The sequence below is a fragment of the Emys orbicularis genome, chromosome 1, assembly GCF_028017835.1.
Source record: "Emys orbicularis isolate rEmyOrb1 chromosome 1, rEmyOrb1.hap1, whole genome shotgun sequence".
In the NCBI taxonomy this organism is placed as follows: Eukaryota; Metazoa; Chordata; order Testudines; family Emydidae; genus Emys; species Emys orbicularis.
In genome coordinates, this window is record NC_088683.1 from 354619228 (window position 1) to 354907585 (window position 288358).

General features: G+C 47.5%; 3 protein-coding genes across 5 annotated transcripts; all 3 read right to left on the minus strand.

Annotated features, from left to right (window-relative positions):
* Window positions 1-1205: 1205 nt before the first annotated feature.
* On the minus strand, window positions 1206-110178 carry CAPN5 (calpain 5). 2 transcript variants are annotated; one of them, XM_065408165.1, is made up of 13 exons: window positions 110007-110178; window positions 93443-93619; window positions 51531-51662; window positions 24350-24558; window positions 19451-19643; window positions 17091-17284; window positions 15763-15840; window positions 13188-13383; window positions 12285-12407; window positions 11082-11278; window positions 9572-9693; window positions 2638-2774; window positions 1206-1428 (listed from the first exon to the last, which is right to left on the minus strand). In XM_065408165.1, exons 2-13 carry the CDS (start codon window positions 93602-93604, stop codon window positions 1246-1248), a joined length of 1926 nt encoding a protein of 641 aa, XP_065264237.1. In that variant the 5' UTR covers window positions 93605-93619; window positions 110007-110178; the 3' UTR covers window positions 1206-1245. The 2 variants fall into 2 exon arrangements, with proteins under 2 accessions (XP_065264237.1, XP_065264245.1); XM_065408173.1 differs by lacking the exon at window positions 110007-110178 and adding an exon at window positions 93742-93781.
* On the minus strand, window positions 36527-37006 carry OMP (olfactory marker protein). Its single transcript, XM_065397546.1, has one exon. It carries the CDS (start codon window positions 37004-37006, stop codon window positions 36527-36529), a length of 480 nt encoding a protein of 159 aa, XP_065253618.1.
* A 76891-nt stretch (window positions 110179-187069) lies between the features above and the next one.
* On the minus strand, window positions 187070-258180 carry ACER3 (alkaline ceramidase 3). 2 transcript variants are annotated; one of them, XM_065423253.1, is made up of 11 exons: window positions 258051-258180; window positions 229903-230013; window positions 217715-217767; window positions 213751-213803; window positions 209485-209566; window positions 208084-208119; window positions 199037-199095; window positions 195587-195688; window positions 191407-191511; window positions 188465-188510; window positions 187070-188235 (listed from the first exon to the last, which is right to left on the minus strand). In XM_065423253.1, exons 1-11 carry the CDS (start codon window positions 258151-258153, stop codon window positions 188182-188184), a joined length of 804 nt encoding a protein of 267 aa, XP_065279325.1. In that variant the 5' UTR covers window positions 258154-258180; the 3' UTR covers window positions 187070-188181. The 2 variants fall into 2 exon arrangements, with proteins under 2 accessions (XP_065279325.1, XP_065279326.1); XM_065423254.1 differs by having other exon boundaries at window positions 229903-229957; window positions 258051-258122.
* Window positions 258181-288358: the final 30178 nt, after the last annotated feature.

Below are 288358 nucleotides of genomic sequence, written 5' to 3' on the forward strand. Positions count from 1 at the left end.
GGAGCCACACTCTGGAGGTGGGGGGAGGTGACTGGAGCAGGATGGGGGAGGGGGAGCCATGATCTGGAGGTGGGGGGAGGTGACTGGGGCAGGGCGGGGGAGGGGTAGCCACGCTCTGGAGGTGGGGGGAAGTGACTGGGGCAGGATGGGGGAGGGGGAGCCACACTCTGGAGGTGGGGGGGGTGAGTGGGGCGGGACGGGGGAGGGGGAGCCATGCTCGGGGCAGGGAGCCATCCCTGAGTGCTCCTCTCAGCTCCAGCAGCAGCAGCACCTGCTGCTCTTCCTGCCTCCGGTGGTAGAGGCCAGTTACTGCGAGTAACCAGACAGTGTCCGGGCAGCTGGACCTGGGGCTGGAGCAGAGCTGGGGGCAGAGCGGGGCTGGGTGGCGCTCCCTCCCCACCCCCTGGGGGGCTGGCCCAGGCCCCGCCACACCCCCCCAGATGTTCCTCTGCACCCCCCTAGCGGGGCGCACTCCACAGTCTGGGGACCACTAAACTAGTTAAAGGGGTCAAATTGGCTATTCCATTTCCCCCTCTCCCAATTATCAATGAAAGATGGGGGTTGATACTTGGCAAGGTAGACCACACACAGCTGAAAGTGAGACAGCAGGCACCGGGTGGTGCACCCATAATCTCTGCCGGGTAAGGTGGGGCCACTGCCCAAGGAGGATGGGATTCACTGTTTTGGAAAGACTGTGGACATTTTCCCATGTTTTCTCCTTCCAGCTGCTCTACAGCCAGTGTACAAACCTGGGCCCACTACGCAGACAAACTTCCATGTACATTTACACCACCTGTTATCCACTTTTCTCAGATGCCTCCACAGATGTGTGATTAAAGGAGACTTCAGTGATGATGAATTTCCATACGGTTGTCTAAAACCAAGCAGGTAGATTGAAAAGGCATATTGCTTGGTGGGACCAACCTGCCCATCTCTGGGGGCGCGCGACATCCCCATGTAAACAAACAGCATCAGGGCATCCCACTCTGGCTGTCACAGAATGTACCATATGCCCAGTGCTTTCACACCGGCACGAACCACTTTAGTATTGGCTACAAATGATGCCTCGTGTGAGTAAAAGAATCATTTTGGTTCCCAAAAAGGCACCTTGTTTAACCTTGAAAACATAAGACTGGCCCCTTTAAGTGTGATGCATGCATAGTTCATACACTCTTGCAGGCAGTATATATACTATATATATTTTATATTCACATATATGGCTCGAGAAGAAGAGTCCTTGAGAAGCTAGACATTGGTGAGTTTGCTACTGCTGAGCAGTCTCACAGCAATGCTTCCTGAAATGCCATTGGATTTTTTGTTCCCTTTATCTTGGAGCTGAAGGGTTTGCTGTGACAGATGGTCATCGGGGTCACCAGTTAGGGCCACCTGGCCCAGGAACTCGTCACTTATAATGTTATGGTTCCAGACCTAGAGAAACAAAACACAAAATGACAAGGAGTCCGGGGGCACGTTGAAGACTAACAGATTTATTTGGGCATAAGCTTTCGTGGGTAAAAAACCCACTTCTTCAGATGCACCACAAAATGGGTGCTGTTCCTGTTGGGCCACATGCAGGCTTTCTGCTGCAACCTATTCTGCACGTACAAACGTCCGTACAGGGTATATGGGATGCCTTTATCATTCTAGTCTTGCTGTTCTTGATTAGTTCTCTTGCAGTAGCACCGAGAGGCCCCAGATGAGATCAGGGCCATATTGTGCTGGGTTCTGTACATACAAGAAGCGAGACAGTCCCTGAGCTGAACAGCTTACAGTCTAAATAGACCAAACAGACAAAGGATGGGAGAAAGGAAGTATTGTTATAAATGGGGACCTGGGACACAAAGAGACGAAGTGACTTGCCCAAGGGTGCACAGGAAACCTGTGGCCAGATCTCCTGGAACTTAACCTCTAAACCAGCCTCTCTCTGCAGCTGGTGAATCTTGATCTTCCTCCACTTTTGAAATGGTCACTGGGCTAATCATTTTCCTGGGTGGATGAGTGGACTTTTTAACCCTTGTCACTGGTCATACAGAGGGTATTTTAATAATGACGTGATGACTTGTGTCCTTGCCTCTCCCAGGATTAAATACACACCTCCTCTGATCCCTGCGGGCTGGGGTCAGAACGACAGCATGGAAGCGTGTAAGTGACTACATGAGCTGAAAGGCAGTGGAGAATCAGACCCCACATTCCTTTTGTTTTTAGGGCTCCCTTAAGAGGCTATACTTGATGTGAAAAGTATCTGTAGTACCTCATAATGAGCCAACTCCTGAAGCCCTTACTGAGTTCTTACTGAATCCAAACTTGGGCAAACTCCCATTGACTTTAGTGGGAATTAGACCAATGAAGAGCTTAGTAAAAAAGCTTGACAATTTGTCCACTAGTACCTGCGCATTGTCTAAAGCACCATACCTCCTTAAGCCCACATTTCTGGTTAAGAACCTGACAAATTAATACTTTTCACTTAACATGTTAAATAATTGAGCCTCACAATGAAGAATGGTCAAGTATGAGCATCACTGTTAGACAGGGAAACTGAGTCACAAAGTATTTTGATGAAATAGCCAATGCTGCCCTGCAGATCAGGGAATAGAACCTGTGTCCTGCTGGCTCCCCACAGATTGGCCTTTTAGTCACCTGCACAATGATGGGCTGTCCTGCCTTCTTGCGATAGAAGAGACCTTTCACATCAAACTCTGGAGCCTGGGTGTTTTTCTGCACTGGAGATCGAATTTTGTTCCCTTCGCACTTTATGATCACATATGGGTCTGCTCCTGGGGAGAGGAAAGAGAATTTGCCTCCTGCCACAGCTAACGTCATTCCTCCTAGCCTTTGTTTGGGTCACTCCTGACAGTGGGTATTATAGTGTATAACCCACAAATGGCAGCAGGAAATCAAGCAAACTCTGTAAATGGGGACAATGATGCTTGCCCACCTGCGCATTGTCCTTTGAGATCTACAAACATCCAGGGGCCAAGGCTCATTTGCATTATGCGTGATGTCACCCCGGATGTGGGCTAGCGGCTGAGGAAACCAGCTGAAGGTGGTTCCCAAACAGTGACGTGACAATATCACTGTAACATACAAGCCCAGATGTTCCAAACTGACTAGTGATTTTGGGTGCCCAGCTTGAAACACTCTGAAGAAGCTTGATTTTCAGACAATGGGTGCTCAGCACATCCTGAAAATCAGGGCCCTTTCAGGTGTCTCCTGCTGGGCCCTCAAAATCACTAGCTGCTTCGGAGCATCTTGGCTGCAGGCCATGACAAAAAATAGTCCCATAAACGTGAACAGAAGAAAACACACCAAGGCCACATTGCAGTGCAATGAAGAACCTACCTTGTTACCACTGCTAGGATCTCTCTTCACTGCTCAGTGAAAAAGATAAGCACATAGAAGCGAGTGTCTGCTGTCTAGTTCCACTCTGCATGATACCACCAGAGCTACTTAGCTGTTATAAGGCACTTTCTCGGAGGGGCTGAGCCCCCTCAATGCCCACTGACATCGGTGCAGTTGAGGGCACTCGACACCTCACAGAATTGAGCCCACATAGCATTTTTCATCCATAGATCTCAAGGCACTTTATAAAGGGAGGTAAGAACATAAGAACGGCCATACTGGGTCAGACCAAAGGTCCATCTAGTCCAGTATCCTGTCTTCCAACAGTGGCCAATGCCAGGTGCCCCAGAGGGAATGAACAGAACAGGTAATCATTAAGTGATCCATCCCCTGCTGCCCACTCACAGCCTCTGGCAACCAGAGGCTAGTGACACCATCCCTGCCCATCCTGGCTAACAGCCATTGATGGACCTATTCTCCATGAATTTATCTAGTTCTTTGAACCCTGTTATAGTCTTGGCCTTCACAACATCCTCTGGCAAAGAATTCCACAGGTGGACTGTGCGTTGTGTGAAGAAATACTTCCTTTTGTTTGTCTTAAACCTGCTGCCTATCAATTTCATTTGGTGACCCCTAGTTCTTGTGTTATGAGAAGGAGTAAATAACACTTCCTTATTTACTTTCTCCACACCCGTCATGATTTTATAGACCTCAATCCTATCCCCCCTTAGTCGTTTCCTTTCCAAGCTGAAGGATCACTGCCCCGTCCTATAGATTGGGCAACTGACGTACCCAAAAGTTCTGTGCAGACCTAGGAATAGAACCCAAGTCTCCTGCCTCCCAGGTCACTCCCTTAGCCACCGGACTATGCTGCCACCTGTAGGAGCTTTGTAAGGGGAAAAGGTACCCAGATTTCTACCCCACAGTCCACCAACTTGCACAATCTAGCCCTAAATGCAGAGGGCCAAGAGCTACCTTTCACAAAAGGGAGGGGAAGGATCTGGAATCTGAACTGATGTGTCGCCCCCGGGCGCACCTTCAAAAGTTTGGCTTGGAGGCTGAGGGCTGCTTTGCTGAGCCCTGGCCCTGGTTAGAGGAGGACTGAGAAGGTCTCCGTCTTTTTCTCCTGCTCCGCTTCCTGCTATAGTCCTGTCTAGGAGGAGCTGGGTAGAAATGAGGGGCAGGCTGAGGTTTAAAATGCTTCCTCTGGGAGGCTGCCATATGAAGCCCCAGGGACTTCGGAGTTGTCCGTGAGCCCTGTAGGCTGTGGAGCTTCGTGTCTGTTTGCTCTGAGAAGAGCCCTACGCACTCAAAAGGCAAGTCCTGAAAGGTCTGCAGGACCTCGTGCGGGAGTCCCAACACCTGAAGCCATGAGCTCCTTCTCTTGGCTACGGCTGTCACCATGGTATGGATTGCAGAGTCCGCTGAATCGAGGGAGGCCTGTAAGGAGGTCCTCGTGACGACCTTGCTTCCTCAAGGACAGCAGCAAATTCCGAGCGGGAGTCCGCCAGAAGGCGCTCCTTAAATTTGGACGTTCCAAGAATTAAAACTATAGCAGCTGAGGACTGCCTGCTGGTTGACGATGTGAAGCTGGAGCTTCCCCCCCCTCGCCCCTGTAGACTATACCTTCTTACTGAAGAGATACAGCTTCTTCGCCTCCTTAGACTTAGGAGTCGGTCCTGGCTGTCCCTGCCTTTCCTTTTCGTTGGCAGCCTCCACCATCAGAATGCCTGGCTGAGGGTGAGTGAACAGGTACCCATACCCTTTTCAAGGCACAAAATACTTCCTCTCCACCCCTTTGGCCATGGGAGGAAGAGAAGCGGGAGTTTGCCACAATGCTTTACTAGTGTTATGGATGGTTTTAATGAGGGACCTTCAGGCACCAGAATGTTGACCATGGGGTCGGTCTCCTCTGACACCTCCTCTGACTGCAAGCCCAAATTTTGAGCCACCCTTCTGATCAACTCCGGGTGGGCTCTGTTGTCCATTGCCAGCAGCATGGTGGATGTGCCTGCCACCGCTTCAGCCGGGGAGGATGAAGAAGATGCTCATGGGGGCACTGAGTTTTCCTGACCCTCTGGCTCACGGGGATACCCCTGCGCCAAAACGCCGTGTGTGTCTCCAGGCCCGAGCCCATCTTGGTACCGGCCCCGGTGCCGAGTCCCGCTGAGGTCTCAGTGCCGGCCTGTGTGCCCATCTCTGATCCTCGCAGAGGTTCCCGGGCTACAGCTGTTGATGATGGAGGGGCCCGTGCCTCCGAAACCACCGACAAGGATCTGGACCCCGGCCCTTTGGGTTGGTGGTAGGCCCATGGGGTCCAGGAGGGCCATTGAGCCGGCGCCTGCCACTGCGGTGGCCATGACATCATGGGTAGTGGCTGTCCACCTTGTCTGGAGCGGTGCCAGCTTTGCCTAGAGGCATACAATTCCGCCTCCGAGTCCAATGAGGACTCCGATCCTGGCGACCAAGGTGGCGCGGAGCGAGATGGTGCCGGGGAGTGGTGCGGAGGTGAGGGCGAGCGGTGCCGCATCATCGCCGGCTTGCCCCTAGAGGGCACTGTGCCTCTTTGCGGTAACTGTGACTGTGCCAGTGCCGCCGCCCGTGTGGGGAACTGCGCTGTCATTGCTATGAGGTCCCTAGTCGCCTCAAAGGTGTCCGGCATGGCGGGAAGGTCCAAGTCCTCCACCCCCGCTGTGCCCCCCATCCCTGCTCATCCCCCTCTCCCCAGAGTCCCATCTCTAAACTCTCTGTCCACATGGCTTTGGAGGGAGCATTGCTCCTGATGGGTACCGCTAAGGGAAAACCTTCCGACGACTGTGCACACAGCGTGCGCACACCTACTTGGAATTGACATGAGCAAGCACTCAAAGAAGAAATGAGGGTTACAGAATAGTTGAATTATTTTTTGGGGACAACATGCGTCTTAGGGAGGGGCTTGAGTGCAGAGAAAAGAGGGTGGTGGCTTGGGGCAAGGGTGACCAGGTGTCCCGATTTTATAGGGACAGTGCCGATATTCGGGGCTTTTTCTCATATAGGTGCCTATTACCTCCCACCCCCTGTGCCAATTTTTCACACTTGCTATCTGGTCACTCTACTGGGGCAGGCACTCTGTACACTAGGGGGCGACACAGAGAAGAGGCTGCAGATTGGAGTGGGAGGTGGCATGAGCAGGGGTGGAGGAGGGAGCAGGATGGTGTGGGGTCTTGAGGGCGAGGAGAAGAGTTTAAGCTAGACGCGATGGGTGGCAGGGGGACCAGGGGGCGGCTCAAGGATGGGCGTGTTACAAAGTCAGCCTGCCGGGCAAGGTAGATCATTGTCGCAGCTGTGCATTGGCTGCACTGGAAGGAGGTGTCCCGGGGGCCTCGGGCAGGCCAGACACAGGGTGAAGCAATCAAGTCAGGGCCCGGGTGAGTGCGTGAGCTGCAGGGCCAGAGAAGAAGGATCCCACATTAACCAACATTTCTCCGTTAGGCAGCAGGCCCATGTCCCCGTGTTTGTAGTGCGGAATGAATCATTGTTTGAGGGCCAGAGCAGCCAGGCTGCAAGGTTAATGCTCTCACAAGAGACATTGGTAACTGCCAAGGAAACACAGCCAGGTGTCAATGTTCCCTCCAAGTGCACTCTGGGAATGCAGAGGAACGAACCAATCCACTTCCCGAGGCCAGAGACTGAACTTCCTCCTCTCTTGTTCCCAGAGGACACTTGGCAGTGATTTACTGCCCCCCTTACTCCATAACTTTCCACTTCCCGGGGCTCCTTGCTTCCAGGATTAGAAACAGCTGCAGGATTTCGCAGCCATGTTTTCCAAACGCTTCTTTGGAAAGACCCACAAAAGCCTCATTTTCCACCAGCCAGAGCCAAATTCCACCCATAAATCACTGCCCTCAAATGTCCGGGAAGGGTTGGGAGACAGGAAAGGCACAATTGCCCTGGGAACCACCAACGCACACCAATTGCTGGCTGTGGAGGACACCCTGCGGCTGGTATTGCTCTGCCCTGATCTCAGTGACCTCACATCTACTCAGAGGGCAGCATGCTTTGCGGCTTGAAGCCGGGGAATCAGAACAGGAAATGCCATTCCAGAGGCTGCACCTGGCATCTTGGTGTAAAAGTCACCACCTTGCAGCTGCCTCATCACACTGTACCCGGGACCCGGTTCTTCAGAGCCAGGATCTCGGAGAGTGTAGAAGAGGCTCTGTCGACTGATTTCCTTCTCAACTAGAGCACGTCTTTAGAACAGCAGCAGGGTACGTGATCCCAGGAAACTGGTTATCCATGAAAACCAGAGCACGGGGGGATGAGCCCTACACCATATGATCCAGATGTCAGGCTGGATTCTCCGTTCACATCACTGATTTGATCCCTTTGATTTCTAAAGGTTCCTAAACCATGCTCATCACCCTAGTAGTTGAGTGCCTGACAAAGGCTGGGAGGGGAAGCAATAACCCAGAGATGAAGCGACTGTCCCAGGAGCAGTCAGCAGCAGTGCTGGGACGAGAACCCAGCTCTCCGGCGTCTCAGACCAGCCCCCTAGTCACCAGCCCACTGACTCCATCTACTAGTTGAGTGGAGCTGCCCCGGGCTTACCCCAGGGTAGGTGAGAGACGACTCAGGCTGATGGGTTCTGTGAGCAGGGAGCCAGCAAGTCATTGTCTCTCCCCTGAGGAGAAACCTGCCGGGGATAAACCCCTCTACGCCCCTGCTGGAGAGCCTAGAAGGGCTCTGCGGCATACGCAGCACAGCCTAAGGAAGGAGCGGTGTTAGTTTTGGAACAGCCGCTTTGCCACAAGGATCCTTCTCAAGGCCCTGCAAGGGACGCCCTTGATGCACATTGCCTGGGAACTCATTACCAGTGAGGTGGTGAGAAGGGTTGTGATAGGACGAGTTCCAATCAGGAAAAGTCATTAATGTCCATGGTAGCTACCGTGTTTCTTTTGAAAGCAGGACCAGCAAAAGTCACCCCTCTACCCCCCGCCACTATTATCCTAGGGTTTCTTGATCCAGATGTAAGTGATGAAACTGGAGGCCCCTTGCCAGGTCGCTCTCTTTAGCAACCAAGAAACGAGCCAGGACTCACCAGCACAACTCTAGGGGGCGCTGTGCTGCTGTCTTCCTGATGAGAGGCCCTGCAAATGGCAAAGTGCCAACAGAAGGTGCACCCCTCTGGAGAATCCACTGCCGGTCCCCAAAGGACAGAGGAGGGATGCAAGCAATTCAGTACCCTGCAAGGACCTAGACTGGATGCTTTAAAGCCACATGAACATCCCAGTGCCCCCCACCCACCCCCCGCACCTGCCAGCTATGCAGAGATACATGCTCTGTAACACTGTAACCACTTCCTAGCCCCAGCATGGTTTGAGCCTGTGTAGCTTCCCTTCTGGAACTGCAAAGGCCATGCTTAGTGGCGGAAAGCGTCTGACCCCCTGTTTCGATCTCGCTAAACCATCGGCCTCCGTAACGCCTTGCAGCTCGTGTTTGTGAGTGTGATTCTGCACTGTGTAACGTGCTGCCTGTTATCTCTCGTACGCCTCCAGCCTTGTGCAATGTCCTTTCCGTGATCGTGCCTTACAGGGCAGGGTGACGCGGTGACTCTACATCTATGCAGAGCCGTTCTGTTAGTGTCCCAGGATCTCAGCAAGGCTACCGCCTGTGAAAGCCTTGACACCCACAGGGGCCTTTTGATCTTTACGGAGCCCTTGGGTCTCACAAGATGCTCCTCTTCTGCTGATCTTCTAACAGCGACTTCGCTGTAACTTTGGAAACCTCTGGCTCCCTGACCCACGTCTCTAGGAGAGGTCGTGGGTCTGATTCTCCATTGCCTGCCACCTCGGGTAGTCATACACCCATGCTGCACTGGGGTACATGACCACGTAAGATACCAGGCTGTGGAGAACCGATCCTGCCGCAGAATAATGAATGATGGGGGATTGCCTGCAATGGCAGGGGACTGGGCTCGTTGACCCAGAAGGTCCCTCTCTGTCCTGTCTTCCAAATGGGTCTCTGTGAAATAAACCACTAGGCCAAATCTGACCCATGTCTTGTATTTTGAAGGAGCCCGTCCCCACGGTACCCTGCCCTAGCACCTGTTGGATCATCAGCGTGTGCTGGAGGCCCTGGAACATGATTTGAAAACAAAGGACTTGGTCCTACTCTCCTTCTAACAAAACCAAAGCTCAGCACTGGCTCCCCATCCCTCAGCGAGTGCAGAACAAGCAATTAAAAAGGCCCGTACCTCCTTGGGAATCCTGGTTCTTCAGCCCAGCTGCTGCCAGGACATGGACCTGGGATACCACTTGTGGATAGCCACACATTCCACTCCAGCAGGTGCGGGCAGGCTCATCCAAGGTCAGTTCTCTGCGTGGGGGATCAACAGCAAGGGAGACGTCATGTCAGACACGCCTGGGCTCCCAGAGTTCACGCCTCTTTCTAACAGCAGAGCCATTGGCACCGATTCAGTGGGTGCTCCAAGTCTGGAGCACCGATGGGGAAAAAATGGTGGGTGCTGAGCACCCACCCACAGCCCCCCTGACCAGCACCTCCCGCCCGCCGCCGGCCCCACCAATCAGCACCTTCCCCTCTCTCCCAGCACCTCCCGCGATCAGCTGTTCCTTGGGAGAAGCAAGGGTGGGGTGTACTCGGGGGAGGAACAGGGCAGGAAGAGGCAGAGTGGGGGTGGGGCCTTGGGGGAAGGGGTGGAGTGGGGGCAGGGCCTGGGGCAAAGCGGGGGTTGAACACTCCCCGGCACAGTAGAAAGTCGGCGCCGCTGAGCAGAGCCCTGTTGTGGGACATTCTGAGGCAGATCTGGATATTGCGCCGGACGCCTCTGGAGGAGGGAGTTAGGTGCGCACGGCTGGCCGGCCAATTGGGTCCCCTCTGAAAGGAAGCCCAATGCAAACTCCATGCGGGTTTGGTGACTGGAAGGCAGAGGATGGGGAAGGCCGAGTGAGGTCACTTGGCTTCCACATCACATTAAACATGCGCTGGTTGTAACAAGCAGGTGAGAAATAGGGCGAGAGAAAAGAAAATACCCCCAGGAATCCCCGAATCCCACACAGCCTGCAATGAGTCTGGCGGAATTTACACCTCGCTCCCTACCTACCTTCCTGGCCATTTTCTTTCTTTCTTGCAGAGAATAAAAACAAGGGCAAAAGAAAGTGCAAATTCTAGGGCAGGGTACATGTTAATTGTGGAGCCTGGATTTATTCCTCATATAAGGAGTAAGCTCCTTCTATCTATCTAGCTATTGTACTGACACGGTGCCCATCACCCGAGCCTGTGAGCACCTCCCCATCTTTAATGTATTATCATCTCAGTGAGGTACTCTTGTCCCCATTTTACAGATGGGACACTGAGGCACAGAGAGACCAAGCGGCTGGCTCAAGGTCGCACAGGAAGTCTGTGACAGAGCAGGAAACTGAAATTGGACTCCTAGGAACTCCCAAGTCCCCAGTTAGTGCGCTAACCACTGGGCCATCCTTCCCTTCCTCATTTGTTTTACTAAGAAACACCTTAGTTTGCACACTGGGTCATTAACCCACTAGGTCGCCCAGTGATCATGAACATCTATCAGGTTCTGAAGCAGCTTGTGATCTGCAAATTCACCTGCTAAGTCACATTGTGCCAGAACAGGCCCTTACTGAGAGCTTCCTTCGGGCCAGGGCAGGGGTTGAGATCCAGGCCAGGGAGTTTACCCTGTTCCAGTTCGGCGCGTGACGCTGAGGATAAGAAGATGGGCTCCTTACCTGCAATCTGCAGGCACGTCTGTGAAAACCCGGAGAAGGAACTCTCCCATGTGACCCGGGTCGAAGGTAGTTGGAATGATGACGTAGCGGCCTTCCTTCAGGTCTGTCCTCAGGAAGATGCTCCGGGAGTTAATGTAGATGGAGGTGGCCACTTGCTGCTGCACGGTGTGCATCCTGTAATTCCGGTTCAGTTCAACCTGGGCATAGATCACAACAGGATACTCAGCACAGATCTTTTCAATACCCATGGAACGACGGCCCCTCGTGTGGGTCCATCTGCAGGGACTGGACCCACCGTGTCCGGGTCTAAAAGCAGGAGCCGCTGCAGCTTGAGCTAAAGCATCAGCTCCAGTGGAGACAGGAGCAGACACATAAACCGCTCTATGTGGTCTAGCTACTAGCGAGAGATGGAGCACCACACCAGGTAGGTTAAAGGGAGGTTCAGGGCAACAGATCAACCAGTCCTATTTAGCAGGGGCTATCCCTTCTGCTTTGCTGGGTGTATGTGTATTTACTGCCCTACCGCTCTGAAAGCTCGCCCAGTGTCCCAGTCTTTCTGATACTAACACCCTCGGTGCCCCCTCCTACCGCTTTCATGCTGTCAGGTATGACTAAGCCAGTGGCACGCAGTCATTTCCCGGCCACTGCCGCATGACCCAGGCCAGGCTTACAGTATAGGCACCTTCCGTTTCTGGGAGAAAGTGATTTCAATTATCCCTGGCCATGTTCTCTCTAAGATCCTCCCTCCTCCATCATGTCTCCCCACAGTGCTTTTTCTACTACAGGTCTTTGGTCCCTCCGACCTCAGGCCCGAGATCTGGTGACCACAGACCCTGTCTGCGCGATGCACTGTCTTCCCATGTGTGTGAGTTCCTGACATCAGCGATCTGTGCCTGAGAGCCCCACACTCGAGGGCAGTGACACCATGTGTGGGGTTCAATCCTCCCCTCCTCCTGTGCTACCAGCTGCAGAGAGGGGAGGGGCCTAGTAACACCTTCAACTCAGATGACCATGCCCCCTATAGTCATGGGGCAGCTTGACATTCCATCTATCCCCTACTTATGCACAGGGGAGTGCTACCAACAGCAGCGTTCCGCCAGGGTCCTGCTTGGGTTTGCTGGGGAAGCTTCCTGAGCCATCTGCCCCCTCTAATGCACCCAGGCAGCAAGCACTCAGGCCAACAATGTACATACCCCAGCTTACCTTCTGGATCTCAAACCCGATGGCCAAGTTCTCTCCTTTGCCCTCTTTGTGGCTGGTCCTCTTTGGTTTCTGCTGGATGCTGAAGAGCACTTCGTCTTCTGCCTTTTTCACATCAAACACGTACTAGAAGTAATGACACAACCGAGAGAGGAAAGGTGAGAGGCCTTCCGTTCGGTAAGGCGTGCTGATGGCGAGGGGGAGCAGGGAGAGAAGGGGTTAACTGTGCCAAGAGGGGTGCATGAGCTTTCTCACCTCTGGATATAACCTGGGTCCAAACCCAGCAAGTGACCATGTGTTGAGTAGACTAAGCCTGATGCCTAGGGGACTTGCACTTGTGTGGGAAGTTCAGCACCCAGTCTGACCTGGCTCTGTCTGGGAAGGCCCAAGCATGGGTTGTACAGTATTTATCTCATCTGTCCATCCTATCACTCGCATATCTGAGCCCCTCACAATTTGTAATGTATTTATCCTCACAACACCCCTGTGTTATTATCCCCATTGTACAGACGGGGAACTGAGGTACAAAGGAGTTGGGCAGAACAGGGACTTGAACCCAGGTCTAGTCTTAGGCTAGTGCTCTAACCACTGGACCACGCTTCCTCTCGTTTCCAAAAGGCAGTGGCTTTGTTGCGCACAGACGTGTTTCCTTTGGTTTTGATGCACTTAGTCAAAAATCCAATGGCTAGCTCACAGCAAAGCTCTCAGCGCCAGAGACAAAAAGCACAGAAGAGCTCATTGCAGGTGGTTAACCCCAGAACAGCACCATGGCTGCCTGTTCTGTTTAAGAGTCTGGCAGCCACTCCAGACTTTGGCCTCCGATGGCCCAACCAGGCTCCTGTTACCCTGCCAGGCCTCAGGTCATTTCTGGCAGGTCCTCTTCTCCACGCCTCTCTGCCGTCTCACCTGGGGGTTCTGCAGGAAGGTGGCTTTGTGGTTGATACAGCCTCCGCAGCGGTTCTTGAGGGGCTCGTCGTGTCTTGTCCACGCCCCGCGCATCACCGCCTCCTCCCACGTCTTGTGGATGCTCAGGTAGGAGGTGTTTATGAGACGGCACTTGATGATGTCGGTGAAATATTTGCAGAAGTCTTCAAATGTCATCCTACGACAGGAAAGGGGTCATTGGCAGGGCTGAGCCTCGTGTGCCTACAGCTCACACTGTGTGGCCAACACACTGCAAGCAGCCTGTGATCAGCTGTTATGTACTGGGTGTGTGATCCTGCCCTCTAGTGGCTGATGCTCTGCAGAGTGGCTACGGGACATGCGCTCAGAGACAGCAATGAGAACAATCCTTTAGCTCAAGTGGCAGAGACTTGTGCTTTTTGGAGCTGAAGGAGCAGGGTTCTAGTCCTGTCTTCCCATGCATGTGCAGGTGATTTATCTACTACTTGTGTCTGTTATAGGTGGAACACCAGAAGGATTTGAACCCAGCACTTACAGAGCTAAGGCTGGCACCCAAATCCCAATGAAAGACTCCGTTGAAAATCTCTACTTAAAAGTTGGGCTGTCAAGCGATTAAAAAAATTAATCGTGCGATTAATCGCACTGTTAAACAATAATAGAATACCATTTATTTCAATATTTGTGGCTATTTTCTACATTTTCAAATATATTGATTTCAATTACAACACAGAATACAGAGTACAGTGCTCACTTTATATTTATTTTTGATTACAAATATTTGCACTTAAAAACCAAAAGAAATAGTATTTTTCAATTCACCTCATACAAGTACTGTAGTGCATTCTCTTTATCATGAAAGCTGAACTTACAAATATAGAATTATGTACAAAAAATAATTGCATTCAAAAATAAAACAATGTAAAACTTTAGAGCCTGCAAGTCCACTTTGTCCTACTTCTTGTTCAGCCAATTGCTCAGACAAACAAGATTGGTTATAATTTGCAGGAGATAATGCTGCCCACTTCTTGTTCACAATGTCACCTGAAAGTGAGAGCAGGCGTTCACATGGCACTGTTGTAGCCGGCGATGCAAGATATTTAAGTGCCAGATGCGCTAAAGATTCATATGGCCCTTCATGCTTCAACCACCATTCCAGAGGACGTGTCCATGCTGATGACAGGTTCTGCTCAATAATGATCCAAAGCAGTGCGGACCGACGCATGTTCATTTTCATCATCTGAGTCAGATGCCACCAGCAGAAGATTAATTTTCTTTTTTGGTGGTTCGGGTTCTGTAGTTTCTGCATCGGAGTGGTGCTCTTTTAAGACTTCTGAAAGCATGTGCCACACCTCGTCCCTCTCAGATTTTGGAAGGCACTTCAGATTCTTAAACCGTGGGTCGAGTGCTGTAGCTATCTTTAGAAATCTCACATTGGTACCTTCTTTGCATTTTGTCAGATCTGCAGTGAAAGTGTTCTTAAAACGAACAACATGTGCTGGATCTTCATCCGAGACTTCTATAACATGAAATATATGGCAGAATGCGGATAAAACAGAGCAGGGGACATACAATTCTCCCCCAAGGAGTTCAGTCACAAATTTAATTAATGCATTGCTTTTTTTAATGAGCGTCATCAACATGGAAGCATGTCCTCTGGAACAATGGCTGAAGCATGAAGAGGCATATGAATCTTTAGCACATCTGGCACATAAATATCTTGTGACGCCAGCTACAACAGTGCCATGCGAATCCTGTTCTCACTTTCTGTTGATATTGTAAATAAGAAGCCGGCAGCATTATCTCTGGTAAATATAAACAAACTTTTTAGTCTTAGCGATTGGCTGAACAAGAAGTAGGACTGAGTGGACTTGTAGGCTCTAAAGTTTTACATTGTTTTGTTTTTAAGTGCAGTTATGTAACAACAACAAAATCTACATTTGTAAGTTACACTTTCACGATAAAGAGATTGCATTAAAATACTTGTATGAGGTGAATTGAAAAATACTATTTCTTTTGTTTATATTATTTTTATTACAAATATTTGCACTGTAAAAATGATAAAGTGAGTACTGTACACTTTGTATTCTGTGTTGTAATTGAAATCAATATATTTGAAAATGTAGAAAAACATCCAAAAATACTGACTAAATTTCAATTGGTATTCTGTTGCTTAACAGAGTGATTAAAACTGCGATTAATCGCGATTAATTTTTTTGAGTTAATCGTGTGCGTTTACTGTGATTAATTGAGAGCCCTATTTAAAAGCATGGGCTTCTATGGCTTGAGTGAAGGACTACAAGTGAAAAACCCCGAATGCGGACTAGCCACTAGGGGGCGACAAAGAGACATACTCGCCTAGGGTTCCGGTCACACAGCGCTAATTCCACATGGTCTGACGCGTTCCCCTGAGGTTGTGAACTGGATCCTTCACTGAAGCTCATCTGGCGTGGATTATTTTCAGACCTCCCTTTGCTACGTGCCGCGAGTCCCAGGCCAGTTCAATGGGAAATGGTTGGGTGGGAGTAATCAATCCACACAGCTGCCCCTTGACATTGTACAAAACCCAGCAGGGACTCACCAGAACTCCCCATCGTCTTCCACCGTCATCCCCAGCTTCTCTCTCTCGCTCTTGCTCACCTTCTGCCACTCCTCAGAGCTGCCGAGGAGAAGAGAAGAGAATCGTTACTGAGCGGAGAAGGGGAGACATGCTGGGGTTCAGCTGTTTATTCAGCCTGGGGGATCTGCCCCGAGTGGGGGGCCAGCACGAGGCCTGTGCATTACTTTAGCCACATTTGAGCCCTCCGGTGGAGCAAAGGGGATAGACAGCTGGATGGCATAAAGCTCGTGCAGCCCCTGGGCTGCTCTAGATTACACTGGGGGCTAGTTCAACCCCCAAGGCTCAGGGGAGTGGGTAAGTGGCTTAGATCGAACATTTCCCTCCCCTCCCTGTGTCCGGAGCAGAGCACACCTCGGCCAGACTGGGGATCTGGCCCACAGAGTTTGCAAACCCCACCAGCTGTGCCAGGGGAACTTGCAAACTTGAACTTGCGCAGCCTGGCTGATGCGGTTAGAGCAACCACCTCAGGCTCCACCCGAGGGGCTAACAGATTTCACGAGCGGCACGGCAGAGCTGCTTGGCTAACCCAGCAGGGCCAGATCCGTGGCTCTAGCACCAGCCTCAGCACCATAAAGCAGCTGGAAAGCTGCCCGGAAAGGGGCAGCTGAGGTTTCCCCATGACACCGGGGGGGGGGGGGGGGGGGGAATAGATCTATGCTGTCTCTACATCACTTGCTCCCCCTACCTCCACGGAGGGGGCATCAGGGTGGGGTGTGCCAGGGCAGAGAATACAATTCTCCCACAATTCTCGCCATCTCTAAGGTTCCTAGGGGTGCCGTAGGCTGAGTCCTACTGGGGGCCACCTTGCCTGGCCCTGGATTGGGGGAGCCAAAAGGTGACTTCAAACCACCCTCTACTCCCTCCTTCAGCTGAGCTGGGTGTAAACAGGCTGAGGATCTGGCCCATAACACCCACTAGACCCTTGACGAACCATATAAAGTCTGCTGGGCCCCAGGGAGAGCGTTCAGCTCTTCGCAATCCCATCACAAACAGCCCCTGAAGCCAGCACCCGGCCTTCTCAGGAAAAGGCCTGTGTACATGGGTGTTGGAGAAGCCAAACTGCCCATTGCTTGGCTGAGACATCACGTGGCATCAGAAACATTTTCAAATAGCGGAGGGCCCCGAGTTTCACCAGCTCCGGCACCCCTGGGAGACAGTCCATCCCATCTGCCCATAACACCCCTCGTCACACCACAGACCCCACAAACACACAGGATCTTGGCTGAGAAACGCTGGTGGGTGGGTAGCTGGCGACCCCCTCCAGGCCCCCTTGCCCCAGCTTTACTCACGTGTCGCTCCACGGGCCGTTCCACTCCCTCTCCCCCCAGGGGTTCCGCATCCGGATCATATCCAGCTTCTCCGACTTGAAGAAGGCCAGCAGGCCGTGGCCCAGGCGGACTTTCCGCACGTCCGTCACAGCGTAGGCGTGTCCTTTGACGAGGCCACAGTCCAGGCGGGCTTCCATGTCAGCTGCTGTGGTGGCCTGGCCAGGGAAACACAAAGCAGAGCCACAGGGCTGGGGCTTTCAGCTCCAGGAAGGTTATATTCCTGTGACAGTCTGTATCACTATGTTCACCCTGTTTACAAAACTATAATGGATTTTGTACAAAGTAAGCCTTGTGAGGTATCATTTGAAAACCCATAATATGCTGTTCATTATTGTCCTGGTAAAATATGAGTGGCAATATTAACATAAGAACGGCCATACTGGGTCAGACCAAAGGTCCATCTTGCCCAGTATTCTGTCTTCTGACACTGACCAATGCCAAGTGCTTCCGAGGAAATGAACAGAACAGATAACCATCAAGTGATCCATCCTGTGTTGCCCATTCTAAGCTTCTTGCAAACAGACGCTAGGGACACCATATCCCTGTCCATCCTGCCTAATAGCCATTGATGGATCTATCCTCCATGCATTTATCTAGTTCTTTTTTGAACTCTGTTATAGTCTTGGCCTTCACAAAGTCCTCTGGCAAAGAGTTCCACAGGTTGACTGTGTGTTGTATGAAGAAATACTTCCTTTTGTTTTTTTTTAAACCTGCTGCCTATTAATTTCATTTGGTGACCCCTAGTTCTTGTGTTATGAGAAGGAGTAAATAACACTTCCTTATTTACTTTCTCCACGCTAATCATGATTTCATAAACCTCTATCATATCCCCCCTTAGTCGTCTCTTTTCCAAGCTGAAAAGTCCCAGACTTATCAATCTCTCCTCATATGGAAGCTGTTCCACATCCCTAGTCATTTTTGTCACCCTTTACATTGTATATAAAGTTATAAGACTCTACTGTATAACATTATTGAGACATATTCCAAGTTTAGAAAAGCAGGCACAAACCAGCTCCTCATAGACAAAAGGCAAACTGACGGCTCAGCCAGGTATCAACAAAATCAGATGGACTATCACCTGGTCAGGCGGCCATTCTTTGGCGGGAAAAAGGGTATGAGTGAGAAATTTACATTTTGGCAAAGAAGCAGCTGGAAGTTCGCATCCCCACAGGCTTGCTGTCTCCTGCACCCCAGCCGGAGATGAACCAACAGATCCTCACAGCTCTGGGGGTCTCCAGAAGGCAAGAGGCCGCTGAACTCACTCCAGGACCTGCATTACCAGGGTCTCCCTAGCTGTGGCTGCCTCCCAGCCCACCCCTACCCCCCACACCAAGGGTTTTCCCCCAGCGTGGAGGTGCTTGCAGAAGGTAACACAGCTTGGGACTGTAAGAACTTTTCCTAGCAAGCTGCGTGTGGCTTGGGGGACGGGGAGATTTTACTTCCTTAGTCCTGTCCCTGTCCCTGCTCCCTCCCTGTGCAGATCCCCAAACCCAGGGCGAGCCCCTCCATGGAACCCCAGGAAAGTGGAGAGGGACGGTGCCACAGAGGCAGCTGGGTATCCCCTTCTGCACCAAGCAGAGGGCTTCCGCTGCATGTGGATCCCAGATAGAAGAGCTGCCCCGTTACGATCGTCACAGGTCTGCAGCTCCAGAAGGGGGAGTGGGAAAGCCGGATGTCCTGCGGGGGGAAAGTGAGCGAAGGGAGATGCGTGCTGGCTATCAGGGAACGCTGACACAGTCCGGCCGTGACACAAACTCCTGAGGGAAGTGCTGGATGCCTCAGCACCCGAGACAGTTAAAATAGCACCAGGCTGGAGAATACACTGTGGGGAACAAGCATTCGTTTGCAAAAAAGCAGGGGGGTGGCTAGATCTCGTACAGAGACTGTCCCTTCTCCAGGCTCTACGACGCGTGATGACGTGCGTGCGCGGGACGTCGGGAGAGGGGTTCCGTTGTTACGGGCGAACCCGGGAAGCACTAGCATCGCAGTGACCACGTCCATAGCAGGTTGAAAGCCAACCGGCCCAGATGCACTGCAAATCAGCCCAGCCTTTTGTAAACCAGCCCAGACGCACTGCAATAGGGACTCCGAAAATAAAATTCTCCCTTAAGTGTCTGCATCACCAAGAGGCCCGATTCTGATCTCCCCAGGGAAGATCAGGTGTCACTCCGGCGGCAGAGAGATCTAAAGCAGGCTCACACTATCTACCTGGATTGTCAGGACCATCCTTTCACTGTGTGTATGCACAGAGCCCAGCTAATCCCTCACTGGGACCTCTCAGTGCGGCTACCAGACAAACCACAACGCTGCCCGTGTCTTACTTTGATGGAGCAGCTGATGAGCCCTCCCCGGTTGTGGACCTTCAGCACTCGCTCAAAGAGGAGATTTCGTTTGGCTTCATCGTTAATATAGTTCCCTTCGATCAGGTCGATTGGCTCAGAGACACCGCCGGTAAAATCTACTAGTGCATCCGCTGTGTTGCCTCCGTCTAGGGCCTCGTAGCACCCGGAGAGCCTGCAAGAGGGGAGGAACGAAGACAGCACGTGTGGATGGTAGAAGCAGTCACGGGGCTGTAGGAGAGGGTTGGAGCATTGTAGTCTGCATGCCCAGTAATACCCCCCAGATTGGGCTCTGTCAGCATTTCCAGGACTGGGTGAGCCTCGACTGGTTTGTGTATTAAACAGGGGTGGACAAGCGGCTTTTCACGGTGACTGTCCCTCTTCCCTCCTCACCTCTGCCCCCAGTTAAAAAGACAAACCAAACCCCAAACCACACACACGTAGCTAACAAAGCTGGGCCCATCCTTCATCAGATTTGTTTGCTTGCAGGTTGTTTCCCTACCCACTCCCCTTTGCAAGGACAGTCTTCTCCAATGGGGCCCCGATCCCAAGGATGCTACCCTACTAAAATAATAAGTCAAAGAAGAGCCACCAACCACCACCAATTCTTCATGAAAATCTCCGGCCAAAACTTTCCTGAGGTTCAAAGAGGTTTGATCGACTTCCCTCCCCTTGGATTTCTCATGAGCTGGGACAGGAAATGCTGAATGATTCTTCCCACTCGATTTCTGGCTCAAGCAGAAGTGAGGAGCATCAGAAATCTCTCTGTGTGGCCAGCCCTGCATGAGTTTGGATAAGCAGCAGTGTTTGGTCTTTATCTGAACTGAAGCCATGGGCCAAGATTCTCCTCCTGGCAACCATTCCCCTGTAATTAATAGCAGCAAATGGTTGTGGGGCTTAAGGCACAGGAGTGGGGTCCCTAGATCTGGGCTCTATCCCCACCTCCGCCTCAAACTTCCTTGAACCACCCAGCAAGTCACGTAGGCCAACGTTGAACTCAACGGGAGTCGTGGCTGCTCTACGCCTCTGAAACTCAGGATGATCATAGGTGCTTAACATCAGGCATGCAAGTTTGAAAATATTGTCCTTGATCTCTGCGCACCTGTTTCAGTGCCTGTGAAATGAAGACACTAAAACCTACATTGCAGGGGGGTTTGGTGAGATTTCACTTGTCCATCGCTTTGAGAGCTCGGGACGGAAGGTGCAAAGCACAACGATTACGTTTGCTGTTGTCAAACACAGCACAGAGCTGTTCCACACGTTCAGTTCTACAGGAGCGTTTTCTCCCCCCACAGGGAATCTTGATCAAAAGCTGGTAACAGCTGGAGCGGGCTGAAAGATATAATTTCACTTCCTAGGGGCTCCCCCAAATGCTGCCTGGTTTTGATCCCGATGGATATATGTCCCATCTGAACTTCTCTAGCCAAAACCTCCATGAAATATCACACAGAACTGCTTCCATGCAGAAAACTTGGGAAACCACAAATGTTGCCCCATTTGGACACAAAACCTTAAAATCGCGCAGGGTGTGTTACGAACAATCTGGACATAATGACGAAGTCTTGGGATGAACCAGGCCTCAGATCCGAGTTTGTGATGGCGCACACCACCAGAGGAGGTTTATCGGTAGCATTTCAACAGGCACCAGGAGGAGCATTTCATTTTCATACCAAGCAGGGGCATAGCCATGGGTGGGCTGCGGCCCACACACTTAGCATACAGGCCCACCCAAATCAGGGCCGGAGCCCCCCAAATCCACAGGCTGGGACTCCCGGACCCTGGCTCAGTGTCCAGCCATGTCCCTCTCCTGCCAGTGCCACATGCTGCTGCCCCGATCTCCAGCGCCAGCTAGGGGTGTGCCTCATGGAGGCGGGTCTGAGCCAGTGGTGGATTAGCCACTGGGCCAATGGGCCGTTCCCAGGGGCCCTGGCCAATTGTGGGGCCCTGGCAAAATGGGCACACCCGCGCCAGGGGAACAGGGTTGGGGTGCTCCTGCTGGGGAGCGGGGCAAGCCCCCACACCCTCACCCTGCTCCCTGGCAGGAGCACGGGGGAGACTGCAGGTGGAAGGGTAGGGAAGGGCCCCCACTTGTCCTGGCCCAGGGCCCCACAAAATCGTAATCCGCCTCTGGCACCATGGGGGGAGGTGGCCCCGTGTTATTGCCGCACACCCAGTTTTCCTGTCCTAGCTACGCCACTGATACCAAGGTGGGAAAAATTCAGTGGCAGGGCCAATGGACAGGTGACAGCGTCAGAATTCACAGTGCTGGGGCACTCCAGGCACTCCAGCCCCCAAATGACTTGGACCCTCTAGCTGGGAAAGTTTTGAGCAGATGGCGGAGACGACGTCAACTGAAGGTGGCAGTAAGAAGAACAGACTTCCCGGCTTGTGCACTACTAACAAGTCCCCTAATGGGAGAGCCAGGAGGCTATTGGTTGAGTGGTCTGCTGTTTCCTTCTTAGCCGGAATGAAGATGCTGGGAACCATCTGTGTCTGGGAAATGGGAATGGGTGTGGTAGGGAGACAGCAGTTTTCATCCTGTGTCTAAGCCTGACGTCTCCAGCTCCCTGGGCTAGTGCCAGGCCTCCCAGCTAAAGGGACTGTTCGCTGACAGAAGCCCAGGAAACTGGAGCCTCTGGGCCTGAGTTTGATCTCACTTACACTGGTGTGCAGCAGGAGTAACGGCCGAAGCCAAAGGAGTGATATCGACACAGAGTGCAGATGTGGACAGAACAGAGGCCTCTGCTATGACGAACTCACTCTCTGTTCAAGGGAGAAACCATTACACGGAAGGCAAAAATTAGGGGCAAAAACTTTGGGCTAAGTGCGTATGATGGCAAACACCAGGGGGTGTAAAGGCTCTGCTCTGGTGCGCAACCGTGCATGGAGACCTCACCTGTACCTCTCCACTGCCATGCGTGCGTGCGTGTGTGTGTGAGAGAGAAACATGCCCCAACAGGCAGGAATCAACCAGCTGCCAATTGCATTTACACAGAGACCCCACTGCTATGGCAGGGAGAACAAACTGAGTTTTACCCTCTGGAAACATTTCTAGTTGGGTGATGCCTGGAGTGGGGCTGTTTTAAGGCTTTAGAGGTGGGGTCAGGGTCAGGAGCAGGGCGGCCAGAGAAAGGGCTTCTGGGTGGAGAGTTGAGCTGATGCTCTTGCTTAGAAGGAGTCCTGCCTTCTCAGATGCTGCAAACCCTCCCCGATTCACCCTGTAAGCTCCCTACGGGACCCAGCGGGGTCAAGAACTGGCAGGGAGAGGATGGATGGCCAGGTGGAGAGGGCATCAGGAGAGTGAGATGAGGAGCAAGGGGGTGGGGAGGATGGGAGTCCATGCTGGGAGAGGGGGATGGATCCAGCAGCAGTGGGGAAAGGGATTGAATAGTAAAAAGCATCTCTAGGCCTTGGGCCACTTGGGGCCAGCAGGCACGATCAACAGTTGCAGGAGGTTCCAGGTGATTTCAGGGAGGTGGGGAGAGCAGGACGGGGAGCAGTAGCACACATACGGCACCAGCTGCTTTCAGCACGTCGAGGCGAGGCCATCCAGACTCCCTCTGAGCACTGGGTGTCCCCATATCCACTGCAGGAGGGGTGCCTGCAGTGGGTCCCGATCAGAATTAGCATGCGCTAGGATTCAGTGCGAGGCCACGTTAGGGCTAGTTCTCAGGTTTGGATTTGTCGCAGTGGAGCTGACGAGGATGCTGCCATCCTGACGGTGTCACTGAGATTTTGGCTGCATTCAAGGCTATCATGGGAAACAGCCCCCTGCCCACTTTTTAGATCTACCCTGGAACCAAACTGGGAAGGGTGGGTATGGATGTGGGGGCTTGACTGCAAAATGCTCCCCACCCCTTTCTGAAATTCAGAGGGACTCCACTAAGTTCCACTAAATGTCCATTAAAATAGTTCCAAACTTTTAGCAAGCTCACCCACTCCAGGGAAGATGACACTCATCCTCCACCTGTAAGGAGAAGGTTTGCCAGTGCCTCCCTTTGCCAGGGATAGATACAGAACTTTACAAAGTAAGGACCCATGATCAGTAATAATCATACCTAGCTTTTATACATAGGGTTGTCAGGTGTCCGGTTTTTGACTGGAAAGGCCGGTCAAAAGGGGACCTGGCAGTGTCCGGTCAGATGTACTGACTGGACACCAAAAGTGTGGTTACTGCGGGCTGCAGGGGAGGCATTGGGTCATCAACCCATGCCAGCCCCTGCTCAGCCAGGGCTGCCTCCTACCTGCATCTCGTGGGCAGGCAGGCTGCAGGCTCCCCATCTGGCTGCAGCTCCTGTCCCAGCCCGGGAGCAGAGGGAGCCCAGCTGGGGGAGGAAGCAGGAGGGAGGGAGGTGGAGAGGATCTAGCGACAAGAGAGCAGGAGGGGAGAGAGCAGCGAGTGATGCAGGGGGGAAGGAGGAGACAGCGGGGGCAGGGTCTTGGGGGAAGAGGTGGGGCAGCGGATGGGGCCTCAGGGGAAGAGGCGGGACAGGGGTCGGACCTTGGGGGAAGAGGCGGGGCAGGGGCGGACCTCAGGGGAAGAGGCAGGGCAGGGGGCAGACCTCGGGGGAAGAGGCGGGGCAGGGCAGTTTGGTTTTCAGAAATTAGAAAGTTGGCAACCCTATTTATACGGCATTTGTCATCTGCAGATCTCAAAGCACGTCAGTATTATCATTCCCATTATACTGATGGGACAAACGGGCACAGAGAAGGACTTGCCTGAAGTCAACCAGCAGGCTCTGCCAGGACTCAAACCTAGGGCTTCTAAGTCCCAGGCCAGTGCTCGGTCCACTAGGCCACACTGCTTCCCATAGAGCTAAATACACAGAGCACCAGACAGGGCTGCAGTTCAGCCTCAGTGGCTCCTGCTCGTATACCTACTTGGCATAGGCCTTCTCCACCAGCGCGCACCAGAACTCGTTCTTGGCATTGGAGTGGCAGTAGATGAGCTGGTTGTGAAGCGTCGGCAGGCGGTCGTCTATCACCACGTCCACCCAGTCGCCGAATCGCCAGAACTGGAAGTGGAAAATCCCGGCGTAGTTCTCTGGTTTTTCGGCGTTCCACTCCTGTTCCTTCCAGTCTGGGATGACCTGTGTTAGTTGGGGGGAAAATGGATTATTCACTTGTCCTGGAAAAGAAACTCTTCCCTCCAGCACTAATGCAAGGAATATTAGAGTGTTGTGGAGCCTGTTAGAAACAATGGTTCTCCTAGCCCAATATCCCATCTCCGCTATTGGCCAATGAAAGCGGCTTCAGAGGAAGGGCAAAGCACCCGGCAAACACGCCTGACTGGTGTGCAGGGCCTGCAGCAGTTTAAAACTAAACAGATTGAAATGCAGTTACAGTGACACAGGTGGCTGTAAGAAAATGGCACCTTCTTAGGTCCCGCTGGGCATGACTCTGATGTGACCTGTTGACTTTAGTGCTGATTTACAGTGGGGGAGGTGAGAGGAGAATCGGACCCTCTATGTCTAGAGTCCGAGGTGCGTACATTACTGACTGCAACAGAGCAGCAGAATTCATCTCATGATCCCCCCTGATAGCAGGTGCTAGGACCCCAGGGTCAGCTTATTCACTCACCAGGTATTAGAGAAGTGGGGACTGTAGGGACTGGGCCAAAAGAAATTCTGTAGGGGACAGTCAAGGTAGAGGAGAAAGCTTAGGCCGAGGCCTTGTTATTTGTACTGTCAATTAAGCCGAGCCCAAGTATAGGGTACGTTTGGACAACAGGCTGACTTGACTGGGTGAACTCCACCAGCTCAGACTTCCATTAGCTGAAGCCCCAGCACGGCTACAGCAGAGACAGATGTTGCCTGTTTATCATCAGCAAAACTGTCAGCTCAATTCCAAATGCAAAATCCTTCCAACTGGTGATGACATTTGAGCTGGTGACGGCCCGTCTGGAGTTCAGACGCCAGCTAGGTCTTGTGGTGCGGGCAGCGTTGACTTGTACCCTGAGCATACGTGATCTGAGGTCACTGAAGGGACAAACACTGAAGGCCCCAGCATCCAGTGTAATTCCGCTGGTTTTGCTGCCATTGCTCCCGATTGACAGGGAGGGAGCAGAATCAGGTCTAGACTACCTCAGTGCTGCTTCACTTAGCCTGTGAAGGGCAAATTCCCTTCCCAGTGACACAGGCAGGAGAAGCGAAGTGGGAGGAAGCCTCCTGGGGGATGGGGAGGAAGAGGAGAACCTCCGGGGGAATCCCGAACAGGAATGAACAGGCAGAAAATACTCTGCGAGGAAACAACGTTGCTACAGGCAACTTCTTAATAAGGGACGGCACTAGAGGAGACCTCAGAATCCCCCAGTTTGAAGTACAATTTCCTCTGATCTTCACAAGATTGTTAAGTGACGCTGATGCATGTAGCCTAGGAACTGCTGAAGAGAGTGGATGGGCCTGGCCAGGCAGGCACCCAACTCGCCTCTGAGTTGGCCTGGAGGAAAGAGAGGGTGACCTACTGTGAACTGAACCCCCATGTGCCGTTTCAGGGAGATTCATCTGAAACCCAAACAGCCCGGCAGGCGGGCTGGGAAATACCCCCCGCAAAACTCCAGCTCGGTGGCAAACCATCTCTTGGAAGCTAAAGCCAGCAAGAGCCTTGTTTTGTGGATTTATTTACTTAACTCTCTTCCAAAGTCACATCAGCTAAACTGGAGAAAGATCCCCATGTCTGAATGTCCCCATTCACATTCACCCCTTACCTCACAGACGAGTTACAAAGGGATCTCACAACCAGCATAATGTCCCATGGAGACAAGCCCTAAATAAGGATGTTCCTCTGGTTGTGCCATTGGAAGGCTGGGATCTCCTTTGTGGCAGGGAAGGGAGGAACCTATGAGCATGGCTACATTTGCAGATGTAGAGTGCTTTGAGTTAAACCAGCCTTCGTAGAGAGCAGTAGGGAAAGCGCTGTAGTCTGTCCACACTGACAGCTGACAGCGCACTGGCGTGGCCACATTAGCAGCTCATGCAACGGCCACAGAGAGCAGTGTATTGTGGTAGCTATCCCAGCATGCAAGTGGCTGCAATGTGCTTTTCAAATGGAGGAGGGGGGGAGTGGAGTGTGACAGGGAGCATGTTGTGTGTATGTGGGGGGAGAGAGAGTGGGTTTTGGGGGGGCTGAGAGCATGTGAGCATGCTGTCTTGTAAGTTCAGACAGCAGCAGACCTTCCTCCCCACACTTCTCTCTCTCACACAGCATTCCACAGCAATGGTTGCTGTGTCTCGGAGCAGATAAGCAGACGGCTGTCAACGGAGCTTTCAAAGGGCATATCCAAAACAATGACAAGAGTGGCCACTTGACTTAAGGGGATTATGGGACGTTTCCGGAGGCTGATCAGAGCGCAGTAACGCAACACCTCGTTCACACTGACGCTGGGACGCTCCAGCGGGGGCGCAGCAAACGTTATTCCACTCGCCGAGGTGGAGTACCAGCAGCGCTCTAGCCGTGGAGTCAGAGCGCTCTACGGGCCTTGCCAGTGTGCACGAGGAGTGAGCTAGGGCGCCCGGGGCTGCTTTTGAGGCGCTGTAACTCGCAAGTGTAGCCAAGCCCTAAGGAACACCAAAGCCTCCACAGAGCAGCTCCGCAGCCACAGCACACACTGGGTACTTGTGTGGGAAGGTTCCTCCCTCGCCCCGTGCATCGACTCAGCCTAGCTATTCGCTCCAGGTGCCAGCCTGAAGCTGCGGCCCTTAGCAACGACCCTCTCCACAGAATTCATTTTATTTTCCATGCGACAGTGGGCGCCATCCAGATCTTGGCCTTTACCGCTCCTGATAGTTAAAGATACATCAAGATATTAATGATGCCTTCAGTACAACACCCCATGAGCGCAGCTTGCCGCAGTACCGCACCCCGCCAGCGCAGCTCGCCGCAGTACCACACCACACGAGTGTAACTCACCGCAGTACCGCACCCCACCAACACAGCTCGCCGCAGTACCGCACGCCGCAGTACCACACCCTGCCAGCACAGCTCGCTGCAGTACCACACCCCACCAGCGCAGCTCGCCGCAGTACCACACCACACGAGTGTAACTCACCGCAGTACCGCACCCCACCAACACAGCTCGCCGCAGTACCGCACGCCGCAGTACCACACCCTGCCAGCACAGCTCGCTGCAGTACCACACCCCACCAGCACAGCTCACCACAGTACCGCACCCCACGAGTGTAACTCACCGCAGTACCGCACCCCACCAACACAGCTCGCCGCAGTACCGCACCCTGCCAGTGCAGCTCGCCGCAGTACCACACCCCACGAGTGTAACTCACCGCAGTACCGCACCCCACCAACACAGCTCACCGCAGTACCGCACGCCGCAGTACCGCACCCTGCCAGTGCAGCTCGCCGCAGTACCACACCCCACGAGTGTAACTCACCGCAGTACCGCACCCCACCAACACAGCTCGCCGCAGTACCGCACCCTGCCAGTGCAGCTCGCCGCAGTACCACACCCCACGAATGTAACTCACCGCAGTACCGCACCCCACCAACACAGCTCACCGCAGTACCGCACGCCGCAGTACCGCACCCTGCCAGTGCAGCTCGCTGCAGTACCACACCCCACGAGTGTAACTCACCGCAGTACCGCACCCCACCAACACAGCTCACCGCAGTACCGCACGCCGCAGTACCACACCCCGCCCGCGCAGCTCGCCGCAGTACCATACCCCGCCCGCGCAGCTCGCCGCAGTACCACACCCCGCCAGCGCAGCTCGCTGCAGTACCACACCCCACGAGTGTAACTCACCACAGTACCACACCCTCCCCGCGCAGCTCGCCGCAGTACCACACCCCGCCCGCGCAGCTCGCCGCAGTACTGTGCCCCACCAGCGCAGCTCGCTGCAGTACTGTGCCCCGCCAGCGCAGCTCGCTCCCTGAAGTGGTTCTGATCAATAGAGACTGAACAGAGAGAGCCCTGAGACTGAGTCACTCTCTGGAGGGTTTTGAGATTTCCAGGAGCAGGTAGTGTCAACGAAGACATCTGCGCTCCCCCTGGGAAGCTGCCAGCAACGGATTATACAGCACTCAAACCCACCTCCCCATCCAGTCGCTCCTGACTGCAGATCACACTAATTAATCGTCCTATTGGGCCATTGTGTTAATCAACTCACTATTCATGCAGGTCTGTGAGTCATTAAAACATTTCTTACAGGTGGCTTCCCAGCCAGGGTTTAACGCAGCCATGCCCAGCAGGAGGCCTGCCCGAAGCCCGAGAGCTCTCGAGAAATCTCAGAGCCCAACATCTCCACTTACAGCCCTTTATTCGGAAAGGCTGGTGAAAATGTCCAGCACCACAGATGTCAACGGGAGCAGCATCGGAGCCGCAGAGACCAGCAGCAGCATTGCAAACTCTCTGTGTAGCCTCACCAACGTGCCTCCGCACTGCCCCACGCTAAGTCTCTCCAGCCTGTTCGGCCCTTGGTCTCACTGCATGGATTCCCGAGGGGTTAGTGAGGTGGATCCTAGGCTGACACCACCAACTCTTTTCACCCAGGGCCCAGAACCGCTGTTAAGTGATGAGGGCTGTTGCCCACGACTGACTTGGGCTGGGCTTGACCTGAGATACAAGCTCTGAACCCCAGAGAACAGTGCTTAACTGGGCAGGAGCTCGAGGGTTGTAGTCTCCCCTAGAGGCTCCAATCAAGATCCCCCTTGTGCTAGGTGCTGTACATACACATAGTGGGAGATGGTCCCTGCCCTAAAGAGCTCATAAGATGAAGGATGGGAGGGGAAACTGAGGCACCAAGAGGTGATGTGACTTGCCCAAGGTCACACAGGAAGCCCGTGGCAGAGCAGGGAAAAGAACTTAGATCTCCTAAGTCTCCGCCCAATGCCTTAGAGCACCAGCTCATCCCTCCTCTCAGAGCAGCACCGGCAATGGACCTAGAAGTAGTTTGTGGGTTTTACACCTTCCATAGAAGGGGTGCTGCAGTGTGCCATTATAATAATGAAAATACCGATCCCATATATAGGGCTTCTGATCCATAGATTTCAAAGCACTTTACAAAGGAGGTCAGAATCATTGTCCCCATATGACGATGGGGAAACTGAGGCACGGGGCAGTGACATGTCCTATCCAAGACCACCCAGCAGGCCAGTGGCAGAGATGTACTAGCACCCAGCTCGCCCAAGTACCAGCCCAGTGCTCTACTCATTAGGCCACACTGCCTTCCTCTCTTCCAGACGATAAGTGGGTGCCCCCAAAGCCCCAATTCCTCAGGAGGAACAGAGGCCCAAGCCAACGTTAAGGATCACTCATGGCAGGATACACTGAGCTATAGTAGATTCACTCTGAGCAGCTCTAGCCTGTAATCACAAGGCTTCAAGGAGCTGACTTCAATTTCACTTTGCTGTAGAGAATCCCCAGGCGCTCCTCTGGCAAACTCCAAATGAAGGCAGAAACAACGCCAGAAATCACTAGTTGTGGTCAAGGAAAAGGGCAAAGTCATTCAATATCACCTTGAAAGCCCATTAGCAACCAATCAAACAGGAACAGAGGGCGAGAGGGGAAACTGACACGCAGCTAATGAAGCTACAGCTAAGTAGTGTCAGAAACAGAGCAATATTTGTGCCATTAGCTGCCAGGGGTGCAGGAGGGACATGTAATTTAAGCATCAGACAGATTAAGATGGGGGAATAGCCACAGGAACTGTAAATGGAGCCACTGCTTTCAGGCCTTGATTCAGGACAGCGTCCCTATTCAGGACAGCATTCAAACATGTGCATAAAGTTGAGCAAGTACTAAAGTGTCTTCCGGAACTGGGGCCTTAAAACCTCTCTGTCCTAATACCACAGATCATTCCCAGCTGGTACTGGGCAGGAAAGCAGCTAGCTGAGACTTCTGCTTTTTGGCTAATTCCAGTTCTAGCGTTTCTTCATCCTCCTCTTCACCCAATCCTTGCTTGCCTCTTTCCTGTCTCTCCCCTTTAAACCTGATCCGGCCCGCAGGACCGTCCTGCCCGGCCCCTGAGCTCCCGGTTGGGGAGGCTAGCCCCCGGCCCCTCCCTTGCTGTCCCCCCTCCCCCCCAGCCACACCGCCGCGCAGGCAGCGGGGCTGCATGCTCCGGCCAGAGCGGCATGGTAAGGGGGCTGGGGCCGGAGGGGTGGATAAGGGGCAGGAGGTCCTGGGGGGCAGTCAGGGGACAGGGAATGGGGGGGTTGGATAAGCGTGGGAGTCCCGGGGGGCCTGTCAGGCGGCGGGGGTGTGGGATCCCTGGGGACAAGGAGCAGGGGGGATTGGATGGGTCGGGGGTTCTGAGGGGGGCAGTCAGGGGGCAGGAAGTGGGAGAGGGCAGATAGGGGGCGGGGTCCAGGCTGTTTGGGGAGGCACAGCCTTCCCTACCTGGCCCTCCATACAGTTTTGCAACCCCGATGTGGCCCTCGGGCCAAAAAGTTTGCCCACCCCTGGCGTAAGCTGTCTTCAGAGACTGTTTTCTGTGTTACCTGTCTGTACACACCTAGCAGAATGGAGTCTTGATCTCTGAAGTGGGTTCCTATACTATAACAGCTCTGCTAAAGAAAAAGAAGTTTGGAGGGGAATAAAAAGCCGAACAAAAATGTTTTCATGATTTCTAAAAGATTAACAACAGTGACTATAGATTAGAAAATGTGACCATTCCTCATGTAGGGCAGCGAATCTAAAGGTGACTGTGGAGAGGACTTCGTCATGGTCTACAAGGGGCTGAGATTTCTGACTGGAGACAGGCTCTTGAATCGAACAGAAGGAGGTTTGGCTAGGATTGGGAGCCTAACTTCCTTAAACTCCTTTCAAAAGCCCAGTGTAGCTCATTACTTACATACAGGAGTAGTGAAATAGTGCCTTGACCACCAGTACTGTCTCATTGTTTCCTTGTTCCCCCCATCCGTTGACTCTTGCCTTATTCTTAGACTGTCAGCTCTTTGGGGCAGGACCTGTCTCTGTGTTCTGTTTGTACAGCACCTGGCACAATGGAGTTCTGGTCCATGATTGGGGCTCCTAGCCGCTATGATAATAATAGGAACAAGGCTGAGAAAAGCGAGCAGGCTGAACTCTGACCCAGTACAGCTACTTGTTGTGCTGGGGGGATGGAGATTGGGCGAAGTGGAGCTGTTGGGAAAGCTGGGGGCAGCTGGGTGAGGATGGGGGTGTGATGGGGCACCTGCCCCACACTGGGCTCTAAAGGGTTAACAGAGCCCTTGGGAGGCTGCGCAGGAGTCGGAGGGGGCGCTGCAAGCAGCAGCCATCTACAGGGTCCCTGGGCTGGGACCCAGAGTAGGGGGCGGGCCCGGCTCCCGCCGCCTCCACTCGCCATGGAGGAAGTGGCTGGACTAAGGGACTGTGACATTCCCCCGGCACAGAGTGTGGCGCAGACGGAGGGCTGTGTCATGACGAGGATGCTGCGGCCCTAGGAGTGACATGGGTCCCTGGAGCAGACGTGACTGTGGCGAGACGCCACTAGAAGAGGGCACGCTGGCTAGCAGAGCTGATCCCCGGGACAGCCAGCAGGGGGCACCGCAGTGGTGAGTCCCGCCCCATCACAGAAAGGCAGAGGGGAGAACGGTGTGATGATCAAAGATGGGGGATTGTTGGGGTAAATCAGTGTTATGCAGGCAGCGAGGGAAGCCCAGTACTTCTGTGCCAAGGCATTTGCACTTGAAGGGATCCCCATTGTGCTGCTTTCTTACCTCCCCAATGCCTCAAGGAAGTAGTGGTGTAGGTGGCTCTTGATGTGTAAATGCCTGGTTGGTTCCTATGGCGCTGCTCCAAGGCGTTTGGTGCAGGGACACTGACCTTCTCTCTGCCCCAGGCTCCTTGCCCAGCCACAGACACACACACCCCACCTCCCACCCCTGCATCTCCAGCCTCACCCACACACAAGCCTGTTTCCCCACCATCCCCTGCTAACCCTGTCACTGCCTCAACTTGCCTGGTACCCCACCCCCGCTGTGCCCCCATCCCTGCTCATCCCCCTCTCCCCAGAGTCCCATCTCTCCCCACAACCCACCTCCATGCATCCAGCTGCCCAGTTTTGCCTCCACAGTTTCTATGTGAGATGTTATCAGAATAAGCGTTGGCATTTGATACATGGCGTTCGTGGGGACGGGATTCGTTCAGCCAGAGGAAGCCACAGAAATGAGGAAAACAAGGCAAAACCTCCAAATAATAATATGAAATAAAGGAGCATTTTAAAACATTGCCTCTTGCAAACACCAGTAGCTACTTCACTCACAAAACAGCACAGCTTGTGGTGCCAAACCTTGAGCCTAACTTCAGTCATTAAAGCACAGCACAGAGGGATTTCAGAGCAAATCCCAGGAGAAGCCGAACCATGAAGTCGCTACAAACACCTCCATGATCTGCAGACCGCTGGGTTCTTACTTCCTTAGTAACTAGCCCTGGTTCGTCCTGACAGAGGCGTGGACACATGGCTGCCTTCGGTCGCCACCCCGCTCACCATTTACTTTGTGCACTGTAGACCGGTTTAGCCAGCCCTTCTGGCTCGCTGTGTCATATACCAGCCCAGAATGCAAGTCACTCCATGGGACAGCCCCCTGGAATTCCCAGGAGGCACTGCTACAAACACAGGGTGGCGAGTATGTGCACACAGTTCAGTGACAGCGGAGAAGGCCCAGCCCAAGCCATATTTGCTGCAAGAGGGTCAAGTCAGAGAGTCACACCATGGTCACAAAAGCACGGTGGTGGATGTAGTGTGGGCAGGGCGGCCGGGCGTTTGTGCATTGTGACTCATAGCCCCCAAGAGTCCCATGGGAGGACACGACATGGTTGGTACACACTACTGAACCACCAGGTCCCCTTCATGCCCTTGTAACCTCTTCTCCTAACCATGACTTTGGAACAACTAGAGAAGAGACTGCCCCAGAGAATCCACCCCGGGTTTTCCACTGAGCCCAGGGCAGGTTGGGACAGGACTGTGGGAATGAGTGGGTGCTGTGAGAGCTCATCTCTGTGCCTCGATTCAAGGAGCCCCCAGACTCCAAGAACGCAACACGCATTGTGGGGGGGAATGACTGACAAAGGGCTCCAACGAAGGAAAGCAGAGGCCCAATAACCACACAGCTCGGGGTCTGATTTTCAGGAGAGCTTGGGGAATTGTTTGGTTGGTTGTTTTTAAAACAGTAAATGCCAATTAAGAATTGAGGCATCTGTGACTGGGAAGAATGGTCCTGGGTGGGGAGAACTCAGGAATGTCATTTCCTAACAGGAGGCGGAGAGCGGGGCTCTCTCCAGGGGGGTTCCCCAACTCCGAAGGAGGGAGACCCAAGCTGTGCCTGTCATAAGACTACATACAAACCAGGTGAAGCCCATCTCTGTGCAGAAAGGCTGGTGCATCACTTAAGCCATTTTCTGAGGATAAAGGGGCCCTCGGGACTTTCTGCTCACCCCTGTGCAGAAGGTCAGTTTCAGTAATGAGGCCAGACCCTCGGCTAGTGGACACTGGTACTGCTCCAGGGGCATGGAGATTGGCTAACGTCCCATCCCCGAAACCGACTTACATGTGATGTGGATCTGAGATACACCGAGGAATCCGAACATTCTCTCTCTCACTCGATAGCTACATGAGCAGCTAAATATCTAGCTATGCAGCTCACTTCAGGAACAAAATTATTACGTTTTACAGATCTTAAGCTTTGCAGTGTGTGTGTATGGGAGAAGACACCTAAAAATCATGGGGTGAAGATTGATGGGTTCTCCTTTATTGTGTGAAAGACCAGGGCATTTTAGGTCAGAGGGTGACACATCCAATCTCATTCCTCAAGGGCTTTTATTTTCCATTGTACATAAATACATACCCAGCAGGATAAGCGCAGCATGAACTCGACACAGGCGGTGAGACACAAGCAATGAATTACCATTAAAGTGTCCTGACGACTCGTAACAGCGATTTCGGTAATGGCTAGAGCTGGGACAGTCTGATTGGCCCATGTGGCATTTCAGGCCAGGAGCCAAACTCTACTCTGGGATGTGTGTGGGTGGTTTCAGTGGAAAGTTGCTGTTAAAATCCCAGAGCAAAATCTGGCCCAAAGTTGCTACATTTTGTGACAAAAGGGAATAGCAAAAACTTCGACTCCTGATCACCGGGTGTCTCATTTCTTCAGGGAATGGCTCTAAACAAAGACAGAGAGAGCGAACAAATAAAAGTGACAGCACAGAAGAATGCACCTGCCATGTTGTTATTTTCTCCTGGAGAGACCCGTGTTACTCTGGTACCGCAGTTAAGGGAGCTCTCTTCCGCACGTGTCTGATGTTGTCTCACCAGCTTGTGTGACTCTCCGGCACATTTGCCTGCCTTCCTGCCCCACACCATTGCTGCGTACGCAGTGGCTGCCACTCCAGCCGCTTCCACGGTTGCCTTGCAGTTCAGAGTCTCTCTTTGGCAAAGAAATGAGCTTTCCCCATCCCCTGCACAGGGAAGCTTTTATAGATCAGCTATAAAAATAAGGATGAACTGTGGGTGAGATCAAAGCTTGAGAACTGAGCTGAGGTGGGTTTGTTTTTCATGCAATGACATAATATATACCTCCGGAACAACCAGTGCTTTGTCCTACAAACACGCTCAGGTGTAATCCTGTTCAGGACCATGAGACAAAGAGTAGCATGTACTTAGCATTTCCATAGCACTTTTCATCTGTGGCTCTTAAACTGCTTTACAAAATAGGGTCCATATCATCACCTCTTTCACAGAGGGGAAACTGAGGCACGGAGCAGTTCAGTGACTTGTCCAAATTCACACATCAAGCCGCAAAATGGTAGTACTGTGAAGAGAACCCAGGTCTCCAGCTTCCACCCCTGTAGCCTATACACCAGACCACGGTGCATGTGGCGACACCCCCTACAAAGCTCTATGCAGGGCAGGAAGTGTTAGCAGTAACAGTCCCTTAGGTTGTAAGCTCTTTGGTGCGAGGGAAGTTTCTTATTCTATCGCTTGTAAAGCACTGGGCAAGCTTACAGCCCTAGGTAAATCATTAATAACCAATATATTTCTATGTGAGCTTGGAGAGAACACATACCTGTACTGTACTCTACAAAGGAAGAGCGCTGCAGAAGACTCGCATCTGGCTCAGAGCTACAAAGGGTTAAACTCTGCTCAGAAACCTTTGCTCTGCCCCTATAACTTTCCTAGCTTGGCACACTGCAGCAGATTGACCTTCCAACTGTTTTCAATCCCTAACATCCCCAGGCAGCACATTGTCCCCGAGTTCAATTTGTACCACAGCAAGGCAAATGCACCGTGAGAGTTACTCACTGTGCAGCAGGGAACAGATGAGCTGCTGACATTAACATCGGTCCAAAAGCCTGAAGTCCTCACTGGGGTTTGACCAGCAGGCCTGAAATTTGCAAAAGTGGCCATTGATTTCCGACGCATTAGGTGAGGGGCACCTCGAGATTCCCTGGGGCATAATTTTCAGAGGTGCTGGGCTCCACAGCTCCAGCTGAGGTCAACGCGAGCTGCAGAGGCTCAGCCCCTCTGAAAACACGTTATCTCTGGAAAGCTGGGTACCCAAAGTCACCAGACACGTTTGAAAATCATGGCCTTGAGATTGGAGCTCAAAACGCCGGTCTGCGTCATCTCCCTTACGCCACACGACGATGTGCGGTAGAGATCCTTAATATTTCCACTGGACCCTTAACGTCTATGTAAGGCAGTTGGTCGGGTTTGATCAAGGCAGCCCCACAGCTTCCAAGCCAGCTCGGCCCCATCTCAGCAGGCTGCCAGTCAAACAGCTCGCCTTGCACAGCTGAATTAACTAGCGAGCAATACTGCGTTCTAGGCTACTAAAGCAACCGTCCTCTCCATCCATTCAGCCACAAGACACAACCTGTTGGGGAAAGTCTCCCGGGACAGTGGAGGGCAGCCGGGGCAGCGTTATAGTCACTTGGCTATTCTCAAACCATGACTGCCAGCTGCAAATCAACAGGGCAAATTTTTTGTCGTGCTGTCCCTTTAAAAGAAATGATCAATCACTGAATCGAAGCAAAGAGAAAGAAACATGAAGAGAGACACGGTTGGGGGCAAGAGGTGAGGGATCTGCCCAGGATGGTACAGATCAGGCTTTGAACACTACGGAGCACTTGAGGTGGGCTGGGTCGAGGCCATCGGTGAAGGAGAGGAGGAAGTACATCACCTTGCGGATCTTGGCCAGCTCCATCAGCCTCTCCCCAAACTCCTGGGCATCTGCCTCGTTACACTCCACTTCCTTGGTCCCTGGCTTCTTCCAAAAGATGCCCACCGGCTCCAGCAGCTGCCTGTTCATGAGGTTGGTGAGGTCGGGCGTCCAGTGCTGGGAGGTGCCCGTCACCATCAACTTCCCTGCTTTCTCCATCTGGATCTTCCAGCGCAGGAAGTGCAGGTTGTGCTGCCGGACGAAATCCACCCGGTAGATGTACTCGTTGGGCCGCAGCAGCTTCTCGCCATCCTGCGGCCGCTCGTTCCTCTGCTGGAGGCTCTGCGCCCGCAGCCGCATGCACTTGGTGAGCTGGACGTCCTGGACGAAGGGGAGCTCAAGCTCCGACGCGTCGCCAGCCATCGCCTCTGCCTCTCTCCTCCCCGGCTCAGTTCTCAGCACTGTTTGGCTCTCAAACAGGCCACCCTGGGAAAATGCAAACCCGAAGCCAATCGGCCCTCCCTCCCCAGTCCCAGCGGTGCTAGGCAACCTGGGTCAATGACGCAAAGTGCCCTCAGGGTTTCCTCTGGGTGCCCTCTTGTCTCATTTGCAGATGAGGAACAGATCCTGCCACTGTACAATAATCTATAGGGACGGGATCTCTGATGTCAGCCTCCCTGACAACCTCCTTGACAACCGCTCCCATGCAAGCCAGAGCACAGTTGTTTGTATTTAAATGAGGCCTCTTGCAGCGGGGCCACCATGTTACAGCGCTGGGCAGCAGGACACACAGGTGAAGCAGCTCCAAGGGCCACCTGCTCTCTCAGGGCGACCATCTTAGGGGCCAGGCTGTGCCCAGCCGCTGCAGAGGCAGGTGGCCACAGGGAACCTCTCTGCAAGGATCGCGTCCTGAGCACAGAGGCTACTTCCTGCTAGCCCCACCTAAGGGGGCAGAGGAAGTGGCTCTGCCCAGAGGCATGATGCTACTGAAGGGGTCTAGCGGTGGGGTGGGCACACTCCCCCTTACAGCTGCTGTGAAGGTCCTGAAGGCAGTGGCTCCCTGTGAGAGGTAAAACCTCCCAGGGCCCCTGCTAGGGTGGGACAACTCAAAACCATCCCACAATGTAGAGCAATGGCGAAGAGCTACAACTGGGCTGGAAGTACATCTCTACCCCGATTTAACGCGGTCCTCAGGAGCCAAAAAAATCTCACCGTGTTATAGGTGAGACCATGTTATATCGGGGTAGGGAGAGGAACTGCTCCCCGCCCCAGCTCACCTCCGCCTCCTCCCTGAGCGCACCGCCGCCGCTCTGCATCTCCCTCCCTCCCTTCCAGGCTTGCCGCACCAATCAGCTGTTGGCCCAGCAAGCCGGGGGGGGGGGGGGGAGAGATGTGGAGCAGCGGCGGAGCGTTCGGGGAGGAGGCGGAGATGAGCTGGAGCGGTGAACGGTTCTTCTGCGCCCCCCGTTACTTGCTGCGGCCCTCCCCGGGGCCCCCTCGCCCCAGCTCACCTCCGTTCCGCCTCCTCCCATGAGCGCGCCGCAGCTCTGCTTCTCCCCCCTCCCTCCCAGGCTGGCCGCGCCAATCAGCTGTTTGGTGCGGCCAGCCTGGGAGGGAGGAGAAGCGGAGCTGAGCGGTGTGCTCGTGGGAGGAGGCGGCGGCAGAGCGGAGGTGAGCTGGGGCGGGGAGCAGTTCCTCTTCGCCCCCTCCCCCCCTTACTTGCTGCGGCCCCCCTGCCCCAGCTCACCTCCGCTTCGCCTCCTTCCACGAGCTGATTGGCGCAGCAAGCCTGGGAGGGAGGAGAAGCGGAGCTGTGGCGCGCTTGTGGGAGGAGGCGGAGTGGAGGTGAGCTGGAGCGGGAGAGCCCCAGCGAGGGCCGCAGCAAGTACCGGGCGGGCGCAGAGGAACCACTTGCGGTAACACGAATTCAGATATAACAAGGTAAAGCAGCCCCGTCCCCTGGAGCACTGCTTTACCCCATTATAGCCGAATTCGCGTTATATCGGACCGCATTATATCGGGGTAGAGGTGTATTTACATTCACAGTTCTCGGAGTATCATGGGATAGGCCCGAGTTCCATGGGTCTGTCCTGCCACCTTGGAGGACAATCACGGGGTCCTGCATTTAAATGATCAGAGTGTGTGTCTCTAGTGCAGACGTGGGCAAACTACGGCCAGCAGGCCACATCCGGCCCACGGGACCGTCCTGCCCGGCCCCTGAGCTCCTGGCCGGGGAGCCTAGTCCCTGGCCCCTTCCCCGCTGTTCCCTCCTCCCCCGCAGCCACGCGGGCTGCGCTCTGGACCGCCGCTTCCGCTGGGCAGCGTGGGAAGAGCAGCTGGCTCTGGCCGGGTGTCGCAGCTGCGAGCTCCTGCTGCTGGTAAGGGGGCGGGGAGCGGGGGAGGTTGGGCAAGGGGGTGGGATCCCGGGGGCAGTTAGGGACGGGGGGTCCCGGGAGGGGCTGGTCAGGGGACGAGGAGCAGAGGGCGGTTGGATAGGGGGTGGGAGTCCCAGGGGGGCTGTCAGGGGGTGGGGGTGTGGATAGGGGTCGGGGCAGTCAGGGGACAGGGAGAAGGGGGGTTGGATAGAGGGCGGGGGTCCCGGGAGGGGGCAGTCAGGGGACAAGGAGCAGGGGGGGTTGGATGGGTGGAGGGTTCTGAGGGGGGCAGTCAGGGGGCGGGAAGTGGGAGGGGGTGGGGGGGGGTAGGGGGCAGGAGCCAGGCTGTTTGGAGAGGCACAGCCTTCCCTACCTGGCCCTCCATACAGTTGCGCAACCCCAATGTGGCCCTCGGGCCAAAAAGTTTGCCCACCCCTGCTCTAATGGTTGCAGCACTGGACTGGGGGTCAGGACTCCTGGGTTCTTCTAATCCCAGCTCTGCCGCTGACTCACTGTGACCTCTGCTTATAGGAGTGTTGTGGGACTTCACATTTGGAAACTACTTTGGGAGCATGAAATAAAAGGTGCTGCATAAACATGAGGTATAGTCATTATCCTAGGGCAACACAGCACCAGGCTGCATTGTCGCATCAACTCGCAACAGCCCAGCAATGACACACAGCCACACAACGTCATCCCTCGAGGGCATGATTTCATGGGGTCACCACTGTGTCGCCCTCCAGAAGACACACATGCTCGGGTCATGTCCTGAAGCAACGAGCTCCTGAACAGGTATTGAGAGCTCCTCTCAGTGCAAAAAGCGACAGAGACGAGGAACTCAGTCAGGGTCGTTTCACGGTGAATACCAGGGATTGACCCGAGCTTGGCGAGATCAGCACCGAGGTTGCTAAGGGCTGCACAAAGGGACATGGTGATGGCACCACAGCAAGGAACAAGTGAGGTCTAATAATAGCCCCACGCCTTCCCGTTGTCCTAGGCTTGTTTACTAGCTCATAAGCACCTTTAGGAACAACTTTCCCTCCTGCCCAAGGGCTTTAAAGTTAAAAATGTATTCAGCGACCCTGGAGAACGTTCAGTAGCTGAGCTCCCGGTGCTAGTCACAGGGACCTAGCGGGGCATGTTCTGAACGGTAATGGATCTTTTACCTACTAACCCGTCAGTCCAACACGCGTGGCAAGGGCAGGAGGACCGGAGCAGCCATGCCAGTACACAAGGTGGGAGAGGGGTTCCCCTGCAGGACTTTGAAATGTTGGCAAAGCCGAATCCTGTGGTCATTACACAGTCCGAACTTCCACTGAGTCAAGTTCTGCTCTCAGCTACCTACATGGATGCAACCTTCATGAGTCTGGATTACCACTCCTGCGGATATGGTGGCTGGGGAGAGGACTTGGAGGGCAGAGACTCCATAGCATCCCCTCGTGGAATTTTAACTTGGATCATTCCACTGGGGCACAGGATTTGCCCCCAATTCCTCCTCATGGAACAGCCAGTGGTTCTGAGCCCAGACCCCGGAGGAGCCCGGTTCCAGCTCTGGGATCCCTGGCTCCTCTACCAAGGTTTTCCCCAGCGGCATCTGCCCCTGAACACACTCCCTTGGAAGGCACAGAGAGAATCAACAGAAGAGCGAATGCAGCCACAGGCTGATTTTTCTGATGTAGCCCATATAGATATATAGACATATGCTAGGTCAGTGGTTCTCAACCTGGGATCTGGGGCCCCCTGGGGGGCCATGAGCAGGTTTCAGGCGGGCCGCCAAGCAGACCAGCATTAGACTCGCTGGGGCCCAGGGCAGAAAGACAAAAACCCACTGCATGGGGCTGAAGCCCAGGGCCCTGAGTCCAACCACCTGGGGCTGAAGCTGAAGCCTGAGCAATGTAGCTTCGCGGGGGCCCCTGTGGTGTGGGGCTCCAGGCAATTGCCCTGCTTGCTACCCCCTAACGCTGGCCCTGGCTTTTATATGCAGAAAACCCTTTATTGTGGCACAGGTTGGCCGGGGAGTTTTTATAGCATGTTGGAGGGGCCTCAGAAAGAAAAAGATTGCGAACCCCTGTGCTAGGTGATGTATAGTTATGGAGTAAGGCAGTAACTCAAAAACCTACAGGCCTTAAGCCTGTAGGACAAAGATAACTGAGCCCTAAGGCCTAAAGACTTAACATAAGCAATTAACCAGGAAGTGACCTTCTATCATAAGGTGCCACAAGACAGCAGTGACCCTGTATCCCAGATGCCACCAGTCAGAATGCTCATCTAGTGCTGCTGAACAGCTGACAGGTAACCACAAGACAACAGTTTGTAGCAGCTTTGGATATTTTACAGTAAGACCATCAGCTTGAAGTAAATGGCCTAGTAACCTATGGGAGAAGAGCCTAGTAACCTATGGGAGAAGAGCCCCCCAACGTTAGTAGGGTGAGGAAGGGTAGATAAGGAAAAGAGGCTGAAATCCCTATTGCATATGCATGAGGTATAGAGGGCGTTAGCGTAACCCATTATAAAAGTGGGTACTTGGCCAATGAACCCCAGGGAGATTTCCGGGAACCCGCCAGGCCAAGGACCACTCGTGCGTTATGCACCTACTATGGGGCTCCCCGCAAAGGGTGATGGGAGTATCTGAGCGCTGGATTACCCTCGGGCTGCTCTGCTAGGTCACAGTGTTTGTGATTAGCTAATTGTGCTAATACAACCCTGACAAATTCAGACGGCCTTCCCGAAGTGTGAGCGTCATTCCCGCATGCACAGAGTCAGGCAACACCGCAGGGCTTCCGGAGAAGACGTGCATCCTACACCACCACCCCTCCAACCCCAGTGATTCTCCTCATGCTGCCCGCTGCCTGCAGACCCCCGCCCGCACTGACTCTCCTCGTGCTGCCCACCGCCTGCCCCACGCCGGCTGCAGACCCCCACCCACACTGACTCTCCTCATGCTGCCCCACGCCTGCCCCACGCCAGCTGCAGACCCCCACCCGCACTGACTCTCCTCGTGCTGCTCCACGCCTGCCCCACGCCGGCTGCAGACCCCCGCCCGCACTGACTCTCCTCGTGCTGCCCCACGCCTGCCCCACGCCGTCTGCAGACCCCCACCCGCACTGACTCTCCTCGTGCTGCCCCACGCCTGCCCCACGCCGGCTGCAGACCCCCGCCCGCACTGACTCTCCTCGTGCTGCCCCATGCCTGCCCCATGCCGGCTGCAGACCCCCGCCCGCACTGACTCTCCTCGTGCTGCCCCATGCCTGCCCCACGCCGGCTGCAGACTCCTGACCCCAAGGAGGGGGGCTTCCGAGGTCTAAGGAGAGTGGGGCAGGCCCCCTATGTGCCCCTGCTAGTGATCTGGCCCCACAGGCTTTAGCGTGAGTTTTGCTGGTGTATGGGCTGCAGGATAGGAGCCATTGTGATTGAGAGGAATGCAGCATTCCTTGCTCTAGACAGAAAGAGACTGGGAGAGTGAGTTACAGACAGGACCGCCAAACTGTATGATCCAAAGTCCTGGTCCGAGCAAACTGCCCCATTGCCATCCCACCCGCTACCACAGGAGCTGTGGGTGGTCACTGAGGTACCGAACGTTCATCATGGCCGCGCTCCGATGAGCTGAGGCAGCAGGCGACGTGCCCAGTACACAGCCCAGGGAAGACCAAAGGCTGCTGCCTGCCCTAGCCACTGCGGTGCCATATCCGCTGCTAGGAGGAAACCTGGGGGGATTTCTGGCACTTTGCACATGACGCACGTGAACCACCAAGGCAGATCAGCCTGAGTCGGAAGCTGCTTCCCAATTACATCCATAACAGGCCTCTCAGGTGGCTGGGGTAAGGGCTGTGAAGAAGGGAAAAACATGAAAAGCCAGTCTCCTGGGACACGTACAGTGTCTCTCGGAGGAATTCAGAGGAATTTGTCCCCAGCTTTGCCCGGGTGGAAAAACACCATCTAATAATGCTCTTGTCAAAGCCAGGTAAAACATAGAAGCATTTGGTCCTATCTCATGTATAGCCCTGGACACCCTGGAGCACAGTGGTGTACAGGTAAAAAAAGAAGTGGATAAACTAACCTAAACTAAACTCCATAATCCCCAAATGAGAAGTGGGTTTACCCACGTTTACCCTCAACTAAGCTACTGCTGGGCCCAGTTCTGGTCTCAATCAATGGATTGTAAAAGCAGAACCTGGCCCAAGATCCCTACCCCATTCTTTCAGTGAGCTTTATCGGCTAGGTTAACATATTTCCTCTTATCCAAGAGTCTGAATCAGAGGCTGGTCTCTTTCTAATCCAAAGAAGGGAAGAGCTTGAAGAAGCCCGGGCTGTGCTTTCCTTTCTGATATTTGCACTCGCGTATTTATTAATCAGTTAGAAACAGATTCTGCTACTGAAGGATACAGGAACAGTATTCCTTTAAATGGCCTGTGAACCCTCTAGTGGGGCTCACTGCGTTTTATATTTTAGAAGCAGTCAAGTCAATCCGCATGTATGTAGCTAGCCCTAGCATGGTTGTGTATATTAAGTAAACACAATTACTGGAGCTCCAACTGCACTTATGTGGTTTGTTCACATTGTTATCGCTGTGTAAAGAGCCGAAGACACAATCATTCCCCTTACCCATGCTGAACAGCACCTTGTAGCCGCGCTGATTTCAACAGGAGCCTGGAGTTTCAGCATAAGTAACGGGGGCAGATCACAGCCCTTAAAGTGTTTGCAGTGCTATGAAGATCCTGATCCCTTCGGAAGTACTAAATGAGAATGATCTTTACTTGTAGAGAAGGACCCAAGTTGCAACAGGTTTGGGGTCTGATCTGACCTGTCTCAAAGTTTGGATGGTGTTACGATTCTGGGTTTGGGTCAGCCCATTCAGGAGGCAGCCGGAGTTATAGTGGTCAGACCTGGGTGTGGACAGGAAACTGCCCCAAGGTTTGGGGGGCAGGGTTTAGATCCAGTGTTTCAGTTTGGACCCATCTGAACTTCTCATTTAAAAGTCACGTGCTATCTGGCTTGGTACCTCTGTAGTTAGTGCTCTGTGCTGCCATGAAAAACCCAAATTGCCAAGCCAGTTTACAGATGGGGAAACTGAGGCACAGACAAGTGAATTGATTTGCCCCAAGTCACACAGCAGACCAGGCAGAGCTAGTTATAAAACGCAGCTCCGAGTCCTATACTCCAGCTGCAGCACCTTCCTGCCTCCCCTCACCTTCACAGCCAGTTCCTTTGGCCAGGGCTGTTTGATCTGTAAGCCCGGGATGTGCCGCTTGCCGTTATTTGGAGACAGAGGGTGCTGGCAGCTAAACTCAGCAGGCCCAACTGTAAAATGGTGCTGCTAGGGGGCAGAGAAGGAAAAGCAACATAGGTCTCCAGAACCTCTCTCCCAATACTGGGATCGATGACAAGGCAAGCCGGCCCCTTGAATTGAAGAACCAAAAGACTTCAGAGCTCTCATGAAAATTACTTTGGCAAGGATCACTAATATAACAACTCATGGCTTGGGTTAGCATCTCCTTTTATGGAGTGTCCCACTGAGCCCTTAGCAAATGTTTGATCTGTTCCCTTTTTTATTAGAATACTCTACAGTACAGGCCTAAACAATTCAGCTTCAACTGACAGTAGTAAACAAGGCACACATTTTTAACAGTGAGGGTGATTAACCATTGGAGCAAACCAATGGTTTTCAGATCAAGACTAGATGTCTTTCTGGAAGATCTGCTTAGTCAGACACAAGTTACTGGCTCCATACACGAATGGCTGGATGAAATGCTTTGGCCTGTGCTAGACAGGAGGTCAGCCTAGATCAAGGGTGGGCAAACTACTGCCCGTGGGCTGGATCCAGCCCGCCAGCCGTTTTAATCCAGCCCTCGAGATCCCATTGGGGAGCAGGATCTGAGGCTTGCCCTGCTCTGGAGCTCCAGCCGAGGAACAGGGTCGGGGACCGCTCCACCTGGCTCCCGGAAGCAGCGGTATGGCCCCCCTCCACCTTCTATGCGTAGGGGCAGCCACAGGCCTCCATTCTGCATGCTGCTCCCACCCCAAGTGCCGCCCCTGCAGCTCCCATTGGCTAGGAACTGCAGCCAACGGGAGCTGCAGGGGCGGTGCCTGCGGACGAGGCAGCACGCAGAATCGCCAGGTTGTGCCTCACGTAGGAGCCGGAGAAGGGGCATGCCGCTGCTTCCGGGAGCTGCTTGAGGTAAGCGCCGCCTGGACCCTGCATCCCTGAGCCTCTCCCTGCGCCCCAACCCCAGCCCTGATCCCCCTCCCGCCCTTTGAACCCCTCCATCCCAGCCCAGAGCACCCTCCTGAACCCCCAACCCCTCATTCCCAGCCCCACCCCAGAGCCTGCACCCCCAGCCGGAGCCTGCACCCTTTCCCACGCCCCAACCCCCTGCCCCAGCCCTGATCCCCCTCCCACCCTCTGAACCCCTCGGTCCCTGCCCGGAGCACCCTCCTACACCCCAAACTCCTCATCCCCAGCCCCACCCCAGAGCCCACACCCCCAGCCAGAGCCGTCACCCCCACACCCCACTCCCCTGCCCAGAGCCCCCTCCCACACCCTGAACTCCTCATTTCTGGCCCCACCCTGGAGCCCGCACCCCCAACCAGAGCCCGCACCCCAACCCCAATTTTGTGAGCATTCATGGCCCGCCACACAATTTCTATTCCCAGATGTGGCCCTTGGGCCAAAAAGTTTGCCCACCCCTGGCCTAGATAATCTAATGCTCCCTTCTGGCCTTAAAATCTATGAATCAGTAGCAGTACTGCAGTGTGCTCTTGGCCGGCGATGTACAATGCTGCTGCATTTTCCAGATTACTAGAAAGAGGAGTGTTGGGAGAAGATTCTAGCCTTTGCCCCAGACCTGAACACAACTCCTCTTAAAAAAAAAAAAAAAAAGGATACAAGAGGCAGGCAGGAGCCCCTGAGAATTATGGGCTTGGAAAATTATGAACAAACAGAACAGAATTGCCAGGGGAGAAACAGCAATGAGATAGGCAAGCAGAAATAATTAGCTCTCTAATGGTCACTACTTCTGCTAAACCGGAGGCTCTTAGGGCAGGGCCGGAAGCAAATGGTGAGTGGCGAAGGCAATTTGTATACTGCATTTAATAGCCTCAAAGTTTAAAAAAAAAAAAAAAAAAAGCCCAATCTTGCATCACACAGACAGAAGCCCTGAGAGGCAGTGAACTGTCACTGCAATGGGGGGAAAAAGCTTAGAAAAGCCTCATTGATTACCCAGAGAGTGACTGCGTCTGTGAGACAGCCAGAGGTCCCACTGAGGGGAAGCAGGGATGCTTTAACAAATAAACATCCCCAATATGGAGCTTCAGTCCACTGGATGGATAGGGTCACAGCCCACAGGCGGAACCATGCTTTAAAAGCTAAATATCAGGGTTGTGCTGCTTCTTGGTTACTAGCAGCACAAAAGGGAAGACAGGAACATTACAGCTTATGCGCCTGCAACGTGGGGCCTGATCCAAAGCTCCCTGCAGAGGCTGATGGGAATACTTGACTTCAATGGACACTGGATGAGGCTCTTAGACAGAACAGCAATGCAGAGTACAGCAGCACAGGGCTTCCTGAAGGCAACACAGCTAATGAGCTTCTTAGCACAACCAGCATTCCTGTAATCAGTGGCGGACTACTGCACAGGCCAACGGGGCTCGTGCCCAGGGGCCCTGGCCAAATCGGGGCCCACAGAAAAATCTCCCCCCGCCACGGCCCCAGGGCTAGAGGAGCTCTCGCTTCCTGCCACATCCCTGAGATCACAGTGGGGGTACAGAGCTTCTCTAGTCTCAGGGCCACAGTGGGGAGGCGGGGCCTGGAAAAGAGCAAGCGGGGCCATGGGGAAGGGGGGGAATGGGTGGGGCCATAGAGGAAGGGGCTGAATGGGGTGGGGCTGTGGGAAGAACAGGGGTGGAGTCAAGGCAAGGGGCAGAACAGGGTGGGGGCATGGGTGGGGCCACAGGGGAAGGGGCGGAATGGGGTGGGACCAGAGGTGGGGTTGCAGCAGAAGGGGTGGGAGGGAGAGAACAGGGGTGGGACCGCAGGCTGAAGGGGTGGGGCAGGGCCATGGTTCTGGCACTGGGCCCCCCCACTTGCTCTGGCCCAGGGCTCCAGGAGACCTTAATCCGTCTCTGCCTGTAATACAGGAACTAGCTATAATAATAATTGATGGAATGGATAAGACAGAGTCTGTCTGGGCAATGATTACACTGGGTAAAAGAACTACTAGAGCCTCCCCTGAGATACTGCTTGGGGTGTGCTATAGACCGCCGGGATCTAGCCTGGATGCGGACAGGGAACTATTTAATGTTTTTAAGGAAGTAAAAACTAATAAGAGCTGTGTAATAATGGGGGACTTTAACTTCCCGGACATAGATTGGGGAACAAATGCTAGTAACAATAATAGGGCTCAGATGTTCCTAGACGTGCTAGCAGATGAATTCCTTCATCAAGTAGTAGCTGAACCGACGAGGGGGGATGCCATTTTAGATTTGGTGCTGGTGAGTAGTGAGGACCTAGTTGAGGAAATGGTAGTAGGGGACAACCTTGGCTCGAGTGACCATGAGCTAATTCGGTTTAAACTAAATGGAAGGATTAACAGAAATGAAACTGTGACTAAGGTTTACGATTTCAAAAAGGCCAACTTTAATAAATTAAGGCGACTACTTAGGGAAGTGGATTGGGCTAACATACTTAGAGAGCTAAAGGCAGATGAGGCCTGGGATTATTTCAAGCTGAAGTTGCACGAGCTGTCCGAGGCCTGTATCCCGAGAAAGGGGAAACGGTTAGTAGGCAGGAGAATTAGACCTAGCTGGATGAGCGGGCGTCTCAAAGGGGCGATTAAGAAAAAACAGAAAGCGTACAAAGAATGGAAGAGGGGACAGATCGGCAAGGAAACCTACCTTATTGAGGTCAGAGCATGTAGGGATGCGGTGAGAAAGGCCAAAAGCCGTGTAGAGTTGGACCTCGCGAGGGGAATTAAATCCAATAGTAAGAGGTTTTATAGCCATATAAATAGGAAGAGAACAAAGAAAGAGGAAGTGGGACCGCTGAAGCATGTAAATGGAGTGGAGATTAAGGATAATCTAGGCATGGCACAATATCTAAATGAATATTTTGCGTCGGTGTTTAATAAGGCTAATGAAGGGCTTAGGAATAGAGGGAGCGGGACAGAGGGGAATAAAGGAGGGGCGATTGCAATTACAGTATCAGAGGTGGAAGCCAAACTTGACCAGCTAAATGGGACTAAATCGGGCGGACCGGATGATCTCCATCCTAGAATATTGAAGGAGCTGGCGCGAGAAATTGCAAGCCCCTTGGCGATAATTTTTAATAAATCTGTAAACTCGGGGGTGGTACCGATGGACTGGAAAATAGCTAATGTGGTTCCTATTTTTAAGAAGGGGAAAAAAAGTGACCCGGGTAACTACAGGCCTGTTAGTTTAACTTCTGTAGTATGCAAGGTCTTGGAAAAAATTTTGAAGGAAAAAGTAGTTAAGGACCTTGAGGTGAATGGCAATTGGGACAAATTACAACATGGGTTTACGAAAGGCAGATCGTGCCAAACCAACTTGATCTCCTTCTTTGAGAAAGTAACAGACCTTCTAGATAAAGGAAATGCGGTGGATCTAATTTACCTCGATTTTAGTAAAGCGTTTGATACTGTGCCGCACGAGGAATTATTGGTTAAATTGGAAAAGATGGGGATCGATATGAAATTCCAGAGGTGGATAAAGAACTGGTTAAAAGGGAGACTGCAGCGGGTAGTACTGAAAGGTGAACTGTCGGGTTGGACGGAGGTCACCAGTGGGGTTCCTCAAGGTTCGGTTTTGGGTCCGATTTTATTCAATCTATTCGTTACTGACCTCGGAACCGAATGTAGGAGTGGGCTGATAAAGTTTGCGGATGACACAAAGTTGGGAGGTATTGCCAATTCGGAGAAGGATCGGGATATTCTGCAGGGAGACTTGGATGACCTTGTAAATTGGAGTAACAATAATAGGATGAGATTTAATAGTGAGAAGTGTAAGGTGATGCATTTAGGGATGACTAATAAGAATTTTAGTTATAAGTTAGGGACGCATAGGTTGGAAGTGACGGAGGAGGAGAAGGACCTCGGAGTCCTGGTTGATCGCAGGATGACTATGAGTCGGCAATGTGACGTGGCTGTGAAAAAAGCTAATGCGATTTTGGGATGCGTTAGGCGAGGTATTTCTAGTAGGGACAGGGAGGTGCTGCTTCCGTTATACAAGGCGCTGGTGAGACCTCATTTGGAGTACTGTGTGCAGTTCTGGTCTCCTATGTTTAAAAAGGATGAACTCAAACTGGAACGGGTACAGAGAAGGGCCACTAGGATGATCCGAGGAATGGAAAACCTTTCCTATGAAAGGAGACTCGAGGAGCTCGGTTTGTTTAGCCTAACCAAAAGAAGGCTGAGGGGGGATATGATTGCTCTCTTTAAATACATTAAAGGGATTAATACCAAGGAGGGAGAGGAATTATTTCAGCTCAGTAGTAATGTGGACACGAGAACGAATGGATATAAACTGGCCGTGGGGAAGTTTAGGCTTGAAATTAGAAGAAGGTTTCTAACCGTCAGAGGGGTGAAATTTTGGAACAGCCTTCCGAGGGAAACGGTGGGGGCGAAAGACCTTTCTGGCTTCAAGATTAGGCTTGATAAGTTTATGGAGGGAATGGTTTGAAGGGATAACGTGATTTTAGTCAATTAGGCATTAACGTGCCATCGCGGGTAAAATGAGGGTCCGGCTGTAGAATCTTGCCTGTATGCTCGGGGTTCTGCTGATCGCCATATTTGGGGTCGGGAAGGAATTTTCCTCCAGGGTAGATTGGCAGAGGCCCTGGAGGTTTTTCGCCTTCCTCCGCAGCATAGGGCAGGGGTCGCAGGCTGGAAGATTCTGTTGTGGGTGGGTCAGCTTTTGTGGCCTGCAACATGCAGGAGGTCAGACTAGATGACCATATTGGTCCCTTCTGACCTTAAAGTCTATGAGTCTATGAGTCTATGAGCTAAGATAAGAATAATCAAAGCTCATGCTCCAGGGTGTAAATCTCACCCTACACACACACACACACACACACACACACACAACCACAACGGGCCCATGCTACGCAGCTGCTTGCATTCCTTGAACCAACCGGCCTACAGTCAGTCTGGGGCCCCCTGCTTAGCTTCCTGATTGAAGCTCAAGATTCAAGGCCAGATCCTCAACTGATGTACATCAGCATCGCTCTGTTGGCATCGATGAATGATCAGGTCCTCAGTGTATAGCCTGCCCCAAGTTTCTCTGCCAGGCAACATTACAAGACAGGAGATGCAGGTAGAGGAATGTGCCCAGAGATGATGTGAGCATGTGTTTTGGAGATGGCAGAGGCGGCAGAACTGTGGGTAGAGGGGACTCGCTATTTTCTACAAGTTCTGTAGGTTTTAAAAGCCACTAGATGCCTCACTCCCTCCATCATAGCGTTCCTGTTATACCATTTTTCTCAAATTAATTTAACTGCCTCACACAAAATTCCACCTTGTGCTTGCCACCGCGTTCCCTCTGCCACCCAGCAGCACCCCGATCCCACCCACAGAGCAGGGGCTGCTTTCCCAAACAGCGCTGCGAGGAGGGAATATTCTGCAGGAGCGGCAGGAATGCATTGCATTGCATTACAGCACAGGGAGACAAGGTGAAGGCAGGCATTACTGTCTGACACCTCTAGAGGGCACCACTGGCTGCCTACTGCCGCTGGCATCTGGGAAAGCCTTCTGTAAGCTGCATTTACACCGGCACTTTTGTCGGTGAAGCTTGTGTCAGTCGGGGGTGGGGTGGGGGGCTGTTTTTCCACACCCCTGACCAACAGAGTTTTACCAACGAAAGTGCTAGTGTAGACAAAGCCTAAGTCAAGCTTCAGCCCTGATTTAGCTTCCTCTCGCGTATCCTTTGTAGATGCTCAAATATAGCAGCAGGCGATTGTGTAACGTTAACCAGACATCTTCCCCCACCCAGCCCCAAGCCATGGGGTGCCTGACAATAACTCAGGGGATAGAATCCCCATATGTAATTAAAACAGTCATGAGAACCTCTGCATTCTGCCCAGGACCGCAGTGTCTGAGCTGCATTAATTCAGATATTACAGAGGTGGGTGCAGTTTAAATAACGAGAGAGGGATTAGATATAAACAAAGATGGGGCCAAATCAAACCCCTGGATCCAAATATCCTGAAATTTGGTGTGCGTAAAATCTGCATCCTAAATGTACAACTTGAGCTTGGTTCTGGTGTTAATTCATTAAAACAAAGAAAGGGCCAAAATCCTCAGGTGATGTAAACACTGATTTACACCAGTTAAGGATCTGACCCAAAGAATCAGCTCTGGTGTGGTGACACAGAGATCAGTGGAGTCACTTCTGATTTACACCAATTTAAGTGTGAGGAGAATCAGGCCTGAGCTATTTATCAGGTGTATAATTTTAAACCGTTTTCCAACGGGAGACATTATTCAGGAGATGACCTGTTAACTTCCAGAACATGTGACACCAAAGCTTTGCAAAGGTGCCTTCACCGAGCACAAGGACTTCCCTACCTTCTGCCACAGAGATTCCCGGGAGGCCAGAGAGGAGCAGGCTGCCACGAACCAGCAGTTCCCAACCTGGCCCTGGTGCAAGTCATGGGAACTGATTCCATCCACAAAGAGATAGGGGTCGTCGCAGATCTCCTAGAGGAAGAGAGGGAAAAAAACCCACAAAAGGTGAATGGGAAGCAGGATTAGGCTTGAGAATTGGGGTTACCCTTGTCTTCACTAATGGCACTGTGCACCCCTTCCCCAGCGCACACACACACACCCCTCTAACTCCAGCTACCATCCTATCCAGACTAGGAAATCAATCTGTGGATGAAACCAAGGACCAAATTCTTCTCTCCGTTTTGCTGGTGTCAATCCAGAGTCACTCCACTGACTTCAGTGGAGGTGCTCCAGATTTACGCCCTAATTTAGCAAGGTATCCGAGCTCACACATGACTCGCTCATGAGCAGCGCCAATTCTTTAACAAGACAACTCAGGTGCTTGAGGACCACGCGGGATCAGGGCCATCCCCAGGTGCAAGTGACAGCAGAAACTGCCCCTTGGTGCCAAGCACCATCACCTGGGGGCTGCTCGAGCTGAAAGGGCCAAGCCATTTACAACACACCTTTTGCAGAAAGTGTGTTGGATCTGCAGTGAAACAAGGCAGACACTAGTCTCTTGTCTACAACACGTGTACGGCGTTGTGCTTGGCACCGTGGAGCCTTTATCTCAACTGGGCCCTCTAGGTGCCACTGTGGTACAAACAATAGATTCTGTACCTGTTAGCAATGGGTGTAGCTGAACCAGCACTACTAGAGAAATGCTAAAAATCCACAGAGCAGACAAGGTCTAACAGACTTCACTGCTCGGAAGGGGCTTTCCCTGCTATTCAGATGCATTTTTCCTTTGTTTAATTCAATTCCACTGACCCCATTCTCCTGCCTTGCTCTTTGCACTCTTCAGCTAGGTGGATTCTATCCCTCTGCTCCGAACCTCAGTTTTCACTTAGCGGAGCTACAGATATTTTCCTCTTTTAGCCTTTCCTAACAAGTCAATCCCTCCAGCTCCTTCCTGGCTTTGGCTGTTATTATTATTGGTTATTATTTGTATTGCATTAGCACCTTAGAGCCTGTCATGGACAAGGACCGCATTGGGCTTGGCACCCCCCCCCCCCCCTCTTTCTATTTTTTGACATCTTCCTGGTAGAAAGGTGCCTTGAATGGACTGCAATATGCCAGCCGTGGTCTCGTCTCGCCAACGCCCAACATGGGCAGCCTGCCCCAGATTTATAGAGAAAGGCCATCTAGTCTGACCTCCTATATAACAAAAGCCAGAGGACCTCACCCAGTGATTTCTACATCAAGCCCATAACTTGTGGTTGAACTAGAGCACATCTTTCAGAGAGATCTCCAACCTTCACTTAGGGTACGTCCAGACTACCCGCCGGATCGGCGGGTAGCGATCGATCTATCGGGGATCGATATATCGCATCTCGTCTAGTCGCGATATATCGATCCCCGAACACGCTCCCGTCGACTCTGGAACTCCACCAGGGCGAGCGGCGGTAGCGGAGTCGACGGGGGAGCCGCGACCGTCGATCCCGCACCGTGAGGATGGGAGGTAAGTCAAAATAAGGTATGTCGACTTCAGCTATGCTACTCCCATAGCTGAAGTTGCGTATCTTACATCGACCCTCCCCCCCAGTGTAGACCAGGCCTTAAGGCGTTCAGCTGATGGCGAATCCACCATGTTACTAGGTAAACTGCTCCTATGGTTCATTCCCCTTATGGTTCAAAAAAATTGTTTCTCATTTCTAGTCTGAATTTGTCTAGCTTCAGTTTCCAACGGCTGGCTCTCCTATGCCTTTGCCTGCTAGATAAAGAGTCTTCTGTCATCAGAAAGCTTTTCCCCAGACCTTTAGACAGAGATCAAGCCATTTGTTTAACTCTCAGAGCAGTCAATAAGCCTCTATTATTTTCGTGGCTGTCCTGGATTTCACAAACAATGGAGCTTGTGGTGTGATAAACAGAAAATAGGCATGAAACACATGAAAACCAAGTTCCCACCAGCTCTTTACTTATGGGGCAACAGGACAGAGTGTGAGCAGCCAAGGGCTGAGTGTGGACTTAGGAAGCATCCCCACGTTTAAGTTTAAGTACTAAGGGATTAACTAATTAGTGGGGTGATTCAGCTCATTAGCTGGAAACAGTTAAAGGAGAGGCAGGAAGGGGGAGGGGGAGGAAAGGTGTAAGGAAGGCCAGAGAAGTGAGATTCTCCCCCCCCCCCCCCCCCCGCCTTTGGGGAAAAGCCTTACGCTGTGGAGAACAAACATTTCTAAAGCACACTGTACACAAAGCGCTGGGTGCTGGTGTGCCGGAGGACTGCTGGCAGCAAGAATCCAGGGAGAGGGAACCCCATCCCGTGACAGGCTAGCGCAGGGAAGTGGATGGGACGGAGCAACGGATCTGGTGGAGGTGGGGATGAGAGGGCAGGAGATCTGAGCTGGGGCCAGCTGGCATCTCCCTCAAACTGAGTCCCCCCCCCGGACCAGACCACTGCATATAACGGGAGAGGAGGCAACAGAGAACACAGGCCTGTAGGAGATGGGAGGGCCTGGATCTCCCTGAGAGAACAGTGCTGCCTTCCAGGGGTGAGACCTGCAAGGCAGCCCAGAGGATTGAGACATCTTCTATCCAAACTAAAGTAACACGTGTCTAAGGGCTGTCTTCACTGCAGCGTTAACTCAGGCTCTTACGCAGGGGTTGTCCCAACCCCCTCTGGACACAATAAAGCCTCCTGACCTCCATTTGGTGGTGCTTTCTACCTGGTTAGCTGGGTCTAGAGCCTGGGTGATGCTTTCACTAGGGCTGATAACCTGCCCACTTGGCAGTGAGGATGCAGGCCTCATCCCTCGAATGCCAATAGTCCTCCAATGCCTTCCCACAATTCCCCCTAGGGGCCAAGTTACTTCACTGGGGAAGAACCGCAGAGCAGCTCAGTGTACTGCAGCACAAAACCCCTGGGATGTGGCCCCAGACATCCCCGGGTAGCGCAGCACCAGTGAGGACACAGTAACTTGTGGATGACTTTGCAGCGTGACTGCTCACGCCCGGGCTAGGCTAGGCTAACCTGCGTGCCAGTCGCCTGAGTTAACTCTGCCGTGAAGACATATCCTAAATCCCCTACACTGCTTTCAAAGTCTAAAGCAAGGGTTCTGTCCAGCAGCCTTTATGCCCTGAAGTGCAGGGGAGGTCTGGGCACATAGGGATTGTGGGAAAAGGCCCCTTTTCCTTTGACTCCAAGCTCTCTGGGGAGTCTTAATGTTTTTATACAGTGCCCAGCACAATGGGGTCCCTGCTTGACTAGCGCTCCTAGGCGCTACCACAACACACAAATAAACAGCGAACCGCGGCCAGTGGGAGCCACGATCAGCCGAACCTGTGGACGCGGCAGGTAAACAAAGTGGCCCAGCCTGCCAGTGTGCTTACCCTGGCGAGCCGCGTGCCAAAGGTTGCCAACCCCTGTTCTATGCTATGAGACAATATATTCATGTAATGTTTAAGAAAAGTTTTGTAAATGAGTTCCAATAGTTCATAGATTAGGGACCCAATTTTATGGGGTTCCAGGGGCTTCTGTATAGATTATTTAGGTTAATCTTTCTATCTACCCAATGGGACTCAGTGCTCAGTCTAGAAGATACTATCAGAGATGCTTAGTTTTGCAGTTCTCAAACTGTGGGTTTGCGTCTCCAGAGATAACATGCTTGTTAACAGCAAAAAAAAATTTAAATAAATAAATAACAGAGGTGAGAAATAACAGACCTCAACCCTATTGTCCTTCTGCACATTTGTGTACACAGAGTCAATCCCTTGCCTCTCTCTAAAAGTGCAAAGTTTCAAAAAGTTCAATAAATAGAAGATTGGTGGGGGCAGAATAGATCTGGACAAGGAGAAGAAGTCTGGAGGTACAAGAGTGAAACTGTCTGAGCAGCATATTCCAGAAGTCTTGAGGTCTTTCTGAGTGTAGCCTTCATTGATTTGAGATCTATCATACCATTCTCTCACTAGAAGGGAACACCTATAATGGCAGCAGGCTGTAAAAGAGACCCAGTTTGGGAATATTTTAATGAAATTCCTCTACCTGTGGGTAAGACAGGCATGCGTGCAAAATGCAAACAGTGCAACAAAGAAATGCAAGGCCTGGTTGCCCGAATAAAACAACATCAGGAGAAGTGTTCCTTCTCAGGAGGAAGCTGCTTTGAAGATGATGAAAGGAACATGTCTGAACATGCAGGATCTTCCGGTTGGTAAACTTTTTTATTTCATACTTCTTTCTTAAGGACTGCCTGTCTTCCTTCTGGACTATTCTTGAATTCTCATGTTTGAGCAAAAAGTATATTTGTTACTCTGTGGTACTATCATTTTAGATGTAGTTGTGATCAAAAATAAATAGCTGAAATAGGCAGATCTTCCTTCTACAATTTCACCTTTAAAGTAGTACTGAGTGTCAGTGAATGCAATGAGTAATACTAAATGAGCAGTATGGTACTAATTAATAACTGCATTGACTTATTTTGTTTAGGAGAATCCGTCCTCAACATACAGGATTCTGAAGACTATCCACCTTCAAGATCACGATCATTTTCTATAGTTTCAGAGTTATGTGCCAATGATAGTGTTTCAGTCACATCATGTATGTCACACAGCCACAGTATATCACCTGTAGCAAAAAGAAAAAAAATCTCCATCATCCAGAAACAACCATAGATAAGCCTGTGATGAGAACCAGCAGATTACAAAAAGAGGTAATTGATGAAAAAATTGCCTGGTTTGTTTATGCAACAAACTCTCCTTTCCGTATAATTGAGAACCCACACTTCATTAACATGGTTCAGTCATTAAGACCAGGATACAGTCCACCCAACAGAGCAGATATCCTAGGCAAATTGCTGGATAAAGTGTATGTAAGAGAAATTGAACAGTGTGCAAAAGGTCTAGAGGGTGAAATGGTTAACCTGAGTCTTGATGGGTGGAGCAATGTCCACAATGATCTTGTTGTATGTGCTTTTGTGACAACAGAAGAAGGGAATGTCTTCCTTACAGAAACAACTGATACATCAGGAAATGCGCACACAGCAGAATACTTACAAGAAGTAGCAGTAAAAGCTATAACAAACTGTGAAAAAAAATTCAAATGGCTAGTACGCAGCTTGGTCACAGACAATGCTGCAAATGCATCCAAGATGAGAAGAAATTATTTAGAAGAGAGCAAAGAGAGTCCCAAGCTAATAACATACGGTTGCAGGGCTCATTTGATGCACCTCCTAGACAAAGACTTCAGTGTTCCAGAAATAAAGGCTAATGTTGTTGAAATTGCAAAATACTTCTGTAACAACCGCAGCAGCCGCTCCGAAAAAAGTGGGAGGAACCAAGCTAACTCTCCCACAAGATGTGCGATGGAACTCAGTAGTGGACTGTTTTGAGCACTAGATCAAGAACTGACCTAATCTGATGACAGTTTGTGAACAAGTATCAGAGGGGTAGCCGTGTTAGTCTGAATCTGTAAAAAGCAACAGAGGGTCCTGTGGCACCTTTAAGACTAACAGAAGTATTGGGAGCATAAGCTTTCGTGGGTAAGAACCTCACTTGCATCTGAAGAAGTGAGGTTCTTACCCACGAAAGCTTATGCTCCCAATACTTCTGTTAGTCTTAAAGGTGCCACAGGACCCTCTGTTGCAATTTGTGAACAAAATTGTGAAAAAATAGATGGGGGGAGGGATAGCTCAGTGGTTTGAGCATTGGCCTGCTAAACCCAGGGTTGTGAGTTCAATCCTTGAGGGGGCCATTTGGGGAATTAGTTAGGGATTGGTCCTGCTTTGAGCAGGGGGTTGGACTAGATGACCTCCTCAGGTCCCTTCCAATCCTGATATTCTATGAAACTAGATGGCACTGTCACAGCCAAAGTTCTCAACATTGGGTTTAAAAGAAATGTTGAACACATGCTGAGTACCCTAAAGCCTATTTCTGTAGCCTTGAACAAAATGCAGGGAAATAGCTGTTTTATTGCTGATGCTGTTGAAATTTGGAAGGAACTGAGTGAGGTCTTAAAAAAGAGAAATATGCAATGACAGAGTTAAATTACAAGCATTAAAAAAATGAATGGGACAAGCGCTATCTCCAGCTCATTTTCTTGCAGATTATGAACAAACAGGAAAATGAAGGTGAAGACAACTGAGTTAGCTGCAGAAGCCAATAGTTTAAGTTTCTCATGTTGACCTGGCTGACAGAGTCGATTTAATTTTTGGGTTTTTTTTTTTTAATATTTCATTTAACTATTTTAGTTAAAAACAATTTTAACAAAAACAAACCGGATTTTAAAAAACTTGAATGTTTAACTAAATTCAAAAATTCATATGCTTGTTTTGTTAAAATATTATATGTTTGCTGTTGAGGAAAAAAATCCAGAATACATAACGCTGTTTCAGTTAAATAAAACAATTTAAATGTCTGTCTGGTAATGTTCTCCTCCTAATACAGCATGGCAAGAAAATCCTCCAAATATTAATGATTAACCTGTTGAATTGGAGATAGTTCACCTCCCAATGACCTCATAAATATTTGCTTCAATTACCTTTGGTAAATGAAATAACCAAACAATCATTCATTTTCTGATATAGCTGTAAAACTAATCTGAAAAGTTTTCAAAATGTATAGTGTGTACCTTCTAAAAATGAAACCTACATTTATCTCTGAGTTGTGAAGAATATGTATTAAGGTTATAACAAAGAACAAGAATGCACTTTTATGTAGAAATCCATGATTAAGTCAAGTTTTCCTGACTACTGATTTAAATCATGATCATGATCATGATTTAAATCAAATCCACCCTGCATGAAAAACACCAAGGACTTTCCCCCCCTTTTTCTGTAGATGGATTTCTGGCAAAGGGCATGTTACAGATGCAGAGGTGAATGACACCACAACACTTTTGATTTCAGAGGGAAAGGAGAAGGGAGGAAGCAGCGACATTATCACTGACCCTGTAAGGGCCAGAGCAGACATTCCCCTCGAGGCTGGTTTATCACACCCCCCCCCCCCCTCACTGCGTGGCTCTGAGAGAAGGAAGCCAGGTGAAACTCTAACATTAACGCAGCCCCACCTGAAAGGCAAGCAGTGAGTCAATCACTCTCCGGTCAGGCTGTGTGAGATCAGGAGAATCAGACACAAACACATGCACCCAGGGCTGTGTTAAGCCTTATGGGTCACGCCTAAAAGGGGGGGAGCGCAGGCTCCCAGGCAACCAGCTCAAACAATCCTCACCCCATCACAGTCAACCCCATTGCACCGGGGAGCAAAGTGAAACAGAGTTTAAGTGACTCCTTCAAGGACAGGTGGTGGGGTGAAATCTTGACCACCTTAAAGTCAATGAGAGTTTTGTCGTTGACTTCAGCGGGGGCTGGGATTTTAACCCTGGAGTACCACACGGCTGCCGCTGGAAACTGGCCATGGAGCCAGCAGAACCAGCCCCAGTGCAGAGGATCCTCCAGCAGCACAGAGCCAACGTCCCGGCTCCTACCCACCTGCACTCCCTGCTGCCAGTTAGAGGGCAAGGACAGAGCTAAGGGAGCCTGGCATTTGCCCTGCGCCGTGCCGATCCCCAGCTACCATGTCAGCCTGTTGGCAGCACATTTCATGCTGCTCTTATTACCATCTAGGGTCCAGCTCCACACACAGCTACTCCAGAATGACGCTCAGGATATGCTCCCTTTGCACCACCTGGCGCCATCCTACGCAACAGGCTTCTTGGGATCTAACCCAGTGGAGTCACTGGCAGCAGAGCCCAGAACTCACGTGTCCTGGTCCCATACCCGACACAACAGATCACCCTGCCTCCACCAACTCAACGTAGCCACCAAACCCACCAAGTAACAAAATCCCCTGGTGCACCAGAGCCCTGATCCGCGGTGATTTACATGACAGTGATGCCCACAGGCTTCAGCTGAGACAGGGCTGCAGTGTGTTAGGTGCTGTACAGCCAGATAGTAAGAGCCAGTCCCTGCACCACAGAGCTACATAGACAAGAGTGGCAAAGGAACGTGAGACGAGCCCAAGCACAGCGTTTTCTATGGAGCAGGACCACACGCTGTCCCCGGCTGTCTTTTAAAATCCATTTCTACCCACTACTGTAGACGTGCCCACGTGCAAACAGCATTCTGGGCGCACAGGCTGCAATTGCCCTTCCCTTTAAAGCAGTGGTCCCCAAACTTTTTAGGATCATGCCCCCACTTAGCCCTGTCCGCCCCCACCAGTCCGGGCTGGGAGCAGAGACGCAGCTCTGGTGGGGGGGAGGGGGGATGCAGACGAGGTAAAGGGGCTGAGGCTGGGGGCGGGAGCAGGAACAGAGCCGTGGCTGGGGTTGGGAGCAGAGTCCCATCCAGGAGCCAAGGCTGGGGGCGGGGTGGGGCAGGGAACGGAACTGAGGCTGGGGGTAGGGCCAGGGCCGTGACTGGGGGAGAGATTGGAGCACAGCTGGAGGCACAGCGGGGCTGCGTGGAGCTCCCTCCCCACCCCATTCCTGGACTGGGCTCTTCCACACACCCCGAACGTTCCTCTGTGCCCTCCTGGGGGGGGGGGCACCCCACAGTTTGGGGACCTCTGCTTTAAAGGACTGACAAGTCTGGGTGGCATTAGAGGACCCTACAGGTCAAGATTTCAAAATCAAGTAAGATTTTGTAGCATTCCCCTCTCAGCTACAAGCGTGTGTAGGATCATGTCTTAGAAACTAGCTCCTGGGGCCGGGACTGTCCTTTTGTTCTGTGTTTGCACAGTGCCCAGCAGAATGGGCTCCTGGTCCGTGACCAGGGCTGCTGGGTGCTACTGCACTACAAATAACCAGTGAAGAATACGGGAGGGAAATGGAGCCCAAAGTCAGGGTGCTGGGGAAAGAGAAAATGTCTCCATCAGGGGTGTTGTGATAGCACCCACTGCTGCAGTGTGTGGGCACTGAGCAACCTGGGTCTCGATTCCACTGAGGTCAATGGAGCTGTGCCGGCTTACCCCAGGATAGGGATAGGGGGATTCCCCCTTGCAGTCGTCAGTGTAGGAAGCATGTTGTGGGTGCGGCAAAGGAGCATGCCCAAACTGCTACAGTGCTTTGGCTAATATTGGCGACTTCAACAGACCCTGGGCCACTGGCAACTAAGTGTAAGTTAGGGCAGCCCTGAGACTGCTCTAATTTACGCCGGGAGGGGGTGTGTGACCTCAGAACACAGGGAGGCAAAAAGTTGGCTTAAAGTCATATTTGCTCCCCACCCCTCTGTTTCTGTGCTAAGTGGAACTTGGGCAGAGCTGAGAATCGGGCCCAGAGCCTTTAAAGCATTTTGGGTCCTTCTGGATGAAAGGTGCTATGTACAGGTGTGATGGGGCATCTGCTCCACACTGGCCAGTAAGGGGTTAATAGAGCCCTAGGGAAGCTGCGTGAAAAGCAGCCAATAGGAGAGAGGCTGTGAGGAGCGGCCAATCAGGTCCCATATAAAAAGAGCCTCAGGGCAGAGCAGGGTCAGTAGCTGCCTGGAGCTTGAGGAGGGTGGCCTATGTCTGGAGTGGGCTGTAAACCTGTAGCACCTTGGACAGAGCAGTGCAGACAGGAGCCCGGGGAAAACAGAAGGCGCTGCTGAGACTGAAGAGGGCGCTGTGGCTGCGGGGAAGTGACCCAGGGAAATGCAGCGATAGCAGAGGTAAAGGAACACAGTAAGTGACTGCAGTTTGGAGTGTCCCTGGGCTGGGACCCAGAGTAGTGGGTGGGCCCAGGTTCCCCTCACTCGCCACTGGGGAAGTGGCTGGACTAGGAGCTAAAACGTCTCCCAGAAAGAGGGCGGGGGGCGGAGGGAACACTGACATAGCCAGAGGGCTGAGCCACAAAGAGGATGTTGCAGTTCCTGAGGCTGCGAGAGGGACTGCAGGCAGATGCAGTGATGGTGTGCAAGCTGTGGACAGGGGGCGCTGGCCTCGAGCGAATACCCAGAACGATCAGGAGATGCCGGATTCACAGTGAGTGAGACGCCCCATGACAAGAGGTAAAAGAAGGAACTATTTATAGTGACAGAGCCACACCCTAAAAGTGACTGACTTCAATGGAGCCATGCCACTCTACACCAAGTGAGTGCCCGGCCCTTGGACTTTAAAGTCCATTATGAAAAACAAACTTATCGGAGCAAATGGATGTGCTATACTTTGTGCTTCATGGCATGACTCTGTCTCCTCCAGAAAAGCATCTGCATTATTCCTCTTCTTTCCCCAGTGCTGAGTTCTTGGTTTTCCCCCACCATTATTTCAGCGACAATTAAGCCAGAAACCATCCTCCTTGCACTTTTCTGCCAGTCTGATTCCATATCGGGATGCGCTCAGCAAATCACCCTACATAACTGGCTTCTTAATTGGTTACTGTCCCCTTGTAAATATATCCTGAAGCGGAGTATTGCCCTGGATTCAAGCAGGGGTCTGCTTCATCTAACTAAAGCCATCTGTCTGCGGGATGGGGGGCGGGGAAATAACCATGCGAGGTTCAGCGCAGACTGCCAAGATCACTTTCCATTAACGAGGTTTTACAAGAAACAGACCATTTCAGTTCCTCTGCCAAGCTGGATCATCCCGGAAAGGTCCAGCTCAGACTTATCCTTCTCTGGCCCCAGAGCACCATGCTCTCTACTGGGAGAAGGTGAGATGGGAACAAGCCTCCGATGCTGCTAAGGCAGAACTGTAAGGGTGTCTCTCCACTGTAGTTTACTCAGGGGTCACCCCAACCCCTCATTCCGCCCACACAAAACGCCCTCTCACCTGAGGTTGGTGGTGGGTTAACGCAGGCGAGCTGGCCTGGCTGAGGGTATAGGCTAGAGCTCGGCCGGTAACCCACCCACCGTACAGTGAGGACGCAGGCTAAATCACTTGAGCGCTGATAGTCCTCCAATGCCTTCCCACAATTCCCCCTCGAAGGACAGACGAGTTCTCAACAATTCACTTGGAAAGTGCCAGAGCGGCTCAGTGTACTGCAGCACAAAGAGCCCTGGGATATACCCGCAGGCGTCCTAGGGACCCGTGTGGGGGAGTGCAGCACTGGTGCGGCACAGTAACTTGGGTTGGGCTTCGCGGGGGGGCTGCTCCCACCTATCATCCAAGAGAACGCTGCAGGGAACACACACCCTGTGACTGATGACACACGAGGATCCATTAAACACATGGGAAAGGCGGCTGCTCCTCTTTTGCAGTGGTCCCTGCCCAATACCACCGAAGAGAAGCCCGTATAGCTCCTGGATACCTCCTCTTAGCAGCATTCATTATTACAGTAGTGCTTGGAGGCCCCAGCCAATATCAGGGCCCCACTGTGCTAGGCACGGTACAGACCACAGCAAGAGACACTCCCTGCCTCATAGAATTACAATCTAAATAGATGAATGGTGGTGGGGGGAAACTGAGGCACAGAGCAGGGAAGTTACTTGCCCAAGGTCCCCCAGCAGTGGCAGAGCTAGGATTAAAACCCAGATCTCAATTCCTAATCCGGTGCGCTCTCTACCACACAATGTTGTCTCTCTCTCTCCATCACAGCCTCTACCTGATGGCTCTAATCACTTAGCATCCCTCTGAACCAGTAGCCCTAATTCCAGCCTCTGCCTGGACCATTTGCTTAGAGGTAAGCTCCCTGCACTTGCGATCTCTTCACTATTGCCCCTTCCTGAAATCACTAGAGGAAGACCCCATAAACCTCACAAGCCCCCAGTTTCAGCTGCTGCCACCTTCCTACTGCAGCTCCAGCCCCTGGTATCTCTGCCTGGGAGCCCATAAAGCCCAGCTCCACCCCACTCCATCCACGGCGGCTCTCGCTGAGCCATTGCTGCCCCTAACGTTACTGTTGTGGGGAGTCCATACAACTCTGCTCCAGGCGGGGCAGACACTGCTGCCATCTCTGCACCATAGCCTTTGCCCGATGGACGGGGAGAAGTTCTTAGTAGCTCTTCCTAAGGGACTGGAGGCCAGGTCTGAGAGGCTTCTGTAACTGGCTTTAACGGATGAACCCATCCATCCCCGGGCCCTGGTTGGCTCATTTTTGCTCTGTCTGATGGTTCCTTTCCCTGCCCTCTCTAGTTCTATGAGATTCCCTGGCTGAAGGGCTGTGCCTGTTTGCTTTGCAACCTGCTCAGTGGCTGAAGCTCTCTGGTGTGTTTTGAAACCATTCACCCTTATTGACGGATTTGTGAATTCCTTTGGATTCAGTCCAGGATCCTTGCGAGGGGGGTTGTTGTCCTCTTTGTTTCTAGACTAACGGCTGGCTAGTGACGTGATTTAGACCCTCATCCTACAAACACATAATTACAAACTAAACTTTAAGTACATGACTAATCCCATTTAGTTCAGTAGGTCTAACCATACGCACAAAGTGTAGTGTGCGCTTAAGTGCTGGCAGGCTCATGACCGGCCATTTCAGGGACATATTGGTTTAGCTCAGGCTTGCAAAATCATCAAGAAAATTTAATAGCCCAGGCACAAGATAAACTTGCCCGTCCTTACCCCAACAATGACAAAACAACCTGTATAAAAGTTACTCAACTAGGCGAGCAAAAGGAGATGGGAAAGGGTCAGATGGAGGGATCAGAAATGTTTGGGCCAATGTTTTCCGAGTGTTAGTATTTCTGAGGGCCCCAGCATGATGCGCCTTAGGGAGGTGTGGTTTTCAGAAAGTGCTGAGCACCTGCCCTCGGAAAATCAGGGCCCGATACGGCATCTGAAGTGGGGCATCCAGAAACAGAGGCATCCAAAATTGCTAGTCACTTTTGAAAATCTTGACCTAGATACATTTGTATCTGCTACTGATTCCGACCCTGCACACAAAGACCTGCAAGTTCCATGCAGCCCCCCCGTGAAAACAGGACCTGTTTTTAAGGTCACTTTCGGGGGAAAAAACACTCGCAATGAACTGCATGGTACTTTGCTCATGTACCTCAGAAGAAAGCCCTGGAGAGCGGACACTAGAGTTGGCAAACAGATCTAAAAGGTCATTTTTTGGGGTTAGCAAACTCAATAGGATCTCTTTAAAGGTTTGTCGTTGGCATCCAAATGCACAATGAAGCAATGCAGAAATCATGGTCAAAGCAATTAACCAGAGAGAGAGCAGCAACCGCCTACGTGCTGTGAGCACACCGCGCTCCATCGAGACCAGCTGCTGGACAAGCAGAGAACAAGGGAAGGGGAAAAAAATGAAAGGCTCCTCTAACAGCAAAGCCTCTCCTGACACTGTTGTCCACTTCCTCCCACCCACACTCTCGGCAGTCTTGGAAAGCACATGCGTTATTTATGGCCAAGGCCAATGCGAAGTGCTTTGGGGGCTGTTCCAAAGCCCATGAATGGAAAGACTCTAATTGACTTCAGTGGGCTGGGATCGGCTCTGAGGATGTACACAGAACACCAGCTGCCTCTAAGCCACGTTTCTGAAGATTAGTTGTTTTGATATTTGCAACCACAGACCCATTAATAACAATGCTACATAGATCTTATTAACACTTTTCAGCTATAGATCTCACAGTGCTTTAAAAAGCAGGGAAGTGTCATTAACTTCCACCCACCTCCCAACAGGGCAGTGGCAGAGCCAGGAATAGAATCCAGGTGTCTCGAGTCCCAGTCTAGTACTCTGACCACTGGCTATAGCTGCCTCATTAATTCACTGCAGCACTTTCCTGAGGCCAGGTTTCATACTGACAAAACACAGCTTGATCCCCTGTCCTCATAAAGTGCCCTTTGCATCGTTCCATCTTATGGGAACCCTCCAATGGCACAAATCCTTCTTTCCGCCCCTTTTGACATTGGAAAGCAGGCCCACACTGTTTTCCACTTGATCCTCAGCCAGTGAAGTGGTCCCTAGGGGGCCGCCAGCTGGCACAATTTAGAGCAGCCCTTAGGTTGCTCTATGTTACACTGGGGGCCATTTTAATTGGACTGTGGATTGAGGGAGGCATAAAAGGTGGCGTAAAGCCATCTTTTCCTACTCCTATCCCTGAGCTGAACCCACCAATTTGTAGAACATGGTACATTTTGACTGATTCCTAGAACATCTTTTCCCCTTACTTAGTGAATTTAGCACTTGTAACGATGCCTATTGACCAGGCGTGGCTTTAGTGTGGGATCATTTGCACCCACAGAAATCATGAAACCAGGCAAACATACACTTCTCCTGGCCCAGTGTGGAGGGGAGGTCCCAGTTAGGAGTATGTACTGTGCCCAGGAAGAACCAGTTGAAAGCAGTCTAGAGTCAGCTTAGCCAGATACACAGGGAGGAGCACAAACTAGCAATCTTCTTAAACATTGCAGGACTTGAGGCAGTTGATGTCTTTAATAGCATGCAACTAAGTCAGGCAGAGAGGTCAAGTTATGACACAATTTTGCATAAAGTTGAAGAGTACTGTATACCTAAAAAGAGTGAAACATCTGAAAGGTCTAAGTTTCACCTTAGAAGCCAAAGGAAGGAGAGTCCATTGAAGAATTCCTAACAGAGCTGAAGCTAATGAGCCAAACCTGCAACTATGAACAGTTAACTGACTCAGTTATAAGGGATCCAATTGTAACAGGAATCAGAGATCCAAAGCTGCAAAAAAGACTAATGGAAGATACGGATATCACTTTGGATAAAGCAGCACGACCTGCGTCAGGCTGCAGAAATCACTCGCAACAGAATAAAAATAATGGAAGGAAAACAGGACACGGTTACTCTCGATAGAGTGACGAGAGGGAAAAAAACCTGGCAAACACTAAGTCAGTACAAAAAACACAGAGGAGCGATGCACAAGAGTTTGCAAGGAACAGCTTCAAGGATTGCACGAAATGTGGACACAAACACAGACCTCAACAGTGCCCAGCGTTTGGTAAGCACTGCAATATTTGTAAGAAATACAATCATTTTGCCAAAGTCTGCAACCAGGATCAACAATTGCAGAAGGGGAAGCAAGCCAGGTATGCTGAGCATTGGCCTGCTAAACCCAGGGTTGTGAGTTCAATCCTTGAGGTGGCCACTTAGGGATCTGGGGCAAAATCAGTACTTGGTCCTGCTAGTGAAGGCAGGGGGCTGGACTCGATGACCTTTCAAGGTCCCTTCCAGTTCTAGGAGATGGGATATCTCCATTAATTTATACAGTAATCCTGGAAGCCAGGACAGCAACACAGGAGAGGAGCTGTATCTGAAGAGGAAGGAACAGATGAATGGACAATTTCTTTAGAGACTAATAGGCTCTTACAACCTACAGATTGGACACCAGTACTCTGGTAAATGTCGTTGCAGATATTAGTGTTAAACAGCTGAATTAAAAACCAGAGAACATGATGAGCAAACAGGACAAAGCGAAAGCTTATAATGGAGAACACATTCCTATCAGAGGTACATGGAGTACTAGAAGCGAAGGTAAAAGATCAAATAGAATGGATCAACTTTGTGATAGTTCAAAGGAATAAACCATCTATATTGGATTTAAAACACGCCAAGCCCTTGGATTAATCCAAAGATAGAGGCGATAAGGGACACATTGTCCAGAACATTTGATAAAACTGTAGTCGAAACAGAGGTGGAGTCAGACATAATGCAAGTCAACTGGATAAAAAAGAATTGTCCTGTCTCAGAAAGGAAGTGCAATGAATTTGCTGCAGCTACTGCCAATGAGGAGACTTAACAGAGGGTAATTAAGGCTAATTGCCACAGGGTGGCCAGGACCTGACATACCAAGTCCATATTTCCAGTTCAAACCAGAAATGTCTATTGTTGATGGTATATTGTTTAGAGCAGGGGTAGGCAACCTTTCAGAAGTGGTGTGCCGAGTCTTCATTCATTCACTCTAATTTAAGGTTTCGCGTGCCGGTAATATATTTTAATGTTTTTAGAAATCTCTTTCTATAAGTCTATATTATATAACTAAACTATTGTATGTAAAATAAACAAGGTTTTCAAAATGTTTAAGAAGCTTCATTTAAAATTAAATTAAAATGCTGATCTTACACCGCCAGCCTGCTCAGCCCGCTGCCAGCCTGGGGCTCTGTTAACCTAGGCTGGCAGTGGGCGGAGCAGGGCCTGCGGCCGGGACCCCAGACCTGGGGGTGGGTGTTTCAGGGGTCAGGGCAGAGGGCTGGTGGAGAGGGTGCAGGGCAGAAGGCTGGGGTGTGTGTGGGGGGGGGGGGTTCAGGGATCAGTGCAGAGGGCTGGAGGATGTGGGGGGTGTAGGGCAGAAGGCTGGGTGTGTGTTGGGGTGTGGGGGGTTCAGGGCAGAGGGCAGGGGTGTGTGGGGGTGCAGGGCAGAAGGCTGGGTGTATGTTGGGGTGGGGGGGTTCAGGGCAGAGGGCTGAGGGTATGGGGGTGCAGGGCAGAAGGCTGGGTGTGTGGGGGGGTTCAGGGCAGAGGGATGGGGCTGTGGGGATGCAGGGCAGAAGACTGGGTGTGTGTTGGGGTGGGGGGGGGTGCAGGGCAGAGGGCTGGGTGTGTGGGGGTGCAAGGCAGAAGGTTGGATGTGTGTTGGGGTGGGGGGTGGGGTTCAGGGCAGAGGGCTGGGGGTGTGGGGGGTGCAGGGCAGAAGGCTGGGTGTGTGTTGGGGTGTGGGGGGTGCAGGGCAGAGGGCTGGGGGTATGGGGGTTCAGGGCAGAGGGCTGGGTGTGTGGGGGTGCAAGGCAGAAGGCTGGGTGTGTGTTGGGGTGGGGGGGTTCAGGGCAGAGGGCTGGGGGTATGGGGGTGCAGGGCAGGAGGCTGGGTGTGTGGGAGGGTTCAGGGCAGAGGGATGGGGGTATGGGGGTGCAGGGCAGAAGACAGTGTGTGGGGGGGTTCAGGGCAGAGGGCTGGGGGTATGGGGGTGCAGGGCAGAAGGCTGAGTGTGTGTTGGGTGGGGGGTTCAGGGCAGAGGGCTGGGGGTGTGGGGGTGCAGGGCAAAAGGCTGGGGGTGTGTTGGGGTGGGGGGGTTCAGGGCAGAGGGCTGGGGGTGTGGGGGGTGCAGGGCAGAAGGCTGAGTGTGTGGGGGGGTTCAGGGCAGAGGGCTGGGGCTGTGGGGGTGCAGAGCAGAAGGCTGGGTGTGTGTTGGGGTGTGGGGGGTTCAGGGCAGAGGGCTGGGGCTGTGGGGGTGCAGAGCAGAAGGCTGGGTGTGTGTTGGGGTGTGGGGGGTTCAGGGCAGAGGGCTGAGTGTGTGTGGGGGTTCAGGGCAGAGGGCTGGGGCTGTGGGGGTGCAGAGCAGAAGGCTGGGTGTGTGTTGGGGTGTGGGGGGTTCAGGGCAGAGGGCTGAGTGTGGGGGGGGTTCAGGGGAGAGGAATGGGGCTGTGAGGGTGCAGGGCAGAAGGCTGGGGGTGTGTTGGGGTGGGGGGGTTCAGGGCAGAGGGCTGGGGGTGTGGGGGGTGCAGGGCAGAAGGCTGAGTGTGTGGGGGGGTTCAGGGCAGAGGGCTGGGGCTGTGGGGGTGCAGAGCAGAAGGCTGGGTGTGTGTTGGGGTGTGGGGGGTTCAGGGCAGAGGGCTGAGTGTGTGGGGGGGTTCAGGGCAGAGGGCTGGGGCTGTGGGGGTGCAGAGCAGAAGGCTGGGTGTGTGTTGGGGTGTGGGGGGTTCAGGGCAGAGGGCTGAGTGTGGGGGGGGTTCAGGGGAGAGGAATGGGGCTGTGAGGGTGCAGGGCAGAAGGCTGGATGTGTGTTGGGGTGGGGGGGTTCAGGGCAGAAGGCGGAGTGTGTGTGGGGGTTCAGGGCAGAGGGATGGGTGTGTGTTGGGGTGTGGGGGGTGCAGGGCAGAGGGCTGGGGGTATGGGGGTGCAAGGCAGAAGGCTGGGTGTGTGTTGGGGTGGGGGGGTTCAGGGCAGAGGGCTGGGGGTATGGGGATGCAGGGCAGAAGACAGTGTGTGGGGGGGTTCAGGGCAGAGGGCTGGGGGTATGGGGGTGCAGGGCAGAAGGCTGAGTGTGTGTTGGGTGGGGGGTTCAGGGCAGAGGGCTGGGGGTGTGGGGGTGCAGGGCAAAAGGCTGGGGGTGTGTTGGGGTGGGGGGGTTCAGGGCAGAGGGCTGGAGGTGTGGGGGGTGCAGGGCAGAAGGCTGAGTGTGTGGGGGGGTTCAGGGCAGAGGGCTGGGGCTGTGGGGGTGCAGAGCAGAAGGCTGGGTGTGTGTTGGGGTGTGGGGGGTTCAGGGCAGAGGGCTGGGGCTGTGGGGGTGCAGAGCAGAAGGCTGGGTGTGTGTTGGGGTGTGGGGGGTTCAGGGCAGAGGGCTGAGTGTGGGGGGGGTTCAGGGGAGAGGAATGGGGCTGTGAGGGTGCAGGGCAGAAGGCTGGATGTGTGTTGGGGTGGGGGGATTCAGGGCAGAAGGCGGAGTGTGTGTGGGGGTTCAGGGCAGAGGGATGGGTGTGTGTTGGGGTGGGGGGGTTCAGGGCAGAGGGGTGGGGGGTGCAGGGCAGAAGGCTGGGGTGCTCGGCTCGTGGGGGTGCTCCCAGCCCCAGGCCCTGAGCGGCTCATGGCAGGGGGCTGGAAGGGATATGCCCTGTTCCACCCCCTTCCCGCAGGCTCCGTCCCTACCTCTCTCTGCCTCCTCTACGGAGCTGTGTGCACGCTGCCGCTCTTCCCCCTCCCCCTCGCTAGGGCCATCAGCTGATTGGCCAGGGACGGAGAGGAGGCGGGGCAGGAAAGCACCACGCTGGGGGAAGAAGAGTGGGAGGGGGGGAAGCTTGGCTGCCGCAGAACCAAGCTTCTGCCTCCTGCCCCCTCAGGGGAGAGCGGTGAGCGGGGGGGCTGAGTGGGGCTGGGGGCCGGGACCGCAGCAGGGAGCTGCGTGCCATTTAAAATCGGCTCGTGTGCTGTGTTTGGCACGCGTGCCGTAGGTTGCCGACCCCTGGTTTAGAGGCAATAGAACAGTAGTGCCGAAGATGTTACACGCTGACATGCTCACAAGAATACATGAAGGTCACTTGGGCATGGAGAAATGTAAACACAGGTCCTGAGAGATACTGTGTTGGCCACACATGAACAATGAGAGAGAGAAAGCTGTTAAAATGGGTCAAACGGCAAGAATACCAACCTAAACAGAAAAAAGAGCCTATTTTGATAAACCATGAACTGTTAAGAGCCTGGTCTCAAGTTGGTGTGGATTTATTTACATATGCAAGTAAAGACTATGTTTTGGATTATTATTCTCATTATCCAGAGGTGGTTTTTTTAATAAAACACCACATCAAAACATGTAATCATGTGCGTGAAAACTATGTTTTCCAGGCACGGAATCCCTGAAGTGATCATGTCTGATAACAGTCCACAGTTTGATGGATGTGAATTTAAAAGATTGGCTAGAGAGCACGGGTTTAAGCATGTAACGTCAAGTTCCAGGTATCCTCAATCAATCCAACGGTCTTGTAGAGAATGGTGTGGAAATTGTTAAAAGGACTTTTGAAAAAGGCCACTGACTCAGGGACATATTTGGCTACACGGCACCACAGAGCAGCACCAATGAATCATGGACTGTCACATGCAAAGAGATTGTTTGGCAGGAAGTTGAGAACAAGACTCCCTAACTTAGTATTGCCATTTGGGATCACTACTGACTTAGATGTGCATAAGCAATGTCAGTGTAGAATTGAGGTGGGGGCACCTAATCCTTGTGCTGTCTGACATACACCTCTGGCATTGTAGAGGTGGTCACAAGGGTGCAGGGACAAAACAGGAAAATGACATTCCAGTGATGCCACAGGGGCCCAGGAGCTGTAAAACTCCACAGCTCATTAATGAACAACTGTAGTTAGCCTGGCTTATCTTCAAGGCCCTCTACAAACCCTACCTAATCCTCACTACAACACTATTAGAAAAGCATCCCTTCCCCTCCCCATTTTACAGAGGGGGTGGAGCTGAGGTATAGGGCCCGATCCTTATGAAGACATCTGCATTTGGAGAAAAAAGGGGAAGTTGACAGCAATGAATATAAATTGGCAGCTAGGAATAGTAGAAAGTTGATAAAGGAAGCAAAAGGACACAACAAGAAATCTATGGCCAGCAGAGTTAAGGACATTAAGGAAGAGTTTAAGTATATTAGGAACAAAAGGAACCCTAACAATGGTATTGGTCTATTACTAGATGGAAATTATGTATGTAGGAAAATCCAGATGATACACTCATAATATGATGATGGTGAAATACTTTCCATTTCAGTAACTAAGAAGGATGTTAAACAGCAGTTCCTAAAGTTAGACATTTTTAAATCATCAAGTCCAGATAACTTGCATCCAAGAGTATTAAAAGATCTGACCAAGGAGCTCCCTGGACGGCTAATGTTGATTTTCAATGAGTCTTAAGATACTGTGGAAATTCTAGAGGACTGGAAGAAAGTTAATATTGTGCCCGTAATTTAAAAAGGTAAATGGGATGACCCAGGAATTATAAAACCTGTCAGCTCATAATCCCAGACAAAATAATGGAAAGGCTGATACAGGACTCTATTAATAAAGAATTAAAGGAAGGGTATGTAATTAATGCTAATTTTTATGAAGAATACATCCTGTCAAACTAACTTTATCATTTCGGGGTGGGATTACAAGTTTGATAAAGGTAATAATGTTGATGTAATATGCTTAGACTTCTGGAAGGCATTTGATTTGCTATTGAACTAGACTTTGCTATAGGAAACTAGGAAAAGTAGATGACCAGCAGAGCTGGACCCTTCAAAGCTTCACATGAACAATCCTGATTCATAGGGCCTGATCCAAAGCCCTGTGATGTCCATGAGAGACTTTTCGCTGACTTCAGTGGGCATTAGAGCAGGCACACAGGCAACGCCATTGACGTCAATAGAACTTCTTGCATTAGCAGGCTCAAACCTGACCATCCTGGTGTTGAGTGTCCTCAAATCCCATCAACTTCAGTGGGACCTAAGGGCTAAGTGCACGCACCCCAGAGGATCCTGCCCAGAGCTCATCTGAACTTGACATAAGTAAGTGAACATATGTACTGTCCCCTGTGTTCCCAAGAGCCCCATGGAAACTTTGAGTATGGATGCAAAAGGGCCAGCTCCCCAACATTAAAGTCATTATCAGATCCAAACCGTGGCAGCTACGCTACGGATCAGTTGATTTTAAGCTCTTTTTTTACAGCCTTGCTTGCTGCAGAAGTAAGGTCAAGATTAACTCAGGCATCAAATTGGAGCTCCAGCCTCCAAAGCTACTTTATCAGCAGCCCACAAGGCGCCACAGAGCACGGTGCAGAGTGTTAATCTGAGAGTTTTCATGCCTGGCTGAAAATGAAGGGATAATAGACCAGAAGCAAATTAGCTGCCACATTCAAGCTCTCTCCCAGGAGTATGCATGTTTCAGAGGCGGAATAAAGCAGTGTCAGAGTGGATGGGAGTGGATGCACTTCTCCACAGAACTCCACACCGTATATATTAAAACAACAAGGAGTCCGGTGGCACCTTAAAGACTAACAGATTTATTTGGGCATAAGCTTTCGTGGGTAAAAAACCCACTTCTTCAGATGAATGGAGTGAAATTACAATGAAGTTTTTTGTTCAAATATGGCTACTTTTAAATCTGTTATAGAATGTCCAGGGCGATTGAAGTGTTCTCCTGCTGGCTTTTGTATGTTACCATTCCTGATGTCCAATTTGTGTCCATTTATTCTTTTACGTAGAGACTGTCCCGACTCCTTGTTGTTTTTGTGGATACAGACTAACACGGCTACCCGCTGATACTTGACTTGATATTGTTTATCTGCATGCTCATGCGGCTCTCGGGCACCGCTGCAGAGGGCCTGACTAGATGGGATATCATGCGTGGGTTCAATATTGGAGTTTTCAAGCCACACAGCAATGTAGCACCCAGCAGATTCTACAGCAGAGGCCAGCACAGGGGTCGGCAACCTACGGCACGCGTGCCAAACACGGCACGCGAGCCGATTCTGAGTGGCACGCTGCTGCCCACTGAAAGGAGGAGGAGGAGGGGCGGAGGGGCCGGAATGCACCACGTTGTGCGAAGAAGTGGGGGAGGGGGAAACTTGGCTGCCGCAGGATCAAGCTTCTGCCTCCTGCCCCCGCAGGGGAGAGCGGTGGGCGGGGGGGCTGAGTGGGGCGGGGGGCCGGGACCTGCGGGGGCAGGAGGCAGAAGCTTGATCCTGTGGCAGCCAAGCTTCCCCCCTCCCCCACTTCTTCGCACAACGTGGTGCATTCCGGCCCCTCCTCCTCCTCCCCCCAGAGGAGCAGAGCTGAGCGGCAGTGTGCTCGCTGCTCCGTAGAGCAGGCAGAGAGAGGTAGGGACGGGCCTGGGGGAAGGGGGTGGAACAGGTCATATCCCTCCCAGCCCCCTGCTGTGAGCCGCTCAGGGCAGGGGGCTGGGATCACCCCCACGAGCCGAGCACCCCAGCCTTCTGCCCTGCACCTCCCCACCCCAACACACACCCATCCCTCTGCCCTGCACCCCCACAGCCCCATCCCTCTGCCCTGCACCTCCACACACACCCCAGCCCTCTGCCCTGAACCCCCCCCCACACCCAGCCTTCTGCCCTGCACCTCCACACACACCCCAGCCCTCTGCCCTGACCTTGAGTCCCCCCCAACACCCAGCCCTCTGCCCTGAACCCCCCCATACCCCAGGCCTCGCCCTGAACCCCCCCCACCCAGCCTTGTGCCCTGCACCTCCACACACACCCCAGCACTTTGCCCTGACCTCGAGTCCCCCCCACACACCCAGCCCTCTGCCCTGAACCCCCCCACACACCCAGCCTTGTGCCCTGCACCTCCACACACACCCCAGCCCTCTGCCCTGACCTCGAGTCCCCCCCAACACCCAGCCTTCTGCCCTGAACCCCCCCACACCCAGCCTTCTGCCCTGACCTCGAGTCCCCCCCAACACCCAGCCCTCTGCCCTGAACCCCCCACCCCGCGGGCTGAGCAGGCTGGCAGCGTAAGATCAGCATTTTAATTTAATTTTAAATGAAGCTTCTTAACCATTTTTAAAACCTTGTTTACTTTACATACAACAATAGTTTAGTTATATAATATACACTTAGAGAGAGACCCCTTCTAAAAAAACGTTAAAATGTATTACCGGCACGCGAAACCTTAAATTAAAGTGAATAAATGAAGACTCGGCACATCACTTCTGAAAGGTTGCCTACCCCTGGGCCAGCACATATCACTGCAGTCAAGGCCCCAGTTCAGGAAGGTACATACATACGCACATGCATGCGAGTACTCCCATGCTAGCTTAGGTACTTCTGCAGCCTCCATTACCATAGTATGTGAGCACCTCACAATCTCTAATGCGTTCATCCACACAACATCCCCTGGGGGAGGGAAGTGCTGTTTTACAGATCGGGAACTGAGGCACAGAAAAGGAAAGTATCTTGCCCAAGGTCGCACAGGAAGTTTGTGGCAGAGCAAGGAATTGAACGTGGAACTCCCAGAGCCTAGGCTAAGGCTGTAACCACTGGCCCATTTTTCCTCCACTGTCTTCCATGGCCCACACATGAGCTTATGTACCTTGCTGAATCAGGGCCTAAGTCAATATCTACCTGCTACGCTAAAGCTGCCTCTCACAAACCATGGGGCCAACCCTGCGAGGTGCTGAGTTCAGTCAGTTCCCACTGAGATGAAATGGAATTGAAGGCCTTCAGCAGTGCTCAGAATTCAGCCCTATTTATTACTATTACTGTTACTGCTGTATATTAACACTGCTGTAGTAATTGCTGGAGAGAGCTTTCCCCCCTGCTTTTAACGCAGTTACATTAACATGGGGAAAGAGTCTGAGCCTGCTGACTTCAATGGGAGTTTTGCCTGAGAACATTCTGCAGGATTGATCCTGTCCTTCTGGTCCCTGTAAGATAAGAGGCTCTTTTGCTAATTTCTTATCAGAAGCTTTCGTTGCTGCTCTGAGCCTCCGGTCCTCTGAATCTTATCAGAACAGGTCCCCTGTGGGGTCAAGGGTGGATGTTATCTTTGTACAGCACCTAGCGCAATGGGGCCCTGAGTCAGACTGAGGCCTCGGGCTCTGCTGGAATACCAATAAGGTCATGTAAAAGCAGGATGGTTTGTCAAGACCCAAGAGCTATTTAAATAAGAACAACAGAGAGAGGCTGAGAGGTGACAATCATGTCAATACGTTTCATAGGCCTCAAAACAAAGTAGACTAAAGAAGCAAGTTAAATGACAGGCAGACCCTTTGCTGGCAAGAAGCAAAGCTTTTGGATGTGCAACCGGCTGCACATTTTATTGCATACCACAAATACGTTAACAGCCAAAGTTTCGTAAACGTCATAGCTCAGAAATGCGAAGGCTGGAGGGAATGCTAGTCCTTAATTACAGCTTCCCGGGTATATTTTGCTGGGCTATAGGAGGAAACTACAGGTGTAGATGAGCATCACTGAGCTCTTCTGGAGAGAATCAGAACTGCTCAGCTGTGCGTCAGAGAATCTATACTGCACCCAGATAAAAGGAGATTCTCCTTTAGCTCAAGTGCTAGAGGTCTATAGTTCTGGAGCATGAGGATCTAAATTGTAATCCAGATGTTGCCAGGAGGTTTGGGTCATCATGGTATGCAGCACAGTGGCAATTATGAAGTCCTAGGCAGCCACGGATTTGTTACAATGCTATATTGGTTGGCATGGATGGTTAGAATGGAAAAGTGCTGCTTCACTTTCTAGAGTTACCTTCTTCTAGCAGAGTGAAGGACAGGAGGAACTTAACCACTGACTCTTCCATTATCTTTACCCTCCAGCCTCTGCCTGCTCCTTTTCCCTGTGTGTAGCACCCTCTGATCTTTAATGCAGGTGCATCCAGATGGGAGAATACCAGATCCTGCTTTGAGTGAATCAGTTCACTGACTCCCGTCCCCTTACAGAAAAACACTTTTGGGACACCCTAGCTCCGATTGTGCATTCCTTACTCACCCCCCAGGTGCTGAAGGGAATTGAGCTACTCACATGAGGAAGTGCTTACTAACATGAATAAAGATTCCACAATGCGGTAGGGTTAAAACAGAGTAACATGCTCCGATCTTGGAGCATCTCCTAGCGGTCAAAAAAGGGGACACCAAAGTTAGGAGGAAGTAAAGAGGACTAAATATAATGGGAGAAAAGCACCTGGCCCAGAACAAAGCAGATGAAAAAAAAAAAATCAGCTACAATAGGTCAACCTCTGAGTGATAAAACTGCACTTTGCATAACAGCGGCCATGTGCCTTTACAGAGTTAAATAATATCAGACAGAGAAAATCATGAAGGGATGCATAAGGGAGAAAAACCACTAAGGGGAGCGATATATATTTTGGCAGAGACCTGAACTGAGATGGAGAAACTGGCGAGGAGAAGGATGCTCCAGATCCCAGGAGCTGCAAAGACGAAAGGAAATTCATACACTGGCGATAGCAAATTCCTGCGGAGCAACAGAAAGGAGGGGAATGGAGGATGCGCGGGGGAAGCAGAGGGAGAAAGCGGTATCTTGATCGGTATCTGCAGCTGTTATGGGACACCAAAACCACTGCAAGGCATTGAAACCAACTACCGAAAGGGATTTGTGCTCCCCGGGAGTCTGCTGGAGGCACCTGAATTTCTGGGCAGGTTTGTGACCCCGACAAGCAACTGGAATCTCTGAGTACAGTGCTGGCATCACCTCATGTGATGAGAAATCGACAGGATATGTGTACCATGCATTATGGTGCCAGGGCAGAGGCTTTTAGTAAATTGTTAGCAGTAAGTCTGATTCAGCAAGGAGATGGTGCTTTTGACCGTGAGCAAAGCCAAACATTCTAGCCCTGCTGTAATAACAATGACAGCATAATGCTCTCTAAGGCTAGGTCTACACTACGGGGGGGGGTCGACCTAAGATACGCAACTTCAGCTACGTGAATAGCGTAGCTGAAGTTGCATATTTTAGGTCGACTTACCTGGCTGTGAGGACGGCGGCGAGTCGACCGCTGCTGCGCCGCCGCCAACTCCGCTTCCGCCTCTTGCCGCGGTGGATTTCCGGAGTCGATGGCAGAGCGATCAGGGATCGATTTTATCGCGTCTTCACTAGACGCGATAAGTCGATCCCCAATAGATCGATTGCTACCCGCCGATCCGGCGGGTAGTGAAGACGTGCCCTAAGACATCAATTGCCAAAAGAGCAAGCAGGTTGGCTAGTTGGGACCTGATCCTGCAAAACCTCAGTAAAATGGGAAAGGGTATCAGTGATTCAGATGAGGCAATAGGCTTTTGTGGGTACAGTTCTGCCTTCCTGCCTTAGAGCTTTGTCACTCCAGTTATAAAGGCAAACCCAGACATGGAAGCACTGGTCCTGGGGGGGGAAAGAGTATGGATGGGCGGGGGGGGGGGGGGGGGGGGACCCGTGGGAGAAAGCCTGGGAATTCTACCCATTCACACCAGCCAGGCTAGGTTTCTGTGAAGCGAAAACAGAAGAGACAATTATTCCCCAATTGTTACCAGGGTGGATAAAAATCGATATTTAAATTTAAAAAAATCTGATTTTTTAATTTAAATTAAATGTCAGACTGTGAGTGCAACTCAGGCTCAATGACCACAGCAGGTCATCCTGAGCCACCTGATTACTGACACGGATTGTCTGGCAACCCACTGGCTTCAACAGAGCCCTAGTCTTTGCTGCACATGCACACTTTACCCTTTGAGGCCCATCTGTTTGCCACGTGCCGACCTGCAGTTCCAAACTTTACCACAGTACTGGTTCCCTGAAGGGGCAGTGGGTGCCAGACACAAGCCGAGATAAATCCCAAGTAATAGATCAGTTGAGGAAAGATCAGACCCATAGACTGTACCTAGGTGTGCACAAAAAGAGTTAAAAGAGTGAGGGGATTTGGTAAAATGGTGGGGCTTTAGGGGAGCTGTATCTTGGGAACCCCTTACTCAAGTGACTCAACATTTGAAACACTAACACTACCCAGCAGTCCCATGAGGCACGGCAAATTTCAAGACAATCTACTTCAGCATGTGGATTTTAAACCACTTCCAACAGTCCACGTTTAAATGGAAAACAATACTGAAACTGAACTATAGCAGAGCTGGCACTGGGCTATAACAGAAGTTGCACCCGTGTAAGATTTGTTTGGCTGCTGAAAGAAACTATTTGGCTGGAAGGTATCAGAGGGGTAGCCGTGTTAGTCTGAATCTGTAAAAAGCAACAGAGGGTCCTGTGGCACCTTTAAGACTAACAGAAGTATTGGGAGCATAAGCTTTCGTGGGTAAGAACCTCACTTCTTCAGATGCAAGTAATGGAAATTTCCAGAGGCAGGTATAAATCAGTATGGAGATAACGAGGTTAGTTCAATCAGGGAGGGTGAGGTGGCTGGAGTGAGTTCACACTGTGCTGCCTGTGCTAACCCATGTTGTCATGGGTATGTCCATACGGCAGCATGCCGGATCAGTAAAAGCATAGTGCATTGTGGGTAGGTAAAATACACTCAGGGTTCAATCGGAACATAAAATACATCCAGTCGACATACTAGTCTTCATCGGGACACAGGCCAAGGTCATAAGGATCTAAGGATCCTGGCTTAATGCACCCAAGCCCAGCTCCCACTGGGAGTTGCCTGCATGCACCTGAAGGCAGAATCTGGCCCATAATAGTTCGAAAAGCAGATGGTTCACCTCTCACATGGGTTCCCCGAGTCTTTGCACATTCCAGGCTGTATCAATGAAGGCCCTGCTTTTCCTTTCAATGCATGGGTAGAATGTACAAGTTTTAGAAAGAGCCACAAACTCCACTCCAGTCTGCTTTGGCTTAGTGAGGAGAAAAATGAGCCCCAGCCTTTTGCTTAGCTAATCATATTTCTAAGTGGATACGGCTAAGCTCTTCCCCAGTCCCTGCCAGGAGCAAGCCAGCCACTTGATTTGTTTTCTCCCCGAATACATTTCCTAAGAATGAGCTTTCTGGCAATGCTGCGCCATCTCGCAGATTAACGCAAAGGCAAATGGTAAACAACGCCAAGACCAATTACAGAATTAAACAGCTGTTGCCTCTGCAAAGTTTTGGCATCCCCAGCGAAACTCCAAGCCAGAATGAAGAGCAGGGAGGGGGCAAGAGTCGCACTGGAAGGAATAATGTTAATCAATTCCAGGAAACGCTACCACACCAGATGTGGGAGAAAGGCCAACTAAACAGCAACACAACCGGAGGGCAGGCGTCGGCCTGTAGGTCATGATCTTTGTCCCTGCAGTTTGATCTGTTGTGGCTTTACTGAAGGTCTAGATTTAAACTAGCCACACAAGCCAGGCAAAGGGACTCCAAGTACTGGGCCTGATTCTCCTTGCATACCACCTATACGCCAGTGTAACCCTATTGACGTCAGCGAGGCTATTGCTGATTTACACCAGCATAAGCAAGAGAAGGATCAGACCCCATGAATCTGAAAGGGCTCCCTTCTTATACAAGGGCCCAGTCTGATATGGGGCTGAGTGTTACCTGAAATTGGGCCAGCTAATAAGCTTAGGGAGGACTAATGACCCACCACAGTTTGGCAGAAAGCTGCACGTTTATTATACGGATAGCTAAGCTCAAAAGAAGGCGGGGGGTGTCCACACTCTCACTCACATACTCACGCTCCCAGGACAGGCACGGCACTGGAGATGTCAGGATCCTTCAAGGTAAGTGTCCCACAGCACAGCGATGGACGGTGCGATGAAGGTAAGTCTTCCCAAGGCACGATGGAATGCAATGCGGCGAACCACTGGCCAGGCGGTCCAGGCAAGCGGCCTTCACGGGAATTACAATCTTGTGAGTGCACTCCTGAGCACATGGCCCCTTCCCCTTTTAAGGACTTGCTCCTCATGGCCTGCGACTAGAGATGACTTGGCCGCATCTGGTTGGTCACACTCCACCTTGGACAGTGTCCATGCAGTGTCCATGCATTGGGCATGTGATCGCTGCCTAATCAGAGTCCCAGACATCTTGTCTACCTGGGAGCTCTTCTGATCTTCCAGCTGCTCAAGCAGCCCATTCATCCCACAAGCATTCCAGGAGGGAGAGGGAGGGGGAAAGCCACTTCACAGGTATTCAAAGAGGGAGAGGAGACAAAAGGGGGGGGAGGGGGCAGTGTCACAGACCTTTTGAGCATACAGATCACTGCTGCTCCTAGAGTACCACCAAACCCGATTTCAATAGAAGCTGAGGGCAAGCAGCAGGTCAGTACTTCAGCACCCTAACACAGGCACTTCCAAACTCCCACAGCCTACAACTGGCCCACTCCCATGTGTGCATCTCTGCAGGGTTGGGACCCTGGACGTTGTTCCCACTGTATTTTTCAAAGACTATTTTATAAATGAAACTAAACGCATTTCAGAACCTTTCCGCAGCATGTTTCCAGCGGACTGCGCTGCCTCGGCAGGGAGCCAAGGTGCGTTCTGGTCCACACCGCTGCATGGCTTGCCCTGTGTTACCGTTTCCGAGAAGGGAGGTATGGATTAAAGCGCGGTCACTAGCAGGGGCTCTGGACAGCAGTGAACGTTTCCAGTGACGATTAGGCTGGGACGACAGCTGTGTGCACTGCCAGCTCTGCTAGAGCCCAGTGGCACCTACCACATTTGCTAGAATGTTTCTAGCCTCAAGATTCAGGGTAACTAAGGCTTTGTCTACACGACCACTTTTGTCGGTAAAGCTTTGGTCGGTCAGGGGTGGGGAAAAACCCGCTCATTGGGGGTGGTTTAATTATGCCGGCAGGAGAGTTCTCACCTGCTGGCAAAGAGCAGCTACATGGGAGATCTTACCGTGGTACAGTTGTGCCACGGTAAGGTCTGTAGTGTAGACAAAGCCGAAGTTCCACAGTCAGTTTCTATTAATGCTGTTGTCTTCTGACAGCCTCTGCTGAGTGGTAGCAGATGTCTGGGGCCCTGCAGGTTGGCTTCCCGGTGGAGACCTCAGGGACGTGCAATCTGGCTGTGCTCTAGGAGTCATTTGTTTTATTTACATGTGCGCACACAATTCCTCCCTCCAAGAATCTCAGCCACACGGGTACCCAATTCTGCCTTCACAACTGACTCTAACCAGAGACTGCGGCAGAGAGCTAGCATGCCCTGAATCTGCGCTGCTCTTACATCCAATGCTCTGAATTAACAGAGGCGTGCAAGCTGGTTACTGGAAGCATGAGGTGAAAAATGCCTCCCTCTGCAGCTCCCCACAAGGCAGGGGCTTTTCTAGCAACATCCTCTGGCTCCTCCCCTTAGCCGCCTGCAATACCTCAATCAGTAGGGAGGGCAGCTTGGAGAGTTCCCTGAATGGCAGCAGAGTAGCCTCAGGCTCGGAGATCATGTTCAAGAGCTGGGGAGGGCTTGGATCATTTTCGTGAAAGCTTAATAGCAAAAAAAACAAACAACCTTGGGGAAAAAGCCAAGGAGAAACTCAAGCCTCTTTGCCGGATTCCATCAGCACAGCTCAGAGAATCCAGCTGCCGGAGCAATGAAGAGGCGGCTCACTCTAGAGCAAAGACACCACTGTAAACATTTCCCCTGCAGATCTGAGGCTGGAGACCGCGATGAGAGGAGAAGCTCTCCAATACATGCACTGCAACAGCTCCAGGGGGCACTTGGAAGAAGAATACGGAATAGCCATAGGATGGTAGCGCACAGATCTCAGTCCAGACCAGGGACCCCTTGCGCTGGGCACTGTGCAAACACATGGGGTGAAATCCGATCCCTCCTGAAGCCACTGGCAAAACTCCCACTGACCTTCAGTGGGGCCATGATTTCACCTGCAGGGCCCGCCCAAATTGCTTACAATCTAAAGCAATGAGCAACATCAAGGGTGTAGGCAAGGGAGACAACCAATAGCCAGCGTATAATGTTTACATGTGTACAGACATTTTGAAGTGTTGTTGTAGCCGAGTCCGTCCTTGGATGTTACACACACAAGGTGGAGGAGAGAATATCTTTGATTGGACCAACTTCTGTGGGTAAGAGAGAGAAGCTTAAATTCATAACTTTGCTGGACACTAAAAATCATGGTCGTAATAAAGACGTGGGATTTATGGCTTATTGCAACAATCTGTAACCTGCTAACCCCCCTTTTTGTCCTATGACTACAGGGGTGTAAACAGGCCACTTCACCTTGACTGGTCACATAGTTTAGCATAAGTAGTTACCACATATTCTATCAGTTTGATTTTGCATGTGGTTATGACACTCTGGGTACCTTTCCCAGACCTGAAGAAGAGCTCTGTGTAGCTCGAAAACTTGTCTCTCTCATCAACAGAAGTTGGTCCAATCAAAGATATTGCCTCACCCTAGTCCAGGGGTTCTCAAACTGGGGGTTGGGACCCCTCGGGGGTCACAAGCTGTCAGCCTCCACCCCAAACCCTGCTTTGCCTCCAGCATTTATAATGGTGTTAAATATATAAACAAGTGTTTTTAATTTATAAGGGGGGGGGGGGTTCGCACTCAGAGGCTTGCTATGTGAAAGGGGTCACCAGTACAACAGTTTGAGAAACACTGCCTTAGTGGACAGAGCATTGGTTGAGACTCAGGAGATCCAGGTTCTAGTCCCAGCTCTACCACTGGCTCAGTTTCCCCATCTGTAAAATAGGGATAGTGATACTGACCTCCTTGGTAGAATACTTTGGGATCTGATTAAAAACACTGCATAAGAGCCAGGTATTGTTATTAACAACTTCAATAGGAGCAAGATTAGGACCCACTTTATGAAGTTTATATACAAAAGAGAGAGAGAGAGAGAGAGAGAGAGAGAGAGAGTGAGTGAGTGAGTGTGTGTGTGTGTGTGTGTGTGTGTGTGTGAATTCAGACAGAATGTGGACCTGTAATTAAGAATTTCAACTTTTGCATCAGACAGCAGAAAGTAGCTATTCTCCCCACTAAATCCCGAGCTTTGCTGGGGTGACTGATAGGAAGAAAACCCACTGGGGCTTTATGAAAAAACCCGTGAAATCACTTGTGGAGGCTTCCTGACCTTTAGAAGATTTGCCTTCTGTTAACAAACAAGCGAATGGAAGCTGCAAATGAGCCTGATCTTTGTTTCCACGTGCAAAAGAGCCTCATGGATTAAAGTGGCAGCAAAGGAAGGATTTGGGGCCAGATTCCCTTCTTTGCTGAACTTCTGCTCCGCACAGCAGGGTCTGCCTTGGAGCTGCTCTGATTTACACCATTTGGCAGTGGTCCCTCTGGATCATCTCCCAGCTGAGCACAGCCAAAGTGCAGTATGTTTAGACCACTCCTCCCCACCCCTGATGCACCTGGACCCTCAGGGGGAATTCTCAGCCAGCCAGATCCAACCACTTTCCAGCTCTGTCTCCATGTAGTTTGCAGGCAAGATTACGAAATTCAAGGCCTGATTTTTGCAAGCTTCTCTCACATGAGTAAGCCCAACTCATGCAATTAGTGCTATTGACTTTCTACTCACGTGAGGAAAGGTTCTAGGATCAGGCCCTATAGCATATATACTGCCCTGAGAGCTTTACTAACTGGGTCAAAGTTGTCCATGCTCAAACTAGGGTGACCAGACAGCAAGTGTGAAAAATTGGGACAGGGGATGGGGGGGTAATAGGAGCCTATATAAGAAAAAGATCCAAAAATTGGGACTGTCCCTATAAAATAGGGACATCTGGTCACCCTAGCTCAGACTGAGCTATCAACAATGACATTAGCACTGCTTTCTGTCAGAGCTGCTGGAGCTCGTCCCTGTCACTTCTGGCTCTAATGCTGTTATCAGATGATCTCGCAAGACAGAGACACCCAGGGATTTCCCATTTCAAACTCCCCTCCCTGCAGAAACCACACACACACACCATACCTTTCATCTAGCATGGGGGCCCCTTGGGTCAGCAAAGGACAAAGGCTAAGAGCGAGAACTGTCACTGCTTGGAGTACGTCTTCACTACCCGCCAGATTGGCGGGTAGCAATCGATCTATCGGGGATCGATTTATCGCGTCTAGACGCAATAAATCGCTCCCCGCACGCGCTCCCCGTCGACTCCGGAACTTCACCAGAGCGAGAGGCGGAAGCGGAGTCGACGGGGGAGCCGCGGCCGTCGATCCCGCGCCGTGAGGACGCAAGGTAAGTCGATCTAAGATACGTCAACTTCAGCTACGCTATTCTCGTAGCTGAAGTTGCGTATCTTAGATCGATCCCCCCCCAGTGTAGACCAGCCCTTGGATTCCGAGTCTTCTCCCTGGGAAGGGAGGTTTGCAAACACACGACCAAGACAGGAGTGGACTGTAGCTACTGTCTGATTTCCATAGAGGTATGGGGCACAGGTGCTCAAGAGCAGGTGTAGCCAAACTTTGCCCAACTGCAAGCGGCATAAGCTTGCCAAAAGTCAGAGAGCTGAATGTAACAAGCATGAAATGGAGCAGATTGCAGCCATCCTTATACTTGAATGCAGAACTGATTAGGAGTGCGGTGTGCATTAACAGTCACCAGTGTCTTTCGGGTAGTTGGCATATTGCAGAAATATTTTCAGAAGAGCTAGAAAAAAATCCTCCCCTGCACCCCCTTCAGATAATGACCCCGTCCCTTTCTTCAGAACCAGGGAGTGCTCTATGAACAGTTAGGGCCAAATTTTCAGTGCTGGCCTCTGTTTTTATGGGTACAATTACACGCCAGCAAATATTAATAGTGAGACAACTATTCACACAATACCGGTTAGACATTTGGATGAAATGTAGGTTATTCTACTGATGAAAACTGTTATAGAAGAGATATTACTGTTTGGTCAGGGACTCTCAACCACTTCTGTTCTCATGACTTGAGAAAAAAATTGAGACTCCCTTTCCCATCCAGCCATAAAGAAAAGGGGGGTAAAACTGGCTGATGATAGCCCTACAGTAAGGTGATCAGGACTAATTCACATTGTCCGCTCCCCATTTATTTGCTTTATCTGTGTTTAGACTGTCTGCTCTTCGGTACAGGGATCTCTTCTCATTATATGAATGCACATTACTATAGCAATGGGGCCTGACCCCTCATAATAGAAACAAACACTAATAACTAAATACTAATAACTAATATATACATACTATAATAGACATAATACCCATGCATAGACTATAATACCACAATACTGTAGAAATAACTAAATCCTAATAAATATATAAATACATATATATATATATATATATATATATATATATATATACATATACACACACACACCTCTACCCCGATATAACGAGACCCGATATAACGCGGTAAAGCAGAGCTCCGGGGGGGCGGGGGGGGGGCGCTCCGGTGGATCAAAGCAAGTTCGATATAATGCAGTTTCACCTATAACGTGGTAAGATTTTTTGGCTCCCGAGGACAGCGTTATATCGGGGTAGAGGTGTGTATATCTATATATATATATAGATATAGATAGATATATACACACACACACACATATATATATGCATTATGTATAATATATACAAATATATCATTATTAAAATAAATAACTACAGACCAATGAGCTGAACACTGATAATAACTAAGTACTGTAATGACTGGCATCTGCATGGATTAGTAGGTGCTACATTGTGCCTGCAGAAATGAGGGCTGGTGGGAAAGCGTTGGCGAGCTCTGGAAAGGTCAGTTTCTGTTGTCCAGCCCTGTTTGTGCCATTCCAGTGCAGGTTTAACAGGGTTTTCCACATTCCAGGTGACATCCCAGGGCCCACACTGTTTTAGGAAAGCAAACAAATGAACAGCTGCCTTCACTATCCACACCGAAAATGGACACACACAGAGAATGGGCCCAGCTCCCCTGCAGTGAAGAATGGGGAAAGCGAACCTCTTGGGAGACAAATCCTGGCCCTGCCACCCGAACGGCCTCTTGGCAGTGGAACCGGTCTGGCTCTGCCCTGCAGAGGGAGAGGCCTGGATGTGGGAGAAACCTCCTGTGTGACACCGGTGCTCCCCTCCTTGTAAGTCCCCTGAGCAGCAGCGCACAGTGGGCAGGAAGAGCAACTTGGTAGCCACTCCACAGCCACAGGGGAAGGATTCTTCCTCCAACCCACACAACTTCCTAGCATTCACCCCGGCAAATCACGCCAGGCGCTGGGACGTGGATGGACCCCTCACTGCAGGAGACAAGCTGACTAGATGGGAAGTCCTTCGACCCCCTTCCTCTCCAAGGGTCGTAACTGGATGTCGGCAGGAGCTGCAACGCAGCATGTGGATGCGGCACTATTGATCATACAGGTGACATTTGGTCCTGCAAAGTGTTGAACACCCTGAACTCCCAGTGACGGCCAAGGCACCCATCAATGCACAGAACAGGACCCTGAGACACTTCTGAAGCAGTACCCCATTAAGGCCGTACAGACACAGCGCTGCTGGAAACGCCGTCTTGCAGATGAGACCGAGTTGCTGACTCCTTGCAGTGCTTATCCCAGCCTCCTGCAGTTCGGCCAATTACTCTTTGCCTACAGTCAAATTGCCCCCAGCTGTTGCACTTCCTGTCTTGGGGCCCAAGCCTGCAACAATCTCAGTGACTCCAACAGTGCAGGTTACACTTGTAATGTCACCTGGTTTCACCCTACACGCAGCTGCATTTCAACCCTGGATGGATGGATGCATGGATGGAACACACACAAATTATGTTACAAGAATGTTAAGGTTGTAAAGTCAAGCACTCAGAAGTTAGGACATGCCAGGATTCAGGTTGCCTGTGCAACCATAATTCAGCCCCCTTGTGCGTATGCATTATGATTAAGGCTGCGAGTTTGTCACGGAGGTCCCGGATTTTGTGATTTTCCGTGACCTCTGTGACTTCTGCAGTGGCCGATGTGGCTGGCCCGGGGGCCGCCTGAGCAACTCGGGCAGCCCCTGGGCCAGCCTCACTGGCCGCTGCTGGGGCAGTCTCAGGCCACCGCCCCCTCCCCCTCCCCAGCAGCAGCCTGAGTTTGGGTGTGGGAGGGGGCTCAGGGCTGAGGCAGGGGGTTGGGGTGCGGGAGGGGGTGAAGGCTCTGAGTGGCACTTACCTCAGTGGGGCTCCCCAGAAGCGGCAACATCCCTTAGCTCCAAGGCAAAGGCACGGCCAGGCAGCTCTGTGCGCTGCCTCCGCCTGCGGGCACCGCCCCCTGTAGCTCCCATTGGCTGGGGTTCCCGGCCAATGGGAGCTGTGGAGCCGGCGCTTGGGGCGGAGGCAGCACACAGAGCTGCCTGGCCATGCCCCTGCCTAGGAGCTGAGGGAGGGGGATGTTGCTGCTTCCGAGGAGGCGTGGAGCCAGGTAGGGAGCTTGTCAGCCCCCACCCATCACCAGTGGGGGTCCTGGGCCGCCCCCCCCTTCGCAAGCACCCACAGCACACACATACACACCTCCGCCCGCAAGATTTAGTCAGGGGTATATAGTACAAGTCATGGACAGGTCACGGGCCGTGAATTTTTGTTTACTGCCCGTGACCTGTCCATGACTTTCAATAAAAATACCCGTGACTAAAACGTAGCCTTATTTATGATACAATCTTTAATTGCATGACCACATATTAGTTTTTCCACAGGACCCCTGCCTCATTTTGTGCACAGAACCGGCCAGCTCTGGGTCCTTGGGATTTCCCGTGAACTGTATTTCATTAGCTAAACACAGATTTGTGGGCCAGAGTGATGAATGGAACCATGTCTAGTTAGGGAAGAGGAACACAATAAAAGGCAACCACAAGCTGCCAGTGTTGCGAGAAGATTCCCACTCTAGGTGACAGTTAGGGGAGAACTGAGTCCCAGAGTTCCTCTGCAAGAGCAAGAAGCCAGCAGGGAAGAGCCCTGCACCACCAACTACCGAAGTCAGCTTTTGGAATTGCTTTGCTCAAACCTGTGGTACAGGGAGCAGCCCCCTAATGGAACTATAAGGAGTCACCCCCTTTGGCCTGGCACCGGGCCTCAGGAGGTAAGCCCTTTCCTGCCAGAAAGCGGGCCCAGCCAGAGAGCTGGAGAGTCAGAGCTCTGCTGGGGCATCCCCAGCACAGCCCAATCCTTCTCCGGGACCAGCGATGGCCAGGGGGATATTGTTTGTGGTGAACCTGCTTGGGCTGCTCCCGTAACCCACAGGATCGCCAGAGCAAGCCAATCAGTGTCTGCTGTGCTCTTGCGCCCAGATTGAGGAAAGGGTGAGGTGTGTGACCCTTTGAGCACCCCAATGCCAGATGGCATGGAGTTCCCTGGTACGTCCCAGTGAGTCCCAGCTGGCCTGACCAACTCCGTGCACCTCACACACTGATGTCACGGTATTTAACCAAAGGGTGGCATGTAATAGATCACTGGAAAACAAATAACTCCCCGATCGTTGATATCCGTGTGTGGTGTATGTAAGGCTAACCTACCCAGACAGCCTGGAAATATGGGACTTAAACTAGGCATGTCAGGGGAAGTTGATAAATGGGTTTTTCCAGACACAGGGAAGGGGCTGACACCTCAAGCCAGGTGTGGCAAGGACAGTGAGCTATTGGTTTGTGTCAGAGATTGCAGGAAGATCATCTGCACTGTAAAAATCACAAGTGGGGGAGAAGCCAGCTTGGCGTCGGCACAGCGTCTACACCCAGGAGGCGGAGGGAGCCTTATCTGGGACTACATTTCAGCAGAGTACATTTCAACGCTTACTGGACTATAAAGAGAGGGGAGAGAATCCCTAAGTTACCCTTCACTTGAGGAGACATAAAAACTAAGTGCTTTGGGCTCTGGGATTGGGTCCTGGCTGAGGACTAGCCAGCCATGCCGGAAGAACGACTATGGTGAGAAAACTTGGAGCAAAGGACTCTAGTTCATTAAGTTGAGTTTCACTCTTAGTAGAGAATTTTCACTTTTGTTTGTGGCCATTTCTAGCCCTATTACTTCTACTTGGTATCACTGAAACCTGGGTCCTTTTGCTGATAAATGCGTTTTACTTGCACTATACACCAACTCCGTGCAGTGACTGAAGGGGAGACTGTGTTAACGCCAGTTGAGCTAACAGGCTGCTATGTACTGTCTCTTTAAGGGAGCAGTGAACTTGTTACAGTGTTGGGAATGCTAGTCAGAGGGGCTATGCACTGCACAAAGACATTTCGGGGGGGGGGGGGGGGGGGGCTGGAAGGGTTGTTGGGGTCCCTCTGCGATGGAAGCCTGGGTGAGACCTCCAAGCTCATGTGCCGAGAGCCAAAGCAGAACAGTATTCTAGGCACCCTGAGCCCCTTACTTTGGGTTTTACCCCGGCCAGCATCACAGGGCTGGATATCACATTGTCACGGAACTATAACACCTGGCGATGGCCGAGACCCACTAGGCCAGGCCCTGCCCCAGTGTTCCCTTGAGCCCATTATGGATTTATTTAGATTTAGAGTAACGAAGATGCCTGTCTACGGGTATAGGAACCGGATCATTAATTATACAATAAATACCATTCAATTAAGCCTCAGCAGCATTAAAATCATCAGCTCCCCAGGAACTCAGCCAGCCGCTTGCTCTGGCCTATCCATCCAGCCGTGTTTTTATATAGTGCCCATCACCATAGTATGGACACATCCACACGCGCTTTAGGACGCTAGACGCAGAAAAGACCTATTGGACCAAGCAGTCTATTCCCCGGGGCCAGCCCAGGTTTGTCCCCTATTGTACATTTTTCTAGTGCTTGGTACAGACTAGTCCCAGAGTGTTCTTTTTGCGGATACAGACTCACACGGCTGCTACTCTGAAAGCTGGAAGCAATGGGGCTCCTGACAGTCCCCATAAGAAAACTGACTGAAAAGATACCCCAACGCATCCTTAACGTTACATGGGAGCTTCCCACAGAGCAGAGGTCCCCAAACTGTGGGGCAAGCCCCCCTACAGGGGTGTGAAGGAGCGTTCAGGGGGCACGGCTGGAGCCTGGGCCAGCCCCCACGGGGGGTGAGGAGGGAGCACCACCCAGTTCCACTCCTGGTCCTGGCTGCCGGCCCCGCCCAAGGCTCCGCTCCCAGCCCTGCCCCCAGCCTCGGCCCCCTTACTGCGGCCCTCTGCCTGGAGCCGCGGCCCCATTCCCGGCTCTGGGGGTGGGGCACCGACAGGGATAATGGGGGAGGAGGGGAGCGAGGAAAAAAGTTTGGGGACCACTGCCCAGCATAGAGGAACCGTGCTGGTGCAGCCAGTCCGTTTTCAGCAGGGCAGCATGACCGCTTCGGCGGTGGCCCGGTGCAACGTTGCTCCTCCTGCCATGCACACAAAGAATCAATTCAGCCCTTACCCTCCCTTTACACAAAGCCTTTTTATTCCCTCCCCCACTCCCTCCTGGATAAAGGCTCCACGGTCACTCTGGAGAGACAAGCCGGCTTTCTAGAGACTCCCAGCTGGGGCAGAGAGAGACACAAGGGTTGCTCACAGCAGCTCTGAGAAATCTTGCCAGGTAGCCTCCCTGCACACTGGCACACCGGCTAAGGCAGCGCTGGCGGCGTCTCCCTGCAGCCAGGGGGTTGCTCTGGGATAGGGTTACCACTTTTTAAAATAACAAAAAGAGGACACTGCAAGGGGCCCCGCCCCTGCCCCGACCCCGCCCCATTCCCCGCCCCGGCCCCACCCCAACTCCGCCCCTTTCCCAAAGTCCCCGCCCCAACTCTGCCTCCTCCCCTGAACTCTCCGCCCCCTGCTCCTCCCCCTCCCCTGCTTCCTGTGAATCAAATGTTTGCGGGAAGCCTGAAACAGGGAGGCAGGCAGCAGGTAAGCTGGGGCGGGGGGCGCGAGGAGGCGCGGCCCAGTCCGGCCCCCTGGCCGAGTGGCTCGGGCCTGGCTCAGCTCAGGCACTGGGGCGCCAGCCCCAGTTCCAGCCGAGTGCGCCAGCCCCGGCCCGCCCCGGCCCCGGTGGTTCCAGCTCGGCTCGGACCCCGGCCGAGCGGCTCCGGCCCCAGCGACTCCAGCTCGGATCGGGCCCTGGGGCACCGGCCCATCCGGCACCGGCCCCAGCACCGGCCGAGTGGCGCCGGCCGGCGGCCAAGCACCGCCGGCCCCAGCGGCTCCGGCTCCGGCGTGGATCCAAGCCCCACGACCCCTCCCTATTTTCCCGGACATGTCCGGCTTTTTGGAATTTCCCCCCGGACGGGGATTTGACGACCAAAAAGCCGGACATGTCCGGGAAAATCCGGACGTATGGTAACCCTACTCTGGGAGGACCTAAGGTGCGTTACAGGCTGGGTTAGAAAGGTGAGCCCAGCAACAGCTCAGCAGATTGGTAATGAGCTACAGAGTAGAGCCCCAGCCAGGGGAGTGAGAGAGGGAGAGAAAGCAGGACAACAACCCTACTCCCTCCAGCCAAGAGTCCCGGCTCCCCCGCTCGGCTGGCTCACATGCCCAGAGGCAATGCTGGGTGGGAGCCCAGAGCTCAGCTCTACTCAGACTGCCTCAGCAGCTCCTCGCGCACTGCTCCCATCCTCATGGCCTTGCGAAAGGTGCTCCCTGCCCCATGGCTCCAGACAAGGGGGCTCTAGGTCCCCAGTGGCTCCCCCATGCCTAGCACTCTCTGAGGGGCAGGGTAGGGCTAGGCCCCGGATCAATCAGGACACGGATCCATGACCTATTGCCCCCTTAGGCAGCGTGGGGGCCACCACAGGGCTTTCTCCCAGGCCCACCCCCGATACCTCCTGTGCCCAGCCTGCTAGAGCAGGCAGTGCCTGGATGCCCAGAGGTTAATCACCGACAGAAGCTGAAGTGAATGCCTCAGTCAGGCACTGCACGCAGCACTGGGAACACAGAGTACCCCGGGGAGCAAATGCCAGATGCATCAAACTGCTGGCAGCTGATCGCAGTGCCCTGCGTGACCTCCCTCCCAGCCAAAAAGAACATCGCCAGGTGCAATTTCCTTGTGCTGAGGAGACATGGACAGACAGAGACACAGGACCACAGGGGACAGCCCCGTCCTTTCCACGTGATCAAGGATGAACCATGCGGCTGGCCCCTCTGCACCCCGGCCGCGTTCACCTCGCGTCCCAGTACCCCCTGCCTCCCCCCCATCTCTCTGTGTATTTCCAACCCATCCATCTCTGTGGTGTGTAGGCATCTCTGGTGCTTTTGCTGCATGTGGAGCAGAGAGGAAAAACCGTGCCTGAAGGGGACCAGCAGGTAAAGTCCAGAGCTCCAGGAATCTCTGGGAGACCTTTGGGACAGAGGCTGCTGCAGCTGACAAGCCATTAAATAAGGGGTTGGGACTGCGTGATAATCATCCAAAACCAAATAAATAAAACCCAACCACTAGCATCTTAGCAGCACTTTGCAAACATCAGTTAGTCCCTAAGAGGATTAGCAACAACATCGAGCCCTCCTATAGCTTAGAAGTATTATTACATTCACTTTACAAACACAGTTGAGTTACGGTTACAAGTCACCATTGGGGGACAAGCCCAAGGTCATTTGCTGAGTTAGTGGGAGAGGAAGGAGCAAACATCCTGAACACCTGCAACTCCAATTGGCTTCAATGAGCCAGGTGGGACTGCCATTGAAGACAATGCCAAAACTCCCACCGACTTCAGTGGAACAGAACCGCTCCCAATGGGAGCTTCCGGTATCCGGGATGTGGCCTGTAGAATTCAGGGGTCCTGACTCCCAGTCTCCTGTTTCAACCACTAGACACACTGTCACGCCACAAGTCATGCTGCCCTTCAAACATCTCCCTTGCTCTGAGCGCACACAAGCAATGTACAAGAACAGAGGCTCTTGCAGAGGGCGAAGGTAAAGGAAGGGTAATCCAGTGATTAGCGAGCCAGCTTGAGAGGCAAACGACCCAGGTTCAGTTCCCTGCTCTGCTACAGACCTCCTGTGTGACCCTGGGCAAGTCTCTCTGTGCCTCAGTTCCCCATCTCTACAATGGGGATAATAGCACAGCCCTACTTCCCAGAATTGCGGTGAGGATCGATACATTAGAGCCGTCGAGGAGCTCGGATACTATGGTAACAGGGTACCTATGGCAGATAGTGCGCTGGGGAGCAGAGTTACTTGCTTTTTAAGGTGTGACCCCAGGGGAACAGCACAAGGATGTGCACAGGGAGGACATTCGAGCCTCACTTACATTCGGACGTTTCCACTGGATGCCTTGAATGCGTGACTTGTAGAAGAGGGAGTCGTCAGTGGCGGGGAAGAGCGGGTCCTCGAAGAGCACCTTCTGCCGCTGGCAGTCTTTCTTCAGGGCCGAGAAGTGCTGATTCTCGTAGGGCTTCGCAGAGGAGAACATCCTTCACTCCAGCCGCTAGGGGACAAAGCAACATGGATGAGATAGGGTGGGATGAGACACAGAGCCCGGCCTAGGACCAGGCTCACCCATCCCGCTCCCAGCAAAAACATTCAGATACATGGAGGAAAAGGGGCCACCTGAATGACGGGAAACAGATGCTTCCACTAGGTTAAAGCTCATCTAACAAGCCACCAAACAGCATGACGAGTGGATCCCATTTGCCGACCTCCATGACACCTCAGGTGCTCAGATACCATGGTGACAGGTGCAGTATAAAAACCCAAATAGTGCTATGCCTGCAGCCTCCAGTGACCTAGTGAAATAACGAAGGACATGTCGGAAGTGTGCAGCCCTTCAAGCAAAACACTGGGAAGATGCTGCCATGAAAGGTTCCAATAAAGGAACCGGTGTGTACCACATTTTACCAGGACTTTGATGAGCGGGGAAATTTGCGTTGTGGAAGGACATTGGCCCTGCACACCCCATCTATGCCCCAGTGGGAAAGAAGCAGACACACCCACCCACCCATCCTCCCACACCCCGAGAGCAAACATACGCCTCTAAGCCAGGCGATAAGGAATGTTGGGACCCAGCCCAAAAGGCTGGTTCAGCTACTCCTCCTTCCAGGACCTATACCCCGAGCTTAGGGCCAGGCAGGGCAGGAGCATTCCACCAGCATTGTTAAAGGCACGGGCTCCCATTGCCCCGTTAGTATGAACTGTAACAAGCTATGCCTGAGCTGTGTAGCAACCAGCTTCACCCCCTATATCCCTTCAAAGTCAGCAGGAACACAGGAAAAGTCACACGATTGCAACTGGGAGGTGTACGAGGTCCCAGAGGTCTGTGACACAGGCCACCCCCCCCCAGAGATGTTAGCAAGCAAAATCACATTCTGTCCTGAGATGACGCATGACGCTCTACCCTCCCCGCCATCCAAATTTAGACACACACACTCCATGACTTCAGTGGCGACGCCAGGTTTAATAGAGATTCTCAGATGCCCCAACCTCTTTTAATTAAAAAGGCCTCCTGGCACAGAGCCACGTCTTTCTAGATTAATTACGCTCTCTCAACAAGCAGCTGGGCGCAGACGTGATTTTACCAACCCAGAGGAGACGAGGAAATCATATCCCACGTACACCCACAAGATGCAGCAGCACCTGAACCTGTCCACGCTAGTTCTCCACTAGCGTGGTGGCTCCCACACACTGCACACCAGCTCCTTTGATTGGCATTCTAGACTCGCCCATCCATGCCTGCCTCCCACAGGGTAAGAGTGTCCTTACACAGGGCCTTCTGCACCACTTGATCCACAGGGTAGAATATGCAGGGGTCTTGGTGATGGACAGCAATTGAGCCAAGGTATTATTCTGGTAAATAGGCATCATCGCCCAAAGACATTGGGAATCACTGATTAATGGCTAGAAAGTTAGAACAAGAAACTGCATAAGGATTGGTGACAAGTAGCTCCTTGTATAGGAGATTAGGCGATGGACACATTTGGGCATCTGTTTGGAAGCAATTAATTTAGTTAAATAGACTCATAGACTCATAGACTTTAAGGTCAGAAGGGACCAATATGGTCATCTAGTCTGACCTCCCGCATGATGCAGGCCACAAAAGCTGACCCACCCACAACAGAATCTTCCAGCCTGCGACCCCTGCCCTATGCTGCGGAGGAAGGCGAAAAACCTGAAAAAAATGATTAGGATTAGTATGGAGAAAAAAAAAACTGGCTTCTAACCCACCCCTATCCTAACTGGGGTAATTATTCATGATGACTGCTAAGCAAATCTGCCTCCTCTCGCCTGGGTGAGATGAAAACACTCAATTTAGGAGACTTCTGCTGAGAGCAAACCAAAGATTTTAATTCGCCTTATTTATCAATCTGATTAGCAGCAAAAATGCTCATTACTCACTGCCTCAATGAACCCAAAATAACATCCATGCGGATTGCACTGGATGACACTACCCGGGTTCTGCCGCAGGTATGGCTCATTTACTGAAATATTCATTTTCTTCTGCTTCATCCCAGTCACTCTCAAGGGTCCTGAATCATCTCTAGTGATGTGGACTCTCCTGGGAGCCAGGAACAGCAAAAGGCTTTGTGGATGGGCAATTCTGTTCTTTACTGCAACGTGACCTGAGAATATAGGGCTTAGATCATGCCTTAAAGTCGAAGGGGTGCGTGTGAAAGTGCACTGCCGGCGCTTGAATGGGTATCAGTGTCCCCAGAAGGAGCCTGGGACATTCCAAGGCGCAGCATGGCCTCCCTCTCCTCTGCTCAGAGCCAGCTTTGATGACTGGTGTGGAGCAAGAAGCCTTGTCCCCACTGGAGAAAGCTGCCGCTGCCAATGGCACGAACCTCAAGCAGACCTTCCGCTCGCTGGGCTAGGCCAATGAAATCGAATAGAAAATTTAATTCTATGGATGGGGAGACAGTGTGGGCTAGTAGACAGGGCATGGGTACTAGACAGGGACTAGTAGACAGGGCACGGGTACTAGACAGGGTGGCTCAGGAGACCGGTGTTCTATTCGCAGCTCTGCCACTGACCTGCTACGTGACCTGGGGCAAGTCACTTCATCTCCATTTCCCCTCCTTCCTTTGTCTGCTTTGTCTATTTGGGTGGGATTCACCAGGGTATTTAGGTGCCTAGCACCTACTGATTTCAAATTAATGGGCATTAGGTGCCTAAATACCTTGGTAAAGCCTGCCCTTGGATTCTAAGCTCTCCAAGGCAGGGACTGTATGTTACTATGGCCAGGTCTACACTACATACTTACATTGGTATAACCATGTAGCTCAAGGGTGTGAAAAATTCACACCCCTGAGCAACGCAGTTATGCCGACCTAACTCCCCATGTAAACACGCTATGGTGACGAGAGAGCTTCTCCCACCGACACAGCTACCGCCTCTCAGGGAGGTGGATGAACTACTCCGACAGGAGAAGCCCTCTCGGGCGTTTTACAGCGGCTCAGCTGCACCAGTGGAGCTGAGCCATTGTAGCGCTGTACATGAAAACAAGCCCTATGTCTTTGTACAGTGCCTAGCGCAATGGAGCCCAAATTAACATTGAGGCCTCTAAGCATTCCTGGAATAGAAATAATAACGTGAGATCCATTCTGTAGAATTTTGAAGCCATCTAATAGAGAATCTCAGAGACTTATACCCCCGCTACGTAGCATTTTATGGGTCTGTTTGAAAACTGCATAGAAAGATTCTTCTTCTTTATTAAATTCTACAGCACTTTTTGCAGCCTTTGGTCACACTTTATATTAAGGATCCATTGACAAATTGTTTATGAAGGATTAATAAATGATTATTAGATGTTTTAATAAATGGTTAATCACTTGTTACATAATCCAACAGGTCAATAAGTGGCTTTTAACCATCTTCAACACCCACTACTTACGTTTGTGGCAAGCGTATAACATCTGCTTATTTATTAACCCTTTATAAATAAAACCTTAATATCAAATGTGACCCGTTTTTCTTTTTTAACAGACAGTATTTCTGAACCTTGAGGATATTCAGCTTTTTACTCTTTTTGTATCCAAACTGATTTCCATTCCCTTGGTGAGAAGCACAGAATCATAGAATATCAGGGTTGGAAGGGACCTCAGGAGGTCATCTAGTCCAACCCCCTGCTCAAAGCAGGACCAATCCCCAACTAAATCATCCCAGCCAGGGCTTGGTCAAGCCGGTTCTTAAAAACCTCTAAGGATGGAGGTTCCACCACCTCCCTAGGTAACCCATTCCAGTGCTTCACCACCCTCCTAGTGAAATAGTATTTCCTTATGGCCAACCTAGACCTCCCCCACTGCAATTTGAGACCATTACTTCTTGTTCTGTCATCTGGTACCACTGGGAACAGCCGAGTTCCATCCTCTTTGGACCCCCCCCTTCAGGTAGTTGAAGGCTGCTATCAAATCCCCCCTCATTCTTCTCTTCTGCAGACTAAATAACCCCAGTTCCCTCAGCCTCTCCTCGTAAGTCCCAGCACCCTAATCATTTTCGTTGCCCTCCGCTGGACTTTCTCTAAAGCATAATTCTGAACATAGAACAGCAGATGATCCAGAAGAGAGGAGGGTAGTGTGAAAGTAGAATGAAAAAATAGTAAAAAAAATTGTAAAAATAGAATGGATTAAAGAAATGCTGTATGTACCTTTAAGCAGAAATAAGGAATGTTGAAATACAGGTGTCAGGAAAAGAAACATTAAGGCATAAACAATGAGTCCACTTAAGCTAATGGTGGAACATTAACCGGAGATCTGTAAAAGTTAGTAAGGAAATTGAATATGTATGTCTAGCCTCAGGTAAACTTGTCAGTTCTGCTTTCTTTGTCCTCTTGTTAAGTTCGCGCCCTTTTTATCTGTATAAAATAAGGTAGTGTGGGTCTTGCATGATGCTCACATTATCTGATGGCACCTTAAAGACTAACAGATTTATTTGGGCATAAGCTTTCGTGGGTAAAAACCTCACTTCTTTGGTTGCATCCGAAGAAGTGAGGTTTTTACCCACAAAAGCTTATGCCCAAATAAATCTGTTAGTCTTTAAGGTGCCACCAGACTCCTTGTTGTTTTTGTAGATACAGACTAACACGGCTACCCCCTGATACTTGACACATTATCTGAGTGTATTAGCAGTGCGCTATGCTAATAAACAGAGAGGTCTAACAAATTGTGAGTCCTGAATCTAACTTTGACAGTAGCAAATGTTCTTAGATTTGAAATGGGTTCTATGGGTGATCCGAGAAATTGCATGCCAGCCAGCCTTGTATCTGTACCTGGCAAACTGGATGAAATTATCATAAAAACCAGAATAATGAAATACTTGGAAGATCAGGATATGGCAGAGTCTGACCAGCATAGTTTCAGCAATGGAGACTAGTGTCTCACTAATCTCTCCGAATTCTTTAAACGTGTCAGTAATGCAGTGGATATAAAGGAGAACCTGATGACAATTGATTTTCACTTCCAAAATACCCCGGATAAGGTCTTGCACAAGAGGCTACTAAAAAAGCTAAGTAGTCACGGATAAGAGATCAAGTACGGTCATGGATCAAAAACTAGCAGACAGAAAGTCAAGAGTAGGATTAAATGGTCAATTCCCGTCATTACAAAACAGCAGGCCTGAAGGTTCCAAACTAAGTCCTGGGTTGTTTAAATGTATTAATCAACAATCTGGAAAGGAGAGTGAGCAATGAGGTAGCAAAATTTGCAGATGACAGAAAGTTATTTAGTTTAGCCAGGATCTGAGCAGTCTACGAGGAACTTCAGGGAGACCTTCCCAAGCTGCGGGAATGGGGAACAGTAGGCAGATGAAACTGAATGCTGATAATGCCAAGGAGAGGGGGAAATGTAAACCACTTATACAGAGGCACCAAAAGGAAATATTCTGTCTCACAACATGTGATTAAACCGAGGGGCTCATTGCAGCCAAGAACTAAACGAGATTCAACAAGGGACTGGCTGTTTCTGTGGATAGCAAGGCTATCCAGAGTTACAATTAACGACAACAAGAACTTTGGAAGGAATATTAAACCTCGTGCTTCGGGTCTGAAGCCAATCTACCCAGAAAGCAGGAACCGCGGCAGGGAGCCTCAGAGCCAGGGTCTGCAGATTTGGGCTTGCGTTACAGCTCTCCAAATATCTGTGGATGTTCGGGTTTGGACTGGAGCTTGGGCTTTGAATCCACCCCTCTCCCCAGGCTTCAGAGCCTGAGCCCAAACGCTTCCACAGCTACTTTCAGTGCTGTAGTGGAAGCCCAAGTCTGCAGACCCAGGCTCTGATGCTCGCTGCTGCAGTGCCGGCTTGTTGTGTAGACACAGCCTGAGGGATTGGATACTCTGAGGGTGTATCTACCCAGCAGAACAAAACAAAAACAACCCACCCGCAGCGAGTCTCAGAGCCCAGGCCAGCTGACCCAGGCTGGCGGGTCTATCGTGGCAGGGGTGAAAAGAGCAGTCTAGATGCGCAGGCTGAGTTGGGAAGGTCTCAGAGCCCGGGCGTCTACACTGCTATGGTTAGCCCTGCAGTGCGAGCCCCTGGGCCCACGTCAGTTGACCCAGGCTCTCTGAATCACTGCTGTAGGGGGCTTTGCTGTTTAGACGTACCCTCAGAGATCAGGATGAGACACACACGGGGGGCAGAGAGAACCCTACTTTAGGGCGAGGTGGGAATAACACCTTCTTGAGCACCTGTCACTGGCCCCTTCCAGAGACAGGATACGGGACTAACCGGACCTTAGGTCTGCTCTGCTCTGGCAGCTCCTATGGGAGGAGAAACAATCAAGAAGCACCAGTTAAACCAGGTTCTTGTGCAAGTCTGAACGAATCACCTGTTTTAGGCACCACCAGCCATCCAAATCCCGCCGCTAAGGGGAAAACGGGCTGGGACTCCCACACCACAGGAGCCTGCACTGTTTGGCTTTTTAAACAGTGCTTCATACTGAGTCAGGGGCGCAGCGAGCACGGACTTGCACCAGCAAACCAAACGCTTCCCTGTTCCTCCAAGGTCCTGGTCACGTGACTAACCCGCTGTCAGGCCAGCAGGCAGAAGAAGGTGGTCTGGTGGTCAGAGCATTAGCCTGGGGTTGGGGAGATGTGGGTTTAATTCTCTGTTCTGCCAGTCGCTTCCTCTGTGACCTTGGGCAAGTCACTTAGTCCCTCTGAGCTCCACTTGCCCACCTGTGCAATGGGGATACGGCACTGCCCTGCCACACAGGGGTTTTGTGAGAAGTACAATAAGATAGTGAGGCGCCCAGATACTGCGCTGATGGGGGCCGGGCAATTATCTAAGACACACAGACCGAGTGCTGATTTGGACATCATGCTGAGCCTGTCCTCACGTGCAGAGCGTAGGGGAAAATAAACCCTCCAGCCAGACATAAAGCAACCCCCAAAGCAGAGCGCAGGAACCAGCTGCACTGCACTGGGGGCTGGAAAGACATTCTGGATCCTGGAATGTCAGTCAGGGAGAGACCTGAGCCCTGTGGAAATCGTGCCCCATGCAGGGGCGAGTGCAGGGCACCAGTGGAGTCACTGCACAGCCACTAATAGAGCTTCTGCACTGGCTGCCCCTGAGCTCCCCAGGAGCTGCGCCATGTCCCTGTGCCTCTCCCATCCTGCCTCTGCCCTCCTGGATAGTGACTTGGGGACAGTCAGTGCTCCATGGTGCACAAAGGACTGTCTCTCTCTGCAGCTGGCAATCCAACACCAGTTCCGCTGTCCTTAAGGATACCCAAAGCCTCTCCCACAGGCCCTAAAATCCTGCCATGGGTGTCAGCACCCACACACAGGCACCAAGGAGATGTCCAGCAGGAGCGGCTTTTAAAAATTAAAACAGCTTGACATCAACCAGGACGACAACACCGGACACGTCAGTACCCGGAAAGATAATGGAGCAAATAATCAAGCAAGCAAATTGCAAACATCTAGAAGATAATAAGGTGATAAGTAACAGTCAGCATGGATTTGTCAAAAACAAATCACGTCAAACCAACCTGATAGATTTCTTTGACAGGGTAACAAGCTTTGTAGATGGGGGGAAGCGGTAGATGTGGTATATCTTCACTTTTGTAAGGTTTTTGATACTGTCCTGCATGACCTTCTCATAAACAAACTAGGGAAATGCAACCTAGTTGGAGCTACTATAAGATGGGTGCATAACTGGTTGGAAAACCATTCCCAGAGAGTAGTTATCAGTGGTTCACAGTCATAGAATCATAAAATATTAGGGTTGGAAGGGACCTCAGGAGGTCATCTAGTCCAACCCCTGCTCAAAGCAGGACCTAATCCCCAACTAAATCATCCCAGCCTGACCTTAAAAACCTCTAAGGAAGGAGATTCCACCACCTCCCTAGGTAACCCATTCCAGTGCTTCACCACTCTCCTAGTGAAAAAGTTCTTCCTAATATCCAACCTAAACCTCCCCCACTTCAACTTGAGACCATTACTCATGCTGGAAGGGCATATCAAGTGGGGTTCTGCAGGGATCAGTTCTGGGTCCAGTTCTTTTCAATATCTTCATCACTGATTTAGATAATGGCATAGAGAGAACACTTATAAACTTTGTGGACGATACCAAACTGGGAGGGGTTGCAAGTGCTTTGGAGGATAGGATTAAAATTCAAAATGATCTGGAGAAATGATCTGAAGTAAATAGGATGAAACTCAATAAGGACAAATGCAAAGTACTCCAAGGCACAATCAGTTGCACATAAACAAAATGGAAAATGACTGCCTAGGAAGGAGTACTGCAGAAATGGATCTGGGGGTGATACTTGATCACAAGCTAAATGCGAGTCAACAGCGTAACGCTATTGCAAAAAAAAGCAAACATCCTTCTGGGATGTATTAGCAAGAGTGTTGTAAGCAAGACACGAGAAGTAATTCTTCCGCTCTACTCTGCACTGATTAGGCCTCAACTGGAGTATTGTGACCAGTTCTGAGCACCACATTTCAGGAAGGATGTGGACAAATTGGAGAAAGTCCAGAGAAGAGCAACAAAAATGATTAAAGGTCTAGAAAACATGACCTAGGAGGGAAGATTGAAAAAACTGGGTTTGTTTAGTCTGGAGAAGAGAGAACTGAGAGGGGACATTATACCAATTTTCAAGTACGTAAAAGGTTGTTACAAGGAGGAGGGAGGTAAATTGTTCTAGTTAACCTCTGAGGATAGGACAAGACACAGTGGGCTTAAATTGCAACAAGGACTGTTTAGGTTGGACATTAGGAAAAACTTCCTCACTGTCAGGGTGGTTAAGCACTGGAATAAATTGCCTAGGGAGGTGGTGGAATCTCCATCATTGGAGATTTTTAAGAGCAGGTTAGACAAACACCTGTCAGGATGGTCCAGATAATACTTAGTCCTGCCAGGAGTGCAGGGGACTGGACCAGGTGACCTCTTGAGGTCCCTTCCAGTCATAAGATTCTATGATGGTGGCTGCCCAATGGTGGGGTGAGGAAGAAATGCCCCATTACCTACATACAGCATTGCACAATTGGCAAAGTGCAGTATATGAGCCTGATTCTACTCTCTGAATTCAATGGAGTTACCCCCCCCCCCCGAGCCTGATGTAATTTGGGGAAGAATCAGCCCCTCTGGAAACCTCAGTTACTGACCACTACTGGAATCCAGACCCTGACTTGATGGGATAGCCCGTGCTCTTATCCAGTTTGGGGACACTGATGAGCCTGATTCCCTTCTCGGTCAATGTTTAATTGGTGCAATTCCACTGACTTCCATGAGTTGCTCCTGATTAACACCAGCATCAGATTATGGAGCCGATTATTAATAACGAATTAAAAGTAATTGGTGCCAGCCGCCGGGAGATACATTTATTTCCTGCTCCCAGCCTGTTCAGCTTTCCGTGCAGACCATTTGGGACCCTTAAAATTCCACCTGCCCTGCAGGAAGGGAGTTCCTTTACACACAGGACCTCTGGGAGGTTGCACCTCTAGGTCTGTCGCTGTGCCACGCACTGTACAGTTTGATGAGTCACCCAAAAGGTGTTCCACAGTCTGCCAGGAAGCCCTGGCCTGGACAATAAAACAGAGTGATACATTTTGAGAGAGGAAACAGCATGGTCTAGTGGTCAAAGCACAGCCTGGGAATCAAGGAGTCCTGGGTTCTGTGCTCTGCATTTCACTTCCTTAAGAGTCACTTCACTTATCCCTGCCTCAGTTTCCCCAAGAGGCTAATATAAAACTCACCCACTACCTTGAAGCATTGTGAGGATAAAGGCATGGGGGTTTGGAAAGTACTTTCATATCCTTTAGATGGAAAGTGCCAAACTTTCTTTGTTTTAACTCTGCACTGTTCTGTGACCAGACTTAAATCTGCTGAATTCAGTCGACTTCAGGGCCTTAACGCTAACGAGGCATTTGCTCTTGACCTCAATGGGAGCAGGACTGGGCACTTATGCTGTAAGCCCCTTGGGACAGCAGCTCCCTGTATTTATTGTACAGTGCTGTTTACGCGCTGTTATTTGGCCAGCGTCATCTGAGCACGTGCAGAGCAGAGCTGGGGCGCTGGAAGAAAGAGGGGTAAAGAAAAGCCGAAATGAAGAGTCTTGTGAGAGCCCCATAAGGGAATCTGGGTATGAGCAATCCATAGGGATCTCAAGCAGGTATAAATGATTTGGATGGCAAAAACTGGTGATTATTATTGTTGTTTGTATTACCGTGGCACCTAGGCGCCCTAGTCATGGACCAAGAGCCTGTTGTGCTAGGCGCTGTACAAACACAGAACAAGGAGATGGTCCCTGCCCCAAAGAGTTTACAATCTAAGTATAAGACAGGAGACAACAGATAGATGACAGACAGACGAGGAAATACAAGGAAACACAGATAGTGCTGTCAGCAGGACAGCCAGGGGTCTCAGCACATCCACAGATTAAACTGTTGCCAACTTTTTTCTAGGCAAGACGTCAAAGGAAAGTTTTGAAGGAGGGTTTTGAAAGAGGACACTGAGGTAGCTTTGCAGATGTTTATGGAGAGCAACTCCCAAGCACAAGGGGAAACATGGGAGAAAGCACGAAGGTGCTTGTTTGAAAATTTAACAGGAGGCCGCCGGAGGCTGGGATCAGTGCAATCGGAGACGGAAGTCGACATCTTGATAGTGAAGGAGGGAGGATGGGAAGAGGGATATGCGACTTATCTTGACCTTCACAGCCTACGTTTGATAGGATAGAGAAGGGGGAGGCAGGGGAAGGAAGCAAAGAAAGGGGTGACATGGTCAAGGCAACAGAAACTGGGTATCAGCAGGGCAAGATTGCATTTGTCAAGGGCAGAGAGAAGGATAGAGCAGCAATCAATATGGGAGATGAGGAGAGCCTGGACGAGCATTTTAGCTGCGTAGATGGCTAGCAAAGGCCGTAGCTTAGAGATGTTATGTAGAAGAAATCAGCAAGATTTAAGCCTAGCTTGGATTTGAGATTGGGTATCTTTCTAAGGCTTGTTCGACACTTACCCCCCAATTCGAACTAAGGTACGCAACTTCAGCTACGTGAATAACGTAGCTGAAGTTTGAAGTACCTTAGTTCGAACTTACCTCGGTCCACACGCGGCAGGCAGGCTCCCCCGTCGACACCGCGGTTCCCCCGTCGACGCCGCGGTACTCCTCTCGTCTAGCTGGAGTACCGCAGTCGACAGCGATCACTTCCTGGTTCGACTTATCACGTCCAGACAAGACGCGATAAGTCGAACCCAGAACTTCGATTCCCAGCCGCCGAACTAGCGGCTGGGTGTAGACATACCCTAAGAGACGTGCTTTAGCTCAACTAGAAGTTTAGCTGATGCAGAAACCACTTGGTGAAATTCTATGGTCTGTGTCTGTAGGAGGTCAGGCCAGAGGGACTGTAATAATCCCTCTTGGCTTTAAAAATCTATGACTACATGGTAATTACATCTCCCAGCGTAAGAGCTCTGGGTGTAAACTAATCGCTTTAGGCTGTGCTTTTTAACGCAGAGGTTTGTGTTTCCTTTGCAGACTAGCACTCTGATAGGTTTCTTCCCACCTACAATCTCCACTGTGGTCCTCAGAGAGCTGTGCTAAGCTCCTATGCTATGATTCAGTAGGTGGCACTCTCCCCCTTAGTCAGTACTGAACCCACATGGTATTAGGGGACACTATTACTGGATGTACCACCATCCATGTAAGATGTAAAACAGAGGTCCCAACAATCTGTGATCACTGAGTCTACGTAGCAGCTAGACACCTGCGGCTGGCCTGTGCCAGCCGACTCTGGCTCACGGACTTGGGCTGCAGGGCTGTTTCATTGCTGTGTAGACTTCTGGGCTGGAGCTGGAGCCTAGGCTCTAAGGCCTGGTCCACACTAACCCCCCACTTCGAACTAAGATACGCAACTTCAGCTACGTTAATAACGTAGCTGAAGTCAAAGTACCTTAGTTCGAACTTACCGCGGGTCCACACGCGGCAGGCAGGCTCCCCCGTCGACTCCGCGTACTCCTCTCGCGAAGCAGGAGTACCGGCGTCGACGGCGAGCACTTCTGGGATCGATCCGGGATCGATTTATTGCGTCTAGACAAGACGCGATAAATCTATCCCAGAAGATCGATTGCTTACCGCCGGACCCGGAGGTAAATATAGACGTACCCTCTGACTCAGTGAGATGGGAGGGTCCCAGAGCTCAGGCTCCGAAGTCTACACAGCCACGGAACAGCCCCGCAGCACGAGCCCTGCAAGCCTGAGTCGGCTGGCACAGGCCAGCCACAGGTGTTTAGTTGCTGTGTAGACATACCCTGAAGAGCCAATGCCAGAGTCTTGCAAGAGTAAGGTTATTAGCTTGTGAAATTCCAGCTTAGGCAACCACCGCCTATAAACATATATTCCCCCTACACTTTTAGTTGATACAGTATGCTTCAATTCCTGACCTAAATGTTGGCAGGGTGCTGCTGTGAGCTGTTAAACAGCAGGTACTTTCCACCCAAGAGGTGGCTGCATTTCAGCACGGAGAGTGAAGTGATTCCTGTTGGTGAAGTACTTTGGGATCCCCTGGGACGATAGGCACTATGTAAATATAACTTTAATTATTATAAACGAATGACTCACTGACGGAAATCAATTTGATTTGCAAAGGAGACTCTCAAGTGAAACGAGAAAGAATGTTGCAGTTCAAGAATACTTGTTAAAAACCATTAAAGAGAGAGGCAGAATTCTGACACTTCCTGCTGTTAAATCCATCATTGCCTCCAATTTACACATTAGATTTGGCACATTAAAATGCCCTGGGTGGCCTAATTGCTTTTTTCTCTTGCACAAAAGCCAGGAGTACTCAAAGGAGTATTAGAAACAGACACTTCCATGGCTGATGCAAAATAAATACAACCTGGGCGAGAAAGATCAAGGCCATCACATTATAACAACAATGGAAATAGGATGCACAGACAGTGGATTAAAACACTGGTGCATTAAAACACAACTTGAATCCAGATGTGAGGCACAGCAGTTAAGAGGCTGAAAGGGCTAAAATGGGAGAGACATTTTCTTGGAGGAGGTCAATCATATGACTCAGGTATATTACGGAATTCCCTTTATCGCCTCCAGAGATTTTGGGGCATTGGAGCCAGCCAGCACTGCCAGCTGGTAGTGATTACACATGAGTGCTGAAACCAGGATAACTGTTTAAAGTGCTTATACAGGTAGGGTCCGATTGCAAACTAAAAGACTATTCTCTTCCCGCTGCAAAAATTCCACCCCTCCAGAACCAGGCTCCTACGGCACAACATCTGGGCTTAATGGCATGACTCCGCATGCAATCTGTCATGACAACACATGCCACTTGGGGCAACTTCTAGAATTCAGTGGGCTGATCCCAGCACGGTACAGTAGGAAGTTTCTAGTAGGTCTTTAGCCTTCTGATCATAGGGGGAAAATCCTGGTCCCATTGAAGTGAGAGGGAGTTTTGCCACTGACTTCAATGGAGCCTTGATTTCAACCATAGTGTCTTGTTTTCTAGCTTCATGTTATGTTGCTAGCAATACCCGAGTTCTTTCAACGTTTGCGGTCTGCAGTGAAGCGGAAACTCTGCACTTGATTGAAGCCCATGTGACCAGATTCCCTCCTTATAAACAAATACGTTCAACAAAGCTGGAAAAATACCACACGTGCAGCAAGGCAATACTGCTGTGTGCGCCCTCTCTCCCACATGTTTTGCCCCACTAAAGACACAATCAAACAAGCAGTGAGTCAGCCAACTTGTTTTTTCCACCTGTTCATGGGAGACTCAGAACAGCTTGGGTGTTACCAGATCCACCGAACCATAAAACAAACTACTTCACCCAGTTTCTACACAGAACATAGACTGACAGAAATCTAGGCTGGAAGGGACCTCAAGAGGCGGAGTCCATCTCCCATACCCCACGCTGCAGGTGGTTTACTTACATCTCCTAATTAAGCCATCCCTGACAGGTACTTGTCTAACCTAGTCTTAAAAACCGCCACTGACAGGGATTCCACAACCTCCGTTGGAAGCCTATGTGACACTGGGTGTCAGCTCATGCCAAGGTCCCCACACCTCAGCTGAATACTAACAAATACATATTGGAATCCGTCGGGCTCACCTATCTGTTAGAATTGTTAACATGGGTATTAGAATTATATGCATGTGTTTAGTCCTTACGGAATGTTTGTGAGTTGCTGCCTGCATTAATGTCACTTATAACATTTGCACCCCAGACTGTAAGGTAATATTTGAGCATTTGTACTGTGAGCCTCTCTGACTATGCAAATCACCAGACAGGAGAGAGACATTAACCAGTGTGGGGATGTCCCTGGGTGTTCTGCCCAACAGGGAAGGCAGAACACCAGATGGACTATCCCCCCATGAAAACCCCTAATAAGGGGGAACTAGATCTCCATGCTGCTTGGACTCTGAGTGGTATATAAAGGACATATAGACCTTGCTTATTATAGAAGCTTCTATTACCTTTTGAAACTTAAGATTGTAATTCATTTGTGGGTTTATATGTTTACCTGCTTTAACCTTGTAAATACCTCTCTTGTTTCCTTTTCCTGTATAATAAATCTTTAGATAGTTTATTACAGGATTGGCTACAAGCGTTGTCTTTGGTATGAGATCTAAAATGCAATTGACCTGGGATAAGTGACTGGTCCGCTGGGACTGGGAGTAACCTGAATATTGCTGTGATTGGTGGTGTAAGGGACCATCTATCACAAAGGCAGGCGTACCTGGGGGACAAGACAGATCAGAGCACCCTAGGGGACTGTCTGTGACTCCATGTTAAAGCTGTTATAGTGCCTGAGTAGGTTACACTTAGGGATGTAAAATGTTAACCAGTTAACTGGTTAGCATTAGTCTTACTGATTAACCCGTCTTAACTGTTAACCCCTGGGCTGGCCGGGCGGCCGGCCCCAGCAGCCCCACGCCGGCCCCGGCCACACCAGCCGGCCGGATCGGCCCTGACCGCACCAGCCGGCCGGCCCTTTAATCGGTTAACCATTTAAATGAAATTTTTTTAAATCGTTTAAATGGTTAACTTTTAAAACGGTATTTACATCCCTAGTTACACTTGATAACTGGCTGGTGAAATCTAAGAATAGAACTCTCAACCAGCCTGGGGTTTGTGCCCTGCTTCTTCACAGTCTGCCCTGAGGTTGGTCCACATGCTCTTCTGAGCCACTGCCAGACAGCTGGTCAGTCTATTCCAGAGCGTAACTGCCCTTCTAGTTAGAAAGTGTTTCCTAACATCCAACGTAAACCTCCCTTGCTGCACATTAAGCCCATTACTACTTGTCCTACCATGGATGGACATGAAGAACAATTAATCATTGTCCTCTTCATCACAGCACTTAACATATTTGAAGACGGTTTTCAGGTTCCCCATCAGTCGTCTTTTCTCAAGAATAAACATGCCCAGTTTTTTAACCTTTCCTCACAGATCAGGTTTTCTGAACCTTTTATCATTTGTGTTGCTCTCCTCTGGACTCTTTCCAATCCTTGCAGTGCAGCGTCCAGAACGGGACTCCTGTTGTCACCACCACCTCGCTTGCTGTGTGCGCCCTGAGGATCGATGGGGCTGACGACAGCAGCAAGGTGGCAGTGGCGGCGGCCAGCAGAAGCGAGGCACACAGCCAGCGCTGCACCTACCCAGCAGGCAGGAGGTAGCGGAGACAGATCACGGGCTTGGGGAGCCCCACCAGGCAGCAACGCTGATACACGTTCAGGGACAAGCGTTGGGTCCGGGTCCAGTCTGAAAAGGACTCAACACGCTCAGGTCAGGCTCAGGCTGGGTTTTAAACTGGGGTCCAAGCAGACCTCTACCCTGTATTGCTAAGACCTGAAGGAGATGCCCCTGGAGCAAAAGTGTTAAAGGCCTGTGATTCCGAAGCAGCAAGTTCTGGGTTCGAGTCTAGCTCTAGAGTCACTGAGAAGTTCCAAGTGGCCATGGGATTATTCTTACTATTTGCCTAGAGGCCTCAACCAAGATCATGGCCCCATTGTGCCAGGCGCTGTACAGACACATAGTAAAAGATGGTGTCTGCCCCCAAAGAGCTTATGGTCTAGTGAAACATGAAGTGGGATGGGAAACTGAGGCACAGAGTGGGGCAGAGATTTGCTCAAGGTCACCCTGCAGGTCAGTGGCTAATCCAGGAAGAGAATCAAGGCCTCCTTCTGGCTCAGTGCCCCACCCTGCCTGTCAGTGGGCTGCAGGTTCGGTACACCCTATTTTATATATTATGGGACAGCAAATGTACTATACAAAAATATCTACATAGCAGCTTTATTTTTGCAAATCAGTAAATTAAGCCATCTCTCAGCAAACGTGGGGACGTTCTTCAGAAGGTGGGGATACAGCCATGACAAGATGATGCCCAGTATGTGCTCTAGGAAAGGAAGAGGGAACAGGTATGTACCTGGCAAAATAAACACAGCTGCCCAATGATGGAAGATGGAGGAAAACACATTGTCACTGCTACGCTCTTGGCAAGAGGGCACAGGCAGGAGGCGAATTAACCATCAGTGGAAGGAGGAGCGGGGTCATAGAGTCATCTGTTCACGCCTCAGAGGCAACTGGGTGGGAAGCTCTCCTTCAGGTGACACAGATGAGATTATGCAAAATGCAAAACATTCCCTGCCTGAGAATCACCAGGAAATCTAGAGACACAAAGCGGGAAACAAAAGCCAGCTGGGAGAGCCAAGCCCTCGCTGCAGGGCACAGCTTGTGTGAGTCTGTCACAGAATAAGAGCAGGGAGCCCTTTGCCAACCATGATTCTGCACAGCTATGGTGCTGGGCAGGTCAAAAGAATGATCCGTGTAGTCCCCTATTTACTAGCGTCTCTCAGCACCTCACAATACACCTCTACCCCGATATAACGCTGTCCTCGGGAGCCAAAAAATCGTACCATGTTATAGGTGAAACTGCGTTATACAGAACTTGCTTTGATCCACTGGAGTGCACAGCCCCGCCCCCCCCAGAGCGCTGCTTTACCGCGTTATATCCAAATTCGTGTTATATCAGGTCACGTTATATCAGGGTAGAGGTGTATTGACTGTATTTATCTGCCGAGGCCCCCCTCTCCCCCCCGGGAGGTAGGGCAGTGCTGGTAACCCCATTTTATAGATGGAGAACTGAGACACTGGGAGACTAAGGCCTGGTCTACACTAAAAAGTTAGCTTGACCCAGCTTCGATGTGCAGGGATGTGAAAAATCTGCACCCCTGAGAGATGTAGTTAAGCCGACCTAACCCCTGGTGTAGACAGCGCTAGGTTAATGGAAGAATTCTAGCTACTGCCCTTGGGGCGGTGGATTCCCTACACAGCTGGGAGAACCCCTCCCGTCGGCATTGATAGTGTCTACACTGAAGCGCTACAGCAGCAGCTGGAGTGTTTCAAGTGTACACCAGCCCTATGGGTGTGTCTGCATTGCATCATAAACCCGGGTCTGTGGGACCCGCGCTTGTGCACTTGGTGTTTCCAAGCTGGCACTTGAGCGTCCACTCTGCAATTGCTGGACACATCCATAGAATATCAGGGTTGGAAGGGACCTCAGGAGGTCATCTAGTCCAACCCCCTGCTCAAAGCAGGACCAATTCCCAACTAAATCATCCCAGCCAGGGTTTTGTCAAGCCTGACCTTAAAAACCTCTAAGGAAGGAGATTCCACCACCTCCCTAGGTAACCCATTCCAGTGCTTCACCACCCTCCTAGTGAAAAAGTTTTTCCTAATATCCAACCTAAACCTCCCCCAATGCAACTTGAGACCATTACTCCTTGTTCTGTCATCTGCTACCACTGAGAACAGTACAGATCCATCCTCTTTGGAACCCCCTTTCAGGTAGTTGAAAGCAGCTATCAAATCCCCCCTCATTCTTCTCTTCTGCAGACTAAACAATCCCAGTTCCCTCAGCCTCTCCTCATAAGTCATGTGCTCCAGACCCCTAATCATTTTTGTTGCCCTCCGCTGGACTCTTTCCAATTTTTCCACATCCTTCTTGTAGTGTGGGGCCCAAAACTGGACACAGTACACCAAATGAGGCCTCACCAATGTTGAATAGAGGAGAATGATCACGTCCCTCGATCTGCTGGCAATGCCCCTACTTATACAGCCCAAAATGCCGTTAGCCTTCTTGGCAACAAGGGCACACTGTCGACTCATATCCAGCTTCTCGTCCACTGTAACCCCTAGGTCCTTTTCTGCAGAACTGCTTCCTAGCCATTCGGTCCCTAGTCTGTAACAGTGAATGGGATTCTTCCATCCTAAGTGCAGGACTCTGCACTTGTCCTTGTTGAACCTCATCAGGTTTCTTTTGGCCCAATCCTCTAATTTGTCTAGGTCCCTCTGTATCCTATCCCTACCCTCCAGCGTATCTACCACTCCTCCCAATTTACTGCATTGCGTAGACCTTCTGACTCAGATCTATGGCTTGAGCCGCGTCCACATTGCAAATTGACAGGGGTTGGATCCGAGTCACAGCGGGCCCTAGGACCCAGGTCCTGAGTGCTCACTAATCCAAGTCAGACTGATTTGTGTGTGGATGGAAGGGGAGCTTAGGCTCAAACCTGAGTCAGAGCCCAGGCTGAGAGTGCAGTATAGACATACCTTAAGTGATCACACAAGAGGCCTGTTGCAGAGCAGGGAATAGGGTCTCCTGAGTCCAGCTCAATGCCCTGCCTGGACACAGCTTTTTTTTGTAGATGTTGTGGAGAAAGTGTGTGTAAACCTCATTTGAATCGGGTTCCACTTGAAAAGGCTTTTGGCCTGCAGTGTTGGGGTTAAACGTAAGGGAAATTGCCAAGAGTCACTGGTTTCGCCTCACTGATGCAAATACCAGCGGGACTCCCACTTATTAGAACCACCTTTGCAAAACACTTAGAAGTTCCTCATTCCTCACACTGAAACATAGACGAATCACTGGCCCCTTACCAGACAGTTGCTGTTGGATACAAACAACTCTGAGGAAGTGGGAAGAGAGCGACCAACAACAAACAGCCTAGAACAACATGTTTACTACATAGTTTGTGGTGTGTCTGGCAGCTCTTACGTTTTCTAAAGCAGCAGAGCTGATTTCCACTGTGCCCAGCTCTCATCCCACAGCAAGTTCCCACTGTGAAACAGGGCCCTTTCAACGCCATCTCAATTCACTTCACTTTACCATTGGACCTTACACCTTCATCACAGCTGGTGACACACAGCTGTCTCCAATCAGTTTCACCTTTCAGTTTCTCCTGTGGCATCACAATGCTGAAGCATTTTGTTTCCTCACACCCCAGGGGCAAGTTTCTTTTCAACCCTGTTTCCATTGGAATTTTAAAAAATAATAATTGCAGAAACATTGTGTGGCCAACCTTTTTCTTGTTGTGTTTTGTTTTAAAGCACAAAAGCTCAGAATAGGAGCACGTGGCCAGCCCCTGCTCATGCTCCAAAAGAGCCCCAACCAGCAACACAGTGCCGGGGAAACTATTCTTGATGAGAATATTTGTGTGCGCGCAAAATTCACTTGTTTCACTATTGCAGCACCTTTTAGACAAATTATTTCAACTATTCAGAGATACTAAGGCCAGAAGGGACCATTGCAATCATCTCATCGGACCTCCTGCATAACCCAGACCACAGAACTTCGCCTAGTAATTCCTGCGTCCAGCCCTCCCTTCTGTTTGAGCCATAGCATATCTTTTAGAGAAATATCCAATCTTGGCTTATGGGGTGAGGAATTATCCTAGCGGTGGAATGAGCTCGTAAATTGCAGCTCGGGGATGGGCACCAAGAATCCCTGGGTTCTAATCCTGATGCTGTCAGGTTCTGACACTGACTAGCCTGCAGAATATTTGCAAACACATAGCACTTTACAAGCATTACTTAGTTAGGACTCCTAACATCACCATCAAGTGGTTAAATACTATTGTGCCCATTTCACAGAGAGGGGATGCTGAGGATCAAAGAGGTCAACTGCCTGAGTCACAAACCAAGTGTCAGAATCAGAATTCAAGTCACCTGAGTCCCAGTCCAGTGGCTAGATGAGACAAATGAAAACGGGCCTGTCTGTTTCACAGGCATCTCGAGTCAGTTTCAGTAGCCGGTTTCTCCTGTGCTCTCACAATGGTTCAGCATTGGGGTTCCTAACACCACGGGGGCAGGTTTCACTTCAAACCTGTTTACAATGGAATCTTAAACCAAATCAAATCAATCAATCAATACCTGCAGAATCATTTGTGGTGGGCTCCGGTGTGGTAAACGGATTTTTTTAAACCACAAAACCCTACAATTTGTACTAAAGTGGAGTGTCATTAACTAATGTTTGTGAAGCGCATTAAGATAGTCTAATGAAAGTTTCCAGGGGCCTGATCCAAAACCCACTGGGATCAATGGCAAAACTCTCTCTGGCTTCAGGAGGCTTTGGATCAGACCCTGTTACTAACAACAACGTCATTAGCATCACATACAGCTAGACACTTGCAGACACGTTGTCTAGATAGAGTGTATGCAGACACAATGCTCGCTATTGCTGAGGGCCAGTTTTGTCAGGCGGTTTTAACATTGCAAGTGCGGACCCTGATTTCACCTACGTGACATGTTTGGACAAGTTAGGGCCCTAGCCATCTGGGCCCTGCAGCCCCGTGCACCAGTTAGGCTGGCATAAAGGGGGTGCAGGACATGCTTACAAGCCTCTATAGCTGGGGCACACGTCAGGGAGGTGCTCTGGGGCAGGGCGCAGGTGAACCAGAGGGGCAGGAGGGGGCATGCAAAGGCAGACTTGCTCCTCAGTGATTCTATGCCATGCCAAGCTGTGACCCGGGGACTTCCGAATGCAACTAGCAGAGGGCCTAAGGAGCGCATAAGGGTTACAGGGATCCCCTGTGCCTGGTATTTACAGTCTAGTTCACCGAATGGGTTGGGTAAGATGTCTAATAAAAGCCTGTGTCATCATCCCCATTGCAAGATGTATGTGTGGGAACAGATGGGGAGCTGGGTATATCAGGGCCACACAGAGGATTCAGGGGGCCTGGGGTCTTAATTGCCGCCGAAGACACGGCACTTCGGCAGTGGGTCCCGGGGCGGGAGGACCCCCCGCCGCCGAATTGCAGCCGAAGACCCGAAGCGGAAGAAGCTCCGAGGGCCCGGGCCCCGCAAGAGTTTTCCAGGGCCCACGGAACGAGTGAAGGACCCCGCTCCAGGGGCCCCGAAAAACTCTCGTGGGGGCCCCTGCGGGGCCTGGGGCAAATTGCCCCACTTGCCTCCCCTCCCCCCGGGCGGCCCTGGGGTATATACACTTAGTGTGATGTTCTCTAGGTCTGCAGTTAAAAAACAGGTCACTCAAAGGCAGCGTGTCTTGAGACAAACTCCTCAGGACAGGGGATGGGAGATACTTATCTTGGTGGGCGGGCACTGCGTATTTCACAGCATTCGACCGAAGTCTCTGAGCAGTCTAAGTCAAATGCTAACAAAGAGCTGGCAGGAGGAGGTAACCAGTGAGGGGTGGGGGGGACCTATTGAGGTAAACAGCGGGAGGTGAGGGGGAACCTACCTTGAGGTGAACAACAAAGGTCTATTCTGGTATATTCAGGTGTGCAAACAGACACCCTGGCATCCTTCACCTAGGAGGTAAACTGACAGCAAGTTTGCTTCAGGAAAAAGGGATCTCAGTCAGGCTTGGTGGCAAATGCTGAAGAGAACTTTGGGCGAGATCAACTTCTTTAGCTGAGAGGTTAATCATTAGTTAAGATTTGTCTCTAGAAGCGTTTTACGATTTTGCTTTCTCCGTAACCATTTTCCCATCTCTCCTATGGGTTATTATTTGAACCTCATTTCTTTCTTAAATACATTTCCTTTCATTTTATAATTGAACTCCAGTGCTGTGTGTCACGCAGGAGCGGTGATCTAACGTAAAACCAGGGTACGCTGTTCCACTGGGAACACAGGATCTGGGATTTCTGTGGGTATCCAGCAATCGGGACTTTGAAGGGACTCAGAGACTGGGGTGCATCTGTTATCAACCTGCAAGGCAAAGGGGGGCTGGCGGAGCGCAGAGGAGAGTGGCTGACAGGCTGGCTGTGTTAGGGGGCTGACACCCAGCTTGTACAGACAAGACTCCCTTGTGCTGAAGGCAGGTGGCAAGCAGGCGACTCATAGCCCTGAGATGGGTCACACAAGGCCCCACAGGGGGATTTGAAATAGGGGCACAAGTTAGGGCAGCTTTCGGGGCTGGGGCAGCCCCAGTCACCCCTGCATGGGGGAGGCCGTTTGCACCTCCTCTGTCCCTGCGCTACGCCTCCCCTGCCTTACGCAGAGCTGGTGTAAGCATTTCCACAGGGGCACTCTGCCTTGCCACACGTGTCGCTCCCCTCCTCTTATCAGCACTGGGGATATGCGGAAAGAGCAGGACCCAAGCTCCATGCACAGCTCTGACAATGGCAGGATATCCTCCGCCCAAGAAGCACTTCCTCCTAGGGAGTCACTGGAGGGCACATTCCTTGGCATTCATCCTCATCCTCGTGAGCTGAACAGAGCCCGCGGACACGGCTGGTACACAGTTCCAGATCCCCCAGTGGCGTGCTGCTATCTCCTAGGAGCTGCTATTTCTCCGAGAGATGCTGAAGGAGAAGCGATTGCAATGATGCAGTCCTAGGCCCTGATCTGAAACCCACCACAGGCAGCAGAAAGTCTCCCATTGACTTCAGGGGCTTTCATGGTTATTTAACCCTTCTATTGCAACAGCACCTGAAGGCCTCAACCAGGGAAGCCCCGTTGTGCAAGGTACTGTGCAAACGTATGGTAAGTGATGGTCCCTGGCCCACGGAGCTGACAGTCTGAACCACAAGCCAGAACAGGGGAACACGGACAAACAGGGTGAGAGACAGAACAAAAAATCTGACAGGATGTGCACAATGCTCAGCCCCTCAGCAGCGATGCTTCCTGCAGTTAGCAGTAGAGGCAGGTATGCTAGTGGACAGATCCTTGGACTGGACCTCAGCAGACTTGGGGGGGGGGGGGGATTATTTATGATTGTATGACTGTACCGCCTAGGAGCTCTAGTCAGGAGCAGGACCCCATTGTGCAAGGTGCTGTACAAAACACAGAACAAGAAGCTGGTCCGTGCCTCAAGGAGCTTTCAGTGTCTTCCAGCTCAGCCACTGGCCTGCTGGGTGACTTCGGGCAAGTCATGTCCCACCCCGTGCCTCAGTTTCCCCATCTGGTCAAATGGAGATCGCAGTACTGTAAAGTGCTTTGCAATCTACTGATGAAAAGCGCTGAGTAAGAGCAACGTATTTATTTTGCAAGTTGCAGTCTCCTGCCTGTATTCTGGGACTGGGACTAGGGCGCGGTGGTGGTTTTATGGATTGTGACTGGGAGCTCTTCCCACTCGTAAGGGAGAGAAAGCAGGAAAGCGCTTGCCAAAGAAAGGCAGACTCAGGCAATAGAGGCTCGAATCTCTGGGAGTCAAGGTAACAGGATGGAGAGGAAAAGTAGGGGTGAACTGCAGAGGACTTTGTAAGTTTGGACCAGGTGTGTTTGACGAGGTGAAGGGGGCGATGGAGGGATTTAAAGATGAGGTGACAGTCAGAGTGACAGGCCAAGAAGACGATCTTAGCTGCAGCATTGTGAATGGGCTGGAGGGATGGCGGGAGCCAGCCAGGCTAAAGAGCAGGAGATGAGGTCAAGCCCTGAGATGATGGAGGCTTGGACAAGCGCTTTGGCAGCATGGGCACAGAGCCAAGGTCTGATTGCTGAGTGGTTGCGCAGGAAGAAGTGACAGCTGGAGACACAGCCTGGACGTGGGGATGGAAGATGAGGGCAGAGTCAAAGACGAAGCCAAGATTATGGGCTTGAGTGACAGGGAAAACAATGGTGCTTTCCACCGTGGAAGAGAAAGGATCCTCCGAGCAAGGATCAGTTTCCCGTAGTCCTAGATGCTACACAGACAAGCCACCAGGAAGACAGGCCCTGCCCCAGAGAGCTCATAAGCTGCATATCAGTGAGGACACCACAGGTGGATGAAACACACACATGGAATGAGAGCCGGTTAGGAGAATAAGGCTACGGACAGAAGCATCTAGCAGAAAAGCGGAAAACCCAGCTCATCGTCTGCCTGCCTGGTGCCGGATGGGAGTGATAGCAGTGGAGTTGCGTCTGCTCGGCACGTCAGAAAAACCAGGTCTCTGGCTTCTTGTTTGACAGCACCCACCTGTGAAGTGCGGATAAAACCTGCCTCCCCCTGCCATGCTGTCGCCGATGAGCTGTATGTGCAGTGCTCGTACAATATAAAGTCCTAGACCACTGCTATGAGATATCGACGATGTGGTCCCATGGCTCGTGCGCTCTGAAGTGTAGCCGTTTGCCTCACACCCTGCCTCCATGTGCTACGCTCAAACCACAGCTTCCTTTCTGTGCCGCCGTCCAATTTATAACACTAAAACCACCTTCCGGTGAAAGAGTTGCACGGTGCAGAAAAGGGGGGGAGGGACGAAGAAGTGCCAGGGGGGGCAAATGTATCTGCCATACAGTAGCATCTACCAGAAGCCTCCAACTGAGATCAAGACCCCAGTGAGCTGGGTGCTGTACATACGTACGTACATACATACACACATATACAATATAATTAGATAAGACAGGCAAGGAATCAGCGGGGGAAACAGCAGCCCAGAGAGGTGAAGTGACTTGCCCAAGGACGCCCAGGAGGTGAGTGGCAGAGCATGGAGTGCAGAGACCCCGCCCGGTGTTGTACCCGCTGGACCACACTGCACCAGCAAGACCAGTCCCCTTCCCTTTGGAGATCTGGGGGTTCTTGGAGTCTGAAATTCAGGGGGAACCTTGCGGAAGAGGCAAAAGCCAAACTCAAAGCAGCAAACAAGTTCCCACGAAACTCCCGGCTCCTTCCAGCCCAGTTAACCTGTCTGGATCAGCTAAACCTGTCGGCAACAGCCTCTCCCCCACACCAGAGAAACCTGTGCAGGGCAGGAAGTCCCACACCTTCCTCCCCAGCTGTTCTGTCAGGGGAAGGGTCAGGAGTTCCTTCTGTGCCATGTGTAGGAGCAGGGTGCTTTAGCCTCCTAAAAGAGCAAATAACCCGAGACCCACACATCTCAGCACATCCAGATGCCCAAACCACCCCCCACTACAATGCTGGCATTAGCTACCCTCTGTGTCTGTGCAGTAGCAGCCGGGCAGTGGCCCCAGTGGGAACTAACCCATTAACCCTGCTCCCATATCAGAGGGATCTGCAGCGGGAGCTTGGCATGGAGCGTAGCTCTTCCCCCTGAATGCCCAGGGAGCAAACACTCTGCCTAGCTCCCCTAAAGCCTGGTGTGACGGGAAGGGTCCCTCTCCTTCCTGGCTCCACTCCGCTCACCCCAATGGAGAGGCCATAATTTGCCCATCTCCGATGACCGTTCCCTCTTTGCTGTGCACAAAAGCTGCACATACAGCACACGTGGCCTCGAGGGCTGCTCCAAAGCACTAAGCACAGATCAGAACATGGGAGAAGCTGTTATGATTCCTGCCCCCCCCCCCACCCCATGACTTTTGATCTAGAGCTCAAGGTGCAGCATACAACCAGTAAAGAAAGACCTATTCCTTAGTTCTGCAGATGGATAAACCCCCTTGAAAAACACACTTCTTGGCGTATCAATTCCTCATTTCCTCCCTCTGTGCTCTCGGTGGCCCTGACCCACTTGCTTCATGCCAAGCCAGTTAATAATTACAAGCAGGAGCTGTGAAAGAGAGAGTGAGCCCATGAAGCACACATTTGGAGCATGCCCCTAACTCCCCAGGGCTTGTAACAAATCACAGTGCTGGTAAATTACAGGAATCTTCTTCCAGGCCTCACCATACAGACACAGAGACAGTCCCTACCCCAGAGAGCTTTCAATCTGGTTTGAGACAAGACACGGTTTGAGACAAGACACGAGGGAGTGTCACAAACGAGCATTTGGGTGATCGTTATATTCTGGGAGGGAAAGTGGCTGGGGACTCTGACCTGGAGGATATTCAGACCCCCTATATACAAACATCTCTTCCCATCAACGTTCAGATTGCCTGGATACGCACACCCCTTCTCCACCCAAAGACACCCAAGAGGAAAAGGCCTTTGAGTCTCTCTTCTGCGCTGGGGTAATGGAACTGTGATACTCCCAGAGTCTCTGTTCAGCCCTAGGTTCATGACCTAAAGAGCTTATGGTCTAAATCATTTGGCATCTGGCAGACCTAATTACTTATTAGCCTATTGTAAGCACTAGCCATCCCCTGACTCATGCTTTGCTGTGGCTGTTTCCCAGGAACTCCCTGTTAGTACCCACATGGGTTACCCTTGGCAATACATGTTGTCCTTGTAGGTGTGGACTGAACATACACTTGTGTTGTCTACTGCAAAAGAATCTCCCATTAAAGCTAATGGAAAGAGCCTCATTGTCTGCAAAGGGAGCAGGACTGGGCCCCTACACAGTAACACCAGTCTGGACCTCTAGTTCTCAACCAGGGGTACGCATACCGGGGGTATTCAGATCTTCCAGGGGGTACATCAACCGGTTCCATAATAAGCACTAGCGAAGTCAGTACACACTAAAATTTCATATGGCTTGTTCATACTGCTCTATATACTATACGCGGAAATGCAAGTACAGTATTTATATTCCAGTTGATTTATTTTATAATTATATGGTAAACATGAGAAAGTCGGCCATTGTTCAGTAATAGTGCGAGGTGACACTTCGGTATTTTTGTATCTGATTTTGTCAGCAAGTAGGTTTTAATGTCAGTGAAACTTGGGGGTACGCAAGGCAAATTAGCCTCCTGAATGGGGTACAATAGTCTGGAAAGGTTGAGAGCCACTGGTCTAGACATTCGACACGTGCCTCAATTATCTGAATGGTACGAGGGCAAGGGGAATGGTTCAGGTTGGGCGGGAGAATTTTTAGTGGAAGTAATGGACTTTGGGGACCAGGACTGAGAGATCTGGGGCTCAGATAACCGAAGTTTCACTGTTCCAGAGAATTCCTAGCATAGGTAAACTATAGCACATGGCTACGCCCATACTCCAATTGCCCTTGGTCCCATTATTGTAACAATCATTTATAGAGCCGTAAATATGCATGCTGCTAGCTCAGTGCCAAAGAGATCACAGATCACTGCTTTACGATCACAACACTGAAGAGTTGATAGGGCACATTAATGGCCACTACTATGGACAGCATTTGACACATACCACACCACGGCACTTCCTGATACAAGGAAGTTCTAGGCTGTCTGCAGACTCAGGCAGACGTCCCTGCCGCAGGTCACATCATGAAGGCTTTCCTTGAAACTCCAAAGGCTAGAGAGAGTTTCATTCTCCTTTCAAATGAAAACGGAGAGAGGGAAGACCAAGCTGTCAGACTCATGGGGAAGCACTTGCCCAGCTCAACCTTTAGTAGTGACTCATTGCCAAGTGCCAACATAGGCTTGGCGTATCTACAATGGGTGCACTCCCCTAATTAAGAGTTGATAGATATGTAAATTGGCGTAATCACCATGGTGATACGTGCTCTGTCTATCCGGCTCTGCATCCTTGCAGGACTGCCCTCAGCGGTTTTCCTCCTCACCTGCAGGTGTGGCAGGGCCATGGATTTTTTCCCCATTGGTTAAATTATGCAGCACTATAGACCCACGGAGGTGCCCAGGTCACCTCCGGTTCAGGACATTCCCAGAGTTCCAGGATCTCTGCATCCAGGGTTTTAGCTCAACCCTCATAGACTAGTCACAAAGTCCAGATCTGAGACTCTCTCCCAGCGTTTGGGGATGTTCTGGCTCGCTCAACAACTCTAGTGTAAAACCTCCCCCGAGCCAGGCCCTCGGTGAGAGTCTGCTAGGTACAGAGTAGACTCTCAGGGAGGGCCTGCAATGTACATTGCCCCAGCCCATGTTACAGCAGTTTCCGGGCTGACGAGTTCTTCCTGCCCTTTCTGCACTCCACAGCTCACACCATGCTGGACGGCAGGGCCTGCATTCCCACTACGGAGCCGTGCATTTATCCTTTGGCCGCCCCCATCAGGATGGAGGGAGAACGTGCCGGGCTGAGGAGAGAGTCTGAGGATCAGAACCGATCACGTTAAGGCCGCATGTGCAGGTGCATGGCACGGAAGGCACACCAGGCCCTGCCTAGGCCCTTGCTTGTGGCTGGGGGGCATCTACAGCAAAGAGCCGCGACGCACACGGTGACACATTGTTTTGGGTATGGGCCGCACAGGCCCCTGCCACGGTTCCCCTTACCCACGCACAGCCCATGTGGGCGTGGCCACATGCCCTCCCCTAGGATTCGTGGGCGTGGCAGGACGCCGTGCCCCTGCCCAGGCTGCAGCGTGGCGGGGCATTTTCCTGGAAGGGTTTGTTGAGGCTTCTCCTTAGCATTTCCCTTCAACATGGTGGCCCAGAGCAGCATGCCTGGGCTTTGCTGGCTGCTAAGCACATCCACCCTGAGCTGCACGTCATGGCAAGGTACTGGCCAGCTCTTCCCTTTCACGGTCTCTTCCGATGACAGACGTTCACTTTACAGCAACTCTGGGGCAACTTTAGTGGAGCAGCACAGTCACCTACCTGTTCTGGTGTCACTGCCCCTTTATAAACCCTCCTCTGTTCGCTCAGGTAACTCCTCGTACAGAGACTTTAACCACATAGCAGCAATCCCCCTGCAGGCCTTGTGCGCTAGTCACCTCCCTGACAGCCACACGGCACCTTGCTCCCACGCATAACTAGAGAGAGAATCAGGCCTCGAACAGTTACTCAGGCGACAGGCTGCTTCTCACAGACTTTAAGGCCAGAACCGACCATTGATAATCTAGTCTGACCTCCTGCACATTGCAGGCCCCAGAACCTCACCCACCCATTCCTGTGATAGCCAGAGATTAGGGGTCTGAGTTACTGAAATCCTCAGATCATGATTTATAGACATCAAGTTACAGAGAATCCACCATTTGCACTAGTTTAAACCTGCAAGTGACCCAGGCCCCACGCTGCAGAGGAAGGTGAAAAACCCAGGGTCTCTGTCAATCTGACCTGGGAGGAAATTCCTTTCAGATCCCAAATATGGAGACTAGTTAGACCCTGAGCATGTGGGAAACACCCATCAGACAGATACCTGGGAAAGAGTTCTTTGTAGTAACTCAGAGCCCTGCCTGCCGCCCCCCCGCCCCCCCCATCTAGTGTTCCATCTCCTGCCATTGTGAATAAACTTTACAGGCGGTGTTAAAAAGATTTCTCCAGGACTCCAGAGGAGTCTTATCCCTGTGTGGATAAGAAGCAGCCGTCTGCATGGGCCAGGGTGAGGAGGGCTTAACTCAACATATTTCAAAGACTTCTGCTAATCTACAGCAATTTAGCACAGCCAGTACCTCCTCCCACTCCTAGTGAAGTCAGCAGGACATTTTACAGAATCTCATAAAGACCCACAGCGACCTACAAACAACAAAAGCAGAGACAGACCTGAGCTACAAACTTGGGATCCACCTGTCCTAAAGCTTGGGAGTTCATTTGGACCAAGGGTATAGGGGTAAGGCTGATCTCTGAGCAATAGTTCCTATGGGTCAGGAGTTCCCCTCACAACAGTCCCTAAGAGAGGAAGAGGGTCTTGTAGTTCAGGCACTGGACCCGGTCCAGGAGACCTGGGTTAAATTCCTGGCTCTGCCACAGATTCCCTGTGTGACCTTGGGCAAGTCACTTAGGTTATGTCCACACTGCACACTAAGCCTGGGCTCTGACTCAGGTTTGAGCCCAAGCCCTTTTTCCATCCACACAAATGAGCCTGAGTCAGGCCAGCGAGCATTCAGGTCCTGTGTCCTAAAACTCTGCTAGGGGCGTGGATCAGCGCCCAAGTCCCACTGTGACTCGGGTCCAAACCCTGTCATTTTGCAATGTGGACACAGCTCATGCCACAGACCTGAGTCAGAAGATCTGCCTAGTCAAATATGGACGTATTAGTACAGCTGTGAGGCCCTAGTCCAGAAATTGTAAACCCAGATTTATAAGCCAGTGTGGACACTCCAGCTCGGGTTTGGGAGCACAAAAGTACAAGTCCACAGACCCGGGTGTACAGCGCAGTAGATGTACCCACAGTCTCGGGGCTTGTCTGTACAAACTCTTAGCTCATGGCAAGCTGAGGTTGTAACTGCCTTGCCCTGCGCGTCTGCTGTGAACTTGAAGTTCCCTAGTGCGGTTTGGTCCACTCCTGTTCCCAAGTAGAGTAGATCAAAGTGCACGAGGGAGCTTTCAGTGCGTGGCAGCAGGATCCACTACGTGATCCTGGACACGTAGTGCATGGCAAACTAGTGCGATGTAAACTGACACCCCAGCTTGCCACAAACAAAAGTTCGTATAGACAAGCCCTCAGACCCTGAGGGCATGGCTGCACTGCGACAGAAGACCTGTGGCTGGCCCTGGTCCCCTGACTCAGGCTGGTGGGAGGGTCGGGGCTGCGGGGCTATAAGACTGCAGTGTAGACATTCAGGCTTCCCCCTCACAGGGTCCCAAAGCCCGAACGACATTTTATAGCCTCCCAGCCCAAGCCCCACGAGCCCGAATCAGCTGACTTGGGCCAGCCGTGAGCCATACCGGGGCTCCTTCATCACAGTGTAGACAGTACCCTCTGTTCCCCGCCTGTAGAACGGAGATAATACTTCCTGTGTCTGTTTGCACTGTCACCTCTCCAGGGTCTGTCTCTTACTATGTGCACTTACAGCACCTAGCACAATGGGGCCCTTATCTCCACCGGGGCCCCCTGCTGCTACCGTAACACAAAGAAACACAAGAAGCCCTGCTGACAGTCCTAACAGGCTGCGGGAGGGTACCTAGGTTATCTTTCCCTTGTCGGGGGCGTGGAGAACCCCAGCTACGGCTCTTTTAAACAAAGGAACCAAGGTATCCTCAAAAAGCGACAAAGAGTCCTGTGGCACCTTATAGACTAACAGACGTATTGGAGCATGAGCTTTCGTGGGTGAATACCCACTTCGTCAGACGCATGTGACTAAAGGTATCCTCAGTGGATGCTGACAGGAATTTACACCTTCTCTCAGTGGGGGAAAAGGCCAGAGAATGTCTCTAAGCACCCCACGTGCCTGCAGTATCCCTACAGAAGACAAGCAAGTCACAAGGATCCCCTGAGACTTACCCATGACAAGTGGGAGAATTTCACTTCCCCAGGCACTGGAGAAGTTTGCTTTTGATTACAACAGCCTCTCTCATGACCACTAATTCTGTTAACTCCCCCCACCATATAAATGTCACTGGAGTAACAGCACCCTGCTGTGAGACACGTCCAAGAAGAGTCTAAGAAACGATCAGCCGGGCAGCTTCATAGCCGCACGGGCTGATACTAGACCCCAGCAACAGGTGCAAGGCACCTGGGCACCTTGCATAAGGGCTTGATCTTGCAGCCTTCACCTGAGCAAGCCTCCCACTCACTTTGATGGGAGTTGTACTTGCGTAAGAACTGCAGGATCAAGCCCTTAATTGCTTACTGGCTGCTTTGTAAGCCAGCCGGTACCCCCTGGAGCACTGTTCACACAGTCCTAGAAAACTGGTAAAACCAGCTCTGCGCAGCCTGACTGTGCTGGGCTTTCCGGGACAAGGCCTTGCTTAAGGAAGGAGTAGCTGCCAGAGGGTTTTTCTTGGGGCAAGAAGCTGCTGTTGAAGGCCTGGAGGGGCTGAATATTTTTTTTTTTTAAGGGATTCTCTCTGCCCTACAGTGGGAATGAGGGAGGGGACAGAACAGATCAGAAACTTTCAAGCAGCTGAGGAAAGGAAGGCCAAAGAATGTGGGTAAAACAGAACCAGCTGTGTCCTGTATCCAGCCCTCAGACCAGACCCTTAGAAACAGTTGACTCTGGGACCACACAGGCCTTGTCTTCACTGCTCAGAAAGGTGTGTGCTTTACCTGGGGGTAGCTAATGCCTGTGAGCCACCTCCAGGTGAAAACACATGGTGACAAGGCGTTTTAGCTTAATGCAGGGTAACGAGGCAGGGTCAGCCCTATACCCGTCAGAGGCTGAGCTCGCCTAGTTGCCCCACAGGAGAACACACACGCCTTGTCTCCATCGTGTTTTCACTTCAGGCTCACTCAGGGGCGTTCGTCACCCCCACACGGAGCACACACCTGGCTCAGCAGCCGACACAAAGCCACACACTAGGGTGTCTTAATCACAATTGGATGGTCATTGCATTACACTATTATTATACTACCTAGCTCTCATGTAGCACTTTCCATCCAGTGATCTCAGTGCAACAAAGGAGGTCAGCATCATTATCCCTATTGTACAGATGGGGAAACTGAGGCAACTGGTGGTGAAGCGACTCACCTAATATCACCCCGCAAGTCATTCGCAGAGCTGGGAATAGCACCCAGCTCTCTCCTGAATCCCAGTCCGGTGCTCCATCCACTATGCCGCATTGCCTCCAACAGGGCAGAGTTACGGTTTTTTGGGTCCTTACTATGAATTCCTTTCCTGAGCATAGTTGGATTGCTTTTAAGTTTTTAAATTTAACTCTAAATTTCCTGTGTTTATAATGCTTAGTTTGGGGATAATATCCCTGCAATGTTTCTTCACCCTTAAGTTACTGATACACACACTGAACCTAACTCCATTTGAAGGTAATCTTTCTTCTGGGAATCTAGAGAGTTACAATTTACATGGTCCTCCCAAGTAACAACAGGAAAAACCCCTCTCTGTTCCTCAACGGCAGGTCACAAACGCACGGCTCTCCTCCCTTGACACTACTAAGGAGAGGGAAGGGCTTTCCCAAATTACCTTAATGCCCTCTCCCGGCCTGGGTACTCAGACACTGTGCCAGAGCATTAGGACACTTGGTGAAGAAATAGGTTTAGAGTTACACTGCCTGGAATGATTAAAAGGAGCAGGATATAATTATATGGTGGGATAATACATGGCACAAGTAATAAAAATTCACCACCTCTGGGCGTATCAGGAGACAGAAAAAGACATTACATCACATGATGCTTTCTAGGGGGAAAAAGTCAGTGTATTATCATCATAAACCACCTATAATACACCATAAATATACATAGCACATTTGCTCCAGAGTAGACCAAGGGCCCAGTCCAACTTCCACTGAAGATAACTGGAGTTGGATCGTCCAACAAACAGGTCCCATGCCCAGATCATCATCCAGCTAGACCCCTGGTGAGTATGAGTAGGCCTTGCAAAGGTATCGTCTCTAGCCCTAAGGATGCAGGCTCCCCAACCCCACAGTAATTCCAAGACAGGTGCAGTGATTCGTAGCAGCAGTTTAATAAAAACCAGAGGGCAAGTGTCAATCCACATCGCCAAGGGGAAGGCTGGGAAAATAAGCTACATCTAAAGGGAAAGAAAAAGAAATCCTAGTCTCTTCCCAATAAAGAAAATCTTTTTGGGGGCAGGTGGAGAAAACCCCCTGCTGAAAGAAAAGGGGTGGAGGAAGAGCTAGGTCAGAAGCATGAAGGTAGTAATTCCTGGTTCCATTGTAGTCAAGGGGAGTTCCCCATATCCTGAGGCTGGAGAATCAGGCCTATTGTTTAACACAATGACTCTACTCCAGCAGAGGTTTGCTTTAGATTTAGCACAAGGTCAGTATTAAAGTGGCCCCAGTTACACACACAGCAATGAGGTGAATCAGAAAACAGAAGGGCAGGAAAGGGCTAACTTTGCTGCAGTGGGGAATGGGAGGGACGGGACACACACAGAATCTCAGCTAGTGCAAATCAAGGTAGCTCCAAAGAACTCAATAGAGCTGCCCCCATTCTCCCCTGGTGCAATCCTGGCCCATTGTCTCTAATTAACTGGAAGTGCTTGAGTCAGGGTAGTGGGAGCAGCTCTCACTGCTGCATCCAGGCACTGTCCGGGCCCCTAAAGCTATGTCTACCCAGGGATAAAAACCTGCGGTTGGCCTGGGGCTCCTGAGGCCTGGACTCCAGGGCTGAAAAATCGCTGTGTAGATGCTTGGGCTGCAGCCTGAGCTCTGGGACCCTGCGAGGTTGGAGGTCTTTTATCCCTGTGTAGTAGATCAGGCCTTCTGCCGCCTCCTGTGCTCCTAGGTCTTCCCACAAGGCTTTGGGATGCTGGGGAGAGAGCCTGCCCTGTGACACCAGAGCACAAGAGAAGGATGTTCAGGACCCCATCCCCAGGGTCATATCCTATAGGATGCAGTTAGAGGAGGCTTCTTCTTGAGACAGTCGTAAGATGTGAGGAGGGGCTGACAGCGTTAGAGTTGAGGGGGGAAGGGAAGAGGCTGCCGGCTATCCCCCTGCTTGAGTTAAGGGATCTGACCCTGGGGATTGCACCCTCAGAAAGTTTGCGGATGACACTAAGCTGGGGGGAGAGGTAGATACGCTGGAGAGTAGGGATAGGGTCCAGAGTGACCTAGACAAATTGGAGGATTGGGCCAAAAGAAATCTGATGAAGTTCAACAAGGACAAGTGCAGAGTCCTGCACTTAGCATGGAAGAATCCCAGGCACTGCTACAGGCTGGGAACCGACTGGCTAAGCGACAGTTCTGCAGAAAAGGACCTGGGGTAGACAGTTCTCAGGGAATGAGGCAGGGAATCCTGGAAATAACCAGCTGTGAGCATGCAACTAGAGATTGTATGGTAACGAACATGCACCAGTGGCCAGAGTTAGGGTTGCACTCAAAAGTCAGGGAAGGACAATCTGAACATTCTCGTAGGGCCCGACCTAAAGCCTCAGAATCTATCAGGCTCTTAATGTGAGGAGGTTTTGTTGATTTTCTAGGTCAGTGGTTCTCAAAGCCTGTCCGCCGCTTGTTCAGGGAAAGCCCCTGGCAGACTGGGCTGGTTTGTTTACCTGCCGCGTCCGCAGGTTCGGCCAATCATGGCTCCCACTGGCCGCGGTTCGCTGCTCCAGGCCAATGGGGGCTGCGGGAAGCAGCGTGGGCCGAGGGATGTGCTGGCCGCCCTTCCTGCAGCCCCCATTGGCCTGGAGCGGCGAACCGCGGCCAGTGGGAGCCGCGATCGGCCGAACCTGCAGATGCGGCAGGTAAACAAACCGGCCCGGCCCGCCAGGGGCTTTCCCTGAACAAGCGGCGAACCGGCTTTGAGAACAGTTCTAGGTGTTCTGTTATTTTACAAAGAGGTAAAATCAAAGCCGTCCCTTAGCTAGGCGATGTGGCTGGATATCGCCAGGGTGACAGAAGTGAAATTACATTTGCACGATGCGAAGTCAGAAATGTAATATGCCTTGAGCAGAAAGCTTTCCACGGTGCCCTTCCCTTCATGGGACATGCCGACCTTTATGCTCCGAAAGTGTAAATTTTGCTGCCTTCACAGATGTAAAGGGTCTCCTCCTAAATCGTTTCATGCATGCACAGGCAGGCCCACAGGACCAGCAGCAGGAACGTGGAAGATCAGGGTTGATTGCCTGGTCTGCTACAAACTTCCTGTGTCACCTTGGGCATGTCACCTAGCCTGTCTTTGCCGCAGTTCCCCCTCTGTAAAATGGGGATAACCACTTCCATAACCTCACAGGGGTGTTGAGAGAATGAATGCATTAAAAGATTGTGAGGCACTCAGATACCGCAGTGATGGGAGCCATATGACAACCTTAGATAGATGGGCAGTTCAGGGACTCCATATTCAATTCTGGTATAATAGCACCTCTGACTGCGCTTGCTACTGTAAAATCCAGGCACAGACTAAATAATTTGGGGAAAAGGGCAGCAGCAGGGTAGTGGTTTATCTAGCACAGGGACCTCAGAAGAAATGCAGGTGAAAGTCAATGGGGTGGGGAGGCCATTGCTAGCACAATTCAGTCCTGGTCCAGCAGCCTAGCAGACCGTTGATCGGTCTGTGGGAAGTTTCACTTCGTCACCATCCGGATGGGCTACCTCAAGAATAACCCAGCCCTGTATTTTCAGTTTCACCTCTGCTGTGCCCTTCGTCTATGCAGATCTCTGGCAGAAGAGAGTGGAGGAGCAGAGAAAAGGAGTCTGGACAAACAGCGCATGTTTCAAAAAACATCCAATGCATGTAGGAATAACTATTACCCTACTAGTCAAACAAATAAGAAGCATGCATGTAATATGTGCATAGCTAGAGAACAAACACATAATATACTGGTGTGTGTGCATGCAAGCATGCACATGCACACACCTGCTGCCCTCTACAGCACATATTAATAACTATTCAACTTTGGGTCATAGATCCTGTACTGCTAAAGGCTAATGGAGATTCTCCTTTAGCTCAGCTGAGTGCTACAAAGTACACCAACTGCACCTCTTCCAAGGAACAGTCCTGCAAGGTGCGGAGTGTAATCACCTCCCTGGAGGGGCCGTCAACAGGGATCAAACCCTGGATCTTTAGCTTCAGAGCACAGATTCTACAACTTAAGCAGAAGGACTAACTTCATTACCTGTGAACAACAGCCAGTGGCCTTTCTCTGTAGATCTGCCACGCAGCTGGACAGACACACATCTGGCCAGCATGCTACACTGACTGCCCACTCACAGAAATTGATAGGAGCCAAGGGAGCTCTGCACCTTCCCAGATCAGATGCCTGGTTCTTAGCTCTTTGCCAACTCTTTTGTCTTTGACTTTCCATCATGACTGCCACCAAGGGTCCAATCCTGGGATGATCTGGCTGTAGGCACTCGCAGCAGGTGGTGTTACTTGTGCACATAATTCCAGCCGGAGTCATCTGTTACCTAGAGAGAGGATTCGCCTTGTGCTGACTCAAGCACACAAAGTCAGCCACATGGAAGATCGCTATGCTAACAAGCACCAGCACATACAGCAAGGCTCTCTGAAATCACGATTGGTTACACAACCGTGTAGCAATAAAAATCGGGCAGCTGGAACACCACCACCTGCCAGATAAAACACCAGCTCAGCCATGTGGCGACACACAAACACGCCCCTGCCCCTTTCCAGAAACGTACCTCTTGTCAGAGTGGTCCACGACCACTTTCCCTGTCCTCCTCCCTACTCCAGCCAGACAGATGCAGGAAGAAAAAGCAGCCAGAGAATTTAACAGGAATTTTCCTGCTCACTGCCCTGCTTTTACCTCTGTTTCATGGCTTATTATTCACCCCCACCCCATCCCCAAACAAACCGCTTACTTTCCTGCGCCACAAGGCTCAGAACACTGAGGAGCGAATGCTATGGCACCCCCTAGTAAGGCAGTCCTGTTCTCGGTGATAAATCTGAGTGCCAAACATGTAAGCCACACCCATACCCCCCTTCACCACATGCAAGGCAGGTAAATTAGCTGTGTGCATTGTGCCTGTGATCCCGACAGAGCGGGCAGCGTACCTGGCTCCTAGAGGTCTAAGGGGAAGTCTATCTGAGGCTTCTTTGCCAAAAGTTTCCCTCTGGCTCAGCTCACCAGCAGTAGCAGGGTTGGTGCAGGCTCCAGGCAGCTCCTGGCTTTTTAACTACAGGGGCCTGACTTTCAGAGGTGTCCCGCACCTGCAGCTCCCACTGACTTCAGGTGGAGGTGGGGATGTTCAGCACCGCTGTGAATAGACCCCTGGTCAGAGCAGGCTGCAGCAGCAGGACCCATTCTTGCCCTAACACAGGGCAGTGCATGGGGGTCTCTGGATGGGTATTTACATTCCGCTTTTTTGCCAAAAATGTCCCCCCGCTGCTAGCCGCGGCGTAGCACCACCATTGGCAGAAGTGCAGGTGCCACCAGTGACACAGGGGCGCCCACACAGCAAAAAACGACTCGCGGCAGCAAGTCTCGGAGCCCGATCAACGGACTCAGGCTCACACTGCAGGGGTAAAAACAGCAGTGTAGGTGTCACAGCCCGGGCTCAGGCCCCAGCCTGGAAACCCAACGAGGGGGGAGGGTCTCGGGTGTGTAGGGGTGTCTCTGCTGTGTAGACGGACCCATGAGGCTAAGGCCCCGATTCAGCAACGTACTTAAGCAGGTGCTTTAACTTGAAGCACATGAGCACTGTTGACTCGAGTGGGAATACTCAGGTTTAAAGTTAGGTGCTTAATTAGCTATGCCGTGTTCCTGAATTGGGGACCTCTGGAGGCAGGGGATTCTCAGCAACAGAGGGCCCTCAGCTCTGGGACCTCTCCCCCATCATCACCCAGAACTGCTGCCCCTCACCACTTTTGCCCAAGCATCCTCTCCTTGTGTTCTGCAGTCCAGCTGGGTGTGGCTGGCGTGGTGATGGCTGTTGCCTCCTGTAGGTAGTTGATACTGTGTTTACATTTGGAAAAGGCTCCTGCTGCGAGGCGTGCATATGAAATCCCTGTGCAAACACCAGCAAGGCACTTACTCCAAGTTCTCTTGCTCTGCGTGTGCCTACGGTCTCAGGCTAAGGTGGAATGACCTGCGTTTTGACAGGGGAGTTCAACTAAAGACCCTAACCCAGCACCCGCCAGCCTGCCAGAGCCCAGAGAGGAGGCAGAACACCTGCCTGCATCTGAAGAAGTGGGGTTTTTTACCCACGAAAGCTTATGCCCAAATAAATCTGTTGGTCTTTAAGGTGCCACCGGACTCCTCGTTGTTTCTGCTGCTCCCTGCGGCGTGACAGGCACGCTGCAAACTTGGGAACCCATGGAAACCCAACCTGAGAACCCACAACCAGCCACAGAAGAACAGACACTAGGCGGGGGGGAAGGGGGAGTTGCTCCCCTCCCCACTTGGAGCCAGGCAGGCGCCAGACTCCGCACTTCTCTCTTCATTCGCCTTGAACACTGGCTCTTTTGTGGGAAAACATCCCCCTCCCACCACTTCCAGCCATGTCCCCCGCAAGGCAGCCAGGCACCCCCACGCTCCCCCTGCACCCGGAGGAGGATTTGTAGGCTGGGGGAGGGACACCCCATGCAAATGGCAACACGCTGGATCCTGCAGCAACCCCCCCACTTCAATCTCCAGGCCACTTCCCCACTGCGGTGCCTTTGCCCAGCGAGGCGCTCGGTGCCTGGGTCTGACGCCCAGAGTCGGTGGCCCTGCGAGAGCAGAGCTCAGCCCGTCCCCGTTGTGCATCTCACCTGCTAGCTGGGATCGTCCCGAGAGCGGCTCGTTCCGCAGCAGAGCACCCAGCGGCGGCCAGATGCTGCCTGCGCGCTGCCGCGGGAACGCCGTGTGCCCGCTCCAGGCAGCAGCACCGCCCGGCCTCCACGGGGAGGGGCTGCCAAGGGGGTGGGGAGGCAGTTTGCGCCTGCGCTGGCTGAGACTCATTCCCAGGGAGGGAGCCTAGCCTGTCTCTCCAGGGAGACTCAGGGGCAGCAGTGGGGGCTGGGACACTGACTGCCCCCTTTTACAGCTGTTCTGAGCTGGGATCTAAGGTCGCTAGTCTGGGGGTTTTAGGAGGGGCAGATGAACTGAAACTTGATTTCAGCGAGGGTCCCACGTGACATGCTCACAGGCACACTAGGGAAATGAGCTCTAGATGCAATCTCCACAGCAGGGCGAAGGACCGGACTCAAAGAGTAGTTAGTGGGTTTGCTGCCAAACGGGGAGGATGTGGTGGGATCCCACAGGGGTCTGTCCTGGGGCGGGACTGTTCACTATTTTCATTAATGACTTGGATAATAAAGTGGAGTGTACACTTATTCATAGATTCTAGGACTGGAAGGGACCTCGAGAGGTCATCGAGTCCAGTCCCCTGCCCGCATGGCAGGACCAAATATGTCTAGACCATCCCTGATAGACATTTATCTAACCTACTCTTCAGCCTTCCTTCATAGGTCATGTTCTCAAGACCTTTAATCATTCTAAAATATGCACATGACACCAAACGGGAAGGGGCTGCAGGCCTGTTGGAGGAGAGGATTGCAATTCAAAATGTCCCTGAGAAATTGGACAATGGGTCTGAACGATGAAATTCAATAAACGCAAGTGAAAGGGGCTGCACTTAGGAAGGAAAAAAATGCGATGCACAATTACAAAATGGCAGGGTGGATTTGATTTAAATCATGATTTAAATCACTAGTCAGGAAGGCTCGATTCAATCATGGATTTCTACATAAAAGTGCATTCTGGAATATGCTGCTCAAACAGTTTCCCTTTTGTTTCTACTACCTGTCCCTCCCTCCTCACATTTATCTCCAGATTTCTTCTCCTTATCCAGCTCTATTCCGCCCCCACCAATCTTCTATTAATTGAACTTTTTGAAACTTTTCACTTTTAGAGAAAGGTAAGGGATTGACTCTGTGTACACAAATTTGCAGAGGGACGATAGGGTTGAGGTCTGTTATTTCTCACCTCTATATATTATTTATTTAAAAACATTTTTGCTGTTAACAAGCATGTTATCTCTGGAGACACAAATCCACAGTCTGAGACCTGCAAAACTAAGCCTCTCTGATGGTATCTTCTAGACTGAGCACTGAGTCCCATTGGGTAGATAGAAAGATTAACCTAAATAATCTATACAAAAGCCCCTGGAACCCCATAAGATTGGGTCCCTAATCCATGAACTATTGGAACTCATTTACAAAACTTTTCTTAAACATTACATGAATATATTGTCTCATACTATAGAATCCCTATTCCATGATGAGATATCTTTGAGCTATCATGTATCTTAATTAAAACTATCTAGGTTTTTTCCTCAAAAAGCATTTTATCAAAAAAATCTGATTTAAATACAAAAATCCGATTTTTTTTATTATTTTTTTAAATCATTGATTTTTATCCACCCTGCAAAATGGGGAATAACTGTCAAGGTGGTAGCACTGCTGAAAAGGATTGGGGGCAGGGGCTATAGTGGATCACAAATGGAACTGAGTTGCAAAAAAAGCTAATGTACTGGGGTATATTAACAGGAGTGGGGTGCATGTAAAATACAGGAGTTAATTGTCTTGCTCTTATTGAGGTTGCAGGAACAAACTATCCCGATGTGCAGAAAGAAGAGCAAATATGGCAGGCGACCAGCTTGGATTAACAGAGAACTCTTCCGTGAGCTTAAACACAAAAAGGAAGGTTACAAGTCCTCAAAGAATTCCTCAAAGAATCCATTTTGAAGCGCTTGAAGGAGAGGAAGTTGATCAGGAACAGTCAACGTGGATTCACCAAGGGCAAGTCATGCCTGACCAACCTGATTGCCTTCTATGATGAGATAACTGGCTCTGTGGATATGGGGAAAGCGGTGGATGCGATATATCTTGACTTTACCAAAGCTTTTGATACAGTCTCCCACAGTATTCTTGCCAGCAAGTTCAAAAAGTATGGATTGGATTAATGGACTATAAGGTGGATAGAAAGCTGTCTAGATCATCAGGTTCAACGGGTAGTGATCAACAGCTCGATGTCTAGTTGGCAGCTGGTATCAAGGGGTCTGTCCTGTGGCCAGTTTTGTTCAACGTCTTCATTAATGATCTGAATGATGGGATGGATTGCACCCTCAGCAAGTTTGCGGATGACACTAAGCTGTGGGGAGAGGTAGATACGCTGGAGGGTAGGGATAGGATCCACAGTGACCTAGACAAATTGGAGGATTGGGCTAAAAGAAATCTGATGAGGTTCAACAAGGACAAGTGCAGAGTCCTGCAATTAGCACAGAAGAATCCCATGCACTGCTACAGGTTGGGGACCGACTGGCTAAGCGGCAGTTCTGCAGAAAAGGACCTGGGAATTACAGTGGATGAGAAGCTGGATATGAGTCAGCAGTGTGCCCTTGTTGCCAAGAAGGCTAATAGCATATTGGGCTGAATTAGTAGGAGCATTGCCAGCAGATCGAGGTGTTATACCAATAAAATAAAAACCAGCAGGATCTTATTAAAGGGGATAAGGCAAAATGCCACGTTTATTGTGTATATAGAAAGAATCATAGTAAGCAGTCAGTTATAGCTATAACAGTCCATTCAGTTTCACATTCATTCACACATTCATTCATACACACACCGGTTCTGCAAGGTTGTTATCATAGCTACCAGCCTTAGAGTTGCTCGTGCCAAGCCACTGGCCAGGTGGCCTGGACGCGAGGATGGAGCCGAGTCTTGTCAGATGCGCATCCGATGCTCCTTGAGGGTGGTTGCAGAACCAGACTCAAAGTTCTCAGTCTTCAGAGTCTGTCTTTATAGGGATTCATCCTCATTCAGATCTATAGCGTTTGCTTTGTCATGCTGCTCTCACTCTCACGTTTGAAGTGATAATCAATCTCTGTTCTCACGTTTGAAGTGATAGTTCATCATGCAGATGGCCCAACAGTGACGGCTTGTTGTTATCTTGTTCTTCGGCCCCTTCGTCCTTGGGGAAGTTGGGGGTGGATTCCGGTTTGCCCTACGGGGTCATCCAGTTATCTCCATCCTGCGCATTCTTCGGCCAAATGTTCCTGGGTAGTTATTATTTATTAGGCTGGCACGTCAAGCTTTTATTACTCATTCAAACATACATTTACAATCACACCCTATTTCACTTAACATAACTATTCGCAAATCATTGGGGCATGACAGACTCCAATGAATCTATCCATGCCACTTGTCACACATGAAAAGAAAACAAGCAAGATAGGAATGTAAAAGTGGAGGAACAACAAATCTTGTTCCCGAGTTTAGAAAAAACATTTGTAACTGTGTTATCTTATCACTTTTAGGACAAACTCTTTGTCTCTGAATGTTTTTGTACAATTAGCACAGACCTTGCAAACTGGCAGGCCTGTTTCAATTAGCACAAACTCAGCAGGTTGAGAGAGCAGGCTGAGAGACATATTTCTTTCTAATGGTCAGGCCAAATCCAGGGTCTGCTCTGGAATCATTCTTTCTTACATTTTCCACAACAGAAATGTATTAATTATTACTTTTAATCCAACAGAGGAAAGTGATTGTTCCCCTCTATTCAGCACTGGTGACGCCACATCTGGAGTACTGCATCCAGTTTTGGGCCCCCCACTACAGAAAGGATGTGGACAAATTGGAGAATGCTTAGGGGGCTGGAGCACATGACTTATGAGGAGAGGCTGAGGGAACTGGGGATATTTAGTCTGCAGAATAGAAGAGTGGGGGAGGATTTGATAGCAGCCTTCAACTACCTGAAGGGGGGTTCCAAAGAGGTTGGAGCTCGGCTGTTCTTAGTGGTGGCAGATGACAGAACAAGGAGCAATAGTTTCAAGTTGCAGTGCGGGAGGTCTAGGTGGAATATTAGGAAACACTATTTCACTAGGAGGGTGGTGAAGCACTGGAATGGGTTACCTAGGGAGGTGGGGGAATCTCCATCCTTAGAGGTTTTTAAGACCTGGCTTGACAAACCCCTGGCTGGGATGATTTAGTTGGGGTTGGTCCTGCTTTGAGCAGGGGATTGGACTAGATGACCTCCTGAGGTCTCTTCCAACCCTGGTATTCTATGATTCTGATTCTTCTATGCTTGGCATGGGGGAGGCCTCAGCTGGAGAACTGTGTACAATCCTGGGCATCACAGTTTAGAAAAGATGTGGACAAATTGGAGAGAGTCCTAAGGAAAGCAACAAAAAATGATAAAAGATTTAGAAAACCTGGCCTCTGAGGAAAAGTTAAAAACCTGGGCACGTTTCGTCTTGAGAAAAGAAGACTGAGAGGATCTCATAACAGTCTTCAAATCTGTGAAGAGCTGTGACAAAGAGGACAGTGATCAATTGTTCTCCATGGCCACTGAAGGGAGGACAAGAAGTAATGAGCTTAATCTGCAGCAAGGGAGATTTAGGGTAGCTGTTAGGAAAAACTTTCTAACTCTCAGGGTAGTTAAGCTCTGGAACAGGCTTCCAAGGGAGACTGGAATCCCCATCATTGGAGGTTTTTAAGAACAGGTTGGACAAACACCTGTCAGGGATGGTCTAGGTTTACTTGGCAGGGCCGGCTCCAGCATTTCTGCCGCCCCAAGCACACACACACAAAAAAAGCCGTGATCAGCAGCGGCAGTTCGGCGGCAGGTCCTTCGCTCCTAGAGGGAGTGAGGGACCTGCCATCCCCGAATTGCCGCACGTGCCGCCCCTCTCCCTTGGCCGCCCCAAGCACCTGCTTGTTAAGCTGGTGCCTGGAGCCAGCCCTGTTACTTGGTCCTACCTCAGCACAGGGGGGCTGGACTTGATGACTTCTTGAGGTCCCTTGCAGCCCTACATTTCTATGAAAAGCACGCCCAGGCGGGAACACAGGATGATCTTTGCAGGATACACAGAAGAGGGAAGCCCAAAATCTCGTATAAAACCAGGGTCATACAAGCAGGGGAGTAACTGGGGATCCAGCACATGGGCAAAGGCTGCAAATTCCCATCAGGGATTCACTGGCAGTGGAAAGTTATTAGTGCACTGCTAGTATGGGAGCAACGGCAGGTTCCAGCTGGCTTTGTGCTGTACAAACAGATAGCATGTGCTACTCCCTGCCCCAAGCGTTCGCAAGCTAAACAGACAAGCCCAACAAAGGGTGGGAGGAAGGAAAGATTATCACCCCAATTTTAGAGCTGGGGAACTGACACAGAGAGACTAAACGACTTGCCCAAAGTCCCACAACGAGGGATGGTAGAAGCAGAAATTGATCCCAGCCCAGTGTATTCGCCACCAGACCAACCTTCCTCGGACAAAGTGGTTGCAAATGAACCAGCACTAACAAACTCGCCTGTCATGTCGGGATGTTTGCACAGGCAGACCAGCCTTGCACAGCGGATATGAAAATGGACAGCCCAAGAACCCAAATATACCCCCATGGTGGAGGATAATGAATACAACCATCAGAAAACACCCACTCGCCGCAGAACAGAGTGGAGCTAGTACTATCTCGTAAGGCTGCATCCGTGGTAACGGGTATAGTAGACAGAGCCTGGAGTACGGGGCCTGGTGCAAGATCTGAGGCCTGAACCAGAGGCTGGGAACTTGTGGAATCTCCATCTCTGGAGCTATTTAAGAGTAGGTTAGATAAATGTCTATCAGGGATGGTCTAGACAGTATTTGGTCCTGCCATGCGGGCAGGGGACTGGACTCAATGACCACTCGAGGTCCCTTCCAGTCCTAGAATCTATGAATCTATGAACCCAAGTCAGGCCACGTATTAAAGCAAATGCTTATAAGTTCACTGTTCGGTACAGGAACTTGGCAAAGTTGCCTCTAGTGTACTAAGCACTAGATATTTACATAAATCTATTCCAGCTAGTACAGATACATCCCAATCTAGAACAAGATAAAGTGGTCTGAATAACAGAATAACAAATAGGGGTGTTTTGTCCAAGATATCAGGAACGAGGGGAGGTAACAAACAGATGTCACGAACCAAGTCTGTGGTCTTTCTTTATGAATAACATCCAGGACTGCTGGAGAGCAGGCTGCCTTATCTGCTGTTAGTAGTGATGCACTGGCGCTCCAAGGACAAGCACTGGCAGCCTGAACAGCATTACGGAGGCAATGACATTCCAGCCTTCAGCACATAACAACACTGGGCTAATGATTCCAGGGCCTGAAGTTGATCGTGGCGCCCCATGAATGCCACAACTAGTGCTTGTGGGACAATCCCAGAAAATCTGGAACCGGCAGCAACTCTGCCAACACAACCCTCTTGCCAGACACTGGTTCCTGCTTCGTTAGCTGTAAGGCAGAGCCTTAGACTGGAGTTTCTAGCCCACCTAGCTGTGCTAAATGGATTCCAGCTACCACCATACTAATCAGAGAAATAAGAAACAGACAACCCCTTTTACGACATCTACAAAAAGGAACCCAATGAATAGCATTATATGGGCGGCAGTGAAGCCTAGAGGATAGAGCACTGGACTGTGACTCATGAGGTCTGGGTTCTATTCCCAGCTTTGCCACTGAACTTGGGCAAGGTGCTTTGCTGCTCTGTGCCTCAGTTTCCCCATCTTGTAAAACAGGCTGATGAACAGGCTACCACTGCCCTCTGCTGGATGAAATCGGATGTTTTTTCTCTAGGTCGTGGGTCCTATGCTGCTAACAGCTAATGGAGATTACCACCTCAAGAGGTATCCAAAGTGAAATCTTTGCAATGATGGTGAGGAGAGAACTCAGTTCTTTCTGTTCCAAGAAGCCATACTGTGCAGCACATCAACAACCCAGGACTCGGTGGAAGTTTTGCCATTGATTTAACTGGAAGTGGGATTCAGTCTTGATCTTGTCTTGTCCACTCTAGTTTTAAAGATGGCAAGCAATGGAGCTTCCATCTCTTTTCGCAGGAGACTAGCCCACTGTAGAAATGGTTTGGAAAGTAAAGAAGAGTCTATGATCCTGCTCGTCATCTCTTTCCCTCTGTCCCCACCCTCCCGCCGGCAAAACAAATACATAAAAATGATATAGACAAACGTCTGAGGTTATGTACTGAAATTTCAAGTCTTTTGTTTTTATCATTTTCCCCAGAATATCCCACTGAGAAGGACGAGCTTCCGGCTGAGAAAAGCCACTGGCACCTCCCTGAAGCCTACTCCTGCAATCTTAAAGCAGGAACTGCACTCAAGCCCCTATTCAACATGACAGCCCCATCCAAGACAATAAGACGTCTCCCCTGCTTGAAGATAAACACATGCCAGGGGTGCTGGAATGGGGCGGGGGGGCAATGCCTCCCCCAAACTGCACCCATGGGCATCCCCAGCCCCGCTGCTCTGGGCGCCGGAAACCACGTGGGCGCATGATGGCTCTTGAGGCTTCCCTTTGCTTCCCTGTCATTTTCTGCAGGGAAGCAAAGAAATCTGTGGAGGGACCTGAATTCTGTGCCCGCGCAGTGGCACAGAATTCCCCCAGGAGTAGTTTGTACAGCACCTAGTGCATTGGGATCCTGGTCCATGAAAGGGATGCCTAGGCACTACAACAATACATAACATGTAAATGAAAATTATTGTGATGTCCTGTCGCTCCGGAGCAATGTGCAAATGTGCCTACGAAGAGGCCAAGTGAAGATGCTGGAATGTGGTTCAGTAGGGAACAGGAAGAGATATGATCACTTAAACACTAACCCATAAAGGGGGTTAATAGCAGTAATAGGGAAAAACCAGAGTTAAGCCCAGACATGAGATAAGGCAGAGGGGTGGTAGTCAGCAAGTGATTCATTCAGCAAATGCGAGGGCGTTTCACTGTTATTTCAGGGAGTTTAAAGAATCAAGGAACCAGGTTTCTTCTTCCTTCCCTGAATAAATATTTGTTGTCCCTGTTGGCTCTGGGGTCATAGCAAGAGCCCCAAAGGCCTGAGTCTCCTCACAGCTGTTTTAGAGCAGTGTCACTCCATTGGCTTAAGAGAGTTATTTCTGAACGACCCTGGTATGACAGAGGAAAATCAGACCCTGCACAGCCATAGGAATTGCCATTCTGGATCAGGCCAAGGGACCACCTCGTCGGATATCCCGTCTCTGACAGGGGCAGCACCAGAGGCTACAGAGGAAGCTGCCAGAACCCTGCAGTGTTAGCTATGGAATAATCTATTGTGAACCAGAGGCTCCTCACCGGCCCAGGGAGCTTGGCAGCGTAAGATGGGACTTACTTTGGGCAGGTCACACTTAAAACGCTGCAGTGGTGCCACAGTAGCGCTTCAGAGAAGACGCTACTACACTGACGAGAGAGCTTCTCCCATCGGTGTAGTTAATCCACGTCCTTGAGAGGAGGTAGCTATGTTGATGGGAGAAACTCTCCCACCGATGTAGCGCTGTCTATACCGAGGGATAGGTAGGTATAACTGCGTTGCTCATTGGTCCCAAGCAAACTTACATCATACGTAGTTATACCAATGTAAGTTTGTAGTGTAGACCTGGCCTCATAGGTTCCAGATCCCTCCCACTCCCAGCAACCTTTGTGAGCATTGGTGGTTAATGACAGCCAACTGGACCATACTCTACTCCTGATTTCCTGGGGTAGTCCACTACCTACTGCTGCTTCTCGGTGTACTTGGGACCAGATCCTGAAAGGTATTGGGACTCCCAACGTCTATTGAAATCCATCAGTTAATTAATTATTATTATTATTATTTTGAGAATCTGGGCCTTAGTTGTAGTTTTTTTAACACCCGGTGGCAGTTCATTCTGTCACTCCTACGCACAAGGGACGTTTCCTCTTAAGCCGCATTAGTTAGAGGTTGGTTTATGCCCTGTGGGTTTATAGCCCTTCCAAAACTCTTGGGCCAAGACAAAGAGCAACTAGTGATCTTGGGTATCTTGATGCTACTTCACACACCTTAAAGGGGCCTGGTTTTCTGAGGGCAAGAGTCCCGCTCTTTCTGTAAATCAAGCCCCTTTGATGAGACTCACGCTGGGCAACCAAACTCACCAGCCACTTGTGAAAATCCTGCCCCATTGGTTTTGTATTTTGGTTTTGTTTAAACCCTTGCTATTGTATCTCTGGCTGGTTTTGTTATCCATATAAATCTCCAGCCCTTTTTGGCATCCCGCTAAGGTAAAGATTAAGCATGTTTGCTTTTTCCAGCCAGTCCCAAGGGACATCTGTCCGCATCTCAAAAACCACACCCCCAGTAAATAATACTAACATTTAGCAATTATGTAGCTATTCTAGCTTTCATGTGCCATCAAATTCATCCATGCAGAGGGCCAGCACAAGACCTGTTCACCATTTAAGTTCTCAAAGTAGGGCCTTCTGCACAGGGGGTGAATTTCAGCCACAAGTATTTGGTCTTCATTCGTAGATTTTAAGGCCAGAGGGAACTATCAGATTTTCTAGTCTGGCTGTCTGCATTACACAGGCCAAAGAATAAAGCACATCTTTCAGAAAGACATCCAGTTTTGATCAGAAGACGTCAAGAGATGGAGAATCCACCACTTCCCTTAGTAGTTTGTTCCAACGGTTAATCCTCACTGTTAAAAATACGTCTGAAGCTCACTGAGCTGTTTGCCTCAATAGAATCCCATAGACCATCAGTGAGAGGTGGGATGGTCCAGTGGTTAGGGCACGAGCCTGGGAAATCCAGGTTCAATTCCCTGCTCTGTTGCAAACTTCCTGTGTGACCTTGGGCAAGTCACTTAACCTCTGTGCCTTAGTTCCCCATTTATACAATGGGGATAATAGCACTGCCCTACCTCCCAAGGTGTTGTGAGGATAAATCCGTTAAAGATGGTGAGGTACGATGGTGATGGAGGCTGTAAAACAGGGGAAGTGCAGAATTTATTTTCTTCTATCTATAAAGGGAGCAGCCCAGTTCCCTAGTCACTTGATTTATTTAAGCAGGCACTCAGGCGCTCTGGTGATGGGAACGATAGACGTACCGAGGCAGAGGGATTTATATATTTATTGCTGATCATTTAAACGACTCCCCCTCTAGAGCTCGTCACTTGCCCGATTCTGAATTATTTGCTGTCAAGGATAGATGTTTAAGAAATCTAAGTGCTAGGCAAGGTCATTCCAGGTGATGTTGCATCACTCATGGCAAAGATAACGGATTAATTGCTTTCTCCACCGAAGCCACCAGGACCAAAAGAGCAAGAGAGTTACACGCAAAGGCCAGAAAACTGCCGCAAGAAAAGCATCTTGTTAGAAGCAGCTCTTGGATGAGCCATGAAATTTCTGGCCCCCAGCCAGCGCAGAGAAAGATTCGTAGATGAGACCGTTATGATCATCAGTCTGACCTCCTGCGTAACGCAGGTCATGGATCTCCACCTAGTGCTGTCTGCAATGAACCCATGAACTTGTGGCTGAAGAACAGACTGTCTTACAGAAAGACATCCAATCTTGATTTAAAGACTCCAAATGATGGAGAAATTACCACATCTCTTGTGAAGCTGTTCCAGAGATTAATTACTCTGATGGTTGAAAATGTGTCTCTCATTTCCAGTTGTGATGACTTCAATTCCCAGCTCTTGGATGTTGTTCCGCCTTGTTTTTGGTACACTTAAGAGCAGTTTAGTATCAGCAATCTTCAGCCCCTATTAAACGGAAGAGTTTATTAAAGATAACAACTGCAGACTAAGGGCTGGGCTATTCTGAAAAGTTATCTTGGCATAGCTCCGTCTCTCAGGGGTGTGAAAAATCCACACCCTTAAGAGACTTAGGCTTTGTCTACACTGCCCATTGAACGACAAAACTTTTGTCGTTCACAGGTGCTTAAAAAAATCCCCTCCTCCCCAAAGACAAAAGTTTTGCCGTGGCAAGTGGCAGTGTAAACGGCTCGTTGTCGGCAGGAGCACTCTCCTGTCGACAATGCGAACCCCGCTCAGAGGGGGTGGAAGTATTTTGTTGGCAAAAGTGCCAACAAACAGCGTTTACACTGCCCAACGGCCGTATCGCTAAAAGCTGTGTAGTGTAGACAAAGCCTTAGCTAGGCCAACTTAACCCGTGGTGTAGACAGCACTAGGTTGACAGAAGAATTCTGCTGCTTCTCAGGGAGGTGGATTACCTACAGTTTCGAGAGAAACCCTCCTGTCATTGTAGTAAGTGTCTACACTGAAGCACTTCAGCTGTGCTGCTGTACCATTTTAAGTGTAGACAGAGCCTAAGACATAAACTGATTAAAGGTCTAGAAAACATGACGTATGAGGGAAGATTGAAAACATTGGGTTTGTTTAGTCTGTAAAAAGAAAATTGAGGGGGGGACATAACAGTTTTCAAGTTAAGGTTGCCAGGCGTCCGGTTTTCGACTGGAACGCCCGGTCGAAAAGCAACCCTGGCGGCTATGGTCAGCACTGGTGACCAGGTCACTAAAAGTCCAGTCGGTGGCGCAGCGGGGCTAAGGCAGGCTCCCTGCCTATCCTGGTTCTGCGTGGCTCCCAGAAGCAGCTGGCATGTCTGGCTCCTAGGTGCAGGAGCAAGGGGGCTCTGCGCACTGTCCCTGTCCCGAGCGCCAACTCTGCAGCTCCCATTGGCCGGGAACCACGGCCAATGGGAGCTGTGGGGGCGGCGCCTGCAGGTGCGGGCAGCATGCAGAGCCCCGTGGCTCCTGCGCCTAGAAGCTGGACATGCCGGCTGCTTCCGGGAGCCGCCGGAGATAAGCACCATCTAGCCGTTGCCCACACCCTGAACCACCTCCCACATCCCAACCCCCTGCCCCAGCCCGGTGAACGTGAGTGAGGGTAGGGGAGAGCGAGCGTCAGAGGGAGGGGGGATGGAGTGAGCAGGAGCGGGGCCTCGAAGAAGGGGCAGGGCCTCAAAGAAGGGGTGGGATGGGGTGTGGCCTTAGGGAAGGGGCAGGGCAAGGGTGTTCGGCTTTGTGCGATTAAAAAGTTGGCAACCCTATTTCAAGTACATAAAAGATTGTTACAAGGAAGAGGGAGAAAAATTGTTCTCTTTAACCTATGAGGATAGGGCAAGTAGCAATGGGCTTAAATTGCAGCAAGGGAGGTTTAAGGTTGGACATTAGGAGAAACTTTCTGTCAGGGTGGTTAAGCACTGGAATAAATTGCCTAGGGCGGTTGTGGATTCTCCATCACTGGAAATATTTAAGAGCAGGTTAGACAAATACCTGTCAGGGATGGTCTAGATAATACTTAGTTCTGCCTTGAATGCAGGGGACTGGACTAGAAGAACTCTCGAGGTCTCTTCCAGTCCTACAATTCTATGATAAACAGGCTTCCACACAGCTTGAATCCTATCTTTGTCTCATTTGTTTACCAGAGACCACACCTGTTTTGTGACTTTTTACAACACTCAGACATCTAGAGGCTGAAAAATATATTGCAAGTAAACATACCATTAGAATTCCTGTCCTTTACATTCAGGGGGGAGAAAGGTGTAAGAAATTTCCTCTAGCCACCATCCCTACCTCTCCCTATATTGAGTTTCCAGAGCCCATACATAGGAAAACCATATTTAACTTGTGAACTGAGCAAATATAATTTAGAGTCATTGAGAGAATATACTATTGAACCCTGCAATACTATTTTTATAGTCACTGTGATGGGTTGGACCCCCTTTCGGGATGTGACCTGATGTATTGGCGTCCCACTGAGCTCAACTGTTCCACCAGCCTGGGCTCCCTCACCCTGTCCTGCTGCGCATACACACAGGAAGGGACACACCCAGCTGTAGCATCACACAGAGTCTGCGATCAGCTCTGTGTGGGAAGACTCAGCTTGGGGAATTGCCCAGTGCTCATGTGCACACCCCCTCAGGAGTGTAAACCCAAAATTATATTCTCTTGCACTGAATAGAGATCTATACAGCGTAAGCTTATGAAATTTGCTCCCTCCCTCAATGTGGAGGAAGATATGCGCAGCTTTTTGCCCCCTCCCCATTATGAAATGCACAAACTGGGTTTTAGAATAAACAAAAACTAAGTTTAACAACTAAAAAAGGTAGATTTTAAGTGATTATAAGGGATAGCAAACAGATTAAAGCAGATTACTGAGCAAATAAAACAAACACGCAAACTAGGCTTAATACATTAAAGAAATTGGCTACGAATAGTAATTTCTCACCCTAAATGTTGTTTCAAGCAGGTTGCAGAGTTTCTTGAAGGTAAACCGCACTGCTTGCAGCTTAAATCTCCAGGTACACCCTTCACAGGCTGACCTTTCTCGCCTGGGCTCAGCCCCTGGGCCCCGCCCCCCAGTTTAGTTCCTTTGTTTCTTCAGGTGTTTTCAGCAGTCTTCCTTCTTGGGCAGGGAAGCAGTGGAAAAGAGCCTAGATTAACTCACTCCCCAGCTTTAAATAGGATTTGCATATGGTGGGAATCCTTTGTTTCCCAGTTTGACCCCTACCCCCTCGTAATGGAAAAACACTAGAAGCCCAAGATGGGGTCTAGTTCCAGGTGACATCATCACCTGACCCTGCAGTGTCAAAGCAGCATCCCAGGAAACTTCTCAGGAAGGAGGGAGATTAGTATTTTCAAAGTCCTATTGTTCTTCCCAATGGCCCATCCAGGCTGCTTGCCTACTGTCTGGTGGGCGTTCCCCAGGTGAAAACACGGTTGTAATGATTACATAGTCTATAATTCTGACTTCAGATACAGAAATGATACATGCACGCAAATTGGATAATCGCATTCAGTAAATCATAACCTTTCCAATGATCCCTCACATGACCCATCTTGCATCAAATGCGTCTTCATTATGCCATTTCATATCATAAGCATATTTCTATGAAGAATATGGGGCCTAATGCCACGGTCACTTTTTACAGGCTGTGCTGAATTCGAGCTATGTCTGTACAACGTATACATTCGGGTTGATGTTGTCAAGCTGATTTATGAAAGCTGCTGTGTCATGAGTGCCTCACATGTATGTGGATCCACCCTCGTGGACAGGTCCTATGGCAGGTACACACCAGACAGATAACCTGAGGGGGGGTTAGGACTCAGTTACCCTGGAACAATGGGAGAACTGCATCCTTAGAAAACCAGTTTAGCTGACTCCTCTGAAAGGAGGGGGAAGGAAGGAAGGAGCAGTGGAGATTTCCCTAACATACAGAACAAAGGAAGCCGGGGGAGAGGGGATTTCAATCGCCAACTACACAAGAACAGGGGGAGCACTGAGCAGGACAGAAAGAGGAAGGGTGAGGCCGGAGAGAGCTAGGTCACAAAAGCAGGGCTCTATGCGGGAGAGACCACTCACCGTGTACCAGCTTGTAGGTCAGGCTCTGAGCTAAGGAGCGAGGGCATGTGGGCTGCTTCACAACGGCTGCACGCCCCCAAGAGAGTTAATATTTCTGTATAACTGAAGATAATGTCTATGGATTATAAAATTGCCATGTCATGCTGTAAAATTAGATTATTTGTTTCTTTATCATAAGATTTTATAAAGTTATTTAATTAAATTCATTTCTTTAGTTCCTTTTGGGACTTGAATGTGGGGACGTTGACCCTGTGCAATCCTTGCTGAAAATCCTTTGAGACTGAACTCTGGGTCTCCAGCTACTTTTCTATGGGAGTTGTTGGGGGTTTTTTTAGGCACTGGAGAAGGGCAACGAATGAACTCTAGCCCACCCAAAGATTACATCAGCACAGCACTGCCATGTCTGGACAGAAGGATAACCCCAAGCATAAGAAGATTAAAGTTATTCCACCCTCTCTGGAGGCAGAGCAGCTGTGATCTTGAAGCGGGAGCGTGGAACAAAATACCTCTTCTGCCACAGTTGCCTCCACACTATAATAAGGATACACACCAGCAACCCAGCTGATGAAAAGTTATACAGTACTTTCCAGTCCTTAAGAGCAAAGATCCCACTCACAGTTCTTTATGTGTTCTACGAGCCAAGCCGCCACATGGCATCTTTATACTTGGACATTAAAACTTCGAGAGCCTGGAACGATCTTCCCAACATGTCATAGAAGCCCCTAAAGTTTCCAGGTTTGAAAACATTAACAGCGGATCCCTGGAAACAACATATAATGACTGAATTACAAATAACCAATGCTAGATGATCAGTTGTACAAATGAATGTTCTGTGGGTATGTCATAAGCCTCACACTAGGCCAACATGGAACGTGAGCAGATAAGACCTCAGAGCGCACGTGAGTCCTGACTAAATAATTCTGCACAATCCATGTGATAAAAATAATTTTTCCTGAAACACTGATGAGGCTCTATGCCAGAGTAAGGCACATATGTCAGTATCGTGGGTTGGGTTCAGCCGTAGCTGTTCGAAGCACTGGGGATCTGGAGATAACAATTACAGGCTATTGAGGAACGTCGGAAAAAGCAGATAGGAAAAATTATCCAAGGTATTTTTAAGCCACCTGTTACCATGGTATCCAAGTGCTCAATGGGTTAAGAGCAACAAGCACTAAAAGCTTCTAATTTGCTATGATTTATAGTGAGACTGGCAACATCAGGGGCTCCTCTCACTGCTGCATCTAGTAACTGGCTCCATCTACAGGCCATATTTAGTGCGGGAAATCAGCCCATCTTCACTGAGCTGACCTCCCATCAGAAAGGGATCAGCATGGGGAGCCTTGGCTTAAATCCACCTCTGCTTGTGCCGTATACAGAGTTTCAGGAGAGATTGCCTCAGTGCCTGTTTTTTCCATAAGATTTCCATCATAGCCAAACACTGGGTTTTCCATAATAAACAAGATGATTGGAAAGAAATCACTAACTCCACTCCCACAACTTAGGGAGACAGGGATAAAAAACCCAATTCTTTATTTTGTCCTTTTTTCAGTTGCTCTTGATTTATATCTCAGAGGGATCAGAATCAGACCTAACAAACGCTGACTCTAAATGCAGTTATGCCAAGTGCCTTTCAGATGATTTTTCTATAGGGACTGCCCTGGGATTCCAGGAAAACATTCTTTGAAAAACTTCAGTTTCCAGCAAAGAGACTTTTAAAATTCCATTTTCACCAGCCATTGACCAACCCAGAATCGAAGGAGAATCAATGAAGGCAAAGCTAGACGTTAGAGCCTTTTTCACATAAGCTTGTTCCCTGCAATCAGACCTATCTGTGACAACGGGACAAATTCTGATCTCACATCAGTGTTAATCAATGTTGACTTCAATGAAATTACTCCACTGTAAATTCAGTAACTGAGATCAGAATTTGGCCTTTTATCTAGTTCATTCTGCTTCAAGTTACAGGTCACTGTTTAAAATGCTATCCCATCCTCATAGGGATATAATAAAGACTTGTGGAAGGCCGTTTTTCTAAAGTGAATCTTACTAGAAATTATGAGCTCCGCTGTATCTCTGTTGCTTTGAAAAAATGTCCGTCCATCCTTTTTTAAGTTGCATCCCACTCTAACAATAAGCCAAGTTTACAGCATGTAAATATAACATTGCATTAATAGTTCTGCCTTGGATTGTCCACATAGCATTAAGATACATTTTATAAACAGCTTGAAGTGTGATTAACAGACTCTTCTCTAATTTAATGTGTGCCATAAATACCTTCTCTCTCACACATGGACATTTTGGGCCAGCTGGTAAAAATTGGCAATGTACACCAGCCAAGTATTTGGCCTGTTTTGTATTGCATGCTTTCAGTAGTTCCAGTACAGAAGGCACTGCTGGCTAGAGGTTAGAGCAATGGGCTGGAAGTCAGGACCTGCTCAGGCAACAAGAAAGACCCATTATCCTGATTCAGCCACGCAGGTTGAGAACCGCGGAACTAGAGAATGTGATATGTACCCAGGCCTTCTACTGGAAGAAAATCAGAGCTGCCATAGACCCTGTGCTGCTAGCAATGGAGGCAGCTGTTGACTGGAAAGAGCAGCGAGCAGCGGCCCCCAGGAGCCGGCCAACAGGGCTGCTAACAGGGGAGTTTAAGTGGGAGTGAGTCTCATTGGAGGAGAAGGTATCTGTACTTGCGTCTGTCTTTGTAGTGCTTGTATGTGTAGAGGCCTGTAGGGGCAGTGTGCTGAGCCCCGAGCCCTGAGTAGGGGCTCCGCCCTGATTAGGGGGCGGAGCTTGGCTGATTAGGGGGCCTATAAAAGAGGCCTCCCAGCCGAGCAGCGGCCCTAGCAGCGAGCAGCGGCCCCCAGGAGCCGGCCAACAGGGCTGCTAACAGGGGAGTTTAAGTGGGAGTGAGTCTCATTGGAGGAGAAGGTATCTGTACTTGCGTCTGTCTTTGTAGTGCTTGTATGTGTAGAGGCCTGTAGGGGCAGTGTGCTGAGCCCCGAGCCCTGAGTAGGGGCTCCGCCCTGATTAGGGGGCGGAGCTTGGCTGATTAGGGGGCCTATAAAAGAGGCCTCCCAGCCGAGCAGCGGCCCTAGCAGCGAGCAGCGGCCCCCAGGAGCCGGCCAACAGGGCTGCTAACAGGGGAGTTTAAGTGGGAGTGAGTCTCATTGGAGGAGAAGGTATCTGTACTTGCGTCTGTCTTTGTAGTGCTTGTATGTGTAGAGGCCTGTAGGGGCAGTGTGCTGAGCCCCGAGCCCTGAGTAGGGGCTCCGCCCTGATTAGGGGGCGGAGCTTGGCTGATTAGGGGGCCTATAAAAGAGGCCTCCCAGCCGAGCAGCGGCCCTAGCAGCGAGCAGCGGCCCCCAGGAGCCGGCCAACAGGGCTGCTAACAGGGGAGTTTAAGTGGGAGTTTACAGGGGGAGGTGGAAGGGGAGGCAGGTGTGCTCTGTTTCCCCAGAGGCTGCAGGCAGAGACCACAGCAGCCATGAGCCAGGCAGCAGGGGACACAATGCAGATGAAAGCATGTAGCAGCTGCGGTATGTATATAGTCCTAGCAGGTGCACCTGATCAGAGGTATGTCTGTATGAAATGCCGCCTACTTGCCCTGTTAGAGGAAAAGGTTCGGGGGTTGGAGATGCAGGTAGAGACCCTGGTAGAGTTTAGAAGGGGGTTTGAGCAGCTAATGGAGCAAAGGCAAGGGGTGGCTGAAGGGGCATGCTCAGGAGTGCAGATGGAAGCGGGGGCTATGGTCTGTGAGGGGGGAATGTCGGGGGGAGAACAAGAGCAGTGGAAGCATGTGACCGTGAGAAGCAGGCCAAGGAAAAGGAGGGCTAGTGAGGGGGAAATAGAACTCAGGAACAGGTTTGGGTGTTTGGCTAACGAGGAGGGGACGCAGCAGGTGGTACCTGATGGTGGGAGGCAGAGGAAGAAAAGAAGGGCAGCTAGTCCAATACACAGGGGGGAAGAGTTGATGGAAGTAGCATCAACACTTGGCCCCGGGAGGATTCAGGATGGCAATAGGGGGACTATAAGGGAAAATAGAGACAGACAGGAGTTACGGCCGCAGGGAACAGGGGATAGATTGGTAGATTGCGCTGCCCCCAGGCAAAGGCAGGTTTATGTGATTGGGGACTCCTTACTGAGGAGGTTAGACAGGCCTGTGACCAGGGCGGACCCGGAAAACAGAAGGGTGTGCTGTCTGCCGGGCGCTAAGATACGGGATGTGGACCTGCGGTTGAAAAGGATCCTAAAAGGAGCGGGTAAGAACCCCTTGATCATCCTTCATGTAGGAACGAATGACACGGCTAGGTTCTCGCTAGAGAGAATCAAGGGAGATTATGCCAGGCTGGGGAAGACGCTTAAGGAAGTCGAGGCTCAGATTATCTTCAGTGGGATTCTGCCTGTTCCTAGAGAAGGACAGCAAAGGGCAGACAGGATTGTGAGGATAAATAGCTGGCTAAGGGAGTGGTGCTATAAGGAGGGCTTTGGGATGTATGGCCACTGGGAGGCTTTCGGGGACAGACAGCTGTTCTCGCGGGATGGACTTCACCTGAGTAGGGAAGGAAATAGACTTCTGGGAGGGAGGCTGGCTCATCTCATCAAAAGGGCTTTAAACTAGGAACTTGGGGGAGACGGTTGGGAGATGTCCAGTTGATCTCCACGCCAGATTCCAACACTGAAAAAGAGGGCAAGGAGAAAAGCACAGATATAGGTAGGGGTAGGGAATTGGACATAAGAAGGAGGGGGCAGATGGACACTACTGGGTCCGTACCAAAGTGCATAACTAATGGGAGAATGGATAGACAGCATATGGTAAGATGTTTATACACCAATGCGAGAAGCCTAGGTAACAAAATGGAGGAATTGGAGCTCCTGGTCCAAGAAATGAAACCTGATATCGTAGGAATAACCGAAACGTGGTGGAATGGTAGTCATGACTGGAGTACAGGTATGGAAGGGTATGTGCTGTTTAGGAATGACCGGAAAAAAGGTAAAGGTGGGGGTGTGGCATTGTATGTCAATAATGAGCTAAAATGTAAAGAAATAATAAGTGATGGAATGGATAAGACGGAGTCTGTCTGGGCAACAATTACACTGGGTAAAAGAACTACTAGAGCCTCCCCTGAGATACTGCTTGGGGTGTGCTATAGACCGCCGGGATCTAGCCTGGATGCGGACAGAGAACTATTTAATGTTTTTAAGGAAGTAAAAACTAATAAGAGCTGTGTGATCATGGGGGACTTTAACTTCCCAGACATAGATTGGGGAACAAATGCTAGTAACAATAATAGGGCTCAGATGTTTCTAGACGTGCTAGCAGATGAATTCCTTCATCAAGTAGTAGCTGAACCGACGAGGGGGGATGCCATTTTAGATTTGGTGCTGGTGAGTAGTGAGGACCTCGTTGAGGAAATGGTTGTAGGGGACAACCTTGGCTCGAGTGACCATGAGCTAATTTGGTTTAAACTAAATGGAAGGGTTAACAGAAATAAAACTATGACTGTGACTAAGGTTTACGATTTCAAAAAGGCCAACTTTAATAAATTAAGGCAACTACTTAGGGAAGTGGATTGGGCTAACATACTTAGAGAGCTAAAGGCAGATGAGGCCTGGGATTATTTCAAGCTGAAGTTGCACGAGCTGTCCGAGGCCTGTATCCCGAGAAAGGGGAAACGGTCAGTAGGCAGGGGAATTAGACCCAGCTGGATGAGCGGGCGTCTCAAAGGGGCGATTAAGAAAAAACAGAAAGCGTACAAAGAATGGAAGAGAGGAGAGATCGGCAAAGAAACCTACCTTATTGAGGTCAGAGCATGTAGGGATGCGGTGAGAAAGGCCAAAAGCCGTGTAGAGTTGGACCTCGCGAGGGGAATTAAATCCAATAGTAAGAGGTTTTATAGCCATATAAATAGGAAGAAAACAAAGAAAGAGGAAGTGGGGCCACTGAAGCTTGCAGATGGAGTGGAGATTAAGGACAATCTAAGCATGGCACAATATCTAAATGAATATTTTGCATCGGTGTTTAACAAGGCTAATGAAGGGCTTAGGAATAGAGGGAGCGGGACAGAGGGGAATAAAGGAGGGGCAATTGACATTAAAGTATCAGAGGTGGAAGCCAAACTTGACCAGCTAAATGGGACTAAATCGGGTGGACCGGATGATCTTCATCCTAGAATATTGAAGGAGCTGGCGCGAGAAATTGCAAGCCCCTTGGCGATAATTTTTAATAAATCTGTAAACTCGGGGGAGGTACCGATGGACTGGAAAATAGCTAATGTGGTTCCTATTTTCAAGAAGGGGATAAAAAGTGACCCGGGTAACTACAGGCCTGTTAGTTTAACTTCTGTAGTATGCAAGGTCTTGGAAAAAATCTTGAAGGAAAAAGTAGTTAAGGACCTTGAGGTGAATGGCAATTGGGACAAATTACAACATGGGTTTACGAAAGGAAGATCGTGCCAAACCAACTTGATCTCCTTTTTTGAGAAAGTAACAGACCTTCTAGATAAAGGAAATGCGGTGGATCTAATTTACCTAGATTTTAGTAAAGCGTTTGATACTGTGCCGCACGAGGAATTACTGGTTAAATTAGAAAAGATGGGGATCGATATGAAAATCCAGAGGTGGATAAAGAACTGGTTAAAGGGGAGACTGCAGCGGGTAGTACTGAAAGGGGAACTGTCGGGTTGGAGGGAGGTCACCAGTGGGGTTCCTCAAGGTTCGGTTTTGGGTCCGATTTTATTTAATCTATTCGTTACTGACCTCGGAACCGAATGTAGGAGTGGGCTGATAAAGTTTGCGGATGACACAAAGTTGGGAGGTATTGCCAATTCGGAGAAGGATCGGGATATTTTGCAGGGAGACTTGGATGACCTTGTAAATTGGAGTAACAATAATAGGATGAGATTCAATAGTGGGAAGTGTAAGGTGATGCATTTAGGGATGACTAACAAGAATTTTAGTTATAAGTTAGGGACGCATAGGTTGGAAGTGACGGAGGAGGAGAAGGACCTCGGAGTCCTGGTTGATCGCAAGATGACTATGAGTCGGCAATGTGACGTGGCTGTGAAAAAAGCTAATGCGATCTTGGGATGCGTTAGGCGAGGTATTTCTAGTAGGGACAGGGAGGTGCTGCTTCCGTTATACAAGGCGCTGGTGAGACCTCATTTGGAGTACTGTGTGCAGTTCTGGTCTCCTATGTTTAAAAAGGATGAACTCAAACTGGAACGGGTACAGAGAAGGGCCACTAGGATGATCCGAGGAATGGAAAACCTTTCCTATGAAAGGAGACTCGAGGAGCTCGGTTTGTTTAGCCTAACCAAAAGAAGGCTGAGGGGGGATATGATTGCTCTCTTTAAATATATCAAAGGGATTAATACCAAGGAGGGAGAGGAATTATTTCAGCTTAGTAGTAATGTGGATACGAGAACGAATGGATATAAACTGGCCGTGGGGAAGTTTAGGCTTGAAATTAGACGAAGGTTTCTGACCGTCAGAGGGGTAAAATTTTGGAACAGCCTTCCGAGGGAAACGGTGGGGGCAAAGGACCTCTCTGGCTTCAAGATTAGGCTTGATAAGTTTATGGAGGGAATGGTTTGATGGGATAATGTGATTTTAGTCAAATAGGCATTAACGGGCCATCGCGGGTAAAATGAGAGTCCGGCTGTAGAATCTTGCCTGTATGCTCGGGGTTCTGCTGATCGCCATATTTGGGGTCGGGAAGGAATTTTCCTCCAGGGTAGATTGGCAGAGGCCCTGGAGGTTTTTCGCCTTCCTCCGCAGCATAGGGCAGGGGTCGCAGGCTGGAAGATTCTGTTGTGGGTGAGTCAGCTTTTGTGGCCTGCATCATGCGGGAGGTCAGACTAGATGACCATATTGGTCCCTTCTGACCTTAAAGTCTATGAGTCTATGAGTCTATGAGTTGACTGGAAAGAGTTCCAGGTTGGCACCTTTTCTGATGGGAGAGGGTCCTGGGTAGCCCAAGTGTCAGGGTTCTGTGCTTCCAGAGCAGGAAGATTTGCTGCGAGGTTCCAGTTGCCCATGGTGAGCAGCATACTAATGACAATGCGGAAGTTGCAAGTGGCTGCAGATTTGGCGGGTTACACAGTAAATGATCTCTCTTGATGTATGGTTCACGGGAGTTTTCCAGTCCCTTGGAAAGCTGACGCTTCTCTGTGGATCAGGTTGTATCTGCCTCCAAGTGGCCACTAGAATCCTCAGGATGCTCGCTAGACCCACAGTATGTGGCCCTTGGGTCCAATCCCACCCGCATATCTTGGGCCAGGACAGAACACTCCTCTCCTGCGTCACTCCAGGTGCCTAGGGCTCACCCTGTTCCACTAACACACTATTCGCCCCTCTTTGACACACTATCCCAGGGATTGTTCTTCTTCATTCACAGGGCCCCACATTTTTCAGGGCCATCACCCACTTCCCAGTCATCAGAAAGGCAGGGCTTGAATACCTGTCCTACCAGGCCACAAGGAGTGGTCCTTCCCCTAAGGTGGTCTGACAAGCTTCACATACGCTTAGGGGACAAACTGAGCAGGGGTTCCCTGCCTCCCCACTTGGCTGAAATAGCACTCTGCATAGTTTCACTCCATTAATGGGCACTCTCCCAACATGCCCAGGTTTTCCACATTGGTAACCTCTTACCAGGAATTCCCAGTCACCCCCAGGGGAATTTCCCCTAGACTGTGAGACTGACTGGGGGAGGGGAGAGGTAACCCTTCTGAACCCTACATCTAGGGCTACTCAGGACCCTCTCCCCTTGAGCATTTCCCCCAGCCTCCCCAGGTTGGGTCAACCCATTCTTCTGACACTTCCCATCTAGCATGCCACTCAGCTACCTTGGCCTTTGTAGGCCTCTGCTCTCTCTACCACCTCATCCACACACGATGGCCAAAAATGCTTTATCCAGCTTTGGGCTCCCACAGACAGGATCTGCAAAAATTGTTCCAGAACCACCTGGTCCATGGTTCTCTCTACAGAGCACATCTGGACGCAACTGATGGGTAGTGAGGTCCTGCAGCTGCTGGGCTACTAGACACGGATGTGCTCCCCATGGAAATGGCTCAAGCAGGGACGGGTGACAATATGCCTCCAGAGTCAGTCCCAGCCTGTCTAAAATGGCTGATTTTTCTTCAGGACATGAGCCAGATTGCTCATTGCTCTAGGCTCGTTATGCTGCCTGGGCCTATCCCATCAGAAAAGGTGCCAACCTGGCCACCCAAGTCAACTCTTTCCAGTCAGAAGCACTGGCCATTTGCTCAAAGATGGTGAGGAAAGCCTCAGGGTCACCTTCTAGACCCAACTTCACCGACCCAGGGCCAGGCCTACCTGAGCTTCCCTCTCTAGGATCAACAAGATTCCCTGGAACCCACTTCCAAAGTGCATCAGACACTGCTTCTGTTGCTGGCCCCCTGGGAGAATTGCCTGGGGCTGATTCTGCTGTTCTTGGTGTTGTTGCTGCACCACCTCCATGAGGTGGAGAACATCCTCCATCTTTTCCCTTTCACATTTAAAAAAACTAAGGGGGGCCCCACCAGACATCCCTGCTCCCCCCAGCCCAGCTGTCATTTCTGCAGCAGTCTTTTCCATAGCTGTTTTTGTTTTCTCTTCTGCTGCCTCGATTTCCCCTGAGTTCCAGAGATCAGTCAAGTGCTCATGTTCTCCACCACATGTAGGGCTGCTGGCCTGTCTTCCCCAGCCCGGGGAGGAGTCACACTATGCCCACAGGCTGTCCAGCCCGTCCATCAGGGCACAGTTTTAATCTTCAACAACAAAAAACCCTCACAAATAAAGCAGGTTGCAGGGACTCAGAGGCCTCTCCCCTGACATCTCTCCCCTCTTCTCCAGGGCCTGCCACAGGAGCTAACCACCTTCCTGCTGCCCGCTCCATCTGACATCTCTCAGCCCCCTGGATAAAACATCTGAGCCCTTCCCAGCTGGGCCTGACAATCCAGCAGGGCTAGCTGGCCCCAAGCCCCCTGGTTTTTAAAGGTGCAGACCACCCTGTTTCTGGGAGACTTCTGCTGGTCAGCCTAGCAACTGGAGCCCATCTCCTGTGTGTTCTAGTTATTGATACCGCTGCATTCTTGCCTTCTAGTCCTACCCACGTCCTAGCTGTTCGTTACATGGCGTCTTTCTGAAATAGATCAGGATATTGAAAATATACTGACAGTGCTCAAAACTACACTCACGTTACAAGTACAGTGTGCTTACTAATAGTGCTAATGCCTGTGTCTCAACATTTCATAGCCTTTAAGGCCAGAAGGGACCATTGGACCATCTACTCTGACTTCCTGTATTTCACAGATTATAGAATTGTGTCAAGTTACTCACTGTTTGAGACCAACAACCTGGGTTTGGCTAAATCATATCTTGCAGAAAGGTGTTCAGACTTGATCTGAAGACATCAAGAGACTGAGAACCCACCACTTCCCCGGTAGTCTGTTCCAGTGGATAATCACCCTTTGCCTTATTTCTAATTTGAATTTGTCTGGCTTCAGCTTCCAGCCCTTGGTTCTTATGCTGCTCTCTGCTACATTAAAATAGCCCTTTGATAACCTGGTATTGGCTCTCCACATGGTACTTATACAGCATAATCAAGTCACCACTCGATCTTCTCTTTGATAAGCTAAACCGACTGAGCTTGTGAAGTATCAGAGGGGTAGCCGTGTTAGTCTGAATCTGTAAAAAGCAACAGAGGGTCCTGTGGCACCTTTAAGACTAACAGAAGTATTGGGAGCATAAGCTTTCGTGGGTAAGAACCTCACTTCTTCAGATGCATCTGAAGAAGTGAGGTTCTTACCCACGAAAGCTTATGCTCCCAATACTTCTGTTAGTCTTAAAGGTGCCACAGGACCCTCTGAGCTTGTGAAGTCTCAGTGGTAGGTATTCCCCCCTCCTCCCCCCGCCCAGCTTTGGAATTGTTTTTCTGGCTCTCCTGGCTATTTTGGGTAAAGAGCACTGACAGGAGGACTATGGAACTGACCTTACCGGTTATGAGATACCTTTCTCCACATATTTCAGCAAGGTGCCCAGAGTTTTTGAGTTGACTGTAGTGCTGATGGAAGGTCCCAGACCAACAGCCTTGGAGCTGAACAGGCAATAGCAATGCAAGTCTCTTCCATACCATCCTGCCCCATCCCTCAATCCCAAAGAGAAGGGCTGAGAGGGCAGCTTGGCCTCCATACTCCATTCAGCCCCTAGTTTCTCTACCAATATCCTCAGCGGGGGTGACAAGTAGCGCTCATTGTGGTGGTGGGTTTGTGATGCTTGCCCACTAAGAACTGGGCTGCCACTCACTAAATTCACTTAGTCCTCTGATTAGCCATCAACTGCTAACCACTTCAGATCACTCCTAAATGGCATCCTGAGTGGTAATTAATGTGTGTAAAAGCCCTCTGAGGGCGGTGTATTTATCTTCATTGCATAGATGTTCCATTGAATTGTTTTATGTGATGCATTCCAGTTTTTTTAGCAGTAGGTGGCAGCACAATTCCAAAGTTACATCAAGTGGCTGGGAGTACAGGTAGATTCAGCAAAATTCAAAGTGGAAAACAGATGTAAATTTTTATCCAGGAGGGTAATTAACCATTGGAACAGCTTCCCAAGGGATGTGAGAAATCTGTGATCCCTTGGGGTCTTTTATAAAAGTCCGGCACTAGTTCAAGCCACAAATTGTTGAACTCAAAGCAGGGATGGCTGGGAGCAGTTCTCTGACCTGTGCTGTGTGTGGTCAGTGGGGTCCCTTCTGGCCATGGAAAGCGAAGTTAATGGGAATTCGTGAGCACATTCTGGGAGGGAATTGCAGAGACTCTTTGTGGAACACAAACAGGATACAGAGTCCTAGACAAACCTGCGTTGGTTCCCCCTTTTCCTGTGTGGGGAGCAAAGCACTCTTACATGGTTTTGAATCAAGTTACTTACAGAGTACGGGCCATGCCCTCAGCTGGTACAGCCTATGAAGGGCATGCCTAAAAGTTACAAATACTTTACCAAAAAATTTGGAAAAGCGCCTCCCCTCACTTCCCTTCTGTGTCTGAGGTCAGGGTCCTGGGTCCCCCAGGTGGAGGTGATGACAACACAGTCCCTGCAAGCCATGGAAGTGGGAAGCAGTATCTGACTGTTGTAGGGGCACTGATAGAACTGTGTTGTGATCATACAGCTAGGCGGGTAAAGCAAAGGAGAAACTTCTTGTGATACAGGCATCTCTGGTCACAACGGGCTTAACACTGTGTGTTTTCAAATATTTTTGGTCATTTTAAAGTCTACCCCTGCGTTTCTCACTCACTGATCCGGGATGTTAAATAGTGTATTTCAAATAGAGCTGGCAAGATCAGGGGAGGATTCAGATCCAAACCCTGGGGGTGTCTGGATTAGGGGTACTGCTGTTACCCAATATAAAAATGGACCTTAGGTCAGATTGAAATCCAAGTGTTCCCAAGAGTTACGTAGGGGTGGGTGTAAAGGCCAGAGCCAGCTCTTATTTCCAAACCAAACATTACAGGTCACTTTTTAGAAAGTGACCTGCAGCGATATTTTAAAAATTGGGTTCATGCCCTTTCTTGTTTTTTTTACTATGGACAAAAAAAGACCTGAACAGTGTTTGAGGACCTTCTTACTTGTCTACACCTTGTCTACACACAAGTTTTGCACTGGTATAGCTCTGTTGGTTAGGGAGTTGATTTTTCCTGCACAAGAATAGCTCTCCTGGCATTAAGCACCTTTATACCAATATAATTGTGTTTACACTAGGTGGGGCTGTATCACTTTAACTAGACAAGTATAGTTAAATTGTGTGTGGAGACAAACCCTTAGAAATATCATCTGTGTCAACTTCTGTCTTCTTCTAAGGACCTATGCGAAAGCTTTTGCTGAAGGGCCAGTGGGGGAGGGTATCTCAGAGTACCTTTTTTGAGGGCTCTCAGATCTGCATCGAAGAGACAGAGATATGAATCTTCATCAGAGACGTCCCTTTTCCAAAATGTTAATCAGGCAGTTAAGTGAAATCGCTGCTAGCAGCATCCCGAAGTGGGGTTTGTTTTGAAGAAGTCTATCTAAAAATCCCTTCTCTGAATAGCTCAGCTTTCAGGCTCTCGCTATCACTGCACTAGTCCTCTAATCAGAGTCTCCCGGCCAAGCCAGGACCCCATTTCTCATGTAAAAAAACAAGAAGCAAATTTAAAAGACAAAACCCCCAAAAACATACTAACAAAAACCTTTCAGGCCTTGAAGCTACAAAAGTTTATGGGCTGTTCCCCTCCCCCACCCCCCTTTGGCAGGACAATGCAGGTTGTGCCGCTGTATGGTGTCTCTCTTACAAATTCCAAGCTGTAGCTTTCCACTAGAGTGACCCATTTTTCCCTTTGGGAAATATGGACACCATGTGGGGCTAGCCCGAGGTCCCTGCTGGGGCTGGCCCAAGCAGCTCACCCGAGCACCCTTCCTCACGCAGGGGGCAGACAGGGCTCAGCTGAGCATACTAGAGAGGTTGACTATATTTTCCAAAGGTTAGGGCTAGCGTCACTGCGAGTCCTGCCTGCCCCCTACCCGAGCCCTGCCTCCCCCCTGCATGGGGCTGGCATTGCTGCTCACGACACCCCCCCCCCCCCCGCACATTTCTCTGCACCCCACTTTTTTGACAAAGTGGGCATTTTTGGCAAGAGCAAACAGGACAAATGCCCACTTTTGCCAAAAATGACAGGACAGCCAAGACAGGGCTTAAAAAAGGGATTGTCCCAGCCAAAACGGGATGTATGGTCACCCTACTTTGCACCCCAGTTAATATAGTGCTACGGGGATTTAATACACTAACTCCTCTCCTCCACCCCCTGAAGTCACCTGTTACTAGGAAACATCACTGCGGCTTTCCCAAGTGAAAAATAGTGGGCCAGAACCTCAGCTGGTATAAAACAGAAGCTGCCTTTTAACTTCCCCACATTTGGTGTGTGGTGTCACCATCAAACCAGGTAATTGTTCGGTTCTCTACCAATACTAATAATTATGGAGGCATCATTAACAAGTCCATCATTAAGGGCATGTTGAGATTTCCAGATAGGATCTTGTCTACACATTGAAATGACACTGTTTAATGGCATTGCTTTCTAAAGTCATTTAGCTAAACCAGTGTGGAAACTGTTAGGCCAGTTTCAGAGCAAATGAAGAGAGTAATACAAGAATGGCTAATATTGATTTATTTGTACTGTGTCCAGGCGCCGAGTCACTGACTAGCACCCCAGTGTGCTAGGCACTGTACAAACGGAACAGAAAGATGGTCCCTACTCTAAAGAGCTTACCATCTACTAGAAGAGTCTGCACACAAGAGGACTGCACTGACTTAACTAAATCAATTTAGAAACCATTGTAAATTAAAGCTGTGCAATTTTGGTGTACAGACCGTGAGGATTAAATCTCCTATTCGAGAAAAAACACAGTGCATCATCCCCACTTTACCACACTGACTGCACACAAAGTGCTGTCAAAGCCATAAGGTAAGCAAACAAAGGAATGCCCACCTCCCCCACCCGTTGTCCCTCACTCAGGTCTTAATTTGGAGAAAGTAAGGCACTGCTACACTCCTAAGCTCCACCCACACACCAAGCCCCGCCCACTGGAGGCTTCAAAATGAAGACGCCACTCACAGGAGATTGGGCAGATGTTCAAGTTACAATTGTGGATATTGCGCTGGGCTCCCAAGAGAACAAGATGGCAGCCTCAAAGAGTGCTGAGCTGGCATGACCCAGACCAATTCGAACCTTGCTCTCAGTTACAGGAACCACGAGGGGCTACTTGTGCCAATAGTGAGTGCTCATTATCTTGGGGGTGGAGGGGAATCAAATCATTCTGGGGGATTGGACAGGGGGTTTAGGCAGGTTAGTTCAATTTAGCAGAAACATCCCGTTAAATGTGCTTATCCCCACAGTCTCATGCTGCCTCCTCTGTATCAAAAGCCCCAGCTGTCAAACCCTCCCCTGAAGACTTCTGCAGGGCAGGGATGTACGGTCAGTACAAAATTCTGCAGAATATTGAACATTCAACAGAAACCTCCACTGTTAAAGCCACCGTAGAAGCCCCAGCCTGCTGCACTGGAGTGCTGCAGAATCCAGAGACCTTGCACGGGGCCTTGATAATAAACGTACTGGTTTTGTGTGTGATCAGCTCACCCTCTATTGGCGGGCTCACAGAAGGTATCTTGACACAGTGGCTGGGAAGATGATTCCCAGCTCAGGTAGACATACAGGTGCTAGCTCTGTTTGAGCCAGTGTGCAAAAAAAAAGCCTTGTGGTTGCAGCAGTACAGGTGGCTGCTTGGGCTTGCTGGCTGAATACAATCCCACCCAATCCCCTGGGTACGAATTTGGGTGGCTAGACCAAGCCACTGCCCATGCTGTCGTTGCCACGCTACTATTTTTAGCCCACTGGCTTGAGCAGAGCTAGCACCTGTATGTCTGCACAAGCTGGGAATCCCTCTCATAGCTACTCTGTAGACATACCCAGAGAGGCTAAGGGACTTATTCTTTATACCAGCTAAAGAGCTCAGATCATGTGTCGAAGGCTTGGATGGAGAGTCTGTCCCAGCTCTTCTGGTGGGTGAGGTTTATCCAGCAATTGGATCGGTCATCTGCAGCACATGGATTCATTACCAGTAATTAATCGGTTAAACTCCCAGCAGATTGCGGGAGTGGGGAAGCAGGGAGAACACAACCCAGGTAAGGTCATAAAGCTGCACATGGGAGGCAAAATTCACCCTGCTGTGGTGAGTTTAGGAACTGATCATGCAATCCACAGAAAGAAGATAAACAGGTTGCTGAACACTTCCAGCCTTGGAACAGAGCGTAGAGGGGAAGGGGAAGAATTCATCTCGACTTCTGCTGCTCACAAATAAGCCACTCATCAAGTATACACAGACACCGGCACACCCACTTCCTTCATCCAGTTGCATAAATCCTGGAACTTTGCTCTAAAACATGTTCATCTCTTAACAAGGCCATTCATAATGCAATAGTTGTGTTCGTAGATCCAGTTCACACTAGAGTTGGCTTTGCTTCTTAATGCAGTAAAAAATGAAGACTAAACAGTGCTAGCTCCAGAATCTCTCTTTAAATACACTACAGTATACGACGTCATATAAAACAGGCTTGTCAACAGGAGATTCAGTTCTATGGACACTTGGATTCTTCTATCTAAAGTAGTGATACGGCTCCCTTGACTATAGTATCTGAATGCTTTACAACCGTGTAATGTATTTATCCTCACCACACCCCTGGGAGGTAGGGCAGTGCTGTTATGCCCATCCAACAGGTGGGGAACTGCGGTACACCAAGACTAGCGGCACGTCTATGCTTAAAATGCTGCATCAGTGCAGCTGTGCCGCTTTAATGAAGATGCTCCAAGCCAATGGGAGAGAGCACTCTCGTTGGCACAGTTAATCCACTTTCCCAACAGGCAGTAGCTATGTTGGTGGGAGAAGCTCTCCTGTCGACATAACCCCCCCGGTGTAGACAGTGTTAAGTCGGTACAGCTACATCGCTCAGGTGGGAGGATTTTTCACACTGCTGAGCAACATAGTTCTATTGATGTAGTTCTGCAGCGTAGACCAGACCTAAGTGACTTGCCCAAGGTCACACAGAAAGTCCATGGTGGAACAAGGAATTGAACCCAGGTCTCCTGCATCCTAAGCGGTGCCCTTAACCACTGTGCCAGCCTTCCTCTCCAGCACCCACTCGCCTTTCTTCACTTTAAGTACATAATATACATTTAGCACTGATAGTTACTAAAAGAAAGAGGCACTTTTCAAAGTGTTCATGGACTGGCAGCTTCTGCCCTCAGATAATGCAACACAGACACATTCATCACAACATGCTCCTCTCGTTTACATTGAAATCCTTAGAACACGTTTCTTAACTCGTCACGTTTGTCACTGAAGAATCTCTGCTGAACAGATCAGAATGTGTCAGAAGTGATTTTGGTTGGCCACCTGGCATAAGCAACCAGTCCTGTGGATTTCTTCTCCAGGTACTTATGTGGCCCCATCAGCAGGACAGTTGAGCACCTCACAAACTAACCAATTTTTCCTCACAGAAGCGGAAGGGAGGCACAGAGAGCTTTGCCCAAAGTCACACAGTAAGTCTGTGGCAGAGTCAGGAAGTGAATCCTGTACACCTGATTCTCAGTTCAGTGCCTTAAGCACAAGATCATCCTCATTTTCATACAGGGAAGGCAGTTTGTTCCCTTTGTGCAATTCACATGGTCATGAGTTTCTTTGGCACAGCCACAGAGAGCAGCATGCACTATGTAGCAAGGGGGAATTTGATACTGATTCCCTCAGTCCATTTCCTCCTTCATGATTCTCTGTTTCTGTGAATAACCCTCAGAAATCACCCTGAGGCGAGGGAAAGGTTCAACAGGCAACACTTCACTCCTCTGGACACCGAGAACTGACTTGACATGCAGAATAGATTTCAACTGCATAAGATTTATTAATTACACTTCAGCATGGATTGATCCTGCATGTGACGAATGGCGTCACAGGATTGGGCCCACATGCTTCTCAGTGCTCAATTGGTATTATTTAGGGCTGTCAAGCAATTAAAAAAAATCGTGATTAATCGCACTGTTAAACAATCATAGAATACCATTTATTTCAATATTTTTGGATGTTTTCTACATTTTCAAATATATAGATTTCAATTACAACACAGAATACAAAGTGTACAGTGCTCACTTTATATTTATTTTTTATTACAAATACTTGTGCTGTAAAAAACAAAATAAATAGTGTTTTTCGATTAACCTAATACAAGTACTGTAGTGCAATCTCTATCATGAAAGCTGAACTTACAAACGTAGAATTATGTACAAAAAAATAACGGCACTCAAAAATAAAACAATGTAAAACTTTAGAGCATACAGTCCTATTTCTTGTTCAGCCAATTGCTCAAACAAGTTTGTTTACATTTGCAGGAAATAATGCTGCCCACTTCTTATTCACAGTGTCACCTGTAAGTGAGAACAGGTGTTCGCATGGCACTGTTGTAGCCGGTGTCGCAAGATATTTACATGCCAGATGCACTAAAGATTCCTATGCCCCTTCATGCTTCAACCACCATTCCAGAGGACTTGCGTCCATGCTGATGACGGGTTCTGCTCGATAGCAATCCAAAGCAGTGTGGAATGACGCATGTTCATTTTCATTATCTGAGTCAGATGCCACCAGCAGAAGCTTGATATTCCTTTTTTGGTGGTTTGGGTTCTGTAGTTTCTGCATCGGAATGTTGCTCTTTTAAGACTTCTGAAAGCATGCTCCACACCTCATAAGAACATAAGAACATAAGAAAGGCCGTACTGGGTCAGACCAAAGGTCCATCTAGCCCAGTATCTGTCTACCGACAGTGGCCAATGCCAGGTGCCCCAGAGGGAGTGAACCTAACAGGCAATGATCAAGTGATCTCTCTCCTGCCATCCATCTCCATCCTCTGACGAACAGAGGCTAGGGACACCATTCTTACCCATCCTGGCTAATAGCCATTTATGGACTTAGCCACCATGAATTTATCCAGTCCCCTTTTAAACATTGTTATAGTCCTAGCCTTCACAACCTCCTCAGGTAAGGAGTTCCACAAGTTGACTGTGCGCTGCGTGAAGAAGAACTTCCTTTTATTTGTTTTAAACCTGCTGCCTATTAATTTCATTTGGTGACCCCTAGTTCTTGTATTATGGGAATAAGTAAATAACTTTTCCTTATCCACTTTCTCAACATCACTCATGATTTTATATACCTCTATCATGTCCCCCCTTAGTCTTCTCTTTTCCAAACTTAAAGAGGCTAGGACTCTTTAATCTTTCCTCATATGGGACCCTCTCTAAACCCTTAATCATTTTAGTTGCTCTTTTCTGAACCTTTTCTAGTGCTAGAATATCTTTTTTGAGGTGAGGAGACCACATCTGTACACAGTATTCAAGATGTGGGCGTACCATGGATTTTTATAAGGGCAATAATATATTCTCAGTCTTATTCTCTATCCCCTTTTTAATGATTCCTAACATCCTGTTTGCTTTTTTGACTGCCTCTGCACACTGCGTGGACATCTTTAGAGAACTATCCACGATGACGCCAAGATCTTTTTCCTGACTCGTTGTAGCTAAATTAGCCCCCATCATGTTGTATGTATAGTTGGGGTTATTTTTTCCAATGTGCATTACTTTACATTTATCCACATTAAATTTCATTTGCCATTTTGCTGCCCAATCACTTAGTTTTGTGAGATCTTTTTGAAGTTCTTCACAATCTGCTTTGGTCTTAACTATCTTGAGTAGTTTAGTATCATCTGCAAACTTTGCCACCTCACTGTTTACCCCTTTCTCCAGATCATTTATGAATAAATTGAATAGGATTGGTCCTAGGACTGACCCTTGGGGAACACCACTAGTTACCCCTCTCCATTCTGAGAATTTACCATTAATTCCTACCCTTTGTTCCCTGTCCTTTAACCAGTTCTCAATCCATGAAAGGACCTTCCCTTTTATCCCATGACAGCTTAATTTACGTAAGAGCCTTTGGTGAGGGACCTTGTCAAAGGCTTTCTGGAAATCTAAGTACACTATGTCCACCGGATCCCCCTTGTCCACATGTTTGTTGACCCCTTCAAAGAACTCTAATAGATTAGTAAGACACGATTTCCCTTTACAGAAACCATGTTGACTATTGCTCAAGAGTTTATGTTTTTCTATGTGTCTGACAATTTTGTTCTTTACTATTGTTTCAACTAATTTGCCCGGTACCGACGTTAGACTTACCGGTCTGTAATTGCCGGGATCACCCCTAGAGCCCTTTTTAAATACTGGCGTTACATTAGCTAACTTCCAGTCATTGGGTACCGAAGCTGATTTAAAGGACAGGTTACAAACCTTAGTTAATAGTTCCGCAACTTCACATTTGAGTTCTTTCAGAACTCTTGGGTGAATGCCATCTGGTCCCGGTGACTTGTTAATATTGAGTTTATCAATTAATTCCAAAACCTCCTCTAGTGATACTTCAATCTGTGACAGTTCCTCAGATTTGTCACCTACAAAAGCCAGCTCAGGTTTGGGAATCTCCCTAACATCCTCAGCCGTGAAGACTGAAGCAAAGAATCCATTTAGTTTCTCCGCAATGACTTTATCATCTTTAAGCGCTCCTTTTGTATTTTCATCGTCAAGGGGCCCCACTGGTTGTTTAGCAGGCTTCCTGCTTCTGATGTACTTAAAAACATTTTGTTATTACCTTTGGAGTTTTTGGCTAGCCGTTCTTCAAACTCCTCTTTGGCTTTTCTTATTACACTCTTGCACTTAAGTTGGCAGTGTTTGTGCTCCTTTCTATTTGCCTCACTAGGATTTGACTTCCACTTTTTAAAGGAAGTCTTTTTATCTCTCACTGCTTCTTTTACATGGTTGTTAAGCCACGGTGGCTCTTTTTTAGTTCTTTTACTGTTTTTCTTAATTTGGGGTATACATTGAAGTTGAGCCTCTATTATGGTGTCTTTAAAAAGGGCCCACGCAACTTGCAGGGATTTCACTTTAGTCACTGTACCTTTTAACTTTTGTCTAACTAACCCCCTCATTTTTGTATAGTTCCCCCTTTTGAAATTAAAGGCCACAGTGTTGGGCAGTTCAGGTGTTCTTCCCACCACAGGGATGTTGAATGCTATTGTATTATGGTCACTATTTCCAAGCGGTCCCGCTATAGTTACCTCTTGGACCAGCTCCTGCGCTCCACTCAGGATTAAATCTAGAGTCGCCTCTCCCCTTGTGGGTTCCCGTACCAGCTGCTCCATGAAGCAGTCATTTAAAGTATCGAGAAATTTTATCTCTGCATTTCGTCCTGAAGTGAAATGTTCCCAGTCAATATGGGGATAATTGAAATCCCCCACTATTATTGGGTTCTTAATTTTGATAGCCTCTCTAATTTCCCTTAGCATTTCATCATCACTATTACTGTCCTGGTCAGGTGGTCGATAATAGATCCCTAATGTTATATTTTTACTAGAGCATGAAATTTCTATCCATAGAGACTCTATGGAACCTGTGGATTCGCTTAAGATTTTTACTTCATTTGAATCTACACTTTCTTTAACATATAGTGCCACTCCTCCCCCCGCACGGCCTGTTCTGTCCTTCCGATATATTTTGTACCCCGGAATGATTGTGTCCCATTGATTGCTCTCAGTCCACCAGGTTTCTGTGATGCCTATTATATCCATATCCTCCTTTATCACAAGGCACTCTAGTTCACCCATCTTATTATTTAGACTTCTGGCATTTGTGTACAAGCACTTTAAAAACTTGTCCCTGTTTATTAGCCTGCCTTTTTCTGATGTGCCAGATTCTTTTTTATGTGACTGTTTATCATCTGATCTGGCCCTTACATTATACTTTTCAGTCCTCTGCTCCTGACTATAACCTGGAGATTCTCTATCATCAGACTCTCCCCTAAGGGAAGTCTGTGTCCGATCCACACGCTCCTCTGCAGCAGTCGGCTTTCCCCCATCTCCTAGTTTAAAAACTGCTCTACAACCTTTTTAATGTTTAGTGCCAGCAGTCTGGTTCCACTTTGGTTTAGGTGGAGCCCATCTCTCCTGTATAGGCTCCTCCCATCCCAGAAGTTTCCCCAGTTCCTAATGAACGTGAACCCCTCCTCTCTACACCATCGTCTCATCCACGCATTGAGACTCTGAAGCTCTGCCTGCCTACCTGGCCCTGCGCGTGGAACTGGGAGCATTTCTGAAAATGCCACCATAGAGGTTCTGGATTTCAGTCTCTTCCCTAGCAGCCTAAATTTGGCTTCCAGGACATCTCTCCTACCCTTCCCTATGTCATTGGTACCTACATGTACCACTACCACCGGCTCCTCCCCAGCACTACACATAAGTCTATCTAGATGCCTCGAGAGATCCGCAACCTTCGCACCAGGCAGGCAAGTCACCATACGGTTCTCCCGGTCATCACAGACCCAGCTATCTACATTTCTAATAATCGAATCTCCCATTACTAACACCTGCCTTTTCCTAGAAACTGGAGTTCCCTCCCCCGGAGAGGCAACCTCAGTGCGAGAGGCAACCCCAGAACCATCTGGAAGGAGGGTCCCAACTACGGGAAAGTTTCCCTCTGCTCCCATTGACTGCTCTACTTCCCTGGGTCCTTCTTCCTCCTTAACAGCACAGGTGCTGTCTAAGCGGAGGTGGGACAATTCTACAGTGTCCCGGAAAGCCTCATCAACATACCTCTCTGCCTCTCTCAGCTCCTCCAGTTCCGCCACCCTGGCCTCCAAAGTCCGTACCTGGTCTCTGAGGGCCAGGAGCTCCTTGCACCGACTGCACACATACGCCACCCGCCCACAGGGCAGGTAATCATACATGCAACAGTCGGTGCAATAAACTGGATAGCCCCCACTCTGCTGCTGGGCTTCTGCCTGCATTGTATCCGAGTTAGTGAAAGGGTGGTTTACAGAAGGGAGTTTTGGAATGTGGTTTGGTTTATAGGTTTTAGGGGGGGGCCACGGGGATGGGGTTACGGCTGCCGAGGGACTCCCACTCCCTTCCCACTTCCCTTCCCAAACTCCCTTGCGAAACTCCCTGTTAGCAGCCCCTGGTCGCTTGTGCGCGGCTTTATAAAGCCCTGGCCTGAGTGAATGCCCCGCCCACTGATTAAGGCTCAGCCAATTACCAGAGGCTTCGAGCTTTCAAACCTGCCTCCAACTGCCATCAACCTCATCCCTTTCAGATTTTGGAAGGCACTTCAGCTTCTTAAACTTTGGGTCGAGTGCTGTAGCTAGCTTTAGAAATCTCACATTGGTACCTTCTTTGCGTTTTGTCAAGTGTGCAGTGAAAGTATTCTTAAAATGAACAACACGTGCTGGGTCATCATACGAGACTGCTATAACATGAAATATATGGCAGAATGCGAGTAAAACAGAGCAGGGGATATGTTCAGTCACAAATTTAATTAACACATTTTTTAAAATGAGCATCATAGCATGGAAGCATGACCTCTGGAACGGTGGCCGAAGCATGAAGGGGCATACGAATATTTTACATATCTGGCACACAAATACCTTGCAATGCCGGCTACAAAAGTCCCATGCGAATGCCGGTTCTCACTTTCTGGTGACATTGTAAATAAGAAGTGGGCAGCATTATCTCCCATAAATGTAAACAAACTTGTTTGTCTTAGCAATTGGCTGAACAAGAAGTAGGACTGAGTGGACTTGTAGGCTCTAAAGTTTTGCATTGTTTTGTTTTTGAGTGCAGTTCTGTACCAAAAAAACAACCTACATTTGTAAGTTGAACTTTCATGATAAGGAGATTTGCATTATGGTACTTGTATGAGGTTAATTGAAAAATACTATTTCTTTTGTTTATCATTTTTACAGTGCAAATATTTGTAATAAAAAATAATAAAAAAGTGAGCACTGTACACTTTGTATTCTGTGTTGTAATTGAAATCAATATATTTTTAAAATGTAGAGAAACATCCAAAAATATTTAATACATTTCAATTGGTATTCTATTGTTTAACAATGCGATTAATCGTGATTAATTTTTTTAATTGCAATTTTTTTTGAGTTAATCTCGTGAGTTAACTGCGATTAATTGACACCCCTAGTATTATTTACATTCAGAATAAGGCGCCAGTCACCAGAACACGCCAACGGGGACAATTAGTCCAAACCCAGATCAAATGAAGTTTTTATTATAGGGTAGGGAAAAAGTGCAAGAGTTTGTGCTGCTTCTCTTCCCGTTTTCATTTCACACATCTCTGCAACTTTCCGTTTCCACATACAAGCACAAGTCCCCACCTTCCATGAGACTAGCTACGCTTGTAGTATTTCCAGTGCCACCGAAATGAGGAAGCTTTGAAAGTCACAGAAAAGCCTGCTGCCAGACAACCTCCACACCAATGTGATTTAGGAAGTACCTTATCTTCTCCCAGCCTTCGCACATTGCTGAGGGCCTCTCTGAAAACATCCGCTCAATGTGCAGCGGCAGTCAAAAAAGCGAACAGAATGTTGGGAATCATTAAGACAGGGATAGATAATGAGAGAGAAAATATCATCTTGCCTCTATATAAATCCATGGCATGCCCACATCTTGAATACTGCGTGCAGATGTGGTCGCCCCATCTCAAAAAAGATGTATTGGAATTGGAAAAGGTTCAGAAAAGGGCAACAAAAATGATTAGGGGTATGGAATGGCCTCCTCCCCAGCCAGGCTCTCTCAGGCAGCCTCCGGGCAGTTCTGCAGAGCAGCGACTGGGAGGGGCCGGCGTTAAAAACTGCTCCCCACCTGGGCTCCTGCCCGCCAGGGAGAGTGGCAGAACTGGCTGGGGGGGCAGGCGCAGTGGGAGGACAGTGCCCCCCCCACAGGTAACATGGGGTGGGGGGAGTGTGGTGGCCCTGGGCTGGGCGGGGGATGACACGTGTGACCTGCCCTTTAGATTATGCCTCTCCCACTATGGGGAAGCACCAGTTGTGTATGGGGCGCCCTCAGGGGAGGGGGCGGAACAGGGATGGGAAGAGGTGGGGCGTTGGGGGAAGGGGCCTAGGACAGAGTGGGGGGTCAAGCACCCCTCCAGGAAATCTGGTGCCTATGCTCCTAGGCATGTGCAGGGTGGTACCAGCGGCGGCAAAGGCAGCCAGGCGGGCATGGGGAAGCCCTGGGCGTGACGGAAGAGCACGCCCCACAGTGCAGCCGGCCGCTCATTGGTCACCAGCAGGGGCCCATTGACTATTCTGCCCTGGGGCCTGGAATTGCTGTCGGCAGGCCGGTGTCTGTTATAACCTACCTTCCCTAGTTGTCCGAATTTAACCCACAGGAGTACTACCTTGGACTAAGCAGGATTTGGTACTTGGATGAGAGACACCCAGCAACAACTCAGGTATGCTTTACATGAGACGTTGTAAAGTGTCTTTGTAGGAGCTACTGGTCTGAGACAGATTTATTTAGATAACTGTGATATTACCTTCCTTTTTAGATAAACCTCAGTCTCCTCGTTCGTATGCAGTCTCGGTTCTCTACTCCCAAGGAAAGGCATTTAGTTGCACACTGTCTCTCTCCTCCGCTCCCATGAAAGCAATATATAGTAGGTTTATTTCCTCTGAGATAACAGGCATGGCAACACAAGCAGAGCACTGAATTCACCTTTGACTTTAAGGAGGGAAGTAAGACCCTTGAAGAATGGTAAAGAATTGAATTAAAACTTTATTCATAGCCACCTTGCTGCTCAGTGCAGTATCTATGCAATTTATATTTGGACTGTCCAAAGATATAGGCCAGGCAGTCATAAAAGCCTTCGGGTTTAGGACCCTCTACCATTGCTAGCCTGTACACGTGCTCCATACCTCACAACTAATCTTTCATGTCTTCAAAACAAAGTTCTTTGCCGTGGTAAAGAGCTGTCTTTTGAGTCAGACTCCTAACCTACTAATGGATTTTAAACAGATTCAATGTCTGGCACCTGCAAGGCCAGATGGGGAAACCTACCTCATTCCAAGGCTCTAAATCTAATCGAGCTTTAGTCTGGATCCACTCCAGTGCTCTAGAACATTTAGGCTTGGAATATAGTGTGTTATGGACAGTTTACGTATATTTGTTGCATGTCACAGCAAGGGGTCAGACCTGCTCTCAGACTGAGTATAAACTTGATTGGCCCCTTATACCGTGATCATGTCTGGTGTGTCTACAGCACCTGGAGCCAATCCACTGAAAGGCTTTTTCAGCCTGTCTCCAGAAGGGTTGAGAACATAAGAACAGCCATACTGGGTCAGACCAAAGGTCAATCTAGCCCAATAGCCTGTCTTCCGACAGTAGCCAATGCCGGGTGCCCCAGAGGGAATGAACAGAACAGGTAATCATCAAGTGCTCCATTCCATCGCCCATTCCCAGCTTCCGACAAACAGAGGCTAGGGACACCATCCCTGCCCATCCTGGCTAATAGTCATTGATGGACCTATTCTCCATGAACTTATCTAGTTCTTTTTTGAACCCTGTTATAGTCTTCTTATTCACAATATCCTCTGGCAAGGAGTTCCACAGGTTGACTGTGTATTGTGTGAAAAAATACTTCCTTTTGTTTGTTTTGAACCTGTTGCCTATTAATTTCATTTGGTGATCCCTAGTTCATGTATTATGAGAACGAGTAAATAACACTTCCTTATTTACTATCTCCACACCAGTCATGATTTTATAGACCTCTATCACATCCCTCCTTAGTTGTCTCTTTTCCAAGCTGAAAAGTCCCAGTCTTATTAATCTCTCCTCATATGGAAGCTGTTCCATACCCCTAATCATTTTTGTTGCCCTTTTATGAACCTTTTCCAATTATATGTTTTTTGAGATGGGGCAACCACATCTGCACACAGTATTCAAGATGTGGGCGTACCATGGATTTATATAGAGGCAATATGATATTTTCTGTCTCATTATCTGCCCCTTTCTTAATGATTCCCAACATTCTGTTCGCTTTTTTGACTGCCGCTGCACATTGAGCGGATGTTTTCAGAGAGGCCCTCAGCAATGTGCGAAGGCTGGGAGAAGATAAGGTACTTCCTAAATCACATTGGTGTGGAGGTTGTCTGGCAGCAGGCTTTTCTGTGAGACTTTCGAAGCTTCCTCATTTCGGTGGCACTGGAAATACTACAAGCGTAGCTAGTCTCATGGAAGGTGGGGACTTGTGCTTGTATGTGGAAACGGAAAGTTGCAGAGATGTGTGAAATGAAAACGCGAAGAGAAGCAGCACAAACTCTTGCACTTTTTTCCTACCCTATAATAAAAACTTCATTTGATCTGGGTTTGGACTAATTGTCCCCGTTGGCCTGTTCTGGTGACTGGCGCCTTATTCTGAACGCAAATAATATTAGGGTGTCAATTAATCACAGTTAACTCCACGAGATTATCTCAAAAAATTAATCGCAATTAATTGCAGTTAAACAATAAAATACCAGTTGAAATGTATTAAATTTTTTTGACTGTTTCTCTACATTTTAAAATATATTGATTTCAATTACAACACAGAATAAAAAGTGGACAGTGCTCACTTATTTTTTATTACAAATATTTGCACTGTAAAAATGATAAACAAAAGAAATAGTATTTTCAATTCACCTCATACAAGTACCATAATGCAATCTCTTTATAGTGATAGTGCAACTTATAAATGTAGTTTTTGTTGCTGTTACGTAACTGCTCTCAAAACAATGCAAAACTTTACAGCCTACAAGTCCACTCAGTCCTACTTCTTGTTCAGCCAATTGCTAAGACAAACAAGTTTGTTTACATTTACGGGAGATAATACTGTCCACTTCTTATTTACAATGTCACCAGAAAGCGAGAACAGGCATTCTCATGGGACTTTTGTAGCTGGCATGGCAAGTTATCTATGTGCTAGGTATGCTAAACATTCGTATGCCCCTTCATGCTTCGGCCGCCATTCGAGAGGTCATGCTTCCATGCTGATGACGCTCGTTCAAAAAATGTGTTAATTAAATTTGTGACTGAACTTATCCCCTGTTCTGTTTTACCCGCATTCTGCCATATATTTCATGTTATAGCAGTCTCGAATGAAGACCCAGCACATGTTCGTTTTAAGAACACTTTCACTGCAGATTTGACAAAACGCAAAGAAGGTACCAATGTGAGATTTCTAAAGATCGCTACAGCACTCGACCCAAGGTTTAAGAAGCGGAAGTGCCTTCCAAAATCTGAGAGGGATGAGGTGTGAAGCATGCTTTCAGAAGTCTTAAAAGAGCAACTCTCCGATGCAGCAACTACAGAACCTGAACCACCAAAAAAGAAAAACAAGCTTCTGCTGGTGGCATTTGACTCAGATAATGAAAATGAACATGCGTCGATCCGTACTGCTTCAGATTGTTATCGAGCAGAACCCATCATCAGCATGAATGCATGTCCCCTGGAATGGTGGTTAAAGCATGAAGGGACATATGAATCTTTAGCACATCTGGCATGTAAATATCTTGTGACATCAGCTACAACAGTGCCATGTGAACGCCTGTTCTCACTTTCAGGTGACATTGTGACTAAGAAGCGGGAAGCATTATCTCCTGCAAATGTAAACAAACTTGTTTGTCTGAGCGACTGGCTGAACAAGAAGTAGGACTGAGTGGACTTGTAGGCTCTAAAGTTTTGAGTTTTGTTTCTGGTCCCGCCACTTCCACTCCCGGCATGTGGGCCATGCATCGCCCAGGCCCGCCCCACCTCTTCCCACCCCCCACTCCTCTACCTCCCCCCAGCGCCTCCAGTATGCCACCGAACAGCTGATGGCAGTGGGTGGGAGGCACTGAGAGGGACGGGGATGAGCTGATAGGTGGGGCCCACCCTTGGCAGGAGGCGCTCGGGGGGGGCAGGAAGAGGCCTGCAGGTGGGTGCTTAGCACCCACTTGGCATCTATGTCTAGGAACTGTGCAGCCCACCTGGGTAATTTAAAAGGGCCCGGGGCTCCCAGCCGCCGCTACTGCAACAGCAGTGGAAGCAGGGGGCCCCAGGTCCTTTAAAATGGCCTGGGCCCCTGGGCAATTGCCCCTGGTCGGTGGGTCTGAACAGACAATAAAAGGTTTTACAAAGTTATAGCCACTTTCATTGAATAACTAACTTCAACTGCAACGTACAGGTGGTAACTAGATTTATTTTCTGGCAGTAGTTGAGATTAAAGTACACCAAGTTTCAACTGCCTCGTGGAGGCACTTTAAGAGGAAATGTACATACGTTGCCTAAACAGCGTCATGCAGCTCCTCCAGCCTGGTCACTGCTGTAGCACATCTTCACTGCACAAACACCATCTCTTTCCCTTATATTTTATGCGTCAGTTGGTGATTAAAAAGATTAAAAAGTGGTGGTTGCATTAGCAGTGACTATAGCACTTCTCTTTCCAGTGCTCCCCTGCGATCTTCCTCTCTCACCTTCATTGGGAAATCAACTACCACCATTCATTAGCAGACTTGGCTGAGCCTTCTTCCCGCAAACTTGGTTTGGAAGCTTTCCAGGTTAGACCAAATATTAAGGTTGGCTGAAAATTGTTCATTGAAATTTTGGACTAATTGTAATTGTACTTTCCCACCCCACAGGGGTACAGCGAGGATAAATACACCCAACAATTATGAGGTGCTCTGCTGAAGAGTGACTTGCTGGCCAGCACACCCGTCTGAATTGGAAAATGTACAAAAAAGGGCCACAAAAATGATGAGGGGTATGGAACAGCTTCCATACAAGGAGAAATTAAAGAGACTGGGACTGTTCAGCTTAGAAGAGAGATGACTGAGGGGCGATATGATAGAGGTCTATAAAATCATGACTGGTGCGGAGAAAACAAATAGAGAAGTGTCATTTACTCCTTCACATCACACAAGAATTAGCGGTCACCCAATGAAATTAATAGGCAGCGTGTTTAAAAACAAAAGAAATACTTCTTCATGAAATACTCCTTTCCACAGTATCCTTTGCCAGAGGATGTTGTGAAAGCCAAGACTAACAGGGTTCAAAAAAGAACTAGATACATTCATGGAAGATAGGTCCATCAATGGCTATTAGCCAGGATGGAGAGGGATGGTGTCCCTAGCCTCTGTTTGCCAGAGGCTGAGAGTGGGCAGCAGGGGATGGATCACTTGGTGATTACCTGTTCTGTTCATTACCTCTGGGGCACCTGGCATTGGTGGCTCTCGGCAGACAGGATACTGGGCTCGATGGACCTTTGGTCTGACCCAGTATGGCCATTCTTATGATGCACAATCAACCTGTGGAACTTGTTGCCAGGGGATGTTGTGAAGGCCAAAAGTATAACTGAGTTCAAAAAAGAATTAGATAAGCTCATGCAGGACAGGTCCATCAATGGCAATTATCCAAGATAGTCAGGGATGCAACCCCATGCTCCGCATGACCCTAAACCGCCAAAAGCTGGGACTGGACGACGGGATGGATCACTTGAAATTGCCCTGTTCTGTTCATTCCCTATAAACCACCTGGTCCTAGCCACTGTCAAAAGACAGGATTTTGGGCTCGATGGACCATTGGTCTAACCTAGTATGTTCAACGGTTGTGAGTTGCTCTGTTGAATGGAGACTCATCAGCCAGCATGCCCCTTCATGGTGTGGTGTATTCAGGTTCCTTCCCTCTGGCACCTCCTTCCTCATCTTGTATAGGGCAACGCCTCCCAGAGCTTTGTCCCTGGAGGTCCGGCTCCTTGTCTGCTTCTCCCCAGACTCTGTCCCACCCCATCCCAGAAGCCTGAACTGCCTCTTTGGTGTCTAGCCCTTTTGCCAAGGCTTACCACAAGAGCTTACTCCACTCCTTGGCTTCCCAGTGTCTCTTGGCCTCTGCCAGAAGCTCCCTTCTTGGGAGAAGATCCCAAGTCTCACTCTCCTCTAGACCTCCCTCCTCCCTTCTACTTCCCTGAAATCCTTCATTAGCACTGCCATCCCAGCTCCTCCCCACTGGGCCTGGCCCACCCTCCAGGTGCCCTAATTGCTCTCTGGCTCCAGTAACTCTCTGCCAATGTGGGGTACATACCATTATAGTCCAGTACCGGGGGAGGGAGATATACAAGTACCTTTACAAGTATATCTACATAGGGTCATTTCCTTTCCATGATCGCTGTTCAACTGGACTGCACACTTTTTGGTCTTAAAAGCTAGGGTTGGTATTAATGTAAACCAGTGTTTCCCAAACTGTGTTCCGCACTATGTGAATAGGTGTTCTGTGAAAGAATCATAATTTAAAAAAAGGATCTTTACATTTTTTTAAATTTTAAATTTGGCATATTTGAAGCATAGTTTACAACTCTTTTTACATGACTATAATTTAACAAAAAACTCTTTTTCCGGTTATTGATAGATCTCGTATTGAATATCATGGCGCAGAGAAAACGTGGCACGCAAGCATGTTTACATCTACCCCTTTCGGGCACGTTTCAGTTAGTGACGTCGTACCCCTTCCGCTCGACGCTGCGCGAACTGCAGTGGTATGCACACACCATTCTCTTTACGCCATGTTGAATATAACATATTCACTCAACACGTTCAAACCTGTGGGTCTTTACCATGTGTGCGATAAGCACAAGTAAACTAGCTTCGCTCGAAACAATATAAATATTTGTGACAAACAAAATTTGACAAAAATCAGTATTTCTAAATATTGTTACTAAATCTAATCACCATGGATTTATGGCTAAAAGAAGGAACTTTGAAACGAAAAGCAAGTTCTTCTGGTACTCCAACTGTGGCCGAAATAAATGAGCAAAATATTGCGACACTTCAAAGTGAGGATGAACAATCGCAGTCTTTTGTTGCCAAAAAAATCTGTTAGTACTAGTGAGTTATCCAAGGTGAAAGAATTTCCACCAAAGTATATCAAAAAACAAGAAGAAGCAGGTGTTAAAAGACCAAAATGAAAGTATGATGAAAGTTGTCTTTCGGTTTTATGTGTGTTGGAAATAAAGATGTTCCTGATGCGCAGTGCGTCGTGTGCAACAAAATACTGGCAAACAGTTCATTGGCTCCTGCTAAACTTCGTAGGCATTTGGAAACCAAGCATGTTGAATACAAAGACAAAGATATAAGTTTTTTCAAGAGGAAGCGTGACTCACTTGGAAATTGTAAACTTTCGATTATTAAAATTGCTAAAACAGACAAAAGTGCAACAGAGGCATCTTATCGAGTAAGTTACCATATAGCGCTTGCTGGAGAAGCTCACACTATTGGAGAAACGCTTGTGCGAAATATATTGTAACGTGCATGTTGAGCGAGCAGTCTGGTAAAAAAAATTGATGCTGTACAGTTGTCAAATAATACTGTTGCACGCCGTATTAAAGATCTTGCCAATGACAAAGAAAAAGAGCTAGTTTGCCGACTGAAAATTTGCCATGAGTATTCATTGCAGCTAGATGAGTCTACTGACGTTTCAGGACTTGCTGTGCTACTAGTATTTGTCCGATATAGATTTAATAATATTATTGAAGAGGACCTGCTCTTATGTGAATCTCTGCAAAGCAACACAATTGGAGAAGAAATATTCAACTGCATCAACAATTTTATCAGAAAGCATGAAATTAGTTGGGGAAAATGTATTGATGTATGTACTGACAGTGCTCGGGCAATGATCGGGAAGATGAAGGGAGCTGTAACGCGAATCATAAGTATGGCACCAGAAAGCACTATGAGCCATTGTGTTCTACACAGACAAGCACTCGCAGTTAAAAAAATACCAGCATATCTGAAAATTGTGCTCGATGAAGCAGTACAAATTATCAATTTTGTCAAATCTCGACCACTTCAATCCAGGTTATTTAAAATTTTGTGTGAGGAAATGGGTAGTCAGCACAAAGCGCTTCTTTTACATACGGAAGTGAGGTGGCTAGCCAGAGGAAAAGTGCTTGTGAGGCTTTTTGAGCTTCGTAGTGAACTACTGTTATTCTTCATTTCAGATAATTCAGGACGAAAATTTAATGACTGACTGACAAATTCCTCATGGCTAATGAGACTTGCGTATCTTGCAGATATTTTTGCAAAATTAAATTAAATTAATCTGTCGCTGCAAGGAAAGAATGTGACCATTTTTACTACAATGGATAAAATTTCATCGTTAAAGAAACTGGAATTCTGGGCATCTTCTGTAGAACAGAATAACTTCGACTGCTTCCCTACAGTACATGAATTTCTGACTGAAATAAATTCTACACTCCATGAAGAAGTTTCCAGCACCATTTTACAGCACTTATGTGACTTGCAGGCCTCTTTATTAGAATATTTTCCTACAACTACTGATGATAATGCTTGGGTTCGAAATCCATTTGTAATTACAGCCAAACCAGTCGGCTTTACTGTGCACGATTATGAAAGCCTAATAGACAATTTCTGACTCTGATTTGAAACAAAAGTTTAAGGATCTTCCGCTGAATAATTTTTGGAGCAGCCTAATAGAAGAGTACCCTAATGTGGCTAAATGTGCAGTTTGAGTGCTCCTTCCTTTTGCTACAACTTATTTGTGTGAGACGGGATTTTCGTATTATACTGCAACAAAAACCAAATATAGGAATAGACTTGATGCTGCGCCTGACATGAGGATTCAACTTTCCCGCATTATTCCTAATATTAAGCAAATTTGTGATAGAAAAACGCAGAAACACCAATCCCATTAAATCCAAATTTGTATTTCTGTTTATAAAAATAGATTTTCCTAGTAAAAATCTAATTTGTTTGGTGTTTGTGTATATATAAAGACAGGGTTTTTTTAAGTAGAACAGTTTTTAATTTTGACTCTTGCACTTGATTTTTGTACTACTTTATACGCGCTTTCCAGTTAGAAATTGTTAGTTCAAGTTATTTTAAATTTGTATTTTTGCTTTGTTTTATAAAAAAATATATTTGAGCATAAATAACGCAATTTTATGCTCAAATAAAAAAAAAGTGTTCCATGGCCAAAAAAGTTTGGGAAACGCTAATGTAAACAATACAACTTCCCAGGGTTATCCCCAATATCAGCAGAAGTCTCACTGTGCTATTACCTTCTATCCCCACCCCCAGTTCTAGGTATCTCTAATGCAGGGGAAGTCAACAGGTGGACTGCAGGCCAAATCTGGACCGCCAGACGCTTTTGAACCAGACCCCAAAATCTTTTTATTTACTAATTATTATAATTATTATTTTTGCATTATTTTCTCTGGAGTCTGGACCTCGACTACACCTTCATCAAGAAATAATTGACTACCCCTGCAATGGTTGAGATCAGCAGAGGCATTTTTACTAAGTCTTCAGAATTGCATACCTAGGGCCCGGAGGAACCAGCTCGGCATTTTCAAAAGAGGTTTGAGGTTTTTAGCCTTGAAGCACGGTGGAGACTCCCTTTTGGCTAAGACTTTGTTGCATGGCTCAGAACTAAGGTACTGGCTTTTCCCATTCCTTTCCTGGCAGGGCACTGGTTGAGTGGAAGAAGGTTAATATTGCTGCTCATATGGACAGCTGCAAACTGATGTATCCTAATATTGCTACATTGGACATAAGTTGTTAATAGGGAGAGTTTCAAAAACAGTTAATAGATTTAGGAGCACAAGTCCCATTGATTTTCAATGAGACTTTTGTTTCTGGCCACTAAAAAGATCTTCTAACACAGTAATTTTAACGCAATTTGTTTTAAAAAAAATTACACTGAACTCAAATCAATGGAATGCCAAACCTTTTATCCCTGCTGAATTGCATATCCAAGCTGAGATTCCCATTCTGTGCTTTGAAAACAGAGGCATGTATCCTTAAATATTAAACAGCATTGATAAAATCATCCTTTCAGATGCAATATAAAAAACAGGAAACATTACAAAAAGTCTTATTTAAAACAAAATTCTTTAATAATTTGAACTATAAAGACAATTAGTACTTGAATGCAGCATGGATAATAGATTAAATACATTATTACTTAAATATCTCAAAGCTGATGTGTTTTGCAAAACAAAAAGGGTTGACACACATAAGCCTAGGGTTAGTTGCCAGTTGTTTCCATATGAAGATTGAGTGCAGTATATCAAAATATTTATTAAACATTTCTTAGTACAACTGCTATTGCATATAGTCAACCCCTATTTATATATTTTTTTGTCACAGTGAATTCATCTGCAACAATATCTTGAATTGGAAAACAAAGATTACGCTAAAACAAATAGTGTTGATGTTAGAAAGTTTGGTCACAACACATTGGCTATTCCATGTCCATAGACAGGTTATCTTCTAAACAGTAAACGATGCATTATCAGTGCATTAAACTGGGTTCAACAGAGTCAACATCAATTTGACAGAACATGAGACAAGCAGTAACCAAATCACTCTACAAAGTAACTGTTGCTCATGCTCCTAGAATCTCCCTTCCCTCCGCCCCAGGAGCAATACTGTGCATGGTCAAACACTGGAGTAAAATTCTGTTGCAAGACAGTGACTGAGGCCTCAATTCAGCAGAGCATTTAAGCACATCCTTAAGTCGCATTCAGTGGGACTTCGTGTGCTTCAAAGTTCTGTAAAAGAGGGATGGACTTAAGACCGTTCTTAAAATTATGCTTAAGTGCTTTGTTTAACTAGGGCCAGATTCATGACATGCCAGATAATCAAAAGGGTCATTTAACTTTCACTTGCAAAATCTCATCAATGCATTCTCAAGATAGGTAACTACCTGATTTATGCTCAACAGTTGTGGGATTCTGTGCGCACAAAATGTGCGGGTGACGATTTAGAGGCCTGTACAAACTGAACCACTCCACTGCAAAACTGTAATTACAGATTTGTAATTGAAAGTAGTTAAATAGCTCCAGCAAGTGAAAACAGAGATTGTCAGAGCCAGCCAGGGAATTTAGGCCCCATTTCTATAACTGATAGCCTGCCAACGCTTGTGCCTGCCTGGAACTCCTGAGAAGCCAATGAGACTCTCCATGGGAGCAGCAGTCCACCCAGGCGCTGTCAAACGGCAGGGTCAGGAGTGATTTAGCCACACAACTCTCATTGAAATAAATGGGGGCCGTGTGGTTAAGTCCCCTGGTTGGCTTTCAAAATCTCAACTGATTCATAGTACAATAATAAGAGATGGATGGAAATTACGCTTATTGTGCCAGTTGAGTAATAAGGCAGCAAAAGGCTGGATAATGCAGTATTGCATATTTCTGGAGGTCCACTAAAAAACACCATTTGAATTCTGCATAATAGGATTTTTTTTTTTTTGTAATAGCTAAATAATCATGTAACAAAAACCACCACCCTTTGGGATCTTGCCCACACTATTAAAAACCAAAACAATAGAATTTCATGCTCGGAGAACATGGGGACAGAGAAAAATCAGGCACTTAGCAGCATCAGCTAATTGTATGTAATTTTGCATGCTCAATGACAAAAAACGTTTTAAAACTTAACGGTGTCATTACATTATAGGATTTTCAAAAGCAAAGAAAGTAGAGAACGTCCCTGACATGCAAGAAACATTTTTGTTCATGTATAGAATAATCCATTCTATATTCCATCCACGTAAAGGTACACTGTACTATCCAATATATTGCATAAAATATTCCGTCTACAGTACCTCTATAGCAAATAATTCAGAATCAATATTAAAAGTTAAGCATATAGGCTTCAAAACATTCAAGCCTATTACACACAGGTGTCTAAAGTGCAGTTATCAGGAAAAGTGACTAAATCTGATGCTACGGGATTCTCTATTTATACTCTCATTGACTCCAGTTAAGATTTACTATGTTCTCCTGCCTTCCATCAGTAAATGTTTCTCCAGTTAGAATTTTTCTTCTACAGCTATACTGGTTTTGGAGCGTTAACCAAACTGTACATTTAAACCCCAGTCCTGCAATTTACACAACGCAGGTGCAGCCCCACTAAAATCAAGGGATTGCTTCATCTGCATATTGTCAATTGTAAGATCAGGCCTTAATGTTTGCAAAATAAAGAAGGTTGGACTCTCAGAACCACCGAGCTGTTGAGGAAAAGAGTGCCCGGACTTAGTCACTTCCTGAGCAATCACTATAATTTCAGAAAAAAAATCTTCCAGTATGAAGTGTTCCTCCTGACCATTCATCTTCTGCCATCAGATGCCAAATATATGATATAAATTGATTTTAAATTACTAACGGATAAAATGCATTTAATAAATGATAGTGATTGCTGCCCAATTGCTGAATCCACAGTAAACAAGGTAGGTAGACGTCAAAAACACTGAGGGTAATGGAAACCGCTGGGGTGCCTAGCGTGTTTGAAAGTCAAACCACTTGTTAAGGTGCCTAAAAATGGAGTTAGAAGCCTAGGTTTAGGCTCGTATTTTTGAGACTCTTGGCTGGTAGCATTAGCCTCCCCACTTCTAATTTTATGTCTGATAAATGTAACCAGCTGTTAGGAACTAGATGTTGCAAGCAATCAAATTCAAATAAAAAGAAAAAAAAATCAAGTAGCTTTGAACTTTTCCTTTAACTTAACTCCTGCCAAGGAGTGAATACATTAGTATATGTTAAGCCACCTAAAGATAACGTAAATGCACAGATATGTTGGCAAGCAGGTTTAAATTCAGATATCTAGAATTAAGGCCTTGAACCTGGGGTCTTTCTGTTCATAACACCCACTAAAAAAGTCAGTCAAATTTGAGTGCAGATGAATAGGATCAAGTGTATAACCAGAAAGCCTCTGACAGGTATCTAACAAGTCCACTTACCTAGAGCTAATATATTCAGCCATAGAGTAGTTCAATACTTTGCAATCCTGCTAGTGTTGCGAGGTCTGAGTTAGTCTACTTGTCTTTATCGCTGCATCCTTAAATTAAGGGCACTGATAGTGTGCAATATACATGATAGAGGTAGATGTGCAAGTGATAATTCTATTGCATATTCCAAATTCTAATTCGACGGTGCTTTTAAAATGATCAGTTTGTTCTAAACACTTGCTGGCCATGCATCTCCTGGTGTTAGAACTGGAAGAAACAACAACATTCTCTCTCCCACAAGGAAGAGTTCTGGAGATAACTAATACTGTTAACCAACTTGAATTTCTGCTTTCAAGTAAGATGTAGGTGAGATTCCTCCTTGCTGGTAGGTCTGAATCTTCCACATCCTATACTTGTTGCAAAAACACTTTTCATTGTTGAGCTGCATCCGAAAAATCCTGACTCCTGATGTCTGGGTGAAAGCGTGGTGTTGATTTTTACTGTCAAAGAAGGTTAAATGTCCTAATGTTGTCGCTAAGGCAGAGGATCTCAGACTGTGATCTGAGAAACGCTTGCCGATGGTCCACTGGGGAATTGATTGGTCACATGGTAAAGGTCCTCCTGGCTTTTCATAGATCTTTTTAAAGCCAGAAGTGACCAGTATGATCATCTAGTCTGACCTCTTGCATGACACAGGCCACAGAGTTAAAGTTTCCAACCTTTAAATTGCACAAAATACACTTGCTACTTTGCGAATGTTACTTTTCCATGGACCTAACAGTCACATAGATGTAGTGAGCTCACAAATGGGAAGGGAAGATGGTCCATGTGGCACTGTCTTGTCAGCTGTAGCCCACTCTAAAAGTTTGAGATCTGCTGCTCTATGGATGGGTCTACACTTCAGGTGCTACAGCGACACAAGTACAGCACTGCAGCTGTGCCGCTGTAGTGCCATAGTGTAGATGCTACAGCGACAGAAGAGGTTTTTCCATCACTGCAGTAAATCCACCACCCCTTTGAGAGGCAGTAGCTAGGTCAATCTAGCGGTGTCTATACTGGGGCTTAGGTTGGCTTAACTACATCTCTCAGGGTGAGAGTTTTTCACACCCCTGTGCGACGTAGCTAAGTTTTAGGTGTACACCAGGTTTCAGAAAATAAATACCTCTTTGATCTGCTTGGTCATACAAGGAATATAAACAAGGAGCAATGTAACAGATACACGCATGTTCTTTACACGGTAGTTTGGTACATCTATTTTTCAAGCAACTGAACAAGGCCGTCTAGGTGTCATGTTTGAAATAAGAATATAAAGTTTATTCTGTCCTGACATTTTCAATAGGACTTACAATTTGTAAGGTAGTGCTTCCCAACACATCCATCACTTTAGATGACTATTTGTAGTTAGAGGCTTACACATCTCAATTACATTCTTTATGTAGTGGCAATGTCTTGAAGAGAGGCTCTTGCGGAAAAGTGTGTGTTTTGGCTACTTAAAGTGAAAGAATAAGCCACCTTGCAAAACGTTAAGCTAAAAATAGAAACCCCAAAACTGTTTTTACTTTTTTGAGCAAAAAAATCAAACAGAAGCAAACTGACAAGGCATGTTAACACTTATTTGACATCCCGACAAATGAATTTTACATGATCTGAAAAGGAATGTGCTATCTTGTTTCTCACCAGCACGTAGGCTGTTGAGCAAGTTTCTTGAAACATCTTACACAAGCACAGAGACAATCTCTTCATCGGGAAATTGGCATTTCGCACATGGCAGTGACTGCACATACACAGATAAATCCTGAAAATACATAACCCCCCGAGACTCTGCAACAAGAAAAATAAGGCCACTGGAAAAAAAAAAAAAGTTTAAAAAAAAATATTAAGTAACCAGGAGGCCATCAGTGACTGTTGATACGTTCTGCACACTGCAGATATAAAGCAGAACTGCTGCAATGGGATGGTGCTTCTGGCCCTAATTCAGCAAAGCATGTGCTTGACTCCCATTTGTGGCAGAGGTGACTAAAATGATCCAAAAGTCCAGCTCCTCAAGGGTAGGGCACAGGCTTGCTTTGGGGCATTTGGTGGGGGAGAACAGGCACCCTCTTTAGTTGTATTTTTGAAACCGACTGCAAAGCTCTTCTCAGAAACTTTTTTCCCCAGATAATTAAGGCGCCCAATTCAGGAAAGCCCATGCTTAATTCCCATTGACTTCAATGGGACTAAACACCCTTCCTGAATAGAGATGGGTTCCTGACTAGTGACTTCAGCTCTAAGTTGCAGATCTATCAGATAATGTTTACACAGACTGCAAGCTAGCTGTCAACTGCTAGTCAAACCACCATTTAAAGATTTACATACTGATCGTGGTACTATAGAAGGCCTCTAAAGTGTGTAGGTAAATTGCAGACCGAGAGAAACACATTCAAAGGAAAAGATAATTTGGATAGTATTGATTGTGCATTACAGGATATAGTCTTATCTTTGAAGAAGTAAAACAAAAAAGTTACATGGCCAAGACTTTGCAGATCTTTGAAGCAGCTTCATAGGTGCCTTGGCTCCACTCCTGCTCCTCCCCCTCTCTCCCAGAGCCTCCTGCATGCCACAGAACAGCTGGCGGGCAGGAGGCACTGGGAAGGAGGGGGAGAAGTTGATCAGCGGGGTTGCTGGCAGCGGGGTGGGGAGAGCTGGCTGCCAGTTTTTTCCATGGGTGCTCCAGCCCTGGAGCACCCATGAAGTCAGCGCCTATGACCACAGCTACTGCCGCTCGTTGGGGGTGGTTTAATTATGTTGACCAGAGCGCTCTCTCCCGTTGCCATAGAGTGGCTGCACAGGAGACCTTAGAGTGGTGCAGCTGCATCGGTACAGCTGTACCCCTGTAAGGTCTCTAGTGTAGACATGGCCTCAGAATGCTGCCGATTATGCTGAGGAGACCCAAAAAAGGCCTGATTTTCGTAAGTACTGAGCACCCTTCACTCCAGCTGAAGTCAGTGGGAGTGAAGGATACTTAGCACCTCTGAAAATCCGGTAAATATTTGTAAGATTGTAAAATATGGGGGGGAGGAAGAGAATTTAAAGCTAGACCAACACGGATATAAATAAGCATTTAAATTAAGTGGCTGTGAATCTGTGAGCATGAATGATTTGCAAAATGAAAGCAGGGTTAGTAAAGGGTGTTCAGTACTTGCTAGGGATATTGAGAATGACCAGAAATGGCCTCCTGGATTCTCACACAAGTTAGAAGGACTTGGGACAGTTGTCAAGTTTCCTCACATTCATAGCAAGAATGTCTAAGTGAGTCTAAACCCCTTTTTAAAGGGCCTTTGAGCCATTTCATTGGTGCGCCCTATCCCCAGGTACTGCTGGAAAACACTCCCGATGGGTCCTGCATCCTCAAAAGAAAATGGAAGCCTGACCTAATTTAATACAATTTCTCTACGCGTCCCACTCCCTTGACTTACTGCAAATAGCAACATATAAGCATGTTAAAAGAGAGCCCTAAATCATTACATACCTCACTAAACTGTATAAAGGTGCAAGCTTGAATTAGTTCAGAAGGATTCAATTCACGACAGGCCCCCTGGATGCTTAGATTGGCCATCACTTGGCCTACCATTTTCATAATTCAGTTACTAATATTAGTTTAGCCACAGACCAGACGGACAACTGAATGAAAACATATGCAACCCATTTCAAAAAATGGTAAGGTTTCTGTGACCAGCACAAAATATTAGCCCAGTATCTTCAGCTATACAACATATACACAAAAAATATTGTGTCTTAATTTTGTTTTAACACCTTAACAATAAAACGGTTCTAAACATTATTCCCATAATGCGCCAACTCTTCACTCTGTGTTGTGCCTGGCAATACCAGTAATACAGAGAAGTCTATTTCCTGCTACACAGCCCTTGAGCTGATGCATAATTTTGCCACATCAGTGTCAACAGCTGTGGAATTTCTTTATTCAGCCAGTGGTCACACTTGGTTGGTTGGATCTCTCACAGTCACTGCTTCTTGGGGGGTTCCACAAGGAGAATAGGCCATATTCCAAAAACAAACTGAAAAGAAAAGGGGGAAACAAGATTTGCTTGCAATGTAGCTTCTCAGAACAGAAATACAGTTCACCTGTTCTCAGTTTCTTGGAATTAATACACAGAACACAATGTAAAAATAAAGCAAGAAACAGGAAGGCCTGGCCAATGAGCCCAGAAGCATGCTTAAATGTAAGCCAACTGAATGGCCCACTTCTACACTGCATCAATAAGTACAAAATGTTTGACAGCTTACCTTCACCTTTGGCCTGTACTTCAGGAAAAGTGTCCTTGTGTATAAGCTAGGGGGAGAAATCCAATGAGCATTTAACAACCAAAGTGCCATACAGTCGAGGTACACGGCTACACTTCAGGCTTTGTCCAGAGCAAATACAACACTGATGACAGGAGTGATCCCCATGATTTCCTGACTGTACCAGGAGCACTTCTGTGATCACAGCTCAGCCTCAGCTTTTTCTGCCTGGGTTTACCTGGCACAAACGGAGGCCTAGTCACAGAGCCCTGTTTTACTGGCTGTCACACAGCAGCAAGTGAGCTGTGTCTCCCCATCCCCACCCTTAAGGAAAGGGAGAGAGGACCCTAGAAGAGCATTCCCTCCGCCTCAGGGGAAACAGCAATCAGGGACTTGTCCCTCCTTAGCCTGGAGGGGTGGGAGAGCAAACTCCCCGAGTAGCCAGGGTGCTGAGCAAAGTTGCATGCACTGATCAAAGAGCAAGTATAGGTTGCTCACAGCTTTTACACTTGTGCTCATCCACCTCCTCCTCCCACTGTGTCTGTGTCAACAGTGGTTTTCGTTTGGTTTTACAGACCTTTACTTCAGGGAGGGAGGCACAGCTTGCACCTTCAGAAACCAGGCTGGGTATGTATGACAGTCACATGCGCCCTTAGCATTTATACAGCACTGAAACTATAACATCAGCAAATGGAAGGTTGCACGGTCTAGTTCCTGGAGCAGGGTTCTGGGTCAGGGGAAATGGGGGCTATTGAAGACTCTGCCACTCACTGTGTGACGTCTGGCAAATCTCTTAGGAAACCTGAGGCACAGAAATGCCTGAGCAACTCACTGAAAGAACTCAGGAGTTCCTAGCTCCTACCCTGGGGCTTAATCCGCTGGATTCCACTGCTTTATAACAATCGTGATAGAAGTCTACAAATATTTGAAGCTTGTAAACAGCAAAGGGTGAGGGGGATTATTTATCATGTCACAAAAGTATATAAACTACTGTAGAAGGAGAAGAAGATGAAATTAACCAAAATTGGCTCAATATTAGAAAAAGCTCTTACACTGAGAGCACAGACTATGGAATAATCTGATAACAGCCCTGCCACTTCAGAAACGTAAAACTAGACTGGAGAAACACTAGGAAAATTATACTATAGGGAGATTACTTAGCTCATCTGGAAAAACACTCTCAGGGGTAATGCATGCAAAACCAATTCCCCCCCTCCCCCCCATTTACGGCACTGCAAATCTAGCCTAAAGTATTTAAACTGTCTGCATTAATTTGCTTTCTGTGAGGAACTGTCTATATCTTGGTGTACTCAAGCCGTGCAGAGCACCTGCCTTCTACACTGAGCAGCTGCGTTCAAGAGGACAGCAAGAGAACGCTATCACAAGGAGGCTGTTGGGACTGTCCCTAGTGAAAGAACCAAAAGGAAAATAACCAGCTTTATAACTGGCAAAAAAACAACAACAACCCTGTTCTCACTGTGGAAAAGAGTGTTTGAGAAGCGATTAAAATTCATACATTAGCTGGAATACCTCTTAAAGATATTTATTTTATGATTAGGGCCCTACCAATTTCATGGCTGTGAAAAATGCCTCACAGACCGTGAAATAAGCCCTTCCCTGTGAAATCCCATGTCCCCTTGTTCCTAGGAGCGCCCCAGCAAAGGGGGCTCCTAGCTCCGGCTGGGCTGGGGAGGGACAGGACTTGTCCATCCCCTGCACAGCTGCTTTGGGGGACGGGGGAGGAGAGACCAGACCCACCTCCACCTCCAGGAATGTCCTGCGGCTGCAGGAAGCTCTGCGGTTGCTGCTTTCAGTGTCCAGCTCAGAAGGCAGCACAAAACTGAGGGTGGCAATCCCATGACCCTCCTACAACAGGTTTGCGGACCCCCCACAATCCCCCACGGTTACAATACCATGACATTTCAGATGTAAAGATCTAAAAATGTGAAATTTACCAATTTTCAAATCCTATAGCCGTGAAATTGACCATAGCAGACTGTGAATTTGGTAGAGCCATATTTATGTGTCAGAGGAGAGACAAAGCCATTTTGATGGCAAGTTGCAAACAAGCAACAAAAATATTTTAAACTGCCAGCCTAAACCCCATTCTAATTCTGATCTAAAATAGACAGCAGTAAATAAAGGGCCAAAAGCGATTGGAAAATTTGAAAAGCACCTCCTGTGACCATGAATTCAGCTCCATTCTTGCAAATACTTATGCGTATGCTTAACTTTACTCCCATGAGTAGCCCCACTGAAATCAGAGGTGCCTGGACATCAATGTAGTATTCTACATGAAGATAGCACCATCGTCTCCCTGCTCCATGAGATATCTGCACCAGTTTTCAGCAGTGGTAGTGCTCATAGAAAGTTAAACACGGGTGTAAGTGTTTGCCGGATTGTAACCCGAAGAAATACAAACATTTAAGTTAACATCTTATGTTTGAAAAATGAAGGAATACAACCTCAAGTGCACTGGCATTTTCACTGCTGGACAGATAAAAACCACAGGATTGCCATTGTGAATTACAACCCACCCTGCAGCATAAACAATTCTATACTCTAATATATAGTATATAGTCTTCTTAGACAGATTTCGCTACCAGTTACAGAAACTTCCATCCCATTAGTTTAATAAAAATGGTTATTTTCCCGATCCTTTCAGCTAATATGACATTTAAAGGGCAAGGTGCAACTGGGAAAAAACCTGTCAAAAACTAATCCTAAAACAGTTTCATGAACATCTAATTTAGGCAATGCCTGCTACCAAGATAAATTCCCCAATACCCACAGAACAAAGCATAATTATGGAATAGATATTATTTTACTCGTGTGTCTGGTACTCTAAAATGATGCACTCCCAACTAGCAACTCAAATCTAAAACCATTTATAGAAACCCCACATACTTTGCTTAACAAGTATGGGGAAAAAGGCTGTTTCCTACCTTAGTAGGATATGAAGGTAAGAGCCAAGGCCCGTAAAAATGTGCCACCAAGCATGAAACTGTGTCACGGCTCCCACGACAGGAGGCATCTTCTCTCGTAATCCCCTGTTCAAAGAAACATATCACAATGCATTTTTTTCCAGACTACGCCGTCCCAAGAAGCAGTGTTCACTTGTCAGATCGCATCACTCTTTCTGTATCTCAGTCATGTACTTCATGCGTTCAGTCTTTACTAAGTTAACGACTACCTGTTTTTTTCCATTTCTAGTTTGGGAAGATGTTTGCTGAACCAGTCTTCTCATAGGTTTGGAAAACTACTGAGAGTCTTCTACTTGAAAGGAGTACTTAAATGGTTTAGACCCATAACTTCAGGTATCATACTATTTAAGACACCAGAAAATACGAATGCATCTTACTTCTTTCCCACCAGTTTCCTGGCCAGTGTGAAAAAATAGAAGGTTTGAGAGAGAAATTGGAATCCTTCTGAAGAACTCTGTATAAGCTCAAAAGCTTCTCTCCCACCAACAGAAGTTGGTCCAATAAATATACTACCTCACCCACCTAATCTTGGGACTGACATGGCTACAACAACACTGCATACCCACTTCTCTGTATCTGGTAGCCACTTCATCCCCACTTACCAACTTCATGTGAAGTTTGTCTTGCCTTTCTTTCCTTCCCAGTGTGAGGCAAGGACAGACTGGGTGGACAGCTGTGAACCAAAGCACCAAGGACAGCAACTGCCTGATATATAATTCAAAGCGACTCTGGGTATGTGGGGCCCCAGAACCTAGGCTCCAGCCCAAGCCCAAATGTCTACACTGCAATTTTATAGCCCTGCAGCTGAGCCCTGGGAGCCCAAGCCAGCTGCCATGGGCCAGCCACAAGGGTTTTATTGCAGTGTAGACATACATTGAAGAGCTTTGCTGGTAGGAAGCAGAATTCAGTGCAGAGCTTGAAATGCTCTGCCCAGTTGGCTGACATTTGGTACTTTTAAGGGAAGAGAGCTGCTGGGGAAAAGGACAAAGCAGAGAGAAGGGAGTCAAGTTCTCTCAGCTCCTTTTCCTCATCACAGAGTTCTAGAGACAAGTATGATTAAGTTGGCTTTAATTCGAGGTGGAGAGAGACAGTTTAAATATCTTTTCCTTCCTTTAAAAAAATCTATTTTCACATTCAATCATAAAAATTGGATACGGTAGCTGATTTTATTTATTTCCTGTAGCCCCTGTTAACTAGTTCGTGTTAGTCCTAGAGCTGGGTTGAGCTGGATATGCTTGTGCAGACACAAATATGCTCATAAATAGCCAGGTTAATGTCATTCTGCATTGAGAACAGAAAGGTAAACATCCACAATGTATATGCAACACATCAACACTCCTGGATCCATGCTCATAGCCTTGAGTGGCAGGGGCTCCCATAGCCACGATTCAAAACTTGGTGGCTCCATCCAGAGGGGTGCTCTGTGCTAACCTAGCTGTGGAACCGTAGCAACCTTCAGTATTTTCATCAGTTCCATTCTCTGTGGAAGTTGAAACATGTTACAGAAGTGAAGTACAAAAAGGTTACAAAATCCTGAAATTTAAGAGGAGGTGGGTGGGTTAGTGTGACTCATAACTTAGGGCATGTCTACACTTACTGGGGATCGACACTGTGGTGATCTATGCACCGGGGTCGATTTAGCGGGTCTAGTGAAGACCCACTAAATCAATCGCAGATCGTTCTCCCATCGACTATGGTACTCCACCAGAACGAGAAGCGTAAGGTAAGTCAACGGGAGAGTGTCCCCCGTCGACCCAGCGCAGTGTAGACACTGCAGTAAGTTGATCTAAGCTAGGTTGACTCCAGCTACGTTATGCACTTAGATGGAGTAGTGTAACTTAGGTCGACTTACCCCCCGTAGCATAGATAAGGCCTTAGATTTCCAAAGAATAAAAATTACAAGCAAGAAAACATATCTTCTCCAAGGGTACCAGCTGTAGTAAGTCACCCCTGGAGATTCCAAAGCTCCAGGGACTTCTGATTAAAGCTATGAAACAGGTACAGTTGAATTAAAAAATACTGAAACAGGCAGCAACACACATTGTACGGTAGGAAGTACACTGACATTTTTTCCTTTTGCCAACTGGAGATGGAAAAAGGTGCTTTAGCTATTGATGCAATCTACTACAATGAAAACTGCAGGCAAAGGGCAGACTCCCTCAATTGATGGAGTGGTTTTGACCTCACCGTTGTGTCAGCATGGCTGAAAAAGTAGTCAGCCCTTGTGCCAGTACCTGCAGCTTCAACGAACACCCTGTCATTTGTGCTGACAGAGGCACATCCCTGCGCCAGATGTATCAATAGCATCAAGTTTTGAGCATGAGCCTCAACTGACATAGCTGGCACATTCACAGGTCTGAAAGCTCCAAGAGAACTCTGCTAGGACCAAGTTTCAGCTGGCCCAATGTTGTGCACACATCATTAACAGCCACAACTGTGGTGGAAGGAGGATGTCAGGTTATACAATATGCCTTGCTGGGTTCTCGCCCAATATAACTACTGGTGCAATGCTGTCAAAGTTGAAGTCAGTACAGGCTAAGAGAGCGCGTGGACAGAGGAGGTGAGATCACGGGAGTCAACTGGGATCTTCTTGATGCAGGCCTCAACCTGTCCTTATAGAGATGAGTAAACATCCTCCAAATTGGTGGTTAGCACTACTGCTAGGATGCATCAAGGGAATTAATACTTCAAGAGTGATACATCGTCCAGATCTATCTTGTCAGACCTGTGCTCTATGATGCACAGACTTGACATCCAGCTGTGAAATTGGACAGTGGCTTTCTATGAGCTTTTGTCTTTGAGGCCTTCCTGGCTGACTTTGCATTGGATTGAATTGAGGTGTTGTGGGGAGGCCAGGAGAGTCTCTTCAAATACCACGCCAGGACACAAATGCCCCAAACGATGCAACTCTGTCAGACTAATTAGCTGTGATTCACCCTGAAACTCCTCCAAGAGTGGTCACTGTTCATTAGTTGACAGACATACACCTATATTGGGTGTTTCCTGATCTTATGGGGCTGCTATTTTTGACATTTTGCTGAGAAATAAAAGAGGAAGAAGAAAAAAAAGGCAAAACCTGGAAAGATAACAAGCCCTAAAACTCCCTTTAGTGACCACAGTAAGTTTTTTTTAAAGTCTAGAACGAGTCCAAAAAAAAGGAAGAAAGAAAATGTCTCAGCCAGGTGGCTGAGTGATATTGAGCTCACAGTTCTGACTCCAGATCAGTCAGCAGCAGTTCAGCCATGGAAGCCTTTTCAGTATCAATGGCAAGAAAAGGACCAAATGTTGTTGGCATTAGAGGTCACTATGGGTATTTCTATACTGCAATTAAATACCTGCAGCTGGCCTGTGTCAGCTGGCTTGGACTGCGGGCCTGTAAAATTGAGGTGTAGAAGTTTGGGCTCGGGCTGGAGCCTGGGCTTTGGGACCCTCCCCCTTTGCAGGGTACCAGAGCTTGGACTCCAGCCCGAGCCTGAACATCTATACTCCCATTTTAGAGCCTCGCAGTCCAAGCTCACACAGGCCAGCCACAGGTATTGTAGTGTACAAGTATCCTATGGTTCCACAGCAGGGGCAACCCGAGGTGTCTTCTTACTGGATATAAAGCTGTTTGATTTTTGAGCTATGGAAGTTCTCCACAGCTAGGAGCATGGACATAGGAGTGTTCTGTTATCACTACGCTTTGGTGAATGTGCTCTCAAACGTGTGTGTATATTTAAGTAAAGAAACGATTACTGATTAAGCATCAAGTTTAGCATCAAAACTCTCAGTCCACAAAAGAGGTGCTTAAACTCTATATTTGTCTCAAACTTTTTCAAGAACTAGTTTCAAAGTAGCTGTAGATAAGCAAGATATTTAATATTCTGCCTCGAGGGCTGCCAACGAAATTACCAGTTAAATTCCAATTCCAGAATTTCTACATCATTTTTCACGCTAACAATGCTTAGAATTTGAGGAGCCATTAGAGGTCTACTGTGTGGCGAGAGTTAATCAAGAGCAGACTGGATAAAACACTTGTAAATATTCTGTGGGGCTTATACTTCACATATCAGGAGATGGACTCAGAATTATTCTGCAGAAAACAAACAAAGCCATGGAACTCAGAGATTAAAAGATATGCAGACAAGTTGCAAATGCTTACCTCAATTTATCACAGAAAATGTTGTCTACATTCCAAAAAAAAAATCCCATTAAAAATACACTTAAGGACGTATAGCCCAGACCCCTAAGCCATGGGTATACCCTAGGGGGAGAGAAGCAAAGTGAAATTTAGTTTTTAGGATACAAACTGCATTTAAAGTAACATATATAAATTACACTATTTACAAGTTAAATGCCTGGTGGAAAAAAGTTTAAAATTCCTTTAACAGGACACCAACTTGAAATCTAATCACATTTTCAAAAGTGAATTAAAGGTACAGTACTGTCAGGTAAAACATATCCCAAGTCCCTTGCTATTTTGGGGTGATCACTCATATTTTCCCCCTAGACGTTTCTTACCCTGACAGCTAGGTGTGAAAAAACCCCAACATAAACAAAAGAGGAAACAATTAAACTGGCTATTCCAATGCACGGACTAAACGGAAAGAATTTCCCCCCCTCTCTAATCTCTTTCAGTTATTCTTTGGTACTACTACTAACAGTGATAGGTAAGAGTGTTTCAGACAGAAATGTTGTGGGTTGTTGGTTTTTTTAAGTAGCTTGTGTCCCTTTAACATTCAAAGCAAAAATTATTTCAGCCTTTTGATAAAGCGGCATACCAAAGCCGACCACTAGCCCGGCAGACAGTTTTAGAAAAAGTCATTTCAGATTGTGTTTTACCAACAAGAGCCATTAGGAAAAAAATCCTATTTAGGATACAAGACTAATGTGCTGAAGAACCACAGATGCAAGGCAGCACATCGTTCATTAACCCAATCTTCCTGTTTGCGTTCATGTAGGCCACAGAATCATTAACTTCTTAGGTGAAGTTTGTTCCTTTGACAGCACTAGGACAAGTCCTCAAACATCCAATTCCAACCCCAAGAAGCTACCATGAAACACAGTTCATGTTATTTTTATCACCACAAATACACAGTTCAGATTTTGGTTTAAGATGCATTCCTGAGTTGCTTATTGTCTTTTGCATTATTTTTGTCACTGTGATTTATCATCTGTAGAAACAGCAATAACACCGATAAGAACATATCCTGTATCAAGACAAATGGATAGGGCATTTTAAATGTAAATAAAATTCGTTGACAGTAGTGTTCCCTGTTAATATACATTTTGGAGTTATGGAGTTTAGTGATTGGCATTGGGCGTGTGGTTTATGAGCTTGTAGATATTTTTTCCTCAAGACAAACACATCAGACATACACCGCCTGCGTTACTGAGGGGGTAAACACAAAACCCATTCACGTCATCAGCAGATTGATTTCTAACTAGCATTTATTTAGTCCCATAAATATAATAGGCAAGCTGGGCCAAAGCACCAAAACGTCCTTACCCAAAGAGCTTACTTTCTAAGGGCACAAGTTAGCTGAACATATGAACGAGCAAAGAAAGGCACACATTATATACTGTTAATTACAGCTGGAATGGCTCATTAAATAGGTGAGGTTATGTGTTTCATGGAGGAGGAAAGAGAAGGGGGTTTACATGCATTATTAACTGAGAGTCTGGTCCACAAGCACAGGGCAGCATAAATGAAGGGACAATGTGGGACTGGGTGAAAGAGACCCCCTGAGCAATCAGACTAGGAGAGGTGCGGGGAATGAGAGGTGAATGGTGAGGAGACAGGTAGAAGCATAGTTCTGAAGAGTTCTGGAAGTAAGGAAGGGGGGCCCAATTTGAATCATAGAAGACAAAGATCTTAGGGGCTCGGTTTGGATGGATTTGAGGAAGAGAAGATATGGGGGGGGGGGAAGTAGGTAAAGGAAGGATATTTTTGCAGTTAGGCACTAGACTGTGCCTCAAGACAGCAGAGTTCAAGAAGGGATGAATTTTGGGAATGTGCAAGAAGTAACTACAGGATATGGTGAGGGTCTGGATATGAGAGAAGGAGAGAGTGACTGAATGCCATCAAGTATTGGGTAAGAGAGGAAGGTGGGGTAAGAGAAGGAAAGGTTTGGTTTTACACATTTTAACTGGGGTGACAGCAGAATATACAAGATAAGATATTGGAAAGATAGGCAGAGTTGTTGGGATTTACAGGGCTGGAAAGACAGTAAACCTAAGCTGAAAACACACACACACTTTTTTATGTTAGAAAAACTCAAGATGGATATATATTGCTCAGAGCTAAGCAGTATCTGAACCCCTGAAAGAAATGTTCACTCAAGCAGGAGACACATAAAAGAGAGGAGAGCGCACAAAGTGAACCTAGAAACTTAATTTAATATATTTATTCACACTGGCTGCTCTCTGTTTCTTCAGTTTTGCCAAGAGACACTTTTCTCTGGTTCTCAGTTCTTCCAGCACTTTTGATACCATTCCTTTTAATTTTTGGGGGAAAAAATTAAATTCCCAACTTCACATATATCATACTTTACCCATTCAAAACAGTAACTTCAACAAAACTTTTACCTTTTAGCATCCAAGTACTTTACATGCTAATTTTAAGTACTGGGCTGCAGGGAAAACATTAATTGAAGTGCTTAACCCCGTGACTGACCCCAACTTCAGCCAGCTACTACAATTATTGTTTGCGCACTGGCAGCATTTGCAGTACTTTACAAAGCAGAAAGGAAGATAGAGTCCCTGTGCCTGAAGGAATCTACGAACTACCGCTCCAGACATTGCTCATGACTGTGTGTGGTCCAGGCTTGCCTGAAGGTACACACTAAGCGTTTGTCTACACTATGCATCTTTTAGCGACACGGCTGTGCCACTACAGCAGTGCGTGCAGTGTAGCCTCTGTTTGTCGGCGGGAGAGCGCTCTCCTGCTGACAAAAAACTTCCACCCCCAATGAGTGGCAGTAGCTTTGTCGGCAGGAGAGGCGCTTTTCGTCGGCAAAACTTTTGGGGTGCGTGTGTGTGTTTTTAACACCTCTGAATGACAAAAGTTTCGTTGTTCAGTTGCCAGTGTAGACATAGCTTAACTTCAATCAGATATCTTTACTGAAAGACATGAATCACTCCTCCATTACCACAAGACAGAGAGCATATGACCTTGCATCTCTCACTCATTTAGAGAAGTGGTCAGCAATGCCAGTTTCTCATGTTAAGTTGTTTTTAAAATGCACACCTCTAAGGGCTGGTCTACACAGGGGGGGGATCGATCTAAGATACGCAACTTCAGCTATGAATAGCGTAGCTGAAGTCGACGTATCTTAGATCGATTTACCTCGGGTCCTCATGGCGCGGGATCGAAGGCCGCAGCTCCCCCGTCGACTCCGCTTCCGCCTCTCGCTCTGGTGGCATTCCAGAGTCGACGGGGAGCGCGTTCGGGGATCGATTTATCACGTCTAGACGAGACGCAATAAATCGATCCCCGATAGATTGATTACTACCCGCCAATCCGGCGGGTAGTGAAGACGTACCCTTAGATGCAAACACCTAGTTAGAACATATCTACTTGTAATGCTGAGCTAAATAAACAGTCACTTACCACAATACAATATATACAGACCGAAGTACAATAATAGAAACCAGTCCTCCATACACAATCTGCAGGAAAGTGGAGATAAAATTCAACGTTAGTGTGTCAAAGGCAGGTATTATTGTGTTTGTATACCATCCTAATGCAAAAGAAAACTAAACGTTTGTTGGTTTATCACCTATAGTATCTTTACTGACTTTTTCAAACCATCATTTTGTCTATTCCTCAGTATAGAGAATAGTTTTTCCCCTTTAAGTTTCCAAACAAAAGAAAAACAAAAACAAAGCCACAGTACAAAATGCCTCCCAAAATAGAAGCGTGGTTATATCCAGGCCCAACTGTTGGAGAGGTTTAGCTCTTTTCCTGGAGATAGGAAAATCCAGATTTCAGAGACACATCAGGAATTGAATTAGAAAGCAAGCACTAGGCAGCACTCTTTATCCTAGTCACTATGGTGAAGACGAGGAAAAGTGCAGTTCACAGCTCGAAGGGTAGTCAGCATCCTGCAGTTGAGTTTTGATTAGGGAGTACATCACCATGTTTTCCCTTCTCTGTGCACTTTAATCCAGGCCTGCACAAATGACAGTGGCCTTGGACAGTGTCTAAATTAGCAACTCCTTCACAGACAGCGTTTGCGACTAATGATAACGTGCAGCATTACTGAAAGCAGAAATCTGAATAGACTTCACTATGTCTACCATTCAGCAAAGCCCAAGGGAGCATTCTAAGTTAACCATGGCATATGTTCAGCATTGAGGCCTTGTCTAAACAGGGATGAGGTAGTGTTCTATGAGTAGAACAACTCAATCATGATATGTCTGTTTATCTGAGAGGACCTAGTGAAACTGGTCAGCAATTATAAAGGTATTAGTGGGGGCTCTAGGAGACAATACAACTTGCCCATTAGCTGATATGATTATCCCCAATATCAGTCTCCACCAGAAGAGAATTTATTTTACAAAGAGCTTGGCCACACCATGGCATGGAAAGCTGTAGTGTAACTAAGCCAACTGTGAGGTTTATAGAGGGCGGGAAATTCTAGAAATGTACGGGACAAGCTGCAGAAGTGGCTGAACAAAAGGATTTTAGGAGTTGCCACAGGGGCTAAGTTGGAAAAAAAAAAAAGTGAATTCATCTCTACACACTTTTAGGTGAGGTGGATTCTCATGAGGAATAAGATGGTCTTGCAGTTAACACACGGCACTGGGAGTAAGTTAACCTCTCCGCATACAGCAGTGAATCCACAGGCAGAGTTGTATAAATATTGGGACAGCATGAGGATGGAACTCTTGACACTGGTGTCAGCACCACAGACAGGGCCGGCTCCAGGCACCAGCTTAACAAGCAGGTGCTTGGGGCGGCCAAGGGAGAGGGGCGGCACCTGCGGCAATTCGGGGGCGGCAGGTCCCTCACTCCCTCTAGGAGCGAAGGACCTGCCGCTGAACTGCCGCCGCCAATCGCGGCTTCTTTTCCACCACCCCCCCTCAATTGCCGCCGCCGATCGCGGCTTTTTTTTTTTTTTTTTTTTTGCTTGGGGCGGCAGAAATGCTGGAGCTGGCCCTGACCACAGACTGCTCTTTGGGACAAGTTGACTTTTGCAACTTCAGCTGAGAACACCTTACTTAGAATAGCCTATGCAAAGCGCCTCTTTTATTAAACGGTGTCTCTCTCGCTCTCTACTTTTAATAAATCTTGTTTTACTGAGAAACCTGCTGCTGTTTTGGGGAAGCTTCACTTAGTCAGAGAACAAGCACCTGGCATCCTCAAAAAGAGAGCGCACATAGGATAAAAAGTTACTGGAACTGAAACCCCTCTGCTGGCATTCTAAATTTGGGTCAATAGGGAACAAGCAAATGCATTTATTCCCAGTGAGGTATACTACAAAAAGCTGGGCAGATGATACAGAGGGGAGCAACCATGAGCGTGCATGAGAAGAGAGGTGGCCGTGGGGTTAGGTAACAATCTCAGAAGGCAGAGATGGGACATTGATTAATGTTTCCTGCCCTCCAAAAGGAAGAGCAGTCTGAATTAAATTAAGTGGCAAAATGAGACAAAAAAGAAGGGGTGCTAAATCCTTAGCTGGTGTATATCAGCACAACATCACTAATTTATACCAGCTGAGAATATGGCTCAGGAAGGATTGTACCCAAAGACACCACCCCAGTGTGAAAGGGAGCAATTTAGGAAAAGAAATGAATAGGAAATAATTTATGGCTGCCCACATCCTTTCCCACATGCAGCAGGGGGTTGGTAATCTCCTGAGCTCTCTTCCAACCCTAATCTTCTCTGACTCTATAAGCAGCCCCAGATGGACTCCTCTAACAGTATAGGTTATAAGGTCAACAGCTCAAATGACAACACATTAGCAGAAATGATAGTATCTGGCACTTTTCACCCATAGACCTCAAAGCACTTTACGCAGGAGGTAAATATTTTCCTTATTTTACACATGGGAAAATGGAGACAGAAGTGAAGTGACTTGTCCCCAATTATGCAGCAGTCTAGTGGCAAAGTCGGATTAAGACCTGAGTTTCAATCCAGTGCCACACACAGTGGTCCATACTACCTTCCATTTACCACAGTATTCTCCTGGTACATCAACAAATCAGTGAGATGGACATGGAATCCTTGGCCAATAAACCATAGCATGAAGCTAGGCAGCAGCAAAGTAATATTTCAAATTATACATCTTGGGTATTAATTTTTGAAAAGTTTCCGTATGCAAACCCTTTTTTGTTTTGCAGCACACTTCGAATCTTCCTCTTTTCTTCTCTTACTTCCATTTGCCATTCAGCCATTTTAAGACAACTCCGTCATTCAACAGAGGTAGAGGAGAAGCCAGGAGTGTTTGCCCTGGAGGGACCGCAGAGGGGAGAATACAGGTGCACCTGCACTAAATTGTGATATCCTCCATATCCCCTCTCTATTTTTCCTTCCCCATTCCCCGACCTTCCTTTGTTTTTCCTTTTAGCTAATCCCTTCCTATCTTCCCTTCTCTCATTCTTGTTCTATATTAAATATAAATATTTAATAAACAGAACTCCTTCAAGAATTATATTAAAAAACCAAGACCACAACAAAATTGAGGAACTAGTATGGCATTTGCAAACCAACATTTTACTGACACTACTTGTATGTTCTACCCCTTTCCCCACCCTTCGTTTTGTTTATTTAGCCTTCAGGCCAGCAGCTGTCTCTGGCAATGGAATAACTGGGGCCTGTAGTCACCATCATAACCCAAATAAACAACAAACTGGTCTGGTTATTGGCATAACAATACTGTAACTGTAGCAGCTGGGGAAAATCCCTTCACAAAAATTTAAAGGCAGCTATTGAAGGATTGTACACCTCTACCCCGATATAACGCTGTCCTCGGGAGCCAATGAAGGATTGTACACCTCTACCCCGATATAACGCTGTCCTCGGGAGCCAAAAAATCTTACCACGTTATAGGTGAAACAGTGTTATATCGAACTTGCTTTGATCCGCTGGAGTGCGCAGCCCCGCCCCCCCGGAGCACTGCTTTACCGCGTTATATCCGAATTCATGTTATATCGGGTCGCGTTGTATCGGGGTAGAGGTGTATATTAGTCTCAAATCAACCTTTAGCATTAAAGAGGAGAGGTTATGGTGACTGGCAGTACACAAGAATGTCTACATTTTACTATTGATAAGGCTACGATTCTGTCATGGAAGTCACGGATTCTGTGACTTTCCAGGACCTCTTTTAGGGCAGGGCTGGAGCAAGTGTCAGTCCCCGAGCCTGCCGAACAGCTGACCGGTGGCCAGCCCAAGTCCTAGCGAAGCAGCAGTCCCTGGCTGCCGGAGCAGTGGCTGGGGTTGGGCGAGTCCCTGGGGCTGGAGTGGCTGCTGTTTGTCCACCCCACATCTCCACGTATTTTTAGTACAAGTCACAGACAAGTCGTAGGCTTCTGTGAATTTTTGTTTATTGCCCATGACATGTCCCTGACTTTTACTAAAAATACCCATGACAGAAACTTAACCTTAACTGTCCATATGTAACAGAACTGAATCAATTCTGACCTGAGTCTTTATGGTACTTAAAGTGAAGCTCCAATCCAGACTATGTGAAAAGTGCACAGTGGACCGGCCCCATTTGTGTTCAGAGGAAGAGCCAATTAAAGTTGTTGCTAAAACAGTCACTACTTTTTATTCACCACTGAAGTGCCGAACTAAACAAAGGGATTTGCAAGCATAATTCCAATCCAGTTTATGCATTAACAGAAAAGTTAAGTAAAGTCTTATTACCTTTACTGGGGAGATATGTGACCCAGAAACAACCCCGCTAGACTTGACATAGTTATCGTTTGTTAATACTGAGCCAATGGAGGAAAGCTTTATACATATGCACATACTGCCTGTGTTTAAATGTCCGGAGGGAGTTCACACCTTGCTGCAACCAGAGATTGAGTCCTCCATCTTTGTGCCTCTCCGTACTGTGTATAGTTTGAGGTCCTTTTAGTATTTCCAATGCATTAATGAACACTTCTATCTTGTCTTAACCCTGATTTCCAAAAAGGACAAATTTAAGATGATCTGTTTCCCTTTGACACCCAAATCAAGAGACTTGTTCTAAAATGTTAGAAAACTCACTAAAAGAGACAGCAGGCTAAAGGACTACCAAAGGATAGTTTTGATCATTTTCCTTACTGCATTCTTCTTACTTACAATTTCCATCTCTAAACATTCCTCTATTTCTGCATGCATTTCTGCTATACAGACAGATTTCTGTCACACTGGTTAAAATAGTAGCCAACGTCAAGCTTTTATCATGTAACAGACTTACACTGGCTCTTTGTACAAGTATGAAAGGCTTTTACTCTGTCTAGCGAAACACCTGGCTTAAGGCCAGCCCACAGGCCAGGTAAAATACTGGCTAAAAATGTTACTCTTTGTAGCAGCTACTGACAGAATGAAGAAGCAAAAACTGAAGGAAAGCACTTTTCCTTAGAGCCACTGACTTGACCCCTCAAAATTAGTGGCTTAATGGCTTGGATAGAAGATAGTCATAATAATGCAGGGATAAAAATTAACTATTGCTGTGAATGGAAAGACATCCATCGTTGACACATCTTGAAAAAAAGAACAAGAATTTAAAATAGCGTGTTAGTAATAAGATGAATACATGTTTATTGTTCCAGTTTCTCACTTTCTCAAATAGTTCTTCCTGACCTACTCCAAACACCATCATCCTCAGACACAATACCTATCACTCCACAGGAAGGGTTTTACTTTTTCTTTTAAAGTCTGGTGAATATTGATACTTATAAAAGTCAGATCTAATAAGCACTGGTAGTGTCAGGCACAACGAGAGAGTTTCTGAATGCAATCCTGCTACCACAATTTAAAACTGACCCCCTATTCCTACTACAGACGGGGCCAAAGCATAGTCAGTGAATCTGGCCCTCTACTTGAATTAAGCTGAAAGCCCCAGCTGCCCATCGAGTGAGTGGATCAAGATGGTACATGATGCATTGGGAGATCTAGCCTCTCAAGGCCACACCTTTGTATTGGAGATGGGGCCACCTCTCATTTATTCAGTTAAGAAAATTAAGTGCAGCCTTCAGTTGGCTAAAGAATGGACAGGCTGCTCTTACCATTGCAGCACTGGGATTTCTAAAGCTCCTTGATACCTACTGTCAGTGTGGAGGAGAGACCCGCTGTATTTTTATCTATTTTCTTACTATGCCAGTAGGGTTACCATACGTCCGGATTTTCCCGGACATGTCCGGCTTTTTGGGATTCAAATCCCCGTCCGGGGGGGAAATCCCCAAAAGCGGAACACGTCCGGGAAAATCCGGCGCCGCTGGGCCGGGGGCTGGCCCGGGGCGCTGGGTGGCCGGGGGGTGCGCCGGGCCGCCGGCGGTGCTGGGTGGCCGGGGGGGTGTGTGCGCCGGGCCGCCGGCGGTGCTGGGTGGCCGGGGGGGGAGGGGTGCGCCGGGCCGCCGGGGGCCGGCGGTGCTGGGCGGCCGGGGGGGGCGCGCCGGGCCGCCGGCGGTGCTGGGCGGCCGGGGGGGGCGCCGGGCCGGGGGTGCTGGACGGCCGGGGGGCGTGCTGGGCCGGGGCCGGCGGTGCTGGGCCAGGGCCGGCCCGGGGCTGGCCCGGGGGCCGGCACCCCAGGGCCCGAGCCGAGCCAGGCTGGAGACGCCGGGGCCGGCCGCCGGAGGGGGCCAGACTGGGCCGCGCCTCCTCCCCCCCTTACCTGCTGCCTGCTTCCCGCGAATCAAATGTTCGCGGGAAGCAGGGGAGCGGGCGGAGTTGGGGCGGGGACTTTGGGGGAGGGAGCGGAGTTGGGGCGTGGGCGGGGCTGGGGCCCCATGGAGTGTCCTCCTTTTGGACACTCAAAATATGGTAACCCTATATGCCATAAATAAACAATTAGAAGCCCCTCTAATTGTAAGCCATTTAGGGGCATTAGCCAGGAAGAAGACAGAAGAACAGTAAAGAAAGTAAGCAGCGGACTGAAAGATGAGGCCTGGATCATGGGTACTGAAACAATGCAGGACCCTTCTGTTGCTACATCTTTGTGGACTAGGAGATTGAGATGATACGAAAAGCACGTTACTCTCTACGTGAACACACCTATTTGCCACTTCCTTTGTAAAACTGACCAATGTATAGGGACTGGATGAGATACGTAATACCAGGAATCAAGTCCCCTACGGAAAAAAATATTGTTTGGCTATTTAAGAGCGAGTATAGACTTGGGCCTGAAGGTTAAACTGCAATTATTACACAATCAGAGAAATACTCCTTCCCGATTTACAGTGCATTTGGGTAAATTCCATGCAAAAATGAATGCAGTACTTGAACATTTGGAATTTGTTCATTTCCCTAATAATTAACAATTTGGAAAGAGCTGTCATAGCAGAAAAACAATATTTTTAAGGAGCTACATATTTTCACTGTTACCCTTCACAATTTTATGGTGAAATGATGATTGTGGGCATGAAGGCTATATTCTGAACTTCATGGAAACCAGATATAAACATTAAAGCCAAGGGGCAAGGAATTAAAGTTTCCTAGAATTCTCCCTACTGCTACAGGAAAGCGACCCCGTAATGTGCATCATATTTAGCAGCTCAGACGTTACAAGCATATCAGGCTGGCTGCAGTCAAGCTGTAATACTTTCCCAGCAGTGTGTAATACTGCTCAGTGGGCATTTGACTTAAAACCATCGGCATCAGTCAAACTTCATTTCTCCCGTTGTTACAGCCAAAATTATTTAAAATTAATAGATTCAAAACCAGAGTGGTGAGTGGCTCAAAAGAAGAATTTCCTTTAAATCTCTATTTTCACCCTGATCACCACAATAATGCATATGTTCCTTTTGTTACACAAGCATGGAGGTAGCATCATGATTATCAGGCCTTTTATTAATATACCAGCAGAAATACATATGCCATTTCTTATTGTGCTGGCTGTGTTGGTGATGGTGGTATATTTTATGCCATGACATCTGAAGAAATTAAGGTTTCAAGGCTCAGTCGTCCAAGGAACTGAGCACCCACAAAACACATTAACTGTCCAGATGTTATCCTGTCAGTCAGTCATCCACGTGGGGAAATATCCACTCCCATTCTGTGTAGATACATAATCATGACTGCTAACCTTTTGCAGTTGTAAATACTAGCACAAAAAAAGGCAACACTCCATATTGGTAGTGCCGACCTTCTCCCTATCAATACACAGACCAATCTCTAGGCATGCAAGTGACCACAGGGGCCTGAAAATGCAGCCTGTCACATTTCTCTAGAAGATGCAGGCTTGTTCCTAGACACCATCCTGAGGTTTTTTTTTTTTAAACCAGAAAAACTGAGTCTTCAATCAAATATAGGTGGGTATAGATAAAGGGAAGATGACACATCCACTGAGGGAGACAGAGGGAGAGAACTGCTGCTCAGTACTCCATCTCTCATAACAGACCTAGTAGCCCTGCTGATGAAGGCCCTTAACTCATCTGCCCTCTACAGCTTTCCTGGTATTTTCATGCCAGAATGACCTGTGCTTCTGAAGCCCCAGAGTCAAATCACTGTGAACTCAGATTTCAGAGTGGTAGCCGTGTTAGTCTGTATCTGCAAAAACAAGGAGGATTTCCCCCCTACTGTTACTCACACCTTCTTGTCAACTGTTTGAAATGGGCCACTCTCATCACCACTACAAAAGTTATTTTTCCTCCCTTGGTATCCTATTGTTAGTTGAATTGTCTCGTTAGACTGACCTCACACTTGGTAAGGCAACTCCCATCTGTTCATGTATTGATACCTGCTCCTGTATGCTCCACTCCATGCATCTGATGAAGTGGGTTCTAGCCCACGAAAGCTTATGCCCAAATAAATGTGTTAGTCTTTAAGGTGCCACAAGGACTCCTTGTTGTTTTTGTGAACTCAGAGGCATAAATACCAGGAAAGCCACAGAGTACCAAAGAGTTAGGGTACTGAGTACATTTCCATACATCTGCTGCCTCTGAAGAGAAAAGACTCAATGTGTCTCTCTCACACACAGCAGCCTTTATATAGCAGCCAGTTTTCATCCCTATCTTCTGACAGGAAATAGGAGGAGCCAGCAGAAAAACAAACTGGCTATATTGCTATTAAGGAGCAACTAGGGCTGGAGAGTTGGGTCACATGGCCTCCCAGCAAACCAAAAAAGAGAGAAGAGCAGACAGGTGTCCCTCGCTCTCATGCACCCCACCCCACAGTAGCCCTGGTTATTTATATAAGGTAGCCATTGAATATCCAGGTAAAATATTCACTCAAATACTGAATTCACCCCATCACTCCTTGACAATGAAATACAATCATTAAGTTTTGAGATAGTTCTCCAATATTTTTTCCAGGTCCCCAAATGACAGGACTGCAGTATGCCATTAAAAAATGTGAAAGGTACAATTATTCTTTTTGCAAACTGTGTTGTACAACACAAAAGAGTCAGTCTCAAATATGACACCAACATGGCTACAGCAACACTGCATACATTATTTAACAAGACTGTCTTTATGCTAAAGAATTAATTGCAAAGGAGTAAGATTTACCTGATGAAATACAGGCTCTTTCAAATTTAGGTAAATCTGCAAAGAGTCAAAGAAAAAGTATTACACATACTTTGTTTTGCATACGGATATCTTTGTTTAACATATTGAAAATCATAAAGACTTAAGCCATGTTAGCATAAAAATACAACTATCCACCTACACAGTACTAAACTTGATTAGGCATCGGAGTTCTTTCCCCTGACAATAGCAAGCACCAATATTCTTTGAGTCCCTCCAGATTTACGTCACTATTTTAAAAAAGTAGGGTAGTAATAGCTACCCTAAACAGATAGTTTTAGATGTGAATGTCTCTCAATTTATTCAAACTGCAACACACATACAGTAAGTTAAAAATGCGTTAGAATTTTGTATATAATCCTTGATAGGTACTGAAACAGACTGAACTATAGTTTTCATAAGCAATTAATTTTTTCTTGAAATTATCAATCCGTGTCTGTTAAATGATGTCTCTAAATTCCCACGGATGCTAACAAAAAGTCACCGTAGACTCCTACTGCTAAGGTAGTGAGTTCAAATCCTGTTTTGGAAAAAAGTGGGCATTATATTTATGAAAATAATTATTTTTTCATTTCAGTCTCAATCTGATCTGCTCCACAACATGCCATATCAAAAAGGCTCAGAAGAACAGTCAAGGCATATAAAGATGCAAAATCTGCAATACATTAGGATAAGGGTCAGCAATGAAACTGGTAGGATTAGTTGGCTTTATCTCCCATCACCAAATATAGAGATTCCATCCATGTTGGTTTTAGGTTCCTAGGAAGCGTCCCGCAAACATACAGGGAGCACACTGAACCAAGGAACAGAATCAAAATTAACCTTAACTGTGTCACATTTATTTTGATAATTTAAACAGCTAACTTTTAGTTGTGGCTGGTTTTGACTTCTATTTAGCACATATATTGCTTTCTAACTGTAGATCTCAATGCACTTTACAAAGATGACTGAGCATTATTATCCCCATTTTACAGATGAGAAAGCGAAGGCTCAAAAAGGTAAAGAAACTGCCCAAGGTCTCAGAACAAGACAGTGGAAAAGTCAGAACAGCAGACCATTTTTCTGACTCCCAGGACCTAGCACCTGGATTACCTCCCTATACTCTTTATATGAATTAACTTTTCTTTTACCACATAAAGTGTTTTGGATCAGTTTTTATTTACAGAAGGCATTAAAGTTTCCCATAGAAAAATTACATTTTGCACAATGCAATAACTAAATTAGTCTCCCCAGCTTTGAACAGAATTATTCCCCCCCCCCGCCCAGTTTCAACAGCAAGCAATAAAGTACAAGAGATGGAATTTTGCCAGTTTAATATTCCTTAAGTGTTAGGAAAATTACTAATACACATATGAAATTTCTGCATAAGAAAAAGTTACTTACTATGCTGACTATGACACTGAAAGTTATTAATACAAAAAGCAGAGGATAATTGACACTGTTCTTGTGCTTGAAACATTCGTACCTGAAATAAAACATACAGGAAAGTTACATCTTACTTTATCATATATAAATGATAAATCCTACAAGAGGTAATGATGTTAAAAAGAATCATTTGTTGGAGATTAAAGGGAACCTGTGAGAAAAGTGACATGAAACGCATGGGCCCTGTGAGAAAATTTAGACTTTCCCACAAGGCCCTGTCACTTTTACAGATGGAATATATTTCACTTGTAATAAATATTGGCCTGATATTTACTCTTAATTATATGTTACTGTATGAACAACTTGTTTGGGAAAAATACAAGCTAATACATGCAGGGAAAGATAACCCAATGGGGAAAGGGGAAAAAAAAAAAAGCCTGGGAAGAAATAATGCCTAAAAAGGCTTACTTTTTTATGGACAGCAAATTAGACATAAGTTTGATGTGGTTACTAGAAAAAAATACTGAAAAATTTTCACATAGTAACATGTAGCCCAAAATTGTATAGCATCAGAAAACAGTAAATTATATGGCTGTGGTGCAATCACACTTAGATTATTGGGTACAGTTCTGAGAGCCACATCATCAGAAAAGAGTTTGATAAACTGGAAAGAACTCAGAGAACAGCAAACGTGACTGGGGCTGGAGGAATGGATGTGTAAAAAAAAATTAAGACCTAAATATGTATAGCTTAGCTAAGCGATGAAGAAGGATTAATATGTCTACAAATCACCACAGAGGGAGAAGAATTACTTAGCCTTATAGTAATGGATGAAATGGAGGAAAAATATATATACTTATTATCTGCAAAAAATCTTCAAGACAGGAAGATGTACAGCTCTGGAGCATCCTGCCAAGGGAAGTGGTGGAAATTCCACTACTTGGGATTTTAAATTAGATTGAAACAAGGGCTAGGGAATGTTCTGTATTGAACAATCCTACTTTGGCAAGCAGATGAACTAGATGATCTCTCTTCTTGAGCTTCCATAATTTTACAAAATATAAGCACATTATGTAAAGCACTTATATTTAAGAATTTACATGCAGTATACAAATCACTGTACACAATTTCAAGCAGATTCTGTGCATAAGCTTCTCTTAGGTCTTTTATACTTTTAAAAATATGGAATAACCAATATGAACCAAGAACCGGTGTTTGAACTTTGTTTTTTCTTCTCTGAATCACATTCAATTCAGGCAAAATAAATGCAAAAGAAATCTCGGGGACAGGATAAAAAAGATGGAGAAAAGTTGTTCTCTCTTGCCACAGAGGTCTGGACAAGAGACAATGAGTTCAAACTACAGCATAGCAGATTTAGATTAAATCTCAGGAAAACCTTCCTAACTGTAACAACAGTAGGACAATGGAATAGACCGCATAGAGAGGTTGTGGAAGCTCCTTTACTGGAGGTTGTCAAAAGGAGGCTGTATAGCCATCTGTCTTGGATGGTTTAGATCCAGTGGTTCTCAACCTATTTATCATTGTGGGCCGCATATGCAGCTCTCTGTGTGTTATGTAGGCCTCATCCACACAATATATATACTAGCTGCATGGCCCTGAGGATGTCACATGGATCGCAGCTGTGTGCTGATTGGGCTGCAAGTGGCCCGTGGGCTGCAGGTTGAGAACCACTGGTTTAGACATAGCAAATCCTGCATCTTGGCAGGGGGTTAGACTCAATAGATGACCCTTGCGGTCCCTTCTAGCCCTACGGTTCTATGATTCTCAGATGGGTTCAGATTAAAGTGAAACAATTTTAAGAATGAAAACATTATGGACCAAAATTTTACATCATAGCTGGTGTAAATTGCAGTGCATGCAGCTATGATAATTTACCCCATACAATTGTCAGACACATAGAAGAACATAACTTGTTGGGCAAAAGTCAACATGGTTTCTGTAAAGGGAAATCAGTCTACTAATCTATTAGAGCTCTTTGAAGGGGTCAACAAACATTGGACAAGGGGGATCCAGTGGACATAGTGTACTTAGATTTCCAGAAAGCCTTTAGCAAGGTCCCTCACCAAAGGCTCTTATGTAAATTAAGTTGTCATGGGGTAAGAGGGAAGATCCTTTCATGGATTGAGAACTGGTTAAAAGACAGGGAACAAAGGGTAGAAATAAATGGTAACTTTTCAGAATGGAGAGGGGTAACTAGTGGTGTTCCCCAAGGGTCAGTCCTAGGACAAATCCTATTCAACTTATTCATAAATGATCTGGAGAAAGGGGTAAACAGTGAGGTGGCAAAGTTTGCAGATGATACTGAACTGCTCAAGATAGTTAAGACCAAAGCAGACTGTGAAGAACTTCAAAAAGATCTCACAAAACTAAGTGATTGGGCAACAAAATGGCAAATGAAATTTAATGTGGATAAATGTAAAGTAATGCACATTGGAAAAAATAACCCCAACTATACATACAATATGATGGGGGCTAATTTAGCTATAACTAACCAGGAAAGAGATCTTGGAGTCATCGTGGATAGTTCTCTGAAGACGTCCACGCAGTGTGCAGTGGCAGTCAAAAAAACAAACAGGATGTTGGGAATCATTAAAAAAGGGATAGAGAATATCTTATTGCCCTTATATAAATCCATGGTACGCCCACATCTTGAATACTGCGTACAGATGTGGTCTCCTCATCACAAAAAAGATATACTGGCCTTAGAAAAAGTTCAGAAAAGGGCAACTAAAATGATTAGGGGTTTGGAACGGGTCCCATATGAGGAGAGATTAAAGAGGCTAGGACTTTTTAGCTTGGAAAAGAGGAGACTACAGGGGATATGATAGAGGTATATAAAATCATGAGTGGTGTGGAGAAAGTGCATAAGGAAAAGTTATTTACTTGTTCCCATAATATAAGAACTAGGGGCCACCAAATGAAATTAATGGGCAGCAGGTTTAAAACAAATAAAAGGAAGTTCTTCTTCACACCGCACACAGTCAACCTGTGGAACTCCTTGCCTGAGGAGGTTGTGAAGGCTAGGACTATAACAGGGTTTAAAAGAGAACTAGATAAATTCATGGAGGTTAAGTCCATTAATGGCTATTAGCCAGGATGGGTAAGGAATGGTGTCCCTTGCCTCTGTTTGTCAGAGGGTGGAGATGGATGACAGGAGAGAGATCACTTGATCATTACTTGTTAAGTTCACTCCCTCTGGGGCACCTGGCATTGGCCACTGTCGGTAGACAGGCTACTGGCTCAATGGACCTTTGGTCTGACCCAGTATGGCCATTCTTATGTTCATCTGAGGATTTGGCCCGACAGTATTCCACTTAATCCACAAGCCACAGGCAAATGTCAATAAAGGTACACCAATTTACACCAGCTGAAGATCTGTCCCTATGTTTTTTAAGTAGTCAAACAAAACTCATTGCTTGCAACCAGTTCATAACAGGAATAAGTGGATCGGTTTCATTAGCTGGATTTTCAAGGCACAGCCCACCATGTTGCTTCAGGGACTGGATGTGGCAGGTGGGAAAGACAGTATTGCATAACTAGACTCATTTGTTGGAGTTGCAAAATGCTACACAGCTCCCTGAACCAAGGAGGAGAACTGCTTTGGATGTTGTGCCAAAACATTATATTAGTTTTTCTAGGACACTCTTCTACAAAGTATTTAGTTTCCTTAAGAATTTTTTTTTTTTTTTTTAAGGGTGTGGAAAGCAGGTTTGACCAGAATTTAGAAATTTACATTTGGAGCACAGGTTATATCACATTGTCCCTAATGAATGATAACCCTGCTGTTTTTGCAAGTTTCATTACTCTCGTTGTCTACATGCCAAATAATGCTTAATTCTTAACTGCATATAGTGCTTTACATTTGCAAAGTGTTTTTACAAACATTAATTCAACATCCTTGTTAAGTAGGGAGGCAATTTGGTTTATTAACATTTCTACAAGGCTTATCACAGTATTGTCTTATTTTATCCAAAATTTTATGCCTCATTTACAGCGAGGGAAATAGACAAAGAGGTTAAGCAACCTGCACCTGGTCACACAGCAGGTCTAGATTAGCAACGCTAGGACTAGAAGTCAGAGTTCCTGGCTCCTAATCTGCCCATTAGATCATGATTCTTTACTGTTAGTAAAATTGCTGACTGCACTGAGTCTAGCATAGATGTTTTAGCATCAGTTTCAATGAGAGCAGATTGGGTTCCATGTATTGGTCATTACATAAAAGTACCTTTCCAATATTAAAAAAATTGGACAAAATGTACTTACAGGCAGTAGACAAACACACAACAACTGTATATCATTGGCAGCTCATCCAACAGCTACAAAAAGCAGAGAAACACCAAAACATGAAAATCGCTTTTAACTCATGCACACTGGTGTAAGTTAACTATGGGGAGTCACTTGTTAAGTAGGGGGTTTTAACAGTTTTATGATACCCAGCTTCTTGACTATATTCTCTATACAACGGTGTCAAATGCCTCTCAACCTTAGAAAGCAGGTGAGTTACTATGGTTGCTTAACTGAATCTTTCAAATATTACATATTACGAGAAAGCATGTGTTCACAGCTTTCTGCCATTTTCACCACTCTCATATCCCTTTTAAACATTTACGGAATTTCCAGGAAATTAAAAATCCTAAAGTACAGGACCTACCTAACCCACACATTTCATAACCTGCTCAAAACATTTCGTGGCATCTCTCCACCTCTCAATAAAAATTAATTAGTAGGTCGCAGTGAAGCCTCTTTAAGACCTCATTATTTTTGCACAGAGTATTACAGAACATTAGTACATTATGAAATATTCTCTGATGCAGTAGCCTTGCTTTTCATTTACCTTCTTTCTAATTTGAAAATTAAGTAAACTGTAGTAAGTTGCAATAATTGGGTCTTCCAATTATGACTGCAAATTAATGCAGTTTTATCTTAAATAATTTTTAAACTATTAGTAATAGGCAGGGCCGGCTCCAGGCACCAGCCGACCAAGCACGTGCTTGGAGCGGCACCTTGGGCCGGGGCGGCGCTCAGGTTTTTATTTATTTATTGGGCGGGGCTGGCGCGGCGCGGGGCTGGGGGGGCGGGGGCTGGCGTGGCGAGGTGCTGGGGGGGCGGGGGCTGGTGCTCGGAGGAGGGGCGGGGCTGGCGCGGCGCGGCGCTGGGGGGGGGCGGGGGCTGGCGCTCGGAGGAGGGGTTGGCGCGGCGCTGGGGGGGCGGGGGCTGGCGCTCGGAGGAGGGGCAGGGGTTGGCGCGGCGCGGCGCTGGGGGGGGCGGGGGCTGGTGCTCGGAGGAGGGGCGGGGACTGGCGCGGTGCAGCGCTGGGGGAGCAGGGGCTGGCGCTTGGAGGAGGGGCGGGGGTTGGCGCGGTGCTCGGAGGGGGCGTGGCTTCGGGCGGCGTGGCGTTCTGGGGGGCGGGGATTCAGGCGGCGTGGTGCTGGGGGGGCGGGGATTTCAGCGGCACTGGGGGGGGGGTACGGCGGCGCAGCGTGGCGCTCGCGGCACTCTTCTTTTTTGCGTGGGGCGGCAAAAAAGTTAGAGCCGGCCCTGGTAATAGGATCACAACATTTTGTCTAAAGAAAACAAAGTTACTTTTCTGGAGTAATAAAAAAGTCTCTGAGAAGTAATACACCCACCTTAACTAAGGAGGCAAAAAAGACCTATGAAAAATAGACACTTCTGCTGAGGATGCTCATTTTGCATTTGAACTTTTGCATTACATACACAGAATCAGAACGTCACCTTTTCCATCAAAACTCTGCACTCCAGTGAGTGCTTACATACACGTACATGTGAATTTGAGAGTGTGGAGTTGATTTCTCACTGAAGATAGCAGTAATAATATAATATATGGAGATATACCTATCTCATAGAGCTGGAAGGGACCCCGAAAGGTCATCGAGTCCAGCCCCCTGCCTTCACTAGCAGGACCAATTTTGCCCCAGATCCTTAAGTGGCCCCCTCAAGGATTGAACTCTCAATCCTGGGTTTAGCAGGCCATCCCTCCCCCTCCCCAGTAAAGTCATGAGACTGACAATCTTGAAAAAGGGGTCATTAAACATTTTGAACTTAGAAAGTATGTGGTCTAAATAGTATAAAAATTGTTCTTTAATTGACGTTTCTTTACTTTGACCCACATTTTTTTCAGAGGGAAATGAATTTTCCCAGGAAAAGGTAAAATAGGGTGCAAATAGGGCCCGCATGTTTTGCTGCTGGAGGCAGTAGTACCCCCCTTTCTGAAGGTTATTGAGTGGGATTGCCAGGCTGGAGCTGTGCTGGTACTGTGGCTCCTGGCTCCCGGCCTGGTAGCCCTCAATTTGGGAAGAAGGCCTCTGAAGGCATTGGCCAAAATAAGCATTCCATTTTTAACTTTCACATTGAAAGGCAATTCAGTCATTTTAAGAGAGTGGCCGAGTCTCTCAAGAATGAGAACAAATTAGCTTATCTTGTTTTTGGCAAAAGAAACTTAGAGAATTCAGAAGAGATGACCAACAATACCAGGATAAATGAAGCTATTCATTTAGAAGATTCAGCGCTAGAGATGAACAGCCCAGAGTTTGCTTAAACCATTTCTTAGCATTTTTGAAATTTCAATTTCCAAAGGTCTGGTCAGGCATAACCATGTGATTAATCCATGTAGCTCCTTCTTTAAAAAAAAAAAAAGTTAAGAAAGAAAGAAAACAAATACTATGGCCAACATTTCCAAAACTGGATACCTAACAGCCTCCAAATTTCACATTTTGGTAGTTTTCAAGGACAAAATAGTAGAGTAAATCTGCTAGAGGTACAAACAGATTTCATCTAGGTGAGAACCAACTCCCCCAAAAAGACAGCATGGCCCAGGCACAAGAAGGAGGGTGTGAATCAGTCCTTTCAGAAGTCTTAACTACTAGATGCCCGAGCATTGAGGAACTTTGGGTAGTGACATGGTGAGCTGATATAGCTGCCCACCAAACAGTTTTGGCAGCTGCTCTTCAGGCAGCCCCTGGAACAATTTTTCTGAAGCCCTTGCCTTTTCCCCTTTGCTGTACAATTCTGCCTGATGGTCTGTTTGCAATACTGAGTTAATGAAAGCTCCTGTGAAAGTTACCACTTGAGCCGCTATGAATGACGACTTTTCATTGTTGAGCCACAGACCCAGTGAATAACAGCATTGTCTAAAGGATGGAATGTACTTTTTCTGACTATGGGGACTCATCAGCTAGTAACAGGGGTAATTGTGAATCCCTCACATTTAGATCAGCTGCTTCTATAGCTAGACATTGAGTGCTGTGGTGTAATTTGTACTAGAAGTGGCCTTGCAGATGCAAAGCTTAGGTATTTTATACATTCTGACCTCAATGACAGACAATAATATGCATCACTGAGGCTGACAGCCTCCAACAAATCCCATGGACATGAGAGAGAAGATTATGGAGGCCATCGCCATCCTGATCTTGACTCAAGAGGATGAATTTGTCTCATGTTCTCAGATCTAGGACAAAACCCTTCAAGTCTTCTTGGGAATGAAGCTATATTGGGACTAGAATTTCCTTTCCCAACAATGCATTGCTGAAGAACCTTATTCCCAAATGAAGCAGCAGCCAAAAATTACTGCTTTCCACAGAGTTTTGACTTCAGTGCCAAGGGCAGTTGCACATCTAGAAGTGCAGTTTTATACTGCTACAAAATTAAGCAATACATGGGGATACCAATGGATGACAAAATAATCCTAGGCAATAATGTTCAGTAGCAAGTCAAAGCTGTAATGTCGTTTAACATTACAGCATCACAAATGAAAACTCTGTAACAATCTCATAACAGGTAACATCCCTTTTACTAAATAGCCAATTGATTACAGTACTAATTTAGAAACCAGTATCCATTCCTGCATGTACATCAGTACCAATGGTTAACAAAGTAGGGCTCACACTAGATCTATGCTGAAAGGAGTCATGTCCAGTGACCTATAAGGAACAGGTAAATTTATTTTACAGATAAATCGAACAAAATTATATTAGCTAAGAACAAATCCCTAAAATGACACATTCTGTCCACCTTTAGAGTGAGAGTGCTTTGCCAGCTCTGCCAGACTTAAAAGGTACATGCACAGCTACCTGTGTTGATTCCTATGAGGGAAAAGCAAATCACCAGAGGCATTTGGTTACAGAATTTAAAAAAACCCAACAAATGCACACTTGGGGACAATAGTGAGTTACCTGCACAAGGTTATTCGCATCAGCTGTTTAGTACTAACCTGCATTTCATACTTCAGGGTCATGTGGAAGCACCAGGATCCCAATCCAACAGCTGAAATCAAAGCGAAACACAATTAGCATAAACGTTTGTTAAAAACACATCACAGTACATTATCTTAACAAATTAACTTCACTGACAACAGATCTTTAAATATTGCAGACAGGGACATTTTCAGTCATCTATCCAGTTTTTGTAATGCCTTTTAATTGACACCTTGGTCTTTAAAGATCCCACTGAACTTTTTGTAAGAGACTATTTCCCCCAGCATTCTTTCCCATAAAATGGTGGGAGAGCACTGAGCATTAGGATCACAAGAGTATTGTATTCCCAAATATTAAATGTATTAGAACCGTTAAAAAAGATGAAGAGAAATAGTTACACAGCATAAGCGCCGACTCTGTGGGTGTTCCAGGGCTGGAGCACCCACGGGGAAAAATTAGCAGGTGCTCCGCACCCACCGGCAGCCAAGCTCCCCCCTCCTTACCTCCTCCTCCCCCCTCCCCCGAGAGCACCGCATCCCCTCTCCTACCTCTCCCTCCCAGTACTTCCTGCCCCCTGCCGCCTAACAGCTGTTTGGCAGCGCTTAGGACTTTCTGGGAGGGAGGGGGAGGAGTGGGGATGCGGTGCTCTCGGGGGAGGGGGGAGAAGAGGCAGGGCAGGGACTTTGGGGAAGTGGTGGAATGGGGGTGGGGCAAGGGGGGGGGGTCGAGCACCCACCGGGCAAAGGGGAAGTCGGCACCTGTGTTACACAGTATTGTCTTCTGTGGCTAAATAAAAACCACAAACCTGTGATATTTTTGTTGATGTTTAGCTAAAAGGTTTTAAAAGCCAAAATTTACAGAATCTTTTTATCAGGCCACGGGAAACAGGTTATGAGTTCAGATTTCAAAATTAGAGTCAGGTGCAGCTGTGGATTGCAGTTTATGTAAACCTAATGGAACTATTCAGAAAAGACTAGCAGGTCTTTTCCATTTCTGACTTCTATGAAGCTCTTGATATATGCACCTTGCTTTTTTCCATTTGATAAATTTGCCCTCATCTCTGTATTTACTTCTGACGTTAGTTTAAAGACACCACCTTACCTGGATATCATCTGCCTTGTTTTTCTTAGGCCTGATGGAGACAGAGTCTTAAGCCGTGTCTACACTCAGACTTCAGCCAGCATAGCTATGTCGGTCAGGTGTGTGGCCCTTGACCAATACAGCAGTGTGGGCAGAAGCCCCTGGTGTACAGTTAGGCTGGTCTACACTACTGCTTAAGTTGATGCAACTTACGTCGCGCAGGAGTGTGACAAAGACCACCCCCCCGGAGCGAAGTAAGTTACACCTCTCACGGAGGTGGAGTAATTCTGTTGATGGGCGAGCGCTCTCCCATCGTCATAGTGCGTCCTCACCAGATGTGCTACAGTAGCGGAGCTGCGCCGATGTAGTGCTCTAGTGTAGGCTTGCCCTCAGTTATACTGCTAAAGCCATGCTTTTATGGATAGAGTTTGTTTTGCGCAGGGAGAGGCGAATCGGATATCAGTAAAAGTGTAGCTTTGCTGGTATAAGTTGCGTCCACAGTAGGAGCACTTTCCCAGTATAGTATACCAGAATTCCCACACAGGTAAAGTGCTGCTAGTGTAGACACTGCCAATTGAACAACAAAACTTTGTTGTTCACAGGTGCTTAAAAAAGTCCCCCTCTGAAAGACAAAAGTTTTGCTGCAGCAAGTGGCAATGTAAACGGCTCGTTGTTGGCAGTGCTCTCCTGTCAACAGGCGAACCCTGCTCGTAGGGGGTGGAAGTATTTTGTCAGCAAAAGTGCCGACAAACAATGTTTACACTGCCCAACTTTTAGCAACACAGCTGTGTTGCTAAAAGCTGTGTAGTGTAGACAAAGCCTTAGAAATTGTTCCATTTAGATAAGACTTGGTGGGGCAGGGGGTTAAGTTTGGCAGGGGGTTGGTGGTCTCCCCTAGTACTTTCAAATGTGACAAGACATGTTCCTTGCCATTAAAATCTCCCTTTTTGGGGGTATGGGGAAGAGTAGATTGTGTATATACCCAGACATTAACCTTTCTACCTAAAACTCTCCCTTAGTTTCAAATTAAGGTATTTTTCATTTGGTCTTAAACTGCTCTGTAGTGTTGCACTCCACTCCAAAGATAAAATAGTCACATTTCAGTAATGGGTAAATAGATCACTTTCTATAACATATACTGACGTTTGTAAAGTTTATCAGATGTGCAAGTACCCTTATCTAGAGGTGTTTTGTTTTTTTATGCTCTGTCAGACTAGTATTACTAGGTCCCTGTCTCCTTACTGAAGAGGAATTGCTAAGCGTGTAACTGCTTACTTATAGTCACATTTGCAGTCCAACCATATTGTTTAAAATGTATTGTATTGTCATAGATATCTGAACTTCATTAGTGCTCTGGGGAAACTGGACACCATTGTCTATGGTAAGCATATGCACTTCCATTGTTCCCAACTGAAATTTAATTAAAAGGGATTACTCATTTAAACCTAACACTGTGCACCTGCATCTACACATTCTTTTTAGAGAATCTTTTCATATCATGACCAACATCTATTCCAACTCCATTAAGATTTAATTGGGAAATTAACCATGTATCTGGCTACACCTACAGTACATTCTGACTGTCATTCAATTTGGAAATCAATAAGTTCATCATAGCAGTAAAACCAGTTAGTGTCACTGTAGTCAAGATTACATCAGTATTTTCTCTATAAAATCCTTTTCAGTTTATAAGAGCTATACATTTCACCTTGGGCAGAAACATGGCATGCAAGGTTTCAACTTGTTTTTGTAATTAACAAAGTATGTTGTTAGTTGTAGGTTATTAAAGTTATAAATCCAGAAAACCAATTATAATCTCACTCCACACATACAAAATTAGAAGCTGTTATTTCAGATTTTTTTTTTGGAGCCCTTATACATTCAAAACTGTTGTAAGGACTATGTTGTAGAACCTTGGGGTTTCTTTTATTATGAAAGATTATACTGGGTTGAATGATATTCCTTAAAATGCTTAAAATGAGAAATGCTCTTGAGTCTGTTAAATTCTAAAAAAAACTATGAATGCTTTAGGTGCAAGCACTGTACATGCACTATTTTAATAAAATCTATAACTGAGGTACCAATACCCTGTCTTGGTGCAATCATGTCAGATTTCCTAAATAAAGCAGGATCAGATCTGTTCAGTATTTGGATGCAAGAACTCAGTGAGAAATCCAGGGTGCTGCATGATGTGGGGGTGGTTATGCAGTAGGTGGCACTCTCCCCTCTGAATCAGTGCCCTAGAACAGAGCTGTGAGAACTGTGCTTAGGGTACTATCTTTTGGATGAGACAGAAAACCCAGGCCTTGAATACTTTTGGTCATAAGAGCTCATGTCAACTTTATGCAAAAGTAATGGTCACTCTAGAGTCCTGATAAAAGCCATCTAAAGTATATTTTGTCCATCTAAGAGAACCCCTTAAGTTCAATTCTGTTTGCATGGTGGTGGCTTCTTTGCTCCATCCCAGTAGCAGTTAGTAATCCATATACTCTAAGTATGCATATTGAGAGTCTTGAGGATTGATGCTTCTATATAGTACATCGGTTAGTTTTACTGTTTGACTTTGGTATATGTTCACAGCAGCCAAATAGATCATCATCAATCAAAAGGACATCCAGTCAACAGTCAGCTGAGAAGCCACTGTGCTCAAGCAAAAAACCAAATTGTGTGCCGAGATAGCAGGTAAATATGCCTTTTCAAAGGAAGGTAATTGTGAAAGGAACTACTTAACACGACAAAAGGTTACAGTCTTTTGTGCAAATTATAAGTCGGACTCCTTATCTGTCATGGAGGTCGTGGAAATCACAGATTCCGTGACTATCCGTGACTCCTGCAGGGGCCAGTGTGGCTCACCCCAGGGCTGACCAAGAGGCTGGCTCCAGGGCCAACCGGTCCCCGGCCGGCCGGGGCAGCCGCGGTCCACAGCCCCCAGCAGCTGGTGCCGCCCGACACCCCCTCAGCAGCAGCTCCCATGCCCCCCAGCACCTCCACCCCAAGATTTAGTCACAGGTATTTTAGTAAAAGTCATGGACAGGTCGCAGGCTGTGAATTTTTGTTTATTGCACATGACTTTTACTAAAAATACTTGACTAAATCGTATCCTTAATTATAAGCATACCCAGCATTTGTCCATCACCAAGCACAGATGCCCCTAACATGCTTACCAAAATAAAACAAACAAACAAACAAAAATCACAGTATTTTAAGACTGCAGTTTCAGCAAGTTTCTAAATTGAAAAAGGCACTGTGGATGTCATGCTTGCAAGTTACAGGATGCTGATTTGCTGCATCATGCTATATCCACTGGGCAGGCAAGGATCCCATTCCACTCTGCTCATGATCTAAGACTAAGGCCATGTCTACACCAGGAGTGCTTCACCAATACATAGGGCACTACCATATTCATTGTCCATTTTGGTCAATTTCACAGTCATAGTATTTTAAAAATCATACATTTCGTGATTTCAGCTATTTAAATCTGAAACGTCACGGTGTTGTAATTGTAGGGGTCCTAACCCAAAAAGGAGTTGTGTGAGAATGTGTGTGGGGGGGCGGGAGGGGGGTCTCAAGGTTATTGTGGAGGGGGTTGCAGTACTACTACCCTTACTTTTGCGCTGCTGCTGGCGGCGTCACTGCCTTCAGACCTGGGCAGCGGGAGAACAGCAGCTACTGGCTGGGGGCCCAGCTCTGAAGGCATCACCGCAGCCAGCAGCAGCACAGAAGTAAGGATGGCATGGTGTGGTATTGCGCCCTTACTTCTGCACTGCTGCCTGCAGAGCTGGGCCCTCAGTCAGCAGCCGCCACTCTCCGGCCACCCAGCTCTGAAGGCAGCAGCACAGAAGTAAGGGTGGCATGTCATCTTTAGGAAAGATGTGGATACACTGGGAAGAGTACAGAGGAGAGCAACAAAAATAATAAAAGGTTTAGAAAACCTGACCTATGATGAAAGGTTAAAAAAAACCTGGGTATGTTTAGTCTTGAGGAAAGAAGACAGGTGAGGGGAGAAACCTCATAACAGTCTTCAAATATCTTAAGGGCTGTTATAAAGAGGATGGTGCTCAATCTTTCTCCATGCCCATTGAAGGCAGGACAAGAAATAATGGACTTAATCTGCAGCAAGGGAGATTTAGGTTAGATATTAGCAGGGGTGGCCAACCTGAGCCTGAGAAGGAGCCAGAATTTACCAATGGACATTACCAAAGAGCCCCAGTAATATATCAGCAGCTCCCCTGTCAGTCCCGTCCCTCCCCCGGCTCCCAGTGCCTCCCGCCCACTGGCAGCCCTGCCAATCAGCGCCTCCCCCTCCCTCCCTGCACCTCCCAATCAGCTGTTTCGTGGCATGCAGGAGGCTTGGGGGTGGGGGGTGAGAGGAGCAAGGGCACGGCAGGCTCAGGGGAGGGGGCAGGGCCTGTGGCAGAGCCAGGGGTTGAGCAGTGAGCGCCCCCCGGCACACTGGAAAGTTGGCGCCTGTAGCTCCAACTGTAGCCCTGGAGTTGGTGCCTATACAAGGAGCCACATATTAACTTCTGAAGAGCCGCATGTGGCTCCGCATGTGACCCCTGGATATTAGGAAAAACTGTCTAACTATAAGGGTAGTTGAGCTCTGGAACAGGCTTCCAAGGGAGGTTGTGGAATCCCCGTCATCAGAGGTTTTTAAGAACAGATTCGACAGACACCTGTCGGGGTATGCTTAGTCCTGCCTCAGTCCAGGAGGCTGGACTAGATGATCTCATGAGGTCCCTTCCAGCCCTACATTTCTATGATTACATCTCTATGCTGCTAATTCAAATTCAGCCAAACAGGGCAAGAAGAAATTTAAATTTAGTTTGTGAACATTTTTGAAATAATTGAGAAAACTTTTTTTTGACAAAAAACCCCTTCAAAATGAAAATTCTCATTTCAAATTCAAAATTTTAATTTATTTTTCATTATTTCCCCCATCCCTTTTCCCCTCTCTGAAAGGGGGGGGGGGGGGAGAAGGAGGAGAAAAAAATAAGTGTTACTTTCTCTCCCTTTAAGTTTTAAATTTTTTAAAACTTTCCCACTTCTCCAGCAAGAAAGGTAAAAAAGGAAGATAAAATGGTGGGAGGAAGAAAAAAAAAAATCTGTGATTTTTACTCTCGTTTTTTCTTTAAAGATTTTCCTGTTACCACGAAAAATGAAATTTTTCTAAACAAAAATACACATTTCCATTTTGCTTCAAAGGTTTTAACCAGAAAATAAACACAGATAAAACAAACGTTCCACAAAACTGTTTTTGTCAAAAAGCCAATTAACAAAACAAAACATTTTGCTGTGGCGCTAGTTGAAATGTTTCAATCAGGGTTTGAGAGCCAAAGCTGTTATCTAATGGCCTATGTGAAATGGTACGAGTTATTGATCTTCTGTCTTGAACCTGCACACGATGCATATAAGCATATGGTCTGACGTGATAAGCAGGCCATGGAATCCTGATCTGACATTAATGAGCATGCTACGAACTAGAAAAGGAAGCATGTAGCTGAGCACCTCATATGTCTGCCAAGGATCACAGAAAAATCCTCATTTCCTCAGAAGCACCCATTTTTTATCCATACCCCACCTCTTTTTAAACCATGCAATTGAAATAACATAGCAAGCAAGCAAGGGGCTTGAGATTTATTTCCGCTCAGTAAAGAAGAGTAATTATACTAAGGTAGAGTAGTTAAAGTAGCCTAGTACTTAACCTTATTTGTGTCCACGTGTGGCCTCTACTCTCGCTTCCAGCACAACACCCTTATGTTCCCCATTCCTTGCCTCGCATTACAGAAAGACTTGCATGATCTAGGCACTTCTAGAAAAGTATTCACTTCATAAAAACCAAACCCACAATCAGACATTCTGTAAGTACTTCCTCAAATAAGTAGAGTATTTTCGAACTGGGAACAAACATGAAGAGAGGAATGAAACATTTGCCACAGAAATAAGCTTCCCATGTGGTCATCTAAATATTGAGAAACAGAGACAATTAAGTTCTGATCCAGGAAGCAGAGGTCTAGGTTACATTGTTACAAGAGTTTCCCCAAGCATGTAACAGACTAGAGGTCAGTAAGCATACAGAATTTAGCCAGCTGGAACCTCTTAATTCAGAAGTTTTGGCAACCAATAGGAGCAACATAGCTTTTCAAAGTTAAAGGGGACAACAAGCTGTAGTAGTTAAACAGATACTGTGTCACCCCTCAACATTTTTATGATGATCCTCACCACTTCAAATTACAGAGGGGCATATCTAAACAGTGTGATAAGTACAGAATACACCCTGTTTTAGAGCAGTGGAATTTAGCCTAAAATATATGTAATTAAAGTAGTATTGAAAAGGGCTGGAAATGTAAGATCACACTAAGCTATATTATATTTAGAGCAACATAGTCCTTTTATTTCTGAAAGCATTAATACAGATTTCTTGGTACTAGCAACTGCAGATATTTAACTGTCAGTTGATATATTATTTGGTTGAGTGGTGATGTAAGTGTAATGCCATCCACAAATTTCAGGCTATGCAGGGCTGTTATTCACATGGCTCTCTAAAAGAGACTTCCAAAGCAATATCTACAACTGGAAAGAATTTGACATTATACATGGGCTCTAGCCAAGGACGTGTACAGGTCACATGAACTCTCCCATGCTTCACCGCTCAGAATGGATGCAAAAAATGTTTGTGAGGATATGTATTTGTAAGCAGTTTCAGGAAAAATCTGAAACTTTATATGATAAACGATGCTTTATTAGACTGCTTCTATTGTGTAGAGACTAGTTTAAAAAATAATCCAACGAAATTAAACTTAAAAAATTATAAAAATAAATGAAACTCCTTTATCAAGTACTGCCCCTGGATTTCATTTCTTGGTTGTGTGTGAAGTTATTTTAAATACTAATCCATAGATACCTTAATATAAAAAAATCCCCACAGAATATTATCCATCTACGGTTTTCTTCTCTTGCATTTCCCCCCATAATCTAGGGACAGGAGTGGTCCCAGCTACTCCATGTAGACCTATTTTTGGCTGTTGGTTAGAAATAGGTGAATGACCCCTCAACTGAAAGGTTCTAATAACTAATTCCACACACACCTCTAAGTTTCATTTAAAGCCAAGTCTTCTAGGTTGGTTATAAATTCTTATCAATCTGTGGCTGGAGCGCAGAATCCTTTCTCCCTTGGCATTCATTTATCTTTGGCACAGTTTGAGTGATTTAGCACTAGAACTTGCTTAAACATGCCAAAAAATAATTAAAGAAGAGAATTTAAAACACAAAATAAAACACTTCAATCTTTGACCAAAATTTCAGGACAAATCTGGGAACTATGCCTCTGATGTACACTCTTGAAGTCCAACACCTCTGATAAGAGAAAGTAGGACCAATAGATACCAGACATATACTTTGAGGAGATAAGGAAAAGGTTAGATTAAGTTCAAAACAACTACAGAAGTGCTTGATACAAGAAGTTGGATCAATTCCCTTCTAGAATGAGCAATATGAAAGTACTATAGACATGATCCCCAAGAAAATAAGTAGTACATGGGGAAAATATTCAGAGACTCTCTAACAGGTCAAATTCTAATCAGGCATTGCAATATCAAGTGGAACCTGGGGCTAATTCTGGTGGCAACTCCAATAAAGGTTAAAAGTCTTATTTCTTCTCCTATTGAATTCAATGACAATCCAACCCCCGCAAGCTGAATGGTAGCAGAAATGAGCCCTTAAAATAGCGCTCTGGATCCCAAAGAAGAATTTAAGTGTAACTCAGTAAATTTTGTATCTAATATGAACAACAAGGAGTTTATTTAAATAGCTGGTTAGAAACTCCCTTTTTCCTTTTCTCACCAAATCTAGATGCTAGCACATATGTAAAATGATGGGTGCTTCTCTAGTTCAGCTGGGTTTTGCTCAAGGAGGAAGTAGATGTCAGCTGCAAAAATCTCAGGGCAAGAAATAAACAAAAGGACTATACATACTTCCTGGGATGCTATGGTATGACAGAACACTGAAAGATAAACCCAGACCCAGCTAAATGCTTGAGAATTAGATTAAACATCAGGTCCCAGGGAACTGGCTGATTTGGACTGGGGTGATTTCTGGGTGTTACAGTATGTTCCAAGAGTTCAACACATTATGTCTTTTCAATGTTTGCCTTTGATTCCTACTAATAGCAAAATCTTTAAGTATTAAAATCTTAATTTGTTGAAACGAAACCATAATGCTCTTATCTTTACTTCATAGCAATTCTGCTGCTTTACTATTTTCGAACATTAACAAAAAGTCTGAATTGCTAAGCCAAAGCAAGTACAGGATCTATGTTAAATGCCTTTTAATGAAGCATGGTACCCAAAGTCAATTCACTTAACGGATTTGGACTAAGGATTGTTTGCTTTATGGATTGCATCTGTATTTGTTCATCTGTGACCAAGTGACTGTAAGGAGTGAACCCTGTTAATAAAGAACAGCTGCTGCAAGCAAATGCATTTCCTCTGGTACTTCCTTATGAGGAGACATTCCGCACATCTTCACTTCAATAGGTTTACCTTTCAGTTACCATCTTAGAAAAGGTGCCAGAGTTCTTAGCACATTTCTATTGTATTTAAAATTCAGTTTATTTACTCAGTCACCAGTTTCATTCTTTAACAGAGCAATCTTAAGACAGATTTAAGGTCCAGCATTGGCCTGTTCCTCACACCATGTATTGTTAAAGATCAACATCTTCTGCATCCCAACAACTAATTCTATGCAACCCCATGTTTACATGCACACACTGTGAAACCCTGGTGTAGATCTTGATACTTCCTCTTGTTCCTCACATTTTTAGCAGTGAAATTGTTAACTGTGTTGACATTTAAAGAATCACTGGCATGCGAGTTAGCATCCAGTGAGGCAGTTCACACCTCAGAGCTATTGTTTCAGGCTCTCTACAAACTCATGCAGATGTTTCTGCACTGCTTATACTCATGTAACAATTTCTTTGCAACCACAACGGCCAAGGGCTTTCAGGACCAAAGCAAATCCTCAAGACTCTGGAGTGGAACTGAGTGTCTGCTGCCCATGGCTAGTCTCTTAAGGCCATGCCCACACTCATGGAAACAATTCTAAATGGTCAGTCTCCACAGCTAATGTTGCAAGCCAATACCTAGGTGCTGTAGAAAGTGGCACTAGAAATTCAGCCGGTGGCACTTACTTTTCCAATGAACCAATGGTCCACATTATTAAGGATGTTGTGAGGCTGAAGGTGATGTTTTGATACAGCACAATGATCACAAGCGGCCATTTTTTGACGATTCCATGGCACTTTTTACAAGAGCATTAAATTGTTGGCCAAATTCCAACTAGGTAGTTACATTTGGCCTCTCTAAACCGTCCTATAAGTTAGGCCTGGTTTACACTAGAAAATTAAGTCGACTTAACTATGTCGCTCAGGGGTATGAAAAATCCACACTCCTGAGCAGCGTAGTTAAGCCAAGCCAAGCCAACCCCCAGTGCAGACAGCACCAGGACAAAGGAAGAATTCTCTCAGGAAGTGGATTGTTAACCGGAGGGGTTCTCCCATCAGCACAGGTAGTGTCTACACTACAGTGGTGCAGCTGCAGCACTGAAGGTGTAGTATACAGTATTCCCTTCCTGCCAGACGGTGGCACAGCGTGTACTCTGTTAGAGTTGCCACTTTTCACAACAGCGGTGGCTACATTAGTAGTGATGAAGTGATTCCTGTGTACATCTTTTATTTCAGTTTAGTTGATAGAGTATTTATGGATTTTGGGGGGATGAAAGGACAAATGCAAGATTCTTTCACTCGAGACAGGCTTCTCCATGCCAGAAGTAAATTTCACATTTGGGGACGTCTACACAGCAGCTGGGAGGTGTAATTCCTAGCTCGGGCAAACATACTCAAGCTAGTGCTTAAACACAGCATTTAGCCACGGCAGCACTGGCGGATGCTCAGGCTAGCCTCCAGAGTATGTACCCAGGGGTCGGGCAGGATTGTACTCGGCCAGCTAAGAGAAGGCCTCTGCAGACAAGGAGACATGCTCTCACGTATAGAGGACTGTCAAATTTGAGGCCACTTTGCAATACAGTGGCACCTCAGAGTTACGAACACCCGAGTTACGAACTGACCAGTCAACCACACACCTCAGCTGGAACTGGAAGTGTGCAATCAAGCAGCAGCAGAGATTTAAAAAAAAATAAAAAAGCAAATACAGTACAGTGCTGTGTTAAACGTAAACTACTAAAAAAATAAAAGGAAAAGCAGCATTTTTCTTCTGCATATTAACATTTCAAAGCTGTATTAAATCAATGATCAGTTGTAAACTTTTGAAACAACCACCATAACGTTTTGTTCAGAATTATGAACATTTCAGAGTTACGAACAACCTTCATTCCCAAGGTGTTCATAACTCTGACGTTCTACTGTATAGTTTCTCCCTGTTTGGTAAGAAATAGAGTGACTGGGAGCATTGTTTTCAATTCCCTGGGGCAGGAAAGGAGCGGTTAAGCTCAGCGTGTTTTTTTTTTTTTCATGCTTTCAACACCACAGTTATTTATTTGAGTTTCTTAGAAGCCAGTCTACAGGTTAATATTACAAAGCTCTGTAAAGAGGAGAGTGCCCTCTAGCTACTGGGAGAATGCCTTGAATGTGATTGTGATTAAGTGTCTTGATGCAGGTCAAACCAGTAAAAGGTAAGCACTAAAACTGACAAAACAGATGGAAACCTTGCACTCACTCAGTTCCTCCAAGGTGTTTGCCCACTTGTTTTATTTATGCTTTTATAAGTGTTACAAATTAAAAGACTAACACAGTGTTAAACTGTTTGGTAAATATGGGCCACACAACATAGCTTCTGTAAATCAGCATAAAAGGGACACAGTCTATGAAAATGTATACATTGGATTAGGACACAAGGCCAGATAGGGCTTATTTTACTACATCAGACAGTTATTTTGTGAATTCTAATTTGATTTATCTGGCCTAAACAATACTAATAATCATCTCAAGATATTATAGATTATATAAAGAACTGAGGTTGAAGTTATAACAAACAAATGTTCTGATATTGACTATACATATCTCATCTGAAATCCCTGTATAATTAAAGTGCAAATCTAGTTTTACACATACCTGTGAGACAAAAAAATGCAGCTAAATATCGTTTTTCAAGGCCATCTTTATAGGTCTGAATCGCACCATAGATTGGAGGTAGAATGAAAATCAGGTTACTCACTGTGTTCCCTGTAGGACAGAAACCAAAGCAGAGATTTAGTATTGGGCAACATGCACTTGAAATAAACAAAGCTACATTCATTCAAACAAGACTTCAACAGTTCTCAGTAAAAAGGCTACACCTTTTCTCCAAGCCTCTTTCTGCGTTAGCACTTTATCCGCTGTTAGATTTTGCTACAGTCTGGGTAACCTCACGTGTGCCTAGGTAATATTACAATACTACATCAGACCGAAGAGTAATACTAGATGGTGCTTATGTTTATGGCAAAGAAACAGAAAAAATATGGTTAATCTTGGTAGAATACAAAGCATATTTTATCAGAAATTCTTTCAGCAAACATAAATCCTCAAATAGCAGAAGTTTTGGTATTTTAAGGAGCTGCTTTTTTTGAAAAAGCAACTCCTGGGACACTTTGGGGCCACTAACACGAGCATAGAGTACTCCTTCCTTCTCTCCCCATGCTCTTCCCTCTGATCCCTCAAGACAGGTTATACAATTTTCATTTTAGATTTAATCATGTAAGCTAACTGCAGGCAACACTCTTCGCTCATCAGGGTTTAAAACTTTTACCATACATCTACTAACCAAGGCATATTTCTAAAGACAGATTTCAGTAGGACCAGCACGTTCTTAGTGCGTTCCAGAAGCAACAGACTGCTGGGATGTGTGACATCTGAACACAAGAGCTCTGCTACCAACACAGATGCAGTTTTTAGCTGAATAGAACTTGAAGGCATTTGCCTAAACACTGAGCTTGGCTGTATTCAGATACGCAGAACATGCAATCCGATAACACAAAAAGAAGACCAAAAATAAGTGTCACATTTTAGAACAACAACTAATCTACGACACCAGATGCCACAGCAAGAAAGTAGTGCACCTGCACAGATTCGATAAAGAATGACTCTACCATACTGACTGGGTAGTGTTTTTACATCCACTTTGCATGGGTATACTATAAATTACTTCACAACGTGCAAAACAACAGTGAGTAAACCCTTAAGTAAGGCAACAGGAATTAAGCAAACAGGCTTGGTCTGAAGGGAGTGCAAATTCAGCATCTTATCCCTGCCTGATGTAGTCAGATTTTAGGAGCAGAAGTTATGTACCGTTGTTAAATTAAATATTGACCTATACTTTTCTTTAGAAGTGCTGATGCATAAAAATACAGGAGTCTGACCACCTGACAATATAAAGCACAGAGAAACATGTACTTGCAGATTACATCAGACTAAAAACCAGAAATGCCTGATATTATGCTAATATCAGAACCTTATTATTCAAGGATTGCCAATAAGAGTTAAATTGTATAAAACCTTGAACAAACAGGTGCAGCTTGTGAAATGTGCAAGTTAATTTGGGGCATTTTGACCAATATTGCAGCTCAATATAGCACTTGCCACAGGAACTCGTCTCACACAAATACCTACTCCCCTCAAACTACTTGCCAAAAGGAAATGGGAAGAATCAAACTATGCTCAAGTGTTTTAAAGTCCAATTTATTCCAAGAAACACTACCAAAGAAACTATGCTTTACATATTTAAACACTCTCCTGCAGTGCAAAAACCCCAGACACAACAGCATTATTCCAGCATGAGAACCAGAATGTGAAATTAGATACTGATGAAGTAACTAGCCCAGGGGTAGGCAACCTTTCAGAAGTGGTGTGCCGAGTCTTCATTTATTCACTCTAATTTAAAGTTTCGCGTGCCAGTAATACATTTTAACGTTTTTAGAAGGTCTCTTTCTATAAGTCTATAATATATAACTAAACTATTGTTGTATGTAAAGTAAATAAGGGTTTTAAAACGTTTAAGAAGCTTCATTTAAAATTAAATTAAAATGCAGAGCCCCCCAGATCGGTGGCCAGGACCCGGGCAGTGTGAGTGCCACTGAAAATCAGCTCGCGTGCCGCCTTCGGCACACGTGCCATAGGTTGCCTACCCCTGAACTAGCCTATTTTCACTGTTAAAGCTCAGCAAACCTGAAAATGCAACTAGTATAAACACTGACAAATTTAGATTGTTTCCATTTTAGATGTTCTTCATAAGCAGATACATCTTATCTGAAGCGAGTACCTCTTTAACAAGCTGCTTTACTAACATGATCATGCTTAGCAATGGCACAACCACCAGTTTGAACCAGTTATAAACAAAGCTGATCTGGTTGCAAGTCAGTGATCCCCAAAGAAAGGCCTCAGTCTTACAACCAGTGCTGCAGAAGCACACCCCCTGCACCCAAGTGAATCCTTACTGAGGTCAACAGGGCTGTGCAAAGACACCCAATGCCTATCTGACTGCAGGATAAGGGCATGCCCTATGGGATCTCTTCATTCTTAATTCCCCTTGGGGGTCACCAGCCCAACGACTAGTGTCAAGAAGACTATTCCCTATTCCAGTAGACGCATCCTTTAAACAAGGCTAGATAATACTGAATCTCGTCTTGATCATTAGTTTGGGGAGAGGAGGGGTGCAGAGCCATCAGATAAGGAGAGAGAAGATTATAGGACCTCAGCAGGCTAAAGATACCCATTCTCTACCTTGTGGCACATCCCTAAAGTGGGCAGTAGGTCAGCCTCAACAGAATTCAGGGGTGGAAGAAGCTCCCGTTAAATTAAATATTTGTGTTGTATGTATTGTAAATATTTTAACTTGGCCATTATCTTGTCCTCCCCACAAACAATGCAAGAGGGCCATGTAGTCTGAAAAAGCAGGGTAAAGTTTCTTTAGAATATGGCCCTGTGTTCTAAGTCTTTATAATTTTCTAGAGTGGCTCTTAAATGCTCTGATTTCCCAAAGCAGTTATTGCAGATCATGTAAATCTCATAATTTCTTAAAGGTGACTATTAGTATGAAATGATTCATAGTATACTAAGAAATATGCAAAAGAAGAATCAAATATAAAAATACTGAATTAAAGGAATATGTAAAGAAAGACCTGTTCATAACTGACAAAGCAAATCGTTTCAGAATAGAGCCCATTAAGGCTGGAAACTTCAGATTGATATGAGAACACAGAAAAGAGAACAATGTACATTAAGGCAAGAGTTTTAGCTTTAATTCTCTAAATATTTATAAAATGGAAGCTCATGTAAACTATTTGCTACAGTCTTATCAGTGAGTACATTCCTTACATCTCAGGCTGTCTTGCAATGAGAGGAAGTGCCATCACTCTTAAATTTTAGATACGACTTCCCCGCATTGTTTTAGCGCATGGTATTGTCTAAATGCTCCTGGCATGCATCAGGTGAACCTACTGAAAATACTGTAAGCTTTCCACTTTTGTGCTTCCCCTACTGCTCCACATTAGCCTGTGGAGTCCCCCCATCATCCTCCCTCCCACCTAGTATGCACTCTCACCCCACCCAGCTTTATTCATCTGAACAGCACGAGTCCAAAAGCCTTCCCTGAACACAGGTTCCCCAACACCACACTCAAATTATTAAAATCTAGTTGATTTGTTAAAAGCAGCTTTTTCAAGATTATACTCACCCAGGCAGAGTAATTTTTTTTTAACCTAAGTGTTAGTTTAATCTGTCATCATGGTAAAGGGAAGGCAAGTAGATTTCATGCCTTGCTTTGAAAATTTTCATGACAATTTTGCAAGGCTATTTTAATACACAGCATTGTTCCAAAGTGACATTTTATTTGCCAAGGAAGTCCAAATACAGAACTGTACCCGTATGAAAACAAGTTTATGCAAATATCAATTCTACAGTCCTCTATTATTTATATTTCCCATGGGCAGAGTTTCACCATATCTGCAAACAATCCAACAAATATAATAGGCAATTCAAATTTCTATGGAAAATTTGAGAAGTCTATTACTTTGCTTGTGTATTCACAGAACAATTTTTCAGTCCTTCCAACATATATATAAACCACCACAAGTGTACATGGCTCCGAACAACAGTATCAGTCATGCCAAACAAAGATATGACAGTCTAAAGATGAGCCTGAAGAGAGCACATGAAAGGAAACTGAAAGGCATAAATGGGTACAACCCAGAACGGGGCTTGGTGTTAGCTGGAATATTTCGTAGAATAAATGGGCTCCCATAAATTTGCAGAACCTAGATTTTATAAACCTTTAATTCACTTTTGAATTGGAAAGTTACTTCTACAAAACATGTGAAGGAGAATGTGATAGGATAAAGTAAATGAAGCTAGACAATTAAGTCTGTTTTCAACAAAATATATGGCCATTAGAAAAATCTAAGCATGGAATAAAAATGCAACTAATTGTAACACATTTAGGGCAACAAATGCAGGGTTTCCAATGAGGGAAAGGTACTAAAGAAGTTAAAAAATACCTCATTAAACTTTTGGCAGGGCAACCAGTGTGACTTGAACATTTCTAAATTACCCTGGTATATATATTTGTACTAAGGATGAATGAGAGATTTATGAATCATGAGGGTCCTTTCCACTGTTAAAATGTTCTCTTCCTCTCTCTCTAGGAAAAGCCATCAATTTTGACTCTAATGTAGTGAAAATAGTACGTTCAAGTAGGGTCTATATGACAGCGTGGCAAGGACACTTTTGCAGTTAAAGTTTTTTTTAGTTTTAGATTTGTGATCAGTAACAATGAACATCACATTTCTTCCATTAAAAATCTGTATTGTATCATACCACCACTTTAAACAAGAAAAACAGGCAAGGCAGCAGCATTTTTAAACAGATCTTTGAAAAGGGATACCAATTATTATTACAAGTAACTTCTAAGTTTACTTTAACTAAATGATTCAAGAAAAAAACAGTTTTACTTTGCACGTCTGACAGCATTTTGCATAGTCACTGTCAATGTATTTCCATTTGTATGGATCTTGCACATAGCAATACAGAAAAGAAAATACAAATATGAGATTGTGAAATCAAAGATTGGGTGGAAGGTGAAGTGCCTGAATCTTCTTTCAGTCTGTTTATTATTAGGCCACAAGAGACTTAATCTCGTCACTTTCAAAAATATGTAAAGTTCTAAGTACTTATTTTTCTAATCAAACCTTTAACTTTTGGCAATCCAGTCAGAGCTGCAGTGCAAGCTCAGGGTGTCTAATATGCTTATTAAGAAAGTGGGAAGAATGGCATGTATTCAAGCACACCAGAAAGAGTGGACACCTGCTTGTGCCTAAAAGCTGGATTAAGTTAGCTGTATCATGTGGGGGCGGCCCTCTCTTAGAGAAAACTTCATGTGATGCTCTGGGGCAGGCAGAGGTTTCTTTCCATAGGGAGCCGGATGAATGGAAAGGAGAGGGAGAGAAGGGAAAGGAAACAAAAGGGGTGGGAGGTAAATTATGTGGCATGGGTGACAGAAGGGATAAAGGGCATGGAAAGAAGGGGATAAAAAAAAAAAGTGGGTGGGAACTAACATGCATGGGTTTGAAGGGTAGGATGAGAAGCTTCAGTATAATTCAAAAGGTGAGAGACCTGTAGAGGGTTTGATTAAAAAAAAACAAAAAAACCCCACACATTTTAAGAATTAGAAAGTCAATAGCAATTTACTTGTAATACAGGCATAATTTCTAGGGCACCCATCAACATGATATCAAAGTGCCAACAGGGAAATTAAAATTGGAATAAAACAGCAAATTTCTGTTGTATATACGATATTTTACAATTAGACCACACTGAGCAGTAAACACAGCTCAGAATCCTTGAAAAGCTAAGATCATTACTAGATTACCAGAATACAGGCATCACTTCATAAATTCTTCAGAAAATAATCCGCATTTCTTCAATTCACGAACTTGTATCTTTTGCAGTTCTCTCCCTCATATCACCAGGAAAACAGCACAGCAATTAGCTTTTCATTTCCACAAGCCATTTTTAAATATAGAGTATCTTATATTTAGCAGTCCACAGTGACATATACAGGATTTCCTGACTCATTCTGTATCCAATTGATATTTCAGGAGGATCTCAAGTAGATAGAATAGAGTCACCCAAAATGGAATCCGGCCAGTGTGTACCATCACTAATCTCCCTTTTATAAAATGTGCCCCAGGAACTTCAATGACCATGAATACTCAGGACCTTTGTTTTACTGTCATCCAGACATACAGTGCAGCGTTACATTAGGCTGGAGCACTGGCTCAATACTGACTGAGGGAATAGTGTTAACCACTGAGTAGAAACAGCTAACTTCTTGCACCCTCCATTTCCCAGGGAGGTCCTCCCATTCATATTAACTAGGCCTGTTCTTGCTTAGCTTTGGTAATTTATTGTGATTACAATCCATGGTGGCACCCAGCTGCACCTTTTAGTAAAAGCGACCTAGATAACATTCAAATAGATCATACAAGTCTTTCAAATAGTAGTCCTGTAACTCCCGTGTGCAGGAAAACAGAGAAAATATTGAAGGAAACAAATAATTAGACAAACGTTAACTGAACCATATAAGCAATAATTGGAAACTCACTGAACCCATAAAAATGGGTAATGAGAAAAAATAATGGCTAGAACTAATGGGTTACTATAAGGAACAGTGTTAGATCTGGCTTTAATGACGAGGAAGAAATTTAAACAGCAAATTAAAGGACTGCATAAATGGAATTAAAATAGGAAGGCAAACACTGCAGAGAACCAAGAAATTATACAAAGATCCAAGACATACCATACAGCATGGAGGTATATCCCATCCCTATACAGTATTGGGTAAGTACCGTATTCACATCTTGGCACTGTATTATAGGAAAGAGATAACTGGACAGAGATCAGAGAATAGCAAAGGAAAGTATCAGGAGTTAAAGGGATGTTCTTTAAAAAAAAAAAAAAAAAAAAAAATCAAAAGAGCTAAGTATCTATACCTTAGCTAAACAACAATTAAAAGGGAATGATATAATAGTCTACATATTTGGAAGATGTGAAGATCAAGGAGTGAGAGGAATTCTTTGGGTTGTTACATGGGGGCATTTTAACTAGCAGCAATTAAACAAAATTAAGAAAAGGTAAATGTAGGTAGAATTTCCAGAAAGTGAGCCCCGTTACGCCCCGGAAGAGTCTCCTAGTGAGAAGCCCCATAACTTGGAACAGTTAAAACTAGACAGGACAACACACTAGAGATGAACTGCAGAGAACAATATAGCACCGCCAGGGAGATGAACTGGATGAGGCATGAACACAACACCAATTCTACCACCAATGGCGAGACACGCGAATGCTATGAGTACACTAAAATTCATGCTAGGTCTCAGACCTGACAGGAATAGCTAGCTGTTTCCGAAGCACTGGTATGGGGCCTCTCACACTGGACCTGCACTGACAGAAGCAGCACAGGCACAATACTGAAGGCTTGCTAGGTCACTCAAATGTTGTTATACAACATAGAAAGACCTGTGCTTCAGAAACTTCTGGGCCGCTCCCTCCCACCCTTATTTCTCTAGTGCGCAAAGATTTGTGCTGGCTTCCCTCTAAACAAAAATATTTAGCAAGTGCCTTAAAAGGTGAGAAGAGGGACAGAGATATTTTCAGAATAAGAGATTAACTATAACAGCACGAGTTTGGCCTTTATTCCCAATGACCCAAAATATGCCATTGCTATTTTACAAGTTGTTCTGATCTGCTATCTCAAGAGATACGTTACGGCTTATGGGCTTTACATCCCTTACTCCAGACGCAGAATTTATTCTCACTTGAGGACTAACACCAATTCAGCTGATGTTTTTATATCAAAGTAAAAATGTTACCTACAATATTTGACTTTACATTTGTCTTCTCCTAACATAACGAAAAGTCTGGAAGGTAGTTAGTGGAAAAAGCCTTCCACACTCCTGACTAACGCAGAATACAGAAGAGAGCTCAGTTCAAACTTGTAAGGGGTGTGGGTGTATTTTTCAGTGTACTGGGTTCTTTTTGGTATGCATGTCTTATAAAAGCACTTGTAATTCAACTGCTCATAAAGTGCCCTGGGGTACCATTAAATTATCCCTTATTTTACTCTAACCTTCATCTAACTCTCTGTAAAACATTTTGTGATACTATATATTAAAAGACACTAGCTATATAAAAATCAGTATGTTCTACTGTTTAGCTTCCGACATTGTAACTTTCATCCAGAGTGGATGAGAACAGATATTTTTAAATTTAAATCAGATTTTCTTATTTAAATCAGATGTTTTTATTGAACTTAATATTTTTTCTTTTTCAAAATAAACTTGTTTAAAATGAAATCTGAATTTAATACAAAATACGCTAAGCCCTAAACGTCTTATAAACTTTTAAGACATTTACATAAAAAAATAAATATTCTGAATCCATGAGCCTCTATCAAAAACTGAGTTAAAAACTGCTTTCCTATATTATAAAGAAAGAATCAGGGGGAAGACATCTAACTTTTGAGGTCAAGCTTTATAAATATGGCACAAAAGGTCAGCCTAAGTAACTTAGTAGATGTCACTTAGGAAATGTCATCTTCAAGATCCTGAGGGTATGTCCACACTACCCACCGGATTGGCGGGCAGTGATCGATCCAGCAGGGATCGATTTATCATGTCTAGTCTAGACATGCTAAATCGACCCCCGAGCGCTCTCCCGTCGACTCCTGTACTCCACCGCTGCGACAGGCGCAGGCAGAGTCGATGGGGGAGCAGCAGCAGTCGACTCACCGCAGTGAAGACACCACGGTAAGTCGATCTAAGTATGTCGACTTCAGCAACATTATTCACATAGCTGAAGTTGGTTAAATTAGCTCGATCCTCTCCCCGCCCTGCTCTAGTGTAGACCAGGCCTTAGGCAAGCAGGAACTTCCACTCCAGTCACTTTCACATAGGCATATTTGAAAATTTTCCCAGGAGGACCTGAAATAATCAGTTAATTCACTGACTACAGATAATTTCTCTAATATATCATACAGTTGTAAATGTGAAATGTGTTTTGATAATAGAAGTTTATGTAGTCAAAACATATGGTTGTTTTATTTAATAAAAATAAATTTCATACACTGTTGTGTGTTTAATTAAATTCCAGTTACCATCCTAATATAGCTTGACACAAATCATGAGCAAAAAGTTAATTATCTAGTATAAAAGCAATATATCATTCATTTTCCAATATAAGAATCTGAAAATATTAAGCGATATAGTTGCTTAAATAAATATATATCATTATAGTGTACCCTCTTAGGTCGATGTAAGCTGCTTTATGTCAACCTAACTCTGTAGTGTAGACCAGACCCTAGTGTAAAGGCTCTATTTACTTGAATATCAACATGTTTTAATGGCTATATCAACTAATGAGAATGCACCTTTCTTTAGAAAATAACTGGAAGTACAAATGGAAAAGTTGATTAAAAATTGAGGCTTTCCACATGGTGATTTAAATCAATCTATCCTGCTTTCATCCTTTTGTGCATTATGCTAGCACTGTAACTATTCACTTGCACTCATTTCTTTTTCTTTGATTTAACACGACACACACCAAGCCCAGAATTTAAACCAGACATTTCTTGATAAGAAATTGATATCCTAAGTATCACACAAATATGACAACTGTGTTCATGCTGCAGTTTAACACAAATTGCTGATATTTACTTGCTGATGGTTTTAAAATACTTTTAGATAAAAAAAAGTTTCGAGTACTTACATGATTCCCATCACAATAGTATCTGAACACCTTATAATCTCTATGTATTTAGCCCCACAATGCCTCTGAAGTAGGAAAGTGCTATTATTACCATTTTACAGACGGCCTGAGGGACAAAGAGATCTACCTAAGATCACACAGGAAGTCTGCGGTGGAGCAAGGAATTGAACCCCAAACTCCCAAGTCCCCTGCTATCACCCTAACCACTAAACCACTGATGATTTTCTGTCAGTAAAAGGCTGGGTGAAGGAACTGAACAAATACCTAGATAGTAAATTGTCAGGGATTACAACCTTTGTTACTTGTTTCTACAATGCCTAGCACAATGGAGCCCACTCCTTTACTGGGATTGAGAGATGTTACTGCAATCTCTTTTTGAGACATCTCCACTACTGGAGGTTTGCAGCCATGGTACCCCATTCTGAATTATCCTCTGCAAATCTCTTTGTGGATGAATAGCCATTTTGATCCACCCAGGACACCACTGTCCATCCAAGATCATCTTTCTCTGCTTCATTTTTTTCTGCCCTCAACTTTCCCTTCCAGTGCTGTAAACATGCCTTGCCAGCTGAACCTCTTAAAATATGCCCTGCAAATCAAATCTGTCTTTTCATAAGATCTTTAACTAGCATTTCCTGAGATCAAATAATTTCCAAAACATTTTTGTTGGTTACGTGATCAAACCATATTTTCTATTGCTGCGATAGAAATTATAAAATGCCTCTTCCCTGGTTTTCAAGACAAGATGCAGTAATTCAAAACCCAGACTTGCCATTGTCCTTTTTGGGAAAGGACAGATTATGCAAAGATATCTTCCACAATGGTCTTTCTTGAAGAATTTTATGATTTGGCCCTGACAGTCTTACAAGAGTAAAAGTACAGCCTTACACAATAGACCATCCAATCACATTCTGCAGCCACAAAGTCTGGTGGGCCAAGATGAATGGAGATGCACGGAAGAGTTCCAAGGCGACACCACAGAATAAAAATAGCTGCCAGACAACATACATTCCTCAACATTTTCCAAACTTAGTTCTTCTAACCACCTAACGACATAGGTCACATCTAGGTCTGCATGGAAGCTCAAGGGCATCCTAAGAGTCTCAAGTATGGTCTCCATCTCCAGTTCATCAAATCCTTAGGGACTACCACAGTATTTTCTACAACCTTAAAAATGACAGATGCTATCTTCAGACATCCTTTGAGAGAGCAAACCGGAAGTCTAGATCAGCAGGTCTCAAACTGTGCGTAGGGACCCAAAGTGAGTTGAATACCTCATTTTAATGGGGTCACCAGTGCTGGCAATAAGACTTGCTGAAGCCAAAGTCTGAGCTCTGCTCTGAAGCTGAAGCCCGAGGGATTCAGCCCTGAGTGGCCGGGCTCAGGCTTTGGCTTCAGCCATGGACAGCGGGGCTCAGGTTACAGCCCCCTTGCCCAGGGCTGAAGCCCTCAACTTTCAGCTTTGGCCCCCTTTCTGGGTGGTGGGGCTCAGGCTTTGGCTTCGCCTCCGGGCAGCGGGGCTAGGGCTTCGGCCCCACTGCCATGCTTCAATCCCCCTTGTTGGGTTCGTGTAATAATTTTTGTTGTCAGAAGGGGGTCGCAGTGCAATGAAGTTTGAGAAACCCTGGTCTAGATGATTAGGAAGGGATGCAGCTTCTTATTGGGAGCATTCCATTCACAATCTGGGATGTCCAGAATGCACCGGACTGCAAGAAATAATAACCCTTTCCTATGATTCGCTGAAATGAGATCCTGCCATCTCTATGACGGTCTCTTATTTAAGACCTTTTGTGGGAGTGAGGACAGTATCCTGCCTCTGGGGAATTCATTCTTTGCCTGACAAACTCATAGGACATTCCAAACTTAGAGAAGACAGTGCAGGTAAGTCATTTTCAAGTTGTATGTTAAGATTTTGCAATCAAATTGCAGGCATAAACACTTTGACGTGTCTAATGAAGTGTCCAGACAATACAGGAAGGGTACTGAAAGCAAATAAAATGCTTGATTTACAGCTCGAAAAATGCAATAGAAGTCTAAACAAATCATGCTGGGATTGTGAAAAGTTGGAATTTTCTCTGCACTATTAACTCTAACATTACATCATTACTAGGTACACTTACTTTAATAGCAAAACAAATTCTGGATCACAAATTTGTTTTAAATGCTGTCTTAAGTCAAGAAGTAGGCTAATGCTGAAAACCTGGAGGTTAGGAAAGAAAGAGGAAGACAGCCAAGAAATGGACAAATTGTTAAATTTATGAGTGGCCCTAGAGTAATGTCCGGTATCGTGGCTATGACCAAACCAATATATTAGGATAATCCAGGGGTTCTCAATCTTTGTCCTTCTGAGCGCACCTCCCCCCCGACCCGGGCCACAACTGTTTTTCAGTAGATTAAAAGCCAGGGCCGGCGTTAGGGGGTAGCAAGCAGAGCAATTGCCCAGGGCCCCACGAAGCAAAGTTGCTCAGGCTTCAGCCCAGGAAGGAGGGGATAGGGCTTCGGCCCCGAGCACCGGGGCTTGGGATTCGGCTTTCTGCCCGGGGCCCCAGTGAGTCTAACGCTGGCCCTGCTCTCTGGTTTATTTTGGTGGACCCCCCCCAAAAATCTTCTTGCAACCCCCCAGGTACTCCAGACCTCTGGTTGAGAGACACTGGGATAATTAGCTTTATTTTCTTCTTCTTGAGTTCTCCTTGCTCCATTTGCCCATGTCCAAATTAAACTGTCAAACTATACCACCTTACACTTCCTCTCCTGAACATCCTTGCCTCCACCTCTGGACTAACTTCTCTACTCAAACTAAGGCCATGCTTATGCAAGAATGTTGCACCCCAAGTTAAATTAGTTTTTAAAGCAATTTAAACTGGTGCAAACCTCTCTGGGGATACTCTTATTTCAGTTTAAACTAAATGGAAATAAGAGAGTGTGCACAAGGTATTTAATAACAGTTAAACTAAACCTGTTTTAACATTCACGCCTTTTGTGGAGCAGCTTCCTCCTGTCAGAAAGGCCTTAGTCACTCTCTTGATGTTGTATTCAAGTACTGCCTTTGTTCCAATTCCAATCTCTGAATTCCCTTGCTCTGATCACCACTTTATCTGTTAATATTACTCACTTACTCCCTGCCTTCTGCTCAAACACATAATCCTTCTATGGCCTCCAGAACATCAAAATCTGACTCCCCTGCAGTACTTAACCCCCTCTATCCCACACACAGCTCCAGTATTTTGCCTCATTTGATTCCCTGCCTTGCCCAACAACCCAATCTTGACTTACTACTTGCATTCACTTCTTCCTTTGCTTGACTGCCTTTAGAGAAAATCCTAGGACCATGCAGATTTCCTTCACTACTGTCTTCCTTACTCTCCGCAGTCTTCCTTGAGAAACGATTCTGCTTCTTCTCTCCTGCACTTACCACCCCAGCACTTCTTTTCTGTAGTCATTTCTCTCCACGTTTGCACTCAGCCCTGACAGAACTCTTCAGAATCTCTTCAAAGTAACAGGATAACATTCAGCAAGAACTTTCAACTATGCATCTCTCCCCCACACTGGTCTTGGACATTGTGGCTTCTCTTCCACTATCAACTTCCAATCACCTCCTCTATTTTCTCACTCTTTCTTCAGTCTCCCAATTTCTTTCCAGCTACCTTTGAACATGACTAGGTATCCCTTAACCCAGTGGCCCCCAAACTTTTTTACCTCACGCCCCCCCCTTAACCCTGTCTCCGCCCCCTCCCAGGGCCGGGAGCGGGGCCGCAGACAGGGGTAAAGGCGCTGAGACTGGGCCGAGAGTGGAGCTGAGGCCAGAGGCCAAGGCTAGCAGCTAGGACCCTGGACGTAGAGCTGGCAGCCAGGGCCAGGAGTGGAGCTGGGTGGTACTCCCTCCCTGCGCCCCATGGGAGCTGACCTGGGCCCCATCTGCACCCCCACAAATGTTCCTTCGTGCCCCCGTAGGAAGGGCGCGCCCCACAGTTTGGGAACCTCTGCCCTAACTTCCAACACCTTCCCTTGGCCCACTGTGACATAAGGAAAGCCAGCTACCAACATTTGTTATCCAGCTGTTATGAGAAAGCACCATGTACAAGTAGGTGAAATATCAGGATGCGGGGGGGGGGGGGGAGAAGGGGGCTGGGAGGGCTGAAAAAAAAAAAAAAAGCCGGTGGCGAAGGGAAAAAACAACCGCTGGAGCTCCACGCCCCGACACACCCCCCCCAGCATGCCTCCGCTCCGTCTCCACTTCCCCCCTCCATCCAGTGGGGCCAGGGCGGGGATTTGGAGAGGGATGCAATGGGGGAAGGAGGGGGCGGAGTCGGGGCAGGGGGGCTCTGCTCCGCCTGTGAGCGGAGGCAAAATATCGGGACAATTCGCGTCCCGACCGAAGGTAGGTCGGGACACGGGACAAATAAGCAAATATCGGGACAGTCCCGATAAAATCGGGACGTCTGGTCACCCTATGTACAAGCCACACAACATCCATGTTACAGAAATGTACAGATATTTACTGAGCACTGTAAGTGGACTTTGTGCAACAGAAGAGAGGAAGACTTAGGTCTGCACCACAGTTTACAGTTTAAACCATAAAAAGGAAGTGATACCCTACACTGAAGGATTAAACTGCAAGTGGTATAGTTTTTTGATTATAACTAGAGCATAGTACACCTCTACCCCAATATAACGCGACCCGATAGAACACGAATTCCTATATAACGCAGTAAAGCAGCGCTCCAGGTGGGCGGGGCTGCGCACTCTGGCGGAGCAAAGCAAGTTCGATATAACGCGGTTTCACCTATAACGCAGTAAGATTTTTTGGCTCCCGAGGACAGCATTATATCGGGGTAGAGGTGTATAGTACATAATCATGATAGCTGGTGGGTTGTTGGTAAGCTTCATAGCAGAATTGAGTTTAAAGGGAGGATCTGACAGAGGAAAAGGGTTGACAGTGGGTGTACATGGACAATGGTGTTCCAAGCATGAAGGGTGGCACAGAAGGGGGTGTGAAGATGACCAAGAGAAGAATATAAAGGAAGTTTTCAGAAAGACTAGAGACAAGTGTATACAGTTGGAGTGCTAGCTGGACAATGAAAGCAGAGATGTAATGGGTTAAATTATAAACGACTTTGAAGATGAGAACAAGAAATAAATCAGATGAAAGGCAAGAAGAATCACAAGATTCAAAGACGGGGAGAAGGTGAATGATGGGATAGGAATGTTTTTAGGAGAGGAGGAATAGCTGTTCAGCTTCTTCTACACCTAGAGTGAGAACTGATGGGAAGCCAAAGAAGGTTGCAATTTTAAAAGTAAGAGATTAACTTGGTATGGACAAAACTTTTATTGATGGGGATAGAGGGGAAAGTATGGATTCAGAGAGGTCTTAAAGGAACAAAAATCAGAGCCTGAAAAATTTACCAACACCTACTACACTCAGGATCAAGACTACTAGCAAAAAAATAGTTGTGCCACCACATACCCCACAGCCAGACACCATGCAGTTTAAAGGAACAAGATAGTTTACGTCTTATAATATACAATTTCGTTACTTCCATGTCTGGTTCTGCTGCTTTCCCAAGCAGCAGCAGAATTAAATTGACCTGATTCGTGTTATTTTTACTGTTGCCTACCGGTTCCAAAGAGGAAGCATAAAAACAGGCAAGACTGATTTGGTTTTCACTCTGCTATGAAAATCCCATTGTAGTGTGCCTCCAGGGTGGGAGACAGGATCATCCTTTAAATTTGGACATCAAAAATGAGTTAGATTATATGTATTACCTCTCTTCCATCTTTCCCTGGACACTAAGGCGTGGAGAAGACTTCTACCAAAACAAAGGAAATGTCATTCGCTAAGATCAGATGACCACTATGCAGAATTTGGTGAGCTAATGGCTGTCTAGCAGATCTCAATATAGGAGACATGACTACTCTACCCTGAGAATGTCAGTGCTCTTGAGAACTGGCCTGAAGCTTAACTGAAGGAGGAATGCTATGACAGTTGTGCAGACTACCTGTCCAAAGTAGAAGTACAATACTGGGTCTCATCAGAGAAAGCTCACCACTTCAAATAAAAAAGCCCTGGTTTGATTGGGATAGTAGCCGTCATGAGGCCCACTCTAATAGATAGGAAAGGACAACGCTTTCTGTAGGGGTTTAATCTGGATAGCGCGATAGGGAGCAGAATGAGGCTCCAAAGTCATGCTCTATGACCTCACGGGGTTTGAATAAGGTTGATGCACTAAGAAAACATTTAATGTTGAGATCTATACAAAACAATCCATGCTGTGTCTGGTATCCTCCACCCGCTACCCACAGGGAAGTGGAGGGGGAAGAGGCAGCTGAATTCCATTGTCAAAGGTGTGGCAATTGGCACCGGCTGTATGGACTCAGGAGTGATCTTCCATCTGGTGCGCTGCTCTTCGGGCTTCATTGTCCTCATGAAGATGGGGGAGAAAGGCTGCTTGCCCTGGAGCCAGTTCTCTTCCCAGTCCTGCCTGGCTCCTCTCCTGCCGGGGGTTAACACCCTTCCTTTTGCCTGTGGCTTTTCCCAGCCTCGCTTGCTTGCTGAAGCCTGCAGGGGCACCAACCGCTGCAAATGCCTCAGAAGAAGGAGAGCTGAGGGGGGATGGTCTCCCCAAAAATCAAAGACTGCCCTGGCACAAAGCTGGGGATTACACATTTTTAAAACAGAACTGCCAGTCTAAAAATTGGGAATAAACTTTGGAATTTCCCTCCAAAAAGCTGCAGCAAGGAGGGCTGGGGGAGCCACTGGCCACGGCCTGGAGACAGAAACAAATGATGGGAACTTCAGAGGGAGAAGCATTCCTCAGCTGCCAGTGACTGACAGGTCTAGTTCTTCCCGCCCAGCAGGCACAAGTACCCACTCTAATGGACCTGAGGACCATAGCATGAAGAAGAGAGCAAAGATTCTACAGAAGTTAACAGCATTGATTCCCCACAATCCCCTAGAAAAGATTCCTACTTGCCAATAAGGAATTCATTTGTCAAGTGTTGATAATATTTATTGTATCGTATTGAAATCTGTTAAGACCTCCTGAACAAACTTTGATGGATTCTGAGCCAACACAAAAGCAACATACTCCTGAGGCCCCCAATCCCATGGAGGGGGTCCATCTGTTTGTCTCTCTCCCTCTTCCATATATTCATTTACACACACACAAAACCTTACATCTGAATGGACTCCCTGTGACTCCAGTGGGACTCAGCATAATGATCTGCCTGCATGCAGGCCACCAAAAATCAGTGGCACTCCATTCAGATGCAAGGATCCACGCTCAGAGATCCTTCTGCAGGACTGCTCTACAACTAAACCTTAGGTCTGCTGCCTACGTTACTCAGTGCTGTGAAAAATTTTGCACCCTGTGTACGGTAGTTAGGTCAACTTAACCCCCACTGTAGACAGAGCTAGGTCGACAGAAGAATTATTTCATCGGCCTAGCTACTGTTGCTCGAGGAGGTAGACTTATCACAACAATGGAAAAAAGCCTTCTGTCACTGTAGCAAGTGTCTACATTACACAGGCATAGCTGCAGCACTACAGCCGTGCTGCTGTTGTGCTTGTAGCGTACACATACAGTGTATACACACTCTTAGGCATCACGTTTGACTATGTGGGCATACACATAAAGAGATGTGACTTTTATGGAATTATAACCAGAATTGCGTAATAAGAAACCAAAACATGATGTTTGCCACATGTAGTATGTACAGTTAAGAGACACCAATTAGAAATCAATTATTAAAAAAAGAGAAAGTTAGAAGTAATTTCAGGCATTACACCTCCCAGAGTTCCATCATCAATACTTTGGATTCAATCACATCTCCTCTTTTCATAGAATATCAGGGTTAGAAGGGACCTCAGGAGGTCATCTAGTCCAACCCGCTGCTCAGAGCAGGACCAATCCCCAGACAGATTTTTGTCTCAGATCCCTAAATGTCCTCCTCAAGGATTGAACTCACAACCCTGGGTTTAGCAGGCCAATGCTCAAATCACTGAGCTGTCCCTCCTGTATGAAACACTCATACAAACAACAGGGAAAACAGACAATACAGACAACACTGTCAAAGGCACAAAAAACAAACTGAAGACATTTGTGTGTCTTTCAGTAACAGTAATTATAGGTATTACCTGGAACTATAGAAGATAAAGAATTATACAGGTGTGTTATTAAGTCAGCAATGTTCCTTTAACTTCACTCATTTTGCATAACTGTAAGATTCTTAAGTTCTTTTTGAAGGTGCAAATTCATATCATTCCATTCATAAGTCTGTGGGTGTTGGAAGTTTTCAGACAAGAGAATTAGAACAGGGGCATTTATATGATTTAACATTTGGAGTGGCAGCTGCCGAGATGCCAGCCATATGAATGTTGAATTTGAAGTACTAAACATGATGTATTTGGTGCTTTAAGTAGCATTAAAGCATTTTATTGCCATTGATTAACTACGCAAATATTAACAGGTAAACACAAATGGCATATGCTCATACCACTTGTTAAACCCCTTTCAGCATGCCAGCAACAGCAGATAGATGAAAACTGATTGTTCAATATATTTGGACTTTCAAAAAGCCTTTGACACAGTCCTTCAAAAGAGGTTAAGCAACTAAGTAGTCATGGGGTAAAAGTTGTGTCATGAATTAGAACTTGACCAGAGACAAAAAGGGAAGGACTAAATAGTTGTCTGTCAACTAGGCAAAAGTTTAACAGTGGTCTCCCAAAATGTTTTGTGCTAGGGCTGGTGTTTAACATATTCATTTGTGACCTAGAAAAGAGAATGAACAGTAAAGTGGCAACATCTGTCAATGACAAAATAATTAAAATCAAAACTAGGGAAGACCATGAGGAAATGAAGAGCAGTTTCTTAGCTTGCTGCTCTAACTACATTACCCCTTCTTTGCTCCCCCACAATTCACTGTTAACATAAGCAAAGTAATGCAAATCGGACAAATAATCTCAACTATTGGTACAGGTTGGTCAGTTCTATATTAACTTTAACCACTCAGAAAGAGAGACCAGGCATAATTGTGGATAGCTGTAATCACATCTTCTCAATGTGAAATAGCACTCAAAAAGGCAAACAAAATGTTATGGTAAAAGTAGTTAAAGTTAAGATCAGATTTCTGTTTAATGCTCCACTCTTCTAAATGCTCTAAAATCTACACGGTTACTTGGATTGCCTTAAAATTTGCTGTCCCTTATGGGGTGCAGGATTCTGTTAGTGATCCAAATTTGGGGCCATTTCCTGAGATACAGCATTTCTTACAGTTGAGTGATTCTATCAACCTTTTGTTGCTCACATATAGAGATCAAACGAAGACTCAGATAATTGCATCAGGATGTCCAATGCTAGCGGGTGACCCCAACAGAGTACAAGGCTCCAAGCAGACCATTGGGCAAAGTTATTTGTAAAAGATTTTGCTTCTGTTTAGAATATCAGAAGCCTCACGTGTTAAGACATGATACACTAAAGCTATTGCACTACGCATTTGCAGTAAGAAAGGCTAACTAGCTGGAAAACAACGTCTACAGTGCAATAAACTACCCAAGGCTGGCCCATGTCAACTGACTCGGGCTCGCAGAGCTATAAAATTGCACTGTAGATGTTCGGGCTCCGGCTGGAGCCTGGGCTCCAGGACCCTCTCCCTTCTGGAGTCCCAAAGCCTGGACTCCATACCAAGCCCGAACGCCTACACTGCAATTTTATAGCTCCGTGAGCTGGATTCAACTGACATGGGCCAGCTGTGGGTAGTTTATTGTACAGCAGACCTACCCTTTGTCACAAGACATGGATTGCTCCAATGAAATGTCACACCACCAAATCTGAGCTTCACATCAGGCACAGAGTTTAAATTCAACCCAGGGTAGAAATCTGAGGCAAATATGCAGGCATGTTGCTCCAGTGTGCCTGTCTCAAGGGGGGATTCTTATTTTAGGGAAATAACTTTTTTTTTTTTTTTAAAGAAAATTAACTATATAAGCAAATGCTCTCTGAAAGAGTGATTGGGGTGGAAGAGTGGGGGAGGGGTTGGGGAGCAGGTGATGGGGAGAGGATATGGACTAGGATATATACTAAGGCAGGGTTGAATACTGGAAAGGGGACATGGGGGTGAGTGATAGGGGATGGAGAGAATAAGGGCAGGGGCGTCTGTCAGCCCCATGTTCTCCTCCCATGTCTGTACACCCAACCCATCTGCAGGAATGTGACCCCTGACCCTTTCCTGCCCTCCCTCATGCGAGGCAGATTCTGGAGGGCGTTTGCCTATCTGGGGGATTGAGCGCCACTTCCTACCCCATATGTGAGCTGGGATCTGGGGTCACTGCCCCTCTTGTCTGAGTCCCACTCCCTGCCCCCTGTGGGTGTGTACACCAGGACTGGGGGCCTCTGCCCATCTATGGGGGCCTGACTCCATCCCTGTTCCCCCTCATGCAATCCACATTCAGGGGGCTTGCCTTTCTGGGGGTGTCTGAGCCCCTCTCCCTACCCACATGTGATCCAGAATCTGGGGAAACCCTGCCTCTTTGAGTGGAGAGCTTAGAACAGGCACGCTCAGAGCATGCATCAACAACACGGCTAACATGGGGTGAGAAGCTGAGAATGGGTTTACTTAACTTTACTCAACTTTCAGGGGTTGGCAAACTTTTTGGCCCGAAGGCCACATCTGGGTATGGAAATTGTATGGCGGGCCACGAATGCTCACAAAATTGGGGTTGGGGTGTGGGAGGGGGTAAGGGCTCTGGCTGAGGGTGCAGGCTTTGGGGTGGGGCCAGAAATGAGGAGTTCAGGGTGCGGGAGTGGGCTCTGGGCTGGGGGGGGTGCGGGGTGGGTGAGGGCTCCGGCTGGAGGTGCGGGCTCTGGGGTGGGGCTGGGGATGAGGGGTTTGGGGTATAGGAGCGGACTTCAGGCTGGAACCGAGGGGTTCAGAGGGTGGGAGGGTGATCAGGGCGGAGGTTGGGGCACCCGGCGGGGGTTGGGGCACCGGGGGGTAGCTCAGGGGTGCAAGCTAAGGGCGGTGCTTACCTCAAGCGGATCCCGGAAGCAGCGGCATGTCCCTGCTCCGGCTCCCATGTGGAGGGGCAGCCAGGTGGCTCTGCTGCATGCTACCCCGTCTGCAGGCGCTGCCCCTGCAGCTCCCATTGGCTGTGGTTCCCAGCCAATGGGAGCTGTGGGGGTGGCGGCGGCAGCATGTGGAGCAGAGCCCCCTGGCTGCCCCTACGAGTAGGAGCCGGGGGGGACATGGCGCTGCTTCTGGGAGCTGCGCAGAGTGGCCCCTGACCCTGCTCCGCAGCTGGAGCACCGGAGCAGGGCAAGCCCCAAACCCCACTCCCCAGTGGGAGCTTAAGGGCTGGATTAAAATGGCCCATGGGACAGATGTGGCCCACGAGCCGTAGTTTGCCCACCCCTGCTCTACGTCCTGGTTTTCAGAAGGTTTTTTTGCTGAACTCTATGTTCTGGAAGGACATTCACCATCACCAGGCAACCTTGACTTGGTGTTAATACAGTTTTTTGCCACTTAGTAAAGACTGAGATGAAAAAAATTGCTGAAAACATGGTAGTGCCATTACATAAATGGATGGGATGCCCTCACCTTGAGCTGCATGCACAGTTCTGGCCACCTCAACTCAAAAGAACAGAAATAGAAGGTATCAAACAGGCAACAAAAGTGATTAGAGATATGGAGAGAGATTGAAAAGACAGAGTTTAGTTTATAAAGACAACAAATAGAAGAGGATATGATAGAAATATGTGAAAACAGATGCTGCAGTGAAGTTAAATTGAGTGTTCCAACTTACCCACTCACAATACAAAGGGGCATTCAGCAAAACAGAAAGGAAACAGGTCTAAAACTGATACAGGATTTTTTCTTAAGTATGACGTAAAAATGCTGTACCAATGAGATCAGAGGCCAAGAGAGCAGTAGGATTCAGTAGTAGAAGTTAGTGGGATTTAGATAAAGGGTCGACATTCACATGAAAAATGAGAATATCCAGAGTAACATGGGACAGGATAACGAAAGTCTATGACGAATACATACCCTTGTGCATCAGGACATAAGCCACCCACTAACAACCAAGGGCTAGGAAGAAATTTCTCCTAGAGATAGATTATTCATTCCATAGTTGTCTATAACAAGACCCATTACACCTTTCTCTGAAGCATCCAAAACAGATCTACAAGAGGCGGACCACTTGTCTGAACCAACATGACAAATACTATGTTTCTAAATGCTGTTTGCATGCTAAATAAGCATGATTAGGATGCTGGCATGCCTCTTCTTGTGACAACTGTTGATCAGAAGCAAAGAGAACATGTCACTAGACCCATTTTAAAGCCTGTTCCCTGACCTGCGCTAATGCTGTCCTTGGTCCCACCTCTTGAAATTGAAATTAATGGAGATATCCCATCTCCTAGAACTGGAAGGGACCTTGAAAGGTCATCGAGTCCAGCCCCCTGCCTTCACTAGCAGGACCAAGTACTGATTTTGCCCCAGATCCCCAAGTGGCCCCCTCAAAGATTGAACTCACAACCCTGGGTTTAGCAGGCCAATGCTCAAACCACTGAGCTATCCCTCCCCCCTAAAATCAGAAGTCATGTTTTGGATATTCTCTACATGTATTGGTTAATAAGTAATACTGAAATAAGGATAGAAGAGACTTGCAAATCTGAGAAGTGATCAAGATACAAACATAGTTTTAGAATAACGTATTACTCAGGGAGAAAGCACCCTTGGGCAAAATTTCAGGTGGCTAAAAATCGCCACAGAGCTTTGATTTGAAAACAGATAATTGATTGTATAACTGTTCAAGATGCACCATTTCCCTCAGCTGAGGGTCCTGACCTCCCTAGGGGCATCATGGAGAATTTCTTTTAGCTTTAAGTATTAATTTAAATATGGGAAAGTTTCCGTTTTTTACAACATAATTGCTAAATACATATCTCATGTTCTCTAAGACAAACCCTTGTTATGTTCATATTAGTGGATGACAGAGAGGGAACACGACTTGTCAAGCTGATATTCGAACCAAAAACAGGGGACATGGTGATGTAAACACCACACGGGCTCAATTGATGTGAAGCACCCTGGTCTCTAACCATCATTTTTAATTAGAAATAAGGAGATGACACACACAACAGAACTTAAGATTGAATGGCAAGCCCAATATTTTAGGGGTGGGTGGGGTTTTTTTGTTTGTTGCTTTGGTTTATTTACAAAGTTTACAGAGTTTGCACAATTCAGTATGCGAGCACTCGGGGCTAGAACGGATTGGTTCAAAACAAGTGCTTCAGTATTGTGTTGTCCTCTCACACACAAACAAGTGCCATCAGCACTGCACTCTTGACCCACTCTAAAGAACAAACTAGTATGCACGCAGATTAGACCAACAAAGGGAATAAAGTACAGTTAGGGGTAAAGGTCCCTTTAGGCTTCAAGGTTTTAAAAAATAATTGCCTTTCAAGACCTGTGTTTCTTTTTTCTCAGGCAGAGGAGAGGGCGGGAGCATTTGGAGTCTATTTAAATGAAATAAAAAAACCCAAAGATTTTATTTCCCATTGGTATCAATGATCCAACAAGCTTTGCCACAGAATGCAGATATGGAGGAGAAGATTAAGGGAGTTGGAAGATGTTGGAGAAAGAGTTGTGGAAAATCAGTCAGGTAAGTGGATCAAGGCAGGCAGAAGGGAAATTTTATTTTGGAATTGTGAACACCAAAAACATCTCAGACAGGAACCTTTGGGTTCGAATTTATTAAAACAAACAGTGTATACTACATGACCTCACACTCACATCTCTGAATACATAAATTTGATCAGCTGCCATCATTTACTACTCGTTCAGAAAATGAATAGGAAAGAAATACACGTAGGCTTCCGGATCAGCACATGAGCACAATGTCTCAGTTTGTACTGAAATTAGCATATCAAAAACATTTGCAAAGTGGCACAATGACTTGAGTTGCAAAACAAGCCTACGTTTTTGGCTCTTAGTGTTTTAGTAAACCTGGTTCACACTTAAAAATTAGATCAACACTGCTATGTTGCTCAAGGCTGAAAAATATCATGCCCTGAGAGCCATATTTAGGTCAACCTAACCTTCGCGGTAGACACGGCTAGACTGAAGGAACAAGGGTTTATTGGCAATGCAGGAAGCCTCTATGTTATAGCACTACAGCAGCACAACTGCAGCTGTAGTGTAGACATGCCCTTAGATAAGTACAGTAAAAGCTTTTTTATCCAGCATGTTGGGGGAATGGGAGGTGCCGGTAAGTGAAAAATGCTAGTTAACTAAGAGTGAGGGAGTTTGGGGGGTGAGGCGGGTGCAGGGGGCTCTGGGAGGGAGTTGGGTGCAGGACAGGGGTTGGGGCATGGGAAGGGATGTGAGGTGCTCACCTCGGGTGGCTCCCCGCAAGCGTCAACCAATGCCTGAGGACCCTAGGCTGAGGCATGACAGGCAGCTCTGCACACACTTCCCCCGTCCACAGGTGTTGCCCCTGCAGCTCTCATTGGCCACGGTTCCAGGCGAGGGCAGCACGCAGAGCCGCCTAGCCGCGCCAACCGGACTATAAACCAGACTTTCTATAAAGATTAGAAATGCCAGTTTATAGAGCTTTCCAGTTGGTACAGGGCTGGATAACACGGCTTTTACTGTAAAAAGAACACATGGTTTAACCCTGACAGTGTCCTGCAAGTTTCAAATATCCAATGGCTTCTTATAAATTATTTGGAATAAAAACTGGATACAAAAATTAAGAAATATTGTCATTGTAGTGAGGGGCTCTCCAGTGCTTGTAACACATTGGACATCCTGCTTTTACAATCTAGTACAAAAATCGGCATACCTCTACCTAGATACATGCAGGTTTACTGAAGAAGTCTTGTGCCTTTCTACCTAATGAGAAATTGCTGGTTTGTTACCCAAGAACATACCACTCATAACACAAACTTTTTTCTCCTCCATAAACAACATAATTCTAAAAGCAAGCACCAATGTGTTTTATACTGCTATGTAATTGTTAATGCATTTGCATATTGGTCTGAGGTTTTTTTTATATATATCTGGTATTATTGCAAGTAATATCTACAAATAAAACAAGAAGAGAAAAACTTTTATTTTACAGTATGCTTACCTTGTGCATTTGAGTTTCAAATAGGATGTGATAGTAAAAATCACGAAGACTGTCAGGGAGACTCAGGGACACATACAGAATGGAAAAATACTTCAAATTCATTTTTTAAATTCACTAGATATCAAACTGACAACAATTGTAATATCCAAAATAATTAGATACAAATAAGGGACTTCAGAAGAGCTATAACCAAAGGTCATGAAAGATCCCATGGTTCTTTTATGAAGGACAGGTTGTTAATCCATTTGCTCTGATTTAAATTACAACTCTAGTTGATTCATATCCTCTCAAACTGAGCTTTATCTTTCCTCTGACCCTCACATTCAGAACACTCTCCACTACCGTGATGTCATCTTTGTCTTCTCTTTCTTTCTCCGCTTACTCATAGGATGTAGAGATGGAAACCTATTGGTTCACCCTGGTCTATCTCGACAATAATGGAAGATTATTCCATAACGTACATGGATTAGACCAGGGGCTCTCGAACTTTTTTACTGGTGACCCCTTTCACATAGCAAGACTCTGAGCGAGACCCCCCTTATAAATTAAAAACGCTTTTTTATATATTTAACACCACTATAAATGCTGGAGGCAAAGTGGGATTTGGGGTGGAGGTTGACAGCTTGTGACCCACCATGTAATAACCTCACAACCCCCTGAGGGGTCCTGACCCCCAGTTTGAGAACCCCTGAATTAGACACTAGTAAAATCTAATTTTACATTTGTAAAAGTAATGGAGCCTCCTCCACTTCCCTGGAGAGATTATTCAATAAACTATACCTCGCTATCAAGGAGCATGCAGATGTTCAGTCTAAATTTTTTTCTTTTTAAATTTTATCCCGGTACACCTATTTATATCCTCTTATACCATGCTAAATAATTCTCATTCCTTCTCGGGGTTTACACCCTTCAAATCTGTGTAGATTTATGTCCCCTTCATCAAATTCTGCTGCTTCTTTACATCTCTAAAATTATTTTATTCCTCTCCATATCTAGCACCTACTAGCATGGGCTAACACGTTATGTCCCAACTTCCTCATTTTATAGCCTTTCAATCCATACAAATATGCATCTTACTAGTCACTACTCTTTTTCACCCTTAGATCTATAAATGGTTAAAGTTTGGCAAAAAATGATAAACAAATGAAAACAAGGTCTTACAATGGAAAGTTTCAGGCAACCTTAACAACAGGCAGCACTACCAGCCCCACTTCTAATACTGACTTTGTTTTTCTAATACCTCTGTAACTCTGCCTTGTCTACACTGCTGCTCTCCTACTCCTACACGCCTTCCCCTGTCCACTCTCTACAAAAGCTTCTCTCATGACCATTCCCTTTATCTTTTTCACCCACTCCAATGTTTGTGACAAAAGAAAACCCAATAGGATCATCTGCATCATCCTCCCGTATGCCTAAACCTTCCAAAAATGGATGACAAACTTCCTCCCACTCATTCAAAACACTTCTGAAATCGTACCTAATCTGTGAGGCATCCAAACTATACTCAGCTATGATTTTTTTCTAATACAAGGCTCCAAACACTCTGGGGGAGGGATCTGGTTTGTTTGATCCTGCTCTCCTAGACTAATGTGCAAACAAGAGCCCTTAACTTTAAGCCCACACATAAACCTTTGCAGCATAAGGCCCCTACCATACAGCAGCACATATGCACTATGACCACCATCACCCTTAAACATGACACAAAAATACATAATTATGGGGGGGGAGAGATAAAGGTCAAAAATCAGTATTTTTCATAGCACAATCTGCACTGCCATGAATACAATGTGAGCATCTCCTCTCTTGTGATCCAAGGCCATCCCTAGGCACAAAGCCTGACAGCTTGCTGTCCCACCTTCGGCCCCTAAAAAATAAGACCAGCTTGATTAATAAGTCCTGCCTGTATTAACGTATCCTTCCTCAAGTGCCTCTTCGGGAACAACTGCACTTTGCTTTGTCCATCTTAGACCGTCACTTCTTCCTACCTCCCTCGCAAAGGGCAGGGAATGTGCCTCACTCTGTTTAAGGCCTATGCAAACTCATGGCGAGGCTTAGAGGAATTCAATTTTGTATCTATATAATTTCAACAGATATCAATGATAAGCATTTTCAAAATTATCATCTATTTAAATTTTCACAGTTGCAGAAAATTATGGAAGGGTCAGACAGTGGGTGGTGGTGGTCAGATAATAATTACTTAATGACAGTAGACGCTGAATTTAAAAAAAATAAAGTTTTATAACACAAATTGTCAACATTGCCTGTCAAAACATAGGAAGCAAATATCCTCAAATCAAACTCTAATAAGTCTCTAAGCAGCATTTTTCCTACTTTGCCTATTTGTATATTTGGATTATCACAGATGGAGATTTTATGTAATCAGTTTGCCAGTGTATGGTAAAACTGACATTTACCAACGTTTACTGATAAAACTCTAATCCTTTCACGCCTGGGCAGGGCCACCCAGAGTATTCAGAGGGCCTGGGGCAAAGCAATTTTGGGGGCCCCTTCCATAAAAAAAAGTTGCAATATTATAGAAATAACTTAGAGAATTTTTTCACTTCAAGGTCCCCAAAACAAAGACAAGGTTTTCATCTCAAGGCCAAAAGACCCTACACTTTACCAGAGCTCTATATTCTCGTGGGGGCCCCTGTGGGGCCCAGGGCAAATTGCCCCACTTGCCCCCCCTCTGGGCGGCCCTGAGCCTGGGTAGGGCACTATGTGTGTGATTTTTGATTTAGAATCTTCCTTTTTCATGTCTTTAAGGCCCCAAGCCATCCCAAAGTCCATAGCCAATAGCCTGTTGCCATCATCATCTCCTCTCCCTCTCCAGCAGCAACGCATCCCAAGGCTATCCCCGGAGTCAGAGATTACAATGCCAGAAGGGACCCTTGTGAACATCTAATCTGACCTCCTGCACAACCCAGAGCAGAGGGCTCTGCTGCATTCACTCCTGTTTGAACCAGCGAGTCTGGGGCCCACCTTTCACTAGCTCCTGCCTAGAGCCGCTGGGATGCATCACTGGGATAACAGGTTATCCGTTTACACCAGCCGCGATGCAGCGGCCACGAGTTCGGGGACGGGGGCTGTCAGTTTCTCTCCTCACAGCGGGGAGCTGGGGAACAAGGGGCTGCTGGGACCTTCTCCCCCTTCCCAGCGGGGCTCGAGGGGGCTGCTGCAGAGCCCGGCCTGGGCTCCTGGCCCGCATGCAGGAGGAGGGAGGAAGCCACCCCCGGGCATGGCGGGGAACGAACAGCCCAGCTCGGGGGGAAGGGAGGCAGAGCCCTGGCTGGGCCGGCCCCGGCCCGGCCTCAGGCCCCGGCCCGCCGGCACTCACAGAACTCGGCGATGTAGTAGGACACGGCGTAGTTCTCCTCGCACCACTCCAGGGTGGAGGTGGGCGCGCCCCAGTAGCCGGCCCTGTCGGCGGCGGGAGCCATCGCGCAGCGCTGCGTGCGAGCGAGGCCGGGCCCGGACGCTCACTGCGCGGCGGGGGGAGGTGGCTCCGCCCACACGCCGGGCCTGGGCGGGGCCGAAGTCCGGCCCGCTCGTTGCCATGGAAACTGGCTGCGGCCTTCAGGGCGTTAACGCCTGTCGGGAAGCAGCGGCTGTGACCTGGTGGGGCCCGTTCGTGGGCGACAGGAAGATTTGGGGGCTGGGGGCAGGAAGGAGGAGGGGGTTGGGGGGGCAGGAAGGAGGGAAGGTTTGGGGGGCTGGGGCAGGATAGAGGGATGGTTTGGGGGAGCTGGGGGCAAGCAGGGACAGGTTTGGGGGCGGGAAGGAGAATAGGTTTGGGGGCTCGGGGTAAGGAGGGACAGAGGTTTGGGGGGCTGGGGCAGGATAGAGGGATGGTTTGGGGAGCTGGGGGCAAGCAGGGACAGGTTTGGGGGCGGGAAGGAGGATAGGTTTGGGGGCTGGGGGCAGGAAGGAGGACAGGTTTGGGGGGCTGGGGCAGGAAGGAGGAAGGTTGGGGCAGGATAGAGGGCAGGTTTTGGGGGCAGGAGCATGTAGAGGCTGGGGGCAGGAGAAGGGAGGGATGGAAGCTAATATCTAACATGATTCTAATGGCTTAGAATGTCATTTCCAATTCGTGTTGATGCTGTTTTACAAGGCAAACAGTAATACTGCTCTGTGCTAACCAGGGTATTTTTTGTTTCTTTCTGGTCAGTTTCACTTTCTAGTGCTCCAGAATTTGAGTTGCAGACTTGGCAACTTCAATTCGAAAAAACCCCACAGGTTTCCTTTTATATTCAAGCATGAACAAGAAAATCATTCTATTAATAGTAGCTTTGGGCCTTTTTCTTTTTTTAAAACCCCCCAATACCTGCATTTGGGGGCTTTTCCCTGATTTGGGGTATCACTCCTGCTCACCGTATACAAGTGGTTCCTTTAGTTATTACTGTTTATATTACAGTAGCACCCAAAATATACCAACTGATTTGCAAGCACAGAGGAAGACAATTCCTGCCCCAAAGAGCATATAATCTAAAAAGACCAAGCAGGGAAGGGATACAACATACAAGTACATACCCAGTCCAGCAATGAGCTCTATTGGGGTATACCCCAGTGCCAATGAGGATCCCCATTGATTTCAGTAGGGCTGCATACAGGTACAGGGGTTCATTCACACAGACCACATTGTAGGCACATCTTATCATAGAATATTAGGGTTGGAAGGGACCTCAGGAGGTCATCTAGTCCAACCCCTGGCTCAAAGCAAGACCAATCCCCAGACAGATTTTTACCCCAGTTCCCTAAATGTCCCCCTCAAGGATTGAACTCACAACCCTGGGTTTAAGCCAATGCTCAAACCACTGAACTATCCCTCCCCCCAAAAAGTGCCACCAGACTCCTTGTTGTGATAATATATGGAGATATCCTATCTCCTAGAACTGGAAGGGACCCTGAAAGGTCATTGAGTCCAGCCCCCTGCCTTCACTAGCAGGACCAAGTACTGATTTTGCCCCAGATCCCTAAGTGGCCCCCTCAAGGATTGAACTCACAACCCTGGGTTTAGGAGGCTAATGCTCAAAGCACTGAGCTATCCCTTCCCCCCATTATTATTATTATTCATCTGTGTTTCCTTTTCTCTCTTTTTAAGTAAAACACTAACTTCACCTCCTACAATTTAGCTCCGTCTTCCTCTTTCCCCAGGTTCAGTTCCAGGGATCCCCCTTTTAATATTTGAACCTCTCCTGCCACATAATTGAGCAATTCACTCATAAGCTATATAAATGAGTAGATGCTTTAAGGTTTGTCTAGGCTAGCTAAACCAAACCTAAATTCAGTCTCTGTTCCTAGAGTAGATGCAAACACATAAGCAGGTACATAAGCAAACACATACTCACTCACATGAATAGTAACTACTTGTGCATTTTTATTGTGGCATAAGCATTTCTTAGGGGCATAAAATGTTTGTGTCTTCAAAACATAATTGCTTCAATGTTAACAATGACAAGTATTTAGACTTTCAATACATTAACATTATTGCAAACTTTTATACATACATGCCAGATTTTTCAAAAAAATAGACTCCCAGATCTATATTTAGGCACCTAAGGGTGGGATTTTCAAAAGCATCTGATTTAGGAGCACCGGCACCATTGACTTCAAACTGCAGACCCTGATGGAGGAGTTATAGCCTGGTTGAAGCATTTCAGCTTCTTGACTTGTGGAAGTTCAATATATTGGAAGGTGATGTTGATTGCAACCATAGCACAGATTTATCAGTTTTGCGATTGATTTCATATTGTTCACACAGTAAGGATGTGAATCATAGGAATGTAGGGTTGAAAGGGACCTCAAGAAGTCAAGTCCAACACCCTGTGCTGAGGCAGGAGAAAGTAAACCTAGACCACCCCTGACAGGTGTTTGTCCAACCTTCTTAGTGAGGCTCTAGAATGGACTTTTTCACCATAGATGAGCATTTAAACTAAAGTGTGAAACTTCTTAGAAAAAAAATCTCTGTAAAATCTGAAATTCTGCTAGCAATTTGGAAACTAATTAAAGAAACAAGTACTGTACAGACCATCTACTTTAAAATTTAATATTAAAATATGGGCGGGATGTAAAGAATGAGCAATATGCAAATAAAAATATCTACTAATAGAGCACAAACCCATCAGCTGCAGGCGGGACGGTCACAGGTTTTTGTAAAAGCCGACCCCTTGACAAGAGCTGCAGTATGTGGTTTTGGCAATGATTGTGGAAGTGGGTGATAGGTTCACAGGTTCCAATTCCAGGGGTTCTCTGGAACTTGAGCACCTGTTGGGAATCCCTCTGATATTTATGACCAAGTGGTGGCCACAGCTATCAGCATAAGGAGCAGGAGAAAGAAGCCTGCCAAGCACTGCAAGCAATCAAGGAAGGAGGCAATGCTTAGCAGTGGGTCAGAAGCCCCTAAGGCAGAGGCACTTACCCATGCACTGGGCTACATTCTGATGTTACACTAGGGTACAACTAGAGTAACTACACTGACTTCATTGAAGTCATTCCTGATTTACAGCAGCGTAAGAACAGAATCAACCCTGTATCCACCACCTACAGCTCACTCAGATCTTGGCCTAGGTTTCTACTAGTAGTTCATGTCTCCCTCCCCAACGGACCCCTATTGTCTTTGAAGCCACTATCCCTACATCCCTCCAACAGAAGGGGGTTCACTCTACCAACCTTCTCAAAGCAGACATTTCAGGGATTTGCAACATGCTGTGCTTCAAAGCTGCACCCTGGAACCCTCTATATTCACCACTGTCACATAATTATGATATGTTTTGTACCAAGTATGCCATGTGAGATATTATTTTAAAAGTCTTGATCTGTTGTATATTAATATCCTGTTGGATTGTATGTGAAGTTATGAAGTTTTGCTGTGTGTGTGTGTGTGTGTTACTGAAATATGTTGTAAGGTTGGGAACACTCATAACGAGCCTTTCAGGTGCAACAATGGAGGAGCCAGACACACTGATGGCCTATTAAAGGAATCCACACCCCTAAGATCTATCCCAAGGATCATATACAATGGAGACTTCTCAGAGATAGCACATAGACAATGGAGACTGCTTGACCCATGTCATAGCAAGCTGGACGAAGCTATAAAAGAGGGGAAGTGACATGATCACTTGGCCTCTCACCCCCCACAACTCAATACCTGGAAACATATCTGGAAGAAAAAGACTAAACTGGGGAGGTGGTCTCAGGCTGGAAGAGAATTCCAGCCTGTGTATGGAAGATCTGTAACCGACTTGTATTATCTACCAGGGGTAGACACTGCTTGATTCAACTCCTGTCTAGTGTATATAACTCAGATTGTGATTTTACTTTTATTTCTTAGGTATCCAACTTTGATCTGTACACTTATTACTTATAATTACTTCAAATCTATCTTTCTGTAGTTAATAAATCTGTTTTATATTTTACTCAAAACAGTGTGTTTTGCTTGAAGTGCTTGGGAAATCTGCTCAGGAACAAGAGCTGGTGCATGTCCTCTCTATATTGAGGGAGGGGCGGACTGGGTTATAAACTTACACTGGACCAGGGCAAGATGGTACAGCTTAGGGGTGCAAAGCTGGGGAGCTGGGGGAAATTGGCTGGAGCCTTTCTATTGTTGGTTCATGAGTGGCTGGCAAAAGCATTCATGTAAGTCAGTTGGGGACGTCCTTGCCGGTGGATGTCTGTGTAAGTTCAGTACCTGGAGAAGTTTGCATCTTGTCACAGCATCACAGTGTGAGAGGGATCCCAGGTTGGTAAGACAGAGGGCTTAGTGGTACCCCAGTTCCATGTGGCACCCTAGGGAACTCGTCACAGGGGGTATTTATCTTTTTCACAGCCAGGTTTGAGCCTAGCAGCTGGGTGCTGTCTTTCCTAGGGTTACTCTGATACTGGCCCAGAAATATAAAGCAGTCCCTGCCTTTCAAATAGGAAGTAAAGGCAGATAGCCAGATCCTCAGCATGTATAACTTGTCATAGCTACTATTGACTTCAATAGACCTACGCTGAATTACACCAGCTGAGGATCTGGCCCAGGGGTTGTAAAACCAGAAACACTCTCAAATTAGACTCAAAAAGTGAAGAGAGAGGTTTTCGAAGGCACAAATGGTAATTATGAGCCGAAATCCCATTGACTTTCAAAGGAAGTTAGGTGCCTGACTGCCCCTTGTGCTTTTGAAAATCTTCCCACAAGTTTAAAAAGCCCCACAATAATTGTTTATAATACTTTCCTCAGATGAAAGGCATTTCCAAATGTAAAGAATTAACTTTAATTTATTATTGAAAAAGCAACACAATGTAAATTACATCCAATTTTGCATGACACTTTCATATCCAGCTATCAGTCTGAACACAACTTGCTTGAACTTTGAAGCCATTAAATAATCAATTCTTCTTTGTAACCCTCATTGTTTTTAGTACACAGAGTGAACAATAGGCTTCTGTTGCTAATTTAACACCTGCAAATTTGCATGCTTAACCAAAGGCTATATAGTCTAGTGGATTAAAGGCCTAATTCTTCTCTTGTGTACTCAGGCTTTATACTTGTGTAACTCCACTGAATTTAATAGAATCATTTCTGATTTATACCAATGTAATTGAAAGGAGAATTAGGAGAATTAATGGTCATAAACTCATGTACAAGCAGGACGAACTGGAAGTCCTGGCACAGTCAAGGAACTATGATGCGATTGGAATAACAGAAACTTGGTGGGGTAACTCACATGACTGGAACACTGTCATGGATGGGTTTAAACTTCAGAAAGGACAGGCAGGAGAGACAAGGTAGAGGAGTTGCACTATATGTAAGGGAGCAGTATGATTGCTCAGAACTCTAGTATGAAACTGGAGAAAAGCCTGTTGAGAATCTTTGGGTTAAGTTTAGAGGCAAGAGCAACAAGGGTGGTGGTGTGGTGGGCATCTGCTATAGACCACCAGACCAGGAGGATGAAGTAGATGAGGCTTTCTTCAGACAACTAACAGAAGTTTCCAGATCACAGGCCCTGGTTCTCATGGGGGACTTCAATCACCCAGACATCTGCTGGGAGAGCAATACAGCAGTGCACAGACAATCCAGGAAGTTGTTGGAGAGTACTGGGGACAACTTCCTGGTGCAAGTGCTGGAGGAACCAACTGGGGGCCATGCTCCTCTTGACCTGCTGCTCACAAACAGGGAAGAATTGGTAGGGGAAGTAGAAGTGGGTGGCAACCTGGGCAGCAGTGACCATGAGATGGTCGAGTTCAGGATCCTGACAAAAGGAAGAAAGGGGAGCAGCAGAATACGGACCCTGGACTTCAGAAAAGCAGACTGATTCCCTCAGGGAACTGATGGGCAGGATCCCCTGGGAGGCTAATATGAGGGGGAAAGGAGTCCAGGAGAGCTGGCTGTATTTTAAAGAAGCCTTATTGAGGTTGCAGGAACAAACCATCCTGACATGCAGAAAGAATATCAAATATGGCAGGCAACCAGCTTGGCTTAACAGAGAAATCTTCCGTGAGCTTAAACACAAAAAGGAAGCTTACAAGAAATGGAAACTCGGACAGATGACTAGGGAGGAGTATAAAAATATTGCTCGAGCATGCAGGGGTGTAATCAGGAAGGCCAAAGCACAATTGGAGTTGCAGCTAGCATGGGATGTGAAGGGTAACAAGAAGGGTTTCTACAGGTATGTTAGTAACAAGAAGGTGGTCAGGGAAAGTGTGGGACCCTTACTGAATGGGGGAGGCAACCTAGTGACAGATGATGTGGAAAAAGCTGAAGTACTAAATGTGACGGGTTGCCCCCCTTAGGATGGCACCTGATGTGCTGAGATATCACTGAGCCCACCTGTTATGCCAGCCTGGGCACCCTTTTAACTGGTCTTGCGGAGCCAAGCTATTAAGTCTCCTCCAGCACACACACACAGGCAGGGCCACACCCAACTGCAGAACGGAACAGACACTGAGAGGAGCTCTGGGAAGGCTCAGCTTAAGGGACTTGCCCCAGCACTCAGGTATCCACCTCCCTTGGAGTGCAGACCCAAAGGTATATTATGAAATCCGCCTCCTCTCTCAATGTGGAGGAAGGTATACACAACTTCTTCCCCCCCCCCCCGTTAGAAATTACAGAAACTGGGTTTAATAATAATCAAAACAAAGTTTATTAACTATAAAAGTCAGATTTTAAGTGGCAAACAGAACAAAGCAGATTACTAAGCAAATAAAACCAAACACGCAAGCTAAGCTTGTTTCACTAAAGAAATTGCTTACAAATAGTAATTTCTCACCCTAGGTATTGCTGCAGGCAGATTACAGACAGTCTTGAAAGGCAGATGCACTGGTCTCCAGCTTGAAACCTCAGTGATTACTACTCACAAGCTGGGTGCCCTTCCTGCCTGGGTTCAACCCTTCTCCCCTCAGTTCAGTTCTTGCTTCCAGGTGTTTTTTCAGTGTCTCTTTGGGTGGGGAGGCAGAGGATAACCATGATGTCACTCCCCTGCCTGATATAGCTCTTGTGTAAGGCGGGAACCCTTTGTCTTCTAGTGGAAAACCACTGGCATTCCAAAAGGGGAGGAGGGGTATCCAGTACTTGGTGACTCAGACCCATGTCTGCATGGCTGTGGCAGCCATTGCTCGTAGGCGGTCTCCAGCATCCGTAAGAAGAGCAAGCTCCTTCACAGTCCATTGTCTCTGCTAATGGTCCATTAGCCCGGTCTGGGGGTGACACCCAAAGTAACACATTTGAAATACAGATACGGAGTTAATATTCCTAACTTCAGATACAGAAATGATACAGGCATACACATTGGATAATCACATTCAGTAAATCATAACCTATCCAATGATATCTCACATGAGCCATCTTGCATAAAGTATACCTCAGTTATGTCATATTCAAATCATAAGCATATTTTCATAAATAATATGGAGTGAAACATCACACCTTCCCCCTGAGATTACTGCCAGAGGGGTGGTCACTGACCAATGCAGAGGCAGTATACCTAAAATTCCTTTTTGGCTTTGGTTATACAGCCTCCAAGTGTTACCAAACACTTTAAAGTTATCCATAGGTGCTTTTGGAAAGTTCTGGGTTTCTGTTCCCAGGTTGCCTGAAAACATTGTGGTGTGTAGCTCTGTGTACATAATGCACATCAATATCTTTTAAAGTATAGGTGTCTTTGTTAACTTTGTGAACAGGCTACAAAGCCCATCTCTGTTTTAGCGTACCTGGGGAATAAATTGTGCTTAGAAATATAAGGCCAGATTCTCTCCTGCTTTAAGGCCACTTTGTACAGCTGGGAAGGGGATGATTTTCCCATTGGAGGGGGATCCTCTGGTGTTGTAGAGCTCCTACTCCAACCCACTCCCTTAGGCTGGCATTAGGGACATGGCTGGGGGAAAGACGATGTCACAGGGGCTCTCTTATACCCAGCTGACCCCTGGCTGTTGCAATAGCCACTGGGAGCCATTGGCAACCAGTAGCTAGAGCAATAAGTCTTATATAATATTGTGGAATCATTGTGAAAGCATTTAGAACAATGGATAGGCACTTGTTACTTATTTATTTTGATTGGTAAGGTTCACCCTAACTGTCTGTCTTCCCTTTCTGAAATTGTTGGCAATTCCCACCAACTATTCCAGCCAGCAAGAATATTTTCATTGCTGATCTTCTGCAAAGGCTCTACTTAAGTAGTCAGAATTTCTACCCCTAATTACTCTGGTGACACAAAATTGTCTCACCCAAAGCAATGAAATGATGAACACCACCACTGGCATAACTGATCCTCTCTCCTCAATCTTCTACCCCCTCATCGGTCTCATCTATGCAAGTCTGTGGTTTTTAATGCACCTGTCCCCGATGTGTTTAAGTGTCATTTTAGGTTACTGATACTTTGTGCTGCGTAAGCAGGGTTGGCTGCCACAGCTGAGACACTGAACAGGCAGGGGGACACATCAGATTACCAAGTGCGTAAGTGGATCACCCACCTATGTGCAAGGAGCCTGAAGGCAGAATTCTGGTTGCAAAATATTGTGATGAGACAATTTTCTATCTGAGATAAACTACTAAGGTGGGTTAAGAGGTGCCCACCAGTGAAAATCTGAGCTCTTTTCACTTTGTCAAAACCTTTCAGGACTTGTCTCATAATAAATTCTTCATATATGTTGAAAAGGCTTGGGGATAAATTAAAATACACCTGTGTCTCACACCCAGCCCAGTGGAAAACCACTCGCTGTCACCTACTGCTGTTCACACTGTGGTCTGGTGGTGGTGGTAGAAACACGGAGTTCAATGAGATGTTTAGGAATCCTTATGTTTTTCAGGATCCTCCAAAGATGGTCACAGTCAGATGGTATCAGATGCTTTTGAATAGTCAATAAATCAATAGGTGATTGTACATGCTGCATTTTTCAGTGATGTCATGAATAGTCACAATTTGATGATGTTTGGCCTGGCCCTGTCTGAAACCAACTGGTGGTGGTGGTAGTTCTGCATCTATCCTTTACTTCATATGATCCAGGATTAGGTACAATTTTGCTCACAGGTGATATCAGAGAGATGACACAATAGTTACTACACCTTGTTATGTCTCCTGCCTTTGGTAAGGGCAGAAAGATTACCTTTATCCAGTCGTATGGCCAATTTGTAGTCATCCATACATGGTTGCAAATTTTCCATGTGAGATCAATACCACAGTCACCAAATCGCTTTTAACAATTCTGCTGGTATGTTTTCTACCCCTGGTGCTTTCCCAGGCTTCATTTTCATAATAGCACATACCATTTTCTCTTGCAGGATTGATGGATCCAACTCTGTACTCTCTTGTCTGTCATACTGTGCTCTAAGTGGCTCTGAGTCATACAGATCAGCACAGTAATCTCGCCATCTGTGTTCAGTATCATCACCGTCAGTGAGAACTCTGCCATCGTAATCTTTCATTATATTTGATTGCAGAGAAAGATTTCTTACTGAAAAGCTGACCGCTGTAACCATAACTTGTGTTATTGCTCTCTTTATAATTCTCAAATTTCACACATTCTGCCTTTATATAGTCACTTGTCTCATCTAGTCTGCCTTTGAATCTGTCTACTCAGTTCCTTGTATTCCCTCTTACATTCTTCAGTCTCCAAGTCACTCTTTCACTCTGCATCATTTTTTCCACCAGCTCAAATACCTTCTCACTTAACATGGTGTGGTCCAATGCTGACTTTTCGGTCGGAACGTGTGCTTTCACGGCTTCAAGCATGAGAGTGTTCATTTTACTGAAAAGTTTGTTTAGATTTTTCTCCTTTCACCTGTGCCAATGCCTCAAACACATGTTGTACAGAAGTCATGTAGTTTTTGTTGATTCTAGACAAGTCCAGACACAGTGCACCTGCCAAACATCTTTTCTTTTTAAGTTTTAATTTTATTTTTGAGGCTAACGATAGATGATCTGAACCGCAGCCTGCACTTGGGAAAGTATTGTCCATTAGATGCTTGATCTCCAGTGTTACTGTATCATTTTATAAGCAGTTTGGTTGTCATACTATCACGTGATCCCCATGTGTATAAACATCTACGATGTTAAATAAAAGTGCTATTTGTAATGACCAGGTAATTAGAGCAGCAGAATTCAACTGAAAGCCTTCCTCTCTCATTTTGTAAACTGCAAATAAATACATTTTAAAAACAAAAATAGTTGGAATAAACAGTTTATTGGTCAATCACTTGGCCACATTGAGTTCAGAGTACCATGCCTTCTGTGCTGCAGCTGTTAGTTACTATGGGTTTGTTATAACAGATCAGATCATTGGTCCATCACATCTGGCATACTGCCTCAATCAAAGTCTAAAGTATGTGATGACTCAGTGGAAGGTGAAAACACCTCCAGATAATTCAATTGGGGTCAATTATGCAATCCCGGGAATTTGGACTTGGGAGTGGGTAAGGCTATTTCCTCTTTCCTGCAAATTAGAACCACTTCAGATGAAGGAGGGAATACAAGGAAGAAGCAAACATTCTTAATAGAAAAAAACCTGAAAAAAAAATGTTCAAAGGATCTACCAGAAAAAAAAGAAAAGATAAATATTTCTAAATATGAAGGGTTTGGAGGATGGGTCTAGAATTTCTTTCATTGTAATGCATCTAGAAAAGGGGAGGCAGATGGTAGGTGATTATATTTTTTCCTTGCTCTATAGGAGGAATATGGTCCTAACCAGTCCTAACTGGAGTGCATTCCCCTCATCTGGAGTATACTATTGTAACCCCCCTTTCCTCCCTAGGTCACTCGGGAGCATGCAACACTCACCTGTGCCTGGGCGCCTGATGTTGTCGACATTAAAGAAGATCCCGAGTATCCCAGTGGTGCTGTTGGATAGGTGGGAATCCTCTAGTGACCCCTCTGCTGCAGTCCCTTTACTCCTAAAGGAAGTTAAAATTGGCGGTACCTCCACCTGGCTGGCACCTGCACACACTCAATGGTGTGCCTTGGGAACCTCCAGGAATAAAGCTATTCTAATAATAAATAATAATATAATCTGTGGCATGGGTATAACTAAAAATACCAATTCTAAATAATATACATCCAATATACTTAAATTAGAGCTAACACTCCTTTACTTAACAACTTAAAAAATCAGGGTATAACAGACTAAGATGAAATGTCACTATTACTTTAAATCCACAGGGGCAGTTGAATAAAATCAATTAACGAATATAATATACAGTAATAAATGAAACTTATGAACTGGAATTTACCCTGCCGCCATTCACCCCACCTCGCAGCGTACACTCCTCTGGATCTCAGAGTCCCAGGCACTTGCTTGCGTGGGCGCACTGGAAGACCTGCAGCTGGAGACAGCGCTCTGTTGGTTCTGTGTGTCAGTCCAGCCAAGGCAACAAGCTGCACAACCCCTCTGATGATTGGAGCTGGTCCCACCAAATGCCAGCAGCTCTGGGCCCTGGTTTGTGGGAAGCTCCTTCTGCCTCTCCTCAGACTCAGTCTCTCTGCTGTGCCCCTTCCCTTGCAAGTACTTTCCCAAACAACAGTGGGGGTTCCTCACGGTTCCCTCACTGCAGCCCCACCTCAGTCAGCTCTAGGCACAGCAACAATCTCTGCTCTGACCCCAATGAAGCCACCAACAGCCTCTGAGGCTCCCTCAAACAAAGCCCCTGCAGGCTCTCAGCAGCAGCTTCTGGCTTCCTAGCAGCAGCTCCTGGTATGGACAGAGCTCCACAGCAGCAATCTCACTCCTTTTCCCAAAAATGGAGTCCACCGCCTGCTCTCCCTGCACGAGGAAGTCGCTACCTCTTTCCCCAAGACATCATAGGAGTTGTGGTCTCTAAGGCTAGATTGCCCCTCACAGGCTTTTCCCTTGGAACATTCCCAATGAAGTTCAGAGGCCCCTCTAGTAAAGGGTGCCTACGCTATCATTACATTTTCTGCAGATGCTGCAGGAAGAAAAGCAGCCCTTGCTGTACACATGGACAGCCTATGGCACTGCTCTGCTATCACTCAGAGTTTTATGGGGGTGGGTGGAACAGAGAGCGAATAATTATTTAAATGGAAAGACTCCTTCATGGATTCACATTAAAAACCGGAATTTGGATGGCTCAGGGGATGGGTAATTGGATACAGAGACTCTCACCTTTAGGTTAGGGGTTCAAATTCAAGTCTAAGTCTGCAGCCACTGAAAGTGAGATGAAAGGGCAAAGTGTTCTCAGTCCTGTTCCTATTGCTGCCAACAGGTGGGACTGAATTTTTCTCTAAGGCTGTGCTATAAATTGGCTACTGAGCTATACTTTACCATAGGACTTGGAGAATCATCCGATACCTGTTTGGTTATACATGCCCAGGCTGATGCCTCATCTCAGATCAGGTCATGGCTGGCTTTATGTAGGAGCACCCTGGCTGTGACTGGTATGTAGAGTACGAAAACACCAGCCTCCATGGGCTCTGGTTCAGATCTGCCTCTTTCTATAACTTCTTCTCATTCCTACCCCTCCAAAGAAAGCAGCTACCAGTCTGAACCTCAGACTCATGCTGTAAAGCAGAACCAGCCCACTGGGCAGAGGACTAAGCAGCAACTCTAGTGTGTTCTGAGCAGGGCCGGCTCTAGGTTTTTTGCCGCCCCAAGCAAAACAATTTTTGGCTGCCCCCACCCCAGCCCTGGGCTCTCCCCCCCCCCAGTGCCCTCACCCACCCGCACCCCCTGCCGCCCCAGCCCTCGGCTCTCCCCCCCACCCCAACCCAACCACACCCCCTGCTGCCCCAGCCCTGGGCTCTCCCCCCACCCCGCCCCCAGTGCCCTCACCCACCCACACCCCCTGCCACCCCAGCCCTCGGCTCTCTCTCCCCCCACCCACCTGCACCCTCTGCCGCCCCAGCACTGGGCTCTCCCCCCCACCCCAACCCAACCGCACCCCCTGCTGCCCCAGCCCTGGGCTCTCCCCCCACCAGTGCTGACTCCGCCCGCTCCCCCCTCGCCTCCAGCCGGTCTGGCGCTGGCAGGGTTGGGGTAAGCAGTGGGGCTCCCGGGCCGTGCCTCAGCCCAGGGTCCCTCCGCCCAGGGTCCCTCCACCCAGGCTCCCGCCTCCAGGACCGGCCAGGACCCAGGAGGCCAGAGCCAGGGGACTGCCCCGGCAGGGGGCTGAGGAGCCGGGGCAGGGTAGCCCCAGAGGGAGCGGAGCCCCGGAGAGCGGGATGCGGGCCCCGCACGGCAGTGCCCCACCCTCTATGGCCCCGCTGGTGCTGCTGCTTCTGGCCGCCCTGCCGCAGTCCCTGGGCGGCTTGGGCCGCTTCGCCCAGCCCCGGCTGTGGCGCTGGGGGGCGGCCGCCCTGCGGCACCTGCAGGTGGCTCCGTGTGACCCGCGGGGCGGCCCCCAGCCCGAGTGTCCCGTGCTCAGAACCTGCCCGGCCCAACCACAAGGTGCGGGCGCTGCTCCCCCGCGGCGTGAACCGCAGTGGCCCCAGGGTGCGCCCCGCACACGATGCGCTGCTGCTGCCAGGGCCAGCTCTACGCTTTTGCTGCCCGAAGCAAAAAAAAGATGGCCGGAATGCCGCCCCTGAAAATGTACTGCCCCAAGCACGTGCTTGGTTTCCTGGTGCCTAGAGCCGGCCCTGGTTCTGAAGATTAATTGCTTAATTTTTGTAACACGAAGCTCAACAGATCAAAGGTGCTATGTGTTACCACATGGCCAATTTCACTAATGACAAGCGGCTGCCTAAGATTCTTACTGGTAACAGTTCAGTAGCTTCCTTCTCCTTCTATTTCCTTATAAAAAGAACTTCCTGGTCACTGTCCTCACCACAATTATATTCTAGGGTATTTGTAGGTCTCTCTCTGTTTCTGTTGCCAAGCCCCTGTTGAGCACTTTGGAGGGCTGCCCCCTAATCTCTTGACAAGCAAATGCATTTCTTGACAGCCTGATTCATGTTGGCCCATTGCCCTCTAATGGCTTGGAGCTCTGACAGCTGGCAACAATTTTCTGACTATTGGCGCTCCAATTGCTTCCCTGTCTGACAGGGGCCGAATAATCTTCTCGTGACTGCCAAATGGATGATAATGGCCAATTCATTTGAAAAGCTCCTTAATAAAATTCCCTTCTCTGTCCCTTTTTATAACACCTCTTTTTTCTCCTTGTTTCCTCTTTCCACTTCTGCAAGTTGTTTCCCTCTCCCTCCCACGGCAGAATTATTTTTCATGTTGGTATCCCTGCGCTATTCACATTGGTCTCTCTGTTTTGGCCTTTAAGCATATCACCAGAAGCTACTGACACCCTGTTCTGTCTATAGTACTGTCTGAAATTGCCTAGCAAGGCCCCAGGTATTTTGTTCACACCAGCTTCTAACACCGCTTCCTTCTTTCATTGGCCATGCCTGCCAACCGTGATTTTTTTTTTCCAAGAGTACTTTTAGCTGTTCTGTTTTCTAGGAAAGTTTGGGCCAAATCCCACAATCCTTGCTTATATAATAACTCAAACCAAGAAGAGGAACCTCTGGTGTAAGGATTACTCACAAGCCACTACAATGTAAGAACAGACTTCTGTTTTAGCCACTTAAAATAGTGTGTATCAGCATAGTGTCTCACATCTGCTGAGCTATAGCAGATGGTGGGGCCTTGCAAATCAGTTACCTATTGTAGGAAAAATCAGTGACACAGACTCTGGGTATAGTAGAACCTCAGAGTTACGAACACCACAATTACAAACTGACCAGTCAGCCACACACCTCATTTGGAACTAGAAGTAAGCAGACAGACTCCACCCTGCCCCCCCAAAAGCAAATACCGTGCAGTACAGTACTGTGTTAAACATAAACTACTAAAAAAGGGAAAGTTTAAAAAATTTGACAAGGTAAGGAAACTGTTTCTGTGCTTGTTTCATTTAAATTAAGATGGCTAAAAGCAGCATTTTTCATCTGCATAGTAAAGTTTCAAAGCTGTATTAAGACAATGTTCAGTTGTAAACTTTTGAAAGAACCACCATAACGTTTTGTTCAGAGTTACGAACAACCTCCATTCCCGATGTGTTCGTAACTCTGAGCTGCTGCTGTATTTTCTTAGTGCAACTGTAACCCACATGCCTAATAGGGAGATATCTCTTTTAGAGAGGAGAAGTGAGGGAGGAATGAGTTGTGTCTGGGTCAGTGTAGCTAGGCAGATCTTGCAGAAAGATAGTGATCATTTGCATCCAACTTCCTGATTAAGGGCTTGGTTACACTTGCAGCTGTACAGTGCTGTGAGGTAAACCTGTCTTCGTACAGCTGAGTAGGGAAAGCGCTGCAGTCTGTCCACACTGACAGCTGCCAGGGCAGTGGCGTGGCCACACTTGCAACATTTGCAGCTGTGTTGGGAGCGGTGCATTATGGGCAGCTATCCCAGCATTTATGTGGCTGCAACGTGCTTTTCAAAACGGGGGGGTGGGGTGGAGTGTGACAGGGAGTGTGGGGGGAGGGAGAGTGCTTTTTGGAGCGTGTCAGCACTCTATTTTGCAAGTTCCGAACTCCCGGCCCCCTGCTCATTCATTCACTCACTCAAAGCAAACAGCAAACTGTTTGCTTTTTCTCTGTGGTACGAGCTTTGAAACCGGCACTTCCGCATTCCTGCAGCCGTTCACAACAATGGAGAGGATTGGCCACTTGACAAGGTGATCAGTACAGTGCTGCAGGTTGATTCCTGGTACACACTCACAGGGGAGAGTCGTAGCCACTCCGCTGTATCTCTTATGCTTCTCGGGGAGGTGGAGTACCTGCAGCGGTGTACCCAGGGAGATACAGCGCTGTACGTGCCTTGCCAGTGTAGCCGGTCAGTGAGGTACAGCGCTGTGGGCGGCTTTACAGTGCTGTAACTCGCAAGTGTAGCCAAGGCCTAACAAGTGACAATGCACTTAACATTGGCCTCCAGTTTGTAGTATGGGGTATCTCTTGCTTAAAAAGAAAGTATGATGCAACAGCCATGTTTGTTCGAATAAACTGTGTTGTGTATCCAGCATTCTTAACAGCCTCATTAGGTACTACTGAAATTGGCTTTGACAGTGATTGGCTTATAAGGCTTTCTTAGGGGCTTGGTGTTTTTCAGCCTTTTCATGTAGTTTGTCAGTATTGGCTTTGATGATTGGTCTGGCAAACCAAGCTCCTGACCACTTTTACCCGTTGTAGCTTTGGGAAGCTTTCCTTCTTTGGAAGAGTTTTGCAAGAGGTGCACCAGTAGCCATCTTTTGTAACTTCAGTAAATGGGAAACTTTGATTGACAAACACTGGGAACTGCCTTTAGGTTTTGGAGACGCTGTTTCTTAAGTAGGTAGCTGTATTTGTGCTTCAGGCTGTTCAGATGTTAATATACCATGTGAGCCTTCAGATGACATGTTGGTATATTCTTTGTTCTTAGTGTGTTCTTCATCTTGGTTGATTTTTGAGGCCTTAGAGTGGAAAAATGGTTGCGTTGTTTTTTGTCTTTTCATTTTCACTTTGATCTGCTACATATAAAACATATGAATAAATTAAATTGGGGAGGAGGGATAGCTCAGTGGTTTGAGCATTGCCCTGCTAAACCCAGGGTTGTGAGTTCAATCCTTGAGGGGGCCACTTAGGGATCTGGGGCAAAAATCAGTACTTGGTCCTGCTAGTGAAGGCAGGGGGCTGGACTCAATGACCTTTCAAGGTCCCTTCCAGTTCTAGGAGATAGGATATCTCCATTATATATATATATATATAAATGCAAATTTAACATAATGCAGATTATGCCAAAACACACAACAGTTCTAGATTTCTAAAACAAAAATATCAAACAATTTAAGAAATGTTTTTCATTTAAATTGACTTTTGAAAACTAAGCAGTCATGGGATAAGAGGGAAGGTCATCTCATGGATCAGTAACTGGTTAAAAGATAGGAACAAAGGGCAGGAATAAATGGTCAGTTTTCAGAATGGAGAGAGATAAACAATGGTGTCCCTCAAGGGTCTGTACTGGGAACAGTCCTACTCAACATTCATAAATGATCTTGAAAAAGGAGTAAACAGTGAGGTGGCAAAATTTGAAGATGATACAAAACTATTCAAAATAGTTAAGTCCAAAGCAGACATGTCCAAAGCAGACTGTGAAGAGTTACAAAGGGATCTCACAAAACTGGGTGACTGGGCAACAAAATGGCAAATGAAATTCAGTGTTGATAAATGCAAAGTAATGCACATTGGAAAACATAATCCAAACTATACATATAAAATGATGGGGTCTAAATTAGCTGTTACCCCACTCAAGAAAGAGATCTTGGAGTCATTGTGTATAGTTCTCTGAAAACATCTGCTCAATGTGCAGCGGCAGTCAAAAAAGCGAACAGAATGTTGGGAATCATTAAGAAAGGGATAGATAAGATAGAAAATATCATATTGCCTCTATATAAATCCATGGTACGCCCAGATCTTGAATACTGCATGCAGATGTGGTCGCCCCATCTCAAAAAAGATATAGTGGAATTGGAAAAGGTACATATAAGGGCAACTAAAATGATTAGGGGTATGGAACAGCTTCCGTATGAGGCAAAATTAAAATGACTGGGATTTTTCAGCTTGGAAAAGAGATGACTAAGAGGGGATATGATAGAGGTCTATAAAATCTTGACTGGTGTGGAGAAAGTGAATAAGGATGTGTTATTTACTCCTTCTCATAACACAAGAACTAGGGGTCACCCAATGAAATTAATAGGCAACAGGTTTAAAAGAAACAAAAGGAAGTACTTCTTCACATACACAGTCAACCTGTGGAACTCTTTGCCAGGGGATGATGTTGTGAAGACCAACACTATAACAGAGTTCAAAAAAGAACTAGATAAGTTTCTGGAGGGTAGGTCCATCAATGGCTATTAGCCAGGATGGGCAGGGGTGCAACACCATGTTCTGAGTGTCCCTAGCCTCCGTTTGCCAGAAGCTGGGACTGGATGACAGGGGATGGACCACTTGATGCTTGGCTGTTCTATTCATTCCCTCTCAAGCACCTGGGATTGGCAACTGTCAGAAGACAGGCTACTGGGCTAGATGGACCATTGGTCTGACCCAGTATTGCCATTCTTATGTAAAACCTAATTATAATAATAAAAATATTTAGTACGGAAACTCCCCAAGATCATGATATCTTGAGATAGTGACAGTGTGAGATAACAATCTTGGCAAATGTATTTTAAAAATCTTGGCCTACTAGGAAATGTATATTTATACAAGTTTCCCAGCCAGAAATCTAGCATTCTGCAGCAAAGTCACTAAAACATAGTCGAAATGTTCCTTTAACATGCCTCTCCCTTCTCCCTTTACCACACCCCACTCACCGTTGTGGTCCTTGGTCAGTGGAGACACAGAGTTAAGGGGTGCTTTCGTGTGAGTTCACCTCCAATTGCGGGGGGAGGGCAGAAGGCACCTTGCTTGTTCTTCCAGCCACTGGCTGCTTGCTCTGGCCACTGTTGTTCGTCGTGCCATCGTTCACTCCACCGCTTCATTGCCCTTGGCCCTGCGCCGTCAACTTCTGCATCTGCCACTGTGACCTCTGCAAGTTGGTCTCTTGAGGTTCCACTCAGCTCTCAGTGGTTTCAGCTCTCAGTGGGGGAAGCTCACTGCTAGTGCAGGCTGGGCAGACTCTTCCACAGAAACATTGTCCCACAGCAGGTCTAAGCACTTAGACTTGATTATCAGTGATTAACAGCATGCAGGCAAACTCCTGTTTCAGGAATCTCAGCCAATGCCAATGCCTTCTTCCCAAGGAGCTTAATCTAGAGAGATTAAACAGAGAGCAAATTTTGCTGCTGTTTGAAAAGCCCTTCCCCTCCCAAAAAATGTGCATCAGAAGACTAACACTACAGCTTTTCTTCAAAGACTGGGCCTTACTCACGCACTAAGAAAAATATCTTTTACAAACTAACAGCATCCCATAGTGACTCCTTCCATAGATACATTTGATTAATTGAATTTAACAATGGGGAATGGTGCTAGATTGACAGCTCTTGAGATCTTGGGGTATAATCCAACTTCCCTTGACTTCTTTATACTTAGCCCTGGTCTACACTATGAGTTTAGGTCGAATTTAGCAGCGTTAGATCGATTTAACCCTGCACCTGTCCACACGACGAAGCCATTTTTGTCGATTTAAACGGCTCTTAAAATCTTAACATTTCTGTACTCCTCCCCGATGAGGGGATTAGCGCTGAAATCGACCCTGCTGGGTCGAATTTGGGGGTAGTATGGACGTAATTCGATGGTATTGGCCTCCAGGAGCTATCCTAGAGTGCTCCATTGTGACCGCTCTGGACAGCACTCTCAATTTAGATGCACTGGCCAGGTAGACAGGAAAAGCCCCGCGAACTTTTGAATGAGCTCCAGCATGGACCGAACGAGAGGTTCTGCATCTGATCGCTGTATGGGGAAATGAATCCGTGCTATCTGAACTCTGTTCCAAAAGACAAAATGCTGGAATATTTGAAAAAAATCTCCAAGGGCATGAAGGACAGCGGTTATAACAGGGACCCGCAGCAGTGCCGCGTGAAGCCTACCAAAGAACCAGAGAAGCAAATGGCCACTCCGGGTCAGAGCCCCAGACATGCCGCTTCTATGATGAGCTGCATGCCATTCTAGGGGGTGCCCCTACAACTACCCCACCCACATGCTTCCCTTCTCCCCCACCCCTCCCGGGCTACCTTGGCAGTCATCCCCCCATTTGTGTGACGAATTAATAAAGAATGCATGAATTTGAAACAACAATGACTTTATTGCCTCTGCAATCGGAGATCAAAGGGGGGAGGGAGGGCGGTTGGCTTACAGGGAAGTAGAGTGAACCAAGGGGGTGGGTTTTCATCAAGGAGAAATAAACAGAACTTTCACACTGTAGCCTGTCCAGTCATGAAACTGGTTTTCAAAGCTTCTCTGATGCACAGCGCGCCCTGCTGTGCTCTTCTAACCACCCTGGTGTCTGGCTGCGTGTAATCAGCAGCCAGGCGATTTGCCTCAACCTCCCACCCCGCCATAAATGTCTCCCCCTTACTCTCACAGATATTGTGGAGCACACAGCAAGCAGTAATAACGATGGGAATATTGGTTTCGCTGAGGTCTAACTGAGTCAGTAAACTGCGCCAGCGAGCTTTTAAACGTCCAAAGGCACATTCTACCACCATTACGCACTTGCTCAGCCTATAGTTGAACTGCTTCTTACTACTGTCCAGGCTTCATGAGCCATGGGAGCAAGGGGTAGGCTGGGGTAGGTGTGACCGCGCGGTGCTGCCGACTGGGAGAGCAGCCTGAGGCAGAAGCTTCCAGCTGGCATGATAGTCCAGGCAGAACTGACTCTCCATTAGATGAAACTTAAAGAAGAGAATGACCTGGAGTCATTCCCATTTTTGTCCAGGTGCCCCTGACCAACCTCACCAAGGCCGTCCAGGAGCACCCATGTCTGCCCAGGCGCCCCCGACCAACCTAACCGAGGTCAGCCAGGAGCACCCACGGGACAACGACGACGGTTAGCAGTCGTATTGCACCGTCTGCCATCCGCAAGGCAAGGCAAGGGGATGCTGCAGTGTAGCACTGCAGTACCGCGTCTGCCAGCAACACCCAGGAGACATTCGGTAACAGTGAGCTGAGCGGGCTCCATGCATGCCATGGTATGTCGTCTGCACGGGTAACCCAGGAAAAAAGGCGAGAAACGATTTTTTGCCGTTGCTTTCATGGAGGTTTAGACTGGACATTAGGAAAAACTTCATAACTTTCAAGATGGTTAAACACAGGAATAAATTGCCTAGGGAGGTTGTGGAATCTCCATCATATGAAATTTTTAAGAGCAGGTTAGACAAACAGCTGTCAGGGATGGTCTAGATCAGGGGTAGGCAACCTATGGCACGCGTGCCAAAGGCGGCACGCGAGCTGATTTTCAGTGGCACTCACACTGCCTGGGTCCTGGCCACCGGTCCGGAGGGCTCTGCATTTTAATTGAATTTTAAATGAAGCTTCTTAAACATTTTAAAAATCTTATTTATTTTACATACAATAGTTTAGTTATATATTATAGACTTATAGAAAGAGACCTTCTAAAAACGTTAAAATGCATTACTGGCACGCAACACCTTAAATTAGAGTGCATAAATGAAGACTTGGCACACCACTTCTGAAAGGTTGCCGACCCCTGGTCTAGATAATACTTTAGTCCTGCCATGAGTGCAGGGGACTGGACTAGATGACCTCTTGAGGTCCCTTCCAGTCCTACCATTTATACATTAATGCTCCATTTGTCCCTTGGTCTGCACATTTCTTTGTAGGACTTCTAGACAGATTTTATTTGCCAATTGAGTTTAGTCCATTATGGTGGGCAGGGCCGGCTCCAGGCACCAGCCGACCAAGCACGTGCTTGGGGCGGCACCTTGTAAGGGGCGGCCAATCTTGGGGTGGCGGGGCGGCGCTCAGGGTTTTGTTTGTTTGTTTTGTTTCGGCGGGGCGGCGCTTGGGGGTATTTTTTTGGGGGGGGTTCGGCGGGGTGGCACTCGGGGTTTTTTGTTGTTGTTTTTGGTTCAGCGGGGTGGCGCTCGGGGGGGTTGTTTTTGGTTCGGCGGGGTGGCGCTGGGGTGGGAAGAATGTACTTTTATGATTGAGCCTTGAGGGCATTCCCAGATAATTAATACATATGAATAATATGGATATGGTGTAATACACCATATCCATATTATAGAATGTATGTGTACATATGACACCACCTTATATTCAAGCATAACAATTTTTTTAATTTGTTGTTGTAGTCTGCCACTTTTACTTTGGTGCCACAGATAGCAACACATTCCTATTAGGGTAATTACAGTTACCACCTGTATTATTATTAGTAGCAGGCTGAGTGTTTTGAAATACTGGGATAGGCATTATTACAGTGTGTTTCATAGTGCTATGTATATGAGAAGTAAAACAGAAATATGGAGTAGTGACATTACAAATGAGGCCTTTATATATAAATGTCTTGTCTTTAGTTACTACACAGTACTGTCCTATCATATTATAGGTCAGTGGTTTTCAAAGTTCGTGTTGCGACCCAGTACTGGGTCGCAGAATGCAAGCACTGGGTCGCCTTGCTCAGCATTCAGGGAACCTGGCGACCGGCCAGTAAAAACTACTAGTCCCTACCTGTTCTGACACCGTGCTGTTCCCCAGAAGCGACCAGCAGCAGGTCCGGCTCGTAGGCAGGGGGGGCACAGGGCTCTGCGCACTACTCCCACCCCGAGCACTGGCTCCACGCTCCCATTGGCTGGTTCCCAGCCAATAGAAGCTGGGGGGGCGGTGCCTGCAGGCGACAGCCACACGGAGCCGCTTGCGCACCTCCACCTACGAGCTGGACCTGCTGGCCGCTTCCGGGGCACTGCGCGGTCTGCAGTGCCAGGACAGGCGGGAACCTCTCCTCTGCACCCCGGCTGTGCCGCTGACTGGGAGCCACCGCAGGTAAGCCTGTGCCCCAACCCCACGTCCCAATCCCCTGCTCCAGTCCTGAGCCCCCCCCAACCTGTAGCCCCCTCCTTCACTCCAATCCCCTCATCCCTGGCCCCACCCTGCAGCCCTCACCCCAACCGTCTGCCCCAGCCCTGAGCCCCCCCCCCCCCACTCCAAACCCCTCATCCCCAGCTCCGTTGGGTCATAGTCATCAACAATTTTCTTCAAGTGGGTCGCCAGAAAAAAAAAGTTTGAAAACCACTGTTATAGGTTACCCTTACTGCTGGTTGTTACCCTTTGGTAATCTTCGCAGGACAGGGAACATGAATGGCTAGCTTCTCTGTTCCATTGATTGCTCTGTGATACACCAGTAGCTGAAGTAGATCCAGTTGTTTCATATGGATGCTGTCTTCCAGATAACCTACTGAATGGACAGTAATCAATTTTTTAAATATTCCTGTGTCAGGATTTAGTGTTGGTACCCAGACACTGAACAAGATTGTTTTAATAACATGTGCCTCACTTAGGATGAAGTGTCACTGACCCCAAATTGTGACTGGTACTACCAGGGAATTTGTTTACCCAATTTGTAGTTACCGTGTAACTTAATTTTTTTTACCAATTTGTTTTTCCTTGCCTTCATGTTGTTTGCTGCTATTCGTTTGTTGATTTTTACCTGTGTGTTGGTTAAACAGTTTAGCAATGTTATGCACATGGTAAAGGTTATACAGCAATAATACAACAGTACATCAAAAATACAGTAATACAGTTACTTTTACACAGTAGCTAAATTTTCAAATTAAATGACAGTTTAACCTTGTTCAGCTAGTGGTTTTTAGCTGATTGTTAACTTAATTGTTTATATATGGTAGACTGAGGTGTAGTTGACCAGTCTCTTATTTGTAAAGCACTTCATTTTTCTCTTTTTGATGCTTGTGGGGTTTTTTTTGTTTTTACGGTATACTGATATTTTTTGGTGTTTTTGTGGTGTCATATTTTCTGGTGTTTTTGGTTTGTGGGATGCAACCTTAAGCATCTTCAATTAGTTAATATAATAACTTTGTGGGTTTTTTTTTACATTTCTTCTTATTGTTAGTAACCCGCATTTAATATGCATATTAACTTCGTTTGTTTACAATATGATGGGGACCAAATTTTTTATGACGCAAGCTATACTTTTGCAATTGTTGTATAGACATTGATTTTCACTTGAGGTGCTTTACTAATATTTTTATACTAAATGTAATGCTTAATGGCTTAAACAGATGCTCACAATCTTCTGTGACAAGGTGGATTGCTTTCCCCTGCAGAGCACTCTGTTTTAGCAAAAGAGTTAATAACAGAATTTTGATCAAGCTTTTTAGAGTTAATTTGCTTGTGATAGCAATTCCACTTTTGTTAACTGTTTAGAAGCACAATTGTTAACAACCACTGCTTTCCTTTAACATATCATAAAAGAAAAGTGTATAAAATTAAACCAAAATACATTTTAAATGCAAGTCTGTGCAAACACTTTTAGGGTATTAAATTTTCATGACACTTTGCTGTGTTTGTGAGACAAAGGTGGAAACCTGTTGAAATTGTTTCATTAGCTTTATGCATAAATTACTGTTTTTAAACATTTTTGCTATAACACTTTTATAACTATATTTAAAAGTGCAAACAAGTTTATAAAAACCCAAACAAGAAATTGACATTTTGTTAATATTACCTTTACCTTCATGTTGAGATTCCCCTCCTTTTTTCCCCTTTAAATAAAAAATAAAAATAAAAAACAAAACTGTGATTCATAAAAGAGAATTCTTTTTGTTTTCAATTGCATTATTTGTTGAGGCAGCAATATATGTACATATATTTATAACTGAGACCTTCTTGAATTTTGAAAAAAATTGTATTAATTATATTATGATGGTTATACCCCAAACATAATATTAAAATAGTGTGGTACCACTTATATATTTTTTAAAAAGGTATAAAATTGACTTTTATTGCAACAAAATAAATATGATAAAAAAGTCATGTGACACACACAGGACAACATACATGACATACAAGACAAATGTACAATTAAAAACAAATGGCGCCAGAATTCTATTTATAACTATACAAAATAAGGCAAACAAATATTTAAAAAAAGGGTTAAACATTTAAATAAACAAATTATCTTTTTATTTAAAACTTTTACTAAAAATTGATAAAAATGTATATTATTGGCCAATTTTTTTGTATTAATTTAGTAACAAGGCATTTATAATTTTATATTAAACTTTATTTTAAAACTATATGTAAAAACTGTAACTTTTATTTTATTTTTTTAAAACCACAGAGGACAGCTTGCTTACTTACAAGATTAGCGGTCATGAGTCACCAGTGAGGTTAGATGTTCGGCTGTGTGTGTGTGTTCTCTCTATGTGCCGCCCCAGCCCAGCGCAGACAGCTGCACAGCAGACCTTGAGAGCGAACTGCCTAATGACCATGAGATCCGTTAAGGTACAAAGGCACCCAGCCATGTTTATTGTCAACAAAGCACGGTACTAGTATCCCGCAGACTCTACCAAACCACTAATACATGTATGCACGTAACAATGGACCAGCTCAGTGAACGGCAGGACTTTCTGTTCCTCCCTAGGCTAAACAAAGACACTCCCTCTAAAATACATCTTTATACACGAATACAAACAAGTTACGTATTGCTCCTCTGATGTACTTAGTTGACACTCTCTGACGTTACCACCCATCACCTACATCTCTATCCATCACACGGTCATCCTGACCTTATCTTTAGGAGGGGTCAGTGTGTTCCTGTTATGTTTGAGGAATGTGTTTGTACCATTCTTGGTATGGGGACTGGAGTGTTCTGGTACCACCCTTCTGGAATGTGTGTGTGTGTTTTGTGCCTAGCACTTCTTAGGAATGTGTGTTTCTGCAATATCAGCCCCGTTCTTGCCAGATTTTGTGAGCAGGGCCTGCCTCTAGCTCACAGATGAACTTTGCTTTATATTAGCAAAGTTTTGACTGCTACTTTAGCCCAGGCCTCAGGCCTCATACCAGGCCTCTGATACAAGGGCTTATGTCTCAGGCGCTCTTCCTACTACAGTAGAGATCTCGATAGATCATCTAGTGCAGTTCCCTGCACTGAGGCAGCACTAAGTATTATCCAGACCATCCGCTGACAGGTGTTTGTCTAATCTGTTCTTAAAAACTTCCAGTGACAGACATAGGCGCCGACTCTGTGGGTGCTCTGAGGCTGGAGCACCTACAGGGAAAAATTGGTGGTGCAGACCAGAGCCAAGCTCCCCATCCCGTCCCCCCGCCCCAGCTCATCTCTGCCTCCGCCTCCTCCCCTGAGCGCGCTGCGACTCCGCTTCTCCTCCCAGTGCTTGCCGCTGGGCAACAGCTGTTTCGCGGTGTAACAAGCTGTGGAAGGGAAGGGGGAGGAGCGGGAACGTGGCATGCTCAGGGGAGGAGGCAGGGCCGGGCCGGGGATTTGGGGAAGGAGTCCAGTAGGGGCAGGGAGGGGGCGGAGTTGGGGCGGGGCCAGGGGGATGTCAAGCACCCACTGGTGCCAGAAGAAGTTAATGCCTATGGTGACAGAGATTCAACAGCCTCCCTAGGTAACTTGTTCCAGTATGTAGCCATCCTGACTCCAGTTAGGGCCTATTGGAGTGGTAGTGGTCATCACACTTACAGTACACTTCTTCAGGTATCCTGCCTTTACCTTCCCTGGAGTGTAATCCCATGATTCTCCCATTCTTACACAGGTACTGTAGTCAGGGCCCAGTCGATCATCCATACTTTCCCAGCAGATACTACCGGGTTCAGGTACCTGCAGTTCTTCCCTTTGGGTGCTTGTGACCAGTGTTCCCTCTAATTTTTCCCACCCATGTGTGGAATGAATTTTGTTATGTGCACCCATATGGAAGTGATGTGTGACATGTCACCTTCATATCAGTGCATATAGCAAAATTCATGTGGTGGGGGTGGGGCTGAGGGGTTCAGAGTGTGGGAGGAGGCTCAGGGCTGGGGCAGTGGGTTGGGGTATGTGGGGGAGTTAGGGCTGCAGCTGGGGGTGCAGGCTCTGGGGTGGAGCCAGGGATCAGGGATTTGGGGTGCAGGAGGGTGCTCCAGGGCTACGGCGGGAAGAGAGGACTCCCCCCAGCCCTCTCTCCCCACAGCAGCACCTGAGCTATGGGGGAGAGGCGCCTCTCCCTGCTGTGGCAGCTCCAGGGCTGGGGTCGCAGGATAGGTGCCTCTCCCCTGGCTTCCGCAGGTCCGGCTGGGGCTGGGTTCGGGGAGAGGCGCACTGCAACAGGGCCAGGCCGCCTGGGTTTGGGCCGGGCCACCCCAGTTGCTTCTGGGTCCAGGCCGCGCCGCGCTGCGCTTCCCCAGCCGCAACTGGGTCCTGGCCAGGCCACACTGCCCTGGCCAGGCCCGGGCTGGGCTGTCCTGGCCGGATCTGGGCCGCGCCGGCCGGGGTAGAGGCGCCCCGGCTGTGGCAGGTCTGGGCTGCAGCAAAGTTGGGGGCGGAGGGCCACCCTGGCTGTGGCAGGGGGGCCAGGCTAGGTTGGGGGGCCGGGGAGGGGTGCCCCTTCCCCAGCCGCGGCAGATTCCCAGGTGGGTTCCCTGAGCGCCTGCACAGTGTTAAATAGGCTCATGCATGATTGCGGCTTACAGGGAACTTAGCTTGTTACCCCTAGATTGCAGGGGTGGCCAACTGCCTTCTTAGACAAAAGTACTGTTTGTTTAACCACAGGAACAAAGCATAACATAAGAGGGGGGGAAATTTAACACAAAAGGTCTACCTGTAGGTCAGTTTTACCTAGATGATCATCATGTAGGCAGGTCTCTCCTTACTGTCTCTCCCAACAACTGCCCCCTCCCTCAAGAAGGTCACTGGTATTCCCCCAAAAGTCCTTGGTCTCAGTTTCCCAGCTGTTTTGTTTCTCCTGTGTTTAACAGTTGGGAAACCTGCCCTCTCACCCCCGCCCCCTCCCTGCCCCCACACACTTGACAATCTAATCCAGTGAGCTCAGCAGCTGGTCAGAGGTAAACAACACAAGAGCCACTTGTTCCGAGTTCTTTTAAGTGTCAGCCAATGGATGGCTGTCTGCAGCCATTGTACCCTGTCCTGCCTACATGCAGTCAGTCGCTTCTAGAATTAACCCCCTATTTGCACAGTCAGCCTCCTTCCAAACATATAGAACTATGTTAATAAAATGATTACAGAGTAGCCCCATGTTCTTCACAGTGGTCTTTTCTTTTCAAGTGCGAATAAAAGAGAAGAGGCCAATATGGCTCCACCAGGAGCTCTTTAAGGACATGAAAAATCAAAAAGGAATCCTACAAAAAGTGGAAACATGGATACATTGTTGAAGAGGTGCACAGAAGAATAGCAAAAGCATGTCTGAACAGAGAGAGAGAGGCCAAGACACAAAATGAGTTACACCTAGCAAGGGACATAAAAGGCAATATGAAGAAGTTCTTTATATATGTTAAAAGAACAGGAGTACTTGTGGCACCTTAGAGACTAACAAATTTATTAGAGCATAAGCTTTCGTGGGCTACAACCCACTTCTTCGGATGCATCCGAAGAAGTGGGTTGTAGCCCACGAAAGCTTATGCTCTAATAAATTTGTTAGTCTCTAAGGTGCCACAAGTACTCCTGTTCTTTTTGCGGATACAGACTAACACGGCTGCTACTCTGAAACCTGTCTTTATATATGTTAGGAGCAAGAGAAAGACGAAGGATACTGTAGGTCCTCTTCTTAGCTAGGAAGGAGAACTAATAACTGACGACATCAAGGAAGTGGAGGTGTTTAATGCCTATTTTGCTTCAGGCTTCACTATCAAGGTTAATGGGGACCATACAATTAACACAATTAATGTTAACAACAAGGAGGAAGGAATGCAAGCCAAAATAAGGAAAAAACAGGTTAAAGAATGTTTATATAAGTTTTATGTATTCAAGCTGGCCGGGCCTGATGAAATTCATCCTAGGGCACTTAAGGAACTAGCTGGAGCATTCTCTGAACCATTAGTAATTACCTTTGAGATGTCCTGGAGAATGGGTGAGGATCCAGAAGACTGGAGAAGGGCAAACACAGGAAGGAGGAACAAAATGGATCTGGGAAATTATAGATCAATCACCCTTCCTTGGACATGTGGCAAGATACTGGAACAAATGATTAAACAATCAATTCGTAAGCAACCTGGAGGATAATAGGGTCATAAGGAATAGCCAGCAAGCAATTGGCGAGAAAAAAAAATCATGCCAAATCAACCTAATTTCCTTCTTTGACAGGATTAATGGCAGTGGGTGGCGGGGAAGCAGTAGGTGTGATGTATCTTGATATTAGTAAGGCTTTTGATACATTCCCACATGACATTCTCAAAAGCAAACAAGGGAAATGTGGTCTAGGTGGAATTACTGTAAGGTGAGTGCACAATCAGGGGTGCCATTTAAGGGGGGGATCCTACCCCCCCCCCCCCCGCAGTTTCGTACAGGAGGTCTGCTCGCAGCGCAGATCCTAGCCCCAGGTGGAGCTCTTATTTGCAGCACAGGCTGAGTGTGGAATGTAAGTTCTGCAGAGGAGAGGTGCTGCTCCCAGCTTGTGCCCCTGGGGCAGGGAGCCAGTATTTTGCTTATAAACAGAGGCAGGGTGATTAAGATAAGAAAGGGCTGGTAATTAAATTAAGGATCTGGAAGCCTTTAAAAACAGGAATCCCTATGTGGGGGGAGGCATCGAAGAGAACACAGGAGTCTCAGAAGAAATACAGCCAAGGTTACACTCAGAAAAGAGGGAGATGTGAGGGGGATAGGTGAAAAGAAGGGGCCAAAACCAAGGGGAGGGATAGCAGTGGTATAGAGAAGTTCCCAGTCTTACCTGTGGTAATTATATGGCCCTGTCGCAGGGCAAGTACACTCCGTCCCCCTTTGGGGCAGGGCAAGGGTGTCGCAGCCCCACGTTTAAGTCCGCCTGCCTTCCCTTAGCCTCAGGGTAGTACAGCCCAATAGCCAGAGTCAATACAGTCGCCCTTGACGTCAGGGCGGTGCGGCCCAGTGGCCAGAGTCGATACAGTCGCCCTCCTTAGCAGGGTTATGTGGCCTAATGGTCAGAGTCAGGGAAGTGGGCCGCTCCCTGGGGGGGTGGCACCCGGGTTAAGGGGACCCAAGCCCCCCCTCTCCACCGGGTCCCAGCCCAGGGCCCTGGTATTGGCAAATGTGCGTGCTACTGAGTCAGCGGGGATTCGGCCAAAACACACCAACTCAAAACCCAGTTCACTAACCGGTCCACTGCCTAGTTTCCCTGGACTTCTTTCTACCATATCCCCTGATGCTGTGGCCTGGACATCTTCACGGTCTCCGGGTTCCTCTGGCTGCACTACCCGCAGTGACTCCAGCCTCCACAGGGCGTCTACAGGTATCCGGGTGACTGCCTGAATCTCAGCATTTCCAACTCCCACCGTCTGGGACTTCGGCTGTTCCCAGCTGGAGCCAGCAGGATGCAGCCTCCTTCCTCTCTAGCAGCCAGCCTAGAATGAGCGGGGCTGCTCCCTTTTATACTGAGCCAGCACTTGCAGCATGCCCAGTAGGGGCGAGGGGGCATGGCTTCCTCTGCCCGTTGTGTGGGGTTAACCCCTTCTTGTCCAGTGTGTGGCCAGTACACCCTGTCCCAGATCCCATCACTATAATATCTGAGCACCTCACAATGTCTAACCCAGGGGTCGGCAGCCTTTCAGAAGTGGTGTGCCGAGTCTTCATTTATTC

Coding starts and splice junctions, on each gene's coding strand:
- ACER3 (XM_065423253.1), bottom strand. CDS start 258,153: ATGGCTCCCGCCGCCGACAGGGCCGGCTACTGGGGCGCGCCCACCTCC. Junction 213,804..217,714: donor CCCTGAAGTATGAAATGCAG/GTTAGTACTAAA, acceptor TGCTTTTTGTAG/CTGTTGGATGAGCTGCCAAT. Junction 208,120..209,484: donor TCAGTGTCATAGTCAGCATA/GTAAGTAACTTT, acceptor GACTCTTTGCAG/ATTTACCTAAATTTGAAAGA.
- OMP (XM_065397546.1), bottom strand. CDS start 37,006: ATGGCTGGCGACGCGTCGGAGCTTGAGCTCCCCTTCGTCCAGGACGTC.
- CAPN5 (XM_065408165.1), bottom strand. CDS start 93,604: ATGTTCTCCTCTGCGAAGCCCTACGAGAATCAGCACTTCTCGGCCCTG. Junction 24,559..51,530: donor GGGAATCTCTGTGGCAGAAG/GTAGGGAAGTCC, acceptor CAACTAACACAG/GTCATCCCAGACTGGAAGGA. Junction 11,279..12,284: donor TCGGGTTTGAGATCCAGAAG/GTAAGCTGGGGT, acceptor ATCTATGCCCAG/GTTGAACTGAACCGGAATTA.